General features: G+C 42.8%; 15 protein-coding genes and 2 long non-coding RNA genes across 42 annotated transcripts; 9 read left to right on the forward strand and 8 right to left on the reverse strand.

Annotated features, from left to right (window-relative positions):
* Positions 1–306: 306 nt before the first annotated feature.
* zgc:110158 (LisH and SSDP domain-containing protein) lies at positions 307–17,024 on the reverse strand. The gene is given in 19 exon segments (XM_029116640.2): positions 307–336; positions 467–568; positions 1,319–1,347; positions 1,586–1,664; positions 1,821–1,891; positions 2,001–2,055; positions 2,151–2,186; positions 2,318–2,363; positions 2,463–2,524; positions 2,640–2,707; positions 6,963–7,029; positions 7,460–7,519; positions 8,175–8,199; positions 8,201–8,244; positions 9,390–9,479; positions 13,145–13,229; positions 13,363–13,424; positions 14,292–14,364; positions 16,785–17,024. Coding segments are annotated over 19 exon segments (1,143 nt in total). The 5' UTR covers positions 16,844–17,024.
* Positions 17,025–23,184: 6,160 nt separating this feature from the next.
* LOC105019875 lies at positions 23,185–24,503 on the forward strand. Its single transcript, XR_002195919.3, has 3 exons — positions 23,185–23,509; positions 23,805–23,875; positions 23,977–24,503. It is a non-coding gene; the product is annotated as an uncharacterized LOC105019875 (long non-coding RNA).
* Positions 24,504–31,001: 6,498 nt separating this feature from the next.
* Positions 31,002–53,527, reverse strand: keap1a (kelch-like ECH-associated protein 1a). 4 transcript variants are annotated; one of them, XM_029116638.2, is made up of 13 exons: positions 45,523–45,769; positions 38,053–38,712; positions 37,667–37,877; positions 37,157–37,356; positions 36,176–36,332; positions 35,448–35,540; positions 35,187–35,333; positions 33,973–34,082; positions 33,610–33,739; positions 33,317–33,513; positions 32,525–32,730; positions 32,095–32,271; positions 31,002–31,933 (listed from the first exon to the last, which is right to left on the reverse strand). In XM_029116638.2, the coding sequence occupies exons 3-13, from the start codon at positions 37,874–37,876 to the stop codon at positions 31,758–31,760; spliced, it is 1,803 nt and encodes a 600-aa protein (XP_028972471.1). In that variant the 5' UTR covers position 37,877; positions 38,053–38,712; positions 45,523–45,769; the 3' UTR covers positions 31,002–31,757. The 4 variants fall into 4 exon arrangements, with proteins under 4 accessions (XP_028972471.1, XP_028972470.1, XP_028972469.1 ...); XM_029116637.2 differs by lacking the exon at positions 45,523–45,769 and adding an exon at positions 53,458–53,527 and having other exon boundaries at positions 37,667–38,712; XM_029116636.2 differs by lacking the exon at positions 45,523–45,769 and adding an exon at positions 45,782–45,951 and having other exon boundaries at positions 37,667–38,712.
* On the forward strand, positions 53,321–63,118 carry crlf1a (cytokine receptor-like factor 1a). 2 transcript variants are annotated; one of them, XM_010886385.5, is made up of 8 exons: positions 53,321–53,689; positions 56,289–56,567; positions 57,214–57,343; positions 60,355–60,524; positions 61,169–61,401; positions 61,500–61,593; positions 61,677–61,862; positions 62,479–63,118. In XM_010886385.5, the coding sequence occupies exons 1-8, from the start codon at positions 53,632–53,634 to the stop codon at positions 62,493–62,495; spliced, it is 1,167 nt and encodes a 388-aa protein (XP_010884687.1). In that variant the 5' UTR covers positions 53,321–53,631; the 3' UTR covers positions 62,496–63,118. The 2 variants fall into 2 exon arrangements, with proteins under 2 accessions (XP_010884687.1, XP_010884686.1); XM_010886384.5 differs by having other exon boundaries at positions 61,677–61,858.
* A 260-nt stretch (positions 63,119–63,378) lies between these two features.
* Positions 63,379–67,001, forward strand: odf3l2a (outer dense fiber of sperm tails 3-like 2a). The gene is made up of 7 exons (XM_010886382.3): positions 63,379–63,462; positions 64,219–64,385; positions 64,679–64,789; positions 65,007–65,120; positions 65,232–65,373; positions 66,441–66,627; positions 66,822–67,001. The coding sequence occupies exons 2-7, from the start codon at positions 64,340–64,342 to the stop codon at positions 66,978–66,980; spliced, it is 759 nt and encodes a 252-aa protein (XP_010884684.1). The 5' UTR covers positions 63,379–63,462; positions 64,219–64,339; the 3' UTR covers positions 66,981–67,001.
* Positions 67,002–70,123, reverse strand: ebi3 (Epstein-Barr virus induced 3). Of its 2 annotated transcripts, none has more exons than XM_020042147.2 (5): positions 69,927–70,123; positions 69,653–69,770; positions 69,316–69,542; positions 69,046–69,176; positions 67,002–67,425 (listed from the first exon to the last, which is right to left on the reverse strand). In XM_020042147.2, the coding sequence occupies exons 1-5, from the start codon at positions 70,054–70,056 to the stop codon at positions 67,282–67,284; spliced, it is 750 nt and encodes a 249-aa protein (XP_019897706.2). In that variant the 5' UTR covers positions 70,057–70,123; the 3' UTR covers positions 67,002–67,281. The 2 variants fall into 2 exon arrangements, with proteins under 2 accessions (XP_019897706.2, XP_010884682.2); XM_010886380.3 differs by having other exon boundaries at positions 67,005–67,425; positions 69,046–69,212; positions 69,927–70,121.
* A 515-nt stretch (positions 70,124–70,638) lies between these two features.
* On the forward strand, positions 70,639–74,000 carry yju2 (YJU2 splicing factor homolog). Its single transcript, XM_010886379.3, has 8 exons — positions 70,639–70,808; positions 71,118–71,218; positions 71,328–71,472; positions 71,604–71,738; positions 71,819–72,000; positions 72,105–72,255; positions 72,345–72,510; positions 73,055–74,000. Exons 1-8 carry the CDS (start codon positions 70,785–70,787, stop codon positions 73,186–73,188), a joined length of 1,038 nt encoding a protein of 345 aa, XP_010884681.1. The 5' UTR covers positions 70,639–70,784; the 3' UTR covers positions 73,189–74,000.
* A 780-nt stretch (positions 74,001–74,780) lies between these two features.
* Positions 74,781–81,648, forward strand: LOC105019867 (SH2 domain-containing adapter protein F). The gene is made up of 9 exons (XM_010886374.4): positions 74,781–75,498; positions 76,461–76,707; positions 76,860–76,961; positions 77,091–77,337; positions 78,814–78,980; positions 79,066–79,171; positions 79,331–79,502; positions 79,584–79,703; positions 80,877–81,648. The coding sequence occupies exons 2-9, from the start codon at positions 76,465–76,467 to the stop codon at positions 81,061–81,063; spliced, it is 1,344 nt and encodes a 447-aa protein (XP_010884676.1). The 5' UTR covers positions 74,781–75,498; positions 76,461–76,464; the 3' UTR covers positions 81,064–81,648.
* Positions 81,649–81,818: 170 nt separating this feature from the next.
* On the forward strand, positions 81,819–84,369 carry theg (theg spermatid protein). Of its 7 annotated transcripts, none has more exons than XM_010886375.3 (8): positions 81,819–81,948; positions 82,260–82,330; positions 82,479–82,540; positions 83,268–83,337; positions 83,425–83,551; positions 83,622–83,778; positions 83,913–84,113; positions 84,193–84,369. In XM_010886375.3, the coding sequence occupies exons 2-8, from the start codon at positions 82,269–82,271 to the stop codon at positions 84,222–84,224; spliced, it is 711 nt and encodes a 236-aa protein (XP_010884677.2). In that variant the 5' UTR covers positions 81,819–81,948; positions 82,260–82,268; the 3' UTR covers positions 84,225–84,369. The 7 variants fall into 7 exon arrangements, with proteins under 7 accessions (XP_010884677.2, XP_010884680.2, XP_019898122.2 ...); XM_020042563.2 differs by having other exon boundaries at positions 81,823–81,948; positions 82,260–82,335; XM_010886378.3 differs by lacking the exon at positions 82,260–82,330 and having other exon boundaries at positions 81,822–81,948.
* Positions 84,370–87,058: 2,689 nt separating this feature from the next.
* plpp2a (phospholipid phosphatase 2a) lies at positions 87,059–100,444 on the forward strand. The gene is made up of 7 exons (XM_010886372.3): positions 87,059–87,368; positions 93,386–93,537; positions 97,505–97,591; positions 97,736–97,911; positions 97,986–98,043; positions 98,117–98,293; positions 98,372–100,444. Exons 1-7 carry the CDS (start codon positions 87,302–87,304, stop codon positions 98,519–98,521), a joined length of 867 nt encoding a protein of 288 aa, XP_010884674.2. The 5' UTR covers positions 87,059–87,301; the 3' UTR covers positions 98,522–100,444.
* On the reverse strand, positions 100,238–106,264 carry LOC105019865 (TLE family member 5-like). 2 transcript variants are annotated; one of them, XM_010886373.4, is made up of 8 exons: positions 105,420–106,264; positions 103,811–103,908; positions 103,596–103,659; positions 103,372–103,416; positions 103,196–103,258; positions 102,995–103,069; positions 102,539–102,718; positions 100,238–102,166 (listed from the first exon to the last, which is right to left on the reverse strand). In XM_010886373.4, the coding sequence occupies exons 1-8, from the start codon at positions 105,444–105,446 to the stop codon at positions 102,080–102,082; spliced, it is 639 nt and encodes a 212-aa protein (XP_010884675.1). In that variant the 5' UTR covers positions 105,447–106,264; the 3' UTR covers positions 100,238–102,079. The 2 variants fall into 2 exon arrangements, with proteins under 2 accessions (XP_010884675.1, XP_019897946.1); XM_020042387.2 differs by having other exon boundaries at positions 102,539–102,715; positions 105,420–106,261.
* A 524-nt stretch (positions 106,265–106,788) lies between these two features.
* gna11b (guanine nucleotide binding protein (G protein), alpha 11b (Gq class)) lies at positions 106,789–130,476 on the reverse strand. Of its 2 annotated transcripts, XM_010886371.5 has the most exons (8): positions 129,302–130,476; positions 116,477–116,661; positions 116,202–116,356; positions 115,323–115,451; positions 114,688–114,816; positions 112,306–112,435; positions 111,704–111,857; positions 106,789–111,590 (listed from the first exon to the last, which is right to left on the reverse strand). In XM_010886371.5, the coding sequence occupies exons 1-8, from the start codon at positions 129,435–129,437 to the stop codon at positions 111,400–111,402; spliced, it is 1,209 nt and encodes a 402-aa protein (XP_010884673.1). In that variant the 5' UTR covers positions 129,438–130,476; the 3' UTR covers positions 106,789–111,399. The 2 variants fall into 2 exon arrangements, with proteins under 2 accessions (XP_010884673.1, XP_010884672.1); XM_010886370.5 differs by lacking the exon at positions 115,323–115,451 and having other exon boundaries at positions 129,302–130,473.
* Positions 130,477–134,469: 3,993 nt separating this feature from the next.
* LOC105019862 (protein ANTAGONIST OF LIKE HETEROCHROMATIN PROTEIN 1) lies at positions 134,470–137,751 on the reverse strand. The gene is made up of 5 exons (XM_010886369.5): positions 137,435–137,751; positions 136,746–137,318; positions 136,404–136,564; positions 135,323–135,452; positions 134,470–135,176 (listed from the first exon to the last, which is right to left on the reverse strand). Exons 1-5 carry the CDS (start codon positions 137,597–137,599, stop codon positions 134,844–134,846), a joined length of 1,362 nt encoding a protein of 453 aa, XP_010884671.2. The 5' UTR covers positions 137,600–137,751; the 3' UTR covers positions 134,470–134,843.
* A 304-nt stretch (positions 137,752–138,055) lies between these two features.
* LOC105019860 (inositol-3-phosphate synthase 1-A) lies at positions 138,056–152,343 on the reverse strand. 6 transcript variants are annotated; one of them, XM_010886363.4, is made up of 11 exons: positions 152,241–152,343; positions 142,574–142,696; positions 142,322–142,483; positions 141,412–141,544; positions 140,881–141,074; positions 140,600–140,749; positions 140,288–140,503; positions 139,832–139,996; positions 139,429–139,542; positions 139,123–139,340; positions 138,806–139,001 (listed from the first exon to the last, which is right to left on the reverse strand). In XM_010886363.4, exons 2-11 carry the CDS (start codon positions 142,685–142,687, stop codon positions 138,806–138,808), a joined length of 1,662 nt encoding a protein of 553 aa, XP_010884665.2. In that variant the 5' UTR covers positions 142,688–142,696; positions 152,241–152,343. The 6 variants fall into 6 exon arrangements, with proteins under 6 accessions (XP_034145675.1, XP_010884665.2, XP_028972577.2 ...); XM_029116744.2 differs by lacking the exon at positions 152,241–152,343 and adding an exon at positions 148,809–148,830; XM_010886366.5 differs by lacking the exon at positions 152,241–152,343 and adding an exon at positions 148,256–148,408.
* LOC105019861 (programmed cell death protein 10-like) lies at positions 151,681–155,623 on the forward strand. Of its 2 annotated transcripts, none has more exons than XM_010886367.4 (9): positions 151,681–151,785; positions 152,733–152,925; positions 153,027–153,080; positions 153,229–153,346; positions 153,428–153,554; positions 153,640–153,718; positions 153,801–153,883; positions 154,140–154,221; positions 154,685–155,623. In XM_010886367.4, the coding sequence occupies exons 2-8, from the start codon at positions 152,836–152,838 to the stop codon at positions 154,219–154,221; spliced, it is 633 nt and encodes a 210-aa protein (XP_010884669.1). In that variant the 5' UTR covers positions 151,681–151,785; positions 152,733–152,835; the 3' UTR covers positions 154,685–155,623. The 2 variants fall into 2 exon arrangements, with proteins under 2 accessions (XP_010884669.1, XP_010884670.1); XM_010886368.4 differs by lacking the exon at positions 151,681–151,785 and adding an exon at positions 152,435–152,530.
* Positions 155,624–161,957: 6,334 nt separating this feature from the next.
* LOC105019859 (glycosyltransferase family 92 protein F13G3.3) lies at positions 161,958–203,603 on the reverse strand. 5 transcript variants are annotated; one of them, XM_013139932.4, is made up of 8 exons: positions 203,248–203,603; positions 172,536–172,676; positions 172,187–172,449; positions 170,474–170,717; positions 170,204–170,300; positions 169,897–170,130; positions 163,167–163,342; positions 161,958–163,046 (listed from the first exon to the last, which is right to left on the reverse strand). In XM_013139932.4, the coding sequence occupies exons 2-8, from the start codon at positions 172,640–172,642 to the stop codon at positions 162,824–162,826; spliced, it is 1,344 nt and encodes a 447-aa protein (XP_012995386.3). In that variant the 5' UTR covers positions 172,643–172,676; positions 203,248–203,603; the 3' UTR covers positions 161,958–162,823. The 5 variants fall into 5 exon arrangements, with proteins under 5 accessions (XP_012995386.3, XP_019897658.3, XP_012995388.3 ...); XM_020042099.3 differs by having other exon boundaries at positions 172,187–172,446; positions 203,161–203,603; XM_013139934.4 differs by having other exon boundaries at positions 203,161–203,603.
* LOC117593755 lies at positions 182,773–187,591 on the forward strand. Of its 3 annotated transcripts, XR_004575175.1 has the most exons (10): positions 182,773–183,107; positions 184,293–184,355; positions 184,518–184,640; positions 184,962–185,082; positions 185,228–185,325; positions 185,440–185,505; positions 185,714–185,797; positions 185,932–186,069; positions 186,273–186,493; positions 187,419–187,591. It is a non-coding gene; the product is annotated as an uncharacterized LOC117593755 (long non-coding RNA). The 3 variants fall into 3 exon arrangements; XR_004575174.1 differs by having other exon boundaries at positions 182,775–184,355; XR_004575176.1 differs by lacking the exon at positions 184,293–184,355 and having other exon boundaries at positions 182,775–183,107.
* Positions 203,604–237,513: the final 33,910 nt, after the last annotated feature.

Below are 237,513 nucleotides of genomic sequence, written 5' to 3' on the forward strand. Positions count from 1 at the left end.
TACCACAGAAAACTTCAGGACGCCCCGCCTTCAGAGTCCCAGCATGCTCCAGGGCTTTCCCAGAATGCAATGCAGCGGCGAGAGAGTTCCGAGGAGGTCGGACATGGGGTGGGGGTGAGATGGGATCTCAAAAGCGGGCAAAGGGGAAAAGGGCAGAATGAGTCCGGTCCACAGTGAAGGGTGTAGGGTTGGAAAAATCCAAGCGGAAAGGTACAAAAATAAAATAATCAAATAAAATATTTAAAAAAAAAAAAAAAAAAAAATAGGAGAAAAAAATAATTAAAAAAAAGTGGTAAAAAAATTAAATCACACACTCATGGTCATGTTCGGTGAATACTGTGAAGAAAGAAAGGGAGCGTTGAAGTAGATGCAGGTGACTGAAAACGTAGACATTAGAACATTGAATACTGGTCATCTTTCTCCATGGTCCTGGAGGGCTCACGGGTCAATCACAGGTAGTACTCACACTTTCACTTTGAAACGGGTTGAGGAAGTTCCCACCCATCTCTCCGTCATCCCGCGGCGTCCCGGGAGGGTTGCTCATGCCTCCCATGTTGTTGGGAGAGTTCTGGAAAGAGTTATGGAGGAAGGAGATGAGAAAGAGAGAAAATCCTATCAAACTAGCCTTTTAACGTAGCACCAGTCCACGGCAGAACCACAAGAGGACTTCAACACCGGCATCGCCAGTCTACGTCAATGAATCATCGAAAGCTCTCCACCAATTGATCGGTCGACATTTTAAAATGTTTGTTTTTCCGTTTAATTAAAGATTTAAGAAAATCCACTCACTGAGCATGTCTGACGCCTTAAAAGCACACACAACTATGAAATATTACAAATGACTCAAGGAGCTTTATTATTATTATTATAATATCGGAAGCATGATAACAAGATCTTTCCATTCTCAGATTCTGCACTTGGACTCCTGGAGTTGTTGTTCATGACTCACACAAACACAATCACTGCTCAAATGTAGTCCATGATTAGCAATGGCAAATTGGCAATTGCGTGTAAAAATGTTAAATATTTTTTATTGACCTGCATTTCTTGCTGAAGTCAGTCGTGTTAAGCTGATAATATTTACGATACCAATTCACCTCTCTGCCGTCCATCAACCAACAGGTCAACTAACACAGGCACAAATCAGACCGGTGTCTCGGAAGAAAGTACATCATTTTGACTTACTGACTAGGAAAATCTTGGTTGTCTAAAAACCTAACGACCAAACAAGTCCTAGACATATTACTTGTTGAGCATCACCAAGCCATGTCATGTACCACATTGAAAGAAATAAGCTGTGAAGTAGATGTATATTCACCTTTGGCAACCCATCCATGTCTCCAGAGCCTGAGAGATAATGAGAAAGAGTTGTGGGCCAGTATGAAAAAAATAGGCACAACTGTTAGTCATTGTTATTACAGTGCTTACCAAATGACTTCAATGTAAATGTGGTTTGAATGCTGGTCAATACAACACAGCTAAGGGCTATATCCAGCTATTAGTCATTGCATATTGGTCATACACAAACACCCCTTTGTGCCGTATTGTTTAATTAAAGTGCTCATAAAACTGTCAGAACACCCACCTAGTGATCCGTTCATGTGGTGTGGTTCCATGGCCCCCATAGCTCCCATTGGTCCATCAGGCCCCGGACCCATGGGGAACTGGATAGAAACACAACACAGAATATAAAAACAATATAGAATATAAACAGATGTGGCGAGGTGGGGACGCGGCGTCATACGAGGTGGGGGCGCGGCATCATACGAGGTGTTACATGGTGTAATATCAGATGTAGTGTAACATGAGGTGTGTCTCACGTTGGGTCTGTTTCCACCAGGTCCTATGGGGTTCATCATAGTGTAAATATTTTCACTGGAGTTGTTTGAGTCTGAGTGAGACAAACAAGACAACGTTAGTCCTCATCAGTGTTATATAACACATGCGAACATTAGGGGATGACTGCTTTGTTAGTAAGGGTACATATTTAAGAGACGCACCACCTGGGCTGGGCATGATCGGAGTTCCAGGCGGCCCCCCTCCTCCTGGAGGACCCTGGGAAACAGAGGTCAGAGGTCAATGACAACAGTGCTCACGAACAGCTCCAAAATCAGATATCCTGTTGAAAACACTGGCAGTTGTTTACTCACCACGTAGTTGCCCGGAGATGATGAGGAGTACTGTATCTGTGAGGAGAGAGGAGACGAGCGAAACTAGAGGTCAGGGGGTCACAGTTAGGGCCATCCTGCTAAATAATGAAATTCTGTTCTTAATAAAGGAGATTGGACACACAGCGGCTGAAGAGGAAGTGACTTACTGAATTAGCATTGGGACCAGGCCAGGGTCCTCTGCCACCAGGGCCCCTGGGAGACACAAAACACTTACTGTCATCTTTACTGTACTGTAACCCAATCAAAGATGACGACAATGACAGTATCACTCCTCATGGAGGGAACCCTTACATGTTCATCCCAGGCATGGGACCTCCCATGGAGTTTGGTGGAGGTCTCATACCGCCGTAGTTCTACAGAGAAACAGATCACAGGTACAAAACATCAGACCCATACAAGACAGAAACACAACCCTCGCGTCCGGGCATGGGTGCGTGCCTAGGTGCCTGCGTCGGTTCATGCACGTACCTGCGGACCCATGGGACCCATTCCTCGTGGGGCGTTCATTCTCATTGGCCCGCCCATGTTTGGATGCCCTGCAGACGGTAGACGGCAGTAGTTATCACACTGGTAGTCAACAGAGTTACTGTGGTAACGTGCGGACGAAACGTAGCAAATGAGATGGTCCATCCACACGTAATGCACATATGGCCGGCCTCAACCAGGGAGGCAGGGTTTATGGCAGGCAACACACACCAAAGGCTCATATAATCTAATTAAATGGGACTCCTAGAGGGTTAAGCAGTAGTCCATAATCTCAAGACAAAACACAAAGAGGTTCAGACAATTATCCCCCATGGGATAAGAAATAAACGAACGGCCCTGGAGAATGCCAAGGTGTCCACATCAGTGACTTAATACGGGACTAGTTCACTGCCAGACAACCCCTAGCCCACATCAGTGACTTAATACGGGACTAGTTCACTGCCAGACAACCCCTAGCCCACATCAGTGACTTAATACGGGACTAGTTCACTGCCAGACAACCCCTAGCCCACATCAGTGACTTAATACGGGACTAGTTCACTGCCAGACAACCCCTAGCCCACATCAGTGACTTAATACGGGACTAGTTCACTGCCAGACAACCCCTAGCCCACATCAGTGACTTAATACGGGACTAGTTCACTGCCAGACAACCCCTAGCCCACATCAGTGACTTAATACGGGACTAGTTCACTGCCAGACAACCCCTAGCCCACATCAGTGACTTAATACGGGACTAGTTCACTGCCAGACAACCCCTAGCCCACATCAGTGACTTAATACGGGACTAGTTCACTGCCAGACAACCCCTAGCCCACATCAGTGACTTAATACGGGACTAGTTCACTGCCAGACAACCCCTAGCCCACATCAGTGACTTAATACGGGACTAGTTCACTGCCAGACAACCCCTAGCCCACATCAGTGACTTAATACGGGACTAGTTCACTGCCAGACAACCCCTAGTCCACATCAGTGACTTAATACGGGACTAGTTCACTGCCAGACAACCCCTAGCCCACATCAGTGACTTAATACGGGACTAGTTCACTGCCAGACAACCCCTAGCCCACATCAGTGACTTAATACGGGACTAGTTCACTGCCAGACAACGCTAGTCCACACCAGTGACTTAATACGGGACTAGTTCACTGCCAGACAACGCTAGTCCACACCAGTGACTTAATACGGGACTAGTTCACTGCCAGACAACGCTAGTCCACACCAGTGACTTAATACGGGACTAGTTCACTGCCAGACAACGCTAGTCCACACCAGTGACTTAATACGGGACTAGTTCACTGCCAGACAACGCTAGTCCACATCAGTGACTTAATACGGGACTAGTTCACTGCCAGACAACGCTAGTCCACAGTGACTTAATACAGGACTGGTGGTTAATGCCACATGTAAACCTATTTAGCTCAAAAAGACAAGTATTCATGTGTTCACACAAACACACATCAGGTATCCTATCAAAGAGAGGACTGGTCATTGGGTAGCAAAATGAATAAAAAACTAATCCCTGACCCCAAAGGCTGGCAACAGGACACTTTTGGGGCCCCTCCAAGTACTGAAAAAAAATACAGGTGCATCTGAATTTGAATATCGTGGAAAAGTAATTTATTCCCACAATTCAAATCAAAAAGTCACACCACATATATTCTAGGTTAATTACACATTAAGTGAAACATTTCGAACCTTGTTTGTTTCAGTCTTGACAATTACAGCTTATGGAAATCAAAAATCCAATATCTCAAAATATTAGAATAAAAGAATGTACAGAAATATCAACCTGAGAAGAGCTCTAATCAGCTAATTAACTCCCTGAGCCTTCAGTACACACAACCACAATCATGGGGAAGACTGCGGACTTGACAGTTGTCCAGAAGACACTCAGTGACATCCTCCACGAGGAGGGTAAGCCACAGAAGGTCATTGCTGAAAGGGCTGGCTGTTCCCAGAGTGCTGTATCAAAGCATATTCATGGGAAGTTGACTGGAAGGGAAAGGTGCACAAGCAACAAGGATGACCGCAGCCTTGAGAGGATTGTCGAGCAAAGCCGATTCAAGAACTTGGGGAGCTTCACAAGGAGTGGACTGAGGCTGGAGTCTGTGCATCAAGATCCATCATGCACAGACATGTCCAAGAAATGGGCTACAAGTGTGGCATTCCTAGTCTGAAGCCACTCCTGAACCAGAAACAACATCACAAGTGTCTTACCTGGGAGATGGAGAAAAAGAACTTGACAATTGCTCAGTGGTCCAAAGTCCTCTCTGCAGATGAAAGTAAATGTTGCATTTCATTTGGAAATCAAATGGAGAGGCACAGATTCCAAGTTGCTTGAAGTCCAGTGTGAAGTTTCCACAGTCTGTGATGATTTGGGGTGCCATTTCATCTGCTGGTGTTGGTCCACTATGTTTTAAGTCCAGAGTCAATGCAGCCGCCTACCAGGAGATTGTAGAGCACTTCATGCTTCCATCTGCTTTATGGAGATACAGAGTTCCTTTTCCAGCAAGACTTGGCACCTACCCACAGTGCCAAAACGACTGGCAACTGGTTTGCTGCCCATGGTATTACTGTGCTTGACTGGCTAGCCAACTCGCCTGACCTGAACCCCAGAGATTCTATGTGGTATTGTGAAGAGGAAAATGAGATACACCAGACCCAACAACACAGACGAGGTGAAGGCCGCTATCAAAGCAACCTGGGCTTCCATAACACCTCAGCAGTGCCACAGGCTGATTGCTTCCATTATAATATTGTGGGATCCTGGATTTTTTAATTCCATGAGCTATAAGCATAATCATCAAGATTGAAACAAAAAAGGCTGGAAATGTATCACTTTATGTACAATGAATCTAAAATGTGAAGATGTCACTTCAGATTTTATTTACAGAAGAAGAAAAAAAACTTTTCCATGATATTACATTTTTGATATAAATTGAAAAAATAAATGGGTTGGATGGTTTATAAAAATATATGATACCCCCTAGTTCCATATACACTGAAATGTCCAAAGACGTTTATCCAACAAAACCTCAATTTCATGATCCACCTCTTTTGAGAATTTTTAAAAAGGGACATTATCACTTGCTAGAAAGCTAATGCTTTTAACCAAATTTTACCCACCAACGAACACAGACTTCAGTTTGTTTTGCTAATACATGGTTACAATAAGCCAACCTTTCATAACCTGTCAGTTTTAAAGCAGAGTCCTCCATGCACTTGCACAAACCCAGGATATAGACAATACATGTTATACATTCACTGTTCGCTTTAAAAAGCTCACACGTTGTAATACATGTTTCATTCATGCCCAGAACCAAGTACTAGCTATTAAGCCAGTGTTTCAGCCACAGGCAGTAGACAGTCGCTAAACGAAGTGTACGAGGCTCTGAAGGCAACGTTAGCGGTATCAGAAGCAGGCCCGTAGGCAGGGGGAGACCTGGGTGGTAACCAATCCACCGAACAGAGACAGGCCCACCTAGGTGGAACAGCGGTTCTGACATCCATCCATCATATACATAATTAAAACACAATGTAGACCTTCTACGGGTAGAATAAATGTAAAGTTGGCCATCCGTGTCAATTTGTTACTGACAGAGTGAATGTGAGGTGGAGTGCCAGGAGTGGACTGCTGTGAGGTGATTTGAGCGCAGAGCAGGTTTCCATCATTTCAGAGGGGCAGCTCTCTGTCCATTCTTCATCTTTCTTACGATTTAGACATGGGCTTGTTGAAGTGTTAATGTTGAGTGCTTCTTGGCTAGCCGACACTTTAAATGACTGCCTATTCATGTAGAATGTAACTGATGTGATAAATAAAAATATAGAGAAGATACTCTATTAGCCAAGTCATAAAAGCTTTATTACAAATTGTAAATGGACTGCTAGATTAAAGTTTCTGTATTTTCCTATGATAAGCTGCAGTGTTGGAATAATAAAATGCATGTTTACTCTATCACTGGCTTGGTTAGCAAACTGCAGGCCCATAGTGTCATTTAAAATTTTACCCCAATGAAGGCCAGTGCCAGAATGGAAAAGGAAACTAAGATTAGCAATTGCAATGTTATTTATATTCAGGCTGATGGAATATTAGCTCAGAAAACAAACTGGCCTGAGGCCAAACCTACCTGCTGATCCCTGCCTTGCGCAAACTTTAATAACCTAAACTTCTTGCCCATACTTTTCTGAGCCTTATTTTAACCTTAACACAAATTATAACCCTCAAGGGCAAATGTCCTCACTTAGAATGATTTTCCTTGTTTTACTACAGTAGTGAGGAACAAACACACACTCCCCTACCCTGTGGCCTGGTGGGGTCCATGCTGTTTGGCAGTAGAGGCTGAGAACCAGGGATTCCACCCGGAGGCTGAGGAGACAGTTCAAATACAGAGGGACCAAATGAACGATCAAAGAAGGACCAGCATCATGGACACTGAATGCAGCGTGCAGCGCGTGTAGTGAGGTGTACCTAGGGTGGAGGCACCAGCGCGTGTAGTGAGGTGTACCTAGGCTGGAGGCACCAGCGCGTGTAGTGAGGTGTACCTAGGGTGGAGGCACCAGCGCGTGTAGTGAGGTGTACCTAGGGTGGAGGCACCAGCGCGTGTAGTGAGGTGTACCTAGGGTGCAGGCACCAGCGCCTGTAGTGAGGTGTACCTAGGGTGGAGGCACCAGCGCCTGTAGTGAGGTGTACCTAGGGTGGAGGCACCAGCGCATGAAGTGAGGTGTACCTAGGGTGGAGGCACCAGCGCGTGTAGTGAGGTGTACCTAGGGTGGAGGCACCAGTGGTTGGTCCTTACCTGATTTGGCATTCGAAGTGAGGGACGGGGTCCACCTGGAAACCGTGGCGACATGAAAGGCTGAGAGAGACACAGAGAGAGTTTGGTCAGACAGATGATGATGGACAGTGTATGGATGGAGGACATTGTGTGGAAAGAGGATGAGGGTGTTGATGATGGGAAGGTGTGTGGATGGGGGATGAAGGTGTGGATGATGAACAGGGTTTGGATGAGTTGATAGAGTGGATGATGAATAGGGTTTGGATGGGAGATGAACGTGTGGATGATGAAGTGAATACTGATGAGGGTGTGGATGATGAACAGGGTTTGGATGAGTTGAAGGAATGGATGATGAATAGGGTTTAGATGGGAGATGAAGGTGTGGATGATGAACTGCGTATGGATGGGGGATGAGGGTGTGGACAACACACGGAGAAAAAAGTTAAACAACAAAAATTGCATTTGCTCTCCCTTAGCTTTACAGACCATAATAGATGGTAAATCATATTTTATTTGCATTTCTGTGAGTGCGCGCGGACATGCGTTTTGTCTGTCCTGTGCACATACAAATCTGCATAGTCAGTGTGTAGATCCACACTGGCCCATCCTTTGTTTTATTAATGAGGTGGTAGAGGAGTGTGTGTGTGTTAGTATGTGAGTGTATGTGAGCTCCCAACCCCCAGTAAATTATTTATCCAACACAGAGGGAGTCCTGGCGGGGACGTGGGTGTGTTACCTGTCCATGTGGTCCCATGCCGTGGGGGGGGCGGCTGTGCGTGAGGAGACTGCTGGGAGCCCGGTGGACCCTGGGAGAAAAGGAAGAGTGTCATTAAAAAAAAGGGGGGAGGGAATCACAGAATTACACCTGCAGGACCCAGCCAATCAGTGACGACTAAGAGAAGCTGGCCAGTTGCCAACCAGTACACAATGAGGAAGAGAAACTAGCCAATCAATTACTGACTATCCAGTCAGGGAGATATGGCCAGGCGGAATCTTGAATCCAGAGTAAGAGGAGTACTTCACCACTAGAGGGCGATGTACACAAAGCTAAAACACGTCAGAACAGCGGAAGGGAGGCAATTCCACACTGATCAACATCAGGACATGAAGTGGGACTCAAACTAGACAGTCGATGTGTTTGTATGACTTTGGTGAATTTTCTTTTGTATGTTCTGTGTATGTATGCACACGTGAAAGAGAGAGGCTTCTGTCTTATTAGCACCGTGTGCGCACAAACACAGCACCACAAACACAGCACCACAAACACAGCACCACAAACACAGCACCACAAACACAGCACCACAAACACAGCACCACAAACACAGCACCACAAACACAGCACAGGCATATTCGCAGCAAACAGGCCTAGCTAATGATAAGGCCACAAAAAGGACAACAAGCACACACGCTCCTCCACACGCTCCTCCTCGTGCTCCCCCACTGCTGTTATAAATAGCACTCCTCCTGTCCCCCTGTCCCCCCCCCCCCCCCAGCGCTCTGTCACTAGTCTCTGGCTGTCTCCCACACTCACCTACTTCCTGTCTCCCCTCTCTCCCATTATGTCATGCCAGCCCTGTGATTGGCTTGCTCTGTCTCTACGGCTGCTCCACCCTCTCGCTTTCTCTGGACTAACAATGAAGCGGTAGCCACAGAAACACACAGAGGCCAGGTTCTCCCTCCCTCACACACTACCTACATTCTACCTTATCATCCCTGCTGCCAAATGCCAGGGCTGTCCATCACGCGGCACTGGCTGTTTGCGCGTGTGATCAATGGCGGTGGGGGGGGTGGGGGGTGCGAGAAGGAGATACAGCCGGAGAGACTGGAGAGTCCGAAAGGAGATGGCCGGACAGATGGAGGGATGAAAAAAGCCAGATGGGTGTTTCACCGTGAGTAATACAGAGAAGTGAGGGATGAGGGAGGGATGAGGGAGGGAGGAGCACGGCGTTACCTGGAAGAACCCTGGCGGCATGGGGCCTCCTGGCATCCCGTCGTTAGGGGGCATGTTTCCCATCACCGGGCTGGGGGCTGCAGCCGCACTCTGAAACCAACACACTAACACATCAAGTACACACACACACACTGTAGTAGGAGTCAACACACACACACTCCCTTCCCCCTCTCCTGTTAAAGGGAAGGCCCAGTCTTCATGCTAATTCGGCCCGTGAACAGGTCACACAGTCCCCTGGGATGACACAGGGTTCCGGTCTCTTTCTTTCGCAGTCGTCCGGCTCATTCCCTTTGACCTTCTCCCCATCCAAACAGCTGTGCTGATCTCCCCCAACTCCTCTTCAACACCCCCCCCCCCCCCGTCCCATACTCTCTCAACTGACAGGCTCCTTACCCTCTCTCCCTTACCCCACCCCCCTTCCATCTTTCCCATCATCTCTCCCTCCCTCCCTCCCTCCCTCCCTCTCTCACAGTAGCTGGAAGCTGTTGCTATGGAGACGGGTCCTCGGCTCCCTGTCCCCTGTCAGCCTCCACTCGGAGAGTGAGACCAGATTCAGAACCAGTCTAACCAGGCCCTGCCTTCTCAGTATGAAATAGCAGCCGGGATCTAGACAACATGGTGGGACGTCGGCACCGTTGTGGTGAGGCTAACCTACTGTTAACTAACCAGGCAACTAGTAGGCTTGATAAGAACAGACAAATGACTGGATAAATTCACCCACACAAATAAATCTCAACATGTAAGTGTATGGATCCCACATACACACCATCTGAAACACACACACACACACACACACACACACGCACGCACGCACGCACACCTAATGACATCCAAAAACAAAAGTTCACCCTCAACCACACAACATGCAGCTCCCTTGTAACATCTCCTCTAACACAGGGAGATCCTTCATCTCCTCTAACACAGGGAGATCCTTCATCTCCTCTAACACAGGGAGATCCTTCATCTCCTCTAACACAGGGAGATCCTTCATCTCCTCTAACACAGGGAGATCCTTCATCTCCTCTAACACAGGGAGATCCTTCATCTCCTCTAACACAGGGAGATCCTTCATCTCCTCTAACACAGGGAGATCCTTCATCTCCTCTAACACAGGGAGATCCTTCATCTCCTCTAACACAGGGAGATCCTTCATCTCCTCTAACACAGGGAGATCCTTCTTTGCAGAAAAATATTCCAAATCTTAACTGTCTTGGTGCAGTCAGGGTTATTTGTGGTTAGGGTTAAGAGAGGTCTACAAGAAGTCCTACTGGGATTATTTAGTTGTCAATTTAACTTCAATAATGTTGTCATAGTGTGTTCTACATTTTCTTAAATTTGGTAAATAAATATCTAGTTGTTTTTAATGGACATAGATTGCTTAATTTCATTTCCTATAAAAAGTGAATAAATTCCTACAGATGGTGTGATAATTCAATTATATGTATTCTTCATCCATCTCATAGTGCCTTTATGGTACCTATAATCTAGTTTGAAAGTCACATCCCAAAATAAATGTCAAAACATTGTCCAAATGCTTTCAGTTAACAGAAGACTTCAAGGGAAAATGCTGACAAAGTTTGAATGTCTGACAGCATCAGGTCAAAAGGTGATCACCTTTGAAAATCGCCTTCAATCGTCAGAGGGATGTACGACCAATCGTCAGAGGGATGTACGACCAATCGTCAGAGGGATGTACGACCAATCGTCAGAGGGATGTACGACCAATCGTCAGAGGGATGTACGACCAATCGTCAGAGGGATGTACGACCAATCGTCAGAGGGATGTACGACCAATCGTCAGAGGGATGTACCACCAATCGTCAGAGGGATGTACCACCAATCGTCAGAGGGATGTACCACCAATCGTCAGAGGGATGTACCACCAATCGTCAGAGGGATGTACGACCAATCGTCAGAGGGATGTACGACCAATCGTCAGAGGGATGTACGACCAATCGTCAGAGGGATGTACGACCAATCGTCAGAGGGATGTACGACCAATCGTCAGAGGGATGTACGACCAATCGTCAGAGGGATGTACGACCAATCGTCAGAGGGATGTACGACCAATCGTCAGAGGGATGTACGACCAATCGTCAGAGGGATGTACGACCAATCGTCAGAGGGATGTACCACCAATCGTCAGAGGGATGTACCACCAATCGTCAGAGGGATGTACGACCAATCGTCAGAGGGATGTACCACCAATCGTCAGAGGGATGTACGATCATGCTATCAACCAGGACTTTTTATGTGTATGGAGAGAATGAGAAGATTATCTGATTATTAGCTACCTAATTATGTGCCCTCAAAAACTGAAAACAAAATATTAGTCTCCAAATTTAGGTAAAATAAATAATGATAGTAATGCCACACTATAAAACCATTTAAAAAACAACAATTATTCATACACAAAGAGGGAGATGGTAAGACAGAGGCCCTACCATACATGTAAAGGCACGGGGGGGCGGAAGAGTTCAAGGGTGATAAAGGGTAGAGAGATACAAGATAACCCCAACCCACGTTTTTGCAATCTCAACTTTTTGTTGGGGCGCAAAGTTTTTCAGTCATATATATCTTTCCGAATCCCAAAACCTGACCCCTGAAACCACTTTTAACTTTAACCCCAGAATCAGAAAGAGCCTTTATCCTTCAGACAAGTGAAAGATCGGCTCAAGTTCAAATTTTCCTTGTTTTACTACATTTTACAGGCAAACAGCTTAGTAGAACACGAACTCACACACACACCGAGCCAGAATAATAGACATGGATATAGACATACACCTTGTGTTTGAGTCCCCATCTGGTCCTTGAGACAGGCAAACTGGCACTTTACTCACTAACAGTTGCCAGCCAAGGCAGACAACACAGAGCGTGTACACCCCCACCCACTCTTAGAAACAACCCCCCCCCCCCCGCACACACACACACACACTTACAAACACACCCACACACAAAACATGCACATACACTATCACTCTCTCACACCACTCACACACACGCACGCACATCACTCTCACAACACACACACCACTCACACACAACACACACACACCCCACAACACACACACACAAAAGACACACCAACACACAAAACACACACCCACCCTTAAAACACACACATAGATAGATCCACACGGTTAACCATCTCCCTCTGGCACTGAGGGTGTGAAAGCCCCCCCCCCTCTCTGGGCCAGCTGCCAGGGCTGCAACACACACAGACACACACACACACAAATCCCTGTCTTAGCCCCGGCCCAGTGCTGGGATTAGGGGATTAGGACCTCTATTCCATTATCTCTACACACTGACGATAGCAACACACACACACAGGCACGCACACACAAAACACACACACACACTTAGGCCAGAGGGAAGAGACAGGCTTAAACACACACATGCAAATGTTTGGTTGTGCGTCTTTGTGGGGACTAGAAAACCATAAATCCATGTTCCCGATCCCTAATCTTAACCCGAACAACCTAATCTATTCTCTATGCCTAAACTTAACCTTGCCATAATGCCTAACCCTAACCTGTAATGACTACACATAGAAGCAACATCAGTTATAAAAATAACCCTAATTGTAAATATTACCCTAAACTTAACTCTCAAACCAGAAATAGCTTTTTTCCTAGTGAGGATAGGCTAAACTTGTAGAGACAAACGTGTCATGTTAATACATTTATGGAGACTTCTGTTCAGATGTATTGCTAGCACGCACACATGCACGCACACACAGCCCAGAAACTTACATAGTCATGGAAGGCCTTGGCCTCGCTGGAGTGTTCACAGTTCTCCCGTCTGTCCGGCGCTGCGCAATACAAATCCCAGAATACACTGCAACAGGTGGACAAGGACTCAAATTAAGGAGCGCCAGATGAGCCAATTTATATCAGTCGTTTGCTATACCAGAAACACACATCCTAATGTTAACGGTGCAGCCAGGAGGAACACACACGCCCTAACTCACCACCACCATGAGTGTAGGAATCCTGGAGGCTCCCCTAATGTAATATTCTTTTCCCATCGTATCTGAAACAGAGAGTGAGAGACCTTAAATGAATGGAAGGTTCAGAAGCTTCAACATGAAGTCCAGCTCGAAAGTCAGTAGTAATGACTGTGATCCTGGTTTTACTAGACATGTGCAGACCAGAAATCACACACAAAGATAGTAAAACCAAGCAATACAATCCTAACAATGTGTTTTTTAGGTTGTCCCCACTAGGAAAGGATGCGTCCATCTTAGGTGTTAGGTTTAGGGTATAGTTTGGCATAAAGGTTAGGTTGTTCAGGTCATGGTTAGGATTATGGTTTGGGGAGACAGTCATATTTCTCCACGTCCCACAAGAATAGAAAAAGAAATGTGTATGTGCTCATTTTTATATCTTAAATATGTTTTTGGTCCTAATTGTTCAGGCCTAACAAAGTAAAAAGGTGTGTGTGCGTATGTAATGTGTGTGTGTGGTGAGAAGAGGATTATTTGTCAGTCTACAGGTTAAGAACACAATCTCTGTCAGTCAATGCAGATGCTTGCTCTCTCCATCTACCTCAGTCAGTCTCTCTCCCTCTGCCTCAGTCTGGCTCTCGCTCTTCTTCTACGTCAGTCATTCTCTCTTCTTCTACATCAGCCTGGCTCTTTTCCTGTACCTCAGTCAGTTCCACCTCCTCTACTCAAGTCTGTCTGTTTGTCTCTCTCTCTCTCTGTCTGTCTCCCCTAGTCTCTCCTTTTCTGTCCATCTCTCTACCTTTGTATCTCCCTCTCATCCTTAATCTTTCTCTTCCCTCCATCTGACTCAACACCTTTACCCTCCCTGCCTAGTCTCTTACTTGGTGGGAACAAAGCCGGAGAGAATCAGAAAGAATGACATTCTCTGACAGAAAGGGGCATGCATGTCTTACCTCTGACAAGAAGGTCTGTGCAGACTTCTGTGCTCCTACGTGCAGCAAGTACTCATATACATACAGTGCTAACCTGGAAGAGACAAGGATGCTGTTAAATTCCTATAATTTTTTCTATGGATTTATTATGATGTGGATGAGATTACAGAAAACTACTAGAATAACAGACTGTTCTGTCTCCTAGGGCATGGTAATACATAGCTGTGATCAGTGATCCCATCACACTGACCAAGGAATACAGTGATTTGACCAGGGCGCAGGGCAGTGATTTGACCAGGGCGCAGGGCAGTGATTTGACCGGGGCGCAGGGCAGTGATTTGACCGGGGCGCAGGGCAGTGATTTGACCAGGGCACAGGGCAGTGATTTCCAGGTCAGTAAGTGCTCTGAGTCTGCTGTTATAAAGACACAAATTACTAAGTAGTACACACACTTCTCTCGACCATTTACAGGAGGCTGTGCTTATACTGATCTCCCCCACGAGGGCATTGATGACATTTGTATCTGAGGCGAGGCGTGAGTGTCTGTGATCAGGGGGGCTATGAGCACCTGGTCCACTGCATTATTTAAGCTAAAGAGTAGAGAAGAGTTTCTTGAGCTGCAACACTGGGAGATGTGATGAGCAGATAGTGTCTTCGCCCATGAACACACGCCTTCAGACTGCAAAGGGACATATTTCTAGAGCTCACTTAACCCTCAGTGTTTCAACATAGGCCCGTCTTCATGTTTGTCCATTATCCCACACACACACACCTCCCCATGATGTGTGCCACCAGTACACCTGACATCCTGCCTGCAGACAAAACCCCTCTTTACACGTGAATGAGCCAGTCCACCAACAGCACACACAAAAACGTACACACACATTGCTCCAGATGAGAGTGACCTGAAACACAGCCATACACACACACACACACCCCCAGCTCCAACTCAGAGCAGAGAGCGACCGCTTCACTCTGACACTCAATAATTCAAGACAGAAGAGAGGGATGGGGACTTGGAAGAGAGGGAGGGAGAACAGATAGGAAGGAAGGAGAAGAAAAGAGAGAAGGCAGAAGATGATACAGATAGACAGAATGGAAGAGAGGAATTGAATAAAAGTTTGCAAGCAAACTTGTTTTAATGTTGCTTTCTGAGCCAAGCTATAGTTAAAATAAATGTGTCTATATGGTAGAGATTGATGCTTGCATAATGCACACAAACAAAAGTAACAGACATGCGTTGACAATATATTTGCACATTTCAGACATAGAGTTGCTTTAATTGAAATATGGACGGCAACTGTGGGGAAAACAGCGCATTTAAGGTTCCTGCTTTAATGAGAAAACAGTCATATACAACTTGTCAGTTAATTTCAAACAGTTTGAATAAAGCTAATAGTTGCATTGTTCACCGAAAATAATTATGGGTGGGCCTATCGCAGTGTACATGTCATCACATTACATTTGAAATCCCTTTACAAACCAAAAGAACAAGACATGTTAGGACAAACATGGTTAAGGTAAGAAATACCAGTCCAACATTACGGTAGTGCAGCGTAAAGAAGATAAAGTTACTAAAGCAGTAACACTCAGTTACTAAAACAAGCGGACCAGCATCCTTTTTACAGACAAAACGGCATCCGTAGCTAGCAGACAAAGGGATAGGTAAGCTACCGCTATCCCAGCTAGCTTTAGCCTAGCTTATATATCAACAATTCTTCTAAACCCGCGTGCGGCACGGTGGGCAGTTTTGAATGAGCGCAAACCTTGTTTTATAACGTACATGTATTTTACTCCTTCATATAGGCTACACCAACTGTCCTACCCCAAAGTTGTCATACTTGCCGCTAGTTAGCTCCCATAGCTTACCTAGCAGCAGCTCGCGTGAAGAGACAGACATGGATAAAAATGTGGCGAGTGAGTTCGAAGAGGTACTTCTTGAAACGCTGAACACTTTTACATTGAAACCAACGCTGGTTTCCACTTCGTAATAAGTATCAGTCGGATACATTAACGTAGCATGAACTAGCTATAACCATAGGCTTCCTAAAGGTATAACACGAGCATCTTCCTAAATGCATTGTTCCCAATACCTAGAGAGGTCGAGAGGGAATCTTAATTTAGTGTCCAATATTAAAATGCAACATATTGCACAAATTATTTATACACAAACAATGGCCTTAATATTGTACAGTACAATATCATAAAGTGAACGTTAATTATTGTTCTAGATTAGAATAAAACAAGTACGAATGGCTAGCTTGGTGCTTAGCTAGCTAGCTAGGCTAGCCATCACCCCCCCCCCCCCCCAACAACTGCTTGCTAGCAGGGAGGGCTGCAAGACTCACATCAACACAACCAGAAACCCAAATAGAAAATAACGTAGAGAGAGCTTCGTATCTGCAGGCTTTCAATGACAATCGAATGTATATGAGCATTGGAGAGAAACAGAGTATACCCAGTTAAGCCATAGTGTCTCTATCCTTGTTGTGACAGTGCACTGTTCCCACTTACTTTTCTCTTGCTTGGTTATCGGAGGGAACAACAGCACCTTTCCCCTTGGCGTACATCATTGAAGCTGGTTTCGATACTTTTTATTTAGTCCAGTTCCGACACCTGTCAAAGGAAACGACCACGTACAATCTCCATAGCTACCCAGCAGTAGTGTTCTCTCTGTTTCTCTCTCACACTCTCACTCTCTGTCTCTCTCTCTCTCTGTGTGCCCCGGTGTCTTTTTTTTCTAGCAGGCTACATCCATCCTCAACATTGCCTATCTGAGCAGGGGTTGCTGCCGTTGGGGAGCTTGAAACCGTCTGTTGGTGGATCTTTTTTTTTTTTTTTTTTTTTTTTTTTTCAATCGCTGTTCCAGGATTCTACTCACACTCCCCCTGTTTTGGAAGGGTGGGGGCTTCTTAAAGGGACAGAGACCGTGTTTTTGTTTATCTGACAAAATAAATCAAGATGGTCTGGACTATGTTCTTTATACCTGGTTTTGGAGATGATAGTGTGTATAAGGTTCTATCACTGCACTAACATACATCAATCATCAATGTCCTCAGCTGTGCAGTGGAGTGTACACACTGTTAACACTGCTTTTTTACAGTTTACTCACAAATTGGGATGTTTTATCTACATCATGGTCCCACCAATTGTGTTCTCTGTTCATTGTGTTTCAGCCACGTGTGGTATATAACATATGTATTGCATGTACGATTAGCTCTGTATGTTGTGTATAGGAGTTGCTTTGTGTGTTTAGATGTAGCTATGTGTGTATTGTGTTTAGGAATACTATTGAACCATGTGTTGGGTGAGGGAGTAGCTCTGTATGTTGGGTGAAGGAATAGCTCTGTGTGTTGGGTGAGGGAGTAGCTCTGTGTGTGGGGTGAGGGAGAAGCTCTGTATGTTGGGTGAAGGAATAGCTCTGTATGTTGGGTGAAGGTATAGCTCTGTGTGTTGGGTGAGGGAGTAGCTCTGTATGTTGGGTGAAGGAATAGCTCTGTGTGTTGGGTGAGGGTATAGCTTTGTGTGTTGGGTGAGGGAATAGCTCTGTGTATTTGGTGACAGAATAAGTCTGTGTGTGGGGTGTGGGAATAGCTCTGTGTGTGGGGTGAGGGAGTAGCTCTGTATGTTGGGTGAAGGAATAGCTCTGTGTGTTGGGTGAGGGTATAGCTCTGTGTGTTGGGTGAGGGTATAGCTCTGTGTATTGGGTGACAGAATAAGTCTGTGTGTGGGGTGAGGGAATAGCTCTGTGTGTTGGGTGAGGGTATAGTTCTGTGTGTTGGGTGAGGTTATAGCTTTGTGTGTTGGGTAAGGGAATAGCTCTGTATGAGGGTATAGCTCTGTGTGTTGGGTGAGGGTATAGCTCTGTGTGTTGGGTAAGGGAATAGCTCTGTATGAGGGTATAGCTCTGTGTGTTGAGTGAGGGTATTGCTCTGTGTGATGGTATTGCTCTGTGTGTTGGGTAAGGGAATAGCTCTGTATGAGGGTATAGCTCTGTGTGTTGAGTGAGGGTATTGCTCTGAGTGATGGTATTGCTCTGTGTGAGGGTATAGCTCTGTGTGTTGAGTGAGGGTATAGTTCTGTGTGAGGTTATAGCTCTGTGTATTGGGTGAGGGTATGTTCATGTTCGTGTGGGACATGTGTGTTCTGTCCCTTTAAGAATGTGTGTGTGTGTGTGTGTGTGTGTTCTGTCCCTTTAAGAATGTGTGTGTGTGTGTGTGTGTTCTGTCCCTTTAAGAATGTGTGTGTGTGTGTGTGTTCTGTCCCTTTAAGAATGTGTATGTGTGTGTGCGCGTGAGTGGCAGTGCAGTGCACATTTTGTGTGTGTGTGTGTGTGCTTGCAGGAATGATGTGTTCTGTTTTTATGCTGCTCAACTCTAGAAAGGACACACTGACTGTGTGTGTGTCTGGTGCATGCGTCTTGAATTTGGGGTTTGCCTCCTCCAGTGTTTTCTACAGGACACACAAACATTACAAACAGTACACACACACACACACACACACTACTAGAGAAAGGAGGAGAAAGAAGCAATAGAGAGCACAGAGCTAGGGCACACAAAGCACAGTCTAGGCGGAGATGCTCCATGGGGAGAGAGAGGAAGACGGGGAGACAGAGGAAGAAAGAGAGAGAGAGAGAGAGGAAGACAGGGAGAGGAAGAGAGAGAGCGAGTGGGAGATAGAGATGGGCAGAGAGAGAGAGAGTGTTTCTACTCAGCTCAAGACCGCAAACTCTATCACTGTCTCATCATAGCAGCAGTATCGATCGGTCTGAGCCCAAAGATCTCTCAGAACACACACAGACTGTTGAGGAGGTGCAGATGCATGTGTGTGTAAGTGTGTGTGTGTGTGTGTTGCTGATAGGATAGGCTTGATCACAAGGTTTAAGGTAATTATACCTCAACACCCTGGAATTCCGAAGTATTCAGCCTAATGTATGCACACACATCTCATATACACTCCAAACAGGTTGTGTTCAATCAAGCCAGACCTGTATTTTCAATCACTCCAAATGAGGGGCTCTCAGAGTTTTACATTCACATGTTTCATCACTAATTGAATACGCTTGTTTGACTCACCAATTACGCCGTTTATTGGATTTCTGGATCAGTATTTACTCGATTCCTATAGATTGCTTCATCGTAAAGACTTGAGACCTTTTTCAATCCTGTGCCAAGATTTTTTTTTGGTTGGGACGGGGTTCTGACATTAGCGCATCTGTAGTGTGTCCTAGTTTGTAGCTGAGGGGTGGTTTCAGTAACATCTTAAACCAATGTGGTAAACCATTTTGATTCTCACCACACTTCCGGATACCTGATAGTTACCTCTCACTACAGATCTAGGATCAGATTACCCTACCTCGCATTTTAACTTTCCTTTAATGTCCCATTAACTGGACTGAACACGGGTCAGACCTAGGACCAGTCAGTTAGGTCTACCTGCTCCTGTCTCTCTAATCTTTGTTCTGTATGAATACTTCCTATTTCCACAGGAATGTAATCTCTCTACAGATCATGCTGCCTTGGTTTCTCTATGCCCCTATTTTCGCTCTGTAGGAAGAAACACAGACAACTTCTACCACTGTGTCTTGAGGCCTCTCCTGCCTCTCCTGCCTTCTCTCTCCTCAGTGCTCCTCTCTCTCTGTCCCTTTCTAGGTCTCCTCTCCTTTGCGCTCCTCTCTCTCTGTCCCTTTCTAGGTCTCCTCTCCTTTGCGCTCCTCTCTCTCTGTCCCATTCTAGGTCTCCTCTCCTTTGCATGTCTCTGCTTTTTTTTGTGTCTCTCTTTTATTTATTCTTTCACTCATTTTCTCTCCACCCTCGTATACTATTTGTGCAAACTACAAACAGGTACTGTGCAGAGGAAGTACACCCCCAGATTTATGAAAATAAGTGCATGGATATTATATCTTAATTCAAACACTGGACAGTTGAATGTAACTCATTTAACAAATACCACTGAATGAAATACACTTTGTAATCATTTAACAACAATGGGCAGAAATGCAATTTCCTAGCCTACGATAAATAAGTACACCCCTAGATTTAATAGCTGGTGTTGCCCCCTTTGGCAGAAACAAGCTCATATTGGCATTTCCTATAAATGTTTTTCAGTCTCACAGTTTTTGCACACTCTTCCTTTTAGTGCTGCTTCAACTGTATGATATTTTAGTGGTTTTATTTACATGTATGATTCACTTCAAGCTCCCTTTAACATTTCTTCAGGATTAAGATCTGGGCTTTTGACTCAGCTATTCAAGTGTTTTGGATCATTGTCCAATTGCAAGCTGTTTTTACAGTTCAGCTTCAGCTTTTTGACAGATGGCCTCACATTCTCAGGTATTCTCTGGTACCCTATAGAAATCCTAATTGATTCAATGATAAGCTGGACAGAACCTGGTGCAGCAAAGCAGCCTCAAATCATTATGCCCTGCGCCACCATACTTTACAGTTAGTATGCATTCCTTATGTTCAAAGGGAGGGAGTTGATGCCTTGTATTGTGGCCAAACATCTCCACCTTTGACTAGTCTGTCTAGTGTACTTTGATGACTTGTACCCCAGGTGTTTTCTGACAAACTTCAGTCAGGCATTTGTAATTGTTAATATCAGAGGCCTCTTGTTTTCTGACCTCCGATGTTAAAGTTTTTGCAGTCTCTTTCTGACAGTTGACACATGCACTTTGACATTGATTGAGGCCAGAGATGTTTGTACATGCATGTTGTTACCCTGAAAGTCAACTTTGTGTGTCTGTCAGACAGCTTTTGGCCTGAATTTGGTGGGACAGCTTGTTCTAGATAGACTGCCAGTGATCTGGAATGTTCTCATATTTGTTGATTATCTGTTGGAAAATGTAGTGTTTGACTTAAATTGTTTGAAAATGGTTCTGTAACCCCTCCCAAAGTATTTGAATCAACCATCCTTCGTCTGATGGCGTCAGAGATCTCTTTTTTGTTAAGACTGCTGTATCATTCAGATCTTTATGTAAGGCTTTCCCAACAAGTTCCTCTCTGAAGATTTTCAGATAATTTGCAACTGATTTAAATGTCTGCAAATTGATATGATAACAAAGCAAGGAGTGTACACAAGTATAATTTCTGACTTTATTGCATCTAATAATCCTAAAATGTCATTTCTGTGCTATTACAGTATGTAACTTAATCTGTCAGAAGTGTTAAAATTAAGATAAATAATTAAGATAATATCTGCATGTACATATGTAAATATGTAACATTTTAGGGGGTGTACTCACAGAGCAGTATATCAGTTGCAGGTGCAATAATGCAATTCAATAATGTGTTCCTGCACTATATTTACACCCTGATTGGAGGTCCCTTGCAGATTTCCTGTTTATTACCATGTTATTAGATGTGCTTCAACAGAACATAGTGGTAACCAGGAAAAGAAAGTCACAGGAGATAAACATAATATAACCCATTTTCTAAATGATTATCAGCTAGAAAGGAAGCAAAAGATGAGACGGGGCAAATAAAAGTGGTGGGAAGAGGAGGGAAAGTGTGTATGCATATATGTGTGTGTATGTGTGCATATATTTGTGTTTGAATGTGTGTGTGTGTGTGTGTGTGTGTGTGTAAAGAGGTCAGCCTGGGCTTATGGAACGGTCTATAACCTATCCTGCCCCATTTCTCTGTACAGTCATATCATACATACAGGCACGCAGCCTCACACACAGGCCTACACAAGATTGGGGGGTGCAAATGTCGAGGCTCAAAATCAGCCAAGTGTCGATGGTGTGTGTGAAAGACAGTAAACCTTTAAACAGTTGGAGTGGTGGTGTACGTCTAACCTAAGATCTCTGGAATAAAAGCATGTGGTCCAGGGACGTTAAATAGGATCCAGATTGCATGTCCCCTTAAAGAAGGGTTTAATAGAGGCGCGCACGTGCGCGTGCACGCCAGCACACATAGACACACAGAAGGCAGAGTCTTTTTTTCATTAAAAGAACACAGACAGTGGTGTAAACTGCTGCTACACACAGCGCGCAGATGTTCCCTGCTTTTAAATTATTCTTTTAAAACATTTCAGCTGAATATAATGAAACTCTTACTGCAAATCATTATGGGATAATGTCTTCGTATCGCTTTATTCCTCACATCAATTAATTCTAATCAGATCTGCACAAAGGTTTTGGGTCAAATTACCAAGTAACTTCTTTCACAGGTTTGCTTGTTGACAATGCATTAATAACACTCTCTCTCCCATCCCCCATTCAAATCTCTTTCCTCCCCTCCCCCTCTAACTCCTTCTCCCTCCACTCCTCTCTGTAGAGATGTGTTCAGCTCTGCCTGGCATTAATTCTTGTCTTATTTCAGTTGTAGGTGTTACATACCATGTTATGCACACACACACACACACACAAAGACACACAGACAAAGACCCTGTTTTTGGTCTGTATATATTTTGAGTGTGTTGTCTGGAGGTTTTGATACATGTTGTTGACAGTCTCGCCCTTTGGCCAAAACTACAGGGCCTCTTTACCCCTCTGTGGGCCTCTAAACCTCTCTCTCTCTCTGTCTGTCTGTCTGCCTCTCCTTTCTCTCTCTCTCTGTCTTTCTTTTCTCTCTGTCCTTCTCATTCTCTACCACTGTTCCTCTCTGCAGACTCCTTACCTCCTGCTCTCCCTTCTTTCTTTAATTCTTGCTTTCTCTCAGTCCCTCCTCCCCTCTCCCTCCTCCCCCTCCTCTCTCCCACTTCTACACACCTCACCTTTCCCTCTTCCCCTCATTTCTCCCCTCAATTCTGCCTGCTTTACCATATCACCTCCCCCCGCCCTCTCACCCCACCTCCTTCCTCCGCACACCTACCTTCTCCTCCCCCCTCTCCCTCTCACACCCCCCCCCCCCCCCGCCCCTCCCCTCTCCCTCCTATCTCTAACACACATGGTGGCAGTACTATACTCCACCTCCCAAAGGAATAGTGTTTAACTCGCTGACAAGAAGGGTTTAAGGCCGGGGACGGGGTGTACGTGCGTGTGCACGTGCGTGTGTGTGGTGCGGGTGGGGGCGGGGAGGGTAAATTGTTTAGTGTTTCTGTGCTGACTCCACATATGATCCCCATTAGCTAACAGGGCGTTTGCTAACACAGACACACACACGGTAAGGGGTGATTTTAATCCGGTGTTAACCATAATGGATCCAATCGAGCTGTTGGACAGTAACCGTAGCTACCGCGGACATCCCAGACACCAATACTGGCCTGCTCTCCTCCATTGGGTTCTATTCTGATGAGTTAAACAAACAACTAATATGTCTGTTCTGTTTTAATGATTTCTGTTTGTGAAAATGTGATGGCGATTATAAGGTCGTATAGATTATTAGGGGTCAGGGGGACAACACACCCTGACTACACCCATAACAATTTAGCATAATGAGCCACATAATCAGAGACGTCATCATCATCAACAGAACTCCCATTAGGTTATATTTAGATTAAAACTGCACTAAGAAAATGTTCATGCTACAAAGCGTTAATTACATGAACAAAACTTGCCAGATTTGCGTCACAGATACATTTTCTTTACAGTGAACACGGGTGATAATGGCAGTGGTCCCACGTCACCTTCTGAGATAACATGGGACGCTTTCCTGACAGACGTAAGTAATCTTAAACATCAACAGAATCAGAAATGTAAAACATTTTGGGAAGGGAACATCTCACACTGGCATTTGAACCATTCCATTATAACCACCAACAGGACTTGTTTGACAGAGAGTGGCATGTTAGAAGGTAAACAACGTTGTCATTGAGAATTCGCCTTCCAGGTCAGGGGTCTGGCCGAAGCACAGCCTGGGCATGTGTTCTGCTTCACGGCACAGCACAAGTTTCTCGTTGCTTGTGTGACTCTAAAATTGTATTTACATATTATGTTAATGTTATTTAAATTAAATTGTTGTCATGACAATTGATGTAGTCGAAATAGGTTGGCCCTTCATTGTATTGTTTTAATTCACACACACACACACACACACACACACACACACACACACATACAAATGTAAATCCAACTGCACAAAACTTAAATACAAATTTAAAACTCCTAGCTGGGAAGTGTCACTGTCCTTTTGTACTAAAATTATGCTATATAACTTATTTCTATAATTTCAGACAGTAGTTTTCAAAGTTAACAAGCCAAAACAGGTCCCTGAAAATTGCTTACTGTGTCATCCATTTGGTATGATATGTTATGTCCTGCAGAACTCACACAATATGTTACGAATTTGCAAATGCCTGGGCTGCATATCCTTTCAGGAAGGGAAAATTACTTTTCCATTTATTAACAATAATTGTAAATGTATATGTAAAACAATTATTGTTAATAAGCTAATTATTGTTAAAGCAGTCAAACTTTTTGTTTGTCTTTCCCTTTTAATTCTAGAGAAACAAAACAATCATAGTTAAATCACTAGTTACATAAAAATTGGCATGACATCTATATTAAGTCATTATTTTTGATACATGCTGGCATGCATCTTCACTAACGGTGAATAATATGAAAGGTGGATGTACATTAAAACACAAAAAAGAAAACCTTAAAATCCATCCTCTAAAAATGGCAAAATAAATGTAATTTCTTGTTGGATTGTTCCAAAGCATCAGTAGTAAAATGTCAACATGCTGTACTTTTGTCGTAGTCCGCTAACATGTTCGTATCTTATTTAAAATGTACTAATTCCTTATTCTTGCGGGGGGAGGAAGGGGGTGGGGGTGGGGGAGTGAACCGGTGACTTCAACAGCCGTTCTGTGACCCAAAAAACTGTCAGTCTTTGCCTGGAATAAATTGTGGGATGTACTATATATGAGAACAGGGGATTCATATTTTACTTAAGTCTTCTTTCGTAAACATTGACGGCTCAACTGTATTTTTGAGTATTTGAAAGTGTAAAATGAATGTCAAAGAAAACGAATAAATCATACTTTGACGAGTTTTATTAGTTTAAAGGGGTAAAGAATAAAATGACTTAACATTGCAGGCCCCCGTCGTACGACGTTGCGTTTCGAGCGGCCCCATAGTAGAATCAATTCAGCTAGGGGGAGCTTGAAACTGTCAACTCACGCTTTCCTCCTAGTTCTGGAGAAACACAGTCAAACAGAAAACAGTCAGCTAGTGCGATTTCAGCGGCACAGCAGAAGTTGCACACTGTTGTAAACACTCCGCTACTCACAATTAGTGTTATCTTTGAGCTATTATTAAATATGGAATTAAGCTTATGTGGTATACACGAGGTTTCCTTTTCAGCATAGCAAAAGACCGCGTAGCCGAGTGACAAGTTACTGTCACTGGCAGTCATACACACTGAATGGGTTTTTGAAAAAGTCTCGTGATTAAGTATGTTCACGCTCATTGTGTTTACCATGTACCGTGGCTGAGCCCAGTCTTAGATCTGTCACAACCCAGGGAAGTTAATTGATATTCCAGTTCTATTTCAAAGTGCCTTTTATTTTCAATGACAATTTATCTTACTACAAGTTCTATTGACTTAAGTGATATTCTCCCACGACCCCTGGTCCTAACATACCTGAAGCTCTTGTATTATAGAAACTGGGGTAACAACTAATTAATGTGGAGGCAATATAAAGCAACTGTAGAGTAGATTGGGGTTCCCAAACATTTTCCCACAGGGCCCCTATTTTACATTTTATAACCCTTCGTAAAGTTCAGTTAGTTGGGTTGGTTGGACTGGTATGGCATCTGGGTGAGATTGTATATGGTGAAATGTCATTAAAGGGGCATTATGTCGATTTTTGCGTTGTAATATCTGAACATTACCATATAATATCTCCAGTCATAGTGGGATAACAAAATGTATTTACAATAAATTATTTGGTTGCACACAAACCTCCCTCTCTTCCATCAACGTCGTTGAGACAAGCAATCAACTCTCCTGAAACAAACAATGGTAGGCGGGGGGCAAACAAAATCCCTTGGTCATTTCCTGGTTGCTAACATTCACTAACTGTTCAAGTGTGAAAACCAGCACTGAATAGTGTTGTGAATCATTGTGCCATCTACCTATAAATCAAGTTAAAAGTGAATATAGCGAGTGCACTAGTGCGTTTGAATGTAACCTTCCACATGGTTCCAAAAACAAGGTTAAAGGCCTATTCAGTTAATAACATAAAAACGTATAAATAAATATGTGTAATAATCTCCTTTGAGGAGGATGAAAAATAATAAATAAATACATGCATCAAACAAATTAGTTTTTTGTACACCATTAATAAAGTAAGACCCAGGGCCCCCTCAGAAATCGCTGGGGCCCATTTCCTTGCTAGGGACAGTTGATGCTTTCATGACGCAATTGCTATGCTTATTCTACAATACCCATGTATTCATACCCCGAGTAAACGCTACAAACAAATACATATCATCAGCCCACTTATCCAGAACTATTAATCACACAGAATTGATAACAATGACCTTTGCATGTCCAAATTCTAGGTAGGATTGGCTCTCCCGAAACGTACACTTTACAACTGATCTGAAGATATCTGCGTTTTGGCATGACGACGCCCCCTGTGTTGTTCAGCTGGCTTAGAGTGGAGGGTGAGGATTGCCACCCCTGTTCTACTGGCGCAGTGTTTATGCCCCCTATCCGCCTTGAGAAGTCACTTCATAGTCATAATCTCATTATGCATAGCGCAATCCTTCTTTAGAAGGAGATGGAAGAAGCGGCTGGGCTGGGGATTTTGTCTGGGTATATCGTTGGGGGGGTGGGGGAGCAGGGTTCCCTTTTCTAAATGTTTTGGGGTCTTCTGTTATGGGTACCGTATCCTTTGTTTTTTTACAATAAAAGTTTTAATTGTACATTTGTGTCTATCAACAAAAAACTTTATTGACTTAGCTAGCAGTGCTTATATATCTAACCGTGCAGCAGATTTACTATACCATGTTTTACAGTGTTTTAACTCTATGACGTAAAATTACCTTGGAATGTCTGTAACAGAAAATCATGTCTGTCTTTTTACTTGCCTGAGAGGATAGAATTAACATGACTATCTTTCACAATATTGTTTTATACGAGTAGAGCATTATTTTATTAATACCATACTGTTTTTTTTTTTATCACATCATGCATCATCATGGACTTAAAAGGACAATACTTATGAAAAATACTTATGTATTTGCTATACATATTTTGGAACTACGTAAGCTCTTCAGGCGGACACACTTTCCATGTTACACTAATGTACGTATCTTACTTTACGTCACAGGGAACATGGCTTGGGGAGAAATCAGTCACACTAGGCTCTTGCATGCAAGTGTGTTTATCTCCCATAAGCAGCAATATAATCAGTGTGTGCATATGTGTGTTATTGTGTGTAATGTATATGCATAAGAGCGTGTGTGTGTGTGTGTGTGTGTGCGCGCATGAGTGGATATGTGTGTGTTTACTGTTGGGGTGGCATCACAGTCAATGTCACCTTCCTTCATGGAATACTATACAGTACATATAGCTTCCTTCAGAATAACATATTCATTTTGTGTGTGTGTGTGTGCATGGCTGCCTGCTTGCGTGTGTGTGTGAGAGATGTTGGAGCACCCTTCAGAAGGTAACAGATTATGTTTGCAGGCGGAGATATTGATGAGGTCATTTGTTCCCAAGGTCACATAAACATTTTATTTCAGACCGGGACCGTTTCAGCCTCCAGACTCCAGGATGGCTGGAGCCCTTTTATCGTGTTCATCCCCTCCGTCTAAAAGAGGACCGATTCAGACCTGGGATACCTGGTTGTTGACATTAACGACCAGGTAAAAACGAAACAGGAACTGAGTTGAATGTAGATCAGGGGGTTTCCAATCTCCACTTATACCTACAGTACGTATGTTTGCTGAAGTCTTGAACAATCTTCCCTTTCTTATCCCCTGACAGCTATATTTTCCATTAACATGCAAGGCTTTTGACTGGGTTGTCCCACTCTGGTCATAGTCAGGGCCTTATTACTGATGGGCTTACAGAACACATGCTCTGGGTTCCCAACCTCCAGAGCGCCCACAACCCAATTGTTATTTTTGGCCACAGGTAGGAAGGTCCCCAACCAAAATGTACTGTTGAAGTACAATATGGCAGAACATAGAGTAGCCAGACATTTGGTTTAAAACTGCAACATTATCCGTCAGCCTCATGGAAACATTTGTAGTATAGCAGGGTTAGCACTGGTAGTCATTGAAGAGCTCACAAAATGCAAGCATGTTTTATGAACCCAGGAACAACTCATTAAAATACTCTTTTAGTAGGGGGCGTAACATTTGCGGGTCCTTGACAGTAATCAGTTTGACCCCTGCTCTAGAACCTTCCCTAGAATGTCCACATAGCCATGCCTTTCCATTGCCTTCCCGAGAACACTTCCATCTCCATCTCCATGCCAACATTATACATACACAGTACTCTAAAGGAGCTAACACATTTAGGGGGCAATAGCAGAGTACATTATTTGTCATTCTCATTAGTTATGAAAGCATGTAACAAGGTTCATCTTCCTAAGCATATCCAGACAGTACAAGAACCGACACAGCCCACTTGAAGCCCCACCCCTATTTATCTTTTCATCTGGGCAGGGCCACTCTGGTCTGCCGATATCCCCTGTTCCATGAAGGAGTGAACCCAAAAGTAAAATATTTCCTGTTTGGGGCAATATGAAGACCAGAATCCCCTAAAGAGGGGCAGGGGCAGATCTAAGGTTGAGCAGTCAGGAAGTAAAATGGTTATTCACTGTCCTCATACAGTTTTCAACGACATTGCTGGTTATCGTACTTCCAAACATTGAATGGATACAAACCTATCTGTGGTGAAGCATTAATCCAGTAGATTATACCTTTTATTTATTGTAATGCATGAAGTATAATGGTAAAAAACAGAGGTAACTTCTTAATCTTTATATAGAACTATGTTTTAAGTGATTGGTAATCTTTTGAAGCAACGATTTGACCAGCAATGTTGTTGAAATGTGAATGAAAGAAAACTATTGTGCGTTTTGCCTTATTAGTCGTATACTACATCCCCTCGTGCCATATTGCTCAAATATACCCAGGCATATACTTTTATACCTTAGCTCCATTCGATATGCTGCGTAAATATATTCACTCGCATTAGCTGTGTTTTGTTCACGGAGTAAAAAGCAGTTGGGTACAAGTTCAACCATTTCACAACAGACTGTAATCACTCATTATTAGGCTTACGTCAAAACAAAATACCTTTTCGGGTGGATTCAAAAATAACACTACACCTTTGTTTGATTTTGATTATCTGTAGACACTGGAGTAGGACTTCAGTTGCAAAATTGTATGAAAGACAGGCTCAGAGGCACCTATGCCAAATGTGTTGCATTTTGTTGCTGTAAAACAATGCCGAAAAAATCTCCAATGCCCCATCAACATTGACTCTGTAGCAGCCGGAGACACTGAATACGCGGAAGCAGCCTTGCCTCTATGAGCTATGAATCAGAGACACTCAGTCAGTGTGTGTGTGTGTGTGTTGCATTTGCCATGTGAGTCATTCTTGTCATGTGTTAGAATCCTCTCTTACTCTTTACTCTCCTTCCACCTCCTTTTCCCTGTCCTTCCGTCTCCTCTCTTCCCCTACGTTTTACATTTACATTTTGGTCATTTGGCTGACGCTCTTACCAAGAGCGACGCTCATACATTATTGACTGCACACATTTAGTACCTATAGCACTTTACACAATTCTTGAGGGACTGAATGAGCCAACTGAAAGCTAGCAATGATTAGGAGGCCATGATATTAGGTCCAGATTTGACATTTTGCCAGCAGACAGGGTTTAACAGTCCTACCTCAACGATGTGTGTTGTAGAATCTTTAGTAACCTCACTGAGTCAGGACAACCATTGGGCAATATCCATTCATTGCAATGGGGTAGTGGGGTTTTATCTTTGAACTGGAGGGTGCCCCCTACTGGCACTCCAATACCTCTTCCAGCAGCATGTTGTGTCCCATCCAGGGACAGAGGAATATATCTGCTCTGCAGTTTTTATTCCTTCATTCAGATAGACATCCTTCTAGTTCTAGTCCTCTGATTTTGATCCCAGGTGTTAGACATGGGACACCTGAGCTGTGTTCACTGTACTGCTTGCTATGTACCAGAACTATTTGTACCAGAAAAGCATAGTTGTAGGTATGTTTACTCCCATTTGTTGGGTGTGGTAAGATGTGGCAAGAAGCAACGAGAGATGTATTTAAAGGACAGGGGCCATATTGACAGGGTTCCCCCACCCACAACCCAACCCCTCCCCATTTTTTAACTGATCTGTCAGTTCAGAACCATTTAGTTAAATTGAACGTGCCAGACTCTAAAACAAACCAAACCAGCTCAGGTTAACCCTCCTCTGGCCAATCAACAAGTGAGCACAGAAAATCAACTGTACAGTAGACCTGGAGGTTTGGATTGGAATATGCCTGACACTATGGCCTTCTACAGAACACACACAGAGATAACATCAGCTAGCACAGAGGGGGAGGGGACTCACACACAAACACACACAAAAACTAAAACACACAAGTCTGACGTAAACCAGTGGTGACTAATGCTGTGACGTCTACTGAACAGTCCTATCACCATGGGTAGAAGAAAGAATAACATAACTGAATGTGTCTTGTTGTTATGAGTTGCTTGTTGTTGTTCCCGTTGGTCTGTAGCCGTCTTCCTCCCTCTAGTGGAGGATTACCAACCAACTCGCAGTCAAGAACAAGCCCTACTACGGTGCAGCGAGGCACAAGTTTTAATACATAATACAATGAACAATGAATATGCATGAGTTCCCGGTGGCACACCGTTTCCTTTGTCGGGCACAACTTTTCCCCAGAGACCTGTTGGAACCAGGCTACACGTTTGGTCACGGGCTGTCAACTGACTGGAGGGGCCCTGATGGCACATTCAATTAGATGAGTCTCTGAAAATACCTAAAACTCTGGGACTGGCATGGGCGGCTCTCGTGCACCCATCTTCTCATTGTGTCTGCCTGGTTGAAGGTGAGGTAAGTCAGGGTGCAGGGGGAGTCTGGTGTCTACCGCCACTTGATTTTCATTTAAACAGACTCCATTTGATTTACAGTACGTGGAGGAAAATAAACACACAAATGGGTTTTCAACTCAGGTAAGTTAGGGTAGGGGGCCAGGTTTAGGGATAGGGGTTTGGGTAGGAGGAGTGGGTTAATAACTATTGAATATTAAAAGAAAGAGGATAAATATTGGATAAGTTGGCTAGCACCCTAATTATAGTGAGGTCACTATGGGGTTTTTGTGAGGTTACTTCTTCCCCCTGGTCCACTTCCTCCTTACTCCATATAGATTGAGAATGATCAGAACATATAAGTGATACTTGGTGATACGTGGCTTTGGGTAACTGTGCAATCCGCCACTTGCTTCGAACTCCTTTCTGCTCATTCTTATTCTACGGCAACAAGTCCTGTTTGCTACAAAATCAGTGGATTTTTCCAGCGACATAAGAGTCTTTCATCCTCTATGCCACTTCCTCTTCCTCATCATCCTCGGGCAGGTTGCCCGGGCAGGGCTCCATGGTCACCGCCACGCCCATTCCGCTGCGTCCTAACAACATGTTGGTGACGGCGGTCCACTGGTTGGCATTAGGGCAGTAACTCTCAACGCCGGACAGAAACCCTGTGGAGTTAAAACCACCTGTAGGGGGAGGGAGCGGAGGAGAACAGGAGAGGGTTAGGGTCAGAGTGAGAGGAAGGAAACGGGAGAGAAATGGTGGTGAGCGAGTGGGAGAGGGAGGATGTGAGTTAGTGAACGGGAGGACGAGGTGGGGGGGAGGGGGCATGTTTCTCCGGACGTACCCAGAGCGAAGATGCGTCCCTGGTAGGTGGTGACTCCATGAGCGCTGCGCCGATCTCGCATGGAGGCCACAGGCTCCCACACGTCTCTGGCCACACTGTACCTCTCCACAGAGCTGAGCTGGACAAGGCCATCGTAACCCCCCACTGCGTACAGGTACGAGTCCACGCACACCATACCTGTACACACACACAGATTGAGTGTTTCACGCACCTTACAGTTGTATTCCCACACACACACACACACACACACGCACACAAGCGCACACGTGCACAAACACATACACAGATTGAGTGTTTCACACACCTTACAGTTGTATTCCCACACACACACAAAAGCGCACACGTGCACAAACACATACACAGATTGAGTGTTTCACACACTTTACAGTTGTATTCCCACACACACACACACACACACACACACACTTACCCAGCCCGCTGCGTACGGTGGACATGGGGGCCAGTTGGTGCCAGGTATCGGAGTCGGGCTGGTACCTCTCCATTGTATTCCAGCGGTTTTGGCCGTCGAACCCCCCCGCCACGTACACACATCCCCCACACCCGGCCACGCCCGCTCCCAGACGGGCTACTGACATGGGTCTCACAAACACCCATCGGTTGGCCTCTGGGTCGTACCTGCCAGACACAGAGAGAGCGTTTATGGCTGTTGTCGTCTTTGCACTAGTTAGCACCGTTAAAAACCATTCAATCAGTGATTACGGGAAAGCTAGTTTCACATCGTAAAACACTTGGAGATCATCAAGGAGAGATTTAATTAACACGGAGCTGGACCGACCTAACGTATATGAGCCGAAGTATCTTTCAGTGGATCAACTGAAGCCGTGCAGCATTTAGTAACAAGCTTTGTGGGAAGGAGTGAAGGAGGGTGAGCAGTGAACAGAGAAGATGAGAAGAGAGAATGGCTGGACGGACAAACGGAAGGAAGTAGTTGCACATCTCTGAGGTGCCCTACAAGATTCACGGATCCTTTAAAGAAATTCCAGTGGAGATTATTACTTTCCCGTTAGCTGCCCAGCAGCAAGTCATGAAACATTCCTCACCAGATTGACATTTCTTAGACTCAGGTCTCAGTGCATCAAGACTGAATGCTGTGTCAATCTAGTTAGTCCGTCCTCCTAAGGCTCAGGAATCTCTGTATTGTTTTTTGAAAATCTTTTCGCTAACCCCCCACTCCTCAATATTTCCAATCCCCCCCCCTCACCTCTCTACGGTGTCATGATGAGTCGGTCCCTGCGACCCCCCAACGGCGTAAATGCTCCCGTCGACGACAGCCACCCCCACCCTGTTCCTGGGGCTGTTGAGGGGGGCGTTTTGACTCCACTTGTTGGTCATGGGGTTGTAGCAGCACAAGGAACTAGACTCTGTGTTATCCTGTAGGGACAGATTCCTGCCTCCCACCTGAGGAAAGAAAGGCAGGACGGAGGTGAGTGGGGTAAGGCGGACTGACAGGGATGTAAAGGCAAGGTGTGTGTGTGTGTGTGTGTGTGTGCCTACCGTGTAGAGCAGGCCAAACAGCACACAGGAGCCCAGGCCACTGCACGGAGAGTCCATGCTAGCTAGCTTCAGCCAGACGTTCCTCCTGGGGTCGTAGGCCTCCATAGAAGACAGGGAGTGCTGCCGATACCTGGAACAGAACACAGGAGTATCAGACAGTGTACTTAATATCAGAACCGTGTCACAGCATGAGCATATCTTCAGGTGATACATTGTACAGTTAATGCTGCATTGTCCAAAGCTTAACTATCCTAATAAACAATCAACCATTACAAAATCATATAATACAAATAATAGTGTGTGATATTTTATGCTACACAATCCCACGACACCCTGTGCCAACACGGCTGTAGAGCTGCATACCCTCCAGCTACGTAGATGAGCTGTGTTCCACGATGAGGGACGGGTGGGAGTGGTTTCCTCAAAGCCATTTCCTGGAATATCTTAGACAGGAAGTCCCTGCAGGAGTTGGCCTGAAAGGATGAAAGGTAGAACTTTAGAAGAAAAGTGAAAGTGAAAATAAAGACAAATTATATAACCTGTGAAAAAGTGAGTACACTCCCTGGAAAGTTGTCTTTTTAAACACTTTTAGACATATAATAACACTACATATGAAAGATAATGCGTTGCAATCATGATTCATCCAAAACAACACGAAATGCAATTTAATTGTGCGGAAATTAAATAAGTAAACCCCTACCTTCAATAGCTAGTGATGCCCTTTTAGGGTGAAATAACGTAGTGTAGCTGTATCTTGTAATTGTCTATCAGTCTCTTACATCGACTGGGAGGGTTTTTCTGCCCACTCAACTGTGTCTTGTTCAAGGGTATTGCTATGGCCCTGAGGCAGAAAAGCAGTCCCAAACCATAGTGCCTCCACCTCCATGCTTTACAGTTGGTTTGAGGTTCTTTTGGTAAAAGGCTGTGTTTCTCATGGTCTCTGGCGCTGGAGCCAAACAACTCCACCTTGACCAGACTCATCTGCCCAGAACACAATGTTCCAGTAGGTTTGGTCTTCATGCAAATGTTGTCAGTAGAAACCACTCCCACGTAGGCCAAGTTTGTTTAGTTTCGTTCTGACAGCTGACTCATGTACTCTGGCATGAACCTGAGATTTCAATGGGCAATTATAGGTCAGCTCTTGCTTGTATCTGGTGGGATGACCTGTCCTACGTAGACTGCTGGTGTTCTCAATTTCTAGAGGATTCATCAGTGAAATGCTGTACTTTGAATTGACATGATGTGTTACCACACACCCTAAACTGTATTGAAGGCAGGATCCCCCAAACTACATTTCTAATGATTTCTATTGACACTCACATTATCTGGTGCACCCGATTCTAATTAAAATGTTATTGTGAAGGTAGGGGTGTACTAACTTTACATTACATTTATTTTTATTTGAATTCCATAAATGGTTTTAATCTTCAATAATTGAATTGGGTTACCTTCATCATTGTGTCCAAATATGTAAAGAAAATAGAAATCCACATTTCCAGGGAGGGTACCTACTTTTTCACATAACCTGTGGGTCACTAAACTCCACAGGTTGCACATATAGAGTAACAGCGACTAGCCTTGCTGAGGATGGGGCAGGACTGGAGCTGAATCTTGATGAACTTGGGAGGCAGAGCATAGACGTGTAGGGCATTGAGGAGGGCGTGGAGATACGGAGCTCTGCTCTCCAAATCCCAGCGCACCCAGTCAGTACACGCCTTGTACACCTGACACGGAGAAGCTCACGGTCACGGTTTTGCACCGTCTAAATATACTGCCCAGGTAAGCATGTATGAGAAAAATAGAATACACAACATTTAAAATATAATGAAACAGTATACCTCTGATTCACAGAGCACCTTGAGGCTGTCCTGACTGATAAGCTCTAACAGCTGACAGTGGGTCAGGCTGAAGAACTCCTCCTCCTTGGTCACCTGGGAAACAGACGCACAGCCGCACGTGTAAACAACACACGTCAAATGCTCACATGACACGCTTCTTTCTGGGGGCACGGGGTCAGGGAGAGAGCGGAGGTGGTCAGACCGACTGACATCCCTCAGCAGAGTCGCTGTGCATGGAGAGAGCAGGGTGAGCACAGGTGTGTGAAGACACTGGGGGCGACGTCCGAGCTGAGACCGCTGAGACACAGCGGTGTAAAGCAGTGGAGAAAGACTGCAAGGGGTTTCTGCACACAACTGCTGTATGATTGAGGAAGGGTTGACGTTGTTTCGTGGTGGATAGAAGGTTTACTGGCGACTGTTGTCTGTCAGGTTTTCCTTGTGTGGACAGCAGTCACTTTGGGTTCGGTCTCAATTGTTTTCACAAAATGCAATGTATACTCAATTCTGTTCCGAACTTTGGAACCTTAAAAATGCTAAAGTTTACATTGACAATAGCAGAATTAAACAGTTCTATCAGAATATATATATATATATCTTTCCTCCACTGTCTTCAGGCAACCCAAAAGTCTTAACCAGATAGCCAGATAGAGCGAGGATCCTCAATACTGTCATCACCATGAGTGTATACTGAGTGAATGACCTGAACAAAGGTATTCAACGTTTCCTACCATGTTGAAGTGTGTGTTGATGTACTCGCGGCTCTTCAGGTGCAGCTCGGTGCAGCCGATCTCCTCGGCAAATCGAGCGATGCCGATCACGTTGGCTGGCTCCAAGTTTTTAGTGAGGTAGTCACAACAAGCCCTGGCTACATCCTCCATCTGGTACCTGACACACACATACACACACTTCAGACATGTTCAGTGATAGAGTAACTATAAATTATTGTAATGAACCTATTCTTACAGAGCGTTAGTATTCAATGCAGCAAAACAATATTGAATAGGAACTGAATTGCTGTTGACTTCCCAACAGAAAAGCCCTATTCTTCATCCTTCCCAAACATTTTAGGTATAACATTGCTGATGGAGGCAGGACACAGGCACTGGAAAAACGTAGAGGGTTTTAATAACTGCACTGAAACACAACAGAACTTGACAACAGGACATGAAAACTAAACAACTTAACACAGGAGCAGATTCCAAATAATTAGCGACAAGCCTCATGAGGAAAGAAGAATTTAAATGGGAACAGTGACCAAACATGTTCCAAATGAGGAATGGCGGACGTTGGTTCTCACCTTGCCATGACGTGACACTGGGAAACTATAATAACGACAGTATTTACTCAAATAACTTTTATTTCTGGGGGAGTAAATACTTTTTTCCAGGTGGGAACTTAACATGCACCAGTATACGTAGTACAATATTGCTCACCCATTAAAACATTTTGCTTATTGAATTCTCCTACCAATTCAAATCATGTTGTGCGTCACTTGACATCTATTTTACTCCATAGTTTTCACGCCTGGCATAGAGCTTTTACCAAGGTATCTATTCATCCCTAAAAAACCCCAGGGGTCAGGCAGAAACGGATCACATTTATATAGAACTATGGCCAGCATGTAATTAACATGTTACAGCAACGAGTCCAGTGAGCGGCGACGGAGAACACAGACCAGTGCGACTGTTGGCGTTGCCACAGTCTCTTACCTCATAGAGGATAGCAGAAGGTGCATCACACAGGTCTCTCCCACAGTGATGCGAGAGGTGTAGGCGAAGTCTATGAGCCTCTCCACCACCAGGGGGCAGACGTCACGTAGCGTCACCTCTGAAGCGTGGCACTCCTTAAAGCTGCTGGTGAACATGGCTTTGAAGTACGGGCTACAGGACGCCAGGACCACTTTATGAACCTGACGGGGAGGGAAGTTGTGACAGGTTATCTATGTGGGCGGAGTACAGAAGTTTGTGCTGATAAGGTAGTTTACAGGCTTCGCTACGATTGGCCGATCCTGGAATAAAAACGAATAGGGTATTTCACAGACAGCCATCATTTATATTAGGGATGCATCAATAAGAAAGCTCTTGGCCAACACCGACCGTCGATATTCTGACAACAGTAATCGTCCGATAGCGATTGCTGGCCGATGTGTCGGTGCCTCCCTAAAACACACGCAATCTGTTTCTTTGTATAAGAGGGAATAGAGAGAGCCGGCCCCTCACCTTGAAGTCAGTGGTTGTGTCCTTATATGTGACGTGGAGGGTGATGTCACAGAGCATCTCATGCCGTCTGAACTCTTCCATGGCCTGGAGGGCTCGACACGGGTGGCTCTCTATGGTGTAGTCCAGGTACCCAGACCCGCGCATCGACGGCACCACAAATGCAGAGAAATCTGCATCCTTCGTAAGGCGCTTCTTCCTGGGGCACAACATCCTGGCCAAAGGCGATGGGGGGCGGTGGGTCGAGGTTCAGGAAGTTAATTGGGACTGATTAACCAATCAATGGGCTAAGCATGGATTGGCCATAGAAACTGTGCATCAACACTTGCTCCTTATTCCTAATTAATTCCTACTGAATGATTTTAACACACTGCATAGTGCATACTTACTCTCAGCACATAATACTGATCAATACTACTAAACGTTCAGGGGGAGTGGGGATTTCCATGCTGAATCTGTCTCTCCAAATCAAACTCCTATTCAGGTGAAAGCCATTTATCTCTCCATTTGCCTGATTTGAAGATCATAACATCCGTATCCATCACTAGAGGTTGTATTTCCTCAAGTGTCAATGTTCCAATAATATTGGCATCTCTGTCCCTTGCAAAATGGTTATCGGTTCTCTACCCATCCATGAACACCAGTCATTTATCACAGAATAACCTGCTCAATACGACGTTTTATCAATTATGTATTTAGTCCCGAGATTCCCGTTTCAATACTTAAATGTGGAAATTAGTCCGCTGTACTCCATCTTTTCATCCTGATATTCCCGGTTAAAGAACAATTTAAAATGTATTCCATGGAGGTCTGGGTTTGTCCAGCGTTATAACAGATATAATAGATATTCTGGTTTGTCCAGCGTTATAGCAGATATAATAGACATTCTGGTTTGTCCAGCGTTATAATAGATATTCCTGACTTGACATTCCAGCTTGGTTCTCTCAGATTCCGTGAGCTGTTGTCCATTTGTCGCCTTCTGTCCTCTAAATCCAAGTCCAAGACAACAACATCTGAGATGATCAGTTGGGTTCTAGGAGCAAATGATCCTGTGGGAGAAAGACTACAGAGTCAACAGGGGAGGCAGTGTGTGGATTATATTGACCATTCTGATTCATTTTAGCCAAAGCACCCACCATCTCAGATTGTTCTGAAATAATTTCTGTCAATACCAAGAAATACAGAAACTATTCCTGCAACATTCTTACAGAAGAGATTCCTGAAACATTATTTAGTTGAAAGACATATTTCAACGTAAGATAACAGATTGCATCCAAATTGACCCTTTCAATTTAAAGTATTCATATAACATGTAATAAATATAGTACAACATTTAGTTTGTACCAAACTTTTATTATCCATTAGGTTAGTAGGAATCCATATCCACATAAATATTGTCTACACTTGACAATATGAAGCTGTGGCTTGGTTCATTCTATGTATTCTCTGCATACATCCTGTTTCATTGGAAAATAATATCCTGTAGCATTTTTTTAAATATAAAAAAATGCTACAGGAGAGAGCTCAAGCATTGTTTCACATCCTCAAAAGAATAGCCAAAAAATGTAAAACAAGAATGACATACTACTAGTCTGTGGGTGACACACTCAATCTACCCTGATCACAAGACCTACATGCAGGCACTCAGTCAACAGAAAAACGTGCATAGCAACAAAATCTGCAAATACAATAGCTTAAACTAAAAAAGTTAATTACACCTAGAAAACGGTACACTGTTGACAAAACTGAGAAATACAATGCATTTCTATTCAAATATATTATATTCAAGTTAAAACAAAGGCACTTCTATACACCACACACAGTTTCAGACACTAATAGTAGCGAGAAACAATTAAGAGACAGCCTCAACAAGAACTCACTGTGTAGCTACATCACTAAAGGACACATTATTAGTAAGTAAGTAACTCATGCTCATTCCATTCATCATTTAACAACTATTTTAACACCGAGACGTTCCCAGGCCAGCCGGGAGACATAGTCCCTCCAGCGTGTCTTAGGTCTTCCCTGGGGTCTCCTCCCGGTGGGACGGACCCGGAACACCTACCCAGGAAGGCATTCAGGAGGCATGCGGAACAGATGCCCAAGCCACCTCAGCTGACCCCTCTCGATGTGGAGGAGCAGCGGCTCTACTCTGAGCTCCTCCCAGGTGACTGAGCTTCTCACCCTATCTCTAAGGAATCGCCCAGCCACCCTGCGGAGAAAGCTCATTTCGGCCGCCTGTATCCGGGATCTTGTCCTTTCGTTCATGACCCAAAGCTCATGACCATAGGTGAGAGTAGGAATGTAGATTGACCGGTAAATCGAGAGCTTCGCCTTGCGGCTCAGCTCTTTCTTCACCACGACAGACCGATTCATCGACCGCATTACTGCAGAAGCTGCACCGATCCATCTGTCAATCTCCCGTTCCATCCTTCCCTCACTCGTGAACAAGACCCCTAGATAATTAAACTCCTCCACTTGAGGCAAGAACTCTCCACCAACCTGAAGTGGGCAAGCCACCCTTTTCCGACTGAGGAAATCAGTAACGTCTTATTTTTACATCGACCATTAACTTTCAATTAATTATACAATGAACAGTAAAACTGCACATTTTAGAGTGGCCTTTTATTGTGGCCAGCCTAAGGCACACTTGTGCAATAATCATGCTGTCTAATCAGCATCTTGATATGCCACACCTGTGAGGTGGATGGATTATCTCAGCAAAGTAGAAGTGCTCACTAACACAGATTTAGACAGATTTGTGAAAAATATCTGAGAGAAATAGGCCTTTTGTGTACATAGAAAAAGTCATAGATCTTTGAGTTCAGTTCATGATAAATGCGGGCAAAAACCAAAGTGTTGCGTTTATAATTTTGTTCAGTGTGTGTAGAACTCTCTTAAAAATGAATCAGATGGTCAAATTAAAACTAAATGTTTAAATCCCTGCGGTACTTCCGCTTTGATGCCACTAGGGGTCTGAACGCCACTGGGTTAAACGTTACATGCAACACAACCAAACACGGGGTGAACATTTTGCATTTACTCTAGCTTGATAACATTTGTTTTGTCAGCAAGCAATCTGATATTTTTGTTTCCCTTCACTTCAGTTGGGATTAAAAAATTGACAGTATTTATATGCATAATTGCATATTTTTGCACATGTGCATGTACTTGCCACACAACTTTCTTAGAGAAGGATTTGTCAAGGTTGTAGAGAGCAGGCCAGGGGCAACAGTGCTGAGGCTTGTTCGAACATTATGACAAATGGGCAGGCGGTTCTGACAGACAAGGGAGACATTAGAACACGAATAGAATAGGTGAACGTGTGTATGTGTGAGCTTGTGTGTGTGTCTACTGAATGGTATCTGGCACATGGACACATTTAACTGCAACTCTGTTTCCCAAAAAGTTTTGATGCTACGTAACATGTAAATAAAAACAGAATGCACTGATGTGCAAATCATTTAAAACCTATTTGCAATGGAAAATAGTACAAAGACAACATATCAGATGTTGAAACTGAGACATTTTATTGTTTCTTGAAAAATATATACCCACTTTGCTACACGATTCAGAAAAGTTGGGACAGAGGCAACAAAAGGCTGGAAAAGTTGTGTAATGCTAAAAAACTAAACCTGGTGGAATATCACACCACTAATTAGGTCAACTGGCAACAGGTCAGTAACATGATTGGGTATTAAAAGACCATTCCAGAGAGGATGGGTCTGTCAGAAGTGTGGATGGGGAGGGGTTCACTACTCTGTGAAAGACTGCGCAGGCAAATAGTGCAACAATTTAAGAATAACGTTTCATAATGTAAAATTGCAAAGTGCTTGGGGATCTCATCATCTAAGGTACATAATATCATTAAAAGTTTCAGAGAAATCTCTGTAGGCAAGGGAAAAGGACGAAAAAACAATATTGGATGGCCGTGATCTTTGGGCTCTCAGATGGCACTACATTAAAAACAGACTAGATTCTGTAGTGGACATCACTGCATGGGCTCAGGAACACTTCCCAAACCATTGTCTGTGAACACAGTACGTCGCTGCATCCACAAATGCAAGTTAAAACTCTACCATGCAAAGAAAAAAACAAGATCCAGAAACACTGCTTCCTTCTCTTGGTCCAGGCTCATTTAAGATGGACTGAGGCAAAGTGGAAAACTGTCCTGTAGTCTGACGAATCAAAATGTGAAATTATTTTTGGGAATCATGGACGCCCCGTCCTCCGGACTAAAGTGGAAAGGGACCATCTGGTTTCTCATCAGTGCATAGTTCAAAAGCTATCATCTATGATGTGTGAAGGGACAATGCTGAACAATATATACAGGTTTTGGAGCAACATATGACATCCAGGTGACATATTTTTCAGGGAAGGCCTTGCTAATTTCAGCAAGATAATTCCAAACCACATTCTGCACATATTACAACAGCATGGCTCCAGCAAGAGTTTCGGTGCTAAACTGGCCTGTCTGCAGTCCAGACCTGTCACCCATTGAAAACATACGGAGCACTATAAAATGAAAAATACGACAGTAGACCGCAAACTGTTGAGCAGCTGAAAGAATGGGAAAACCTTTCACTTTCAAAACTACAGCAATTGGTCTCCTAAGTTCCAAAACACTTCCAGAATATTGTTAAAAGATGTGATGCAACAAAGTGTTCAACATGCCCCTGTCCCAACTTTTTTGAAACGTGTTGCTGGCATCAAATTCAAAATGGCGCATGTATTGTTCCAAAAACAATAACATTTCTCAGTTTCAACATTTGATATGTTGTCTTTGTAAAAATAAATTATTTGCACATCATTGGATTCTGTTTATATTTGCATTTTACACAGCATTCCAAACGTCTGTATTCTTTTTCCAACATGGAAGTCATCCATGGTCACACAATATACACCGATCAGTCGTAACATCATGATCACTGACAGGTGAAGTAAATAACATGGATAATCTCGCTATGGCACCTGTCAGTGGGTGGGATATATTAAACAAGCAGCAAGTTAACATTCTGTCCTCAAAGTTGATGCGTTAGAAGCAGGAAAAATGGGCATGTGTAAGGATCAAATTGTAATGGCTAAACGACTGGGTCAGAGCATCTCCAAAACTGCAGCCCTTGTGGGGTGTTCCCAGTCTGCAGTGGTCAATACCTATCAGAAGTGGTCCATGGAAGGAAAAGCGGTGTACAGGCTCACTGATGCACGTGGGGAGTGAAGGCTGGCTCTTGTGGTCCAGTCCAACAGAAGAGCTACTGTAGCTCAAATAGCTGAAAATGTTAATGCTGGTACTGATAGAAAGGTGTCAGAACACACAGTGCATCGCAGTTTCTTGCATATGGGGTTGCGTAGCCATAGACCAGTCAGGGTGCCCATGCTGACCCCTGTCCACTGCTGAAAGTGCCTACAACGGGCACATGAGCATCAGAACTGGACCACGGAGTAATGGAAGAAGGTGCCCTGGTCTGATGAATCACATTTCCTTTTACATCACGTGGATGGCCGGGTGCGTGTGCGTCGCTTACCTGGAAAACACATGGCACCAGGATGCACTATGGGAAGAAGGCAAGCGAGCGGAGGCAGTGTGATGCTTTGGGCAATGTTCTGCTGGAAAACCTTGGGTCCGGACATTCATGTGAATGTCACTTTGACACATAGTACCTACCGAAGCATTGTTGCAGACCATGTGCAACCTTTCAGGGCAACGGAATTCCCTGATGGCATTTGTCTTGGTGCTAGATACCACAGCACACCTTCAGAGGTCTAGTGGAGTCCATGCCTCGATGGGTGAGAACTGTTTTGGCGGCAAAAGTGGGGGCCTACACAATTTTAGGCAGGTGGTCATAATGTTTTGACTGATCAGTGTGTATATATATATATATATATATATATATAGTATCTCACAAAAGTGAGTACACCCATCACATTTTTGTAAATATTTGAGTATATCTTTTCATGTGACAACACTAAAGAAATGACAATTTGCTACAATGTAAAGTAGTGAGTATACAGTTTTTATAACTGTATACTCACTACTTTACTGTCACCTCAAAATAACTCAACACACAGCCATTAATGTCTAAACCGCTGGCAACAAAAGTGAGTACACCCCTAAGTGAAAATGTCCAAATTTTGACCAATTAGCCATTTTCCCTCCCCGGTGTCATATATATAGGGCAGGTGGTTATATTATTATGGCTGATCGGTGTATCAGACCATAAAGATATTAGCCCCTATTACACCAGCTATTACATAATACTTTTCTATGCCAATAACTGGAACCTGAGTAGACCCATACTGATACTGAGAACAACATGCAGAATCAATACCTTTATCTTGTTTATGTTCATTCATTTACATGACTCACTCCATAAAAGTCAGCTATATTCTAGTCCCTGACGAACACAGTTCCTTGGTTGTTCATGCACAGATCTGAATTAACAAATATTCAATCTTGAGTTATCAAACTTTCAATCAAGGGTATATTCACATTCTGTGGATGCAAAACATTTTGTCAAAAAAAGAATATACAGGTCAGTTTAAGCTATTTTTCTGTTTGATTCTGTCTTACAAACCGAGTCATTATTATAATATAAAAAAGTTGGGTTGGATAGATGTACTTGATTTTTTGACAATCTTTGATGGAGATTTAGGCCATTCAACTTGCAGGCAAAATACCTAATTTGATGTCACACAGAACTGACAAACACAATATAAATTAAATGTGTCTACAGTGGACTTGCATGACAATACTGTTTTCTGCAATTACAATCTTCATTATGGTCTTGCCAAAAGGTGGGGTGTTTCTCCTTGCAAAAACCTACTGGTTTCAAACCCAAACATGTAAATTGTCCACAGATTTTATGTAGGAAGGACTGTGACTTAAAATAACTGTTTAGCATTGTTTTTTCTGTAGGTAACACAACATATGACATACACGTGGCATGGAATGGATTGGGTTAAGCACACACAAATGAACACTAGAATATCATTGCATTGTGTATTACAGTACTCTGCAGTATACTATTCAATTGTACAGTGAGCACTAAACCATCAAAATAATCTACAGTGTGTAGTGCACTGTACTGTACTGTAATAGTCATCATAATACCATTCTATGGAATGGGGCTTCCCAGACGGGCTCACAGGCTCTGTCATAGCACCAAACTGACCACCAGTCTAGGCTGGGAAGACCTGGTAAAAATGGAAATTGTCCAGCACTCCCTGGAGAGTGGGGAGACATCGTCAGCGAGGTTTTCTTGATCTCATCAAGCTCTAAGCTCCATCATGCGGCTTAAGCGCCTGCAAAATGCTAATTGAAGTTAGTCTGCCCTCATACACCGCTGACCTACGTTACTTCCTTGGTGTAAAAGCAGTGTGGAATGAAGCAGAATGGCAATCTTCAACTCTCCCAAATTGGCTGGGAATCGCGATGAGATAGGGTCATATTTACAATTCACAACGACATTTGGGAAGGGAAGAAAAGGGTTGATAAAAAATAAAAAATAAGCACAGCGTACAGTGTGTAGTACAGTACTTTACAGTTAATATAACGTTATTTAGGAACGACTACACCATCGAGATAAACAGTAGTATTCTAAAGTGTACTACAACACTCAATAGTAACGACTACACCACAGAGATAGACAGATAGGGTGTATTACAACATTCTAGCCCTACTCGAATGAGGGATATACAACACAGTGTGTCATGGATACAGGGATTTATGTGTGGCGCTCAAATGCTTGTTAATCAGTTTCGACTTCTCTTTACAGACTGGAGCTCATTCAAGCAAAATCTAAATTGTATAAGTAAGAAGTAAAACCCTCAGCACTCAAATCAATAAATGTTAAACTCACCTGCTATATCACCTGTTTTATTAAAACACAGAAGTAGTTCCCAACTATTGTGTTTTTCGCAGTTCGGGACTACGACTCGTTCTGCTCACTGCCTGTCAATCTATAAACCGGGCTGTCAAACTGCTGAAGCAATAGTCCTTTGACGACGCAAACGCGTATGCTATGTCAGCAAAAAACAAAACCTGCCACTTTTCTGAAAACACATCACATCTTTGGTATCAAACAAGATTCAGACACATTCAGATGTACAAAAGCCTACCTAATTTGAAGCGTGTCCTGTCTTGTGCTGTGTGCGCATGCATAAACGCTGCGCGCTTCGCGTTGACGGGGTATTCTGCATTCTGAGCGTGCAGCGCGCGCGACTTCTAGATCACCATGACTTAGCAACTTCAACTTCATAGTAGCATAGTCCAGCATAACTTCATAACTCACATAACTGACGATGCAGACTCGGCATACGCAAAAACAAAGGCATTAACATTCCATGGTAGAAGAGTAATATCGTGCAAGCTGTCCAAACACAAGCGTCATTCAGCCTGGCAGGTCTCTATTGCCATCAGACATTCATAGGCCAATAGTAAGCTTATAATATTAGCTCTTAACTCTAAATAGTTTAATTGATGCATAGCCTGAATAACAGGGTTACATACATATTTAGTAAAATCTGTACCTCACATTGAAAGTGAAAAATATCACTTTCACTTTGAAGTGTGTGTGTGTGTGTGGGTATGTGTGTCTACAAGGTCATTCATTTGCATTGTAAACTAAGCACACAGTCCATGTGGATACATGTATGCTTAGTTTGGTGAAACAGTAACAACTGTGTGTGTGGGTGTGTGTGTGTGCATGCAAATATTTTCTTGTCAGTATATTGTACTGTCGAAGAAAGCTAAGTAAAACTACCCAGGCACTATGACACAGCAGTGTAGCTGCATCTGATCCATTAGAAGATCATTCCTCTTCATACCGTTGTCTCATTTCCTTCCTGTGCACTTACATAAAAACATTGGACTGTTGGAGTAAAATTCCATCTTGATTTACAAGACCCCTCCTCATTTCTGCCCCAAGTAATTTTCTGTCCCATATATTTGACCTGTTGTTTTCTTGCAAAAGTAAATGTACAATAATTCCCCTTCTGGACAATAAGAGACATTACAACTTGTTTACTGGGTTCCAGCTGCAAGGTGTCCAACTGGCACCTCTCCTCACTTCTCTCACCTCTCACATGAGAGATGGTCAAATTGCAACCCAGACAATCATTTATTTTCCATGCACCCTCATCTCTGAGCACACCTAGTGCCTAGCAAGGACAGGGTGGGTTTAAAATGTACATGCTACTTGTTCTCTGTTCCCTCATTTCAATGTGTGCTAGTTCATGTGGGATTATTTCAGTTCCTCCATCTGCATTGCATATGTTACTGCAATGGCCTGTTATTTTTATATTCCGATAAAATTTTCGTCTGATTGGCTGGTAGTATATTACTTTCTTATTATAATCTACTGTCTTCCTTGCATTTGTCCATTACAACGTAATAACATGGTGTTTACTCTAGCAGCGCACCATTAGTCATTGTGGCCTGTTATTAGCATTCTATTCAGGAATGTTCCCCTCCTGTTATTACATCCATTACTATACTGTTTGGTAATCTTGCATTGCTTTGTAATACCATCCACCAATATTACTAGTCATTGTAGCTGTGCAGCAGTGCAGGCTTCCTAACCAGGCAAAGAGACCAACGTGGGCCCAACCAAACCGCTCCCAGGTCGGCACAATCACAGCGGGGAGAAGCCCCCATTCCAAAGAGGAATGAGATCTGTTCCTAGGCTGAGAAACCTAGGAAGATTCACAGCCCGCGCTGACAGTAAGTGGCTAATTCTTCGAACCCAGAGAAAGTGTGCCACTTCCAACAGAAAGAGGGAGCATGTCCATGTCCGTTGACGCGAGCCAGCGCTACCCTGTCAAGTCCTGACCAGAATCACTTGTACAACAGGGAGCCGAAGGTTTGAGGTAAACAAAGCGCTGTGGACATTGCGTAACCCACCCAGCTAAATTCTATAAAGGATGTGTCTGAGGTCACAAAGTTGCAATGCAAGACTCCGCCCACTGGAGCCTCCTGTGGAGGACCTCTCCAAGGGACCAGTGCCCAGAGGCATGAGGCGGACAGTCTTGACCCATGTAGGTGACACGACATGTTCAGGCATTCGTCCAGCAGCAGTGCTGAACCAGCCATAACAGCCCGAGAGTGATGACAGCCATCAGGGGAGCCATCAGGGGAGCCATCATTCCCAGGAGACGAAGGCAGTCGTTGAAAGCGCAACGACACTCCGAGATGGAATCGGCAAAAAAGCTTCCCGCCTGTGAGTAGATGTGAACGCATCACTGAAAACCGAGACCACAAAAAACGAACCAGATGAGAAGGAGTAGGCCAACTCTACACCAGATTTACCCCCAGAGAGTGAATGTGTGAGAGATGCAGAGCAGTGTCCGCTGCCACCTGCTGGTGTGACTCTGTTACTATCAGCCAATCGCCCAAATAAGCCAGAACTTTTTTCCCACTGAGTCCCAATAGAGCCAGAGCTCCTCGACCACCTTGGGAAAAAAGTGGTAAGACAGGGAGAGGCCCAAAGAGAGGGAGTCTTGTACACCACCATGAAAAACCACCAGCGACACTTCCTTCCTTTGCTTCAGAGATGTGAAAAGTACATGTTCTCAACTGGGTTCGGGTGTGCTCACCACTTTAGGGATATCCAATTGATATCTAAGGAACCAGGTAAAGGTAGTTCAAAACTATTCAGTGATCAATTAAATAAAAAGGAAGACTGTACATTTCCGATTAAGGTTACTGGTTAGTTATGAACTCTGTTTACCTGCACGCTCAAAAATGGAGGTACGAAACAAGAACAATTCTGTACTTACAGGTACACTTTCGAAGAATGTTCCCTCAAAGGTAAAATGTTGGTTTTTATGAGGACAGAAGAGCACCTTTTGACTAACAGAAATGGTACAGAGTGAATTAAAACAAAAGAAAGAACAAACGTGTACAATTTCACCTCCTGTGTAGGTCATTTGCTGGGGAACACAGCCAAGTACTCCTACATTGTACTTTTTACACCTCAGGTGAGCAGCCATAACTTGAACATACTCAAATAGCGCTAGTCAACCCTTCTCGGGCGCCAGGAAGTAGCTGCTGTACCAACTGCTCAGAATCCACCTTTGTCTGAGGCAGAATACACACAGCCAGCTTCCACAGTATCAGAGTAATTACTATCTTCAGTACGCGAATGTCAGAACCCAGGACGGAACAGGCAACCAATCCCTGAACAGCAGGTGGTCTCAAGATGAACGGAAGTGTGTACCCATGCAACACAGGGAGGACCGATGATCAGCACCCGCTCTCAGATCCGTGGGCACGCACAGAGCACTCACTCCCTCTCTCTTGCTTACTCACTGGCCTCGCTGTCAGCCAGCAGGCAACTGCGGCGATGGACGAAGTAGGGGGGCAAACCAAGGGAATCTACTATACCCCATAGCCTGTGCCACTCCAAGGAGAGTCAGCCACCCTACCTAAATCAGTGATAAAAGGTGTGACGGATATGAGTCAGCCCTCTGGCTTGAGCTTCGTAGGCAGGGGGGGAAATGACAAACCAAGCCCAGTGGAGGAGCCAATGATGGGCTACAAACAAACATCAGAGGCTGAGCACAAACCAAAATGGCCTGGAACAGCAGAAGTAGCCCCTAAGCTGAAAATACCAAACACTCCCAAAGGTATCGTTCAACACAAGGTACAGTTTGCATAAGCAAGGACAAGGCGAAGAACCCACCTAAACTGAGCAAACAAACAATAAAGCCCTGGTGGAATGTGACCCAAAACTAACAGTTAAGTTGCTGAGAGTAGCAGAAAGCAAGGCACGCAGAGAAAGACTGGCACTGAAGTAACCAGCCAAAGGGGAGCAGAGTTGGAATGATGGCAAAGATAGGGGACAAAGGGCACTAGGCTGGATTCAATCCCATGCCAAACCACCAAGAAAGGTACATTTTAGTGCTACTCTTTTGAATTAGTGGTTTACCACTTAACCTTTTGGAACTACAGAACGTTTGGAGGCACTTTAACCAGCATTCTATAAATTTTCTGATATAAAATTGTATGTTCGGTTTTGAACCATAAACTGGTTATGTACTTTGAACAATGAAATAAAAACTACTTTGGTCAATTCAGACATATTTTAGGGGCAAAGTGAGTTATTTGTAGAAAGTTCCAGGGTGCTAATGCATTTGGCCCCTACTGAACAAGTTCCCATCTGCTGCCCTCTGGTGGATAGAAATGAAGCATTCCTTCCAATCATACTGAGGCCCAGATCATTATGTTGTGGAATCTGTGGGTGAAAACAGCCAATAGCCAAAATCTATCCAACCCACCAAGTTCAAATAAACATGCACTTCACACAGACTTCAATAAACACACACGTCAATTCAATCCATAAAACAGAGCGATTTACAGAAAAACCCATAATCCCCTTATCCTCAATTTTGTGTTTTGATTTTATGATTGTTTATGGAAACACTTTGGGTCTAAATGGGAACAGAAGAGGGGGAGAACGGAGATGGAAGGCGGGAGAAAATGAAAGAGAAATAGAAGATGTGTTGGCTTGCTTCAGAGGTCCTGTCATAGGAGAGACACAGAGAGAGAGAGAGAGGAGAGAAAGAGAGAACACGATTGACGCACATCTGTCATGCATTATTTCAGGAAAAGCTATCGCATGAGAGAAAGAGAGAGCACGGCAGAGGAAGAAAGAGGAGTACAATTGAAAGGCTATGTGAGAGGAGGGATGACAGTTTGGTTTGTTGGCTTGACTCATCCCAGGGGTCTAATAACCAAACATATACAATACAACCACTCTGAATTACTGAAAAAGGAGTAGTCCCGCTTCGTGTCTCAGGGAGAAACTTGTTCATAACCAGGTACTGATGGTCTTGAACCCAACGGCTTCTTCTAATCAGGCTGAATTGGACCACTGGGTCTCTGGGGCTGAGATTAGGTATGTAGAGAGGAAACCGTCTGACTCTACTTATCTCTGATTACCTCTTCCACTCTTTCTCAGTCTTCATGTCTCTCTATCCCCTCTCTTTCTCTGACCGTCCATCTCCCTCCCTCCCTCCAGTTCTACCGCTCTTCCCTCTGGTTCATCATCTTGTGTTCAGGCAGGGTTGGTGAGGCTCCCAGTCCTGATCAGAGGGATTTAAAAGTAATCTCTTCCAAAATCTCCTGTCCTGGGTCCATACATAAACAGAGGGGAGTAATACACTCATAATTACAATTTAATTTTTATTATATTATACGGTCTTATTCCGTACGACTCAGTTCCGCTCAGTTCGATGCTGGTGTGCCCCGAAATGTAGTCATCCGTCCCTTTACTTGATTATTTAAGCCATGTTTTTCAGCCATATGCCACTGGTTTGCAGTGAGCCTACGTTCCAATCCCTGTGGTGTGTTCTGAAGGGAATTGGGCTGTCCACCCATGTCTGTTACACTGTTAGCACTGGATTGAACTACTGCCTACATCCTGTCCTCCTCAATGCATCAACTTAGTTGGAAGGCACACGTCAAACACACCAGCTTACGCACAGCACGCGCGCGTGTGTGCGTGGGTGTGTGCTGTGCACGTGTGGCGGCCCTGTGTGTGTGTGTGTGTGTGTGTGTGTGAATCAGGGAAAGTGAGGTTCTCACTTTGAAAAAGGCTTTTCAGGTCTGGGTTAAGTTTAGGGTAGTATTGCGGTAGTGATAAGTCGGTAAGTTTTAGGTGTAGGAGTCGGGGTTAAGTTTTGGATTTTGGAGGAATTAACGGGTTCACGTTTCGTTTCTTTAGGAAAGTAGGATGTTAAAGGGAATACATTTTGGTACCAAAAGGGTCTTTTACAAGTATAGCACCATGCATATACGGTGTGTGTGCTTGTACCAACAAACTTTTTCTGTTGCAGTGATGTCTGATTAACGTTTTCCTTTTAGTCCCTTTCTAACACTGGGCACCCTCTTTAGCAAATCAGTTTAATTCCAAAGACTTAGAATGGCTAACACATGTCCCAACACAGGGTTCTCTCACATTAGAACATTCTTTTCACAGTTACGGGATTCCCGGATGCAGTCACCATGTCATGAACAGGAATCGCCTCTGTAACAACGGGCGCCTCTCTAGGCAGAAAGAAAGCATAGCATTGTGGGACATTGGCCTCTGAGATGTTGGGGGTCGCTACGGTTAACATTCTCCATCCGTACAGTCACAGCCGTGCAGGAAAGCCGCGTCATTGCGACCAGGAGTTCAAACCCCAGTCATGGTATAATGACAATTCATGGGGTGCTTGCACGTGGCAGCGAAAATGTAACACTGTCCAGGGTTAGTGTCAGAAAAGGGTTGGCATGCCTAATCATGCTCTGAAAACGTGTACTTTAGGTGCCAGCGAACTAAACCTTGGTTGTTGGACAGTAAATCCATTCACCTCCAAGTGCGTAGATGTTGGAGAGCTGGCATACTATGTTGAACGGGCATTGTGACAAGAAGCAGAAGGAAGTGGTGCGATGTGCTATGGAGGACACGTCTCAACCTATGCCAAGCCAGCCGGGAGTTGCTGTGATTAGGCCAGGCCATAAGCCCAAACTTCATTTAGTAGTGGAGAATAAATCAACGTTCTCAGTCTCTTAACACTGACTCAGTGAATAGAGGGAGTGAAAAAAGAGAGAAAACAAGAGTGACAGTGAGAGGATGACAGAGAAAGGAAGAGCGAGACAGAGAGTGAGAGTGAGGATCATAGGACTGGATGCAAGAAACAGAAATAACTGACAGCAGGGAGAACACAAATGGAGAAAGAAAGGGAGAAACTGAGAGACAAAGGGTGAGAGAGAGAGAGAGAGAAAGGGGTGTGTGAAAGAGGGTGAGAGACAGTGAAAGGATGGTAGACAGAGGGTAAGAGACAGAAAGACTAACATAGAAGGACTGTAGGTCTGTGGGTTTTATTAGTCATAGTTCCCATTGAGGTTTCTTTTTATCCTCCACAGACAATGCAATGTGATTGGATGTACAGGATGTTGTGACTAGATGGCCTCACATCATCATCTCTCTCGTGTGAATGGAGACATTCAGGGAATTATCCTAAGTTTCAGATGACACAAACTGCCACCAATCCAACCATGTAAAGTCAGTGATTACTGGAGGAGGGAAGGAGGATGCTGTAGGAGGGCAAGAAGAGTGTAAAGGAAGGAGGGAGAAATTAGGTATTTATAAAAATTGGTTTGAAGGTTAGATGGAAATGTATGTGTGTGTGTGAGTGTGGTTGTGTGTGTGTGTGAATGTGTGTTTCCCTGCAGCCCAAGACATTAGATAAAGGTTACACAAGCAACCACAATACATGCCTTTCACCAGCCATCATCATCACGTCAAAACAAACACAAATTCAACCACCAAACCATCTCAGACATCACACACATAATGTATACACACATGCATGTGATTCACACACACACACACACAATATAGGAGTCAAAGCAATTACGTTTTTGGTAATTTCTGGTAATTCTCTCTGACTCAGCACTCCACATCCCCCAGTGCAATAAAAAAAAGGAGAGAAAGGAAATAGAGAGAAAAGAGTGATTCGGTGAAAGTGAATGGATGTGACTGCTTGACGCATCACAGGCCAAAAGAGGGGGAGGGAGGAAGAATAGAAAGAGTGGAAAAGGGGGGGGGGGGGGGGCAAAAATGACTGGCGTTTGTGTGGGAAGAGGGGCGGAGCTTGAAAAAATATGAACTTGTGTATGAAGACGCAGATAGACAGAAGGCCAAGCAGTAGAACACTAAACGGAGTTAGGAAAACCTCACGGCTACCGACGTTTCTTTAGTACCCGAGTTTCATGCAATCAACGGATCAAATAATAGGTTTGGACTGACCTTAGGTTTGGACTGAACTTGCGCATCAAAGACTTAAATTCGGACTTCGGTGCAACTTGATCCCGTGCGTTTTTTGATCCCTTGTAGTCTGTGTAATTATGTGCTCAATAGAAGCTTAAAAAGTGAAAAGTTCACTAACTGAACGAAAAGAAGACAACATTTGCCATTGTCAAAATGTTGTCACTATTCTTCCTGATTCTGTACATTCCTGCAGTGATGTCCTCATCGTCACGTAAGTGGGGCTGATCTTTCATGTGATAACACTCGCTGTCGGTAAAGCTGGTTTTGTAGGATATAGATTTACTGTTGGTAATGCAGTCCTATACCTTGTTTTTAAAGGGGTATTATATACGAGATTTATTGGGAGTGACAATTTTTTTTAAATGCTATAAAAATGATAGGGCCTATATTTAAAACGTTTATTAATTGTAATGGTGTCTTAAAATGATCTGTATTAGATAATGTGAGGTGTAAACACATTTGATTAAAAAAAATCATTAGAATTATCTATAACTTAAAATGATCTCAAAAGCATTAAATAAGCCCTATTGTACTATTTATACATATGCAACATTTTAGTGCAAAAAGTGTTTCATGAACTATTCTTAGCTTTTAGTTTTGATGAGAAATTGTAAAAATGTATAATCCTACCACCCGGTATTCTTGACCATGCTGTTGATGAACTGTGTCTCAGGAGGTGAATTTCAGATCATGATTCCTTTAACACATGTAACACGGGCTTTACAGATCGCTGCACTGCGATGACTTCATATGGTCGGGTCTAACGGAATGTTAACCGTCAGCTTAATGCAAAGTAAAGTAAAGTAAATAAATCACAGTTACGCGTTGAGGTATGCCGACTTAATGTAGATTTAGTGCTAAGCTTATTTTTTTTTTAGGTGAGGTCACAGAACTATTTTGGCATAGATCATTATTGTACAACAGCTTGTACATTTGATGTATTTTAAGGTGTTTAAATTAGAAAATAATGCAACTTTTTTTAGTATTGTAACTATTTAGCAGGTCTTGGACTTTCTGGCACCTGGTTCAATAACAAGTCCTTCAAGTTTCTCCAGGAATAGAATAATTAACATAACAAAAAAAAAAGTGTTTATGTCTTCTTGGTCTAAGGCACTGCATTATAGTTGCGTAACTGTGTTCGGGGTTTAAGCATTGGCCGTGTCATACCAGCAGTGTCCGGGAAGCCCAAAAAGGATGGCGCAAGTTGATTCAGCAAGGGAGGAGTATGTTGTGCTCTACAGTCTCCTTGTGGCAGGTTCGCCACCTGCAAGTTAATTGTGCTCGTTTGCCTGAGGAGCGCTCTCCTCCAAGAGTGTTGGTCCTGGATGACTTTCTGGTTAAGGGAGTGTGATAAGAAGCAGCATGGCTTGGCAAGCCTGATTGTGCCTGGTTTGGTAAGTGGATTTCAAGTGGATGTTCTCTAGAAGATTTTCTGTTCTTGTCAAAGTTTCCAGTGAACCCTCCATCATATTAATCACCATTCAGAAAACATCACACCGTTCAAAGTGGTCAAATGTTGCACGAGCTGGTTCAATTCCCTCATAGATTGGGCCTCCATCCAATGTTCCACATGTGGTTGCTTTGGTCTTAGAAACAGAAACCGCTTTTGAACAGTTCTGTGTAGGAGCGTAAGGTAAACAGTGTCCTGAAATCGGCCTTTCACGCATCCCTGAGGACTGACATCCATATCCTGGAGGGTCAAAAATCTGGGGTAATTTTTCATCTAAAACCTCGTAGCGTAATCCAGGGTTTACGCTCGACAGCTACTGTGTTTACTTAGATTAAAAGCGGCGCTCTTCCCTGCTGAGATGTATACACAGGGAGCAGGGTTTGGTTCCAGCCCAGCGTTTTACACTGTTGATCCAACTGATCGCCATCTTGGGGAGGAGTTGATTGCGAGAATTTGTTTTTTTGCAGTGCTGCCAAGGAATAAAACCCTGCAAAAATAATGGAAGCTCAGAAGTTAATGCAGTTTGTGCAGAAATGTTCCAATCAAGGCACAATACACTATGAAAAACTATCCCTCTAATATATGCACTGGTTCACACTCTAATCCACCCTGACTAATGGATGCCACCTTTCAACCATCATCTAACCAGCCCTACCTCAGAAGACCTTTCAAAAAACAAATCATATTTTACAGCCCATTACTTTCTCAGAACTCATCAGGAGAGAAAATACACAGGCGTAATGGCTTCTGTCGTTGACTTTGTACACTGAATAACATGCTCTCATTCCTATTCCTAGCCTATATTTAGTTTAGTTTTGTTTTGAATACAGCTGAATTGTGTGCTGACCAACTGACAAATAAACACAAATGTCAATGTTTATTGTCTATCAATAAATTGTGAGGGTTAAGAACTCGATCTTCCGCAATGTGAGTCAAAGATACAGTGTTTTCTGGCCACTGGCTGTAAAAGTTTCACTGTTGATCCCAGAAAACGGTGTGCTGTGATTCTACTTGTGACCCATGTCATTAAACCACAATGAAACATGTACTACATCAGCTCAAATGTTTTGTTTTAAATAGTGTGTGTGTGTGTGTTAGGGGAGTTTCGCTGAAATGCTCCTCTTTAAAATGGCATTCAAAGCACCATATCACCATATCTAAGTCTAATAATGTTATTTAAAAATTCAGTTCAGTTGGGGAATTCCTGGATGGGAGGGAATAACACGCTATAAAATTCAGTTTTTCAACTAGGAATACTGGAAAAACAGAGAATTTATTGAAAGTTCCAGGACTTTCAAAAAACTAAATATGAGTTGAATCAATAAAAACACAGTGAATTCATCCTCCTCCTTCTCTCCAGAGACAGCAGCCATTTACCCCCAGGACCCAGCCCTGACCATCGGCTCCACTCTCACTGCCACATGTTCAGTTAGCCCTGACCTGGGCCTACATGCCAGCTCTCTGTTCTGGAGCCTTAATGGCCGTCGGCTTCCAAGCTCTTCCTACAGTGTTTTGAGCCCTACAGCTCTCAGTGTCACTCTGCCTGGCTTGCCAGCCTCTAGGCAGAGGTCAGGGGACAACCTTGTGTGTCATAACCATGGCGGACATGTTTTGGCCGGGTCCTGTCTCTATGTTGGGAGTAAGTGGAGCCACACACACACACACAGAAACACACACACACACACAGAAATACAAACACACAGAAACACACAGAAACGCACACAGAAATACAAACACACAGAAACGCACACAGAAATACAAACACACAGAAACACACACACAGAAATATACAAACACACATAAACACACACACACATATACACATTAACACACACACTGACACACACGTACACATAAACACACACACTGACACACACACTCACACACACAGAAACACACTGACATGCACAAACACTGACAGACACACAAACACATACACACACACACAGGAACGAACACAGCTAAAGGTCCGGTTGGCCTTCTGTGTGAATGACAACAGCATGCAGGGGGCTCTGTTACACACTCTGTTACTCATAATGCATGGGGTCTGACACACACACACGCACACACACTGACACACACACCCTGGGCCATTATAGTGCACTAATCTCCATGTGACATTCCTGATCAACACCTTGTCTTCAAAATGATATGGAACTTTAATCCCAGACAGACAGAGGAACATTCCAGACAAAGGAAATGTCCTCCCTCCTTCCATCTCACCCCCTCCACTCTCTCCTCTCCCTTTCTCTCCCTTCTCTCCCCCCACCCACTTTTTCCCCCAGTGCCTCCTGTGAAGCCAGTAAACCTAACATGCTGGTCCAGAAACACCAAAGATCTGACTTGTCGCTGGGCACCAGGAGGACAGGGAGAGACCTTCATCAGGACCAAATACACACTCAAATACAAATTCCGGTATATACTTTACACACACTACAAACACACTACTATATAGATAAACACACCCATACACACAAACACACACACACACACACACACACACTGTATGTGCATTATAACTTACATGCAAGTGATAACATTATATAGACCTATATCAAACTATTGACCTGCATCAAATCTCCCTTTTATAGCCAAGATCATTGAGATGTTTGTTTTCATTCAACTCAGTAATTTTGTGAACTCTAGCGGTCTCTTAAACAAATTTTAATTAGGCTTCTGACCTCACCACAGTACTGAAATGGCTCTGATAAAGGTTTTAAATGATATATGGCTGAATACTGATTCAGATAAAATAACTTAAGTTCTGGTTCAATAAGAACTCTGTGCTGCATTTGACACTGTAAATCATAGAACACTTCTAGACAGGCTGGAAAATTGGGTAGGACTCTCCTGGACAGACCTTAATTGGTTTAGGTCTTATTTAGATGGCCTTGTCGCCATTGGCAATCATTAATCTGATAGGGTGGCTATGACAAGCAGAGTTTCCCAGGGATCAGTCCTCAGACAGCTTCTCAATCTCTATATGCTACCTCTGGGCCAAATTCTACAGAACAACAACATTAACTACCACAGCTATGCAGATGATACTCAAATATATATGGCTCTCGAACTGTAAACTCAATAGACTCATTGTGTCACTGTATAGAGCACATAAACACCTGGAGGAACCAAAATTGTCTACAGTTAAACCAAGATAAAACATTTTGTTTGGCAACAAAAATATGAGAACTAGTTTTAGTAAAGAGCTGGATTCTCAGGCCCTAAAAACTAGGGACCAAGTGCGTAATCTTGGTGTTCTGACTCAGAGCTCATGTTCACAAGTCATATCAGAATGGTCACCAAAACAGCATTCTATCATATAAAAAATATAGCCAGAATCAAGGGCTTGGTGTCCCAAAAAGACCAAGAAAACCTCATCCATGCTTTTATTTCCAGTAGGGTTGACAACTGTAATGGGCTGTTAACTGGACTCCCCCAAAAGACTGTAAAAGAGCTGCAGCTCATTCCGAATGCTGCTGCTAGAATATTAACCAGGACCAAGAGAACAGAGCACATCACTCCAGCTCTTAAATGTTTGCAATGGCTTCCAGTCAGTAACAGAATAGATTTTAAAGTGGTGCTTTTAGTCTATAAATCACTGAAGGGTTTAGGCCCCAAATACATTTCTGATATGTTTGAAGATTATAAACCGAGCAGGGCTCTTAGATCCATGAACTCAGGTAAGCAAGTAGAGCCCAGAGTCCAAACTTAATATGGCAAAGCTGCGTTTAGTAGTTATGCTGCATACAGCTGGAATAAACTTCCAAAATATCTTAGACGTGCCCCAAACATATACATTTTTAAATCCAGGTTAAAAAAAACTAATCTTTTCTCGTGCCTATGACTGAGCACTTAAACTTAACCACACTTTTAGCCTTACAGCTTTTATAGCTTCCTCATCTACTACGGAATGTACCAGTTACAGTATCTCACAAAAGTGAGTACACCCCTCACATTTTTGTAAATATTTGAGTATATCTTTTCATGTGACAACACTGAAGAAATGACACTTTGCTACAATGTAAAGTAGTGAGTGTACAGCTTGTATAACAGTGTCAATTTGCTGTCCCCTCAAAATAACTCAACACACAGCCATTAACAACAAAAGAATATACCCCTAAGTGAAAATGTCCAAATTGGGCCCAAAGTGTCAATATTTTGTATGGCCACCATAATTTTCCAGCACGGCTTTAACCCTCTTGGGCATAGAGTTCACCAGAGCTTCATATGTTGCCACTGGAGTCCTCTTCCACTCCTCCATGACACCATTACGGAGCTGGTGGATGTTAGAGACCTTGCGCTCCTCCACCTTCCGTTTGAGGATGCCCCACAGATGCTCAATAGGGTTTAGTTCTGGAGACATGCTTGGCCAGTCCATCACCTTTACCCTCAGCTTTTTTAGCAAGGCAGTTTTGGAGGTGTGTTTGGGGTCATTATCATGTTGGAATACTGCCCTGCGTCCCAGTCTCCGAAGGGAGGGGATCATGCTCTGCTTCAGTATGTCACAGTACATGTTGGCATTCATGGTTCCCTCAATGAATTGTAGTTCCCCAGTGCCGGCAGCACTCATGCAGCCCCAGACCATGACACTCCCACCACCATGCTTGACTGTAGGCAAGACACACTTGTCTTTGTACTCCTCACCTGGTTGCCGCCACACACGCTTGACACCATCTGAACCAAATAAGTTTATCTTGGTCTCATCAGACGACAGGACATGGTTCCAGAATCCATGTCCTTAGTCTGCTTGTCTTCAGCAAACTGTTTGCGGGCTTTCTTTTGCATCATCTTTAGAAGAGGCTTCCTTCTGGGACAACAGCCATGCAGACCAATTTGATGCAGTGTGCTGCGTATGGTCTGAGCACTGACAGGCTGATCCCCCACCCCTTCAACCTCTGCAGCAATGCTGGCAGCACTCATACGTCTATTTCCCAAAGACAACCTCTGGATTTGACGCTGAGCACGTGCACTCAACTTTTTTGGTCGACCATGGCAAGACCTGTTCTGAGTGGAACCTGTCCTGTTAAACCGCTGTATGGTCTTGGGCCACTGTGCAGTTCAGTGGTCTAGTGGTTAATGACAATTCCTTTCACGTGGGTGACCTGGGTTCAATTCTTGAGAGGGCAGTCATGATTAACACATTTTATTGTGGGCCGGCTGAATAAGGCTTGCCTGGTTTCTTGTTTTAATATTTTTATTTTTCTGTTTAGCACATTTAATTGCTTCTATGTATGAATTGGTCTATATAAATAAACTTGCTTGCTATTAATAGTTATATTCCCACAATGCACCATCATCAACAGTATGCAGCAATGAAACTTTAATGGCGCCGACAATTACAGGTTTCCTTTTCAATACAGAAATGCACATTCTAACAGAGCCTGAGCCTAATGCTTGTGTGTGTGTGGCATTCTGTGTGTGTGTAGGTGGTATGGCCGAGAGAGAGAGTGTGAGGAGCACAGTGCCGCCCAGCCATATTCCTGCTACATACCTGGTGACCTCGCCCTGTTCACGCCCTACGAGATCTGGGTAGAGGCCACCAATCAGCTGGGTTCAGCCACCTCTGATGTCATCACCCTGGATATCCTAGATGTAGGTGAGTGTGTGTGCGTAACAGAAAGACAGAGAGTAAGTGCTTGAACTCTGACCCTCTGGCTTCAGAGCTTTGCATCTTGCTCCAGGTGGAATTCGTTCTATCCTGGACCCTTTGGGCTGGGTCTAGGACCAGATCACACAACCCATATCCTAACAGTAACTAGTAGTGATGGTACCAAAAGGGAATGGCTCTTAGGTCAGCATCTTGGAGCAATTTCATCCTGCTATCCTAAACCAGCCTTCAGGCGTTGAGGGGGAACACACACACGGAGACACCTATGCACCTGGTAGAGGTCGGGCAGTGTGACTAGGAGGAAGACGAGACACACCCTGTCTTTTGATGAGCTCATTTTCCTTTTAATCACGCTGGGTGGGCACACACACCCCGAGGACGAGGCAGGGCGAGGAAGGTGGGCGACTGACGCCTGACACCACTCGAGTTGCTACTCGCCGTTCCCTCATTTCACAACCTCCACACTGAAAAAACTAAATAAAACACAAGTGGCAGCAGCTCCACTGAACATGTTCGGATGAGTCTGACTAGGGTCAAATCCAAAGAAAAAACTAACTTTGGACAGGGCTTTTTCTTTCTGAACTAGTTCTCTGAGTGCTGTCGGATATCTGCCTCCGCCCCTCCCTCTGCAGTGACGACAGACCCACCGTCCGGCGTCTGCGTGAGTCGCGTTGGGGACCTGGAGGACCATCTGACGGTTCGATGGGAGTCCCCACCAGCTCTCAAAGACTTCCTGTTCCAGGCAAAGTACCAGATCCGCTACCGGCTGGAGGACAGCTCCGACTGGAAGGTCATGGATGACGTAGGAAACCAGACGTCGTGTCGGCTGGCAGGGCTAAGACCAGGCACTGTGTATTTTGTCCAGGTACAGTGTTGTGTGTGTGTGTGTGTGTGTATATACGTATATTTGTGTTTATGTGTGTGTGTGTATGTGTAAATTGTACCCAAGTGTGTCCTACACAGGTGCGCTGTAACCCCGTAGGGATCTATGGATCTCGTAGAGCGGGTATTTGGAGTGAATGGAGCCATCCAACCGCCGCGTCGACACCTCATAGTGGTAAGGATACAAACGCACACATGTACACACACTCACGCGAGCACGCACGCTAACGGCTCAGTGACACCTCCTCTCTCTTGCAGAGCGAGTGTCATCAGGTTCGTGCGACTCCAAGTCCGGAGATTCCAACTCGACGTTACGCCGAGAGCTGAAGCAATTCTTCGGTTGGGTACGAAAGCATGCTTATGGCTGCAGCGGCATGTCAATCAAACTCTACGACCAATGGAGAGTCTGGATGCAGAAGTCCCACAAAACACGCAACCAGGTAGGTAAGGATCTCCTTAGGGCTCTCCCGCACTCACACACAACAACGCACTTGAGGGGTTTAAAACATTCTAGCTCTGTCCAATTGATACCTTTTAGGTAGCTAAGATGTTTGGAGAATCGTCTAGGTGGACAGTCACCTGTATTGTGTAGCGCAGGATAATTGGTTCATGCCCAGTATAGAGCAGTCAGACAGTGGATGAGGCTAACCTGTTAGCAGCACATTGACTGCCCTTGTGTAACGGACGCTACACTGTTTGTTTAGCAAGTACCAGTTCCTCTTGATCAGCACATACCGAGGCTCAACCCTAAACCCTGCTTTGCAAACCAGCAATGGCCCTCCTGTAGCCTATTACAGCTGGCTATTACTCCTGTAGCCTATTACAGCTTGGTATTCCTCCAGTAGCCTATTACAGGTAGGTATTCCTCCTGTAGCCCATTACAGCTGGCTATTTGATGGCGCAAGTGAGGACACAGGCTGAGGAGTGAGTTGTGGCACATGCATACTACCCAGTTAACGCAGACACTTTCATTAAACAATACTACTGTGTTTGTCATCACGTTTGAATCATTCGTCTTTCGTTGTGCAGAGAAATCCTCACAAGCTTCGTCCTCTCTCAGGTCCTGCAAGGGGATAAGTCCTAGTGAACAGTCAAAGGTTCAGACAACAAACGTGTGTGTGAAGAACGCTGTCCACTGTGGACCGTGATTGTGCCATTCAGCGAGCTGTGACGGGGACAGGAAGACCAATTTGGAGGCAGCCACCCTACACTATACGGGAGATACTAACAATACATGAAGGAATGAAACTTTGAGGAGCAGCAATCTTCTCGTTCCTGTAGAAATGCCGGCAGCTCTGAACAGACTGGGAGGACCAGTGGATAAGGACCGTTGGAATGTTTCCCATCCATGTCCCAATTTTAACCATGATGACCCAGTAGCTGTCTGTGAACCATAATTTGGGAAGCCCGGTCTGCGGGCGCACATTGCTACAGGATTATAGACAGACTTTGTTATCTGTAGCATACTGGAGATCAGTATTTAATGATAAGTACGGCCAGGAGTTATCCTGACCTTGTAACCCTGTACACGACAACCTTGTGAACCTAATGTTAATGTTTACCTTTGGACACAGATAACCCTCTTTATTTTTGTACTGTGTTGTGCTATCATATTTAAAATGTTTTGTTTTGTTACTAAGTTATGTTTAGTTTGTGAAATTGTTATTGACTGAACAATGAATTATAGTGTTAGAAAAGTGCTTGGAAGTTGTTCTATTCACTTGCACACACAGAAAGAGAGGTTGGGGTCAGCCATGCACTTATACCCTGTTATGTTTATGTTACTGTCATGACATTACATTTGGGAACAGCAAAAATGTGAGACATAATCTACACACAACTCCATTAACCCAGTTCATGCATGTCCTACTCCTGTGTGTTCATCACAGAGACCCATGCTTCATTCTATAAGGACATTGTGTTCAAGGCTGAGAAGCAATGAGCACAGTCCCTGGTATTAGTCACATACAGATCCACGGAGTATGAGATGTCCGACCTCCCTTCTAAACAGGCCTGTGCTTAAAACGAGTGGTAAAAGGAAAAGGTTTGTGACAGAAAATGTCGTTTTATTTGCATGCACACTGCATTAGCAAGCAAAAATGGCTCAGCACCATTTGGAGCAACCCGACTCTGTTTACTCAGCTTGTTTATGGTCAACGCCCGAATTGTCTGTGGATGACATGGCAGTCGGGTCCTGTTACTACAGCCAGAGGGCATCCTGGGTCATTGTCTGTTAATAATTAAGCAGGCTTGGGTGGTCAGAGCTTTACTCACCTCCCTCTGCCATTGAACACTGGGAAGTTAAACCTAGACTCTGATACACCGCGCTGCAACATTGTTAACTAGCTTATCAAAAGCCTTGGCATTAGTTTGCTACCACAAGTAAATGTTAAATTGTTAGAGAAGCGTACTAATGCCACAAACATAGATTCTCCTCTAACACACTGGGAAGTGACACGGTGATTTTGGTGAACCCAGGGCCGGATAATGGAGATAAAGTTTCCTCGTCTCACTAAAGACCATCTATAATTTATCCTCGGAGGCTGTGCTTTTCCTAAAGAGACAGGATGTGCAGGGATAGACTCAGTGACAGAACAGCGAAGTCTGGCCAGCAGAGAGAAGGAAAAACTAGGGAAGAGAGAAAGCTCTCTGTGCAAGATTTAGGCTGTATAACTTTTTTGTTAAGGTGTCTAAAGACCCATACCGACAACATGTCTGGACTAACAAAGGATCAAATCACACAGTATCTGTTCTCCTGCTAATCATTGGTGTTACGCTGATTGGCCTTTTTTTGGACCAGAGGCAGCAGGCAAATCGCAGGGCTGCGCATAAGCATTAGCCACTGTACCTGGGAAAGACTGAAGAACAAAACGCAGAGAAAGAAAGGAAGGGGGAAGACAATATAAAGAGATTGTCAAAGAATGGAAGCAGTGAAGAGACGTCCGATCATCGCTGGCAGAGAGAGAGGTTTGTGTAATACCTGTGTGATGCGATCTGTTTGATGAATGTCTTGATTCAATGTTGAATTTAGGTGACGGGGACAGGCGCTAAACAGAAATGGTGTCAATATTTCTGTTTTCAAATCAATATAAACTGATTTAACCAGGCGCTAAATGAAGAATGCGCTGCTGAGAATGAAAACCTAGCAGCTTTATTAACAGGAATGTTCATGAAGGAGTCAAAAGTTAAACTTGCAGTGGTTTTTTTTTTTTTTACATCAACATTGGTCATCTTCATTATATTCATTGCTCCATTGCTAGGCCCAGGCCCTGGTCGCTATGCTCTACCTCCAACGGTGGGCTACATCAACCATGACTTCACCAAGCCCAGTAGCCCCGCCTACTCCTTTCACAGCCGCCTGAGCAGCAGAAGTGAGTGAGTCCCTGGGGTCCATCTCAGTCCTGTCGCGTTGCACGACTTGCGCATTGCACTTGTATCATAGAACTTATTCAAACACTTTGTCACCTGCCATGATAATTCCAACTCCCGGGTAAAGTCTATGAAAATCCCTGCAAAAAATGTTCAAGTTCTACCTTTTAAATTAAACCTGACCTTTATTAATATGAATTATTGTATTCTTCTCCACAGTGGTCTCTGTGGATTCCAGTCCCGGACCACGGTACCATGTCGATGCCAAGATGACTCGTTTTGGCCGCGACGGAACCCCTTCTTTCTCTATGCTGGGCAGGGCAAGACACATCGGTTAGTCTGGCTTCTCCATGATTAACTTCAATGTAACGAAAACTCAGTTCAGCCCAAACGGTCCATTTGTTACCAGACATTCTTCATGTTCTCCATGGCTTTCTCCACCAGCTGAGCTTTTCCAGACTCCAGGTCCAGGTGCCTACAGCCCAGAAAACGCTCCTCCCTTCAACACTCATCGCAGACCTCCCTCCTACACTATTGGCTCTCGGACACGCTACCGTATAGTGGATGCTGTGCCTGCCCCCAACAGGTATGAATGAGAGATAGAGACAGACAGACAAACCGAGAGAGAGAGAGGGGGAGAGATTGGGAGAGTAGTGTACTGCATGAATTAGGTTTAAAAATAAGGCTATATTGGACATCTCAGTGAGGCGGTGAATGAACTGAGAGAAAGCCCTCTGCATCCTACACCGTTAATTACAACAAATAAAATGAATTGAAAAGCCTTTAAACAGATATTGAATGGGTCATTAAGCCAAAACGTGATTTTACTAACTAGGAAAAGAGCCCTATTGAACCCCTGCTCGCAGAATTGTAAGATTATCCGACATGTCCAGAGGAAAACTACGAACGATGCATGCAGGGCTGAATGAGGCCAATACCCAGCAACAATAAAAATCCATCATCATCCGAGATATCCAAATGAACGAAATTACCAAACAAAATGACCTATTGGGAAACAAGTATAAAACAAAAACAAAAATGCGTTGCTATTTGGCCCAAAATTGATAGTAAAAGATCATCACCAGTTTAGAAATGTGTGGACAAAGTAAAAGCTCAGAAAACACAGACTCGTCATTGAGAACGGTATCCACATGAAAACCTGGCTCCCAGTAGACTGTACCAGTTGTTGAGTGAGAGCTGCATATCCTGACAAAATGTACCCCCCAAAAAAATATTACTAAAGCGTGTAATTTCCCCACATTTGAGACCTTATTCATGGTTTTCAAGACCTCTCTGATGAGAAACCGGTACCCCATCCTTTTTGAGGGAGAATGCAGAGAGCTTTGGTTTGGAAGATTAGGCTACACTGCTGCCTGTTACGAAATGAGGGACAATGTCTGACAGAGCAACAAAATTGCACAATGTCTAAAGCCCTTATTGTTGTATGTTTTTCTAATGTCTATTATTGATATACTCATTGCCCTGTTGAACATATTTATATTTATTATTATCATTACATTAATCATGATGAGTAAGATTCTGCAGTACAATTTGTACATAGATACATCAGTAAAGATATTTTAAATGAATTGAGACAGAAAGAGAGAGATAGATTACACTACATTTTTCATTTGAGTCTTATTGTCTTCCCAGATACACGCTCCCTAACCTGCTGGGTACCCAGGTGCCCCACAAGCCATCCAGTGCCAGTTATAGTCTGGCAGCGCGCAGGCAGGTAGGAGCTCCATCAGAAGACCTTTCCATGACCCCTGGACCAGGACGCTACAACAGCACTGACCCCAGTGTCTACCTCACACGACAGCCCTCTTTCTCTATGCAGGTTTACAGCTTCATTTACATTTGCTTTTTAGGTTTTTGTTTATGTTTGGTTTAATAAAATATATATATATATATATATATATATATATATATATATATATATATATATATATATATATATATTATATTACATATTCCTTACTGGACAAATTATGATTTTAAATTCCCTTGGTTGTGATTGGGATTTCAATGTAGAGCCGGACCAGACGGCCCAGTGACCAATCACAGAAGCCCGGGCCAGGGACCCACAGCCCAGAGAAGGTTCTGCTCCACCTTCCCAGACCTCCATCTTACTCCCTGGGCATCAGACACTCTGAGTTTGTAACTCCTCTAGTGGTGGATGTTTTAGACTGATATGTTTTTGTTTCTTTTACATATCCGTGCTTTATTAAGTTGCTGTAGCCAATTTTGTGTTAAATACATTTGTATTGCTTTAGTTAGCATTTATATCACAAAATGTTTCAAATAAAGTGTCAATTTCATTGCTAATCCAGATTATATTGATGTACATTTGTGTGATCTATGTGTAAGATCTATGTGTATACAGTATCAGTCAAATGTTTGGGTACATTTACCCATTAAGGTCACACCCTTCCCTACAAAAACTTTTGACTGGTGCTGTATGTGTATGTACAATATCAGCTGGGCATCAGTCTCATGGCATAGTGACAGTAACGGGTGGGCTCCAGTTACTGCTCTGGCCCATCCCCATGTGCTCCATGGAACACACCTGAACCAGGTATGATCTCCCAGGAGACAGGCCAGGCAAAACCTTCTGGGTGTTCTCAAACGGATCCAACTGTGGAGGGAGATGATGGAGGAGAGAGGAGTAAGGGGTGGGAGAGAAGGAGAGAGACAGGTGAGGAGATAGGAAGCAGCCTATACAGTCGATATGAAAAGTCTTCACACCCCTGTTAAAATGCCAGGTTCTTGTGATATAAAAGAATGAGACAAAGATATATCATGTCAGAAATGTTTCCACCTTTAATGTGACCTATAACGTGAATAATTCAATTGATAAACAAACTGAAATGTTTGAGGGGGGGAAATAAAGAATAAAAAAACTCACAATAACCTGGTTGCATAAGTGTGCACACCCTTAAACTAATTCTTTGTTGAAGCACCTTTTGAATTTAGTACAGCACTCAGTCTTTTTGGGTAGGAGTCTGTTAGCATGGCACATCTTCACATGGCAATATTTGCTCACTCTTCTTTGCAAAAGCACTCCAAATCTATCGGATTCCGAGGACATCTCCTGTGCACAGCCCTCTTCAAATCACGCAACAGATGTTCAATTGGATTCAGGTCAGGGCTTTGGCTGGGCCAATCCAAAACACGAATCTACTTCTGGTGAAGCCATGCTTTTTTGGATTTGGATATGTTGTCATACTGAAAGGTGAACTTCATCTTCCGCTTTCTAATGGATGCCTGAAGTTTTTGTGCCAAAATTGCCTGGTATTTGGAACTGTTCATAATTCCCTCCACCCTGACTAAGGCCCCGGTTCCAGCTGAAGAAAAACAGCCCCAAAGCATGATGCTGCCACCACCATGCTTCACTGTTGGTATGGTGTTCTTTGAGTGATGTGCAGTGTTGTTTTTGTGCCAAACATACCTTTTGGAATTATGGCCAAAAAGTTCAACCTTGGTTTCAACAGATCATAACACATTTTCCCACCTGCTTTTGGGGGACTTGATGTTTGAAATTCCTGCAGTTACTTTAATGTTGCTGTAGGCCTCTTGGAAGCCTCCCTCGTCTTTTCATAAACATTGGAGGGACGTCCAGTTCTTGGTAATGTCTCTGTTGTGCCATATTTTCTCCACTTGATGGTGACTGTCTTCACTGTGTTCCATGGTATAGCTAATGCTTTGGAAATTCTTTTGTACCCTTCTCCTGACTGATATCTTTCAAAAATTAGATCCCTCTGATGCTTTGGAAGCTCTCTGCGGACCATGGCTTTTGCTCTGAGATGCAACTAAGAAAATGTCCAGAAAATCCTACTAGAACAGCTGAACTTGTGATTAATCAGAGTCACTTTAAATTATGGCAGGTGTGTAATGACTTCTATTTAACATGAGCTTGAATGTGATTGGTTAATTCTGAACACAGCAATATCCCCAGTTATAAGAGGGTTTGCACACTTATGCAACCAGGTTATTGTAAGGTTTTTATTTTTCATTTTTCCCCCTCAAAGATTTCAGTTAGTTTTTTCATTGAATTGTTCACATTATAGGTCACATTAAAAGTGGAATAAGTTCTGACATGATTAATTTTTGTCTCATTCTTTTACTTCACAAATACCTGGCATTTTCACAGGGGTGTGTAGACTTTTTATATCCACGGTATGTCACACCACACACACCCTTACGTAACCCACACCTGCACATAGACACGCACATGCGCATAGTCTGTCATACTCACTGTTATCGCATGCGAGACGCCCTTGTTCTCCCACTGGTATCTCACTTTGTACATGAGCGGGAAGAGGGTGTGGTCAGACCAGGAAGGGGGAGGGTCCCACTTTACTAACAGCTTCAGTTTCCCAGGTACAACTTGCACAGTGACATTCACAGGGGGGTCTGGTTTCACTACACACATACAGAAAGATGCATACAGTTTCGAAATGTAATACTACTACTGCTGTTGAAATTGGTGGGAGACAAACAGACAGCCAGGCAGGCATGTTCGTACCAATGTCCTCTAGAGTGAAGAGCTGCAGGTGGGAGGCGCTGCCCGCAGTGTTGACCGCTGTGACGTTTAGTTGGTAAGAGGTGTAGAGCTTCAGGTCTTCTAGGACACAGCGCCACATTGTCCTTGCGGAGGAGTTGTTTTCCCTGGGTAGAGAGGACTCAGGGATGGAGAGAGATGCCATGGAGACCGGGTGGGGATGGCACTGCTGGATCTCCCCGCCCTTGACACTATGACAGAGTGAAAAACATAGAGAGAAGGAATGCTTCGTTAATCTATAAACCTATAGCTCTCTTTCCCAAACACACGAACACACACACACACACACACAAAGTTGTACCTGTAGGTGACGATGTAGTGAGTGACCAGCTGGGTCTGTGGCAACTCCAGCCAAGAGCATAGGACTTTGAAGGGGTAACTTGGAGACCAGCAATGTACCTCCAGACGCGAGGGGGGATCTGCCATGGCAAAAGACACACTCAAAGCCCCCGTCAAATACACAGGAAAGAGAGAAAGAGAGAAGGAGAGAGAGAAGATGAGAGGGCATGGAAAGGTAAAGGAGAGGGTTATCTACAATGTTTCAACTTGGCATCTCTTGAACGATGCAATCTCACCTAAATCTGTTCTGTTCTCCCCTGATGGAGCTGTCAGAATTGTCCCATTGCTGCAAAATAGTCCACTGAGAGCCATTAAAGCGCAGGCATACAGCCAGAACAGAACAAATCCACAATGCTTGTGGTACATTCCTCGTATGTTAAGACTAGACAGAATAAAGTGACTGACTGACTGACTGACTGACAGACTGACTTTATAAGTGACTGACAGTTCTATTAAGCGGCCCACAGTTCAAAGTCTACTCAATTTGTCTGGATGCAAATAAAACCACAAACCCCCCAGCTAAAGCTGTCCCAACCTGTAGGCAGATTTGGAGTTGAGCAATACACACAAATGTTCGATTACTGTTTCAGGACAGTTGGTAACAACAAAGCCAGTAACAAATAATATTTTGACAGGGCAAGGTGTTTTTCAATTCAGAGCTAATATCTGCACTTCACGTTCTCACTGCCATTGTAAATACAACATTTGATTTGCTTTTGAGTGTATTATTTTCAACCCTAGATAAGTAGGTTCTAGACCATATGGCATAATAGGTATTATTCCCACTCCCTCCGTATGCAATCCCATTTGAATAAATATGTTTTATAAGTTGATGTATTGCTGAAATGACCACCCTTTGATGGCCATATAATGATTGTTTAGAGTAGATTTACATGAACATTAAAAATATGTTGAATGTGTACTTTTTTATGTGACCGACTTCTATTGTGAAGGCTGGAGGAACCGGACCAGAAGCGACTTCCGCTGTTTTTTTTAATCATCGCATTTGGGGCAAGCTAACTAGCCATTTACTAGTATTAACGGACAATCCTTCCATTTTCGTTGTTTAACGTAGCTTTTGTTTCTTTTTAAGAATGTCAGAAAGAAAAGTCTTAAACGTGAGTATATATATTGTGCTTATTCATCATGCCTTTTTCCTCGATTCGCTGAAAACTGGGATTGCTATGCTAGCTCAAAGTTGCTAGCCGGGCTTGCATGTGTAAACCAAAACTTTAATTTTCTTGTTGGCTATCTAACTAGTAAGGTATCACATTTTCCGTACTACCTAGGTGGTCAACAAAAAAGAACTTTAGGCGTATGTGACAAGCTAGGCTGACTGTGACTGAATGTTTTAATCTCATTATATGTTTTGTTATTGTGACCCTGATATTTTGTGGTTAACTGACACTGCGTTCTTTCTACTGTAGAAATACTACCCGCCAGACTTCGACCCATCTAAAATCCCCAAGCTCAAGCTCCCTAAAGATAGGCAATATGTGGTCCGGCTGATGGCTCCCTTTAATATGAGGTATGTTAACACCGCAGCCTGCCTAGAAACAGTCCCCAGGCAAATGGGGTAGTATGTGTCAAGGTGTGTGTTTGCTCTGACCCTGCCCCTTCTTCTGTTTACCTCATAGGTGTAAGACCTGTGGGGAATATATTTACAAGGGGAAGAAATTTAACGCCCGTAAAGAGACTGTGCAGAATGAGCTGTACATGGGACTGCCCATCTTCCGCTTCTATATCAAGTGTACACGATGCTTGGCTGAGATCACATTTAAGGTAAGTGTGTGTGTTCTTGCCCAGTATGTAGTGTGTATGTAGAACTATCCAATGAAAACAGACTATGCCTTTGAAAGGTTTTTGTATTTGTGTTTTATGTGTCCTTAATCCAGTCTGTGTTTTGTATGTAGACTGATCCGGAGAACACAGACTATGCCATGGAACATGGTGCCACAAGGAACTTCCAGGCAGAGAAACTGCTGGAGGAGGAGGAGAAAAAGATAATAAAGGACAGAGAGGAGGAGGAGTTGAATAACCCTATGAAGGTACACTTCTAAAACCTATGCCAATTTTGGACAGGGACTGATAAAATGTGATGAGATATACTGATGAGATTGTGTTCTAGGTGTTGGAGAATCGTACGCGGGACTCAAAGATGGAGATGGAGGTTCTGGAGAATCTCCAGGAGCTCAAAGAGTTAAACCAAAGACAGGCTTCAGTGGACTTTGAAGGAATGCTAGGAACATACAAAGTGCTGGAACAAAGGGAGAGAGAGAGGGAGAAGGAGGAGGACGAGAGGGAGACACAGTGAGTTGAGAGGAAGAGAAGAAAAAGACATGGTTGTTGAAAGTCAAGGAAATTGGTTTTATGAAGTATATCAAAATGACAACGTCTGTGTGTCTGTGTTACAGGGAGATGCTAGAAAGAGCTCTAGTGAAGAGGTTGAGGGACTCAGACTCTGACTCAGACCAGGAGAGTGAGAGCTGCAGCAGCAGACCCAAGAAACCCAGCATAGACCGGCCTACTGACATCCTCACCACAGACAAACTCACAGACACACAGGTAGGACGTGTACGTACACACACAAACACACACACACAGTCAGTTTTGACCAACATGCCTGATGTCCATTTTGTTGTGTGTTTCTACAGGGGCCCTCGGTGGGAACATTGAGGAAGCCGAAGGTGGCGAGCTGGGAAAGAAGTGTGGGGGGGCTGGGAGGTGGAGGGGCACTGGGAAGCCTGGTGGTTAGAAAGAAACCATCCATCCCTAAACAAGGCACTCCAGTGCCCCCTGCAGGCCCTAACACACAGACAGGTAAACTTTGTTCACAGACTGAAGGCATTGTGGCTTTTAAAGGCAATGTTTCAGTGCTTAGATCCCATTCACGGTAAATCCCATTCACTCAGAAACCGCAGTTCCTGTACCAGGCGGTTATGCAGCTGGAGACCCTTTGTGAGGGTCCTCTGGGACTGTCTGAGGTTGACGAGGCACTGTTTGTTTTTTCACTGCAGTTGTGTACAGAGGGATCATTTCAGTTCCTTATTTGAACACTGAGGTCCTTGAAGCAATTTTATGGGATCAGAAGATGTAAATAAGTTGCATCTTTCATAGGGAGCGAGTTAGAGGGGCACGTTATAGACAAGCGGTAGTCAACTCTGGACCTCGAAGCCAGCTCCACTCACCATTACTCATTATTGAGGCATACAAAGGCCTCTGAACTTGAGAGTACGGTCGAAACAGTCTTGCCAAATGAGGATTTTGTTAGCACTGCAGGAAGTCACTATGCTATATGGTGACTGTATGGTTGAAGATGCTTCTGCTTTGTCTCATTTTAACCTCTGTACTTCCTGCTTTGCAGTTCTGAAGACGGTAATTTCTGCTGCAACCTTGACGACAGAGACTGCCAAACCAGTCACCACACAGAATGGGTCATCATCTCTCAGCCTCCTTGGGGCGTATTCTGACAGCAATGACAGTAACGACAGTGAATGAAAATCTGGCAATGCTTTGGCTACTCAAAATGCTCAGCCATCGACTGAAATGTACTGACATGGACCACAGTTTCATTGGATATAGAAATCTGTTGATATGATTTTGAACAGTTCATGAAAAGTCAATCCAGAAAAGTAATGGACTGATGTGAGATCAGATTGTTATTTGTAAGCAAAGGGTATAATTTCATGTGTATGTTGTTATAAATAAGAGAAAAAACAGAGGGGCAATTGTGAGGTAAGAAACAACCAAATACTATAATAGCATCTAATCATTAGCTGTGGTATATTGGCCACAAACCCCAGAGGTTTCTAATGGCTATTATATTTCTGTTACCAACACAGAACAATATGAGAAGATATTGAGGGTTTGGAGCCAGAGGGGCATAAGTGTCATTTAACAAATTTTACAGGAGAGCCAAAACTAAATTTGGCCAAAGCCCATTTTTAACAGTTAGGTCTTTAAGATTTATTGTTTTATTCTTTATTGGTCATGATGTCACTTCTTTCATTTTGGCACTGAACAGAACTCGAGAGCTTTCATTTGATATATATATATATAACTCATATTTGCCCAAAGTGTCACTTATGCCCCTCTGGCCCCCCTTGATATGCAGTGCTCATGGTATTGGGCCTGATATGCCCCAGCTGGACTCAAACAGGGTTTAAATTGCCTGGTGTATATCTGCTGTAAGTACAGTGGTTGTTTCAGAGTACAGGAGAGTTTTTGAGTCTTGATTTGTGAACCCTACCCCAGATTTAGTTTTCACCTGGTATTTTATAAAATAACTTTTTTAAAGCCACTACCCTCCACCCCTGTGTAGGTGTGTCAGTTTGTTTTGTGCCTTTCTATTAAATACGTATTTTACTTTAAATCAGTGGTTCTTTAAAAAAAAAAATTGCATTGTGACTTAATCTGAAGTATTACTTACACAACAAAACTGATTCATTTGATGTCTCTTAAGTCGTAAACATTAAACTTGGAGAATTTATGGTAAGTTGCAACAACCAGGCATGATTGTAGGATGACAATACGCTCACCGCATCTTACACCTGACACTAACTTGATCCTTGTTCTGGGTCTTTTTTAACAATAGAAACGCCAACACCTTCTTTTTCCACGTTTCCACAACTCTCTTTTAATATACATCACCACCCTGCCCTAATATTTTCATTATTGTCTGGGAGAAGGGCTTTGTGGGTGGCAGTAAAGTATCATGGAGTCAGTCCAGTGGACATTAAAAGTCGGTAGTCAGCGGTCCAGTCAATGCCTTCCATTCTCGTCCAAACTGACAAAATTAGGAAATCAAAAAGTCAAAGCAGTTCGTCCGCCTCCTGCTCCATGAAGACGTACCCTTTTAAATGATCGTCCCTGTACGATGCATACCAGGCCGGTGTACACCTATAATTTAACAGTCAGCGTGGGAGTGCAGGTCGGTGTGGTGCCAAAAACAGACCCCCTGCCAGCATCGTACCCCCTCTCGTGAACACGCACGCAATATATTGGCCTCCTTAATGATGGGACGTCCTTGCAGAAATGTTTGCCCTTCACGCCGTTGTCAGTTTAGCTTAAGTTTCACTGATGTTAATATTTAAGCAGTAAACACTATGTGTCTTTAATGACAGCAGTCAAATTCATTTTCAGCCTTCAATTATAGAAATATATCGCTGTTTGTATACACGGGAGGCACTCGTAATACGCCAATTTATAGAGCTAAATTATTGTTCACTAAATTGACTAGTTGGCGCTGCACGATCTAGTGTTCGAGCTGCTAGTCCCGCCTGGCGCGCGCATTTATGGAATATATTTTTTAAATAAAGTTAATCGAAAATAATTTCCTAAGCAATTTTAACGGTCTGCGAGCTGAAAATATCATTATTTGAAACACAGTTCTTCGTATTTATTTATCAAGAAGATTATGTCTGCCCAACTTCAGTTTCTGCTCAAACAGTCACACTCCCCTTTAATTTTCAGTTCACTTTCTTGTAGCTAGCTAGGCTAGCAAGAGATTGTAACGTTAACTAGCCATTTAGCTAAAGCTAACTGAAATAATGTCTCGGTAATGCAATTAATTATTTGTTTTAACCTGAAGGACGCAGTGTTTTACTTCGTGATTGGTGGTAGAGAAACTTGTTTTCACTCGCTAGAGCTGAGAAGTTCGTTTTAGCTATAAAAGCGCCAGCTAGTTAGCTACTGTAGCTAAGTAAATAAGTTAGCTAGCTAACGTTAAAATAAAATGTTTGTGATTTTATGGGGGGTGTACACATAACAACGAAGTCTCTGTGTAGCGGCCTAGAGTTCTATTAAAACGTAAGTATTGGCAGTTAAAAACATTTGTGGAAACTACAGAAAATATGTTAGAACTAGCCAGGCCCAGCAAATCATATACAAAGACCATAGATTGCTAGCTAGGTAATACCACTACTTACTCCATTGCTATAGCTGCCGAGCTATCAAACCTATTGTAGTGTATTGTACTGTTTCCATATGCATTAACTAGCTAGCCAACACATTAAAAAAACTTGAAATAGCTAGTTCAGTAAGAGACAAGCAGTTATATACTGTACCCATGGCTGGTAACTTTATCACTGCCAGCAATACATACTTTGCATGTAAACATTTGGTGGCACGAAAAGAAAAATGGATAACATGCAATTTAGTGACACAATTATATTTGACTATACATAACAGTTGTTTAGTTAAGATGGACACTTGTCTAAGACTTGGACCGGAACATAGAGACACGTTTGGGGAAGCAGGCTTGGACTGGGATTCGACTCCAACTCTAGGTTGAGTGCTTAGATGACAACACTAGATGCTGTCTCTAATGTTAGCTATTTTTTATTTTTTTCATTTTACTACATTTTAAACTCTTAGCTTGAATAAAGTAGCTACCCTGCTGACCTCTCATGGAAGTGACCGCCCAGTGTGAGAGCCCAGGGTATATTACAAGAGATTTGAGCAGTGAGAATGGTCCCTACAGTTAACACTATCATCTATAACAAACCTGTTTCCGGGCCAGGTTAAATCGCAGCTAATTCCTCTTGCCCTAAATAAATGCAAAAACTCTTCATAAAGCATGCCATAAAATATATTTCATATTGAAATACCTATCATATTACACATTTAGTAATACACAATATATTGTAATGTAAACACACTTTAACACTTGGGTGTGACCATTGATGTTGCAGATGAGAAAATATGCTGTGTGCATTGTACACCAAAGCTCATCAAAAACTACAGCAATAATATATTTTCCTTCTCTGCAGACCCATGGCAAAGTGGTTAAAGGAGTACTTGAACTTTGGCAGCCGGCGTGACGCCCCCCAACCCCCACGGCCTGACTACAAAGAGAGCGAGATCCTTAGGGCCTACAGAGTCCAGAAAGAACTTGACTTTGAAGACCCCTACCAGATCTCAGATAAACCACAACATGGCTGTTATGGTGGCTGCAGTGGGACAGTAAGCCTGCCTGCATTTCCGGCATTTGCTTCTGTCCTGCCTAATGGTGCAGAGGTATGGGCATTTTGTTTTATGACTGTGTTAATTCAGCAGCGGAGGCTACTGGGTAGAGATATCATTGTTTTAATGGAATGGATAAAACCGTATCAAATGCAGTGTTTATGACCATGTTATTCTGGATGTTTATGGACAATGTTATATTCCAGGTGAAGGTGGTCTCTCCCAAACACAGGTTAATTAAGTTGGACTCTCAAGAATTCAGTCGCAGTAAGATCCCTCTTAGCCCCGTCTCCATCCACCAGGAACCGGTAAATTGACAGTTTGCGCTTTATGTTGCAGAGCCCCTTTCTTTTCTTCTTCCTCTTTCATGTTGCTTGTATCCGCTTGATTCGTCAACGCCTTTAACCTTTTCGTATCTTTCCCCGTCTTCCCTCCAGGTGCTTCCCTCTGCTCCAGCTGCAGTAGGGGACTCAGACACTGACTACTCAGACCCGTTTGATGCCAGACCAGTTCCACAGCTCAGAGCGGATTGGGAGCCCCACTGCAGTATAGGCCTTGCCTTGAGCCCCATCTCAAGTCCCACTCTGGTAGCCTTCAGCCCTAATCCTACCCCAGGTCTCAGCCACAGTCTGGGGGACAGCAGCAGCTACATGGAGCCCTTTGAAGCCCAGAGGGTCATCACAGGCAAGTTCTTATAATGGTTGTAGTTGTAAATCAGTGGTTGGACAGGCATTGTCAACAGTGATGGTATTGTGATGTGAACCGTAAGGTTTAGCTTGTTTCTACAAGAACAGCAAGGCACAATAAAGTGTGCATAGCATAACAACATGCAAAAATCTTTTTATTCCCATTTGCAATACAGCCCCCTTTTTTCAAGTGTGTCATTTGTCAATAATGTGGTAGGTAAATTATATCATATTTACTTGTCCAGTGTCGGATAATCATTGGACTTGCTGTGAACACTCCTTTGACTGGCTTGTGGTTTTTAAGCTTAGCCTGTGGAAATGTGACTCACTGGCCTAGGCATAGTTTGTAGGCTACACTTTCAAGAGCTACCATTAATCTAAACCTTTTGGCTCAGGGGTGACATCAGGTTTTTTAAATTTAAATGTTTTTTGTAATTTGTTAATCATAAATACTTTGCAGGTCAGAAAGGGGCAGTCATTAAAACATTTATACAGTAGGTCCAATATGTCTAAATAATTTGTATTAATATGTATAAGAATGGGCTGGTGAGTTATGTTTTACTTCCCCTCAAAACGATTATTGGATATTTACATTACATACTGGATTTGACCCGCCAGCCATAGTTTGCCCACCCCTGATCCAGGCCATCAATAACTCATCCGTGACAAGGAATGATGAGTTGTTTACGTCCGTGATGCCCTACTGCACACCACTGCAATGGTTTTTGCTCAACTTCTGGCTTGTATGATTCTTTCCATTCTCCTCCAACCTCTTTGATCAACAAGCTATTTTTGCCCAAAGGACTTTTCATGAATCAATTGTCAGAGAACAGAACTTGTTTCCAACTTCTCTTATCATTTACAGATCACTGGAAGCAATCCAGCAGGAAAAAGTTGTATTCCTTTGAAAAGCAGTAGGTGGTTGTGAGTGTGCACGTCCAAATCATTTTGGATCTTCTGAGAGTTTTGTAATGAGACTTGTTGAGAGTTAGACACACCCAAGCCCAAACATATTTTCACGGCAGATTGAAGCACCTGATATGTGCATAAATACCTGATTTACTCAGATTTTATAGACAGCAGAGGCTATATACTAAATCTTATTCCTATTTTCCGGGAAGCCAACTTTATCTGGAAGAATACTACTTCATGATGGCCACCACACAACACACTGCTTCTCTACCAGAAAGGAATATTAATGATTTGTCTGCACTAAGCCTCTTTCCTAGGGTTTTAAAAACAAATGAGCGGAGAAAGCTCATTTCGGCCGCCTGTATCCGGGATCTTGTCCTTTCGGTCATGACCCAAAGCTCATGACCATAGGTGAGAGTAGGAACGTAGATTGACCGGTAAATCGAGAGCTTCACCTTGCGGCTCAGCTCTTTCTTCACCACAACAGACCGATACATCGACCGCATTACTGCAGAAGCTGCACCGATCCGATACATATTTAATTTATTGATTGCGTGTGTAGAGATCCAACAGGGTCCAGAGCGGGGTCGGCCTGGAGTGGGCAGTGGAAGGTCAGGGGTTGGGGTTGGGGGTCAACTCTATGACAACCCCTACGAGGAGAGGACATGCCATCACCACCAGGGGGCGCAGCCGCCACAGCCGGGGAGAGAGTCCCTTAGAGATGAAACAGTAAGACCTTCATTTTATTCAACTTCTGTTTTTTTTTTTTCTTTCCTGATTCTGTCTCATCCATCTTCATCCTCTCATCTTCCAGAAGGAGATCAGAGATAGCAGGCTGCCTCAGGACGATGAGAGACCGGCAGATGAATACGACCAGCCCTGGGAATGGAAGAAGGACAACATCTCGAAAGCCCTAGCAGGTAGATATACAGCTTCACTAATGTGTTGAACCAAAAGGCATTGTATCTAACGCTATAGAAAGTAAACTGGTGCTTTGTATTAGCCTAGTTTAGCAGGCATTCAGTGGCGGTTGCAAAGCTAAGTTTAAGTAGTTGGCTAATTAAACTCATGATATTTAGTGAAGTTTGAGGGGGCAGAATGGGAGAGGTCGTTAGCCCAGTCAGACCAGGCCAGACTGCCCAGGACCAGCCCCACAGCCCCAGGGAGTGCAGCCAGCCTTCTGAGGCTTGGAGACACCCCCCCTATCCTGGGGGAGAGAGTGGACCCCTGCTTGCCTTTGGAGAGACAGGTGTAAGTACTGCCCCTCAACCTTGTCAATGGTTAAGAAGCTCCTCCTGGCTAAGTTTTACACAGGGATATTTTCTTCTGCAGGTGGTACCACGGTGCTGTGAGCCGTGCAGAAGCAGAGACTCTACTGACGTTGTGTAAAGAGAGTTCCTACCTGGTGAGGAAGAGCCAGACCTGTCCAAAAGACTACTCCCTCTCCCTCAGGTACCAATAGACTCACGCGCGCGCACGCACACACACACACACACACACACACACACTCCCTTACTGTCTGCCATATTCTCCTGTTGTACAACGTTATAACCATTTCATGGTTTTTTTCTGGACTGCGAATGCAGAGCCAGCCTAGAAGAGCGAATGTCTCTTACTGACTTACTGACTGACTGACTGAGTGAGTGCCTCACTGACTGAATACCCCTTGTTAATTAGCGTAGTGGTTAGAGAAGCGGACTACGGAACAACAAGTCCTGTGTTCGACTCCCTTCAATGTCAAAATGCATTATGCCGGAGGGTTTTTTCAGGACGGACAAATACTTCGCTGGCTACAACCTTCAGTATCTACCTTATAGGAAGCCTAAAATAAAATGGTTCTGGTGGATTTTCGAATTATACATTAGGATTTGTTCAGGATAGACAGAAACTGCGCTGGCTACATGATTCTCTCGTCTTTTCACTTGATTGACAAAGTCAGTTATCGTCACCTATATTGATAGTTATTGTGTTAATGTCATTCACGAATGGCGAATAAGCTGTTAAAATGGCCAGTGGCAAAAGCCATACAGTTCATAGATGCTATTTGTGAAGGAGGTAAACTAAGAAACGTTAGTCAGTTTAACACAATGCATAATGGTGTCTAGCAAAATATTCAAACTTTGCGTGATGTTAATGGGTGACAGAATGATTTAATGTGGAGACGGCATACTGACAGTGGATAAGTGTGCAGTTCCGTGATGTAGTGGCTAAAGACTGCAACAACATTCACCACTTTCAATTGTGGGCCGGCTAAACTAAGCTTGCCTGGTTCCTTTTCTATTTTTTCCCATCTTCATTTAAGCTTTATTTAGGTGTTAACCTAGAGATTAAAAGAGGTCTCCCTGTGAATCTAAGCTATTATAGTGTATTTTCCAACATGGCCACCTCTATGTTAAAGTTGCCAGTTGTGGTATAATTAGCTGTCTGATCCCTCATAATGACCTGGTTGGAGTTTTGATTAAATTACCAACTGGGTCATTAGGAAGGATCAGCCAATGAGGTTTGAAGTTCTGCCCAGTTGACAACATCCATGCCTAATGTATCCCCTAGGTATGTCCTCTAACCATATGTTAGTGTTAATGATTTCACCAAGCCCCCCCCCCCCCCTTCTTTTCTCTCTCTCAGGAGCTGTCACGGCTTCATGCATATGAAGTTTACTCGGAGTTCAGATGGCCGTTATGTCCTAGGGGAGAACAGTCCTCCATTTTCCTCTATACCAGAGGTCATCCACTACTACACCACGCACAAACTACCTATTAGAGGGGCTGAACACCTGTCCCTGCTGTACCCTGTCATAGTACAGACCCTCTGACCCTCTGATGAATATCCACAGCCTGAATTGCACAAATTTCCTTTGTGTACTACTTTTGGGGCACATCAGTCTTTACTAGTTTACTGTTTAGGTAATAGTGTGCCATTTGGGACAAAACGATTGACTAATACTGAAGATCCTGTCCTCTGGGGAGATTCTAACATGGCTGCTTGTGGAACTGTGATGTTTTTTTAAGTGCTTCATTATAGTTCTGGATTGAAATCACAAAGGCCAAACTGTATTATATGGCCAATGGCAAATACTGCAACAGAGCAGGTTACTGTATGTCAATAGAGTATTATCTGTCGTCCCAATGGCACATTAAAAAACGGAGTTGAATAGGAGTTGCCAACAAGTGTTATACAGTAGAACACTACATTGCCATAGTAGAAAGCTCTTACTGAAATGTATGCCTCAAACCTATTTCAGTACTTCTATGGATTCATGGTTTTATTGTGTGAAAGTGTGAATGATTTTGGACTGATCATGATAGCTGAAGACAAATATATTGGTTTATTACTGTGGTGGTGGTGGTTTGTAAAATGTTCTTGTGTTTTATGAAAATAAAGTGTGATTTTGTTTTTAGTGAATTGTTTAAAACGTGACCACACACACACACACACAACGTGTTGGTTGAAGAAGTGTGAAGTTTCAAATGTAATAGTTTACATAAATTGCCTGGATATACAATGGTAATAGAACAAGTATTTGTAAGTTATTTGAGCGTTCAAAAATGTGTTTATTATAAATGCCAGTTAATAATGTAATCATTAATATTAATTGGGAGTTTTCTAGTTCCTTGGTAACGACTACCACGTGAACACATGAGTCGAGCGTCATTATAGTGACAATTAGGGTTCAGTATCAGCGCGAACCGGCCATCAGGTAAGCTACGTGATTTAATATGCTCATATTTTTTACCTGCACTTGATTGCTTTTGCGTTCAACCGTATCAAATTAATATGCACTTGTGACTACATGCGACTACTGAGGCTGAATCGTTACTCCTGCAGTACATCTCTAGAAATGAAGTCGGTGGCAGCCAGGGCATAATTAGAAAAATGTCGATGTATTAAGTGGTCAAGCCATTGATAATATACTTGGTCGTGACACTTAAGTGTTATGGCATGGTTATGGTAGACTAATGTAATGTGTTCAGAGACATTTTAAGATAATTTAGTGGTACGCTTCTGCAGCTCACAAGAATGGCGACCCGGATAGAGCAACTTGCACTGCCCAAACCCGACCTGCTCAGATTCCCTGACCGGTATTGTAAGCCCACACGTAGTTTATTTTACATAGACATTTTAGCAATTTATTACGCGCAAACTTTCATCCCTACTAACAGTAATGATAGCATACATTTTTCAACTTTTTTGCATGACAAAAACACTAACTGATCATTGTCTTTCCAGTCGTTCAGTCTACTGGCTCGATGAACTTTCACCTGAAAGAAATGTCTCAACCACCACAACTGGTAAGATATTGTTATTTTCCCTTACACTCATATTTCCTCTGTCTCCATTCTCTCCTTTTGTCTTTGGGATGTCTGTTGTAGATGATCAGTTTTCTGGATTTTCTCGTTCCTTTCATGGAATCCAATTGTACAACCCTGACTCGGGAGAGTTGAAAATTGTGACATGTCTTCCTCTACGGCACAGGTGTCAAACCGGTTCCACAAAGGGCCGAGTGTCTGCAGGTTTTTGGTTTTTCCTATAAATTGGTTCCTAGTTCATACCTACACAACCAGGTGAGGGTAGAAACTAACCAATCAGTGACCTAATTAACCAATCAAGTACAAGGAGAGAGCAAAAACCTGCAGACACTCGGCCCTCCGTGGAACCGGTTTGACACCTCTGCTCTACGGCAATCACGCCAAGACATTCAGCTTTTTTCCCACACTGCACATCCAACCAGAAAGTCAGTCAGATCAGTCTGTGTGAAGACATCCTCACTTGATGACGATTTTAGTTAGCCTTTACAGGTGCCTAACGTGCCTTTAGCAGAGTTGCTAGAGTGCAGTGAGACAAAGATATCCTTGCCGCCGAGAACACCCCTTACCCTGACAATGCCTGGCCAATATGCATTTTCAAGTGGTACTCCCAGCAACACATCAGTAAGAACGGCTTAGCAACAACAAATCACCTTAGATCAGTACATCACCTGGGAGCCCTGTATTAACCTCTTTTATATTGTTACTATAGTAAAGTTGATGCCCCGCTGGTCCAATCTGTGTGTCAGGAAGCAGATGAATGCTGGGTTTGAACAGAACAGGTGAGACCTTACTGTGTCAATGACAGTTAAAAATGTATGTCAGTAAGTGCTGTGTATGACGTCAGTGATTACCCACGTCCACCCTAGACCATCTTCCCAATGGAAGGTCAGTGTTGGAGCTCTGAGGGCACATCCGTCCGACAGAGTGTGTTCTCTGGCTTTGCCTCGACTCCCCACCGTAGGCTGGGAACCAGAACGCCTCCTTCTGGCCTCCGTAAGTAACACACACAAGTTGATCTTAGAAGGTCTTCACAATTTCTGACCGTCTCTCTGTGTGTCTGTAGTCGAGCAGAGCAGTACAGACTGCAGTAGCCAGTCCTAGGATCTGCCAGTTGGCCTGCCCCAAGCGGAGACCAAGTCTCCATTCTCCCCATCCGTCCAAAACATCACTGGGGCCCCACTGCCCCAAAACGGCCTCCTCCCGACTACAGCTCCTCGCCAGTAAGGCAGTCATGGCTTGTATTGACCTAACACGGTGACAGCCACACAACTGTAGGCTAGTGTTATTTTATTATCTTATAAGTCTCAGTCACACACACTCTAACTCCTCACCCCACAATGCTCCCCTCTCCTAGTCCCTAAGTCTGACCATCCCCAGTATCACCGGGACCGTCCAGTAAGTTGGCCAGTGCCGAAGTCGGTGAAGGAGGCCGTTGCCAGTGAGAGGATCCAGGTCCTTTCCGAGCCCAAGCAGAGGAAGGCGATGTACCAAGGCTATGATCCCTACGTGGTTACCCTAGCTGCACGCTCTGCTAGTGCCACGCCGCGGGCTACTGGTGGGCTGAGTTTCTTTCATTTACTTAATTACTAATTTTTTTTAATTGGAATTATATTTTTCTGTTTGTTTTTTTACAGGAGCTTTGTCTGCCATTGCCTCGGAAATGTGAAGCCAAGTAGAAAATGCATCTACTCTTATACATCTACCTCTGGCTGCCTGTTTTTCAGATACTATTTCTCCTCTGTCTACAGCATGCCAATGTCCTTGATCCTCCCTACTCCTTAATAAATAAAGACCATCCATAGTATCATTCACACATGTTGCTGGGTCATTATTTTAGTTGAATGGAAGTTGTCTGTTGAAGAGTCACAGTATACTGTTCATTCGATAACCAACACCAAAAGGGAGTTGACACAGAACGTTATGTAATTTCTGTGTAATAGATGTAGGTGACAGAAAACCCACAAAAGGGTTTTTCTAAATGAGTATGCCCTCCTGTTAATGACCCTGCAATTTCCTTTCATTGTTTTCTCTCATTTATTAAACACTGCTTTGTTACTTACCCCCGGTGTCCCATGTCAAAGAGCTTTGAAGTTTCATAGAGCTGCTCAGAGTGGACAAAGGCAATAAAAAGAGAGAGGTGTGGTGAATCCCTTTCCAAGTTTCCACAAAGGAAACTATTTCTGAAGTTGTTTCTTCAGTTATCTGTGCTTACATTCGGACAATGTGCGAACAACACATTTCAGGACGGAGAGCAAGGTACCCCACTGAATTAATAATTCTGAGGCATCATGTTCATTGTTTAAATCCAAAGGGAGAGGAACCACTGCGCCCAGCCTGATCTCAATATAGTTTTGTATTCCAAAAAGTAGAACGTGTAGAGTGGATTTTGTAGACCATGGGTAGACAATGGTGTAATTTAGGATTGCATGGCAAATGTAGTTATTGAGCACATGCACTACACAGAGGATGTGTTTCCTAACAGAAACATGCTAGATTGTGCCAAGACGGACCAATATGATCACCCTTTAAAATATTGCAAAACCTATATTGTTTTCTTGTACTGTAATTGGAGAAATAATTTCAGGTACACCAACTCAATCGTCTGTCTCAATTTGACTACATTTAACCCACACCATTCCTACACAGAATACACAGCTTTGGAAAAAATTAAGAGACCCACTGATAATTTTGCAGTGATCTGGTTTTACTATTCATAGGTATGTGTTTGAGTAAAATTAACAGTTTTGTTTTATTCTAAAAACTACTGACAGCATTACACCCAAATTCCAGTATTTGTATAAAACAACTGGTCAAAATAACAAAAAAGGTATGCATTGTTTTCAGACCTCACATAATGCAAAGAAAACAAATTCATATTCATTTTTCCACAACAAAATACAAATGTTTTAACTTAAATAAATAATTGGTGGAATAACCCAGACTTTTAATCACAGCTTTCATGCATCTTGGCATGCTCTCCACCAGTCTGTCACATTGCTGTTGGATGACTTTATGCCACTCCTGGCACAAAAATTCAAGCTTGTGACCATCCATCTTCCTCTTGATCAAATTCCAGAAGTTTTCAATGGGGTTCAGGTCTGGAGATTGGACTGGCCATGACAGGGTCTTGAACTGGTGGTTCTCCATCCACACCTTAATTGACCTGTCTGTGGCATGGAGAATTGCCCTGCTAGAAAAAACAATTCTCAGAGTTGGGGAACATTATCAGAGCAGAAGGAAGCAGGTGTTCTTCTAGGATAACCTTGTACTTGGCTTGAGTCATGCATCCTTCACAAAGACAAATCTGCCCGATTCCAGCCCTGCTGAAGCATCCCCAGATCATCACCAATCCTCCACCAAATTTCCCAGTGGATGCGAGACACTGTGGCTTGTGGGCCTCTCCAGGTCACCGTCTAACCATTAGACGACTAGGTGTTGGGCAAAGATAAAAATCTTACTCGTTACAGAAGATTAATTTACTCCATTCCTCTATTTGTCCAATCCTTATGGTCTTTGGCAAACTTCAGCATGGCTCTTCTTTGCTTCTCATTGATGAAGGGCTTTTTTCTAGCTTTGCACGACTTCAGCCCTGCCTCTAGGAGCCTGTTTCGAACCGTCCTCACTGTACACTTCACCCCAGCTGCTGTTTGCCATCTTTTTGTAGGTCACTTGATGTCATCCTTTGGTTGTTGAGTGAAATTCGTATTAGTTGACGCTCATCTCGGTCAGTGGACAGTCGTTTTTGCCCTCTGCCAGTCTGTAGCTTTATTGTTCCCAATGTCTGTTGCTTGACTTAGTTCATATAAACCGCCGTCTTTGAAACTTTCAGGATAGAAGCAACTTGAAGCTCACTGTATCCCTCTGCCAGTAGAGCCAGAATGTAACCCTTCTTTTCAACTCCTTTGTCATGCTGAATAGTTATTTTTTAAATTCAAATTACCTTTGAGGTACTACTTGCACAGTTTTTGCTATTCGGCTGGTCCTATTGTAAGAGGATAGGGATGACCACAGCAGTGGTTTTTATACTTTTCCTTGTTAAATTAGATCAGTACCTCATTAACTAAAATGAAGTGTGCCTTACATGCAGAGATGCTGATTTCAGAAAGATTAGGAGTGTTCTCTGTATATATATTCTGTGTAGGAATATGGTGTGAGAGACTAGAAAATAACAAGAGCCAGCTCACAAACTGGTTGGCCAGCTCAATCTCTTTCTTCACATTTTTCATATGTCTAATTGAGACAGTATAGCCTACTTATTAAAAAACGAAGCACTTCAGTTATCAATGGAATCAATTAAAAATAAGTATTTTATATTAAGTTAAAATAGCTTTACACAACAAAAAAAAATATTAACCTCAGGTTGCTTATCATGTTTGGCTGTTTTATAATAGCACACACAAAATGATATCTCTTGCATTGAGAAAATCTCATCCACTGCCTCTTTTGATCCGGTAGGCGGGCCTTCTGACTGTAGCTGTTGCGAATACGCGTTTTATATTCTACATCTGGCAACTGCATAGTTTGCGTCGGCCACCACTCGAGCCGCATTCAGGTTTCTCGAGCTCACCTAGCCAGTAAATACCGTAGTACAGGTAGTAGGCTACATGAACGAAATCCGGAAGAACACCCAAATCAAGTTGCTCAATCTTTCCACAAACACATGCAATTATTCTTCTTCCAGTTATTTGATTTTAGTGAAACAAAACGTTTTGATTATAACGCCTATTCTGAGAGAGAGAAAATATGACGGAACCACCAGTTCACAAGAAAAAGATGCTGATTCTAGTTGATGTTCTCTGTGTAGTTGTCGGTAAGTGTGCTCTTTTATCTCCAATAACCTGGCTCATATTCTGTGTAGGCTAACATAACTTTTTTATTATCCTATTTACTCTACAGAATTGACAGCTGCAAAAATAAGCCAATCATAATTAAGTTAGTCAATTGTTTAGAAACTTTGCATTAATCAGAATTCGATGTGGGTACTTTGTAAACAGTATTTATGCAGGTTAAACACACCCTGACACAGAGTCAGCATTCTTGTTATATCTTGTTTAATGGATTCTTTCACAGTGTCTGTGGACACATAACAGATGTTCTGATCTGTATTGATTCACAGAGACTAATAAAGACCAATGTAGTCACCAGCCAGCATGCTAGTCAATAGTCAGCACCAACAATATTTAAATGTTCACTTTTCTTATGAGGACCATTTCAATATGCCCACTGTGTGATTGTGTGTTCAGAACCAGCACCTGTTTGTTCTGATTTGCCCTGTACTCTAAAAACTACAGGAGTTGTAGTTTACATTAGACATGCTGTTGATTATTGGTCATTGGTGGACAAGTCCCTTTCTGTCTTTCCCCTCCCTCACTCTTTACTCTCGTTATTCAGTGAAGAAAAGAGTGGGCTTTGCAGTTAAGCAGAGGTAAGCCTGTGCTTGTTGACAGATGACGTTACTTTGTGGCATAAGCATTTGTTGCACAGACTCAGGAGGGCTCTGTGTGTGTTTTCTTTTAATCACTCCCATCTCTTTCTGACATTGTTTCTCAACTCCCCCGTTATGGACATTGCATTTGCATGCAAATGATGTCTTATTGAATGGACAAACAAAATATATTTTGATGTCTGTGTCTATATTACCATTTGGGGAAAGTTTACTGGCCAAAAAGTGGATTTGCAGTCACCTGACATCAATTGGAAATATTCTAATTAGCCCCGAATAAAATATCAATCTGTTCCTGTAGGATTTCCTCGAAAGCCTCTTGGGTGCATAACGCAGAGAAAGCCATAGTCCACAAGGAGCTAACACCTGAAAGTCAAAATAAAGCCATTTATTTGGGTAGTAAATGTTTATTTGTAAAACACTTACTACCCAAATAAATGGCTTTAGTTAGAATTTCTCTGCCTAAGAATTGTGCACAGTCCTGTATATGTCATGTAACATTGTGAAGACCACTAGAGAGAGAAGCTAGATGGACAGGGCAAGAAAAAAGCTCAACAGGGAGTTTCTGCTGGGATTTCTGTGAGGAACTGGTCATTTCCGGCAGAGTACAACCATTACACCTATTCCTCATAGGTCTAAGCTGTGGGCTGAGGTGACAAGACTGAAGTCACTACTCACAAAAAAGAAAATCCAAAACTGTATGAATTTCTGAAAACCATATCTTTGGCTTTCATTGCAACGTATGTTTGGCACAAAGCTGTGTGTCGTCAACCTCAATACATCGTACTAACTTGTCAGTAATGGTGTCAGTGGAATAAGACCCCAGTGCTGCTTCTCTTTGACAGGGACAGGGACTCTCTTCAGGATATAGAGGACAATGGCCTTCCAACACAACAACAACCAGATCAACAAAGGAATGTCTTGCAAAAATGAAGATCAATGTCCTGTAATGGCCCAGTTAGAGCTCAGACCTCAAACACATGGAAAATCTGTGGGCTGACCAAAAGAGATCCCTTTGGAATTTTACTATGCTTGCACTCTTCTGCAAAAAAGATTGGGATAAAATGGCAAAATCCAGGTGTGCTCGGTGGAGACCTATTTAAACAGACTTAGTCCTGTAAACCAAGCTCCAGTTACATTTTACCAACAATAAATGCAACCAAGCCATTTACTTTTTTTTCTCAATTATGACTTTTCAGAGAAATTATTCATTTGTTTTTCAATTAAATGGTGTTGTTTGCAAGATTCTTAGTAGAGGTGAAAAAAAGGTCAGCCCTGATTTTTCTTTATACTGGCATTACATTAACAAAAGAAAGAGATTTGCTATTCACTGTGGCTGAGTTGGTAAAGCATGGGGTTGTATAATACCTGGTCTGTGAGGTCGGAATAGAAAATGTATGAGTCCACTTTATGGTGTATTTCCCCTCTCCTTCTCTGGTGTACCACAGACATATGTTGATGTTTTTTCTCTGTCCATTCTAACACAATGAAAGGTTCACTATGTGAATGCAATGACCATTATGATTTAATGAGGTTAATGACAGTGATCAGGTTTGTTCTGTGGGTCATTAGAGCCATTCTAATGAATCTAAATGAATGAACGTTGTACATTTCCTTCTAACTAGGAGTTGGCTGTGCTGGCGGTCAAAGTCCTTTAAAAGACTTAAACTTGGGACATCAAACTCTCTCAATGTTGAATACGAGGCATGAGACAGCTGCTGTTGCTATGCTGAAATTATTACTGTTTATTTGACATATTGTTAAATTATTTTGAAAAGAAAAGGAAAAAAAATAAGATGTAACTGATTCCAGCTGTTGATGTTTTTGTGTTTATTTAGATGCTTTTTTTTTTGCTGGGGTTTGCTGACAAAACTTGTTTTGAAGAAAATTCTTTCCCATTCTTTTATTGATGTCCAAAGCCTCACATGCACACACGCACACGTTGTGTGTCTGTTTGCGTGTGTGTGTGTGTGTGTGTGTGTGTGTGAGTGTGTGTTTGTGGAGCGAGCAAGAGGGAAGCGGGGGGGTTTTGACTCCTGCTCCCTGACATTACTGTGTGAAAATAACCAGGATTCTGACAGGAGAGTGGTACACTTCTGCCATAGAGTACTGATCCCAATCTTGCTGTCCCAATCCTGATCACTTGTCTAGATGTATTCAACAGGCGGCAGGGTGACCTTATGGTTAGAGCACCTCACCAGTAATCTAGATTGAAAAAGGATCTTTCATTATGTCCCTTTAGCAAGGCAGTTAACTAATTCATCCTAGGTTTTTTCTATACAGTTTTGGATATTCCCACTTACCTGGGAAAATAAAAGTAAAAGTAAAAAGGTACTTTACAGTCATGTGTTGTAATCACACTATGTTGGATGTGGCTATAGTAGTACGGAAGGGATGTGTACACTTTCTGGCATTTAATCTGGGGGAAAACAGGAACACTTCTTGGGTTCCTACTTCCTGTTAGGTTAGATGTCAGGAGGAAGTTGGATGCTGTGTGTCTCATCAGACATTCCTCCGTGTTTGTTTTCTCTGGGAGAAATCTGGAAGCTTCTATCTAGACATATGAGATGGTGAAACAATGTTATCCCTCTGCTTTTATCTGTCAGACCACGCTGTCCGTTTTGATACTGGAGACAGGCTCCCTTGGCCAACAACAGTGTGGCTGGGGGAGTGGGGGTTGTGGGGTTGGATTTGTGGGGGGGGGGGGGGTTTGTCCAGTGTGCCTGCATTATATCTCTGAGGAAGGTCTGGATATGTTCTAAAAAACAAACCATCAGTTGATACTGAAGAAAAGACTGAAATCATCAGACATTTTTCTTTTTCTACCATGAAGTCCCGGGGAGAGGTCAAAATGTTACATGTTACAATGACAAGAAGCGTTGACGAATTGTTTGTCATCTGTGCCTAACTCACTGTATCAGTTGTTACCACGACATATCTTGATAGTGTTTGGGTCTTTAGTATTTAATCTTTTTATATTCTCTTCTTTCTCCTTTCTTGTTTTATCAAAGCCAGCTCAGCCCACTCTCTAGAGAGAAACAATTTGGGCTACAGTAGTATAAATGAGCAACAGGGGAATTCCACCATTATTGACATTACATTTGCATGCACAATCAGAACCTTGATGTCTCACAGAACGGACAAATATTCCAAATCTGAAACTTTGATGTCCGTCCATAGACGTCATTGGGGAGTGTATACTCCCCCCAACAAGAACCGTCAAATCTGAACATTTTAGTGCAAGTCGTACTTTAAAGTACGACTTTTTACTTTACTTTACTACTAGCATAATTGACAAAAACTCTGCAGTTAAGGTTTCAATGTAAAACTAACAACAACATTGTTTTATTAGTTCCTGAGATATTCCCCATTTCAAATTTATTTTGCGTTTCATCTGTCAGTTCACTTTGCCTTGTAATCTCATACTCGCTTTAGACACTTGCAGTACTATTCCCTAACACCCTAAACCACCCTGGACTAACTAATACTATCGAATCCACTTTTTTTTCTTCCACTGGGTGAATTCAGTATATTGTTTGGTGCTTTCATTTAAATAAGAAAAATCACTCCATCTCTCACTGCGTCAATGGGCGTTCTACTTGCTACACAAGAAACATTCTATAAGTTGGTTTTCTGAACCTGCGCTGAGCATGTTTATTAGCCTCAAATATTGTACATTTGACCACCCACTCCTTTCCCATGCTACGTCTTTTGATTATACTGAATGGGTTTCTAGTAAATACTAAACCGGGTATTCCTGCTCTTATTGTCATGTAAACATTACTCATGTTTTTATATTGTCAGAACCCCATTTAAAGGGTACCTCAAAGAATTTGAAGAACATAACACGCTAAAAAAACATGCCCAAAATGTGATCTGAGGAACCATAAAACAGGAGCTCTTCTTTAAAGAGCTCTTTAAAAACCCTTTAAAACGGTTCCCCTACTCTTTGAGTTTGAATAACCCCTTTGAAACCCAGAAAACCTTTTCTTTTCAGAGTGTACTGTGACAGATGACCTGCGAGCAAGCTGCCTGCCAAGCTAGCCTTCTAAGTAACTCTCCTGGTAGGGGTATTCATCTGTTTGAATATAGGAAACCCCGCGTACATCAGGAGGCTTAGGCCGTTCAGATCTAACCCTTGAGGGACGCACACAGTGCAACTTACAGAACAGATTAGGAAAAGAAAAAAAATCTGGTTATCCTTCAAGGTAATCACCCCAAAATGTTAATAGGGGAACAACGCAAGATTTAAAGTGTTGTGTGCATCCATTTGGCGCTGTCTCAGACTGTTACACGCAAATGACAAGTGTTAAGTGATAGTTATTCCAAGCTCACGAGAATGCAGGCTTAATATGATGGAAATGTGTTTTTCTGTCAGTTCAAGCGTGACTTCTCCGTTCATATGCTGCTGAACAGTGACAGTGTGAGGCCAGAGCAGTGGTCATGAAGGGAAGGAGACACGGAAATGAATTTGTGTATTTGTGACTATTAAGAGTTTAGTTTGCATTAGGGGAGCTGGCAGCAATACTGTTTTGTTCCAGGGTTCAGAAAACAGGAAAGCTATTTAGAGTTCAGATTTCCCAAAAGCAGGCCTTTTAAAACTGTACCATTGTCCTGTCAGATTAGTGTGTGTCTACACCATTGTTTTGTCAAGAGACAGTTTTATAGTCTATCCTGGTGCCAGTTTTTCTGCCCTGATCTGTGAGTCACTGAACTGAGGCAAGAGAGAGTGAGGGAAAGTGAAAGAAAGTAATAGACATTAAGAACAGCGGGAACAAGGTTGGTTTGAGTGAAGGAATGACAGAAGCACAAGAAAAAGGTTGAAGCCCACTGTAGTGTTCTGTGCGAGATTAGTTTGGGGGAGTTTCTCATGATAGCTTTGTGTATAACTAAATATACAAGGAATGTCCAGTTCTCTCTCTCTGATAGTATGCTCCCATGCCCTTGTCTTTGTCAGCAGCGCTTAGGCTTTAATGTCCAATGCCAGTCTGTCCAACAATGTATCTGTATGGGGAAAGCTAGCAGCTTCCTCTATGGGGGCTGAGGTTCCTCTAAGGTTTAAGTACTGGATAGACTAGATTTCACTGTAATACTGCTGACCAGTAAGTCCTTTGAACTACCTTCACATACCTATCTATTGTTCACAGTGGATTATGGGTCTTGCCTAGCTGATGGATTTAAACATGTCACTCAGAGCCTGTCGAGCCGTTTCCTGAACCTCAACCCAACCTAGTCCTATAAAGAGACAAGCTCAGCACCAGGTTAATGGTCTCCCGTGTCTCACTCTGACCCGCACAACTCTTTCCCTTGTTACATTTTTAACCTTCCCCTCTCTCCCTCCTCCCTCCCTCCCTCCCTCCCTCCCCCCTCTATTTCCCTCCCAGCGGCAATGCCGTCAGCAATCCTGACGTTAATGTTCAGTCCGTACCAGAGGGGTATCTACTGTGATGATGAGAGCATCAGGTATCCTTACAGAAGATCCACCATCTCACACAGGACCATGGCTGCAGTTACCATCACCTCCTCTGTGGTCATAGTAAGTTTGATATCAGGTCGTTGGTTTCTAGGAGGCACCCATTTGGTGGTGGGATTTTAAACTGGGCTCTGCAGACGTAAGTTCTGAAAATCTTTAATTTACTGAAGCCGTGAAACCCGCTTGTTATCTGCTCCCACACACTGTGAGGAGGATGGTTTTAGAGGGGAGTTATTCTCTGTGGATCCAGTGTGGGAATTGCAAAAGTCCGTGTAATCTTGGATTCATCACACGTTCTGTTGATTTAAACTGATTCATTATTTTTCTGATAGTGGAGAAGAGTGCATCAGTCTTCAGAACTACAATTAGTGTCACCAAAGGAAAGCTGTTAGTCTCATCAAGACATAAACGTCAGCTACTGGAGTTTGTTAAACATAATTGAAACCTTGTGACACAAATCCTCCCATGGAGCATTTTCTTCCTAAGGCCTTAAAAATGTAGGATACATCATGAAAAGTATCTGGAGATTTTAGACCAAAATCCTTCAGCCTCTACTAGGAAGCTAAAATTGCTTCAACATTGGATCTTTCAGCGGTAATCTTCCAGATCCACACAAAAATGTCTTACTGACTATAGAATCTAGAATTTTGCAGTGGCCATTCCAGTTCCCAGACCTAAACCCCATTGAAAATATGTTGGGTGAGAGTCTACAAGTGAGGTCCAACTGCTTAAAAGTATCTGGAGAAAATCTGCCCTGATTAGTGTATCCTGTCAAGGGGAGGGTGCACAAAAATGTGTCAGTAAATATGATAGGTTTTTGAGAAATTATTATTCATCAGTTAAGTTCTCCTCTTTTTTTTTTTTTACCCAATTGCTTTTAGTTTCATTCTGATATTACAGTATTCACCCCCCTGGACTTTTCCACATTTTATTGTGTTCCAACATAAAATCGAAAAAAATTTAATCAAGAGTTTAAGCAAATTATTCCAATGTATTCAAATGTACCAATCAGATATAGGATATTGGAACATTCCGACGGCGCTGGATGTCCCCTGGAGCAAAGTTAGGTCCATTATTAAGAAATGGAGAGAAAATGGAGCAACTTCAAATATGTAGAACAGGGCGTCCTCAAAAACAAACTGTATCTGGGCACGAAGGGCACTAAAGTGGGAGGCCACCAAGAGGCCTATGACAACTCTACAGGAGTTACAGTGTTCCACAGCTGAGATGGGAGAGACTGCATACTGCAACAAAAGCCGAGGTGCTACACATAAGAGGCCTTTGGGAGAGTGGTAAAAAGAAAGCTTTTGTGGAAAAAAATAACCCATCAAATCTCAGCTTGGGTTTGCCAGAAGGCATGTGGGAGGCTCTTGAGACCAAGTGGAAGAAGGTTCTATGGTCTAAAGAGACCAGAATATAACTTTTTGTCCATAAAATACAAAGCACTATATTTGGTGCAAGCCCAATGCCATACATCATCCTGAGATGCTTCCATGAGTCAGGGCCTTGTGAAGATAGAGGGGGAAATGGACGTAGCAAAGTACAGAGAAATCCTGGAATAAAAACCTGCTGAGGTCTGTTTAACGCCCTGGGACTTGGGAGAACATTAGTCTTCCACCAGTACAATGACCCAAAACATACAACCAAAGACTCCCTGGAGTGGCTGTAAAACCTAAAGATCAATGTCCTGGAGTGGCCCAGTCAAAGCCTGGATATCAATCCAATACAGAATATGTGGAAAGAGTTGAAAATTGCTGTTCACCCAAGGTCCCAATCCAACTTTACAAAATTGCTCAAGCTCTGTGAAGAAGAATGTCCAGATTTGCAAAGCTGGTAGAGACTTATCCAAAAAGTCTCATGGCTGTAATTGCTGCCAAAGGTGGGAAAATATGAGGTGAGGCGGAAGAGTTTTACCAGTAACTGTGGAGTGTAAGATTAAGGTGATGAACAACAATGACATTTCATAGAGCAATTTTTGCTCATCTTTACCACATGTGCCAATACATCTGGAGGGCACTGTAAGTTACTTAAACTCACCTAAAGGATTATTAGGAACCCCTGTTCAATTTCTCATTAATGCAATTATCTATTCAACCAATCACATGGCAGTTGCTTCAATGCATTTAGGGGTGTGGTCCTGGTCAAGACAATCTCCTGAACTCCAAACTGAATGTCAGAATGGGAAAGAATTTTTGGGAATGATGGGGAAATGATTTAAGCAATGGGAAATTATTTAAGCCATTTTGAGCGTGGCATGGTTGTTGGTGCCAGACAGGCCGGTCTGAGTATTTCACAATCTGCTCAGTTACTGGGATTTTCACGCGCAACCATTTCTAGGATTTACAAAGAATGGTGTGAAAAGGGAAAAACATCCAGTATGCGGCAGTCCTGTGGGCAAAAATGCCTTGTTGATGCTAGATGTCAGAGGAGAATGGGCCGACTGATTCAAGCTGATAGAAGAGCAACTTTGACTGAAATAACCACTCGTTACAACCGAGGTATGCAGCAAAGCATTTGTGAAGCCACAACACGCACAATCTTGAGGCGGATGGGCTACAACAGCAGAAGACCCCACCGGGTACCACTCATCTCCACTACAAATAGGAAAAAGAGGCAACAATTTGCACGAGCTCACCAAAATTGGACAGTTGAAGACTGGAAGAATGTTGCCTGGTCTGATGAGTCTCGATTTCTGTTGAGACATTCAGATGGTAGAGTCAGAATTTGGCGTAAACAGAATGAGAACATGGATCCATCATGCCTTGTTACCACTGTGCAGGCTGGTGGTGGTGGTGTAATGGTGTGGGGGATGTTTTCTTGGCACACTTTAGGCCTCTTAGTGCCAATTGGGCATCGTTTAAATGCCACGGCCTACCTGAGCATTGTTTCGGGACCATGTCCATCCCTTTATGACCACCATGTACCCATCCTCTGATGGCTACTTCCAGCAGGATAATGCACCATGTCACAAAGCTTGAATCATTTCAAATTGGTTTCTTGAACATGACAATGAGTTCACTGTACTGAACTGGCCCCCACAGTCACCAGATCTCAACCCAATAGAGCATCTTTGTGATGTGGTGGAACGGGAGCTTCGTGCCCTGGATGTGCATCCCACAAATCTCCATCAACTGCAAGATGCTATTCTATCAATATGGGCCAACATTTCTAAAGAATGCTTTCAGCACCTTGTTGAATCAATGCCACGTAGAATTAAGGCAGTTCTGAAGGCGAAAGGGGGTCAAAGAAAGTATTAGTATGGTGTTCCTAATAATCCTTTAGGTGAGTGTATAGTTAAAGGCTCTGCCTTTGGAAGTTATCATCATTACTCCTGTCAGAAGTTTGAGATGCCCTGAGCCGAAAATTACTTGGGGTGCTAGAAGGCATGACATAAGCCATTGCAAAGTGTAGAATTGCAGAACGTTTGCTGAAAACCTAATGGCGTATTGCACTGCTTGCTGCATGCAGCTCTCAGAAACTCAAAAGGCAGCTTGTGAAAATCTATATATTTGTAAGTCTCCTTAACCATTTTTGTAAGGGCTCTACATGCTTTTGGAAGTGGTGTTGGGGGGCCTGCAGGGGCCACTCTCCCCTCTGGGCATAAATATCAAATTCCAATTCCCCAGGACAGTAAAGGAGCCATTGCTTTGCACGGGGCACCATCTTTTGGATTGGAACTTTAAACAAGCTTCCACGACTCTCTGTGGTCACTATAATAGCCTTGATCATAAGGCGGGGTTGTTAACTTGAGTGAAATTACAAACTTTCCAATTGACAAATGACAAACTTATACCAAATGATGCCCATTCATCCCCTCTCCACCCCTGTAATTATTCCCCAGAATGTTGCTGTAAAATACAATGTTTTCTCAGTCAACTAACCTGGGGTACGGAAGCCTTGGAATCCCCTGTGGTATGAGTTTAGATAAGTGATTAGTTGATCCTGAGTTCAAAGAAATTGCTTGCTTTATATCTACTGTACCTTAGCAACAAGTTGGGTGTGATTTCTCTCTCCATTTTTTCCCCAATAGATAACGACGGGAGAGGCATACCTGGTATACACCAAACGTCTCCACTCCAACTCCAACTTTAACCAGTACCTGTCAGCTCTCTACAAGGTCAGTTGAAATTAGAGAATCCCTTTTTTGGCCAACAACATGCAGTCGTTGTGGCTTCCTGCTTTTTTTGGGCCATTTACCTCTGAAAATAATCGCTATGAGGGAGTGGCTCATCTTGCATTGTTTAATTTCTGCGTTGGCTAGGTCGTGGGGACCTTCTTATTTGGAGCCGCTGTGAGCCAATCACTGACTGACCTGGCCAAGTTCACCATCGGCAGGCCACGCCCTAACTTCCTGACTGTGTGTAATCCCACGGTGTGTTCTGGGTACATGGTTCAACTTAACTGTACCGGCAACCCTCGAAATGTCACAGAGTCCAGGTGCGTGTCTGTCTATCTTTCTCCTGCTATCTCATGCCACATTTTGTCCTACTTCTCTATCCTCTGTGTTCCAGGTTGTCCTTTTATTCAGGACACTCCTCCTTTGGGATGTACAGCATGCTGTTCCTAGCGGTGAGTGTTTTCCCCTTTGTCTGACTCTGATAAACAAGCCCAGACAAGATAATGAATTTGTGTGTATCTGTAGTTGTATGTGCAGGCCCGTGTGCAGGGGAAATGGACCCGCCTGTTCAGACCCACAGTGCAGTTCTTCCTTGTGGCATTTGCATTGTACGTTGGATACACGCGAGTTAGCGACTACAAACACCACTGGAGTGATGTACTGGTGGGATTACTGCAGGGAATGCTCATCGCTGTGCTAAACGTGAGTGTGTTGTGTGTGTGTGTGTGTGTGTGTTGTGTGTGTGTGTAAAAATATTACTAACTGCCAACTCTCTTTCAGGTTCGCTACGTGTCAGATTTCTTTAAGCGCCGTCCCGCTCCGCGATGCCCGCAACCAGAGACCACAGAGGATGAACATCTAGAGGCCAAACCTGGCATGAACCCAGAAACGCAACACAAGAACCACTACAACTACACGACTACAGCCTGAACGCATAAACATAACCCTTACTATATGTACACGACTACAGCCTGAACGCATAAACACAACCCTTACTATATCTACACGACTACAGCCTGAACGCATAAACACAACCCTTACTTTATCTACACGACTACAGCCTGAACACAGCTGTACAACCACTAAACAAGATTCACAACCGCTATTGTGCTGCTGGTGTGTTTCCGCGCACGCTTGCGTACACGTGCATGTTTGCTTGTGTGACTGTTTTAATGCATTTTAAATGTAGTTGATTTCAATATTATGTACTGAAAGGTGGAACTTTTGGTTCTAGCAAAGAGTTGGTCTGGTTTCCTGGATTTCAATAATGCTAAATTAAGTTAGCATATATTTGTATCCTGCAGTACTTTTTAAACTGCCCTGTAGTTTGTATTGGGAAATGCATTTTTTATTTGTGTTTGCAATGCTTTGTTTCCTTTCATTATTTACACTGGAGCGAACATTCATTTTATATCCAATTAAGAGAGCTGCCTCCAAGCCTTGTCCCAGGGGGTCACATGGGTTGCAGGCTTTTGTTACAGCCCAGCACAGACACTGTGACTAGATGAATCAAGTGTTAATGCTGGGCCGGGTCCAAAGTATGCTCATTCTGAAGTCCTCCAAGAGGGTCAAAGTCCAAAGTGGTGTTAAAATGGTAGGCCTATGGAGTTAGCCCTAGCATGTCTCTAGAAGACAGACTGTGTGACAGTATTGAGTTAAGACTTACCAATTGTTTTATTTCTGCTGTATTTGTGAGAATATAATACCACTGTGATATTTGTTATTGACCAAACTTGTATGTTTTGTATTAGTTATTCCACTTGACTATGCTATCAAGCTGTGCACAAATGTAGTATATGTCCAGAGATCTTGCCATGAGCTCTCCTGGAAATGTAGATGTGGACAATCAGCAGTGTCAAATTTTCCACACTAATCTTCAATAAATGTGTCTGTGACACTATAGCCACAATCAACTGGGTATATGTAGCAGTACGGCCTAGAACTTCAGCAACTGTTGAAGGAACAGGGAATGTTCAGGATTCATAGCAACCCGTTTACAAAAGATCTGACTGGGTGGTTTGAATCCAGAATGCTGATTGGCTGATAGGTGTGGTGTACGAGACTACATACTACAGATATGACATCACATAAATTTGTACTGCTCTACTTATGTTGGAAATGGGTTTATAAGTTCAATAAGGCATCTTGGTGGTTTCTGCTATATTGCCAATATACCACAGCTAAGCGCTGTGTCCAAACATTCTACAATGCCTCTTGTCTAAGAAAATCTCTTAGTTGTCATATAGTAGCCATATACCACATCCTTTGTGCCTTATTGCTTATGCATATGTCCTCTACGGACCTGATTGTGGATTGTGACATATGGAAGGGATATCATAAATGTGTACCTCAACCAGGGTTACTACAAAGCCATGGGCGTGGTTTAAACAATGTCACGGTGGATGGTGTCAACCCTCTTTTTCAAACCCTTTCGCAGTACAATTTTCACCCTTGCAAATTAGCCTAGAAGCTTATGTGGGTGAAACACTGTAATGGCGTTCAACTCCCACGTTGCAGCGGGCCTGTCCAGACATGTCTAACGGACTTCAGGATACCGGGATGCCTGTCAATTGGATGAACTCCAGCGTACCGTACAGGCATTCTTGTATGCAAACAGTCAAGTACATCCAAAGAAAGCTACGTCTCTCCGTTGAGTCATTTATTTGTAAGGCACCGTAGACATTTCCTTACTGCATTCAGTCATGTTGTGTAGTTGATGTTTGGTTGGTTTACATTAGATTTTACTTTTCCCCCTCCGTGTCTTTTCTTTTAAATGAAGTTATAAGTATTGTTTTTTTTTTTTTATAACACATACAACATATCGCCAAGTACACAATTATGAAGTTTCACATAGAACAACAAAATAAAGAGTTTAAAAAATGACATTTACAAAGCTCAACAAGGAGGCAACATTTCCTCAGCATTGTCAAGGGGCAGGAAAGGAGAAGAGGGGGTAGATGGGGAGGGGGGGGGGTTATTGGATAGTACCTCTCTTTCCATAGCACATCACAGAACACGCGCTACACTGAAACAGTCTTATCACACGCATACATACACACTAAAAGCAGCTTTGAAACATACAAAAATGCTTTAAAAAATTATACATGTATATTGATATATTTATATACGTATATAAATGGGCCCGTCACAACAGAAACGAACAGACACACATCATTCATGTGTATGGGTCTTGCTCTGTAAATCCAGTCAAACCTGCCATAGCAATGCTGACACAGTGTTTCAGCTTACAAACCTGAACACATTCTCAGATTTCTGCCTAATGAAAGGGAATCTACCTGGTGGCAGAGGTAATAGGGCTTGTAGAATCCTGTGATTTAAACTGGACCATGGAGGGAACGAGCTTCAGAGTAAACAACAATGGGGGTTTGATTGAATACCGCCGTGTCTGGGTTTGCTTGTGTGGAAATGCTGCCACCTACTGTCCTGGAGGAGACCCACATGCTTTCTTGTTAGAAAACCGGTTGTGTCTGAGGGTCAGGTAAGTTATGGGTTAGTGCTCTATGGTTTGGCACGACGCTCGCTCACAACACAATCTCCAAGTGCTACGCTAACCAACAGAGCGACATACGCAAATCTGTTCATCTACTTTTCCACCGACAGGATCTGATTTGAATGAGCACATGATTGATGTGAAGTTCAGGTCCCGTTAGATTTAAGCCCTGTCCTGGGTGAATCCACATCCCCTACACACTTCCTCTAGGAAAAAGTGCATAGGGAACAGGGGTTGATTTGGGACAGGACCACAGAGGGGGCTACTTAGAGCGGACATAGAGATAGGGCCGGGAAGAGAGGGAGAATACAAAAAGGTGCTTCATAAAAAATAACCAAAATATGTACGTTTGCACACACATACACACACTCTGACTTTTATACTACTAGACTGAGTCTTATTCAAGTGGCCCTTTCAGAATATGGTCTCTGTGAGATCAGTGAGCAGAGCAAGTAGTGACTGTCTGCAGCCAATCAGCAAAGACCTACAGAATGAAGAGGAGAGAGGAAGATAGTTGTCCCTAGACACTGATCTATGGTCATTTAATGTTTTTTTATTGTTTAAATTTGAGCCCAAAGGCAACTTCTACCAGGAGTAAGGGAGAGGGTAAAAGGTCAAACGGTGAGGGTAAGTATCTGTTCGCGAATGGATGTCAGCGACAACAGTGAACAGAGGATCAAAGGTAGAGGCAGGAATCAGAGGGGACCTGTCCGACAGGCTTGGCGACAAACTCATGTGATGATAACGACATATTAAAAAGATAGATAAGCAAGCGATGGAGAGTAGTGTCGGAGAGGGCCAGAGAGCAGCACTCCCAAGAGCTAAATCAGCGCATCAACTACCGTGCTAGCACTCAACTCACCCCCCACCCTCCGCTCATCCCCTCCCACGGCAGACCCTCTCTTGGTTGTCCATCAGTCCAACTTGTCTCACCCTAACCCCTCTTCACCCCCCCCCCCCCAATCAACAGTCCTCCATCAGTCTGACTTATCGCCGTCCTCCTCCCTCGGTTCTCTCTCGGCTGCGTCTCTGGCCTTGTCTTCTTTAGCCAGCTGGGCCTGGGCCTGTGGGGAACAGAAGAGGAGGACCTGGAAATGGGCTGCTTGTTTCAACCTTACATAGAGTGGGCCTTTCCTTACGCATCAGCCCTTCACGTCTGGCCTGAACAGCCTCGGTTATCCACGAAACCAGTGACGACATTCAGGAGTCTGAGCAATGCTGATAGGTTGACAGTACGTGGTCTTCAGTTTGAAAACATAAGAAGCCTACGTAAGTCATGGGCAAGGCAGCTAGCGGGGTAGGCCTACTGCTGGGTCATCTGTTAAGGGCCTCACAGTGTGGACAGTGTTATGTATACCCATTAGGTGTCCTCACGTGTCCTGTTTTAAATGTAAATTTTATTTTGTGGGTTCAATAACTATGCGGACTTGCGTTACCTGCGCGTGTGCTGCCTGCGAGTGGGAATGGGAGTGCGAGGCCAAGATGGAGGACAGGGACATCAGCCCGGCGCTGGAGGTTGGAGGGAGACTAGGAGCAGACAGACCCATAGGAAGAGGGGCCATAGTCGGGAGGCCCAAACCCTGGAGCTGGGACAACTGGTGCACCTGGAGCTGCTGCTAAACACACACAAAAACATGGTTATGTACATAGAGCTTATACCCACCCACCCAGACAGCCACGGTTATGTACGTATAGCTTACAAAACACTGTTCACAAACATTTCTCTTTGTTACAATTTGTGGTTAAGTTTGTATCATTATTTGCCATTATTTTTTTACTCTGTTACTACTGTTTATATTCTTAAATCGGCAATGTCTGCACAAAAGTGCTCAAACACACATTCTTTTGTTCAGGATCCAGATACACTTAACAGACCCAGACCCAGACCCTACCCGTATGATGGAGTTCATCTCTGGAGGGGTGACCTGCTTGGCTCGTTCTATGGCCCCCAGGACCTGCTGCTGATGCTGCAACACATATCAACAAGACCTATTACCCTGCAGTCGATTTCTTTTTTTAACAGAGTTACACTGAGGCTGTCACTGAATGCTATCCTATGCAACGTACAGGATGTGTGAAGAACAATGCAATACCTCTTGAGACAGGTAGGGGAGCACTTGAGCGCAGATCCCATTTAGTCTCTTCACAATCTCGGCCTGGGTAGGAGAAAGAGGCAGTGAAAATACCAAACTGGCTTCACCCGCAACAGAACAGGAGAAACGAAATGAAAGAGGAGTTCAGCCATAACATAAGGAGAGAATAAACATACCTGTTTGTGCATTTCGATGTTCAGCCCATATGACATCTCGTAGTACTGAAAAAAAAAACGATTTGGGGCTTTGTGACATTATACTCTCATGTAATGCTTAATTCCATGACATTATACTCTCATGTAATGCTTAATTCCACAACAAGTATGTCGGAGAGGAAATGGAGACCTATCAAAGGTGTCCCATGTAGGCTGAAAGTCAAAGGAAACGTCATGCCACTCACCATAATGTAATGACGCTGCATCTCGGACTTCTCACTAGCCAGCTTGTCACACTCCATCTTCAAGCTGATTGGATAGGAGACATTTGATTAGATACCCTGTTTGGTTTGTATGGATGTGTGCATCTGACCCGGAGTGCATGCAATTTGCAAGGTTAGAGTTCACTCGTGTACAGGTGCGTATTTGAGTTTGAGTGTTTCCCCCCCCCCCACGTCACCTGTGGTATTGTGCTTGTAGGAACTGAAACTCGTCCTTGATGCGGTCGCAGGAGTCCGAGGTGGTGAATTTGAGAGGCTGAGAGGACTGGGAGGAAGCCTGAGGGACAACAATCACAAACATCATCACTGGGTGATAACAGAAACAACCAGACAGTCAACACTGTTACTGTTACCTATTTCTAAAAGACATCTGACTCCCCAAAGTGGGCATTTCTAAATCCTGAAGATGGGACTGTGTTTATCACCAGGTAGGGAGACTTACAGGTGATGGTGGGTGACACCTAATAGGGGCAGAGTTGTACTGCTTGTTAAACTTCTGATTGTACCGTTTGTTTTAAAGAGAGGGCTTTTACTAGGGGTGCATTCATAGTCTGAGTGGATGTCTGTTTGCATGTGTGTGTTTTAAAGTGCTAAGTGGAGAAGGAAGCAGACTATGTTGGATGGGATAGTAAGAGTGACGCATCCACATTCGGGAAACAATCTGTGTTCCCACCACCTCAGACACAGATCAAGGTTTCCAGAGGTGACCAGTGACCACCAAAACCATAATCCAGTGTTAATCTCCTCATCAAGGCCTTCCAGACTGATGGAAGGAGGCCACCACCCAGATTACACCCACCACTACAACTACAACTTCTCTCCTGGAGACTTAGTTGGTTCTGGCTCATCCTGGTCCAAATAAGCAGATGATTAGTAGAAACAGGCGTGTTATAGCAAAGATTGAGCAAAAACTTGCAATCCCAGTAACTCTCAATGGCGGTTGGTCATCCCTGGCCATGAGAGAGCATGGGGAAATCCAGGAACAACCCCTTATAGTGAGAACTAGCTAGCATCCCTAGGGGGTTTTAGGAACCACAATAGAAATAGAATAGGCACAGAACCAGGCTTAAGTATAACAATGAGGTACAGTCTACATAATTTGCCAGTCACAATCCTCATTACCACACCCGTATTAATGAAAAATAGAAATAAAACATTTAGGCCAACGTTTTATCTACGACAAAGACCAATTATGTTCTAATCTCACATGGCATAGATGCAGTAGGTTATTTTATGTAATCAAGATCAAAATACTCATTTATTTAATTGACAAGTAGAACAAGTCTGGACTGACTTAATTTCACAGGCCCTTAAGTAGTTTTAGGTTGGACTAAGGACAAAAGTTATCAAAATGGTCTCTTCTGTCCAGCTAGCTAGGCTAACTAAAATAGTATAAGCACATGCCACTTTGCTATCCGGGATATCCCTGTTCCAAGGGGGCAATTTACGAATGTTGGTGGTAAACGTTTAGGCCGTTATTAAAGAATTACGTTGAAATAATATAGGTAGATAAAAGTCGCCATATCCATTTTAAATGGTCATAATGAAAACTAGCTAGTTAGCTAGTAATCGTTATTGCCTAGTTAGCTGACTCGCTAACTAGCCTGAAATGTAAACAAATGTATGGGGTGCGTGACAGACAAGCGTTTGAATCCATCAACAAAACATAGCTACATGCAAACAAACATCGGTATGTTCCTCGTAAATGGTTTATCAATGTAAGTATAAAGATAAATCGTTATTTAGCATCTACTATAGCTACCCGTGCTAATGACGTTTGCTACTTACCGAGTGTCTTGATTGTGGAAACATCATGTCAATGGATTTATCGGTGTTCCTCAGCAACCAGGTCCAGGATCAAAATATATAGCTAGTTAACGTTAGACCTGTTTTTGTGCACCTAGTTAGCTGGTTACTGCCTCCTCTCGTGTTACAGAAAGATAAAGTTAGTAAACGTTATCTTATCTTGCTAGGAAACCAATCACAGCCTCTTTTCGTCGTGATTGTTTCGCTAGCTAACGTTCGCTAAGTTGGTCTTGATAAGATACCTTGCGAACTAGGCTAAATCAACAAAAGGCCCTAGAAACGTTTAACCATAAGACGTATAACGACAGAAATATTGCACCGATTGGTTAATCTTAAAATAAATCTTAACGGGTAAACAATTACATGTAATATTTATTTATTCGTAGATACAGTATACCTCCTGCAAGGCAAGATAGCCAATGTAACAGATATATGCCGCTTTAGCTTGTTATGTTAGCAAACTACAGTAAATCTTAGCAGATAAACTAACCAAAGTAAAGCTATTTAGTCAGCAGATTTCTATATTGTCAGGTTCCTCGAAACTTTAGCTATTTTAGCTACTTCAAAGCATTAAGCCAAATATTCATCGTGTGCCGAAAATCCGTTGTTCTTTAACGCGTATTCAATTCCACAGTGTTAGCAGGCTAACTAACGTTAGCTGGCTATCTGGCTAGCTAATGTCCACACACAAGCCTTGACTAGTTGTAACCACCACCCCTTGCGCTACAAAATGTACGAGGCATCGAGGAGCGGGCGGTGCATGTGATGAGGGAATGAGGTTGCGCTCCGAAGGCCCATTTTAGATGTCAAATGTATACAATTACAGTTTGCGGAAGTGTTGCTGCTGCCGTATGCCCCCGGTGGAAGGTGTGCAGAACTGACCCACAGATCCTGACCAAAACCTCATGATGCAAGCACATACACAGTTTTTGTGTGGCGGTTCCCAAACATATTGATAACCTACTAATTTAATTACGACTAAATTCCCACAACAATATAATCATAATCCACAGAATTTAGAAGACATAAGGCCATCACTGATTTATATCATATTCTGCAGCACTCAATTTACATTCTGCAATCAGTAGTCGGTGAATGACAACTGACCATTCTGCGAGATTAGTTTTCAATACACCAAAACAGAAAAGAAAACCTTTAACAGACGCCAGTGTAATTTTATTTCTGTAAGCCGGCTTTGATACAACAATGGCCATGGTCAGAAACAACCCCTAATGCTACTACGCCCTCATTTTCTTGTATGGACACTTATCCAACTCTGCACTAAATGGTTATGGATTGTTTCTAGACAGGGCAAAAGGCCCAACTATTAATGAACCACACACACCCCATCAGCAAGTATAGGAACACATTTATTTCAATTTAAAACAGATACCTTGTCATTATGTTTTCTCTCTCTTAGAAGGCGGCTATGATCGTAATAAATCATGTTCATGTTTGAATGAGGATCAGGCAACAGTGGTTGAAACAAAAACATGAACACATAAAAGAAATAAGAAATATGGCAAGAGTAATGCAAATCAAAATCCCATAATAACCATCTGATGAATCAATAAACGATTCCACCCTTTTACCAAGGGTTATGCATCTGCCAGGTCCTCCCAGCACAAAATAAACAATACATGCAAGTATAATTACAACTTCTTAAAAAAAAAAAAAACAGCAGGTTATTATTTTAATCTTCGTCAATCTTAAATACAGAATAAAGTCCATTTTTCATGTATACTTCTAGCTTTTGTTAGGGGTGGCGTAGTCGAACAAGCCACTTATGTTTAGTCTCTGGTGTGTTCTTAAAAAGGAGACCATCCAAGATTTTTGTCCCCTGATGATGTCAGCGTTGGCACTTAAGAGAGAGAGAGAGCCTGGCTCTGGAGAGAGTGGGGTTGGCACACTCAGTATAATACATCATTTACATTTGGTTTACATACAAAAGAAACAAAACAAAAAAAACAGCATTTTACACACCAACTAAAACATTTAACCCTCAGGTTTTCTTAGATAAAAAAAAAAGAAAAATCTAGTGGTCCTAAATAGAATAGTGTTCCGGTAATGTTTTCTTACAAAAAAGAATGAAAACAATTTAAAGAAAAGAAGTCAAGCTTTAAGTTCTCAATATGCACCACGTCCATGTTCATCTGACCAGGTAAAACTCTGGGCCCCAATGTGCAGACACTTCAGAGTGCCAACCAATTAACCCACAGCAAGTGGAAAACGGATTGTGTTTTCTATAAATACGACTGATTAGATCAACAAATCAGACTTTAGTTAAGGATACTTGCATGGTGGAGGGAGTACGCAGCGCAAGGGCAAGTCTGGTTGGTGTGGGATTTGTCTTCAATACATTGTTTGTGGGCAGGTCAATACTGAATTAAATACTTAATATCATACTTGGCTAACGTCCTCTAATACTGGCTGCAGTGCGTCCAGGCTTTAGTTACAGTCCAACACTAACGCCCTTGGTTCAACTAGTTGTGTATGGAAACCATGATTAATTATCAATCAGTTGACTGGTGTTGGGATGGAACAAAAGCCTGCACGTGTGACATAGTAGTGTTGGCAACTCCGCCTTGAATTGGATTCAACCCAAGGTTTAAAACCCATTCTCTACTGGAGGAGTGGTCTTATGACAGCGTGTCACATTTCACAGAGTACGCCCCTGGATGATGGCACTAGCAGTAGTACATTAGTCGGGCCGTTTCCTTCAACACAGATCAAAGGTGAGGGCTGCTGGTGTCTAAGCTGACCCAGGATTACAGCTCTCACCATAACACAACAAAGAACCGTCAGGGACTGAAAAGATTCCCTCAATCAGAGCTGGAAGCTTATGTGATCCACTGTTGATCAAGTACAAGTAAAAAGGAATCTTCTGGTAGTGTTGGTCATGTCTGTACACCCTAATACAATTGCAGTCACGCAGTCTTAAATTTCTTTTTTTCCCTTTTCTTTCTAAGAACAAATATGATCGCCACAAAACACCCATAAATGAATGGCCTTCGTGATCCTAAATCCAGCGGTGCACAGACTAGGCCCCCCCGAGGTCCACATTCCTGCTGGTTTTCACATCTCTCTGGCATTTACTTGATCGGCGAACGTTACAGATTAGCTGGAGACTGCAAACAGCCGATTACAAAGGTAGAGGTTATTGGTTAGAAGGCAACAGTGGTAACCAGCAGGACTGTAGCACTTGAGGACAGAAGGTAGTCAAGCACCGCCCCCCGCCCCCATTCTACACCGCTCCTCGTTTCTAATCCATTCACTACCATTTCAACTCGCTTTATGAATTGAGCCCTGTTCTACACTAGTCCTCTGAACCATTTGCCTGCCATTCTGATGCGTTGTGATAGCCCTTAATGACCATAATGAAGGGAAAGTCGCGTGTAGAAAGAAGGTTATAGCTTCAAAAAGAGCAAAAGTAGATTTGCAACATCACTGGCACTATCAAAGCAAGCCTCAGAAGTGGAACTAAAACAACTCAAACCAACGACGACTCAAACAGTGTTTAAATTACAAAGAGCAAGCATTGACCATACCGGTCTCCAATCACTGGTTATAAAAATCCATCACGGTTCATATGGTACATTTCCTATTTATGCAGTTACAGCGCTGTGCCTACTAGAAACCCACAGGAGAAATACAGGTTTTCATCCTTGAATGAAACAAAGTGACTTGATGTGAGAGGAAAACCATAGAGTTTAACATGGATATAGATAGAATGGCAAAGTACATCAGGAAATGTCTTAAGAGAAAAATATTTAGTCCATACTAATAGACTTGTTTTGTTACAGCAGTTTAGACTCAAGTCTAGCCTGACCGCATTTCAACATGACAGAAACAGAAGCAATCAAATTATCAACACCTTCAAACCTGGTTCCATAAATTATTAGATAAATAAAAAAAAGAAAAATATTTAGTTACTCTTTTCAAATCATGTATTTTTTTTTTTATTATTGTGAAGAACTAATCTGATCTAGTGTTAGTAGGGAGGAGCTGTAGAGGACTGCTACGGATCTAGGATGTTCAACGGTTCTTGAAATAGATGGCAACTGATGGTTAACAACCTGTGTACGCAGAGTGGTCCTCTCCCCGTGGTGCAGCCCTCTCTGGGTAGTCCTCTAATAATCAATCAACCAAATCCAGAATCACAGTATCAATAATATAGTAAATTCATAGGAAAACAAAAACAGTACACTATCAAAAAAAAAAGTGGATTATTTTCTCTTTTTTTTTTTTTTCTCCGTTGCCAAAGATGGTGTACTGTACCACAGAGTGTTTTTGTACAGGAGCGTTTCTGTGTACATATATTTACAAACAGAAATATACACAAAAGCAGACTTCAGAGTGCGCTTGTCTGTCCATCCGGGCGAAACAGGATCACATACACCTCCTGCTCCCACCTATCAACAACAACCTCTCGTCACCAAAAAAAGTGTCTATACAGTAAAAAAAAAAAAAAAAAAAAGGTAAACACTGTAAAGCTTCCTGTGTATCTGTGTAATGGATGCCATGGTGTCATTCTCCCTGGGGGTGGAATGCCCACAATCTCCAGAACACATCTGATTGGGTGGCTGGCCGATTAAACGCATGACGCCATTCGTTCATGCACACAGACGTACCGTACGCTGACGACATCATCCACACATGGACCCCCCCCCCCCCTCAGTAACCGTCCTATGGGAATATAATCGTGAGTACGGGATGTTCAGTAATCTCAAAGTAGCATGTCTCCATCAGAATGGAGTGCTGTGGTTGTCAAACGGAAGGCTTCAGTCTATCATCAGTAGAAACGGTAAATGAGGGAAGCGATGTGATCAAACATAAACATGAACAACCACAGATGTCTGTTAAGGATATCAATTAAATTCCATTTCACCATATTGTTTTTGTGACATTCCAATTTTTTTCCTCTTTTTTCTTTTTTTTTTTAAATACGTTTTTATGATTTAATTTTCTTAACCGTCTAACTTTTCAACTGACTTATTATTGGATAGAAGTAGACATAGCAACAAGTTACTATTATTAAAAAAAGATTTTTAAAAAAGCTCAGTGATATACACAAATGTCATCGTTTTGCTTGTTTCTCTCTCCATCTCGTGCTTTTAGTCTTAGTGTATTCAGTTTACATACATAATTACTTTATAACATATATTTAGTTCTATATTTTTTGCGTTTGCGACACTCACTCGAAGGTTACATTCATCGATGCGAGGTGGAGACAGGATAATTGGCCCTCCCCCTCACTTCCTGTGCATGACATTACTTCCTGCTTGGGTTTGGTGGATTCCTTTGTCCCTACATCATCTCCAGCCCCCTCCCACTGCCTTTAGCCCCTCCTACTGCCTTTAGCCCCTCCTACTGCCTTTAGCCCCTCCTACTGCCTTTAGCCCCTCAGAGTAGAAACTATCCCCCTCTCAGGTGGTATTTTTTTTGCATTATGGTTGGTTTACTCGTTTCCACAAATCAAGAGGAGACTAGAGCTTCTAAGCCAGCTGACTAGGAAGGTTTAAGGATTAAAAACCCACCGTTCACTGACAGCACCAGTCCTCTGCCTTCCCATGTAACACATACATGCAGACACACACTCCACACACACAAACACACATTTCATTGTCCCCTCCTGTAGTCAATGTATGCTGCACGGCGTGTTTGTTTGCGCGTGTGCGAGAACGTGAAGGAAAAGAGAAGGAGAGGCTAACACGAGCTGCCGAGAACTAGAGGGAGGAGGGGCTAGTGGCAGAAAGATAGGAGGTCTGATAGAAAGGATGGGGGGGTTCTTAACATCGCTGGAGTGAAGAGCAGGAGAAGAGGACAAACTAGATGAACGTGTGAAAGCTTCATATGCATCTATGGGTGTTTTGTCTGTGTGTCTGTGTGTTTCTGTGTGTGTCTGTGTGTGTAGGCTAAACTGTGCAACAAGGAGGAGTGTGTGTGTATGTGTGTAAGTCTCTCAGACCAGGTTGTATTCTTTGAGGTTAAGCTGCAGGATGGTGTCTTTGACGGCGGCGAACACAAAGCGGATGTTCTCCGTGTCCGTAGCGCAGGTGAAGTGGGAGTAGATGATCTTGTCGCTGTCCGGGTTCAGGTCCACAAACATCTTCAGGATGAACTCTCTGGCCGCCTGGGCGTCTCTCTGGGGACCTGGGTCGTACACAAACACATCGAAGCTCATCACTCCGCATCACAGTAGTCACTCTCCCAGTACATGACCGGGGTAACGGTAGATTCACACCCCCCCCCCCACCCCCACACACCATCAAACTCAGGAAAGTAGTCAACCAGGTGTGAGTATGTGATCTTCTCCTCCAGCAGGTCCTTCTTGTTGAGGAACAGGATGACTGAGGAGTTCTGGAACCAGGGGTAGGTGATGATGGTCCTGAACAGGGCCTTACTCTCCTCCATTCGGTTCTGACAGATGGACAGAGGACTTTTAGTACTGTACAGTCTGACTCCACACCTGCAGCAAAGTGTCTCGGCTGATTATTTCCCTTTGATTGTCCTTTCATCTGAATGTGTCCAATCTGCTCCGGCAATTTCTTTGCACAAGTTGTTTGCTCAAATTGGTTCCTATTGTTTTTATTGTTATTTATTTTCTGTTGCAGTTTTGTTGAAAGTCTAATACCTTATTTAATACATTCATATCCGGGCCTTGTATCATTGACAATTACAAAAAGAGAATGTGTTTATTAAAATATGGTGAAAGGTATCTTTCGTATGACAGAATATGCATTTGGCAAAAAAAGAAGCATCATCAAAAGCAAAATGTTCATGTCAGGGTACACTGGTACAGAAATGATTATCAACATTAGCTGAATGTGTTGAATGAATATGAATGTGTGTATATGTGTACACATACCTCGTTGTCAGACTCCACCAGGACTTGGTCATACTCGCTCAGGGCCACCAGGAACATAATGGAAGTGACATTCTCAAAACAGTGGATCCACTTCCTCCTTTCTGACCTCTGACCCCCTACATCCACCATCCTGGAGCACAGTGAAGTGCACAGAGCGGCCAGGACACAGGCGACAAAAATGTTGTGTTACCAACTGTGCTGCTGTGTGTCTGGACCTTATAAGGCAACGTCTTGTCTTCCAGAATGCCAATCAGTCCAAATGTATTTTCTACGGATGGATTTAACAGATACATGAATTCATGTAGCTGTTAAATCCATATGCGTACGTACAGTGTGGTGGCAAACTTAATGAGATGGTTCGCCAAGATAATCCAATAAAACTGAGAAAATACATGAGAAACATTGGCAGCATCATGGAGGTCAGTTTGCTAAAGTCTGTCTCATCTATGGCTCAGAGCCATCAGTTAGAAAGGCTTGTCTAGGGTGGAGAACACATACAGAAAATGGAAAAACACACAGTGTGGAAACATACTAAGGTAACACTTTATGGAAGATCTGCCTCTTAACTGCTTCTTTATAAAAAAAAATGGTCAAAGTTTATATTCTTATTATTGCATAAAGTGTTACCCAGTGATTGGATCATCATTAAAAATTGTGCCCATCACCATTCTCAAGTTGCCCCCGACCACACATTAAGGATCAGAGGAATGCCCTCCAAGATCAGTGGACGGAGGCAAATTCGACATAACCCACTCGTGGTTTACTACGGCAAGACGGGAGGGCCAAAAGGGCAATCTAGCTCTCCCACCTTCACCTAGTGTGTCTGTGTGTCAAAAGCATCTGCCAAGCGCAACCCTGGTGAAGTATCACGTGAGACAAAGAGAGAGGACCGGAAAAGAAGAAAATAAAAGACTAGGAGAAGAGAAAGGGGAGCAGATTAAAACTCATGATGGGATGATCAGGACAAAGACACAGGAAGGGATGAAGACAAAGGAAGGGATGATAATTAAATGAGAAAAAAGATGCAGATGAACAATGAATGGGAATGAAAGGAGCGGATAAACACTGAGGAAAGCATGAGAACTAAAGGAGGAAGAAGATGGATACAGGAAGCACCTCTGATGGCAGAATTCCTTTCTGGGTAAACGGCAGGAGTCCTTCAAGTAGTTCTGACTGAAGAGTGAGTGTGGGAGTGTGTGCTTGCGTGGGTGTGTGTGTGAGAACAATAGAGAAAGTGTGTGCATGACGAACTTTCTTCCTTCATTTTTTGTTCGGAAATGTCGTCCTAGGCCTGTCTTTTAGGTTTTGATAAGTGTTCTTCTGTGTTAAATGGTTGAAGTAAAAGGAGAGTTAAGTTTAGGGTGGCCTCCCCTCCAGGCTTCATCAGACAGTGCTTGCCCCGCTCACAATAACTATACGCAATCAGTCTCAGTGGGAAAGACTGCCTAATGACTGACCTTTTCATATTAGCACATCTAAATATTGTTAGACGAAGCTTCAAATTAACCGATATTTCGGACATTTGATAATGTAAACGGCTTCGGAATGTCCCCTCCCCCTTTGAAATGAACAGAAATCTGACACCTGAAGAAAACAATATATTATTTGACTAAAAGCACCTAAGTAATGCTGCTCGTTATCTCACGCATTATAATTATTTTTATGACAGCGCCACAGTACAATCTATGTATTCTGTAAAACTAAAACCGGTGTGACCCAGGTGGGACTTGTTTTAATCAGTGATATTATAAAATGATTTAACGTCCAGCAGAACTGGTGACTGGGGGTATAGATTTGTATAGCTCAGTATTTGAATCAAAGATGTGAAAGGGGTCTTTATGAAAGGGAATGGATAGGATTACATCCCTCTAGTGGTGGCATAGGGTACTGCAGTCCATGGAGACTCCGAGCCAATCAAGAGCCCTGTAGGACCCCAGGCCTGAAATAACATCCTTTTCTGGGGGGGGGGGGGGTGACCTCCTTTCCTCTGCCAGGATGAGCAGAGGGGAGGAGAGAAAGGGTGACCCATTTTATAAAGGGAGGCGCCAGAATGTAGGACTTTGGGGACTTTGGACTCACATAGACGTGTGAATAAAGTAGACGAGGTTGGGTGTGTGTGTGTGTGTGTGTGTGTGTGTGTGTGTGTGGGGGGTGGGGGGTTCAGATTCTGATCACAGTGACACCATCCCTACGAGGCACTGGGTGACATACACGCACATGAACGACTTCCCTGTCAGAAGTCAGAAACGACAACAAAAAAAACGACGATCTCGGCGAGTTCACGTCCGCCCCCCCCCGCCCCCCTGCACCTGAATACGATGACGTTAGCGGCTACACCCGAGTGTGGATGCATTGGGTCAGGTTAATGCCAGCGTTGTCTACCTGAAAATGATGCTTGACAAGTCGAACGGATACTCTATGATTCCGGTGGTGGGGATTCGCACCCTCAGAACATCTTGTTGGGTGGGCAGATAGTTGCTGTCTGAGATACGGTCCAGATCAGTTAGATAGCTGCACACCGAGGGACAAAGAGGGGGAGAGGAGGAAGGAGACAGGGAGGGGGGACAACAACAGTCATATAAAGCACAGCAAGACAGCATTATCGCCACACACCCCCCGCCCACCCCCCCCCCCAGTCAAACCCGGAGAGGGTGGACTGGCCCGGTGAGACCGTACCAAGTCCACAGGTTAACAGGGTTGGTTCCGGATCACCGCTCCCAGTTCCACACAGACCCCGCCTCCCCCCAAAGCCACTCTCTGAGAACAAGTCTTTGACCTTCACAATGAAACACCCGGGCATTTTTCTTTTTTGGTTTTTGCACCCGGCCAACAAGTCATCCAGCTATTTGCACAATTTCCAGTTTGAGGTTTCCGAAACGGTTTCATAATATAGTCTGTGGGTCCCGAGCAGGTCCGGTCTCAGAGAGCGTCTCTGCGGGTCCTGGGTGTGCGCGAACAGGCCTGCAGCAGGAGAAGCGGAGCGGCAGCAGTCCCTGGCTGCAGTACCGTGACGGTACCTGAAGATGCAGTTCTCCAGGTCAAACGGATACTCTATGATGCCCGTAGTGGGGACCCGGACACGCAGCACATCCTGCTGAGTGGGAACATATCCCTCCGCCGTGACGCGGTCTATGTCAGTAAGGTAACTGTGGACACACACACACACTGACTATATAGCACTTGAGTGACAGGCTGCTAAAAGGCACGCAACAAGCTAACTCTTAACACAAACACGCACGCGCGCACACACACACACACACACACACACACATACATCCTTTAGAGTGGGTGAAGGCAGAGCAGACTGGATAGCGGTGATAAACCAGGGTCTCTGCCAGGGGGCAGTGTTGGGTGAGATTCTTCATCTCTGCTCCGGTAAACGCACTTGGCCTTGCAGGCTTTAGATCCAGTACAGTCCAACTTACACTGTGTTCGGCTCGTCAAGGTCCCAGTGTGATTCTATCAGCAGAGACGGTTTCCTTCCATAACATTAACAGGCCATCAACACAGGAATCAAAGATGAATATTAGGGCCTCACAGACAGACAAAAAGACACTAATAGGTCAGTGATGAATTGTGTAAGTGGTGGGTTTTGGTGCAGCAGTTATTTTATCTATGATGAGTAAGCACTGGAGATTGTAATCCCAGTCCCTCTTGGGAGGGGAAACCAATGGCGTTGTTCAACATTAGCCTTCAATTAGCTGAGAGTGTGAGGGCTGGAGAGAGCAGGGTTTGAGTGTGTGTGTGCGCGCGGGTCAGTCAGTCTCAGCCTGTCGGCTCTCACGAGTGGAGGCAACTGGTCAAGGGACACCCCACCCACATCAACACCACCCCCCCCCTCCCCAACCTGAACATCCACGCCCCACACGGAAACACACACACCCCACAGCACGTACTACTTAGTGGAGTCGGAGAGCTGGTATTCTCTGCGTCTGTCGTAGGCTTCCTGTATCCCGGGATCAGCCCACAGGGTCTTAATGGCATTGATGTAGGGCTGGTCAAAGCCACAGATCTTCTCTATGTCCACTTCCTTCACCAACATTGCATTAGACTGGAGAGACAGGGAGGGCGTGGAGAAACAGGGCAGAAGCACAAGGAGAATTGGTTGTGGACAGTGAGAGAGTGGCTACGCTTGGGTGATGCTTAGACAATGGGTGTCATGATTTCCTACCCGGTTCTGTTCGTATTTGAACGGGATCTTGAGGTTCTCTGTGGCTTTGATCATAGACTGCATGGAGGTGAAGATGTTCTGGTAGACCAGTCGAATGAAGCCGCGCTTGTCTTCCTCTGTGTAGCCAGCCCCATGGATAATTCTCATCTGCTTGATGAACGTACTCTTACCACTCTCTCCTGTACCTGAACACATAGAATATATAGTGTTAGCACACAACAGTGTAAGCACACGACAGCCCTTTACCAAGAACTACGTGCAATAATTAGCAGGACAGGTGTGTAAATTCCTGTTACAGAGTACATAGATATTTTAACTGCACTAGGTCACTGGAGAGAAGTGGACACAGAGATTGTAGAGAGAGGGAATGTGAGGGAGGCAGCGTTGCTCCAGTGCCAATGTGACAAGGAATCCAATGACGTTCCTTAAAACCAGCCGCTATGAATGCAGCGGACAGAAGCTCCTGACTGAGAAACAACCCGATCCTCGGCCAGGCTCCCACCCAGCCCATCTATGCCGGAGCTCAGTTCAAACTCACGGTCGACAACGAATCCAGGGCGGTTTGATCACGAGGTGAAAAATCTACTAATGTACACCCACCACTTAGACAGCCTTGACAGCTGCCAAGTAGTGCTCGGTCAATGCCACCTAATGAATTGAAAAACATTGGACTGCTATTGACATGGGCTACAGGGAATTTCCACTGTAGAGAAGGTCCTGAATTTCTTCGGACCACATGACCTGGTTGCGTAGACATGATCTTTCCAGGAGACACGCACTCTGTCGTGCTTTTCCCTCGTCTGGCTTAAACAAGGCCAGTGTCTGACAGGCTGAGCCACTGCGCATTACAAAACAGTACCAGGAACAGATCAAATTGATTAGGCTAAACAGTTTAGGCTGTCAGAGGCTCTTTGTAATAATGCTACGGCTATCTGAGGGAGCTCATGAGGAACAAGGGCCGGGAGGTTTACGGAAGACAATAAATGCTATATCATTGGGTGAGATTACACAACTTTGTTCTACGTCTGAATGTTAAGATGCTTCTCTTAAAGGCCCAGTAATTCAAAAACTAAATTGTTCCTATTTTAGGAGCAATATTTCCACACTATAAGGTTGAAATAACACTTAATGTCTTAAAATGATCATGTCCTTTTTGGGTAAGAGCCATTTGAAAACAATGCCTGGAATTTCTAAATCTTAGGCTGGGATGATACTTTTGGCTAACTTCATGATGTCACACGGCTGATTTGATTATAATAGACCAATAAATATTCAGCGGGGTAAGGAGGTGGGCTCTAGACCATCAACCAATCAGGACTGTGTATTGAATTATCCTCAGATGTATTTTCTAAAACCCACACAATCAGACTGAGCATTTGAGACAAAAAGGCTCAGGGAACTACAGTATTCAAATAACATTCATGACATAAAAAATGACAGTGATTTATTAGACATGAAGTAATTTCAGAAAGGCTTGTTCAACTCCCTGCCTAGAGGTCAAACATGCCACTACTAGTTGACCCTGTAATTAACAGTCATGGGTCAACTAGTAACTCATGTGCAGTAGGCACAATAGTGGAAACACATGAGAGGTACCATCTAAACCCCAATCAGGGAGGCTTAGTTTATGATGCAATGGTTCGATGAGAATTCACAAAAACGCATTTTGCAAACTGTTTTCTTAATTTTTTCCTCAAGCTTAATTTCCTCAAATCGCTGGTTAAACCTTCACCAGCCAAGATAAGGGGGGGAGGGGTTGGGTTGGGAAACTCATTTTATAGCCTCTGCACCATATGCCAGAGTAATACATAGACACGTCTGCAATATCTGCTAACTGAAACAGAGAAAATAAATCTGATTGTGAGATACACCACCACCTACATTCAAGGTTTTTTAAGAGCAGCCATATTTTCGTTGCCATAGCAACCCCTCCTCTTCGCTCTCACTCTCTTTTCCTGAATTTTTCTCTCTCTTTCCTAGCAGATAGTAAATATACAACTGCACCATGGGCTGTCTCCTTCGCTGCCTCCGTTTCCCGGTGCTGCCACGGAGAAGGGCCCTGTCCCACTTCACACCATTAGACAGCGCTACTCAGTGGGATCAAGTTGTCTCTAGACACTGCCCATCTAAGGTCAGTATTCCCTATAACAATATTGGGATGCAGCCCAAAGAAAAGAGGAGAACGAGGCTGTGTATCATTATTGGAACAGATCCTAAGGTGAGCGGATGATGCTATGTAAACCGTATTGGTACACGGCCCGATGAGAAAGATGGAGCCTTTAGAACTGTCAGGATGCAGCCTGGGCCCTCAGTGAGGGATTAGTAAAAGGTCTGATTTATTTCTTGTGACCCCATCACAAGATCCCACTCTCTCAATCTCTTCTGTGGCTTTCGCTTCTCTACAGACTCCCATCCCTCCCCCTCCTTCTTCCCTCACCTCCCCCAATCTTTGTCCCTCGTCTGCCTCCCTCCAGCTGCCTGAGTCTGGACATCCATCTCCCCCATTCTAATCCACCTCCCCCTTCTTTTCTCTGTCACTGTCTCTGCTTCCCACTCATCTCACCTCACACACACTCCCCCTCTCTTCCCCATCAAACGTTTGGAATATTCAGAACGAGAACCTGTCCATTCTTTTTTGGCGCTGACCTAGAAAAACAAGGTCACCTTTTAATAGATCACACTACAGGGTTGGTTTTGATAACGCTTTTCCTTCCCAGTCAGAATTAGGTGCAGAGACAGACATTTACACTACTCAGGTCTTTCCAGCTAGCAGAGCGAGAAAGCAGTGCTTAGAAAACGCCCACGATGCTACAGTGCAGGGTGAAATACTGGCCCCACACACACACACACACACACACACACACACACACACACACACACACGCACGCACGCACGCACGCGCACACGGTAACAAGTGGGGTGGCTTTGGAATGAGAGCAGATTAAAAGGCCATAAAGCAAGTGGAAACACACCTGAATTCTAGCTGACACTTACCATACATGTCAACATAAAGCTAAATGTCTATCTGACATATCCCCAGTTGGAACTTTATACATCCTGGCATTAAAACGGCAATGCAATGCGTCAACAATCCCATAAATATTTGATCAGAAAACTGACTTGCATTAAAAAAAGAAATGTGTATTTAATGAAAAATGAAACCCGACTATACACGTAAGTATTCACCCCCGAGTTAAAACGTTAGAAATGCTTTAGGAAGTGTTCCCCACAAAATCTGTGTCTTGGCCAAATGGGGCACATTTGGATCATTACATTTTTATTTATTTTTAATACATTATTGCATCCACAATCCGTTAGACTCCGCCAAGGTGACAGCGATTAGGGCTTGAAAGCAATTCATGTACACAACAGCCAGAGTTTAAAGCAGAAAAGAGCCTATTCAGCAAACATCAATTGCCATGAACAGTTTTCAATTTAAATAACATTAAATGTAAGCAAACATTTTTTTTTTTTTACCTGATTCTGTTTAGGGAGCTTATGTTATGGAAGGACTTACAGAACCAGACCTCCTATGTTACCACTAATTCCAATCCAATACAGATTAGGCGAGATGTTGTACTTAGACCTCAGCAGCATGATGCTACAGTCACGCTTGAAAATAAATATGCAGTCACTCTATTAATACGCACCCAAAACTTAAGGCTTTGCATTCAAGCTAAAAAGTATTCCTGTAAGATTTTGGCAGTATTATCTTAGGGATTTGTTGCATAGAATGCAGCACATAATTTGGACAGCGACACATTTTGTTGTCTTGGCTCCATGAATGACTAACAGGTTAAAGTGCAGACTGTCAGCCTTAATTTTAGGGTAGGAATTACAGCCCTTTTTATACATAGACCTTTTTAGAAATGTACATTTCAGGAGGACAATGATCCCGAATAGAAAGGCCAAACCAGTGTCTCAAAAACAAGACGGTGAGTGTCTTACAATGGCCGTGTCAAAGTTCTGCTCTCAACCCCGTTGAGAATCAGGTTGTTAGTTCTTTGTCATCTCTCCGCAGACGCGACCCAGTCGTTAGCACGTCTTGCTTACTTGCTACGTAAAAGGCCTGTTTGTCTGTTCGGCGAAAACTGGTTGCCGTACACTGACCTGTCTCGGTTAGAGGAGGATAAACTGCACACTTCCGACAGCCATTGGAGGTGATTGCCATTTCTTAGTCTGGCAGGATCAACCAAGTCATCTCTCACAGCGTTAATGTATAGCATGGCATGCACCTAGCGTGCTCAGGTAATGGAAGCTGAAACAACAGGTGTCTGGCACCGGTGAGGGAAACCCCCACAAGTCTCACTGCGTGGGGGTGTCACGCTCCACCACGGGACATCGGTTAAGGACCCCCCGAGTCAGACTGATTGGGTCTCGATCGGAGTGAGGCTGGATTGGGCTACATTGGAGACATGGTAACCGTCCCCAACCGAGGAACTACTGAAGCCCCTTCAGGATGGATTGATACCGGGGGTTGACCGTCTAATGCAGGGAATGATAAGTAGAAATGGGAGTGCCATAGCGCCCACAACAGGGCACCTGCATCGTTTGTCATGCCAGTTAAAATATTAAAAACCAGATTCTCCCTACAGGGCAGAGACTGACCCAGAGATCGCCAGAACAATGGTCACCTGCAGAAAAGTGAGAAACCAGGTCTGGGAGAATGAATATGTAACCTGTACACTTAGAGGAACTTAAAGGGTCAGAATTGCAACTGAATACAAAAAGGTCTAATGTTCTTTCTTATAAAATAAAAAAGGTATTTATAAAAGTTTATTAGTAGGTTGCATCCCCTGGTGACACCAACTCCATTTCACACCAAGGGGAATACATGTGGTGTAACTTAAGAGTAGGTGAAGGCAGTTACATTATTTCATTAATTTAATTAAAGGGGCCTTGTGTAGAAATGTTGCATTTTAATATCAGAAACTGATATTATAGAGAGGTGTGTGTCTTTCTAAATCATGTCCTGTCAATTGCATTGGCAATTTAATGGGTAGCTAATGTCATAATTTGCTCAAGACAGACTTTAGTAAAACATGTCAACTGTATTGTAACCTTGTTGGCAATATGAACATACTCGCATATTTTGAGTCTTTAAGTGTTTTCTTCATATGTACCAAATTCCATTACATTAGGAAGATCCTCGACTGATGTAATTGCATTCATGCCACATGCGAGTATTCATTGACCAAGTGGGCATGTTGTTTAGGTACTAGTCCAGCAGTAGGATTTTAGGGGTTTTCACAATTCAAAACAGCAGGGAAATAAAAGTATCATGACCACGAGTTCCCGAGGCTAACGTGTTCCTCGTAAGAAGGGCCTGTCATCGAGGTTTCAAACCCAGATGAGGAGTGAGAACGGGGTTGCAGAGAAAGAGAGGAGATGGAAGATAAGTGGCGATGCGGTTGGGAGTGTGTGGTAAATGGGACAGTCTCTTTTCTCTACCTTCTTAAAACTCCCAGAGCTTCAGAGAAATTCATGACCCCGTTTGGGCTGTGTGTGTGTGTGTGTGTGTGTGTTCCCTGAGAATAGACGACTGTAGGACACATTCAATTAAAATGGTTTTCATTAGCATGGTGATCACCTGGGAAAGTATTTATAGGCTGGCTTTTTTTGTGTTTTTGCGTGTGTGTGTGTGCACGCATGTGTGTGTGTGTGGGTGTCTGAGACTGTGAACCACTCAGTAACAGGAAAGTCAGAACTATCGGTGTGAACCTGAACACTGTTCCTGGGTTATGCCAATATGTCCACCACAGAATATTGTAATAGTTTAATTTAGTTTAAGCATGCAAATTAGAGTTCCGTACACTTAGTGTCCCATACAAGTAACTTGTTCATGTCAACAAAAAAAACTGGTTAAATTCACATCTGTCCCCTTTTCTAACAAAACCAACTTCGAGACATCTACAGCTTCAGTCTCAACACAGTTCAAGTGTTGGAACTCCACTGGCTCACTTTAAACATGACAAAAGGGTGAAGGGAAAGCTCACAGGAAACATGAAATATGGGGGGGGGACTAAACAAACAAAAAATTTATTCACACAATGATGAAATTATCACCTCTAAAAATACAAATAACACACGCTAACAAGTTTATACAATCGTTTAAAAACCTATATGGAGATTCTCTGTGAAATATATGAAACAAGATAAAAGGCAAAGATGGAGAATACTAAGTAGCATCCTCTAAAGATAGTCGACTCAGCCATTACCATTGGTTTCCGCCTACTTAAGCTGGTTCCCTGTACCAGCTGCAAAGTTTAACGACTTCCAATGAAATGAAGGACTTCCTTCAACGTATGCTTACTGTAAAAATTGGTGGTCAGAGCTTTTTAAGAGTTAATGTTACTTCATTACTATTGATTATTGAGGTCATGCAGTAGAATAATTTCTTTTTACCTCCACCTACACACAATCAGGTTGATTTAATTACCATAATTCTGCTGCATTGTTGCGCTATCAATTACAGACCATCGACAAGTGTATCGCTTCACGCATTATTGTTCAAATTAAACCAATCAACTATCCAGAGCAAAGCTTTTTTTCAACATCTGTTCAAAATTAACCTTCTACATTTGTGACTTATTTTCTCTGGATCCAAAGCTTTATTAAAATGCGTGAATAATAATAATAATGACAAGCAAAAATGTACTTAAATCATAAAGCATCAGCATTGGAATTGGCAGAAAAGTACAGTAGATCTATAGGTCTGCAGGATTTGAATAAAATAAATATTGCATTTACAATTATGAATTGCAACTTTCAAACACTTTGGTATAAACAGCATAGTTAACTCTCCTTACATTCAGAAAGGAGAGCCTATGAATCCTAGCCTAATTAATGCACTAGCTGAATAAAAACAAAAAACCCATTTATGATGCCAAGACACAAACACGCCCGGTTTGGATTTCGTTGGCCGCTTGTGGGCATGTGTTTTTTTCCCCAAAGAGTCTTCATAAAACCCACAAGGTACACCAATTGCCTCGAGCAACTTTACCCATACCACTTTCTTTATGTTTGAACATTATACTGCTCTGGAAAACCAGACACCCCAATGATTAACCTTTCCTCCATGTTGGTTGAAGGAAAGATTGTATGGTAACTTTTCACAGATACTGCCGACAGGAAGACACCTTTTCTGATTGGTTCTTGCCCAACGCCGTCTAGTGAAATTCATCTAAAAAGTACGTATTATTTTGAGGAGCTACATTTTCCTGCGCCTCTCAAATAAGCCCCTGACTGCAGTGTGCAAACGTTTGACTCCGCCCACCTTTTTTGTGTCTGTGTTTTGACAGCCATACATGGAACACAAACACACGTTTGTGCAAGACACACGTTGAATGCTAACGTATTTCATTTTTGAAATATTATATGAAGTGGCACCAGCATGTGCTTCATGCTGTATTTGAAACCAATACCGATATTGTTGCAGTGAACAGAGAAGGGAAAGCTTCGGGTTAAATGCATTTGACTCCGCCCACATTGAGGCCAGCCCTGAAATTCACACTGCAAAAAGGGGTACTTACCTCAGCTTCGCGCTGCCAGGTATCCCATATTGCCACAAACAGATCGCGTTCGCTCAATTAATTTCAATGAAGGGAAGAATGGCAAGCAAGTGGCTCATGGAGCGATGCATGCATGACATGGGATGTGATGGCGAACTTTTCCCAACTTAATACCAATCAACCGCGCCAATTACTGTGGATTTTTTTTGCTGGCTAATAGATTTGCTGAAATCTTGACGCACAACTAAAATTGCTGTTATGACGCAAACACGCCACAAGAACGCCCACAAGCGAGACAAATTTTTTTGCAAGTAGTGTGTAGGGGCCGTAACACTGAAAAACCCTAAAGTATTTGAACAAAACAATGGAAATAGCCAAGAAACACTGACAAAGTTTCACATAAAGAGAAACAAATTATCTTGTGCAAAATAAATGTGATGTAGGCCCACTAGGTCGACGGCTTCAATTATCATCATCGCATACAAGGAATGGAGTAGACTATGTAAACTACAAAAATAAAACAGAATGATGACGAGCCCTGACCAGCACTGTCATACTACAATTTCGATGAAGGACCTGCATGAAAACTATGGACGGACAACACGTCCGTCAAGCCTAGCTTATACCCCTGATTTTGATGCTAACACATTAGCTACCTCCCAATTCCCTTTCATTGCAGCCTTGTTAAAAATCAGACTAGCCATTATTAAGTAATGAATGTCCAAGCGCTTTACGTCCATCCAATGCAGTATCTATATATTTTTTTAAACACACTAGATGTCCAGCAACAGTAACTTAGATTTTCCAAAACATTTGGTCTTATTTTGCTGTTTAATTAAATTACATTTAGAAAAATAAACATTTAGAAATAGTGTACAGTCATAAAAAGCATCCCCTGAGAAAGTATTAAGAAAATGACCTAATACTCATGATCAGTTCACACTTTGTATAGTGTTGTAGTTTGTGTGTGTAACTCTCCACAATACATTTTATTTTAGAAAGAAAATTTTTTTGTTCTTTTTTTACTGTAAACCACTAAAGTTCCCATTCGGTTACATTGCATTGAAAGACAGCATTTTCCAGGAAACTTTGATGATTGACTGCAATAATCCATTTAGGATGTTTATTTATAAATGAAATGCTATTGAAAGATTTGTAATACTTGAAATTAAAAAAGTTGGCATGTTTAATGCTGTCTTGAGATTGGCCATTTGGAAAGCCCATGAACTTAAAAGGACAGTTTAAACTTCTCACATAATTAATAAAATATCTTTACCCTAGGGATGTACCACTAAGAAAATAATTAGCCAACACCAATATTCATATACCACAATCGGCAAATTCTGATGTTTCGTAATTTCGGTAACTGTGTACCCTGGCATAACTATTAAAAAAAACGTTTCTGATGATGGTTCTTATTTCAACAAATGTAAATTCAAGCGTAAATAGTAATCATTCTACACTGAAAAAAATTATGAACGCTTTATCACTTTGCCCCCATTTATCATGAGCTGGACTGAAAGATCTAAGACTTTATGTACACAAAAGGCCTATTTCTCTGAAATATTGTTCACAAATCTGTGTTAGTGAGCACTTCTCCTTTGCCTAGATAATCCATCCACCTCACAGGTGTGGCATATCAAGATGCTGATTAGACAGCATGATTATTGCACAGGTGTGCCTTAGGCTGGCCACTATAAAATGTGCAGTTCCATCACACAGCACAAGGCCACAGATTTTGGCCCCAAGTTTTGAAACCAAAGGCGTTTCAGAGAATTTGGCAGTACATCGAACCAGCCTCACAAATTTCACAGATCACAAATATTTCACTTGCACCTGAAAAGGGATTGCCATAACGGAGACAACAGCACTAGCCTGCGTCTGTCAGCCGCCACTCACTAGCGACAACAATCCCAAGCAAAATTTATAAAGCCCTTTTTACATCAGTGCTTTTAGAGACACCCAGCCTGACACGACTGCCTTGTAGTCATTTGACACTATTGCTAGCGGTTGCATTTTAAACTCAAACAAAAATTGAAAACCGCCACGCGTGTGAACAAAACAATAATAGAAAAAGAAAAAAAAATATATATATATATACTGTCTTCAGGTGAAAAGTATCTTGGTTGGAAATTAATCTTTCAAAGATCCACTGCACTTGTGCTCTCTATAACTCTCCTCTACTTCAATTCATGTGTAACAAAAAGTTTATGTCAGGAAAAAAAAGAAATTATATATAAATAAGCTGTGGTGGCTATGGTTTTGCCATGGTAAAATGAACGCAGTGGAAAAGCTGGAAAGCCTTATTGGTCTGATATATTTAAAAGCAATTGTCCGATACCAATTGCTGGCCGATGTATCGTGCATCCCAACTTAACCCCACATGAAGAAATTCTGAAAAACATTCAAATTATATCACAAATACACATTCATCTTTCATTTTCTCTCCAGTATGTTTTCAAAAAAACAATGTGCAGTGTGTATTTGAAATCTGTAAAATTTTGATGTGCTTAATAGGTGGGCTTTCCCTATGGAATTATACAGTTTTATGTAATGTAAGTCTGATTATTATCCCACAACCTGACCCTTGGCATGAAGGGTCTTAATACACACGCAGCTGTCAAAACTAGCTCAAGAACCATGACTACATTACCATATAAGACCAAAATAAGAAACAGGATAAAAAATAACACCTGACTCTAGTTTCCTCCAGGCTATTGCTGCTCTTACCGACACCAGGGTTTAGACCTAAACCCCTCAGCCTGCCCTTGGTAACTAAATGACCACCCAAACCAGACTTAAATCAGAGTAAGCATTGCCTCCAATAGGAGAAACTGACCCCTGCTCACCCTATGTGAACAGAAACCGCTCCCAGATTTAGCTGAGCAGCAGGGCCAGATAGTGAGTGACTGTGAGCTGGAAGCTGTTCATTTAGCCAACAACTCGGGTCACCTAGGCCACAAATCCCAGCCAGTCAGCCAGCCAACACATACCCAAGTCAGGCCACCGCAGCCCACGGCCAGCCAGCCCTCAGGGTAGACCAAGTAGAGGCAAACGCCACCGGGGCTGTGGAGCACGGCCGGCTCCATGGCCAGATATGGCTCTCAGTAGCACGTCTCAGGAGAGACGCAGGAGTGGCAGTGCAGACGAGGTAGAGACGACAGGTAAAAATGTAAGCGGGGCCTCAAACATCAGTCTCTCCACTCAGGCTATACAAGCACCATACTCAAACCAAGCAAGTCCCCAGAAACCAAAGTATTTGCATGCATAGTCAGCTATTGAAAAACACAACTGCTCTGGACCATCGTAACATCATGCACTAAACAGGGGCTTTCAGTTATGGAACAATTAACCAGGCAGTGCTTGCAGGACATGTGGATAATAGGAGTCAATGACATGGCAGACTAATCTGTAGCCATGTTTAACAAAGCCTATTATAGACCTGGACTAATCCTTCCTCACACCTCCTTATCCACGCTCAGGCACACAAAGCCTTGACTCACTCAGAAGAGTCCATATGCAACACGGTCTGGTCAATGGGCGTACGAACACACCTGGCAAACGAACACTCTACAATGCGAAAATGACATCCTCTCCATCTAGCCTGATGTGCACAGGCTTATTGCCATGCAAGAATGGGAACAGGCAGCAAGTAGGAACACAGATACACCGATGCGTTCCAAACCGAGTCGCATCATTCGTCTGGGTGCCAAACACTGAAAGCCTTAGAATAGAGGGACATGGAAGAAGGGCCAAATATCCAACCATGCCAATGGGATACATATTCCTAAAAATAATCTTCACAGGTTCAAGTAAAATACATAACCAAATACATTAGAATGAAATAGGTAAATCTGAAAAGACAAAAGTGGGGAAATTCCTAGATTAGAACAGGACTGAGTAGTGAGAGTTGTTAGCATATGTGTGGTTTGGCCTGATTGTCAGAGCTGAGTGGGGATCTACTGGGAAACAACTGGAGAGGGGCAATCACACGTGTCAGACAAACTGGGATATGTAAGCGTGAAATGGGAGCAGACCTTTCAGAAACAGAGTTAATTGAACGTGTCCAACAAAAAGACTCAATGTCATATTTTACTTGTACCTCATTCAAGCAAGCAGACACTGGTAATCTACAGTCAGTTCTTAATCTCCAATAACTACAGTTAAAATTGAGTAAAGGCAAACCATTTAAGGGCAACCTCTACAGTCAGGAGCGTTTACATTTCTTGTCCTGATTTTGCCCCATTAATGCACTGCTGCTTCAATAGTTGCTGTGAACATGAATACACATATATACAGATAGTATGTTTTCATACACAACACACCTAGTTTCAAATGGAAATGTAATTCAGAGAACACATATCCCTAGATGTAGGATGCAAGGTAGTGAAATATGCGGCCCTCTAGTGTAGTTGGCCTGTCCAAATCATTAATCTGCATTTTCTGCCTAACAGTAGAACTTGTTACAATTTGTTTACATCCTAACTTAAACTAGACAACGAATGTGGTTTAATGCCGTACACTACCATAATATCATAATCAGGAGAACTGGTATCTGTGGTAGGAGAACTGGTATCTGTGGTAGGAGAACTGGTATCTGTGGTAGGAGAACGGGTATCTGGTATCACTACTTTCACTTGTGTAAGGAACATTGGAAGATAGCATAACCACATGATTTGAATAAACCACAATTTGAATACAAACAATTCACAGATTTGCTACATTGACGCATTGCACTCGTAGCTAAACGTGGCTAAGCGGACTAGTTAAACCAGTGGTGGGCGGTTAGCAGGCAGGACGGTTAGCTGGTAGCTAGTAAGGAAGCAATGCCAACACCAACGTGATGTAATTGGTAGGCTAACATTAGTAACGTCAACGAGCACCAACATTGGTTTAAGTGCCCACACAAGTGGTTTGGTAATTTATCAAAGAACCTGTAATAGCTTAGGTTAACTAGCTAATATTAGCTAGTTACTTAGCTGCTGTACAGTACGGCAGCTATCTAATCTAGCGAACGTTATCAATTTAGCTATCAGGCTAACAAATTAACGTTGGCCTTACAAGCACATACATACTGTACAGTTAGATAGATAGCTAAACACCAAACTAACACATCTTAACTGGTTAACTACAATTAACAACGTACCTTAGTCATGTTGGCTAATTTGTTTTTTAAGACAAAACTGCAGGCCTTAAGCTAGCCAGCCAACATAGCTGGTTAGCTAAATGTATATTTTTACAAAACGCAAACTAGCTACCTAGCAATGTCGAAGGTCCAGATAAAGACCAATATATGATTGACTGTATTAGTTACCCAGAAGTAGCAATTTCAGTTCTCTCCTCGAGTCCCGCTTGTCTCGCCGGAGTTGTTTGTCAATCTCCGCATTGATTCGTTTCGACTCCTTCGCCTCTTCGCTCAGGCAGCAAGCCATCATCGACTCCAAAGTCATCCCTCCTGGTTTTTGGCAGCCCGCTGGTTAGACGGGACTACTGTAGCTGGATGACACTAACTTCGCTTTGGTGGGTTAACGTTAGCTAGCCGATCCTCACTTCCAGTGGTCACTGGCAAGGAGGTGGACTGAGGGGTCTTGGGTGGGAATGGGGGGAGGGGAGCTAGGGGCCTCGCTGTCAAGTTGTCCCCCAACCGAGAACTGACCGACTTTGCCCGTGGACGGATCTCAGCAAATCACGGGAAGATCGGGAAAGAGGGGGCAGTGTCGAGGCAAGGGGGTGTGTTGAGGGCCTCTCTCCGGCTCAATGCTCTTCAAGCCTTGTTTTAGTAAGCTAGATTTCTGACGTTTCAATACCTAGGAAATAGCTGCCTGGTTAACGATCCCTTTTGCCTGTCTCGATTGTGATAGCTGCCCCATCGACTGGTTCAGTCTTCGTATGCGTATCCCTGGTCCCTGGCCTGAACAAGAACGGGGCTAACCGCACTGTCGCGACATCCAAGAACAAGCTAGTTGTTTTAGCCAACTGGCTGCCTTCTCTCCGCTGTTTGCCCCTAAAGCCAATCCACAACTGTCAGTAAAATGAACACGAAGGAGACGCATCCATATGGACAGTCTTTCAATGGAACAGTCTCTGCTGTTCCGCAAATCTTCGTATTTTCCTTCCCAACCCAAGAACAGTAGTTCCAGCGTTATTATGGCTCGCTAGTCGAACTGCTTTGTGATGTGTCAGAGCTGTGATGTTGGCAAGCTGAGAAATGACCATTCCCCAGTCAGATTTGGCCGACTAGCTAGCAGAGCAGCATTCGATTGAATCTCGCATCATATTTGGCGCAGTTTGCTAGCAATCTAGCTCACTAATTAAATTGTAATCAACAAAGCCGCTAGTTGATATTAATATAATAAATTATCTCGATGGCCATAGTCCAAAAAAATCGATGAATCACTCATAAGCGACAAGCAGTCCCATTTATTAACAGATCGTTGCTTCTCCTTTCCTGTAGAAAACCTTGGGCATGGCACACTAGTTTGATTCCAAGAGGGTACTTGGCAACCAAAATGAGTGACAGTGGGTGACAAACAGTGGGTTTGCGCGAGACATGAGCGGGAAAAGCCAATTGAAAAAAGGGGGCGGGACTTGTCTTGATTTATTAGGGAGGTGGATTCTGAGAACTATTTTAGGTCAATTGTATGGCATAGCAAGCGTTAGGAAGATAGGGTCCACGTAGACAGCAAAGATTATATATAATAAAATCAGTGGCATTATGTAGACATTTGGTAAATTACACGTAATTACCACCTTTTTACCGTATTGCCTTTTACAGGTCCATAATGTATATATCAGCATGGACAAGGGTTAGCAGGAAAATTTTCTACAACAGTACAGGGCATCTCTGTGCTAATCGGATATATGATGTCAGTAATCTGAATCTGATATTTTCGATATTATAACTACTTTTAGTTACGACACATTTCCGCTTTGGTGGTATATACTAGCAGGTAAATGCTGCGTTATTGATCTTCGATTTTGACGTATTGCATATTATTTACCTGAAATAAAGTTTTGAACATTGATTACCGTTAGCGTTGGAGATAATGTTTGCTTGTTTATTAAATATATAAACAGAATCTGCAAGAAAAACGGTAAGGAGTGAGCAAAATTCAGTATAATTTTTATGACATCGTGTGGCCAAATTGCAGGAGTGCATAAAGAAGGCCCATTCATTGGCACTAGATTTTTAAGTTTTGTAAAATGTTGTTATAATTTTGAGAATTTTTTTATTAGACAGGAAAGTGGTGAAATACAAGATATTGTTTTTGCTGAAAGTAGCAGATTTCTATATTCAAACCCATTTAACCCATTTTGACAAATTACATGGACAAAGTTATAGAAACCCTGGAGCTAGAAAATGGTTGCTCAGCCTTTAGCAAAAATTATTCCAGGCTTCTTGGCCATAGATTAGCATGTTGTTGCACCTCGATTGGCAAATTGTCACACTATTAGAGCAGACTGCTCTAATTTTTCATTGCTTTAGAGGCACCCTCCATCAACTGCTATTTTCAGCTCTTAACGTAGTTCAGATCTGCACTTTTCTTTCACCACTCAATAAAAGTCCAGTCATTTTGTGATGTCTAATTCACAATTATAGCCTTGCTTCCAAACAACTACACAGCAGGTTTAGGAAAGGCGAGCTGCATGTGCTCCGATGCACGTTTGCAAAGCTGTTCTGCTTATCACGCTGCGCACTCAACTAGAATGTATTCCCAGACACAGATACTGGAGAGTGCATTTCTCAGGCAACAAGCATGATTGAGCTTGCAGGTGCCTAGCTTATCACAAGGACCCCCCTGGGTGCAATGAGACAAAAAAGCACTGTCCTATGTCACCCCCAAACAACGCTGAGCCAATCTGCAGCGGGCCCTTGGCACTTTTGGTATTCCATGACTAGAATTTCAACATCTGGTAACAATTTTGGTGATCCCTGAGGCTCTCAGTGGCACCAACTCAAGAGTATTTATATATATACATTTTATGTAAATACACTGCTAAAATAAATTCAGGGAACACGTAATCATCACAGTGTAACACTAAGTCAATTAAACTTCAGGGATATCAATCTGTCCTGTTTGGAAGCATAAGCGATTGTGCATCAATGTCACTTGTTTTGGTGCAAATGAAAGTGACAACAGGTGCACTGGAGAGGCAACAGCAAGACAACCCCTAAAAAGGGAATGGTTTTGCAGGTGGTGGTCACAGACAATTGTTCTCTCCTTGGAGGGACGCACAGACCACGTGCTAGCCAACAGTACCCTGACTGCTGTTAGGAACCGGGAATCCTCAGACCCATTGTCAGACGCAGGGGGAGTGGGCCCTGGGTTCTTCTTGGTACAGGACAATGCCTCATGTGGCCAGAGTATGTAGGCAGTTCCTGGATGACGAAGGCATTGATGCCATTGACAGGCCCTCATGTTCCCCAGAACCGAATCCAGTTGAGAACCTCTGCGACGTTATGTATCGGTGCATCCGATGCCGCCAAGTAGCGCCACAGACTGTCTAGGAGCTCACTGATACCCTGATCCAGGTCTGGGAAATCCCTCAGGACACCATTCGGCGTCTCATCAGGAGCATGCCCAGACGTTGTTGGGAGTGCATATAGGCACGTGGAGGCCAAACACCCTCCTGAGTAACATTATGAGTTGCTGTGTTGAAATTCACGCTTCAAGTTGGAACAGCCTGTGATTTCAATTGTTTACTTAGGTTTTTGGTGTGAGTTTGAATCCAGCCCTCAATCAGTTGGTGATTTTGGCTTTCATTGACCATTGTTAAATAATTTAGTTCTCAACAAATTACACAATGTAGAGTAAAGATTTTGATCTTTAATATATTTAGTTCATCGATACCTGATGTATGATTAAAATTTTCCTTGTGTTTTTTAGAAGTTCAGTCAGATTTCCTTGTCTCTTCCAGCAGTGGGGGTTTCCTGTAATTACCATCAACAACCAAATTAATTGTTCAAAGAACAATTAATTATGTGAATAGTTTGCTTTTGAAAAGTGGGCCAAATTACTCATAGAAATAAGCACCAAGCTTAATAATGGCCACAGGATGCATTTGTTCCCAACGACATTTACTGTGACAAGACCTGCAAGATCCCCTGATGTTACCTTGGGATTCTTATTAGACTTCTGTGAGCAACTTTCAATCAGCTCTTGGTCTGAATTTGGTGGGATGACTAGTCCCATTTATAATGCGAGTGGTCTAGCATTTTGGCTTTGTAACCCCTCCCAGACTCATTGGCATCCACGGTCTTCCTTCTGAGGGCCTCAGGTCTTCTCAGCTTGGCATGATGTTACCACACGACCATATGGTTAAGAACACGAGTCACTAACCCGTCGATCGCGGTCGACAAGTCAATCTTGGAAGCATTTTAAGTCGATCGCGAAGAGTTTTCAAAATCAGAGAAAAAATGTATATATATATATTTGTATTCATTATTATTTATTAATTTAAAATGCACCATGTGTGAGCCTATTGTGTGCAGTAAATGGTGTCTAGGGGAGGGAGAGGCTGTCCAATCAAATAGCCTATAGTTTACATATGAAGAGCTCTCTGTTTTCGGTTCTGATGGAGTGGTGACGCGTTCATGTTAACGGCACCTAAAAGCTGTCTCAAAGAACCAGCTAAAGTAATGATTATGAATATGTAAAATATTTCAATAAAACATTTTAATTGTTTATTAATAAACAAATGTATTTTATGATACTGACCCGCGATCTTCACAGAACGCTCCGGAGAGAAATGCACATTTCATATGGATTAATAACTAATTTTCATACTAAAGATTTATTAGAATTAAGATACAATAAATACAAAAGTATTTTTGTAGTGACTAACAGGCAACAAAGAATGTCAAACTACATTGTGGCCTTGTTTTTTCATAATTTTTTGCAAGTGGTAGATCTTGGTTTACATTTGGACTCGGGATGTGATCTTAGGCTTGAAAAGGTTGGTGACCACTGGTTAAGAACAAACACGACCACGTTTCTAATCTTAATGGAAGACTAGACACTCCCAAGTTGATTTCCTAATCGTTTGCAAGTGTTTTGGTGCAACTTATGTTTTTTTGTTATGGTAAAGGTAGGGGTGTACTAACTTTAACTAACACTTTTGGAAATATTATTTATTTTAATTGTGTATACTGATTAAAATTAGAATTTCCTTTGTGTGACTTAATGAACTGGGTTACGTTTAGCAATGAACGTGGTTGAAATTTAACTAAAATATCCATGTGTCCAAATGTTAAAAGAACTTTCCTGGGGGTGTACGTTTTTACATGACTAGATTCACTTCAATGGGTATGTGTCCATGTGTACCTATGATGTACTAAGGTCTAGAGCAGGGTTACTCAAATACTACACATTTGATGTGTCAAATGTCTGGATATGTCAGAAAAATATATATTAATATAAATGCATGGCACTACACACAGCCAACCAAGGCCCAGAAACATACCTAGTGACAAACAAAAGATTTAGTAAAAAAATTACTTTAAGTACTTATATTATTCATCAATGACTATGTAAACTATACAAAATGCACGAAAACAACCTACGAGGAAAATGTAACCATCAAAACAGTAACAGAACAGACAGAAGTTACAGTCGAGAACAATTCTCTAATAGAGGACTCACAGTTAAAAACACTGAGAATTTACAGTAATAGCCTCTGTCAGAGCATTTACAGTTAGTTTGAGGATGTACAGGATGTCTCTTTCATAACAAAGATAAAATAATGTAGAAAGGTGAAAAGAACAGTAACTGACATTTGGCCTTAGAATACTGCAGTGAATAGCTTGTGAATCCCCTAAACATACATTTCCCTCTTAACCTCCCATTACAACACATTCAGTCCTGTTGTTGTAGTTGAGGCTGCTGGAAATAGTCACAGTACATCTGTCGGACCTCCTCTCCTTGGAGGTAGTCTGGAATTCCAAATGGGGAGTGGGAGCGACCAACAGCATGGCCAGGCTGCGAGTTCTCTCCCTGGGTCACTTCGCCCAGCCATTCCTCCTGGAACACATCACCGTGGGCCTCACACACATTGTGCAGAATGCAACAGGCCAGGATCATGGTGGGCACCACATCCAAACTGCAGTCATTCCTCTTGCTCAGGCACTGCCACCGCGCCCGCAGGCGAAGTAGCGCTCCCTCCACAACATGCCACGCCTGCTCAAATCGCTACAGCAGGGGACAAAGTCATGGAGTTAGAATGAGATTTTTTTTTTAAAACTCTATGCCTGTGAAATATTAATTGAAGTTCGGATGTTAAATCTTTAGTAAAATGCAGGATTTGTTTTTGGGTTATTCAAAGAATTAAAACCTGCCTGGTTGAAGACTCTCTGGGATTCCGTCAGACCTATGTCCTCATCATCCTCAACATGATCCTCTTTCTTGGAATAGGCTTTCATCAGCCAGGGCTGAAGTGGATATGCTGGCTCCCCTAACACCACATATCTGGACAAGACACATTTATATTAGATTAAGAGACAAATGTGCTCTCATTTAACTTTCCGGTGTACTGCATGCCAACCTAGAATTTGATAAATTAATGTAAATTATATATTCACTGTTACATATTCAACATTACATGTTGTGTGTAAAAGTACTTGGCAAACAAAAGTGAATCTGATCTACTGTTTTTTTTTGTGCCATTTATTAATTAGCTAGATGGTAGATATTGCTGGTCTGTTGCAAGATTGTACATGCATGTTGGCTATTGAGTAAATCAGTGCCATATTTTCTTAAGTGCCAAACTAAAAAATAATGGGGAAAAATGAATGCAACTTCAAGAGGGTATGGATTGAAATGGGCAATGGCTTCTTTTAATACCCTCCATTAATGTCATCTTTTATGTTCTATATAAGACTAATCATTGCACAGCATGCTCTTCCCATTTATCAGTAAAGTGTTTTACTGTTTGTTAACTTTGACAATGCATCTTGCCATTACAAAATGTATAATTTGTTAGGTATGTTATTATTACAAAGAAACCTAATTCACTACTTAATCGTCATCCATGAAATTAAGGGAATGACGCAACCTCTGTAAGAGGGAGGTAATCTGCTTTAATTTGTCCTTAACTCACAGCTCAAGGCATTTTATTCAGGATGAGTTGAGTTAGCCAGGATCCTGGATACTTCCAAAGAATACACTGCCATAGAAATTAACCTGGCTTACAAGATGAGGTGCATTTGAGTTGACTGTTCACATTGAACTGGGACAAACGTTTCTTTGCCAACTCCTCAAACTTGATTGCTAGTATACCTTACCGGTATGGCACAGATCACCAGGGATATGACAATTGCAATACTGGACCACGATTACTGCTACTGCTTAAATAAATAGTACTAAAACAAATAACCATGTCTCTACTATCTAAAAGGCAAATAATAACATTGATGATACCTCAGTGGCTTTCCCATGAAGCTTTTGGGTGGGTTTGGTGATAACCCGCCTTCTGAGGCTGTCGCCCAAAGTGCTGAGTTCTGCAAAATGGCCTTCGAATCAGTGCTGCCAGGAAAACCAGCGCAGACGTCCCAGAACTGACCCAACCCGTTCACAGCCACCTGACAGATAGATTCATACTTTTTCACACAACCCCACACAACTTGGTGAAAACCTATTTCCACATATGGCACTACCTCATCACACAAAATGCTGGCTGGCTTAGAAGAGTCAAAGACAGGTGAGCATTTATGTTGTTCATCGCACTGCTTAATCAACCAGGAAACAGAAGTCCCGTCCTACCTGGGAGACAACAGAGAGCCACCCGCCTGGGTTGGTGTAGTTGGCCACATTAGCGGACGGCGTGAGGATGGCTGTGTGGAAAGTTGCCACTGTGCCCATGCAGTGAGGGAAGCCCCAGCGAGAGAGAAAATGATGTGCTGAGTCTTCCACTTCCTGTTCGCTAGGTGAGCGTAGGTAGATGGGCCTGAGCAGGGTGACAATGGCGTGACACACATCCCTTACACACTTACAAACCGTAGAGCTGCCAACGCCAAACAGCCCGCTTATGGTGCGGTACTCAATGTTTGATGCCAGCCGCCACAGGGCAATCGCCACACGCTTCTCCAGAGGAAGTGCAGGGCGTAAATGGGTGTTCTGGCGAGCAACACGGGGCTTGAGCTTCCCACACAAGAAGAAGAAAGTCTCCCGGCTCATGCGAAACTTCTCTAGCCAATCAGAGGGTTTAAACTCGGTCATGACCACCCGCTCCCACCAATCCGTGCGCTCAGTGCTCGTCCAGGGTCGGGTACGAATATCACAGTAAGGTCGCGTGTGGATGTCACAGGTGCAGCGCACGTTTTGTGCTACCAACATCTGAGGGGAGGGAGAGACGTGGTTCTTTGTTTGTTTTAACAATTTTAGCTTCAAGCAAGCTTGTGTAGCTTTATAACAGCAATTCCCTGTTTTTTACAGTACCTTCTTCGACTTACCAAGAGCATTCGCCTCTGCCTCTGGAAGAAGTACTGTCTATGACGGATGCGTCTCTGCACCTCATTTCGCCTCTGAGTATCAGCGTTGTTAATATCTCTTCGGCGCTTCATTAACATGTAGGTCATTAAGAACATTAACGGCCCAAGCGTGTCATCATCCGCCATTTAAATGTATTGTAATTAGCCAGTATATTAAAAAGTCGACATATAATCATACGTTCAAACCATATCAAGTTTCATCTGTCATGCTGTAACTATTCTTCTGCTAGTACGGTCCGGTTCAGTCGTCAATGGTTTGGATCTACTATGACGCTTTGATCACAAACGCAAGACAAAAGGACATCCGGGTCACATAGAAACTTTCACAATAAGAGTCTATTGGCAAATGAGTATACTTCGCAAATTACTGATTAGGGAGACATGGAAAATGCTATTAATATATTCTGTTCTGTATTCTAAATCTACAAAGTACATGAGGGTCTGTTATATTGAACACTGTATGTTTTTTTTTATAACTATCAAGTTCAATTGTAATTACTTTTTACCAGCATTTTAGTGACATGTCTTTTTTGGCTGGTAATACCTTGTACATCATGTACATAAGACAATGACAACATGGACTTAAGTCTTTTAGAAGGTCTTTATTCTTGTTTTTTAATATGTAAAAAGCACCCATTTTGTCTACATACATTTTGTTGATCTTTATTGTGGCTTCTAAAAAAACAGAAACATTTGAAATGGTATGCATTATTTTGGATGTGTGCAAGTGTGATTGAAAACACACTGCATAACATTACCCATGTTCAGCTATTTCAAAATGACTTAAACACAATTAATGTCAGAACATAACCTAGCCCACTATTTGACGAATATATCAAGTCTGAGTGCTGAACTAATTTGCCTGACAGCAATTTAAGAAAATTACACAAAGTTTGTGTAATTCAATTAGTAAAAATGCTTAGTATATGATAAAATAACAGAAATAAACTTTAGAACAGAGAGGTTGAAGCACCATTTTGTTTCAACAAGGGAATACTACTGAATGTATTTGTCCCCATCCATGTTTTTAATAAAATAAATGGAAAATGATGAGTAATGATTATTACTGAGTTGGCATCAGCTCCAAGCAGTGATTCACAACAAGACATGCTCACCGGTAACCTACCTTACAGACAGGACCATTTGGTCTATAAAAGATAAAGTTTTGAACTAGAGCGACTTAATCTAATTTCACAGAAATAGGTAAGAAAAAAACACAAATCTACATTATACACTATATAAAGAGTTGAAAATATTTGAGGGATGTAACTGTCTCTATAAAGCTGCGGACACATCTAAACTCTTCCAAATGACGACAGGGACCTAATCCCATTACCCAATCGTTGCCTCCTTTACTACATGTGCGCCAACCCCACTCTCTTTGAAGGGATGGTAACCGTTGCAAAAAACGGACTTAATCTTGGCAGCTTCGTCTTCTTTGATGCGGTCGGCATAGTGAGGCAGAAAGCCGCTTTGAAGTTTGTGCTCCAGATGCATATGATTCTGAGGGGGAAGGCCGAGGCAAGCCCTGACAGAGACGGAGACAGTGTTATTGTCGGAAGATAGAGAGACAGGAATACAGTAACAACTGTTATGATTGTTGCCCATGAAGACAAATCCCTGCCCGAGAGGGCTGCATCTATTCTGACCTCATGATATTCTCAATGCAGGCTCTCTGTCTGAAGAAGGCATTGACCAGCGGGGCCCCGGGTGGGATCAGGGGAGCTTTACACAGGAAGGAGAGGATAGCCAGCACGCTGTGGAATGACTGGTAGGTCTCTGATCCCTGGGGCCGGACAGACACACGCTGGCACAACTCTGTTAGCAGCACCAGGTCCAGGATGATAGGGCTGGCTAGGAGGGAGTCCTGGAGAGAGGCACCTCTGTTAGAATTGGCAGATTCCATGTGTGTGTTTGTGAGAATGGGAGAGAGAGACTGGGAGAGAGTGCCTCACCTCACAGGTGTTGTGCATTACAATAGTGTTGGTTCCTCCCATCATGATCGCTGAGGTGTACTCATCCATAGCCCTCTTACTGTCCCCCACATTTGGCACATACTTAATCACCACCTGCAAACAAACATACTTAATCACCTCCTACATACTTAATCACCACCTGCAAACAAACATATTTAATCACCACCTACATACTTAATCATCACCTGCAAACAAACATACTTAATCACCACCTACATACTTTATCACGACCTGCAAACAAACATCAAGTAAACAAGTGGATAGTTTGAGACCGATAAAGAAAGAAATGCAATTGACTGCTACAGGGTATAACCCCCACCCCAACTCAGATCAGCACCCCCTGGGTTCGAAACACACATGCCAATCTGTCGCGCACTCTTACACAGTGGTCTGGTTTTTCCCCTTTGCGGTAGAGTACAGGATTGGACTTGACCATGTCATCCACCACGTTGCTCTTGGAGATCTCCTTGGAGCGGAACTGCTGCGGTGCTGAGAGGTTTTTGCCGTCATTGTTGCCAAGGTGATTGTAGCTTACAATTGAGGTGGGCTATCATGGCAATAGATGACAACACGTTATTGTTCAGCCAGGTATTTATTAATATTTACATACACTTTACATCAAATGGTAATTGTATAAATACGAAAAAATATTATCAATCTTTTGTTCGGCCCTAATTAAACCTAACCGCTCCAGTGATACCATCAATCATGGCTTAGCCTGAGTCTTGGAAGTGTCTCTCAGGATATGAAAACAGGATATGAAAACAAATTCAATTCACAAATGAGTGAAACTAAACAAGTATCATTATCTCCAAAAATGGCCTAGATTGAGTCTCACCTTGATCCCAGCACTGATAAGGAAGTCAACCAGGACAGACTTGACCTTGGTCTGACCAGACTTGAAGTCGTCTCCTCCTATGAACACGTTTCGCTCCACAGCCAGCTCTATGGCCCCAGGGACAAACGTGTTCTGAGGGGAACCATTGATGTAGGCACAGCCCTCCAGGATACTGGCTACAGCAAAAAGGGTAGAGGGAGAAACCTCACCACCTGACTGACAGAAAGAATGAAAGAAGACGGAGTAAGAAAAAGAGATAGAGAAAAACAATAGTATAGATCATGATTCAACAGATCTGCAAAAACTCTCCACCTGTATGGTGGCCAAGAGGTTCTCAGCTGTGTCGTTGACCCCGGGGGTGATGTCACAGAAGCGTTCAGTGTTGGCCGTCCAGAGAACAATGACTTTGTCCACGCCGCTCGTCTGCCGGAAGTCCTGGATGTCAGCTCTGATCTGCCCCAGCTGCGAGGAGAGAAGAATGACTCAGACACACAGAAACAGAGAGGGCCTAGGATGTATGATGGAGGAGTTGAGACTTGGCTTAGGAGCAGAGGCCCAGACTACATGCACACGTTACTTGCGATTGGCCATACCTGTTCAGCCATGGTCCCGGTCAGAACATTGTTTGCTCGGCTGGCCTGGTTTTCAGCTATGAAATCTGGGTAAAAGATCGAGGCCCGAGGACGAAGGTGGCTCATGTGTGGGCGAAGCTTTTCCTGGAGTGACCAGTCCAAGACCTCAGCTCGCTCCATCGCGCTGCCCAGGTCCATGGATGAGATGTCCCACCCTGATACACACACAAACTCTATTGAATTTGTTAGCTTAAGTAGGCCTACACAAACTATACAGTCTTTCTAGAAAATAAAAACCGGCAGAAAGGCAAACAGATAAGCAGCTGGACTAGAGAATCGGAGGTATGTTCTGTGCCTCTTCCTCCAGGCCACTGCTACGTGGTGGAGACAGACAGTCTGACATTACACACGTGTCTTGGCAGACAGATATTCAACATGGAGTCTCCTTCACATTCCTTTCCACAGAGTGGCCCCCCCAAGCACTGACAGAGGCTCAATGTTTCCCCCTAATCACACCCAGACACACACACACAGACACACACACTCCTTTACCATCAAACACAATATCATCAGGATGCACCATAGGTAGGAGGTTGCGGAAAGGAACGTGGATTTCCTCGCCATCGGGACCCGCTCCCAAACACACCGTGGACGACTGGAAGAGGGAACCGAAGTAGTTGGCTTCCTGGAAGGTGTGAACAAAAGGGTAGGTGGAGGAAAATAGAAAAAAGTAAATAACTACTGCATAATAACACATTAAATAAAGGATTACAATTATAATTCATGTGGGTTTCAGGAAATTCATCCAGAAATACTGAATGAGCGGACATACTTCACAGAACTTTTGCTACTACAACACAGATGCTTCTGTAAAACAGGGAAGAGCAAGTTGTTGAGTAGAGAACAGGCTACGTTTGACTAAAAGCTTACAAAAGCATATATTTATTTTGGTAATGTTTGATCAATTAGACTAGATTATGTTGGTCATGGTGTGCGTGAAGAGAGAAACGTGAAGGGAGGGGGATGTTTCCGCAGCAGATATGTATGGAAGAGAGAAGACGAAGACGAGGAATATCTAGCTACGTCAAATCTTTATATAGTGTATAACACATCCACAGTCACTAGGGTGAAAAGGTACATTAAAATGATTCCCATATAAGGTAAAGGACTGCCCGTGTGCTAGGAGCTTGTGTGTCAGTTTTTAAGCCCCTTAACACTCCACTAATCTGTCAAATCTGTGCCCGCGCGAGTCGTTGTATTTGGGATATAATGAGGTTCTCCTAGTTAGCTTTGTATCAAGGGTGACACATTCCTTTGGAAAATAGGACATGAAGCAATTGGCCCTGTCAGGGGAATTTCTTGAACTGATGTACACTTAGTCCAATACGTCCATAAAGAGGTCCTATTAATGGAATTACCATAACAGCCCAGAGAGAAACACATACATGAAAAGCCACACAACCTGTTCTCCAGTTTTGGTTCTCCAGCGAAGTCCCAGTCTATTTGCCAGTACCGCAGCAGTGACAGTGGTTCCGTTGTTTCCGCCCCAGCCCACTAGCATAACCCCCAGTCTGGGAACACACCTCTCAGTACGGAGCACCAACTCAGTAACGGTAGGGGTCACCTGGAGGGGTTTGGAACGCAGACATTCTCGGAGTTAGCGAGGGTACACGTAATGTTGGCGGGGCAGTCGTGTTTTACGAAGCCGACTCACTTCAAGCGTGTCACCATCCCTGCATACCGCTGTAGTATGGTAACGGTACTCAGCCTCGATGTGGGTCTCGGTGTACTTCACGTTTGGACTGTTGACACGAATGTTCTCAGTCATGACTGCAGTCTAGAAAGAGGGACAGATAAGCTTTTTAGACATGGAATGGGTAACCTCGTAAAGCCGCCACGATGGAGTGAATGACATTAGCATTTGGCCAGGATGGTGCAATCCAACACGAATTGTGTTAGACTGCTTACAATGCCAAAAATAAAAATGTGCTAGCTTGCTTAACACTGAGACACACGAGTTGTACAGCTTCAGGGCAAACCGTTCTGGGAGTTTGGGTTTCCCAAGAACTTCTGGTATTGAGGTTTTGCCCAGCATGGTGCCGCACGATGCTCCATGCTGAGCCATTGGCGAAACACGGAGTATGTATTCATGGCACGATCTCTGTTGTCTGGTAGCACTACAACCTTCCAAAGTAATTTACGATGATTTGGATCTTATCCAGTTCTGCCTGTGTGGTCACTCCACACTGCCCCCGCCCACATGGACAAAAGAAATAGCTGTGTGAGAATGCTGCCCATTGGCTCACTGCTAAGCTTAAGGGAGTAAATATCTCCCTCTGCAGCTGGGTCCTGGACTTCCTGACAGGCCGGCCCTTGATGGTAAAGGTCAGCAGCAACATCCTTCATGCCCCTCTGGTTTGCACGCTTAATCCCCTAGTGTACTCCCTGCTCCCCCCACAATGGAGTGGCCATACATAACGAGGAAGACTTGAGGCAGGAGGTCAGAGACCTGGCAGTGTAACAGCACTGCCTCCTTTAGTGTCAGCATGACACTGAGGAGCTGATCGTGGATAACAGGTGAGGGGCAAGAATGCATCGACTGAGTTAAAGTGGAGACACTAGTAGACAGCGTTAAGTAAGCATTTCTCTTTTAGTCTACACCCGACGTTAATGAAGCATGTGGCAACTTGAAGAAAAAAAAATTACTTGGTTTATCATACCCATTCAAACCCTGAATCCTGATTGTCTAAAGCTGCAGTATTAGACCTTATTCCAAACCCCCTTGCTTTTTATTTCTATAATAAAGACAATACCAACAGAATTGGATCAGTAAAAAGTTGCATTAAATCATTGCAGTGTTATAACACTCACATACCATGTCTTTCAGACAATCAGCATTCAGGATGCATACTTCTTTATAATAAAGCAAAAAGGCAACAAGGGATGTAGTATATGGCCAATATACCACGACTAAGAAGGAACCACCAATCGAGCACCTGAACACATCCCGTTGTAAATTGGCAATAAACCAGAAACCCTCGAGATGCCTTATAACGATTATAGCCTGATTACCCCAGCCATTAGAGCAGTAAGTAATGTGACATCATAATTATACAGTCTCTTATAAACTGTGTGGTTTGAATCGGTTTGAGTCCTGAGTGCTGATCGGATAATAGCTGGAAATGTTTGACAATAATTATTATACCATATTAATTGTTAAACCATATTAAGTGTAAAACACTGGCACTGCCTGTTCCAGAATCTACCCGATCTACTCAGATTGGTTAAAATGTGAACACGTGCCGCGCTCAGCATGCACGCATTGGTCAGAAAAAAGCTTATGCCGTGCCAATCAGAGCCCTCATGGGTATCTCCGCTTGTAAACGCAGTAAAATGTACCACTGCAGACGGTGATTCGCAAGTACAAGTCGTATTGTCTCAAGTCTAGCGAACTTTCTGTGACAAAGCTTAGTGCGTGCGTATTTTACATAGGCAAGCGTGATTGATAAGTTGCATGATTCCAAATATCAAATGAGTTATAAGTATGCAAAAAAAAAAATTACAACTACAAAATAACACGTTTGCCAAATAATTTACAAGTATGCAAATCTTAATTACAACTACAAAGCGAATTAGAAGTTTGTAAAACGTTGTTATAACTGCAAAACGAATTACAAGTTTGCAAATCATTTTTATTCCTGCAAAAACTGATGTCGCTGTTTTACCTTCACAATTTAGCATCAGTCAAACACAAAATACATATTTCTGAAAATGTGAGAGCGCATTACTGCTTCTTGCATGACAGTGAGAATTTTCCGAACGCAGTTATGTACACCGTCGCTCATATTGCAGAAATTCACAGTAATCCTAAAAATTTACCCTACGCACTACGCAAGTAAGAAGCAATTCAACCTACCGTTAGATATAGATGTAACTTTCTCTTATTAAAAACAACAGTGATATGTTTAAGACGTTTTTCCTTGATTTGATGTCTTGTTTGTTTCAATGTTTCTATTAAAGCCTATTTGATGAATGGTTTGCCTCTTGTTCTTGTGCGCAGTTCGCTCTCTCCAATCCTCTGAGCCGAAGTGAATTACAAATGCGACGTTCCAGTAGTTTCGCTGCGATTGCTCGAGGACTTCCCATTCAAGTAGCTCAGTAGGCTACACACTTTCTGAGTATTTAACAGATTGAGGCGTGTCTACCTATGCAAAATACATTTTGACAAAACCACATTTTCTAAACTACATAAGACTTATTATAATTGCTACTTTCCAAATTAGAAAAGAAAATGAATAAAACTTGATTTTACATATTCCTATACACATCCGTAGCAACAGTTATATTGAAAGTACTGATCATTAATAACTTTGGATATTATTATTGGCTTTTTAAACTTGATCATATTATTGCCATGTTGTAAAGCTGTTTCAAATCAAACAGTTAATCCTCTCTTGAAGTATACCTACCAAATGCGTTCGAAATGGAGATGCAACTTTCTCTTCTTAAAAACAATGATCGATTACAGACGGTTCTTCGTTGATATGTGTATTATGCTCGTTTCGGGTTTTCTATAATGTTTTATTCATTTATATAAAAGTTAACTAAGTCAACTGTTCAAGTGCGAAGCCTGTCGTTTCTTGGCCTAAAGCTGTTCTCTCCAATTCTCGAAGCCGTAGTTAAGTAAAATAAAGATGCGCCGTTCCAGTACTTTCTTTGCGAGTGCACGATGCATTTCCATTCCAAGCAAAATGCAGAACGGTCTGAGGCGTGTGCATGTCTATCAAAAATCACATTTGGGAAGGTTAGTTATTCTAATATATTAGGCCTTACATACACTAAAAGTACTATAACACATTTGATACAGCTTTCAACAAGCCCAAACTTTTATCGACCGTAATTTACTCCGCTCAAAAAAATTAAGGGAACACAATCATGACAGTATAACACGAAGTCAATAAAACTTAAGGGATATCAATCTGTCCAGTTAGGAAGCATAAACGATTGTGAATCAATGTCACCTCTACTAGTGAAAATGAAATTGACATCAGGCACAGTGGAGAGGCAACAACAAGACAACCAGGGAAAGAGGGAATGGTTTTGCAGCTGCTGGCCACAGACAAATGCTCTCTCCTTATCCTTCCTGACTGATTCTTGTCTAGTTTTGCATTTTGTTAGTGTCATTGTCACTACTGGCAGCATGAGGTGCTACCCCTCCAGGTTGGCACTGTCGCAAGAAGGTCTCCCAGTACGGTCTCCAGAGCATGGAGGAGATACAAGGAGACGGGCCTTTACACGAGGAGACCTGGACAGGGCCATAGAAGAGCATCAACCCAGCAGCAGGACCGGTATCTGCTCCTTTGTGCAAGGAGGAATAGGAGGTACACTGCCAGAGCCCTACAAAATGACCTCCAGCATGCTACTGGTAAGCATGTTTCTGACCAAACTGTCAGAAACACACTCCATGAAGGTGGCATGATGGCCAGATGTCCTCCAATGGGACCTGTGCTCACAACCCAGCACCATGGAGCTCGATTGGCATTCTCCAGAGAACACCAGAATAGGTAGGTCCGCCATTGGTGCCCTGTTCTCTTCACAGATGAAAGCAGGTTCACATTGAGCACGTGACAGACGTGAAAGAGCACATATGACAGACCTGCAACATCATCCAGCATGACCGGTTTGGCGGTGGGTCGGTGATGGTCTGGGGAGGCATATCCTTGGAGGGTCACACAGACCTCCACATGCTAGCCAACAGTACCCTGATTGCTTAGGTACCGGGATGAAATCCTCAGAACCATCATCATACCTTACGCTGGGGCAGTGGGCCCTGGGTTCCTCCTGGTGCAGGACAATGCCCGGCCTCATGTGGCCAGAGTGTGTAGACAGTTCCTCTGGGACATGATATATTGGTGCATCCAGCGCTGCCAAATAGCCCCACAGACTGTCCATGGGCTCACTGATGCCCTGATCCAGGTCTGGGAGGAGATCCCCCTCAGGACACCATCCGCCATCTCATCAGGAGCATGCCCAGATGTTGTCGGGAGTGTATAAAGGCACGAGGGGGGGGGGGGGGGGGTACGTTACGTCATTTTGTCCTCAACGAATTACACCATGTACAGAAAATATTCTGATCTTCAATACATTTCCTTTATCGAGACCCGATGTGTGACTGAAGTGTTCACTTCATTTTTTTGAGAAGTGTAATGTGGACTGTTATATATTGAGGTTGACTTGGAGAGGGTTTTAGTTTGAATGCCAACGTTTACTGTTAGTTCTCAAGTACAATCAGTAAGAATAATGATCACAGTGCCACGCAGTGGTCACTAAAGGAAAAGCAACACAATACGTAACATGGACAATAATAATTTAGACATTTTGATTATTATAAAGTTTATATTATTGATAAATGTAAGCAATAAGACAGGAAGGGATGTGGTGTATGGCCAATATACCATGGCTAAGGGCTGTTCCGCACGACGCATTGCAACACTTTACAACTTTGGTATATTGGCTACTGATCTTATGCATGAAGCATTATGGAGTTCCTGGACACAGTGCTTACCCGTTGTAAATTGGCTATATATCACAAACCCCCTCATGCCATTTTACTTACATATGCCACAGCCAGCTATCCATCAGTTGACTGTAGGATTCTAAAGACCTGGTTAATCCTTAAGCAATGGCCCGTGTAGTTTATGTTAAATATACAACTGAGAGCAGTTCTTAGGCACAGTGCATTGCAATTTAACAAAAATTGTTGCAAAACATTCCAAAATGTGCCCACTCTGATCGTAGGCAATTTGTACTTTGAAATGTTTCTGTAAATTTGCAACCTATGGGCTTCTTCATCAGGGGACTGTTTACAATGTCCTCTACACTCAAAACAAAATGTTACCATTGGTACAAAGAGAGATGGTACTTTCTCATTCTGGGGCTATTGCAAACTGATTCGCAAGTAAAAGTCGTATTGTCACAAGTCTAGCGAACTTTCTGTGACAAGCTTAGTGCGTGCGTATTTTACATAGGCATGTGTAATTAATGAGTTGCATTATTTCAAATTTCAAGTCAGTTATAAGTATGCAAATCTAAATTACAACTACAAAACGAATTAGAATTTTGTAAAACGTTGTTATAACTGCAAAACGAATTACACGTTTGCAAATATTTTTTATCCCTGCAAAAACTGATGTCGCTATTTTACCTTCACAATTTTGCATCAGTCAAACACAAAATACATATTTCCGAAAAATTAGAAAGCGTATTACTACTTCTTGCATGACAGTGAGAATTTTCCGAACGCAGTTATGTACACCGTCGCTCATATTGCAGAAATTCACACTAGTCAAAACAATCTACCCTACGCACTACGCAAGTAAGAAGCAATTCTAGCTACCGTTAGATATAGATGCAACTTTCTCTAATTAAAAACAACAGTGATATGTTTAAGACGTTTTTCCTTGATTTGATGGCTTGTTTGTTTCAATGTTTCTATTAAAGTCTATTTGATGAATGGTTTGCCTCTTGTTCTCGTGCGCAGTTCGCTCTCTCCAATCCTCTGAGCCGAAGTGAATTACAAATGCGACGTTCCAGTAGTTTCGCTGCGATTGCTCGAGGACTTCCCATTCAAGTAGCTCAGTAGGCTACACACTATCTGAGTATTTAACAGATTGAGGCGTGTCTACCTATGCAAAATACATTTTGACAAGACTACATTTTCTAAACTACATAAGACTTATTATAATTGCTACTTTGCAAATTAGGAAAGAAAATGAATAAAACATGATTTTACATATTCCTATACACATCCGTAGCAACAGTTATATTGAAAGTACTGATCATTAATAACTTTGAATATTATTATTGACTTTTTAAACTTGATCATATTATTGCCATGTTGTAAAGCTCTTTCAAATCAAACAGTTAATCCTCTCTTGAAGTATACCTACCAAATGCGTTCGAAATGGAGATGCAACTTTCTTTTCTTAAAAACAATGATCGATTACAGACGGTTCTTCGTTGATGTGTATTATGCTCGTTTCGGTTTTTCTATAATGTTTTATTCATTTATATAAAAGTAAACTAAGTCAACTGTTCAAGTGCGAAGCCTGTCGCTTCTTGGCCTAAAGCTTTTCTCTCCAATTCTCGAAGCCGTAGTTAAGTAAAATAAAGATGCCCCGTTCCAGTACTTTCTTAGCGAGTGCGCGGTTTGCTGTGTCTCCCAGTACGGTCTCCAGAGCATGGAGGAGATACAAAGAGACAGGCCTTTACATGAGGGCAGCTGGACAGAGCCATAGAAGAGCATCAACCCAGCATCAGGACTGGTACCTGCTCCTTTGTGCAAGGAGGTCATTTTGTCCTCAACGAATTACACAAAGTACAGAAAATATTCTGATCTTTAATACATTTCCTTTATCGAGACCCGATGTGTGACTGAAGTGTTCACTTTTTTTGAGAGGTGTAATGTGTACTGTTATATATTGAGGTTGACTTGGAGAGGGTTTTAATTTGAATGCCAATGTTTACTGTTAGTTCTCAAGTAAAATCAGTAAGAATAATGATCACAGTGCCACGCACTGGTCACTAAAGGAAAAGCAACACAATACGTAACATGGACAATAATAATTGTAATAATTTACACACTACTGAGTAACATTATTAGTTGAAATTGAAAATTAAATTCACGAAAGTTGGAACCGCCTGTGATTTCAATTGTTTACTTAGATTTTTGGTGTGAGTTTGAATCCAGCCCTCAATCGTTAGGTGATTTCTGTTTACATTGACTGTTGTTACATCATTTTGTTCTCAACGAATTACACAATGGACAGAACAGATTTTGATCTTTTATACATTTCCTTTATCGAGACCCGATGTATGACTGGAGCAGTGTAATGTGGACTGTTATATATCGGGTTTGTGCACACCTAATTTCAGTGGCTAGGAAAAACTCCCTAAGGCCGAAATTTAGGAAGATACCTAGAGAGGACTAATTTTTTTTAGATGTGTTGATGCCATGAAATTTAAAATCAACTTATTTTTACCTTATAATGATACATTTTCTTAGTTTAAACAATTGATATGTCATCTATATTGTATTCTGAATAAAATATTGAAATTTGAAACTTCCACATCATTGCATTCTGTTTTTATTCACAATTGTACAGTGTCCCAACTCTTTTGGAATCGGGTTTGTAGATGTGAGTGATTTTCAGTATTGTTGTGTACTGTCTATCCAGGCTAGTCTGAATACTTCCAACTTGGTGGAGCGCCACTTTTGCTCCAATTTTATGGAGGCTTGCTTGAGTGCTCTAGTATTGTCTGTGTACCAGGGAGCAAGTTTCTTGTTGCGTATTTCTTTTGTTTTTAGTGGTGCAACCGTATCTAAAGTATTTTGCAGTGGTGAGTCCTCGATTTGATCATTTGCGGATTTATTTACTCTGTCGTTGATGAGCGAGCTTGTAAGAATATCAACAAATCTATTTGTTGTACATTTATATAGTACAGCTTTTGAAACTCATTGTTTGCGGAGTAATACTTGTTTTAACTGTAAATGTAATAAGACAGTGATCTGATATTCCAGGATTCTTGGGGGAAATTATTAGATCTACAATATCTATTTCTTGTGACAGGACTAAATCCAAGGTATGATTGTGGCAGTGTGTTAGACCTGAGACATGTTGGATAAAACCCATTGAGTCAGACTTTTCCATATGAATATTGAAATCGCCAAACATTTTAATACTATCTGCCATGACTACAATTCTGGAAACTCATTGAGGAACATTGTGTATGGCCCGGGGGGCCTGTAAATAGTAGCTATGTAAAATGATTTATCAGGCTGGTTAACTTTCATGAGTAAAACTTCAACAGAATGAAAACCAGTGATGTGTTTGAGAGTAAATGTATATTTACTGTCATAAATATTAGCAACACCCCCTCCTTTTCGGGATGCACTGGGGATATGATCACTATTATAGGCAGGAGGAGAGGCCTCATCTAGGGCAGTGAATTCATCAGGCTTTAGCCATGTTTCACACAAGCCAATAAGAACATGATTAATTAATTTACTGCAACTGCTTGTGGAGCAAGGGATCTAACATTTAGGAGTCCCATTTTGAGATGCGAGGTGATACAGTCATTTTTATTTGTGACCGAGGTGGAGGAAGGCTTTATCTTAATAAGGTTGCTATTGTTAGCACTACCTTATTTAACTTTTCTCAGCCTGGAACGAGTCACTATGGCAATATTTCAAGTTAATTATTTGTGTGATCTCCTGGGGCAGTAGAATGGTATGCTGACCGATATTGTGAAGGGTTAATAGGTTGTATGGAGACTATCCAGGTGCCTTCTAGAGACACTGAGGCCTGCTCAGTCATGACAGTCATTCCTTTATTTAGTCTGGAATCAGGTGATGTAGATCAGGACTGCCCAACCTTGTTCCTGAAGAGCTACTACTCTGTATGTTCTTTCAAACCCAAATTTTGCCCCCCCCCTGATTCTGTTAATTAGCTGGATGACAACCGAAATCAGGTTAATCACTAGTAGGGTTGGAGAGAATTCCCAGGGACAGGTTTGGGCAGCCCCGCTCTACTAAGGAAGGACCTTTTTTTTTTTCTTCTTCCCAGTAAGGATTGGACTAGGACTGATTACAGATCTGTGCCTGTGGGCAGACTTGGGTCCTCTGACCCAACAGGATAATGTTACACAAAAAAAATCTAGACCATCCTAGAATGTAAATTGCCCAAATGATGATACATAACCTAAGACGAAAACGCGCCGACACACTCACTCACTTTCATTGGAGGGCAAGTCCTTACGTCGTGAGATCTGATTGGTTTGTTTACGGAAGCTGTCGCCTAGGCAAGTCAGTGCAGAAAAAACTTCCGTCTTGTCTTGAGGAAAGAAAATACAGCTCGGCTGATATAAGTAAGGCAACTAGCTGTGGTTAGATAGATAAGTACTATTTAAACGTTAGACGCATGTCTATTCAATGACAATATACATGTCATTAGCGAGTCACTAAAGTTATTGTGGCTAGCTAACACCGGTAACTACTGTGCAGTTAGGTAGCAAGCGAAATATTAATGTCTAATAGAGTACTAGGTAACGCAGCATATTGATATTTAATAAGGGTATCAACTAGGTTTTACCGTCCAAGGAAAACAAACGTGACAGCCAGCTTATTTAACTAGATACTCTATCTAACGCTTGCTATGAACCGGAAATGTTTGCATGGTAACGTATAACTAATCTCTTTGGTAGCTAAAGTATACTATAGGCAGAGGTTGAAGAGACCCAGTACTACTGCACAAGACCAAACAAGCTATACCCGGAAAGTTCCCATACAGCTCTGTACGTGTAGAAATACGTTGGTTACTTACAGATCGACTGATCCAACACTTACAGCAGTAATTCCTCTCCAAAAGTTAAATAATATTGCTAGGTCTGTAGACTTCCGACCTGTGCGTGGCAGTACCTAGCAGAATGGGTAGTAATGAATTCATTGGAGGTGCGGAAGGGATGCTTCTTTTTGCGCACGCGCAATGGTGTAATATATTTTTAGTTTTCGTTTTGCTTGTGAACTGATATTTTGAACTTTTTTAGTGAGGTACTTACCAATATGAACGACAGTAAAAACAGAGAGTTCAATACGGAACTCAATAATTAGTAGGTAGGCTAACTGATGTTTTCTGCCAATATAATGCAAAACTGGCTAATGGCACCTTGAACCAGAACGTTTCTGGGGAGAAACTCGAAGCCCATTTACTGATTTAGCCAAAACCATAACTAAGATGACCATTTAGCATGATTTTTTGTGACATCAGAAATGTTGAATTTCAGGTATTCAATAACAACTCCCTCTTTTTGTCTAGGCTTGTCGCTCTGGGGTGTCTTCAGTGTGTGTGAGAGTGAAATTGATAGAAAGTGGGTGAGTTTTTTTGTGTTTTGCTTTTTATCTCTGCTCCTCTTTGGAGGATGACCATGGAAGAGATGAGGATTGAAACCGAGACAAACTCCATGGTCTCCATGACGCTATACGCTGTGATGTACCCAGTCTTTAATGAGGTAATGTGTGTGTTCATTTGTTTGCGAGATTAGTTAGTGTGTATGTTTGTTCATGTCTGCCCCTAACATTTGTGTGCACATGCACAATGTTCATTTGACAGCTGGAGAGAATCAACTTGTCAGCAGCCCAGACTCTGAGAGCAGCCTTCGTCAAGGTAAAACACACAACTACTGACCTCCAACCCCTTACCTGATCACCATATGACCCTTGCCCTTATATACCCCTATGCCCTGGTTGACCATAAATCAGGGATGGGTGGCATAAATAATCAAATTGTTATTATTATTATTTTGTATTACTAGGCGGAGAGGGAGAACCCAGGCCTAACTCAGGACATCATAATGAAAATTCTAGAGAAGAAAAATGTTCAAATCAACTATACCGAATCTCTACTGCGCATGGCGGCGGATGATGTTGAAGGTGCGTGTTAATGTGACATTACTAAGCCTCTGCTTGCCCAGTCGTTCATTTCACTTCAATCTCCTGTGTATGTGTGTATAGAGTTCTTAGTAGACAGACCAGAGCAGGAGTTCCAGGATCTCAACGATAAAGCTAGAGCTCTGAAAAACATCCTCAGCAAGATACCCGATGAGATCAATGACAGGGTCCGCTTCCTACAGACAATTAAGTGAGTAAACCCACAAAAACACGCCAATACAATCTTGTTTGCATGTCCCAAAAATCCTGCTTCTTGTCTTGTTGTTTTTCCTTAGGGACATAGCCAGTGCTATAAAGGAACTCCTGGATACAGTCAATAATGTCTTTAAAAAATACCAATATCAGAACCGTAGGGTAAGTCAAACACTTATATATATTCAATTGTAATGTGATCAGTGGCTTTGTTCTTATCTCTCTGTTTAATTTGTGCTTTCAGGCTCTTGAGCACCAGAAGAAGGAGTTTGTCAAATACTCTAAAAGCTTCAGTGACACCCTTAAGACATACTTCAAAGATGGAAAGTGAGTTGTTTGTAGACAATTTATAAGGGTGTTGAAAACGCGCGTAGCGTATTATGTCCACGAAAAAAGCGCTGATTTAAACGAACAGCGCAGCATTAACCATAATATTCGAACTGGGAAAGTTTTATTTCCAAATGAAGGCAAATGTTTTTTAAATGTATTGTGATTGATCTTAATGCGTCTTGCCTATTTAAATGCTTTGGTTTTATTTGTAGTTGTTCAATAGTAATGTAGAGGAACATGGTCTTATTTCCAGGGCAATCAATGTGTTCATCAGTGCGAACCGACTGATCCACCAAACCAACCTCATTCTACAGACCTTCAAGACTGTCATCTAGGTATACTAGATGGGTGTAATCCTGGTTTTACTATACATGTGTGGGGCCCATAAATATAGATACCAAAACCTGACTAATTTGTCTGAGGTTCCCACAACACCAAAGGCTATCTCTGGCTCAGGAGTTACTTCTAGGGTAGAACTTATAATTGGTGTTAGATTCTGGGTTAGGCATACAAGGAGGTTATCAACGTTAAGTATACTTTAATGGATAGTATTCTATTTAAAATGGTTTCATTTTATTTGGTTGAACTGTCTTAATGCGCTAACCCATTCCCTTTGGACTTTTGGTTACATTGTGTGTGGTTAAGCTTAGGGTTAGCTTTAGAGTTAGTGGGAAATTAGGATTCATGTTTATTGTCCCTGCAAGTAAAACAAGTGTGTGAGTTTGATTATGATACTGATGTTTCTGTGTGTGTCCACTGACAGCCTTTCTGTTTGTGTGTGCCTTTGTCTGCGTGTAGGGTTGCCTTGATGACGACATCCCCTCTTCCAACGACTCAACAGAAACAATGGCAGATGATCATAGAGCACTGTTTACCAGATAGAAATGTATCATAGAGGCTTGATTTTATCGGACAGTTTTAATTTATACGTCTGACGTTTGTTCAACAAAGCTGATATTAGCAGTGAACTGTCAGGTTTCTATGTTTTCATACTAGCTAACATCACTGAACTATAAATGCTGAAAAGCTTTTTAGTTTTTAACTGCTGTCTAATTGATTCAGCATATATAGGTAACCTTTTTGCACAGTCTTTATGAACGCACACGTGTTCTTGTTAGAAGTAGAGATGAGTTTTCTGATTGTTTGGCATTTTTTATATCTTATGCTTTTCATTAGCCTCAAGGCTGAAGTTGCCCCTAACCACAAATTCTGGAAGAGATTACCATTCCCAAATCCTAACTTTGAAAAATTATTCCTGGAATGGAGAATATCCCGCCTGCTGTGAATCTCAATAGTCTCCTGTCTGTCTGTTTATTATGAAAAAAGTTTTCCAGTCTTAACAGACAAGTGACTCACAAATGAAAGGGGAGGTGCAAGTAGAGTAAACCCTGTTAGAGTAATGCGCCCCTTGATTTTGACACTCTGTTATGAAAAAGAAAGCCAAAAGACTTCAAGCAGAGTTTCTGAATCCGAGAGAGACTCCTGGACTATGGAATAGGGACTAAGACTCGGTTTTGGGGATTTTAAAACGTTTGCCTTACCACATCATGTAACATTCCCACTGAGTGTTGTGTGTAGCTGCAGTGCCAATTCAACTGGGGAGAAAGAAGTGTGTGTAGAGGGACAGTCTGTCTCTGATTTTGAAAATTGAGAGAAATGGCTCCAGGTAGACGATGTGTCTGTATTTAACTGATACTTTGTCTTGTTGCAAATGTTGAATAAATAGTTTCGCAATGATGCAGTTTCTTTTGGAAACGGTGAGTACAAACTCTAATCTTCACCCCTATGCCAGAGATAGCATTTTTATTAGTAGGGAGTGACTAAAGAAATTATGTTGGGACTGAATTGTCAAGTTTTACTGGCTTTTGTGGTGCTTCTGGTTCCCGCATGTACTGAAAAGACTGCATCTCCCTTACACAACACACACTTGATTTTGTTCTGAAAGTAAGGACCAGAAATTAAGAACTCTTTAAGAAAAAAAAGTCTAATCCTACAATTTACCCTAAATTAAAGGTATACTTAAACTCAATAAACTAAAATGTATGTTTAAAAGTAACTTTACCCTAACTCTTAAATGTAACTCATTGGGCCCTCTTGTGGACACCAATTAAATCAATTATTGGCTTAAAAAAATCAATCTTAATTGAGAACTGCATTGAGATAGATTATTTTTGGGTAGAGGACTAGGCTTAATCTGTGTCTGCAGAACTGACACATTATGCATAAATCTAATCCTAAATCTAACCTTATCCTGAAATTGAACAACAGATCTAAAACATTTTTTAAGTTTTTCTTAACCTAAACTTAACTTCACCCTAAACTCATGAACCCAAGATTTATTTAGTTAATTAACCTTAACTTAACAAGTAATTTCGAACTCTAAATTTCACCCTAATAAAAATGTGTATTCAGAATTAGGGCCAGCCAAATGTCCGCAGATTGCCTGAATCATCTTGTTTCACTGTCGTGATGAGGAACCAGAACAAATACAAACAGACTTCGGCCACTGGATGGCAGTGTGGTGCCGCATTTCTGTTGTGTGTTCCAAAAAACGAGTAAAAATGTGAATCATTGTTGGTTCGTCACATCCTTCGTTATTAACCGGTGTAGCTAGATGTAACTAACAGTAAAATTCTTATGAGTAAAGGAAACTGGTAAAGAAAGAAAAATTTAACATACCACACAGATATACAGGTGCTGGTTATATAATTAGAATATCATCAAAAAGTAGATTTATTTCAGTAATTATATTCAAAAAGTGAAACTAGTATAATGTATACAACTAATGAAATCCCCAAATTCAGTATCTCAGAAAATGTGAATATTGTGAAAAGGTTCAATATTGAAGACACCTGGTGCCACACTCTAATCAGCTAATTAACTCAAAACACCTGCAAAGGCCTTTAAATGGTCTCTCAGTCTAGTTCTGTAGGCAACACAATCATGGGGAAGACTGCTGACTTGACACCTGCCCAAAAGACGACCATTGACACCTTGCACAAGGAGGGCAAGACACAAAAGGTCATAGCTAAAGAGGCTGGCTGTTCACAGAGCTCTGTGTCCAAGCACATTCATAGAGAGGCGAAGGGAAGGAAAATATGTGGTAGAAAAAAGTGTACAAGCAATAGGGATAACCGCACCCTGGAGAGGATTGTGAAACAAAACCCATTCAAACATGTGGGGGAGATTCACAAAGAGTGGACTGCAGCTGGAGTCAGTGCTTCAAGCATAGACGTATGCAAGACATGGGTTTCAGCTGTCGCATTCTTTGTGTCAAGCCACTCTTGAACAAGACACAACGTCAGAAGCGTCTCGCCTGGGCTAAAGACTAAAAGGACTAGACTGCTGATGAGTTATGTTCTCTGATTAAAGTAAATTTAGCATTTCCTTTGGATATTCAAGGTCCCAGAGTCTGGATGAAGAGAGGAGAGGCACAGAATTCACGTTGCTTGAAATCCAGTGTAAAGTTTCCACAGTCAGTGATGGTTTGAGGTGCCATGTCATCTGCTGGTGTTGGTCCACTGTGTTTTCTGAGGTCCAAGGTCAATGCAGCCATCTACCAGGAAGTTTTAGAGCACTTCAGGCTTCCTGCTGCTGACCAACTTTATGGAGATGCAGATTTCATTTTCCAACTGGATGTGCATCCCACAAATCTCCATCAACTGCAAGATGCTATCCTATCAATATGGGCCAACATTTCTAAAGAATGCTTTCAGCACTCAATCAATCAATCAATCAAATGTATTTATAAAGCCCTATTTACAACAGCAGTTGTCACAAAGTCCTTTACAGAGACACCCGGCCTTAACCCCAAGGAGCAGACAACAGTAGTGTTGAATTTCAGTGGCTAGGAAAAACTCCCTAAGGTCGAATTTTAGGAAGAAACCTAGAGAGGACCCAGGCTCAGAGGGGTGACCAGTCCTCTTCTGGCTGTGCCGGGTGAGATATTAAGAGTCCAATTGGAATAATAAATACATTTCTCTGGGCTAAATCCAGAGTCTATTTGATTGACTAGGTCAGAAGTATGACCAGGTGGACAAGGACAGGGACAGCAACGGGCCCCCCAAACTCATCTCCTTCTAAAATTTAAAACTGGAGGAAACAGAAAAGTTAGTAGTACATCCCTCATATCCCCCAGCACAATAATATAGCAGCGTAACACCTTGGAACTGAGACGGGGAGGCCCCGGACAGGGCCCAACAGGCAGGAGTGCGCAACAGAGAGTCAACAACAAGCCAGTGACTCTTCCCCCGAAAGGCATTGGAGGGAGGGCATCCCAGTGGCGACGAAGAGCCCACCTGGCAAGACAGCAAGGGTGGACAGTATCAAGCCTACTGGTCACCTTCACGCCCCCGGGCCAGACTACACCTAATTATAAACCGTGCTGTAGAGATGAGTTTTTAGTAGACACTTGAATGTTTGCACTGAGTTTGCATTTCTAACCTTAATTGGCAGATCATTCCACAGGAGTGGAGTTCTATGAGAAAAGGCCCTGCCGCCAACTGTTTGTTTAGAAATTCTAGGTACAATTAAAAGGCCTGCATCTTGCGATCATAGGTTACGTGTAGGTATGTATGGCTGGATCATTTCAGCAAGGTAAGTAGGAGCAAGTCCATGTATTGATTTATAGGTTAAGAGTAAAACCTTAAAATCAGCCCTAACCCTAACACCTTGTTGAATCAATGCCAAGTAGAATTAAGGCAGTTCTGAAGGCGATAGGGGGTCAAACACAGTATTAATATGGTGTTCCTAAAAATCCTTTAGGTGAGTGTATAGTCAACTTGGTTAACTGTAATGGATTAGACATGTGAGGCAGAGCATGGTTGTTTCATTTTGTGTATCCCTCACAATAGTCTGCGAAGAGGGGATGCAATCCCTGTCACATATTGTATATCACAGAAATCGCTGTTAAAACAATTAGTACCAATATCCACTACAGGATTCTTTCAACTAATAGATGTTATTTAGACCATGTCATTGTAATTTTCGGTTATATGCATTAGTCAGTATTTGGATCTGAAAGAGACAGTAGTTTGAGAAGAGGGTGTGAACTGATGCAGTTCCTGTCACGTGTGTTATTACAGACTCAGTAAAGAAAAGGAACCAAAGGAAGCTGTGGGTGTCGTGGTATTTTTGTGTTGTGTCCTGAGTCCGCTGCATATATGTAATTTTGTAACCGAGGCCCATCGAAACATTCCCAGGCCCACTTATTAATGACGTTCTGTATCCACCACTGCGTTTAACCCGCGGTTGCTTTTACCAGCAGTTTGAATAAGGACAATATCCCGTGGCTGATGGCCACAAGTCGCTTTACTTCAAGTTTCCTGAGCATGCGTATTCATATTTTCACACGTACAATGAACATAGCATTGTGAGAGAGGGGATAGCCACACATTCACACTTAGCCTATGGCCTACTACTGCGAACTCGAATTGGCAGAACGCAGTCTGAAGCAGCAAGGCAGGGACCAATGAACATTAAATAAAATCCTAACACAAATGATATGCAATTTAGGAAGATGCTATGTTCATAGATAATAAATTATAGGAAGTAATCTTCGAGAAATAAAAATATTTTTTTCTGTTGACAACAGGTGGGGCTGTACAGTCCCCCTAATGACCAGTATTGTGTTAATGGAACGGCTTGAGCCTTAAGTGGAAGTTGGCATTTATTCAATCCGGGCTTTTTTAATTAAGCTCAGATTTCATTAGCGGCGTTGATGGAATACCCCCCAGGTCAAGAGAACGATAGTTAATTCCGAAAACCTTTGGATACCATCACAATTTTCATGATTTTGTCTCTGTACGCCACCACAATGGATTTGAAATGAAACAACCTAGATGCAATTGAAGTGCAGACTTTCAGCTTTATTTCAAGGGGTTGAACAAAAGTATTGTATTACACGTTTAGGAATTGCAACCATTTTCATACACAGTCCCCTTATTTCAGGGGCGCAAATGTATGAGGGAGTGAGTGAGATAATTTTTACATACATACTTAGACAATAAAACCCCAGCAGTTGGGTATTGTCTACCTGTTTCTCATTGTTCCACATTCAGTCAGAACACAGCTCACCCTTATCCGTGTGCACGATCTTGGGTAGTTGCGTTCTCCTCCTCACCCACAAGCCTTTGGAGGGGGCGTAACACGTGGAAAGGATCTTATGATCATCCACCACGATTGCCTTCTGTGGATGTCCAGGCCTTTTTGTGTTGCAAAGCTCACCAGTGTGTTATTCTTTTCTCAGAATGTACCAAACTGTTGATTTGACCCCTCCTAATGTTCCTGCTATCTCTCAGAATTTTTTTTGCAGCTTGTTTCACTTGCAATGAGAGCTCCTTTGACCGCATGTTGTGGGTTCACAGCAACAACTTTCAAATGTGAATGCCACACCTAGAATCAACTCGACCTTTTACTTGCTTAATTGATGAAGAAATAACAAAGGAATAGCCCACATGGTTGGTGTTTACCTAAATTACACAGTTGATTCTGAACTGCGATGTTCACTTAATAAGCAAAATGTCATTGAAGGGTAGGAAATTTGAGGGCGGTGCTCAAAAAACAAAGGCTCCACAATAAAAAGAGGTCCATGAGCAGAAACGATTATAAAAAATTCCTAAACTAACGGAGTTCTATAAATCTGTGCCACCAAATAATCCTAAACATGAAAGTTACCAGAGAAACAGCATCTCCTGACTTTTTGCTAGCTAGCTTCAACATTGTTAGCCAGCATGGAGAGCAACTGTCATTCTCGTCATCACCCTCAACGCCCTCCTCTTACTTGTCTGCAAAGGATAATTTGTGGCAGCATACAAAGATGAGCTAGGTGTTGTTGGTGAGTCAACCAGCCGAGGTACAACAATCTCTGTGCTGTTCCAGCTTGGCTCTGGATGATGTTAGAAAAGACAACCCATATAGGACAGATCTTGCTTGCTGGGGCAAGATGGACAACAACGTCAATTAAATACATATTTATTGGAGTAATTTCCTTTTAGCCCATTTTTAAGTCAGTGCCTTCCATAAAACGTTGGTAAGGCAAGTGCTATGTCAAAAGAACTGGGTTTCTTTACTTGAAAGACAAATGTATCACATTTTTAAAGTATTGGCATGCAATGCTATGTAGCTAACATCAGTAACATCACTTTGGGCAATGCTAATTATGCAAACTTTGGCTGGGGAATAAGTAGAAAATAGATCATTATTGATTCCCTCAACATCAGGGGCTTAGCTTTCTTCCCCATGGGTGCGAACCAAGCCACGAAGGCCCCACGCAACCCGACCCCCCCGCTGCTAAAACCTTACTACTGGTACCAAATTTCCCAACTAAAAGATAGAGGAAGATAATAATTATACTTCCCAAAAAATATGTAAGTTTCATGTACCATAATGAACAGACACTTATTAGGCTACAACAAAAAAACATACCTGCAGTTACAAAACATGACTGCTAGCTGCTGTTGGACCTGGATCATAACTGTATTCCCCCTTCGCTTGAAGCTGCGATGCTGCTCCCATCATTGTAACATCAGATCTATCCATCTTATGCTCCTGCTTCTCAACAACTGTACTAAATAAGTTTATCAAGGGCCCATATCATTATATTAATATTTTTTAAATATATTACTATTATTTCCACGTTCCATCTTTATGTTTTGTTACTTAAGCTAGCTATCTTCCACAGTTAAAATCTTTAGCAAATGAGCCCACAAGATCCGACATTACACCCAGGGATGCCATAGATCACTTATTTCATCTATACAACCCTATTCGTGTCATGGTGCGGTGAGCAGCAGCGCCACCGTGCCACATTATCACAAGTTCCCATATCTCACGAACACATCCCGGACTGTCACATGTTTCCAATCTTCCACACCAGGTCCCAATTTGTATCATTTGTATGTGTATATATGTTTCCCCTCTGCTCCCCACATTGTGGATCATTGTTGCTGTTTGTAGGTTAATCGGTGAGTGTTGTTTAATGTACTGTTTGAATGTTTATTGTTAAGACGCATGTTGCGCACTTTTATTTCATTCAGTCATTAGTATTGTTTTCCGTTCGTGTTTGGTTTGTTTGTTGTTTTAATAAAACCAACGAACGTGATATCTGCCTGCGCCTGGTTCCCTCCAACACTACACCATGACGAGTCGTTACAATTCGCCCCATGGTCACATATTGATCATCATACAAATGCATTATGGAATAACAAGACAAATATAGATTATTATCACTTCAATGTCAACTATATAGTATCTATGCAATGTTTTTTCAACCTTAAGATACACTTCTTCTGGGGCCCTCTGATTGGCTGCCATGGGTGGCGCGCAACCATCGCACCCATTTAAACTCCGCCTCTGCTCAACATGGGCCTCCAGACGACTGAATTGAGGCAAGAAAAATTTACCCAAGGATTGATTTCGCATTAACTGTCTTTTAAACATAAAGGCACTTTTGCCTGGTATAACCTATAATAAACACAACACAAATAACACATTTATTACAAGACACCATTGCTTTAAACCATTATTTTCCCCTGTCCTTCACAAACCTAAAAATCTCTACGCTCATGGAAAAAAGTTAGCAATTCTTGTCCATTTACAGGCAAAGAGGTGCTGTTGAGCCAAAAAGGGTCACCACAACTTATGTACAGTGTCACGTATTCGCTGATTTGTGCCTCGAATTAGTTTTCAAATTTAATACAAATTATTTGACAAATATATTAATCACATATAAACAATGTACTACACATCCAGCTAAACCCCTAAACTGTTCATATGTTTTCCTCTGTAGAAAACATTCAGACTGAATATTAGAAACATTCTGTCCTCCCTGCTGGATCAGTGCTTGGAAGTCTCTTTGTTGGAACATCTGGAACAGCAAAGGCATTAAGGGCTAAACGTGTAGCTCTGATATTGTCACCCCAACTTTCTCTGTCTTGCTTACCCTGTGGTTAGAAACCCTGCTCGCTCCAGTGCTTTATCTACATTAGGCACCAATTGTTTCTCATAGTCCCAGATCCTCTTGTCTTCGTGTAGCTCCTCCTTGCTCAGTCCATTTTGTAGGGGAACTCTGACATGGATAATATGGCACAGCTGAGGAGGAACATTTATCGTCTCCCCAAAGTTACGCAGCACAGAGTGGACCGATGTCTGCTCCACTGTCCTGGGGTCAGAGTAACAGGCGGGTTGTTAGTTTCCATTCTAACCTGGGTCATACTATCATTTTGCAAGAATGGTGGATTTTAAACATGGTCGTGCTATTACAGGAGTCGTAAATTCTAACCTGGGTCTTATGATCATCTTGGAGGGGTGGTAGATTCTATAATCTGGCTCCTCTCTGTAGATGTGCTGCATTATGTTGATCCCTGGAATGTCCCTCCAGCTGAGCCGATCAAACCTTCCGCTGGGCTCAAACTGAGACTTTGGGAAGATGTGGTTCTCTATGAGGAACACTCCGGCCTGGGGGGGGGGGGGTGGGGGGACGATGAAAGATTTAATAACAGTTAAAGGCTACATTTACACACTCTTCCCAAGACTACCAAATTCTGATTTTCAGACTGTCCAAATTAATATACAGTGGGGAGAACAAGTATTTGATACACTGCCGATTTTGCAGGTTTTCCTACTTACAAAGCATGTAGAGGTCTGCAATTTTTATCATAGGTACACGCGAGAGACGGAATCAAAAAATCCAGAAAATCACATTTTAGGATTTTTGAATAAGTTTTAATTTTCTTTTTAATTTTTTTATTTATCCTTTATTTTACCAGGGGATGTCCCATTGAGATAATCAAATCTCTTTTACAAGGGAGCCCTGGGGCAACAGTTACACAAATTACACAGAATCACAGAAACAGTCACAACAACAAAATTAATTTACAAAACATATGAAATTATTAAAAATAACATAAAGGGGTTATTTAAAACATGCGCATTGTTCAGATTTGGATTGCCTAAGTAATTGTTTAAAATGTTCAAGTGGGATAAAAACAGAAAGCTTCAAAACTTTTTGGAGCAAATTCCAACACCAAGGAGCAACATAACTAAAAGCAGTCTTACTAAATTCAGTTGTTACTGTAACAAGGACGCGCATGGAGGACGCGCGTCACCCCTCCCGACGTGGTGTTCGGCGCGCGTCATCGCCGGCCTTCTAGCCACGCCGCTCCTCCTCCCACGGCACTGTCCTGTCTTGTTATTGCACACACCTGGTGTCCATTCCCTCATTAGATTGCTTACATACGTTCCTGTGTTTCTGGCTGTCTTTGTGTGGTATTGTTCTATGTTTGGTGTTTGTATTGCGTAGCAGTTGCACGCTTGTTTGTTTTACGCGTGCCTATTCTCTGAATAGAAAGAAGAGTAACTACCTCCCTGCGTTTGGCTCCCTTATTCACGCACCTTGACACACCTTTGACAGTTACACGTGGGATATTCAGAGTCAGAATGTTATTGGAGCGGAGATTGTAAATAGAATGTTTCCTGGTTAACAAGCTAATAAGATAGCTGGGTAAAATACCATTGATAGCTTTATAAATAAAAATGTGCCAATGGAACCATCTACGCAGACCTAAAGAGCTAAAACCAGTCGCCTCATGAAGATGACAATGATGAGTGCGTGTCTTGGCATTAGTAATAAACCGTAATGCACCATGGTAGACTGTGTCAAGTGCATGCAGCATGGTAGAGGCAGCATGCATATAAATAACATCCCCATAGTCCAAGACTGGTAAGAAAGTGGCACTGATCAATTTCTTCCTAGCTTGAAGAGTAAAACAGGATTTATTTCTAAAACAAAAGCCAAGCTTTACTCTCAGCTTTCTCACTAATTTATCAATATGAACTTTGAAGGTTAGCTTTTCATCAATCCACAGACCAAGATATTTATAAGATGAAACATTTTCAACACACTTCCCATCCAGTGTGGAAATGGCTAGGGCGGTTGATACGGGTACTATGCGAGACTTTGTGAATTTGCATTTTATTGCATGACATAAGTATTTGATCACCTACCAACCAGTAAGAATTCCGGCTCTCACAGACCTGTTAGTTTTTCTTTACGAAGCCCTTCTGTTCTCCACTCATTACCTGTATTAACTACACCTGTTTGAACTTGTTACCTGTATAAAAGACACCTGTCCACACACTCAATCAAACAGACTCCAACCTCTCCACAATGGCCAAGACCAGGGAGCTGTGTAAGGATATCAGGGATACGATTGTAGATCTGCACAAGGCTGGGATGGGCTACAGGACAATAGGCAATCAGATTGGTGAGAAGGCAACAACTGTTAGCGCAATTATTAGAAAATGGAAGAAGTTCAAGATGACGGTCAATCTCCCTCGGTCTGGGGCTCCATGCAAGATCTCACCTTGTGGGGCATCAATGATCATGAGCAAGGTGAGGGATCAGCCCATAACTACACAGCAGGACCTGGTCAATGACCTGAGAGCTGGGACCACAGTCTCAAAGAAAACCATTAGTAACACACTACGCTGTCATGGATTAAAATCCTGCAGCGCACGCAAGGTCCCCCTGCTCAAGCCAGCGCATGTCCAGGCCGTGTGAAGTTTGCCAATGACCATCTGGTTGATCCAGAGCAGGAATGGGAGAAGGTCATGTGGTCTGATGAGTCAAAAATTTAGCATTTTGCTCTAAACTCCACTCGCCGTGTTTGGAGGAAGAAGAAGGATGAGTACAACCCCAAGAACACCATCCCAACCGTGAAGCATGGAGGTGGAAACATCATTCTTTAGGGATGCCTGAAGGATCTGGAGAAGGTCTGTATGGAGGATTGGGACAAAATCCCTGCTGCAGTGTGTGCAAACCTGGTCAAGAATTACCAGAAACGTATGATCTCTGTAAATGGAAACAAAGGTTTCTGTATCAAATATTAAGTTCTGCTTTTCTGATGTATCAAATACTTATGTCATGTGATAAAATGCAAATTAATAACTTAAAAATCATACAATGTGATTTTCTGGATGTTTTAGATTCTGTCACTCACAGATGAAGAGTATCTATTATAAAAATTCTACATGCTTTGTAAGTGGAAAAACCTGCAAAACCGGCAGTATATCAAATATTTGTTCTCCCCACTGTATGTATACTACATATATACACACACACACACTTAGAAATGTCTTTGTTTTAGAAAGAAAAGCAATTTGTTTTGTCCAATAAAATTACATAAAATTTACCAGAAATACATTGTAAACATTGTTAATGTTGTGGACGACTATTAAAGCTGGAAATGGTACATGGAATATCTACGTAGGTGTACAGAGGCACATTAAGATCTTTTACAACATTGTGTACTGCTCTCTTTACAGAACAGTGCAAACTGGCTCTAACTAGTATAGAAAGAGGAGTAGGAGGCCCTGGTTAACAATTGCGCAACAGGATTTAATACATCAGTATCTAGTTTGGGAAACAGACGCCTCACAGGTCCTCAACTGGCAGCTTCATTAAATAGTACCTGCAAAACCCCCGTTTCAAGGTCAACAGTGAAGTTTACAACATTAACAATATCTACACTGTATTTCTGATCAATTTGATGTAATTTTAATGAACAGAAACTGTGCTTAGCTTTTGAAAACAAGGACATTTCTAAGTGACCCAAACTTTTGATATACAGTGGGGAGAACAAGTATTTGATACACTGCCGATTTTGCAGGTGTTCCCAAAAAGCATGTAGAAGTCTGTAATTTTTATCATAGGTACTCTTCAACTGTGAAAACAAAAATCCATAAAATCACATTGTATGATTTTTAAGTGAATAATTTACATTTAATTGCATGACATAAGTATTTGATAGATCAGAAAAGCAGAACTTAATATTTGGTACAGAAACCTTTGTTTGCAATTACAGAGATCATACGTTTCCTATAGTCCTTGACCAGGTTTGCACACACTGCAACAGGGATTTTGGCCCACTCCTCCATACAGACCTTCTCCAGATCCTTCAGGTTTCTGGGCTGTCGCTGGGCAATATAGACTTTCAGCTCCCTCCAAAGATTTTCTATTGGGTTCAGGTCTGGAGACTGGCTAGGCCACTCCAGGACCTTGAGATGCTTCTTATGGAGCCACTCCTTAGTTGCCCTGGCTGTGTGTTTCGGATCGTTGTCATGCTGGAAGACACGACCCACGACCCATCTTGAATGCTCTTACTGAGGGAAGGAGATTGTTGGCCAAGATCTCACAATACATGGCCCAATCCATCCTCCCCTCAATACGATGCAGTCGTCCTGTCCCCTTTGCAGAAAAGCATCCCCAAAGAATGATGTTTCCACCTCCATGCTTCACGGTTGGGAAGGTGTTCTTGGGGTGGCACTGTTGTGTCTTATTTTCTCCACTTGATGATGACTGTCTTCACTGTGTTCTATGGTATATTTAATGCTTAGGAAATTCTTTTTTACCCTTCTCCTGACTGATATCTTTCAACAATGAGATCCCCCTGATGCTTTGGAAGCTCCCTGCGGACCATGGCTTTTGCTCTGAGATGCAACTAAGAAAATGTCAGAAATATCCTACAAGAACATCTGAACTTTATTTGTGATTAATCAGTCACTTTAAATGATGGCAGGTGTGTAATGACTTCTATTTAACATGAGTTTGAATTTGATTGGTTAATTCTGAACACAACCAAATCCCCAGTTATAAGAGGGTGTGCACACTTATGCAACCAGGTAAGGTTTTTATTTAAAATTTTTCCTGCTCTGAGATTTCAGTTTGTTTTTAAAATTGAATTGTTCACATTATAGGTCACAATAAAAGTGGAAAACGTTCTGACATGATGCATCTTTGTCTCATTCTTTTACATCACAAAACCTGGCATTTTCACAGGGGTGTGTAGACTTTTTAAATCCACTGTACATATACATAGATATGAACACATACTTATATATACACAAATACATATATATACACTGTCAGTGGGTGGGATATATTAGGCAGCAAGTGAACATTCTGTCCTCAAAGGGGATGTGTTAGAAGCAAGAAGAATGGGCAAGTGTAAGAATCTGCGTGACTTTGACAAGGGCCAAATTATGATAGCTAGACGACTGGGTCAGAGCATCTCCAAAACTGCAGCCCTTGTGGGGTGTTCCCGGTCTGCAGTGGTCTGCACCTATCAGAAGGTCCAAGGAAGGAAAAGCGCTGAAACGGCGACAGGGTCATGGGCGACCAAGGCTCAATGATGCATGTCGGGAGCGAAGGCTAGCCCGTATGGTCCGATCCAACAGATGAGCTACTGAAGCTCAAATTGCTGAAAAAGGTAATAATGGTACTAGTAGAAAGGTATCAGATCACACAGTGCATCGCAGTTTGTTGCGTATGAGGCTGCTTAGCCGCAGACCAGTCAGGGTGCCCATGTTGAACCCGGTCCACTGCCGAAAGCACCTACAATGGGCACCTGAGCATCAGAACTGGACCACGGAGCAATGGAAGAAGGTGGCCTGGTCTGATGAATCACGTTTTCTATTCCATCACGTGGAATGCCATTGCCATGAAGGGGTGTACCTGGTCCGCAATGATTTTTAGGTAGGTTGCTGTGATGGAAATTCCATTTATCAACACTCAGAGTAAGGAACACAGAGACAAAGTTCTCTTTGTACATTCTAACAGTTTTATTAACTATTATGCACATATGAGAGACGCGTCAACCGCTTACACACACATAATCGTCTGAGGAGTCTCTAACTCAAAACATAATTTCAACAGTATTTATTACATAGAAAAAGGGGTGTAAGATGCTGTCCTATGTCAATAAAACACATTCCCTTTGTTCTATCACAGAAGTCAAATGCTATCTTCCCCCACCTTATCCTTACTGCCCCCTGTTGTGTATCTTCTCCTATCCTGTCCTAAAACCCATTGATCTGCATCTACCCCCATCCTGCTGGAGCTTCATGTTTACCTCAACACCTCATACTTCCTTTCCCACAGCACAACCAACATTCCTTTTCTCATCTAAATAGTTGCTCAGTCGTTTAATCAGTTAGAATACATTATTAAAGAAATTTCCACAACAGTTGCACATGTCAAATAGACATTCACCTGAATATCTGGACCCAGGGTTTCCCAGCAAAGCATTGCCCAGAGACTCCCTCCACTGGCTTGTTATCTTCCCACAGTACATCCTGGTGCTAACACTTCCACTGGTAAACGATGTGCTTGTACATTTTAGTCACCTGTGCTTATTTGACTTTAGTCACCTTGCTTAGTGTTTGCTAAAGGTTGGACTATTTTCCCTTGATTATTTCTCCATAAAAAAGTATACCGTCAGGGAGACCGTGAACAGTACTGTACTCACTACATCCTAAAAATAAACTTTCTTTTATTTATAAAGGATTTATAAACCAAAAGTCATACATCTAAAGTCCAAATAAATATTTCCACATCAAGGCGTACCACATCAAACTTCAATTTTCCCAGATTCTGACACAGCATCATGCTGTGGGAATGCTTCTCATTAGGAGGGATGGGGAAAAATGGATACCACAAAATACAGGGTAACACTGCAAAAAAACCTGCTTCATTCTGCTATATATTATTTGTTCTACTAAAGCCAAAGCGACACCTATTTAATGGAAGAATGGAGGGAGTAAAATACAAGGAATCCCTGCAAAAAACATGCTTCGTCCTGGGACAAAAATTTTGCTTGGGAGAAAATTCAACCCAAATCAACATTGGAGTGGCTTAAGAACATTAAAATGACCGTCTTCAATGGCCCAATCAAAACCCTAATCTCAATCCAATTGGGAACAGGTGGAGGCAGTGGTGGTGGGTGGGTAACAGGTGCAGGCAGGGGTGGTGGGTGGATTCGCACCTGCATGCTAGTGAGACCGGCACACAACAGACTGAGTAAGTAACCTGACGATTAAATTGTCTGCATGAAATCTGATATTGTGACAGGAGTGGTCCCAGCGGCAGCTGATATGTTGCTGACCAATGCCCTGTCGAGTTTCCTGTCTGAACTGGCTATGCTAATTTATGTTAACATAGTTTTTTGCCCTACCTCTGGGTGTTGCCTCTGAAGGTCCTCCATCAGCTGAGTCAGGGTTTCATGTTGGTATGGTGTAATAATCTCATCTATGTCGTTCAGCAGAACATAGCGTGACTGGTACATATATCTATAGACACAGTCATTGAGAGTGGTCAGCTGGCCATAGTAGTGGATGTCCCCTCCATGCTCAGTGGGCTGCCATCCACTTGATGGGGTCATGTGTTTGTCGATACGCCAGGGCACCACCTAAAATCAATCAAACCCACCCATCAGTCAAAACGTCCATCCATCCATCCACTCCAATCCATTTAATCCCTACCTCCAAAAAGCCGTCATCTGTGTAACTCCGCAGAAGTCTCTCCAGGTCTGGACCACAGCTGGTTTTATACACCACGACACGTTGCACATTCAACAACCTGTAGTACACCAAATCAACCAACCAATTAGTTTTTTAGAGTTTGTGTTTGCATAATGTTGCAAGAGCTCTTATACAGAATGACTTACAGTGGAGGGAATACATTTTCGGACTATTGTATTGGCAGTTAAGCAACAATCCAATATAACAACCAGTCAGTCATTGAATACCCACTTGTACATCTCCAGAGTCTGGGCGAACTGAAGCACGTTGTTATAGTCACCAAACAGATTAGAAACACAGACAGTGAAGTTAAGTGGGAATGTCTCCTCTTCGTCCCTCTTCAAAAGGTTCTGGATTCGGAGGAAAGTGTGGTTCTGTGCATACTGGGCATCGGCTTGTTTGGAGAGGGTGACATGTGTGGGGTGGCAGCCGGGAGGATGTGGACACAAGACATCAGTCGTCCCAAAGGGAAAACCTTCATCCAATCACAAAACAAAGGCAAATAGACAGTACAGTGAAATCAACTACACTGAACAAAATTATGAAAGCATCACTTTTGTTTTTGCCCCCATTCATCATGAGCTGAACTCAAAGATCTAATACTTTCTCTATGTACATAAAAGGCCTATTTCACTGAAATACTTTTCACAAATCTGTCTAAATCTAGTGAGCACTTCTCCTTTGCCAAGATAATCCATCCACCTCACAGGTGTGGCATATCAAGATGCTGATTAGACAGCATGATTATTGCACAGGTGTGCCTCAGGCTGGCCACAATAAAAGGCCACTCTAAAATGTGGAGTTCCATCACACAGCACAAAATTCACAGATGTCACAGGTTTTTAGGGAGTGTGCAATTGGCATGCTGGCTGCAGGAATGTCCACCAGAGCTGTTGCACGTGAATTGAATGTTCATTTCTCTACCATAAGTCGTCTCCAAAAACGTTTCAGAGAATTTGGCAGTACATCCAACCGGCCTCACAACTGCAGACCAAGTGTAACCACACCAGCCCAGGACCTCCACATCCAGCATCTTCACCTGGTGGCGGTGGGGTTATAGTATGGGCAGGCGTGTGTTATGGACAATGAACACAGGTGCATTTTATTGATGGCATTTTGAATGCACAGAGATACCGTGATGAGATCCTGTGGCCCATTGTTGTGCCATTCATCCACGACCATCACCTCATGTTGCAGCATGATAATGCACGGCCCCATGTTGCAAGGATCTGTACACAATTCCTGGAAGCTTACTGGAAACATCCCAGTTCTTACATGGCCAGCATACTCACCGGACATGTCACCCATTGAGTATGTTGGGATACTCTGGATCGGCGTATACGACAGCGTGTTCCAGGTCCTGCCAATATCCAGCAACTTCACACAGCCATTAAATAGGAGTGGACCAACATTCCACAGGCCACAATCAACAACCTGATCACCTCTATGCAAAGGAGATGTGTTGCACTGCGTGAGGCAAATGGTGGTCACACCAGATACTGACTGGTTTTCGGAACCCCCGGACCCCCCCCGGATCCCCCCAATACAGTGAAACTGAACATTTTAGAGTGGTGTTTTATTGTGGCCAGCCTAAGGCACACCTGTGCAGTAATCATGCTGTCTAATCAGCATCTTGCCACACCGGTGAGGGGGATTGATTAACTAGGCAAAAGGAGAAGTGCTCACTAACACAGATGTCAGTGGTGAATCACCAAGCTCTTTGTACACAGATTCAAGTGTTGATTCAGGCATATTAATGGTTAATCACCTAGCTCATGTTTTGGAACTAATTCAGGTGTCAGAGGGTGTCACCCTGCTCTTTATTTACCGATTTAGGTGTTGAAAACGGTGTAAGTGGGGGATCACCTAGCACTTTATTCAGTAATGTAGGTGTTAATTCAGGTGTGTCAATGCAAGGTTGAGCTTAAACCAAATGCAAAATACCAAAATGGTCGGAGTGCACTTGTACTTCTGCCTCCATTCCAGTCTTGGCCCAGTCAGCCCCACAGTAGAACACGCAGTACAGAGGCTCCACAGAGTCTCGTCGGAAGATACTAATGATGCGTACGGAGCGTCCGGTCACACGATATTCCTTGTAAGCACCGACCATAAAATGTCTGGTGCCATAGACTGGCGTGATGGACTGGCTGGAGGTGTTGAATGGATAAAGTTGACTGTGGGGTTTGTGCTTGCCTGGCTGTGACCTGCTGGATAATGAAAAGACCTATTATTTCCACAGCAGGTTTGTTTCCTGTTACACATTTCTGCCTTGTTGCAAGCTTTACTGACATACCTGGGCAATGTGATGATGAGGTAGACCATGACTGCTAGAGCAGATGATATCAGTAGAGGATACATTCTGCTAAACATACAGCTGGTCTTCATTGTGAGGAAGGACATTCAGGGAGTGTGAACAGACCAAGTGGGAACAGACCTTTCAAGAGAAGGGGAAAGATATTATAGTGGTCCTTGGCCTCTGATGACTTGACAGAAATGGAGACATACAAAACATGAAAGATCTAATGACAATCAACGGGCCTCGACATCCAGTTTCAAGTATTCAACTATTTGTTCCAGAGCGCAATTGGCTTTGCAGATGGGGAGCGCACAAGACTTTGAAATCCTCAAACACACAAAACCTTTAAACACAGTCCGAATTATTGCTCTTTCAGCAAAAACGGTCTGCATAATACAGGAAATAACATGGGTCCCAGAAATGTTTAGCATCACATTTCTGTCAAAATGTTTTGCACATATTTTTAAGGGGGCTACTTTTAAGACCTTGTTGACTGGTCAATGGGCTACATTTCTGCTAGACCGGACAACCTGGCAAGACAGAGATGTGTCTATTATATTACTGTGCATATTAAGGCACAGTCATATTCCCCATATGTTCCATTGTTTCCCTGTAATAATCATATATGGTTTATAAGGGGCTACCACGTCCAATCTGGGGTTGGTGCTAGCAAAGTCAAAAAACGGGCAAGTATAGAGAGTACTGTTTCCTCTATTGAGACTGTGACTCGATCTAGGTTGACCAAAGTTGTAGTCATCATAGCAATCTTAATAGAATAAAGCCCTCCTCCATCCCTGTCAAGAACAGAAAAATACTATAATAATATGAATGTTAGATCCCATGCTTCAAATGCAATTGCAGTCAATGAATGAATCCCTGATCATATCCTGGACGTGCCTGTGTTAAGCCTAATTAATTTAACTTAAGCCTGATCTCTCCTCCTGGTTACACTAGGGGACTTATCCCCTGTGCTTTCCCCAAAGGGGGAGGTTTTGCTAATATTTATGTCACCAGAAATCAATTTCACTCAAGAAATGATTAGTTTTCTCTCTTTTCAGGTTTTAGTCAAAAAAGTATGCAGGCTTATGAAATCAAATTTCAAAGCCCTGTGCCGTACACATAATTGCTCAATGAGTTCCCAGAATTCTTATTGGACCTTCTTTGGAGAACTTGAGCACACAAACTAGCAACTACCATACCATCTTCTTCCGCTTATCCGGGGGCCGGGTCGCGGGGGCAGCAGTCTAAGCAGGGATGCCCAGACTTCCCTCTCCCCAGACACTTCCTCTAGCTCTTCCGGGGGGACACCGAGGCGTTCCCAGGCCAGCCGGGAGACATAGTCCCTCCAGCATGTCCTAGGTCTTCCCCGGGGTCTCCTCCCGGTGGGACGGGACCGGAACACCTTCCCAGGAAGGCGTTCCGGAGGCATCCGAAAAAGATGCCCAAGCCACCTCAGCTGACCCCTCTCGATGTGGAGGAGCAGCGGCTCTACTCTGAGCTCCTCCCGGGTGACCGAGCTTCTCACCCTATCTCTAAGGGATCGCCCGGCCACCCTGCGGAGAAAGCTCATTTCGGCCGCCTGTATCCGGGATCTTGTCCTTTCGGTCATGACCCAAAGCTCATGACCATAGGTGAGAGTAGGAACGTAGATTGACTGGTAAATCGAGAGCTTCGCCTTGCGGCTCAGCTCTTTCTTCACCACGACAGACCGATACATCGACTGCATTACTGCAGAAGCTGCACCGATCCGTCTGTCAATCTCCCGTTCCATCCTTCCCTCACTCGTGAACAAGACCCCTAGATACTTAAACTCCTCCACTTGAGGCAGGCACTCTCCACCAACCTGAAGTGGGCAAGCCACCCTTTTCCGACTGAGGACCATGGCCTCGGATTTGGAGGTACTGATTTTCATCCCCACCGCTTCACACTCGGCTGCAAACCATCCCAGCGCATGCTGAAGGTCCTGGTTAGAAGGGGCCAACACGACAACATCATCTGCAAAGAGCAGAGACGAAATTGTGTGGTCCCCAAACCTGACACCCTCCGGCCCCTGGCTGCGTCTAGAAATTCTGTCCATAAAAATTACGAACAGAACCAGTGACAAAGGGCAGCCCTGCCGGAGTCCAACATGCACTGGGAACAAGTCTGACTTACTGCCGGCAATGCGGACCAAGCTCCTGCTTCGGTTGTACAGGGACCTGACAGCCCTTAGCAAAGGACCCAGGACCCCATATTCCCCAAGCACCCTCCACAAGATGCCGCGAGGGACACAGTCGAATGCCTTCTCCAAATCCACAAAACACATGTGGATTGGTTGGGCAAACTCCCATGAACCCTCCAACACCCCGTAGAGGGTATAGAGCTGGTCCAGTGTTCCACGGCCCGGACGAAAACCACACTGTTCCTCCTGAATCCAAGGTTTTACTATCGGCCGTATTCTCCTCTCCAGAACCCTGGCATAGACTTTCCCGGGGAGGCTGAGAAGTGTGATCCCCCTATAGTTGGAACACACCCTCCGGTCCCCCTTCTTAAAAAGAGGGACCACCACCCCGGTCTGCCATCCCAGAGGCACTGTCCCCGACCGCCACGCGATGTTGCACAGGCGTGTCAACCAAAACAGCCCCACAACATCCAGAGACTTGAGGTACTCAGGGCGGATCTCATCCACCCCCGGTGCCTTGCCACCGAGGAGTTTCTTGACCACCTCAGTGACTTCAGCCCGGGTGATGGACGAGTCCACCTCTGAGCCCTCATCCTCTGCTTCCTCAATGGAAGAAGTGATAGCGGGATTGAGGAGATCCTCGAAGTACTCCTTCCACCGCCCGACAACATCCTCAGTTGAGGTCAACAGCTGCCCACCTCTACTGTAAACAGCGTTGGTAGGGCACTGTTTCCCTCTCCTGAGGCGCCGGATGGTTTGCCAGAATCTCTTCGAGGCCAGCCGATAGTCCTTCTCCATGGCCTCACCGAACTCCTCCCAGGCCCGAGTTTTTGCCTCCACAACCACCCGGGCTGCAGCCCGCTTGGCCTGTCGGTACCCGTCAGCTGCGTCAGGAGTCCCACAAGCCAACCAGGCCTGATAGGACTCCTTCTTCAGCTTGACGGCATCCCTTACTTCCGGTGTCCACCACCGGGTTCTGGGATTGCCGCCTCGACAGGCACCGGAGACCTTACGGCCACAGCTCCGAGCGGCCGCTTTGACAATGGCGGTGGAGAACATGGTCCACTCGGACTCAATATCTCCAGCCTCCCTCGGGATCCAGTCGAAGCTCTGCCGGAGGTGGGAGTTAAAGATCTCTCTGACAGGAGACTCGGCCAGACGTTCCCAGCAGACCCTTACAGTACGCTTGGGCCTGCCGAGTCTGTCCAGCTTCCTCCCCCGCCATCGGATCCAACTCACCACCAGGTGGTGATCAGTTGACAGCTCCGCCCCTCTCTTCACCCGAGTGTCCAAGACATACGACCGCAGGTCAGATGAGACGACAACAAAGTCGATCATCGACCTGCGGCCTAGGGTGTCCTAGTGCCACGTGCACTGATGGACACCCTTATGCTTGAACATGGTGTTCGTTATGGACAAACTGTGACTAGCACAGAAGTCCAATAACTGAACACCACTCGGGTTCAGATCAGGGGGGCCGTTCCTCCCAATCACGCCCCTCCAGGTGTCACTGTCGTTGCCCACGTGGGCGTTGAAGTCCCCCAGTAGAACAATAGAGTCCCCAGTCGGAGCACTTTCCAGCACCCCTCCCAGAGACTCCAAGAAGGTCGGGTACTCTGCACTGCCGTTCGGCCCGTAGGCACAAACAACAGTGAGAGACCTATCCCCGACCCGTAGGCGCAGGGAAACGACCCTCTCGTTCACCGGGGTAAACTCCAACACATGGCGGCAGAGCTGGGGAGCTATAAGCAAACCCACACCAGCCCGCCGCCTCTCACCATGGGCAACTCCAGAGTGGTGAAGAGTCCATCCTCTCTCAAGGAGTGTGGTTCCAGAGCCCAAGCCGTGAGTAGAGGTGATCCCGGGCCTCTAGCAACTACATTCGGAAAATGACAGCGGATGTGGAGGCCTTTGAAAGCACTGCAATCAGACAGCAGTGGCCCAAAGGGCAGTGGGCAGGACTTATAATTCCTTTTATAATTGGTCCAGTACAAAAGGCCTATCTGGATCTCGATAATACAGCTGCAGTGAAATATCCGCCCATCATAAAAATTCCCCAAGGAACACTTCCACAGACGTGAAACACCATGCGATCTCCCCCACATTGAGAGACGACACAGTTTCCACTGCCATGAGGTAGGCCACCAGTCCCCAGGGCTATCCTGCTGAAAGAGGCCCTAGCACTTAGGGAATATCACTGGATCTACTGGCCACCTTTCCTCGTCCACAGGCAAACAAATCTAGGGCTGATCAGCCTCTGTACATCCTTCTGGTCATTGCAATACTCGGCCATTCAAAACAACACTGTAGTGTCTAATCTAAAAAAACACTTGAAAATGTAAATGCGTAATTATATTGATTGGCACATGCAGAGAATCATGAAAATCCAGTAAAACATGTGCTTGTATGTTTGTCATGCCAAGCTACTGGTGTCACACCCTGTAACCTATCGCTTCTCTTTACTTCACTCCCACGTGTTCCCAGTTTTCTTGATAATCCAGAACCTTTTGAAGAGTATTTAACCTATGCCCTCTGTTTGTTCTGTGCCAGTTCGTCTTGTGTTTCCCTGCCAAGCATTCCCGCGTCTGTTTCCTAGTTTGCTCTGCTTACCCACCTGTGTACTGATGTCCTGCCTGCCCTAGATGGGAAACCGAGGCTTTCTGAACCACTGAGGATTGTTTAGAAAAAACGCTTTATTGCTCAAAGCTTTCCAACACAGTGCACAGCAGGGATATCTGCTGGACAAAATGTAATATGAAATGTTTGATTTAGACATTGTATTTAGCCCAGAGCGGTGTATTCGAAATAATGGTAAGGATGAATAAATAATGAAGACAATTGAAAAAGTTTACCTCAATAAAACAGTATGTGGAGGGAGAAAGGGTGACATTTTGCATTTAACAAAATCGTATTACCTGCAACAGGAAGAATCTAACCTGTGGCCATGATAACAGAAGTCTGGAACAGTACAGTTACACCACCGTGTTTCGTCATTTGTAAACTGTGAGGTATTGTGTTCTGGTTTGGAAACAATACCCAATCATGTCATACACACATTCTCCATTGCTCTCTGATACACAATCCTATTACCCTTTCCAAGAACCTAGCCAAGCAACACTATTAATATTTATCTAGTCTACAAATTACCTATTCTTTTGAATGACTCTCAAATAATAGCTAACCAACACTAAATTATTCTCTTATATGTGTTAGGGAAATTTCTGTAACATGATAAAATATATTCTGAGTAAAGGACTGAGTCCCAATGTTTAAATGCATAGAGGAGTGTGGGAGAGGGGATCTGGGTTTTGTCCTAGGGGGCATTCTTGATTGGCCACGAGTAACTTTAGGGTTAGTCATCTACCTATCAGTAGGTTGCTCAGATGCTTTAATTCCCCCTTAAGGGTTAAGAAAGTTAACCACATGAGGGAAGACACCATGTCCTTTGTGTCAAGCCCAGGACATGTGATAGAACACAGGGTGTGTGTTTGGTTGACATGGGACAGAGGGGCAGCATCTTACCACACCCCTTTTTCCCTCCTTATATACCGATGCATTTCCTATACTGATTTAGAGATTATTCATTGTTACTTTGTAACCTGTGTATTCTCTCCTTGCAAGAATAAAACTGTTTATTTGAGTTTTCCTCTGTCTTACCTACCATTTTCGTAAATAGATTGGACTTTAGAAATTGCCATCACATATGACTCTCAAAAGTACAGTTCTGTGACTACAATCAAATAACTAGCTCTAATTTATGACACTCTTGCTCTTTCAAATACTTCTCTCTAATTTCCATTCACATGTGTTCAATCGTTCAATCCCTAGTCTGCCCCAACTACGTTCCAACCTACTGTCTGACTGCCTGATTTGCCAATAACCTGGTACCAAGAGCCTGCAGCCCATGTCCCTATTCACACATTCACAGACTTTGAAGCGCATTCTCACAAAGTCTGTGAGGGCTTATGGCTGTCCCACTGTCAAATTATCAAGTGCGCGAAGGCTCTCGCAGACATTTTGAGCCCTTTATGCAGACTTTGACTGTTTATCAACTCCAAGTACGCTAAGAACATACAAACCCGATTCCAAAAAAGTTGGGACACTGTACAAATTGTGAGTAAAAAAGGAATGGAATAATTTACAAATCTCATAAACTTATATTTAATTCACAATATAATATAGATATCATATCGAATGTTGAAAGTGAGACATTTTGTAAAGTCATGCCAAATATATGCCAAGGTTATTATAGTTTAGCATTTTTTATTAGTTTTTATTTTTATTTCGTTTTGACTTTTTGTTTTCAAATTCAGTTTAGTTTGAATTAGTTTTTAAAGTGGATTTGCTAGTTTAGTTTTTGAAAATGCTTAGTTTTAGTTTAGTTTTTATTAGTTTTAGTGTTAGTTTTAGTCTTTTTCGTAATATGGGCTATTTGTCTAGGGCAAGATTCAAAAATGTCAGAAAAAGTATTGTGTAATAATAACTCAACAAAAACTATGTTGTTTAGGGGCAAAGTGTTATGATATGTATATTTGGAGCAAGGCACATATTCACAGATGTTAGCACTCAAAACCAATAGTTTTTTCGTTCTTTTTCGTTAACGATTATAACCTTGATGCCACACAGTGGTAAACATGGCCTTGCAGATGATGGGGCAATGTGGAAAGGAGAAAGGACTTTCAGCTCCCTCCAAAGATTTTCTATTGGGTTCAGGTCTGGAGACTGGCTAGGCCACTCCAGGACCTTGAGATCCTTCTTACGAAGCCACTCCTTAGTTGCCCTGGCTGTGTGTTTCGGGTCGTGGTCATGCTGGAAGACCCAGCCACGACCCATCTTCTATGCTCTTACTGAGGGAAGGAGGTTGTTGGCCAAGATCTCGCGATACATGGCCCCATCCATTCTCCCCTCAATACGGTGCAGTCGTCCTGTCCCCTTTGCAGAAAAGCATCCCCAAAGAATGATGTTTCCACCTCCATGCTTCACAGTTGGGATGGTGTTTTTGGGATTGTACTCATCCTTCTTCTTCCTCCAAACACGGCGAGTGGAGTTTAGACCAAAAAGCTGGTCTTGGCCATTGTGGAGAGGTTGGAGTCTGTTTGATTGAGTGTGTGGACAGGTGTCTTTTATACAGGTGACAAGTTCAAACAGGTGCAGTTAATACAGGTAATGAGTGGAGAACAGAAGGGTTTCTTAAAGAAAAACTAACAGGTCTGTGAGAGCCGGAATTCTTACTGGTTGGTAAGTGATCAATTACCTGTGTCATGCAAGCAAATGCAAATTAATTATTTAAAAATCATACAATGTGATTTTCTGGATTTTTTCCAGAGTTGAAGTGTACCTATGATAAAAATGACAGACCTCTACATACTTTGTAAACAGAAAAACCTGCAAAATCGGCAGGGTATCAAATACTCCTTCTCCCCACTGTATGTTGACCACGTTGTCCACAGACCAGTAGGCACACTGCAGTGGGTCTAGTAGTGGGTTGGTGATGGTCTTGATGTGGGACTGAAAAAGGTGCTCAAATGACTTCATTCCCACAGAGGTCAGGGTGATGGGTCACCCTGCGCACGCGCAGTCACTCTCTAGTCTAGTGCGTGGTCTTGCCATTGATTGATCTCATTTGCGGGCGTCAAGGAGAGCTATCAATATGCGGAAGATTCCCATAACTTCTGGGACAGTTTGGATGTCTGGATAAAGATATAAAGGCATAAAAAGGAAAATTTCCTCTCGTTTGTCGCGCTCCACCTGTCACGTCTCTATTCCCCACCAGTGGGGCGCGCCTCACGCTTTGAGAACCACCCGTACTGTGTGTATTTGTGTGTGTGTGTGTGTGTGTGTGTGTGATAGGCTATGCTACGTTATTAAACAACCTAAACTACTATAAAACAAGAGAGTAACGTTATAATTGCTAACAAAGCAGAATACATTGGTGACAATATTACATTGGTAGGTAACTGTTAGTTAAGTTACACAAGTTAATTTACACAATAATATTTTTTTGAGATGATTTATCAATGACTCAGCATCATCTATATTAGAGAGAAAATATCCGATGAACTTCATCACTTCATCCGATGTATAATTGTGAATAAAATAGCCTGGACTTACTGAGGTTTCACAACTACTGAAAACTTTGTTTTCTCCCGCCACCGACTGTGTGTGTGTCGGTGGTGACTGAGGTAAAGGGAGCAGCCAGTGGACCAAAACACTTTGAGGCAAAGCAGGGGGGACTCAAAATGTTTAAAACTTTTTTTGTTGTTGCCCCATTTGCATTTATATTGTTTTACTACTTACACAATTATTTTAAGTATATACCATTATATTATTTACAATACACCTATTTTAATTATATTTTAGGGGGGGACAACCCTCAGAAAGGGGGGGTTCCGACCCCCCCGCGATTTCCGCCCTTGCCTGGTGCTTATGTGGGTAGAGAGGGTTTGAAAAGAGCATACTTGGAAAAAACCGGGGAGATCCTCAAAAATGGTGAGGCCGATGACTGGCTGCTCGCCCCGGATACATACGCTACACAGGCCTCTAGCTATACATTTTAAAAGAAATAGAGTTATTGTTCATGAGATAAATTCGCAATTTCAGCTGGATTTGGTTGACATGAGTGTCTACAGTGTGGAAAACGATAACATGAAATTTATGTTAACATGCATAGATGTATTAAGCAAATACCCATGGATTTGCGTGCTGAGAAATAAAAGCGCTATAGAGGTAAAGCGAGCATTTGAAGACATTAAAAGAAGGAAAAACACCGCAAAAAGGACAAGGGGAAGGAGTTTTTTAATTCACATTTTGAAATGTTGATGAAGAAGTACAACATAAAACATTTTGCTACAGGAAATTATGTCAAAGCGAGTATCGTTGAGAGGTTTAATAAAACAATTAAATCACGAATGTGGAGGTATCTGACAGCTGCCAACACCCTATGTTGAGGTTATTCAAGATTTAGTTTGTGGGTACAAGATGAAGCCTGCTGACGTTTGTGAAGAAAATGTTAGATTAGTTCTCAAGAACCTGTATGGCACAATATTAACAAGAAATGGTAATCAAAGCTACAAGTTCCAGGTTGGGGATACTGTGAGACTCTCAAAGCTGAGAGGTGCGTTTACAAAAGGCTATGAAAAAGGGTACACAGATGAATATTTTACAATAACAGAATGCATTCCTCGGGTACCTCCTGTATATAGAATAAAAGATTACGATGGTGATGTGATAGTTGGGACCTTTTATGAACAGGAATTGCTGAAAATAATCGTGGCTAAGGATAAAACTTTTAAAGTGGAAGCAGTTTTGAATGAGAAAGTACAGAAAGGGAGGAAAATGTGTCTTGTGAAGTGGCTTGGTTGGCCTGAGAAATTCAACAGCTGGATACCATCGGAACAAATGGTTGACCTAGAAACTGGATAAAACTCCAGGATTTACAGGATCACGTCATTCACATTGACTGCGATCAGCATGGGTGACGGTGGCTTCTACATAACGCTGCCCAGTAACTCATCGAGACATGTCTATCCAAGCAACACGAGTTCGTGCTATACCACTAAATTTGCCAAAGGTATAGATTTGAAAGGCGATTGGGAAGTATCTTTAATAGAGTTCCAATACCCGCATACGTGGAAAACTTTTACATGGGGTGAAAACACATTTGAACTACATGACTTGAATAACGACAAAACTTGGAAATATGAACTCAACACCGGTTATTACAGCAGCATATTAAAACTAGTGATAGAGCTCAACAGTTATATAAAAACACATGGTATATCGGTGGGGTACGATGAATTTAAAAATAGAGTGTTTCTAAAAGGTGAGCCCCAGTTTAGTTTGAAATTTAGTGCAAAACTGGAACAGATATTGGGGTTAAAACCAGGCGAGCGGTGGTATGCCCCATGGTACGGAGCATACCCCACAGCATAACACCCTATACATCTACACAGATATAATTGATTATCAATGTGTTGGTGACAGTCAAGTACCACTGCTGCGAACTGTACATATTACAGGGAGAAAGAACGAAGTTGTCACAGTGACGTACGACAAGCCACACTACGTCCCACACAGCAGTAGACGCCTACGCGGATCCGCATCCAAGTCGCGAAACCCGCGTGACTGTCACATTCGTTTTGGCACCGCCCAGAGGATCCGCTCCGCCTCCGGGCAGCGTGGTGAATTCTACTGTCCCACACTGGACCCGTGTCGGATCCGCTCCGCCTCCGGGCAGCGCGGTGAATTCTACTGTCCGACACTGGATCTGTGTCGGATCCGCAGAAGTGGACGCGCCTTTACTGTAAAGGTTGAACTACAACCTCTTGGTGTGCTCTTGCTACGCCGAGACAAGAGTCATATCAGTGGAGATTTTCTTTCCTGGGACACGGTTGCGCTGAACTATCTGAGTAAGTGTATTGATTTATTGCGACATTCACAGCAAACATAGGCCTTTGTGTTTTTTTGCTCATCATGTATAATGATTGTAATGACGTTGTTTGATATTAGGACTTTTGTGCAACATGCTATTGCTAGCTGAGAGATTATGATGATATTGTAGCCCATTTGATTTAAAATGGGATAGTCATTTCGGCAGAATATGTTATGGTAGTGTGATAAAGACTGGTTTGGTCTGTTTTAATGTGTCGCTGCTATCCATATGTAGCTTATGCTATGTTAGCAGCATGTAGCTGCTAGCTAGCATGCTGCTAGGCGCGATTGCATCATTTCGCAAGTATTGATAATGCCTATATATAGCTATATGTTTGAGTTCACGTTTGCGATGCAAACCTATAACTGATAAATTGGCACTGGTATTTCAGTCAATGAAGTGGGGTCAATATTACAGTCAGTGAAGCACTTGTCTGCTATGATAGCTAGCAGGTACAATTTTAGCATGTTTAGTTTCTAGCTAGCTGTGCATTAAGTTTGCATTTTGTCAAGTTTGGTCTCATGTGTAGTGTCTATCTGCCATCCTCTTTATAATGAAAATCAAGCTTCGGCATTTTAATCACTGTTTAAGTCGGTTCAGACAACTAATGGGTATTGGCGCCTGTTTGAACGTCAAGAAGTACAGGCTTTTCTGCTAATGGTAGCTACCGAACATTACTTTGAAACCATTCAGCAAATACACAGTACATATGGAGATTTAACATCACCGCTCATTTTACACACCGTTTAAAATGAGCGGCTAGTAATGAGTGAACATTACTAGCTAGCTAGCTACGTTTTTCATGTTGGTTTTGAGCGGTAGGCTCCCCCACTAACCTAGAAAATAGTTTTAAAACAGTAAAATTAGCTAGCTAGCTAGCTAATACGGAGGAATACTCCATGCAGCGGGGGAGTCAGAGGCAGAGGGACAGTCACCGCAGCGTTAGCTAACGTTAGCTTCTTGTTTCATTTGGGGTCTAATAAATAGTACTTTTTCCTTCCTTATACTTCTTCCCACCTTGGGGCACCATTCAGGTTAACTTTCAGCCCATCTAACTTGCTTATTTGTATACATTGTAGGCCTATACTTGTGCATGCTTTAGTCCATGTTATTCCTTTTTTGATGATGAATAAATACCCTTTTTCTTTCTTTCTACATTAAGGATGCCTTTTCATCTAATTGAATTTCAGGCAAGCGAGGACATTGCTTTTGTGCCAGTTGACTGGTATGATGACGTGATATGATCATGGATGTAGCACAAAATTCTGGGCCCTGTACATAGGCGGTCTCTGAGGGCCCCTCCCCACTTTATTCAAGATTCAAACATTTTTTGAGGGCCCCTCTACACATTAGGGCCCTATATACTTAGTACCCCTTTTCCCCCCAGTCCAACGCCCCTGGATATGATGGTGTACTGGCCCAGCTGAACGTGTGAAACTGGCAGCTGCTAACGAGGAGAAGCATGAGCCAAACTGGCCAAGATATGACGTAAAGGTCGTCAGAACTTGTGGTATGCCAATTCATAAAATTATTGTTTCAAAATAATTTCATGGTTGCTTCTCCTTATGCTTGGAATAACAAACCCTTTTATTTTCTGAAAATGCACATGAAATTGTCTTTGCCTTGCAATTTTTAAAATGTTCAATTTATATCTGTTGATGCTATTCTTGGCCAGGTCTCTCTTGTAAGAGATATTGTGTTCTCAACGAGACCAACGTGGTTAAATAAAGAATAATAATGATACTAACAATTATCATCATCAATAATAATATTCTGTGCAGCTCTACAGCTAATTTGAAACTCATGTTCATTTTAACATATTTCATTTTAGACAACTACAAAGACGCCATCAGGCTAATGAATCAATATCAGACCGGCTGCAACGCCTCTGAGCTACAGTCTGAGGCAGAGCAGGAGGGATAGCTGCCAGAGAAATGATTCAGGAAGCCAATGTAAGTCGGTTCGGTCTTGTTTTTGTTATGTTTCTACAGTAATAGGAAGGTTATTTCCTGTAGCATTCAAAAATACTATATGTATTATATGTATATTTGGCAATTTTGGGATTGCAATAACCAAAATGATATGGTTACTTAACAGCCATCGTTTTGGGGACTCTGATGAGTGTGAAGAAGAGCCAGAAAATTTGGCTGGTGTTTCAGTTGGAGCCTCAAGCCCAAACCAATTACACTGGCAGAGTAAGGAATAATCTCTTAACATCAAAATAACAAAATCATAATATTAATAATATAGATATGGTTTACCTTGTTAGTGCTAAATATATTCCCCTCTCCTTGTATCCATTCCTCCAGCTCCACCATCTCACGGAGTGCCATGCAGCAGAGTCACTACTCCTCAACCTGGAGGAAACTGTCTAGGTAAAAGGGCCCCGTCTAGATTAATTGTTTTTCACTGGCAATCCATTCATGGGGTTGAAATAGGTAGTTCATACCAAAATGTTGAAACATACAAATTCATGTTCCCCATGACCAGAGATTTTTTGTTTGCCATTGTTTGGCCCTGTAGCTCGCAGCATACCATTGGTTAACAGATCACAACCATTTAATAGCAATTTCTCTCCCTTAGCACCTGACCATGGGGCCGGACCCCAACACCCTTCACCACCTCAACTCCCTGCACCTGCATTTAACATGAGGAGAGTTACTCAAGGTAGGGACTGATTTCTGAAATATTAGTGAATTGGAAGGCCCCAAAGTGTATTATAAGTCATGGTTAACAGATGACTACCATTTAATTAAAAATAATTCCCACTCTCTCACACCACCCAACTCACTATGGGCCAGGAATGGCAGTCCCTCCTCAACTCCCTCCACCTCCCGCACCGGCCCTCAACATGAGGCGAACAGAGGAGCCCTCTTCAAGCCTGGCCTACAGACCAACATGGCGAGGGGGAGGAATGACCGATACCATTCCCTGCTCTGGTGAGCACTAACTGACAAATCCATAGGGGCATTCTGTGCCACAGATTTTGGAAAAACATCCCACAACCATCACATATTTTCATAACTTTTGTCATTAACTATTGTCAATAACTAAGGTTAGTATTATGAGTAATGAGGATAAACACTGAAACGTGATATATTTTATCCACTACATTTTAGCTATATTTCTTGTGTGTCAACAGTGGCTGAGGTCCACATCCTTAGCCTGCTGGAGACCATTAAACAACAACAAGACCAGCTTGTGGCAAAGGTGAACTACCTCAGCAGCAGGCTGAACAGCAACCCGGGGCCAGATGTTGAGATGCCGGACAATATCCAGTTTCCCCTGGAACAATTGGAGGCAGTGGAGGCATTTGAAATGTTTTTAAAGGAACCGTCAAATGGCCCAGCTCGACAGAGCGTGGTGAGTTTTCTTACTTAATATGAATCTTGCCTTTAGGTTTATTGATTGTCCATGATTATTGCAAATGTTCTATTGAACAGCCCTGAACAGGCCTGTCCTGATCCGCCTTTTCCCAGTGGTTAGATTCTGTCAGTGAGTGACAATCTCCCTCGTGGAGATGCTAATACAGTGGCATACCTGTATTTGTGCGTAAGAGCGCAACTACGGTCGAAGTTTGGGGGTTGGAATCACAGTGGATTGTCATGTTATCAAAGTAAATGCACGCAAATGTATTGGCTGCCTGGTGGTTGTGATAGCTTCGCTCGCGTACATTTGTCTTGGCTCTCCATAATAATAATAAACACTGATGGAATGCAGTTGTGTGGTTTGTAAATGACCATGTGAGTTGTATTTTAATTTAGTGTTGCTTTTGGAATGGTTAATCTAACACTAAGGTCTCTGCTGCAACATATAGCTTGAATGTTAAGTTGCTTTGGATAAAAGCATCTGCTAACTGACGTAATGTTAACCAGGGCTGTAAGTTTACCCACCGCTCAAATGTCAGAAATAGAGTTTATCTATCTGTTAAGAGTTTACCTCCAAATAGAATCTATGTAGGACCCTACCAAACTTAAAATACTGATTTATCCACATACAATTGTGCTCTGATCAAAAACCATTTAATACCACTGATATTGTTTGAACATTTTGGATGTCTTTTTTAAACATCCGATAGCGAAAGGTGTGGCAAACCTTACCCTGATCACAAATTCATAGTTTACCCACCTCTTATTTTAACCACCGCAACCCTGTTTATAACTTTATAATAATTTATAGTCATGTTTCTTTATTTAATCTCCTTAATACCTATCTCATATTGTATTGTGTAAGCATACTTGGCTTTGGATGCCACATACCATAATCATATCTGTCTGTTTGATTACAGGTGCTGTGAGGAAAAACACAGTGACACGGTCAGCCACGGACGCAGAGGTCACCAAGCACGCAATCAGGTGGTTCAACCTGGCAGCGGATCGGGCAACGAGGAGACGTGTCCCGCCTCAAGCCACACAAACGGAGTAATAGGAGAAATAAGCAATAAACAATATTTTTATTGAACTTCTTGTCGTTCACCAGTTATTAATTTTCTGATATTTTAGCTGTGCATTTCATTGAAGTTTTAGCCTAATGGATAAAATATTTTATGTCTGCACCGACCTAGGCCTATAAAGCACTAAATTAGGTTTTGACCACAAAATGAATGTAAAGCAGCTTAGCCAACGTAGGCTACTTAACAAAAACGGAATAGAAAGAACTTGTAACTTTCCATAAATGTAAATGACAATTTTATATTTCCATTAAGTAGTGATTACTTTTGTACAGTGAATTGATGTCTTGACTTGAACCTTTTCTGTTAGGCCTATTGACAATATTGTTAGGTTAAAAATACAAGGCAATGCAGATTTAAGATTAGGTCTATGTTGCTGGAGTAACCTAGACTAGGCCTAGTGATAGAAATACTATGGTTTAGTTTATCCTATTTTTATCCTACAGCAAGAACAGTCCTAGGGATTTTGAAAATGAGAAAAACAGGTCCAAAACGGACCCGGGCCAGATGAGCCAGGAATCCGTCACTGAGCGGATCCGTCACTGAGCTCTAACAGACACCGATACAGTTCCGCTTCGCGAGTCCGTTCCGAAAGCCGCAATACCTCCGCAGCGGTTCCACCGCGGAGTCCTTTTGCTGTGTGGGGTACCTCTTAGTAAGAGTGAATTTGATGAGATCTGTATTGAAGTAAAATCTGATCAAAACCAGCTGGTTTCATTTGTAGTGGGGAAGGTGATTGCAAAATTACACTTCAGACCCGTCAAACAATCTTTTAGAATTTAAGATGCAGCCGCAGAAGCTCTATGATGATCCTCAAAGGTATGTTGAATACTACACAACACAGGCCGGTAACGGTTTACCGGGGTATCATGGTAGCTCAGCAATGTATGGGGCCGGTCTAGGGGGCCTTTTCCGAGGGCTTTTCCGGATGGCAATACATTTGTTGAAGCGCGGGTTCTCCATAGCAAAACCACATCTGAAGAGTGCGGCTAGGAATATAGTTGGCGATGTTGTCAACAGTGTTATGTCACGACAAAAAAACAGCAGGACGGTTCTGGATTGATGGTTATGTCTCGAGGTTTTAGAAAGAGACCACCTGGTAGGCGGAGCCTACCCAAGAGTAAAAAACACAAGAATGAGACAAAAACAAGAGCCATGGTTAAAAGAGGACATACACCCCGGAGGACACTCAAAGGGAACACGGCAAAGCTGATTAAGAATATATTTTAGAAAGATGGCACTCCTACACCGTCTGGCGAATGTATGAAGACAGAGTTGGATTTATTCACAGTCCCCTTCACACAGACATCTATTGAGAGAAATACATACATTGAAATACAGACCCTATCAGCAATATCAGACGCAGCCCCTCTGGAGTTCTTTATTGCAGAGAATGGCGAAGACTACGTTGATCTAAACAATACTTTGCTGTACCTATGTGTAAAAGTCACTAAACGTGTTGGGGTTATCAACTATCCGATAGCCACCCTATTTTCACAAGTGGATGTCTCCTTGGGTGATCGTTTAATTAGCCGTTTAATTCTGCCTTATGGGGGTCGGGGATGTGCATTATCGTTTGCATTTACTATCAGCGTCACTATTTGTCAAGAAAGTGTCTGTTTCGCCAGCCGTGAAACTTGGACACGCTCAAGCGCTACTCTCAACCAATGCCAAGTACCCAATTGAAAGAGTGTGTATGAAGAAATTTAGTTTACCGGCTGGGGGTCGTGTTTTCAACCAGGAAAACCTATTTTTAGGACCTCTGCCAAAATGTATTGTAATCGGATTGGTGGTGTTGAGATAAATGTTTAAATAATGCTGATTTAATAACCATGTATTCTTATGTTTTTGTTTTATTAAATTGTATGCTGCAGCCAGGTTAGGGAAATATGATTGAATACAATAACCATAAAAAGTTTAGAACTCCATACATTACACTCAGCCACACTCACTCAGACTTTACACCTGGCTCAGATAGAGAGACAGGATTGAAACCCCACAATTAACATACATATGAAACTGCCCCCTATACAGCACAAAGAGACCTTCTGTCTCCAACCCCCTGATGTTCTAGTCTAGGTTAGGACAATAGAATGTAAATTACTGTAACCTGGTTAAGATTTCACACCTGTATGCAAAGAACCTGTTGATCTATGACCGAGAGTAACCCCCAAATGGGAAGAGTTTAGAGCATGCCCTTCTTCATTGGACAGCGAAAAACAAAGAGATTCGTCCAACATGTCACCATGCCAACGAAGAGCCAATAAGGATGGGTTTTACTCACGAGAGTGAAAAGTAACCGCCCCTGTGGCGGGAGTATCAAAACCGATGTTCGATCTTTATTCGGGGCGAATATTTTGTGGAAACTCGAGGGTTGAGCAAATATTTGACCGCTGCAGTGTATTTAATGTATTTTGACTTATCAGTTCATATTAATAAATCCTTGTGCTAAATTTTCATTCAGACCGGAGCCTCGTCCTTCTTCAGAAATTCTGGTACACGTAAAATTCTTAACAATTGGTGACCCCGTACACGTGATTTCTGATAGGAGGACGGAGGAACGAGTAGATTCGAAAGGACTGAAAGGTTGATACTGCTGCTAGACTCTTACATGGGCCTATCTCAAAGGTAAGCCATTCCTGTTTAATCGAATTTGGCGTAGGATTATGTAGAAATATTAGATGTAAGAGTCAACAGCCGTCAACTCGTAAGTCTATTAAAATCTGTAAAAGTAATTGATAAAAGTAATATCCAATTGAAAACTATTTTGAAAATGATAAGTCAAAAGCAATGTCTGTGAATTGTGTGTGATTGCTTGTGATTGTCTGGGTAAAGCTTAAAAAGACAGAAAGAGTTAAAAAGCCAGAGGAAGGGATCCTGGTATAAGTGCACATTAGAAGTTCGCTAAAGTCGACCAGGGTACATGTATACATTTTTGGGTGTATGTGATCTATTTAAAAGAGACCTTGTTGAACCTGTATAAAATTGTGAATAGATTATTTTAAACCGGTGTAAATTCTTAAATTTATGTGATCTAATTAAAAGAGACCTGGTTGCATGTGTACATTTAAAGATTTATGTGATCTATAAGGAGACCATGTTACGCCTGTTTAATTTCAGGAAACATTAAAAGTCCGGATTCAGTAATTGTTAAAATTCCGGATTGGGTAAACGTTAGAAGTCCGAATGGGGTCGGAGGAGTTAAACTCACTAAAAAGACAGCGAGGCGGCAACATAGTAATTGACTCTGTTAGGCACAAAGATAAAACATAGACTTTTTTAACGGTGTTGTGTGGCAGCGCTGTTTTTTTTAAAGCCAGCTTTAATAGTTGTAGGTGATCTACTTGTTACAGCTGTGGAGGAAAGGACTTGGTAACGCTGACGTTGGCGTGACGACGGACGTAGATGCGCCATTTGGAAGTGCTTCCAGTTTTTTCCTCGTGTTAATAGCCAGAAATAGGAATCAATTTGAACATAGGTATAGCGAATTGTGTGAAGATACACTTAGAAAATGTACAGAGGCCTACTGTAAATATTTTGAAATAGAATGGTGTTGATAATTTGAGTCCGTGGCAGCGACTCGCGCAGTGTGTGTTTTGTGATAAACTGTAAATAATTAATTGCATAAATAAGATTGGGTTGTTGAATTGGGAGCGAGCGAGCTCAAGCAGTGTGGTTTTAAACAGGAGAAAGCGCCCATTAGCGCCAATTCTGTAGTGAGTGGGAAGGATTTTTAAACTGAAAAAACTTATCAGAAAGGTCTGTTTGAAGTAACACATTCACAAAGTATAAGTGTCCGCCTAATGGTAGAAGCCTGGCTCTATATTAAGTGAATTAAGTGTAAGAAAACAAACAGATCTTTGAGTTTTACTCTGTGGCAAAGGGGGTGGGGAAGTGTGTGTAAACTAATTGTGTATTGGACTGGAGCAGCAGACTGCGTCTAGACCTGTGTGATTAGAAAAGTTGTTCCCTCTTATGGACAAAAAGTAACACTGGAAACAGGGTGTAATTGTCTTAATTTACTCAATCCAAACAAACTAAAATAAATTCTACAATCCAAATAGGAAATACTCTAATGTTAAAACAACTAGTAGTTAAAGGAGCAAACATTTAATAAATCTCCCTTGGGATTTGTAGACAGAATCCCCTGATCCCCATCAGTGTGAACATTAGAACATCAGACCTGGAAAAGTAACAGAGAGAAGTGAAATCAGGCACCAAACTAAGATTTGCATAAAATTAGAATCCTCCTTGAATTAGTACACAGCCTTTTGCTTCCTTTCCTTATTTACATAAATGTTCTAGTTTCATCCATTTCTTTAAGCAAATTATCTAAAATTATCTCAACATAGATTCATGCTCGTTCAAATATCCAAGTTAGATACATTTTACGCTTTGTTTTAATTTCCTTTCTTGATTTCCATAATAGGTTAATTTTACTCTTCTGCTTAAAATCTGTTTGTTTATTTATTTCATTTTATTTAGCAACTTCGAATAAGAAAAGAGAAATCATAATAAAACTCACAATAGATTCATTTTACATTTTTGTTTAAAATTGTATTTGTTATTCTAAGAACTTTCTGGTCTCATTGATTTTTGTTATCTTTAGTTTCAAACACTTACTGATCACAGTCTAGGTTAGCACAATGGTAGACAAACAGCCCCTAGAGTTATTCCCAAACAAAATGACAGAAGACTGGAAGAATAGGATTTTCCCAAAAAATTGAAGAGGAATATAGGGAAAAATAGTAACTTCAGCTATAACCAGTTTCAATACTAGTGTTGGGGTGTACTTGGAGTGTAAATTGTGTAAATATCTTTGAGGCGTTTGATGTTGGGAAAGCGTTGTGTTACGTCTTTGGCGGCAAAGTAAGTGTTTAGTTGTTTGGGTATGTGAACAAATGTTTCTTCGAGTGTTATTCGGTTTTCCGGTGACTGGCGTTTCCTTTCGGTGACGGATGCGCGGCCTGGCAGGCTGTTTGGAGGAAGATGGACGTGGTAACGTATGAAAGTTGCAGAAGGCGTAATATTAAGTTGTTTGGAAGGTGTAGGCTACGGTATGTAGAAAGTGGTGACTGATGGGAGCTTTGGGAAAGTACACTTTTCATATGCTTTAGTAAACTATGTGGTTGGGTTTTGTATGTCAGATTTGAGGGTTTTGTGGAAGTTGATAGACGGATTTGAGAAAGTGTGGAAACTATAGGTTATTTTTGGAGTATTTTAGTTATAGCACCTGTAATTAGAATGATGTCGTTTTGTTCCATGTCCTGACAACCATTCCCCTGCAGCTAGCCTATTGTGTTGCGATTAGTACAGGATTTTAGGCAGTTGGACTGCGAGAAGGAGAAGTTGAGTGCTCCTGTATATAGTTAAACTTTATCTACCTCAACAGGAAGCTGGAACTTATCAAGGAAACCTGATCACCTTCCTCGGTAATAGCCAAGCTTATTTAATTAAATATTACATGTAGTTCAAGAAACATTTTAATGTTATATAGGCGTTGATGATAATGTGTAAAACGGTAAGGCCCCAAGGGGGGTCTCACGGAAAAGTAGGTATGCCTTAATCAAGGCCTACCACGTGGTACCTGACTGTTGCGTGCTGAGCTGTTTGCTAGCACAAGTGGGTACATCTGAAACCTAGTGATGAATTAGAATTTGGTACAATGATTTTCTAATCTGGTAAAATAGTCTCATGGTCAATTATTTTCACTCTCCTCATATATTGAATAAGTGGTAGAATGAAGTTTATCCACATGGTGATAAACTTGAACATTAAGGAGACACGCTGTGTCCCAAGAGGACTGAATTTGAATCCAATATAGTCATAAATCTTAAAAGGGTAATAAACCTAAACCCACAATCAAAAGTAGATGTATTTTAAATGCTGAATTGAGTTTGGTTAATTAATATAGTTTCACTTTGTTTTTATTTACAATTATATCTGGGATAATACTGGTGTTTTCAAACCAATGCCTGATACTCGTTCATGGAGTAAATTCTAAAATGGTACATTGACGAATGAACAAATGGGGTATAGATGTGGAGGTGTTTAAGGCTTACATTGAGTTTCCTTTGGATTACTTATTGTACCTTGATTTTAGTGACGTCATGCATCTGGTTTCTGTCTACATTACCATTCTTACGAGTTTTCTTAATTTCCACCCTAAGGTTTAATTGTCGTGTAGATAATGATTAGCACATTTTTACAATCTGCAAAAATACAAGATGGGTTGGACACTAACTCAAAATCATCAGTTAACAAACATTGTAGGCTAAATTGATAGTATAGACTGAGGACCATAAACAAACAGTTGTCCTTTTTAATGAAAATAATAAATGTGTGGAGCCCAGAGCTTCAGGAAGGGGGGTTAAATCAAAATCGCCTATTAATAAGGGTTACATTCAAGTGTTCAGTCTGGTCTCATCTATGGTAATTTCACCAACACAAGCATATTCAGTTTTGGGATAATCAAACAATAAGTGGAAGCTAAATACATTTTCCTCTCAATAGATTTAATGTTGACATTTATGATTTCGAATCAAATTGTAATAAGGGTGGAGACCTTAAGTCATCCAACATTGTTAATTGATAGTACAAATTTGATGTCTTTGCATGACATATGCATGAAAGTAGCGATTTTGGCTGACTGCCACTATTTTGAATGACATAGTCTTGCATCTACAGTTGAGAAAATTCCCTAGACGTTAGGAGGTAAATTGAGTCATGATGTTTGTTTAATCTCAAATTCGTTTGGCCGTTGCCTGTGGAAATGCAAAATGTGTATATGCTAATTTGGCCTGTAGGTTTTCTGGGTTCCTTCACACGAGCGAATGTATGGCATATTTGTTTTAGTACCTGATTTACTTAAAGTTTTTGTCATTTTCATTTGTTTTTGTTACATTTTCGATTAGAACATTTTTACTGAATGAATGTTGCTTTCACTTGGAGTCGTAAAAGCAATGTATGAAATAATTGTCTATAATGAAAAAGAGTTGAACTTAGTGTTCAAAGGGATTTAAATAGGTATTTAGAGAGTTACATGAAGAATTTTGTTTTTTATTTTATAGTTATAGCAGAAAATTGGTTGCTGTATAAATCTACATCCCTTAATGTCCGTTCACAGTTTGTCTAATTCGGTTTTCTGAAAAGTTTGTTTTATACAAAATCTAACATGGTTATGGTTGAGTAGAATACATCTTACCATTTTGAAATGGTTTAGCAAAAATAACTAATTTGATGGGATTGTTCAGGTATTTGATATTTGATTAGAAGTAATCTCATGCACTAAGGAATAAGTGGGTAAAAAGGTGCAGGGAGCACATTTGGATATTCGTTACATGTTTATACTGAGAAAGTAATTCTGCTTAAAGAGAGGTACAGACCCCATGGCGTGCCCAGCTCACTGACACAAAACCAGTGAAATGGGTGGGGGGCTGTTCGAAATAGGTCTTTGTCTTGTTTGAGCTATTAAGGAGAGAAACAGACTCAATGGGGACATCAAATTGGGAATTCTAATTCCAGGTTTATTTACATATTCAATACCTCTTCATTATTTTTATTTTTATTGTAGTTCTGATACAACACAATCAGATGTAAATGATATAGGTGAACTGAGAATTGTCCATGAACTACTCTTTGAGAGTGATACTTCAATGTAAACAAACTATCTTAGCTGATGAGTAATTGAAACAGTGACGGGAAATGAGAAATTATGTACTGGTGTTATTTGTTGGTTGGTAAACCAACTATAGAAAAGAGTGGAATTGTTGTTTTGCTACACTAGCAGAACAGAAGCACCAGAAATGTTAATGTTTTAACGATACTGTTACTGTTTACAACTGGTCTAATCTATTTAGTCAAAGGAAGAAGAAAGACATTGGGAATACGGTTTTGAGTGTTTGATGGAACTGGGTTACAAGCTAATGTAATGGACCTATTTGTGATGGTGTACTGTGCAGTTACAACTAATCTTCTCAAGGATGATTCACACTTCAGGTACCGGACATTTGAAAACAATTCGACTGGTTGGAGCCCACAGAGACTGAGCTTGGCTTAAAGGACAAGAGGCAGGTGGGCAGAGATAAGATGGACACACAAACAAACACACACACTGGTCTACAGCTACAAGCAGAGTCTACACTGAGGCGCCACACATCTACAGAGAGGTCCCGGGTTCCTGTGAGGTTCCTGTGAGCTGGACTAATCCTAGTCCTGACGATTCTGCCATGAGATGGAGAAGGCAGCCTCCAACCGAGCAGATGGCGGCGAAGGAAAGCGCCGGTTATGGACAACATCTATAGGGGCGCGGAAAAGATATACTGCACAACATCATGCTACGCTGGTTGGGTCCATACCAGGTAACATCTCATCTGCTGTCCAGGTAGCTGAGAGAAGAACCTGCAGGTCAACGACACATGCTATAGGAGGGCTTTGGGATTTAAAGGGAGGACACACAGATTCTCCTGGCCTGGCTGACAAAGCAGCTGGAATGAAGACAACAACAGCAGCATTGGAGCTATGAAGGACACCTTGGAATATACATCAGACTTTTATGTCCTGTTACACCGGTCTACAAAGAAATGGTTCACAACTGACTATCTGACATTTGGAGGAGCAGAACATTTGGGATGACTTTGGAAGTACATCTAATTGGAGTACTTAGTTGACCATGCTGTGAACAAGTAGGTTTTGATTGAGATAATGGTGAATTTGGATTAGACACAGCAGAACCAGAAAACCTTTGTCTCTCTTTCTGGTAGGTTAAAAGATTCAACCTCCTAGGAATCTCCTTGAAATGTTCCCCCTGCATCAGCAGAACAAAATGGAGAACAAAAAAGGAACAGTTGTTGTTAAGACAAGCACCATTAGCACCTTGGATGCAAGATGAGGAGTCAGATAGCGAGGTCGGAAAAGAAAATGAAGCTCTTGTATAAATCATGATGTATTCTCTTTTTTACAACTTGTTTACATTCCTTTCCAGCAATCTACCATGAAGTATTTTTTACAACTGGTCTACAAAAATTGATGTTTACATTTGTCATATTTATGTTTAGGTAATGACTTTATTCTCAGTGACATTTATAGTTATTTATAGTTAGTTTAAATAATGCTGATTTAATAACCATGTATTCTTATGTTTTAGTTTTATTAAATTGTATGCTGCAGCCAGGTTAGGGAAATATGATTGAATACAATAACCATAAAAAGTTTAGAACTCCATACATTACACTCAGCCACACTCACTCAGACTTTACACCTGGCTCAGATAAAGAGACAGGATTGAAACCCCACAATTAACATACATATGAAACTGCCCCCTATACAGCACAAAGAGACCTTCTGTCTCCAGCCCCCTGATGTTCTAGTCTAGGTTAGGACAATAGAATGTAAATTACTGTAACCTGGTTAAGATTTCACACCTGTATGCAAAGAACCTGTTGATTTATGACCGAGAGTAACCCCCAAATGGGAAGAGTTTAGAGCATGTCCTTCTTCATTGGACAGCGAAAAACAAAGAGATTCGTCCAACATGTCACCATGCCAACGAAGAGCCAATAAGGATGGGTTTTACTCACGAGAGTGAAAAGTAACCGCCCCTGTGGCGGGAGTATCAAAACCGATGTTCGATCTTTATTCAGGGCAAATATTTTGTGGAAGCTCGAGGGTTGAGCAAATATTTGACCGCTGCAGTGTATTTCATGTATTTTGACTTATCAGTTCATATTAATAAATCCTTGTGCTAAATTTTCATTCAGACCGGAGCCTCGTCCTTCTTCAGAAATTCTGGTACACGTAAAATTCTTAACACTATTGTCACCATATCGCCATTAATCAGTTCAACATTTAACAAACGCAGGACCAAAACACAGCAATACAAAATCAGATTTCACGAGTTGGTCATTAAGAGAATGCAGCACATCTTCACCCGGAAGTGACAGCATAAGCCCATACTAACACAAATACTACAGTATTTTTTTTTTAACCAACGTTGCCTATTATTAAACATTTCTACCAATGTGTGGAAAACAATCTTGCGTTGATCTCTGTTGTACAATTTCAAAAGACGCCTTTACGAATGTTTTAATTACCTGAAATAACCTATCCTTACCTGTCAACGATTCGCCGTTGTTCATGCTAATTTATATGCTGCCTTGCGGGTAACTTCGTTTTGCCCTATAATGCAACTTAGAAGTTAATGCTGACTTAAACAACCATTTTTATTACAAAACTCACCATTGCTCATACATTCACTTGTTTTTATTTATAAAAATATTTTAAAACCCAAACCGCGACACAATCCACCTTTGCGTAATGTGTGGTTGGCCCGGGCCATGGATGCTCCTTCAAAATAATAGCTTTGCTCATGCGATGTTAGTTTGCTGTAATGCTGTGTTGGACTACAAACCGTGAGACACGGGATGATTTCTAACCTGCATGTACTACAGTTTGTATTAGTGGTTATTTAAGGACCATTACTACCGGGCAGATATAACCTTGAAGCCTATATCTTGTTAAAATGAATGTTGGGCTGAAACTATCCAAAATCGTAAGTCCCTACCCACCCCCTTCTTTATATCTTACAGAAAAAACATGTCTCTCACGTGAAACTCCGTGCTTGTGGAAAAACACCACGTTACAACCACATTGTAAAACATGGAAGTATACATCTGTACCACATGCCATTGGAACCCTGGCACCCTTTTGTTGAACACCAAACAACTTACTGCTGACACAACACTGGGAATTTAACATTCCGGAACCCTAAGCCCCATTTGTTAATCATCAAACATAACCCACCTGTTATAACACTAGTCTGGTTTGCTCATCAGGCGTGGTAAAACATCAAACACTTCAATGTAATCATAAATCACCGGACATGCATACGTCACTCCTGAAGTCCCGCCCTAACACACGTCATACAGGAAGTCCCACCCTAATATATGTCATACAGGAAGTCCCACTCTAACATACGTCATAACGGAAGTCCCACCCTATAAACCGGATGTCCTGCCAACCTGTCACATCAATATGGAAGTCCCACCCACCAGGGCCATAAATCACCATTCTGACACATTATACCCTACACTAACTACTTAAGTGATCGCATGTTGGCGTGGAATATTCCTAGTAGTGGAGTCCGTAGTCCACGGCGCCTTGAGCGTATAAACGCTCCAGTTCATTCACCTTGCCGATGGCGTCTCACTACTTGACAAAGTGCAGATTTAGCCGTGACCAGTAATTCAACGGTTTATTAGGAGAAAATCTGGGGAAAGATCTACAGGAGTTGTTTCCCTGAGAGTTTATGATCTCTACTCTTGAGCAAACAATCCAAGAATTGTCGCAGTACACTGATTCAACATCTGCAGCGCCATCTTAGTAGCTTCAAACTGAAATAAATTTGAAACATCCAACCTTTAATTAAAGCAAATTTATCTGATTATTTTCGGTATAGTCATCCTTTGGTTCAAACCAAACCCACCTTCATTGTTTGTTGCCAAAAAGCAATATATTTGTTTAATCTGACAAAATTACTCATGTCCAGTCAAAGTTCCAGTAGCATTTAGCATACTGCTGGCCTTTACCTTTGTGGTGTAATGATAGGAATGTATTTTTTCTGGTATGCTGTCCAAATAATATGTTGGCATGGAGATGGCATCTAACGCTAGCTTTGGGGATTTTGTAACCCCAAGATGCTACTCTCCTCTGTAAATCTCCAACAGTGATCTTTGGGAATTTTTTGCCTCTCTTACCATCCTCTTCACTGTGCATGGGGGCAAAATAAACTTGGGTCCTTTTCAATGCAAGTTTGTAACAGTTCCAGTTGCTTTTGTGGAATCTGAGCATTAATAATTAACTATTCACTCAAGTGAAGTGAATGTGCTAAGACAATGAGAACAACAGAAACATTTGTGTTTAGATTATCTCTCGGTAGGTTGCGCTCTGACAACCACAGGAATGTTTCCTGGCATGCTTACATTGGCTGCCTGTTAGGGTTAGGGCTGATTTTAAGGTTTTACTCTTAACCTATAAATCAATACATGGACTTGCTCCTACTTACCTTGCTGAAATGATCCAGCCATATATACCTACACGTAACCTTAGATCGCAAGACGCAGGCCTTTTAATTGTACCTAGAATTTCTAAACAAACAATTGGCGGCAGGGCCTTTTCTCATAGAGCTCCACTCCTGTGGAATGATCTGCCAATTAAGGTTAGAAATGCAAACTCAGTGCAAACTTTCAAGTGTCTACTAAAAACTCATCTCTACAGCACGGTTTATAATTAGGTGTAGCCTGGCCCGGGGGCGTGAAGGTGACCAGTAGGCTTGATACTGTCCACCCTTGCTGTCTTGCCAGGTGGGCTCTCGTCGCCACTGGGATGCCCTCCCTCCAATGCCCTTCGGGGGAAGAGTCACTGGCTTGTTGTTGATTCTCTATTGCGCACTTGTGCAGTTGGGCTGTACGCTACTAGCAATACTCGGCCCTCATTCAGGGGGGTTGCGGTTGGTGGGTGTCCCTTTGGTTGATGCCTGGCAATGTGGTTGGATTGATTTCCTGCCTGTTGGGCCCTGTCCGGGGCCTCCCCCGGGTAGGGCCACAGTGTCACCGGCCCCCCCCCCCCCGTCTCAGTTTCCAAGGTGTTACGCTGCTATATTATTGTGCTGGGGGACATGAGGGATGTACTACTAACTTTTCTCAGTTTCCTCCAATTTTAAATTTTAGAAGGAGATGAGGTCCTGGTCCACACCTGCGGATTACCTGGTTTGGGGGGACCGTTGCTGTTCCTGTCCTTGTCCACCTGGTCATACTTCTGACCTAGTCTAAAATCAAATATACTCTGGATTTAGCCAAGAGAAATTTATTTATTATTCCAATTGGACTCTTAATATCTCACCCGGCACAGCCAGAAGAGGACTGGTCACCCCTCTGAGCCTGGGTCCTCTCTAGGTTTCTTCCTAAAATTCGACCTTCTTAGGGAGTTTTTCCTAGCCACTGAAATTCAACACTACTGTTGTTTGCTCCTTGGGGTTTAAGGCCGGGTGTCTCTGTAAAGCACTTTGTGACAACTGCTGTTGTAAAAAGCGCTTTATAAATAAATTTTGATTGATTGATTGATTGAATGTTTACATTGACCATCTGGGCTTGGGGGTTACTGTCTTGTAAACATGATATTTGCCAGGTCAACATGCCCTTCAATGTATATGTCAGCTTGTAAACAGCATTACAGTGAGAAGATGTTGGACATTCATTGAAATAGGATGCATTATTCCAATAAATACAGAATGTATTTTCTCCCTTGATTTTGCAGGTTCTCTATTATTTAACCACTATACGTAACTGCTCAATTCTACCAGTTGGTGCTGTGAGCCATATGGCTTAACTTTCGATTCTACCGTAAAACTACAGTTCTTGCTGGAGAATCTGAGATACTTAAGCTGACTGCGGACACCTGCATGGAAGTTGGTCCGTGAACAGCTGACCAGTTCGGTGTAGGTCAAAAACCTACACCATTTAACGACCAAATTGAGTAATGCTATAGCTTAGGTAGTCCACAAAGACCTAGGAAATCTAAATTGAGTGATACATTGGTACAATTATGATTTTCCAATTTTGGTAAAATAGTCTCATGGTTTACTTACAATAGGTTAAAATATTGTGTTTTCTCTCTCCTATAAAGTAGTAGAATGAAGAATCCACATGTTGATAGTCTTTAACATTAAGAAAACACACTGTGTCCCATGAGAACTGAATTTGAATCCAACATACAGTTGTGCTCATAAGTTTGCATACCCTGGCATTAATTGTGAAATGTTGAAAGTAAGACAGATAATAATTAAATAAATTTTATTTAAGCATAGTGATCATAGGAAGCCATTTATTATCATGTGGTTGTTTGGCTCCTTTTTAAATCATAATGATAACAGAAATCACCCAAATAGCCCTGATCAAAAGTTTACATATCCTTGAATGTTTGGCCTTGTTACAGACACACAAGGTGAAAATGGCAATTAAAGGTGAATTTCCCACACCTGTGGCTTTTTAAATTGCAATGAGTGTCTGTGTATAGAGAAGAAAAATACAGGCTGCTCTGGAAAAAAGACAGCTGCATGGTTGAGTTGCCAGAACGAATTCTTTACTGCACCAATGCCACAAAAAATCATTTTTATAATATGCCCGACAACACATTGACACATGCCTCACAGCTTCTGGCACACTGTAATTTGGTCTGACAAGACCAAAATAGAGCTTTATGGTCACAACCATAAGCGCTGTTTGGAGAAGGGTCAACAAGGCCTATAATGAACAGAATACCATCCCTACTGTGAAGCATGGTGGTGGTTCACTGATGTTTTGGGGGGGTGTGAGCTCTAAAGGCATGGGGAATCTTGATGGCAACACACTTTTGCCTCATTTGATTTGTGCGTTCTCATATCTTTCCCATGTTGATGTATGAATAAGGGAATACTCAGTGTCACCTCATATTTATGCCCCAGTGAAGTAATGGATTACTGCTTGAGAGTTCCCAAACACTGATCAACTTAAAAACTTAAAATTTAAACTGACAAAATGCTTCAGTTTCTATTTGCTCATAAGAATTTCGAGGGGTTTCGTTAGAAATAATAAATGTACTACAATTAAATGTTGGATGTTTCAAAAAATGTCAGTGTTACATTATGCTAATTCAACAAAAGGTTTTTTTTTATTACCCTTTTGTACTCATCTTCACTAGGGGTGCAATTCATTGTGGAGGGCATTGTAAATATCACTGGTTATAATGTTAATGTTGGTGACAAGGTCAGACATGAATATTATTGTGAAATCCTTTAGATTTCCCTTTAATGTGCAAGATTATTGTAGTAAGTTATACATGGATCATTTAAATATTAAATTATACTGTTTTTACATTTTTTGTAAAAACAGATCTTATCTCCTGACATACGAGACCATAATGTCAAGGGAATGATACGAAAGTACAAACAAAGTCACTACTTCGATGTTTCACAATATGGACTAAAAATCTATACACTTATTTTTTGATGAGTGTATCCATAGTAACAAACAACAAAAAGTATTATTAAATAACGGCCAGTTAATAATTATGGAATACGTGGGTTTTACTTTCCGATAAGGGTATATGAACTACCATTAATGAATACGGTAGTTAACGTGAATGAATGATGAACAGAGACATGAACAAACGGTTATGATAACCCTTACTTTATAAATGATTAACAAATGAATTAACTAATAGCGAGTAGTGTAATTTGTTCATTTTGACAGAGGACAAACTCATGTCGGTTTTTGCAGGAACATTGTCCATTTTCCTTGATAAATATATGCTATAATGTAGTTGTCGTTGCTAGCATCTTACGCTCTTGTCTAAATACACCTGCTAATTTTACTGCTCTATATGAGGGGGCTTCTGTCATCTGCAATAATTAGGCTAGTGATTTTACAAAATTACTATCATATAATTTTTTTTACAGCTCTCTTATAACATGTATACATTTTTGGTAAACAAACAATATGTACAGCCAGTGGTAAACAAAGTTGTTAACAAATAGTGTGGGGCTTACCTGTTTTAGAAATCCGGAGGCTCTCACGGTAAGACAAAATATCCCCGTCCCAATGACAGTAACTAAAGATCGTTTTAATTGAATTACCTCGTAACCGTTTGCCAACACTTGCCAGCAGTAGCAGTGCAGCTGTCCGTATCAGGCTCAGCAGGAGAATGGTGCATGCTTCCTTATTGTCAAAGGTGTCAGATCTGTGGGAGCTGGCATCATATCACTCGGTGTTTGGTCCTTTCAGACATGACATGTTGTTTTCCGCCGATTTGCCACCCGCAATGGGAAGTAGATTAGACACAAACATTTTCTATTACTTTTAAAACTGAACATATAAAAAACATGTAATGTTTTTACATTCGAAATGATATAATGATATAAGCCTGCACATGGGTTGCGTTGACGTTCTCGCAGTGGATGTCCACTGTTCAGGCACGGCCGTTTGAGCTGTTCCGGCGCCTTAAGAAGTTGGGCCACGGTCAATATAATGCAAATAAATCCGGCTAACGCCGATGAGGGAATATCTACAGACCGCAAGTCGGGGGCATAATTAATATGGGAGTTCCTTAATATTAAGTTACGCTCATTAACAATTTCCATTGGTGTGGTCTTTTTGATTTAATGCATGCGTTTATGAAGGAAGAATTGCTATAGTCAAGCAGGCAATATCAATTTATTTTTTCGCTTGGAATGTAATGTTTTGAATATTTGATCAGGTGATTAAATGTTTAATTGTCTAACTAGCATATCATTTAATTTTGTATTTTTAGGTTATGCCATTGTGACCAGGTTGGGCTAATCTATTTTTCCTATCGACAACGCCACCTAGAATTAACAAGAGCTCTAGGAACTCAACCAAAAGTTACAATAACTTCTCATCAGACTACAAACTATGCTCAGGTTCGTTTGGAGGGAGGAGCAGTATATAAAGTATTCCAAAGGCGAAGCTATACTTTAATCAATATTTTATTTCACCACAACTTCAATAGGTAAATTACATTACAATACTTAAAACATCGAGCAATAAAATATATATATATGAAAAACCATATCTATGCAATTGTCCCAGTCCCTGAGATGCAGCGTACACCGGCGACCAGCCGAGCAATCCGCTCCTTTCCACCGGAGTTCGGCCTTCGTCTAACTGGCAGGAAAGGGCTAAACCGGAAAACAAAGGAAGACAATGTGCCAGTCTGGTGTTCTTTTAACTAGGCTCAAAACGGTCACTCCAGAGGAGTATACCACGTCTGTCATCCACGACCAGGACCCTACATACAGGACAACCGCTCTCCGTATACCCAAACAACAAAGCGCAACAATCTCTCCACGTTAGCGTACTCACACTCTGTCCGGGTCACAGGCAGTAGTAGCCCATTCCCCGGGGTGCGCACGTCGAGCCTTATGGGTATACGGGATCCTGCGTGGATCCTCTGGCTCGTAGATCTTGTGTCTCGCGTAGTAATTTCTTCCACCGCTTCAAGCTGGCTCCGGTAGTCTTCTCCTCCTCTCCTTCTCGGTGTCCGGTCTTTATTTCCTGTTCTTATTCTACAGTCCAATCAATAGCCTCATTGTACAGGTCGAAGTTCACGGGTTGTTAACCAATTAACGAATAGAAAAATAACACAAAAGCACTACAACCAAAACACCAATCACAACACTAAACCACACACAACATCCAAATCAAAATCACAGTAGATCAAGTCACAAACATAATCAAAATACATGCACAATTAATATCCAACCCGTGACACCATTAACCAATTTCAACTTTCTGGAACAATGCTGTTAAATTGAACAGTGCAAGTCAAAGGAAGGAGAAACAATTACAATGATTTGTATGAATACTGGTCAGATCTACACAGCAGAAACCACAGATCTCGGCAAAGGACTTTCAGAACAGTTTAGCTGACACTGAAGTTGTTGCTCACAGGTCCACCGCACAATGTACCTGACACAGCATGTTCACATTTGTGTAATATGTTGAATCTATGGAAAATGCATAAATGGTAATCCTGCATAAACCTGTGCAAAAGGGAGCCCTTTTTAACTTTGTAACATGTAGAGCTCAGATCAACTATATTGTAACTGAAATAAGCAGCATTTTCAACCATCAACCTCTTAATGGCCCTCTATAACCAATATAACCAAGCAATGGCTACTCAAAGAACAAGAAACCAGGCAAGCCTAGTTCAGCTGGCCCGCAATAGAAAGTGTTGCAATCTCAAGATTCGAACCCAGGTTGCCCAGGTGAAAGGCTGTGTCGTTTACCATTACACCAGAAAATGTACTTTTGCCGGGTGTCAGTATAGCATCTTGTCTCTATTCGGAACAAATCCTCTTTTGCCACTGGCCGTTTTAATAGTTAATTGGCCATTTGTGAATGAAATTGAGAAAGTTAAACTGACTAACGTTTTTTACTAAGTTTACCTCTACCACAAATAGCGGCTATGTATTGCATTTGCCACTGGCCGTTTTAACAGCATATTAGCCAGTAATATGCTTTAACGGTATCTACCAGTAATATTCATAAGAATTGAGGAATTGCTAGCGAGTCTGCAAAGGCTATTTCATTTCATGGCATAGGACCATATTTTATTCTTTCATTGCAAAACAACATACTTTTTTTTAGTCACTCACTCATTCACTCAGTCAGAGACATTCACTCTTCTTAGCTGACTCTGCTTAAACTGAACAGGGCAGGCATAGTGAGTATGACTGTGCATGTGTATGTATGCATGTGTCTGTATTATAACTGCACTCAGCAGCTTTCTAAACCACCAGTGTCTCATTCTTGACTAACCAAAACATTTAAAACTATTTGTAGAGGCACTTCAGCCTTCAAATTAATATATTTCAGTTGTATGTTATCAAACATTTTTAATCCTGAAACAAAATACAATTCAATGGTATTGGAAAATACCATTTATCCATCCATCCATCCATCTTCTTCCGCTTATCCGGGGCTGGGTCGCGGGGGCAGCAGTCTAAGCAGGGATGCCCAGACTTCCCTCTCCCCAGACACTTCCTCTAGCTCTTCCGGGGGGACACCGAGGCGTTCCCAGGCCAGCCGGGAGACATAGTCCCTCCAGCGTGTCCTAGGTCTTCCCATTTAATTTTACATAATTGGTACAAGCATAATCAGACCAGAGTGCTTTTTCAACATGTAGTCAAAGCAAATACACTTTTTGTTTTCTATATCAATGCTTGAACTGCTTGAACCTACTGTTATATCTTGACAAAAGATATTTAATGAAATCACATGGACTCTGAGATAAAGTTGTAACCTTAGTTAACTCCTTTTCCTCCATTAGCACACTCAACAAACTGACGTCATACCCATACATGACACCTAGCGTCAAACCATGTGTCAAACCAGGATGTCCCCAAACTTTCATAAACAAGAGACTGGCCCAATCCCAATATCCCCCCTAAACCCTAAGCCCTGAACCCTCACTAAATGCTATAAATAGTATTGGGACAGCACTTTGCGACTTTATTATGTTGCCTTGATGACGCTGAAACGTGTTGCACACTATTGTGGGTTTGGGACATTTTATTTTACGTTTTTCACTTTCTTCATGGCCAAGGCACTTAATAGACCGACTACCTGATTTATATGTATTGCAGGCTCTTGCCCTACATAGTGGACAAGAGGTCATTTTCAATAACAATCTATATTTGTCAATAATCAATGTACTATTTTGGGTCAAAACAGCATTGTTAAGTAAAAACTAAAATAAATAGTTGAATAAACTAGGTGTTTAATAAGGTGATTACATTCCTCTGATTTCATGTGTTCTTTGTGCTATCTTAAATCTTTGTTAACCCTCTATGGCAGAGTGTTTCCCTCAGGCAACAAACTACCTTTTTGGACCTCACAGTGCTCCTTTTAATTTTTTTATTTAAAAGAAATATTTATTAAATCACCAGATTTTTTTGGTCCAATGAAATGAGGGACTGTTGTTTGTGTGTCCTTTTGTCTTGGGTGGAGCTGTTTCAGGAAGCAAAGCCGCACAGGACATAGTGCCACCAACTGGTAAGATAAATGTCCTTTTTTAACATGTTTAAATGGAAATAATGTTGAATAAAAAATACATGCATGTGCGTAAGTATGTAAAGAAGTATGTTTGATTGTTTAAAGGATAAAGATGTAGCAAAGGTTGATGTTCCACGCCTACCTCAGTGGAGAGCAGCCCAGAATGCACACATTCAGATACGCTGAAACACACATGCACATACACTGATGAGCCAAAACATTATGATCACTCACAGGTGAAGCGAACAACCTTCAAAAGCGCCTACAATGGGCACGCCAGTTTTGGAACTGGACCTTGGAGCAGTGGAAGAAGGTTCTTTCGGCCAATGAGTCACATTGTGGGTGGCCATGTATGTTTGTGCCGTTTACCTGGGAAGTGATGGCACCAGGAGGCACTGTGGGATGATGACCAGCTGTGGGAAGGAGTGTGATGCTCTGGGCAATGTTCTGCTGGGAAACCCTGTGTCCGGGCATTCATGTGGATGTCAATTTGACACGTGCCACCTACCTAAACATTGTTGTAGACCAGGTACACTCCTTCATGACAATGGTATTCCCTGATGGCAATGGCCTCTTTCAGCAGAAAAGGGGGCCTGCCACACTGCACACATATTGATCAGGAATGGTTTGAGGAACATGAAGAGTTTAAGGTGTGTCCCTGGTCATCAAATTCCCCAGATCTCTATCCAATCAACCATCTGTGGGATGTGCTGGACCAACAAGTCCAATCCACAGTGGCTCCAACTTAAAACTTACAGAACTTGAAGGATCTGCTGCTAATGTCTTGATGCCAAATACCACAATACACCTTCAGAGGTCTTGTTGAGTCAATACCTCGGCAGGTCGGCCCTGTTTTAGTGGCGTGGAGGACCAACAGCATTAAGCAGGTGGTCATAATGTTTTAGCTAATTGGTGTATACCTGCACACTCAGGCTAACCCCTCCACTCTCATGTCCACATAGTCTCACACACACACAGGCAGTTATTTGGATATTGGATTGCATGTTTATATGAAATGTGAGAAACATTTATACATGGTGTTAGTTGTGATTAGTAGTAGTTTGTTAATTAGATTTTTAGATGTTTTGACAGTAAGGATTCTAATTGTGATAGGTTGGAACCATTTGTGGTTGATGTTCATAAAAATAGGTTTATAAGTTAGTTCTGTGTTATTAAATGGGCTGTGAGTATTTAGCATTGAGTTGTTTGTTTTATATGGCAGCACCACAGAAATATGTAGCCTGCTAGCGTAGTGCAAATTATAACGTGGGTTTTTCTTTTGCCCATGAGTGAGAAAACAGAATTTTTTGTACGGTTTATGTTAAATTAAAAAAAGTTCACGAAGAGACGTTAACAGAGCCCCCCCGCCAAAAAACAACCACCCATAGTGGATACACCCATAACCCAGATCCTTGATCTAGACTAATATGCATTTCAAATCGCATATTTCCTACGACAAGTACGTACTTTGCTGATGATTGTGAAGTTCGTACTGCTTGGTATATAGCAAGCTAGTATGCTAGTATTGGGACAAAGTACCATAATCATCATCTTCATCCGCTTATCTGGGGCCGGGTTGCGGGGGCAGCAGTCTAAGCAGAGATGCCCAGACTTCCCTCTCCCTAGACACTTCCTCCCTAGTCCCTCCAGCATGTCCTAGGTCTTCCCCGGGGTCTCCTCCCGGTGGGACGGGCCCGGAACACCTTCCCGGGAAGGCGTTCAGGAGGCATCCGGAACAGATGCCCAAGCCACCTCAGCTGACCCCTCTCGATGTGGAGGAGCAGCGGCTCTACTCTGAGCTCCGCCCAGGTGACCGAGCTTCTCACCCTATCTCTAAGGAATCGCCCGGCCACCCTGCGGAGAAAGCTCATTTCGGCCGCCTGTATCCGGGATCTTGTCCTTTCGGTCATGACCCAAAGCTCATGACCATAGGTGAGAGTAGGAACGTAGATTGACCAGTAAATCAAGAGCTTTGCCTTGCGGCTCAGCTCTTTCTTCACCACAACAGACCGATACATCGACCGCATTACTGCAGAAGCTGCACCGATCTGTCTGTCAATCTCCCGTTCCATCCTTCCCTCACTCGTGAACAAGACCCCTAGATACTTAAACTCCTCCACTTGAGGCAGGAACTCTCCACCAACCTGAAGTGGGCAAGCCGCCCTTTTCCGACTGAGGATCATGGCCTCAGAGTTTTTGCCTTCATAACCACCCGGGCTGCAGTCCGCTTGGCCTGCCGGTACCCGTCAGCTGCCTCAGGAGTCCCACAAGCCAACCAGATTTGGAGGTACTGATTTTCATCCCAACCGCTTTACACTCGGCTGCAAACCGTCCCAGTGCATGCTGTGAAGGTCCTGGTTTGAAGGGGCCAACACAACAACATCATCCGCAAAGAGCAGAGACGAAATCATGTGGTCCCCAAACCTGACACCCTTTGGCCCCTGGCTGCGCCTAGAAATTCTGTCCATAAAAATTACGAACAGAACCGGCGACAAAGGGCAGCCCTGCCGGAGTCCAACATGCACTGGGAACATGTCTGACTTACTGCCGGCAATGCAAACCAAGCTCCTACTTCGGTCGTACAGGGACCTGACAGCCCTTAGCAAAGGACCCAGGACCTCATACTCCCGAAGCACTCTCCACAGGATGCCACGAGGGACACAGTCGAATGCTTTCTCCAAATCCACAAAACACATCACCCTGTAGAGGGTATAGAGCTGGTCCAGTGTTCAACGGCCTGGACGAAAACCACACTGTTCCTCCTGAATCCGAGGTTCTACTATCGGCTGTATTCTCCTCTCCAGTACCCTGGCATAGACTTTCCCGGGGAGGCTGAGAAGTGTGATCCCCCTGTAGTTGGAACACACCCTCCGGTCCCCCTTCTTAAAAAGAGGGACCACCACCCCGGTCTGCCATCCCAGAGGCACTGTCCCCGACCGCCACGCGATGCTGCAGAGGCGTGTCAACCAAGAAAGCCCCACAACATCCAGAGACTTGAGGTACTCAGGGCGGATCTCATCCACCCCCGGTGCCTTGCCACCGAGGAGTTTCTTGATTACCTCAGTGACTTCAGCCCGGGTGATGGACGAGTCCACCTCTGAGTCCTCAGCCTCTGCTTCCTCAGTGGAAGACGTGACGGCGGGATTGAGGAGATCCTTGAAGTACTCCTTCCACCGCACGACGACATCCCCAGTTGAGGTCAACAGCTGCCCACCTCCACTGTAAACAGCGTTGGTAGGGCACTGTTTCCCTCTCCTGAGGCGCCGGACGGTTTGCCAGAATCTCTTCGAGGCCAGCCGATAGTCCTTCTCCATGGCCTCAGGAACTCCTCCCAGGCCCGAGTTTTTGCCTCCATAACCACCCGGGCTGCAGTCCGCTTGGCCTGCCGGTACCCGTCAGCTGCCTCAGGAGTCCCACAAGCCAACCACGCCTGATAGGACTCCTTCTTCAGCTTGACGGCATCCCTTACTTCCAGTGTCCACCACCAGGTTCGGGGATTGCCGCCTCGACAGGCATCGGAGACCTTACGGCCACAGCTCCGAGCGGCCGCTTCGACAATGGAGGTGGAGAACATGGTCCACTTGGACTCAATATCTCCAGCCTCCCTCGGGATCTGGTCAAAGCTCTGCCGGAGGTAGGAGTTAAAGATCTCTCTGACAGGAGACTTGGCCAGACGTTCCCAGAAGACCCTTACAGTACGCTTGGGTCTGCCAAGCATGTCCAGCTTCCTCCCCTGCCATTAGATCCCACTCACCACCAGGTGGTGATCAGTTGACAGCTCCGCCCCTCTCTTTACCCGAGTTTCCAAGACATACGGCCGCAGGTCAGATGAAACGACAACAAAGTCGATCATCAACCTACGGCCTAGGGTGTCCTGGTGCCACGTGCACTGATGGACACCCTTATGCTTGAACATGGTGTTCATTATGGACAAACTGTGACTAGCACAGAAGTCCAATAACTGAACACCGCTCAGGTTCAGATCAGGGGGGCCGTTCCTCCCAATCACGGCCCTCCAGGTGTCACTGTCGTTGCCCACGTGGGCGTTGAAGTCCCCCAGTAGAACGATGGAGTCCCCAGTCGGAGCACTTTCCAGCACCCCTCCCAGAGACTCCAAGAAGGTCGGGTACTCTGCACTGCCGTTCGGCCCGTAGGCACAAACAACAGTGAGAGACCTATCCCCAACCCGTAGGCGCAGGGAAACGACCCTCTCGTTCACCGGGGTAAACTCCAACACATGGCGGCAGAGCTGGGGGGCTATAAGCAAACCCACACCAGCCCACCGCCTCTCACCATGGGCAATTCCAGAGTGGTGAAGAGTCCATCCTCTCTCAAGGAGTGTGGTTCCAGAGCCCAAGCCATGCGTAGAGGTGATCCCGACTATCTCTAGTCGGAGCCTCTCATCCTCACCCACAATCTCAGGATCCTTCCCCGCCAGCGAGGTGACGTTCCATGTCCCTAGAACTAGTTTCCGTGTCCAGGGATCGGGTTGTCGAGGCCCCCGCCTTTGACTGCCGCCCGATCCTCTACGCACCAACCCCTTATAGTCCCTCCTGTAGGTGGTGAGCCCACGGGAAGGCGGCCCCACGTCGCCCCTTCGGGCTGAGCCCAGCCGGACCCCATGGGGAAAGGCCCTGCCACTAGGCGCTCGCATACGAGCCCCAACCCCGGGCCTGGCTCCAGGGTGGGGCCCCGGCTGCACCATACCGGGCGACGTCATGGTCCTCAAAATGGTTTCCATCATTAAAGGGTTTTTGAACCGCTCTTAGTCTGACCCGTCGCCCAGGACCTGTTTGCCTTGGTAGTCCCTACCAGGGGCATATAGCCCCAGACAACATAGCTCCTAGGGTCACTCGGGTACTCAAACCCCTCCACCACGTTAAGGTGGCAGTTCACCTCTTCATATAATTGCGACTTAACATTAGATCATTTTGTCACGCATTAACATAACGCCAAGTTTGAATATTCAGCTAGACACCATTAAGCATTGTTTAACTGACAAACGTTTATTAAGTTTAATGGCTTATTAGCCAGTAATAGGTCTACTAGTATCTTACTACTTGGAATAGGCTAGTCATTAGAATTGAGCCTGAAGATTAACTTTACACTGCCAAAGCTATTTCATTTCATGCCATAACAACGTAAATTTTTCCTTCATTCGTCAATGACATTGATACAATAACTGTCAATGTAGGTGACGATAACTGACTTTTGTCAAGTGAAAATATGAGAATCGTGGAAACCCCTCCTCGTTTACTGCCCAATTATTGGAATCAGGTGAGCTAAATTAGAGTTGGCGAGAGAACCTACAGGGCAGTATATCTCCAGGAAAAGGGTGGGCAGCCCTGACCTAGCTGGTCTTTGGTGAAAGGCCTGCTGCATACTTTAGATTGGACTGTAGTATAGTGAAGTGGTCCCGGCGTATTTGCACTAACCACTGCTTCTTCAACTCAACGTCAAGCTATGCATACTAATAACCCCATTGAATTTAGTAGATGCGGTGCACAGAGCAATGTTCTTATAATTCTATGTTCTTAAATATCTTTTTCAAAGTCTAAATCATTTTTATTTATCTAGCTAAACTTGCGTCGTCAGACGAATATATACAACCATAGACATAATAAAGAGTAGACCCCGCATTGGCTGCTGGGCGCGAGAAATACAGACGCAGTCTTGGACCGGTCGTACTCCTAGTTGCGTAGCTGCAGAAGCAACGATGCCAGAGCACTGTGCAGCATATTCCTGCTCAAATCGGCGGACCATCGAAAGCAGGGCTCGGTGGATTACTTTTCACAAGTAAGATTTAACATTACCGTACTATTGGTTGTATTTTGTGACTAGAATATTACCAGAGAGTTGAGAAGGAGCAAGGTTCTTTGATATTACTGTACTGCACCAGCCGGTGTTCACCCAGCTATGAACAGAGACTTGATTAGTCATATTCCATAACACTGGCTTAGATTACAACTGACACAAGAATGCTATTGTAGAAATAAAACAAATATTACTGGTATAACATTGGCCTGCTAATTCTACACAAGTGGCACAGACTGTATCATATATAGTCGTATATATAAATAATAGACTGTATTATCAGTGTTGGGCAATACTAGCTTAGCCTGTAACTTAGTATTTTGGTGGTAGCTTCACTATTTCCAGAATCAAGTAACTTTTCAGTAGTAGTAACTCCTTTATTTACAAAGTAGCTTGGCCACACAAGCTACACTTTTCTTGTCATGTGAAATTAGCAGAACTTAAAGTAGCTTCCTATGTAGTGAACTAGCCTACTGCTGTGTATTTGTTATGCATTGTGTTCCTAAGATGCTCCTAACTGCTTCAGTTTTGTTTGTCTGAATTGTTTTGTATTCAGTGTTTTTCAGGTACTAGATGCTTCTAAATGGTATGTATTACACAACATCAACTTTATGCAGGTGTCAGAAAGATGGTATGTATGTTGATATGATGTTATCTTGTTTACATTTTTTTCAATATGCAGTTTTGTTTCTGTTGTCATTATCTTGTATTCAGTGTGTTTTTCAGGTCCTAGATGTTTCTAAATGGTATGCATTACACAACATCAAGTACATGTAGGTGTCAAAATGGTAGGTATTGCATGTGGTGTTTTCAAGTTATCCCAGTTCTGCAATTACATTGTTCCAAGTTAATGTTCCTTTGTGTACAAGTATACTGTATAAGTTAAACAAGAAACTGATCCCATTCCTAAAAACATGGATGCAAACTAATTATCTATCTGCCCTGGTAGCTGTTTACCATTTTCATTCTCTGTGAGTTTGCACCCCTGTGATAGGCACTTTACTGCTTTGTATTAACAAAATCACATGGGGCTTTCTTGGGGTGTCTTTTCGCCATGATCAGAGTAATAAAACTTAAAAACTCAAACTTTCACACCAAAAGAGCAGTTTCATAACTGCCAATGCATATTTTTAGAAACTTTACAGTAATGGATCTTCTTCGGTCTCTGCAGAGGATTAGGCATTTAGATTTGTGAGTTTCATATGAAGAGTATAAATCTATAGTAAATTCTGCATGTACACTACTGTAACACAACTCAATGCAAAAACAGAATCTATTGCACACAACAGTACTCTTGAAAACATGATCAGGGTGTGAAGTTTTTTTATTTACTTTATTCACACACCACACACACCACAATCACTGTGCGGCATCATGTCGCTGAGCTGCATCGGGCCACATCACCTCATCCACATCGCAGGCTATATTGTCTCTTGCCAGGCACCGCGGGAAAAACGCCCTGGAATGGCAAATCCATCCTTGGAAGGCCTCCACTGGGATGTCAACACAGGCCAGCTCCATTGCCCTTAGGAGGTTCTCTCTAGTGTATGGTTGTCTGTCATAAACCTTCCATCTCCACGATGAGAAGAACTCCTCTATAGGGTTCAGGAAAGGGGAGTAGGGTGGCAGACAGACGTTTAAAAAGTGGTTACTGTTGGTGGTGAACCACTCTCTGATTTGGTTTGTTCTGTGGAAGCGTACATTGTCCCAAATGATCACATAAATGTGATGTGCGGCCCCAGAATGGTGTTGTTGGCGGTCCAGGAGGATGTCTTTTAGCTCCTCTAGGAAGGCGAGGAGATGTTGGGTGTTGTAAACACAAGGACAGCATGCCGGTGGACAAGACCCTCCAAACCCATGGCCGCACAAAGAGTAATATTACCCCCCCGTTGGCCAGGAACCTCAGTGATGGCTCTTTGGCCAATGATGTTATGGCCTCTTTGCCTACGTTTCTGCAGGTTGAAGCCAGCCTCATCCAGGAAGAGGTACTCATGAGGTCTGGCCATCGTGTCCAACTGTAATATCCTCTGTGAAAATGTGAAAGTGCACAGGTGTTCAGAACAACAGTCAATCAGGTAGCACAGTATTGTCCAGAAGTAATGTAGGCCATTGAGCAACACAGTATGTCCACTAACTGTACTGTGAACATGGATGTATTCTTACTTGCACATACTCGTAACGTAGGTCTTTGTGTCGCGCAGAGTTTCGCTCAAAGGGAAGCCCTATAGACCTGTTTCATCCGCATCTTTTGGCGCTGGAGAACTCGGTCTATCTTGGCCAAGCTGACATCATCAATGCTCTCAAAGTTGACATTATCGGCAATGACTGTCTCTGATCTCCCGGAGTCTGATGAGGTTGTTCTCACGAACCATATCCACAATGAGGGTTTCTTGTGCCGCTGTAAATATGGCAACCCTCCCACCTCTATGTGGCATTCTTTCAACTCTAAAGAAAGAAACATGTGTTGTCAATTGACATGTTTTACAATACAGTAACAACTGATTTGAAACCAATAGACTACTTTCACAGGCTTGTAAAATTGTATTGTGACAAAGAAAGCAATAGAGTACAATACCGGTTGTGTTGTCTGAATGCCCTGATAACGGTGGCCACGGTGAACCTACTCAGGTTTGGATGGACTCTTAGTCCTGCTTCAGCCATTGTCATGCCATGGACAATGACATGGTCAATGACTGTTGCTCGCATCTCGTCCGTAATGATGGTGCGAGGTTGTCTTGCTCTCCCTCCTGGACCTTCTCCTCTCCCTTGTTGGCGTCCTCCTCTCCCTTGTTGGCCTGCTCCTCTTCCTCCTATGATTTGAACTCCTCTTCCTCGTTGGCCTGCTCCTCTTCTTCCATGGCCAGCTCTTCTCCCTCCTCTGACTCGAATTCCTCTTCCCCTGACTCTGCCTTCATCCATTGTGTTTGTTTGGAATCTTCAGCAAACTGTGCACTCTGAACTTGCTTTTATACATGTGGTCACAGCATTAGCTACAAGTGTCTTCAATTTTGAGTCGTTGTGTGTAATGAATGACGCCAGGTGTGTTCATTGTGTTCAAACATTGCTAACTGTGGCAAGCATTTTGCATCACATGAGCTTTCATTTGAGAATATAAGCAGAGTTCTTTTGCAACTTGTGTTTTAGCAAGGAAAAATGTGTTAAGATTTATGAGAACGGAGGATTGTGTTTTGTGAATTGTGTCTTCATGTGAAATGTGTTTATGATATTGGAAAATGATGGCTAGATTTAGTAAATGTGTTTAGACAACAGGTCATTTGGTTTAGAGGATTGGCTTTTGTGTTTTAGCATTTGAGAAAAACTGTAATATCGACACGTGATGCTGATGATTCCTGAACTGCTTGGAGCTCCTATTTAATTCAATCAGAGCATCAGGTAGGGTTGGTGTTCTTTTAAATACAATTAATTTGGAAAATATGCCTAATGAATAGCTTTATGTCTTGTGAGTAATGTATGTATTGTGTGCTTGTTTTCCATACGAGGCGGGCTGGAATAACAATCCATTGGCATGCCAGTTCCAGGCCATCTTCCGCCGCCTGATGTTTCGGTGTGGTATCTCACCTGGTGAGACAGGCAATGTGGCAGCCCTGGATAACACTGTGTCCCTGTCTGCTGTGGAGATGTCCTCTCCTGAAACTGCTGAAGAGCACCCATCTCCATTCGCCAACATTTGGCCCTTGTGTGTGACCACAGTTATGTCCCCACTCGGTTTGGTGGTCTGGTGGCAAATGCTCTGGTCTACATAGCAGGGTTTGTAGTCCGGCAGATTCTATGAAAACTGTTCTGTGATGTGTGCCCATGCGAGCTTGGTCAGAGATGCTGTACCATCTTCGTTGGACAAGAGCTACCACCTTCTAACCCTGAAAAACAACGGCATCCTAGTTATTCCATCACAAGGCACATTGAAGGCTTTATTTATTTATTTTTTATATGTATAGTAAGGTTGCTTTGTTCTTATTTTCTCTGTTTTGTAAAGTGTCTTTGAGCACTGTGTAAAGCGCTATATAAATATAATGTTTTTTTTTTTTTGTAATTATTTTAATAAGGTGCTGAGAGCTGCAGAGGGGGTGATCCGCCAAGCTTCACCAATGCAAGCTCTTGAGGTGTCAACAGTCACACACATTGTCCGGGAGGAGATTGGAACGGAGGATGTTTTTCTGCTTGAGGAACACATTGAGGAGACACAGTTTGGCATCGACAACCATCAGTCTGACTTGTTGTCATTGGTTGTGTCTGTGTTTCTCAAAATAAGGCTGCACCACATTGCCAAACTCACCTCTCTTGAACTGCAGAAACGGAGCACCAGGAAGATGCTCTGCAAAACTGTCCTCTTTCAGGGGTTTTAGAGCGTGTGTGTGGTTCCACGACAATTCAAGACTTTAATCCTAAATTCCGGCATCCCAAAACTAATTCTAAGCTTTATAACTGTACTTTAACCTTACTCATCACACATAGTATCTTTATGTCATATCGGTCATCATTCTGACAAGATTAACACTGAAACTGAAAGCAATGGCTTAAAACTGGCTTGAAACAGTGGTCTGTCACATTATATGTGAATACTGCTGTAAGTGTTGGTGGGTCTGTAAATACCTCTGTTTGTTTGTGTTTCATGAACTCTAGCCTCATGGTGTGTGTCTCCAGGAATGAAAATGTTGGTCTCCTTTGCCTTACACTGGGTTTGCGAGGTTGTGTATAGTAAAATGTATCTATACATTATAGCCCCTCCATGAACTGCCACCTTAACGTGGTGGAGGGGTTTGAGTACCCGAGTGACCCTAGGAGCTATGTTGTCTGGGGCTATATGCCCCTAGTAGGGTCTCCCAAGGCAAACAGGTCTTAGGCGACGGGTCAGACTAAGAGCGGTTCAAAACCCCCTTAATGATGCTTAAGATTTTGAGTTCCATGACGTCGCCCGGTATGGCGCAGCCGGGGCCCCACCCTGGAGCCAGGCCCGGGATTGCGGCTCGTATGCGAGCGCCTGGTGGCCGGGCCTTTCCCCATGGGGCCCGGCCGGGCTCAGCCCGAACGGGCGACGTGGGGCCACCTTCCCGTGGGCTCACCACCCACGGGAGGGACCATAAGGGGCCGGTGCGAAGAGGATCGGGCGGCAGTCGAAGGTAGGGGCCTAGACAACCCGATCTCTGGACACGGAAACTGGCTCTAGGGACGTGGAATGTCACCTCGCTGGCGGGGAAGGAGCCTGAGATCGTGCGTGAGGTTGAGAGGTTCCGATTAGAGGTAGTCGGGATCACCTCTACGCACGGCTTGGGCTCTGGAACCACACTCCTTGAGAGAGGATGGACTCCTCACCACTCTGGAGTTGCCCATGGTGAGAGGCGGTGGGCTGGTGTGGGTTTGCTTATAGCTACCCAGCTCTGCCGCCATGTGTTGGAGTTTACCCCGGTGAATGAGAGGGTCGTTTCCCTGCGCCTACGGGTCGGGGATAGGTCTCTCACTGTTGTTTGTGCCTACGGGCCGAACGGCAGTGCAGAGTACCCGACCTTCTTGGAGTCTCTGGGAGGGGTGCTGGAAAGTGCTCCGACTGGGGACTCCATCGTTCTACTGGGGGACTTCAACGCCCACGTGGGCAACGACAGTGACACCTGGAGGGGCGTGATTGGGAGGAACGGCCCCCCTGATCTGAACCCGAGTGGTGTTCAGTTATTGGACTTCTGTGCTAGTCACAGTTTGTCCATAACGAACACCATGTTCATGCATAAGGGTGTCCATCAGTGCACGTGGCACCAGGACACCCTAGGCCGCAGGTCGATGATCGACTTTGTTGTCGTCTCATCTGACCTGCGGCCGTATGTCTTGGACACTCGGGTGAAGAGAGGGGCGGAGCTGTCAACTGATCACCACCTGGTGGTGAGTTGGATCCAATGGCAGGGGAGGAAGCTGGACAGACTCGGCAGGCCCAAGCGTACTGTAAGGGTCTTCTGGGAACGTCTGGCCGAGTCTCCTGTCAGAGAGATCTTTAACTCCCACCGAACCCGGTGGTGGACACCGGAAGTAAGGGATGCCGTCAAGCTGAAGAAGGAGTCCTATCAGGCCTGGTTGGCTTGTGGGACTCCTGAGGCAGCTGACGGGTACCGACAGGCCAAGCGGGCTGCAGCCCGGGTGGTTGTGGAGGCAAAAACTCGGGCCTGGGAGGAGTTCGGTGAGTCCATGGAGAAGGACTATCGGCTGGCCTCAAAGAGATTCTGGCAAACCATCCAGCACCTCAGGAGAGGGAAACAGTGCCCTACCAACGCTGTTTACAGTAGAGGTGGGCAGCTGTTGACCTCAACTGAGGATGTCGTCGGGCGGTGGAAGGAGTACTTCGAGGATCTCCTCAACTCATTTCACCTGCCAAAACAGATTACACTGAGGGGAGTGGCTGACCGGTCCAAGATGGCGGCCCCACGGCTCGTCAGCGCCAGTAGGCAGTAGCGGTCGATGCGGCGTCTACTCTTTATTATGCCTATGTATACAACTAACCCGCGCCGGAAACTGGCGTGCAGTATTATTGTAAAAGGGAAGTACGTCACCACCTTGACTGCAAGTAGCACATATCGCCATAGACATATATAAAGGCTAGACGTGTCATGGCGCAGTCACTTCCGGCATCACCGGTGGCCATCTTGTCACAGGCAGGCTTCCTGGCGGGCTCTGTGGTACCTGATGTAAGTTGAGTGATCAGCCGAACACAAATACTCATATCTCGCTGAAACCTTGACGGATTTACAAACGGTTTGGTTTCTTACAAACGTAATTAACGTGGCTATAATTCTGAATGCTTGAAAATGTTGAATTTGCAACTTTTCTAAAAACGACTGTGCAACATCGCGTGGCGGTCGGGGACAGTGCCTCTGGGATGGCAGACCGGGGTGGTGGTCCCTCTTTTTAAGAAGGGGGACCGGAGGGTGTGTTCCAACTATAGAGGGATCACACTTCTCAGCGTCCCCGGGAAAGTCTATGCCAGGATTCTGGAGAGGAGAATACGGCCGATAGTAGAACCTCGGATCAGCTCCTGGACCAGAACCTGGACCAGCTCTATACCCTCTACGGGGTGTTGGAGGCTTCATGGGAGTTTGCCCAACCAATCCACATGTGTTTTGTGGATTTGGAGAAGGCATTCGACTGTGTCCCTCGCGGCATCTTGTGGAGGGTGCTTCGGGAATATGGGGTCCTGGGTCCTTTGCTAAGGGCTGTCAGGTCCCTGTACAACCGAAGCAGGAGCTTGGTCCGCATTGCCGGCAGTAAGTCAGACTGCCCTTTGTCGTCGGTTCTGTTCGTAATTTTTATGGACAGAATTTCTAGGCGCACCCAGGGGCCGGAGGGTGTCAGGTTTGGGGACCACACAATTTCATCTCTGCTCTTTGCAGATGATGTTGTCGTGTTGGCCCCTTCTAACCAGGACCTTCAGCATGCACTGGGACGGTTTGCAGCTGAGTGTGAAGCGGTGAGGATGAAAATCAGCACCTCCAAATCCGAGGCCATGGTCCTCAGTCGGAAAAGGGTGGCTTGCCCACTTCAGGTTGGTGGAGAGTGCCTGCCTCAAGTGGAGGAGTTTAAGTATCTAGGGGTCTTGTTCACGAGTGAGGGAAGGATGGAACGGGAGATTGACAGACGGATCGGTGCAGCTTCTGCAGTAATGCGGTCGATGTATCGGTCTGTCGTGGTGAAGAAAGAGCTGAGCCGCAAGGCGAAGCTCTCGATTTACCAGTCAATCTACGTTCCTACTCTCACCTATGGTCATGAGCTTTGGGTCATGACCGAAAGGACAAGATCCCGGATACAGGCGGCCGAAATGAGCTTTCTCCGCAGGGTGGCCGGGCGATCCCTTAGAGATAGGGTGAGAAGCTCGGTCACCCGGGAGGAGCTCAGAGTAGAGCCGCTGCTCCTCCACATCGAGAGGGGTCAGCTGAGGTGGCTTGGGCATCTGTTTCGGATGCCTCCGGTCAGGTTGGTTCCTGTGCCGCTTGAAGGACAGCGATATGTCCTGACCTACAGGTTCCGCCAGGACCACTTGGAGCTTTTCTTCAATTCCATCAGAGCATCTGGTAGGGTTCATAATTTATATTTACCAGCCGCAACACTAAGTGACACAATGTCAGCAAATGCATGTATTGTTTTCAGTTTGTTGGTCCATGTTTTTTTTTTTACTTTTGGTAAAATATGTTTTCTGAAGACATACACTACCTGGAAGTGTCACAAACGATAACTACGATAGTATGATATTACTAACTCAATTACTAACTCAAATTTCAGGATTTGTTGTGCGAAATAAAAAAAATTTTGTTCAAGGATATTTTCATATGGATGTCCATGGTTTTAATGGTTCATATGTATGCAGTGTCATAACTTAATCTCTGACGTTTATAACAAACCAAACCGTTTGAAAGTTGGTAGAAAATGTAGCAAATTATGGTTATTTAAAAAGTACATGCACCATAAAACACAATGTTACGAGTGAGCGAGCGACCTGTGGCAAGATGGCCGCCATGTGGGGACATCGACCTCCATTGGCCAACAGCGCATATCGTAGTTATCATAGAGACCCTATAAATCAGAATGGAGCAATGCGACAGCCATCTTACCTGGGACCTGTTCTAAACAATCTAAAATACAAACACAAAGAAGTGGCATTTAAGTTACATTTTCTTAATAATATATAAATAGCCACTGTCATGCATAGCATAATACATAAAATGTGTATTACTATAATACTATAAAATGAATATTAACACACAAATGAATGTATGTGCATATTTACATTTTATTTCATTGTAGAAATCACTTTTAGTAACATTACAAATGTAATTGGATAAATTACAACTTTGTGTCCATGGAGGAGGCTGAATCGGCTCCAGTGTGTGCAACAGATTGCATTGACTTTGAAGCTCTTATCAACCGGATAAGAGCTTGAAACTCTCAATTCTGTAAGTAGGCATGTAGGCCTACTTACAGTCCTGTAGAAAACAAAACCAGTCCTGTTGAAAAGATCCCTTATCAGTCCCTGGGGCACAACCAAAGACACAGGTGTTATCTCAAGGATCACACAAGCTAGGCAATTATTAGAAACCCTTTTGTCTCTGCATTCGCTCCTAACAGAAACAACTGTTAACCATAAACATTCCAATGACAGCCTATTAGAATAGAAATTAAATACAAAGGTATACTTGTCTATAATAAATAAAGAAGAATCATTGAATGTGTAAATAGACATAGACTTGACACTTCTGGTTCCTTCAAGAAAGACTGCGGGAAAAACCGTGAACTCTCAAAACTGTATTAATTCCAAAAAGTAATGACTCCACAGTCCAGGATTAGGCTAGATTATCCAAAAAAGGCCCCAGGTTCAAAAATAGCGAACCTTTAATTTATGGACAGCAGACCTTGCATTACAAATGGGCAGGACATTTGACCTAGCAGGCCTAGTGCTTGACTCCCACTAAAACCTTATTCATTATCATAAGGGACGTTTTCATGGAAGATTACGCATTTTCTTGGACTACACAATCATCAAGTTCAATTGTAAACTCAGCAGAGCTTGTTTTTTTTAGTTAGCAAACTTATTCTGGATCGGATCTGGCCCGAATTTAGCGCTGGATCTGGATCACAAATTCGGCACAGTGACAAATTTATCAAATGGCCAGTACCGGTGTGGTATAGGATTACGGATTTGCGCCAGAACTGGCCCAGAGGCGTATTGAATACATCTCTCATTCTAGCCACATGTGATGCTGGTCTGGTACAGATCTGGAATTCACCTTCTGGTCAGCCCCTCCTTTTCGGCTCTAGATTGACTTCTCTTGATTGTCTAATAAAAATATCATGATCTATAGCATCATGCATAGTATTCAGATTTAGTAAATACCAAATGCACATGGGAAGCACACATTAAATAAGGCATTTTATTTATTTACCCTATGTTACCACAAACCCATTGAACAAAAAATTCTAATGTCTGAACCCATATAATGTGTCAAACAACACAGTCTAGCAAACAATTGATATCGCCATTGTTTAGTTCTGCCAGTTCTGTCCTTTCTGAGCAATATTTTAGAGACAAAAAATGTATAAAAGTTATCTTAAAAGTTTTTTTTGTGCTATACAAATTGAGGATAAACGGTTCCTCTTCGAGCGTTGAGGTTAATAATCCTTTCAGAATTAGTATTTTTCATAATAGTTTCAAACTAAAACATTCAAATGAATGTGCTTTTAGGTAGGCTACTTTACAATATAAACATACGAAAAGGGTGTATAAAGGGCCCTTCGTTTATTTAGTTGCTATTCAAACCTAGCGAAGGAGCTAAAAGCATTTTCAAACAGCAGATACAATTTTTATTTTATGACGGAGACTCATTGCCAGCAAGTTGATGAACAGCAACACAAAACATAGTTCCCCTACACCAGTGGTTCCCAAACCTCTCCTGCCGAAACACAGAAACACATGAAACCTTGAAAATTAAGAATTTCAAGACATGCAATTGTGGAATCTGAGCATTAATAATTACAATGTGAATGTACGTTTCATTAGAAGTGAATGTGCCTAGATAATGAGAACAACAGAAACCTTTCTGTTTAGATTATCTCTCTGTAGGTTGCGCTCTGATAACCACAGGAATGTTTATATTGACATGGCATGGGGGTAACTGTCTTGGAAACCTGATCTTTCCCAGGTAGACACACCCTTCAATGTGTATATCAGCTTGTAACCAACATTACAGTGAGAAGAGATTGAGTGGGATGAGATTGAGGTTGTGTAAGGAAGACCAGGTCCTTAACCTCATAAACAAGGCTATCTAATGCTGCAATAAATAATCGAATTACTCTCTCCCTTGACAACCGTGTATGCAATAATTATTTCAACCACTATACGAAATGGCTGAAATGGCTGACACTTGAGTGACAGACAGACCTGTCATTCAATGGTCTATTTGATATATGATAAGGATTTTGGAGTATTTACACCGATCAGCCATAACATTATGACCACTGACAGGTGAAGTGAATAACACTGATAATCTTGTTATTATGGCACCTGTCAGTGGGTGGGATATATTAGGCAGCAAGTGAACATTCTGTCCTCAAAGATGATGTTAGAATCAGGAAAATGGGCAAGCGTAAGGATCTGAGCGACTTTGACAAGGGCCAAATTGTGATGGGTAGACAACTGGGTCAGAGCATCTCAAAAACTGCAGCCCTTGTGGGGTGTTCCCCGAGCTGCAGTGGTCAGCGCCTATCAAAAGTGGTCCAAGGAATGAAAAGCAGTGAACTGGCGACAGTGTCATGGGGAGCCAAGGTTCACTAATGCACATGGGGAGCGAACGCTGGCTCGTGTGGTCTGATCCAACAGATAAGCTGCTGTAGCTCAAATTGGTGTCAGAACACACAATGCATCGCAGTTTGTTTGCGTATGGGTCTGCGTGGCCGCAGACCAGTCAGGGTGCCCATGCTGAACCCGGTCCACTGCCGAAAGCACCTGCAATGGGCACGTGAGCATCAGAACTGGACCACGGAGCAATGGAAGAAGGTGGCCTGGTCTGATGACGTTATCTTTTACATCACATGGATGGCCGGGTGTGTGTGCGTCACTTACCTGGAGAACACATGGCACCAGGATGCACTATGGGGAGGAGGCAAGCCGGCGGAGGCAGTGTGATGCTTTGGGCAGTGTTCTTCTGGGAAACCTTGGGTCCTGCCATTCATGTGGATGTTACTTTGACATGTACCACCTACCTGAGCATTGTTGTAGACCATGTGCACCTTTTCATGGCAACGGTAATCCCTGATGGCATTGGCCTCATTCAGAAGGATAATGCACCCTGCCACAAAGCAAAACTGGTTCAGGAATAGTTTGAAGATCACAACAATGAGTTCAAGGTGTTGACCTGGCCTCCAAATTCCCCAGATCTCAATCCAATCGAGCATCTGTGGGATATGCTGGACAAACAGGCGCGATCCATGGAGGCCCCAACTCGAACTTACAGGAATTAAAGGATCTGCTGCTAACGTCTTGGTGCCAGATACCACAGCACACCTTCAGAGGTCTAGTGGAGTCACTGCCTTGACTGGTCAAGGCTGTTTGGTGGCCTACACAATATTAGGCAGGTGGTCATAATGTTATGACTGATTATATTACAGGTCAGTTGCCAGTTGTTTTGGTTACATGCACATTCAGTTTGTGCAAGCCAGCTTATTGCTGGGTAGGCAAAGCTGTAGTAGCATGCGTGTCATGATGGTCTAAATGTGGTACATATTTCAATTAGTTAAGATGACAAAATGTTACCATTGGTACCATGAACACGAGAAACAAAACACCGGAAACGGATGAATAGACAATACGATCTGGCAGCGGGCAAACAGAAAACCCAGGCATGAATAGTCAAGGGGTGAAGAGAATAGGTGGAGGGTGGAGACAATAACGAGACAGGTGAAACAAATCAGGGCGTGACAGATGGTTCTTTGTGAAACCTTTAAATATATGTTTCTTCACAGATCCTACTTTCGCTCTTCGAGGAACCAAAGTAAAATGGTTCTAGGTACACCAGAATTGTAATAGTTCTAATGAGATCTTATATTGGTTCCAGGTAGACCTGAATTTGAATATTTCCTGTGAAATCCCAAATTGGTTCTAGGTGGACATCATTATTTATGGTTATCTTCGGATCCTACATTGTTTATTGGGAGGAACCTGATTGACAATAGTTTTTGGTGGATTTCATATCAGTTCTGAATGGAACCTGTATCTGATAGTTGTTGATGTTTCCAATAATGGTTCTCCGGAGACCTCATTAACAGTGGTTATTCATTTAGGCTATCTTACAACAACAACTACTTACCCAAAATAAAAGATGAAGGTTCTTTGAATTACACCTTTCACAAAATGTCTGCAAAGCATGTCAGTTCATTGTGAACTGACAATGGGATGGCAGTGGAAGGAGAAGAAAGTGGGAGGAGGCAAAAGTGTATGTTTCTGATTGGCTGGTAATTGGGCACATGAGAACAATGCTTATGCAGTCTGAAAGCATTAACAATGCTTTCCAAAGATGTGCAATGTTTGTACACTATTTGTATTACTCAGCATCTCACAAAATAACTGACCTATGGTCTCAATTAGCCTAGTCTTGTTTCTTTGATAGTTTAGCTCTGTATTAGCACATCTTGAATTTTCCTACCTGTCTAAATACATGAACTTAGTACTTTACTATCAACACATTAGGTAGCTAGTGATTTTTCACTCTCCTATACAATGGTGTTATTAATCAATACATCAATGGTATAATTAATCATACATCATTTCTATAAATAAGGCCCCACCTTGAACTTACAGGAATTAAAGGATCTGCTGCTAACGTCTTGGTGCTAGATACCACAGCACACCTTCAGAGGTCTAGTGGAGTCACTGCTTTGACGGGTCAGGGCTGTTTTGGTGGCCTGCACAATATTAGGGAGGTGGTCATAATGTTATGGCTGATTATATTACAGGTCAGTTGCCAGTTGTTTTGGTTACATGCACATTCAGTTTGAGCAAGCCAGCTTATCGCTGGGTAAGCAAAGCTGTAGTAGTCTCTGGAGTAGTCCGGGGCCTCCCCCGGGTAGGGCCACAGTGTCGCCGGACCCCCCCGTCTCAGTTCCAAGGAATTACGCTGCTATATTATTGTGCTGGGTGATATAAGGAATTCACTTTCTAACTTTTCTCAGTCTCCTCCAGTTTTAAATTTTAGGAGGAGATGAGGTCCTGGTCAACACCTGCAGAGTACCTGGTTTGGGGGGCCCGTTGCTGTCCCTGTCCTTGTCCACCTGGTCATACTTTTGACCTAGTCTAGAATCAAATAGACTCTGGATTTAGCCCAGAGAAATTTATTTATTATTCTAATTGGACTCTTAATATCTCACCCTGCACAGCCAGAAGAGGACTGGTCACCCCTCTGAGCCTGGGTCCTCTCTAGGTTTCTTCCTAAAATTCGGCCTTCACTACCGTTGTTTGTTCCTTGGGGTTTAAGGCCGGGGGTCTCTGTAAAGCACTTTGTGACAACTGCTGTTGTAAAAGGGCTTTATAAATAAATGTGATTGATTGATTGACTGTAGTAGCATGCGTGTCATGGTCTAAATGTGGTACATATTTCAATTAGTTAAGATGACAAAATGTTACCATTGGTTTATTTAATTTTTGACATGATCTTTAACAGAATAGTGAGCTAGTTATCTGCTTCCTGAATTAGTGTGTTTGAAATGGAGGGGAAATGTCATCGATTTTATGGTTATGACCCGAATGAATTTTAAATTTTTTATTTACCCTGTGCCTCTTACAAACACACTCTCCCGTGTTGTCCCCTATATACACTGAACATTTGACGAAAATGGAAAATAATGTTCAGATTTAAAATCTGTCGATAAAAGAAATGTGTATGTCAGAACAGTGTGACTTTTGCTCCACTTGGCGTTGCGTGCTCTCTACCCCTCCAGCACTCCACCTTGCCAGTGTACTAACTGCCAGCATGAGTCGATGGCAAACACACCCCTCACACACTCACACACCTGTGTCTTGTTAGTCATTATTTTGTCTGTTTGAGTTTCTGGTTTTCACCTGCATCTCACAGGTTATTGTGTCCGTTTTCTACAATATAAAAACAAGCTAAACTGTCGTTTCTCCATGTTGTTGTTTTTTGTCTATCCTTTCACACTCTCACAAATAGACACATGCACACGCACACAAACACACACACTGATCAGTCTAGACAGGAATGCTGCAGCCATCCAGCTTTGGTTAGGAGAGACGAGGCAGCAACTTCATGTAACAACGTCGCCTAATAATGAAATGGGATTAAGGATGAGTATTATGGCTTAAGAGCATTAAGTACAAAGGGTATTATGTACGTTTATAAAACTCCTTAACCCCTGCTGGAGGCTTGATTAGGCTTGTTTTGGGTTTATTACTGTCCCCATTGACCCAATTTCAACAGATTTCAGCACATTATATCCAATTTAACAGACACTTATTTCAGCACATTATATGCAATTTACATTTATTCATGATTGCTAACAAGCATCGGTCAATACTGAAACGCCTTTTGCAAAACTTCTGCATTTGTGGTAATGCATTTCTTTGCATTTCAGTCTGCATTTCCAACATGCATCTTGGCCAAATAGTTAATCTCATTCCAAAACTCAGTAAAACCAACAAAACACATCATACATGTCTCAAAATAAACTACATTGGCAAATATTGTCACTCAGAAACACACACTGACCTAAAAAATACTAACCACAGGGAGCATCACAGAAAAGATGAACTCTTACCTTGTAAGTTTGTCACATTATATTTCACATAAATCAATATTTTGTTATAGAATAAGATGCATGACTAAGTATAATAACACAATACTATTGACTGTATTAAAGTATATGGAACAAGAATGAATCAGAAATGCAGCAATTTGAAGGAATATCCTATACTATTTTTGCATATAGTAAATTACACTTTTGAAAAATAAAAAGTTCAAACACCACAAATTCCTGAAATTTCAGGGCTGCAATAATAACAAACATCAACATGTATAGTACAATCACTAGCCTCTCTGTATTGTAGGGGCCAATGAGCGGTTTGTGTAACAGCAAACCATCATTGGACAGTGCTGCACACATTGTGATGTTATAGCTGCTTTCTGGCCTTGGACATCCACAGTGGCTCTCTGACCAATCACATTTCTTCCCCTGTGGCGTGTTTTTGCCAGGTTAAATCCAGCTTCATCCACAAAGATGAATTTATGTGCAGTTTGCCTGGCTTCCATCTCCATTACTCTATAAAAAAAACAGTAAATCCAGTTTTACAGTACTTTACATTATGCATAGATGTGTATATACCCTGTTTGGTTATTGAACAGACATCTTACCGGGACATATTGATACCGGAGTTCTTTCAAACGTTCCCCGTTTCTCACAATGGGTACAATGTACAACACGTGGGTAGGTTTCAGTATGAATTAGAAAAGAGCAAGCCAGTTCATTGAATGCATGTTGTGTGAAGGCAATGAAAAATTATTCACAGTTTGGTCCACATACACTTCTATTTTCCTGACTGTGTGAAGAGTTCTCTCTCTCTCACACACACACACACACACACACACACACACACACACACACACACACACACACACACGGCAAACCTACCTCTCTTTGACACTTCCTCAATCTAACTGTACTCAAAGGTAATTTCTACACTAGACAATTAGATGTGACTTCTTTTATCACATTTTCGTTGAAAAGACAAGTCTGGACGCAAGCAATGTCACATTATGATCTAATATTAATATTTTGTGTGACTATAGAGTTCTGCTGTTTGCAATCGCTTTGGTTTTGCTAACTGACTTGCTATTATGGCTGCACGATATATCGTTTCAGCATTGACATTGCGATGTACGCATCCGCAATAGTCACATCGCAGAACATGCGATTAAGTAAGGTAAACATATATCAGTCTGCAGTAATGCAGTCGATGTATCGGTCTGTCGTGGTGAAGAAAGAGCTGAGCCGCAAGGCGAAGCTCTCGATTTACCAGTCAATCTACGTTCCTACTCTCACCTATGGTCATGAGCTTTGGGTCATGACCGAAAGGACAAGATCCCGGATACAGGCGGCCGAAATGAGAGGGTGGCCGGGCGATCCCTTAGAGATAGGGTGAAAAGCTCGGTCACCCGGGAGGAGCTCAGAGTAGAGCCGCTGCTCCTTCACATCGAGAGGGGTCAGCTGAGGTGGCTTGGGCATCTTTTTCGGATGCCTCCGGAACGCCTTCCTGGGAAGGTGTTCCGGTCCCGTCCCACCGGGAGGAGACCCCGGGGAAGACCTAGGACACGGTGGAGGGACTATGTCTCCCGGCTGGCCTGGGAACGCCTCGGTGTCCCCCCGGAAGAGCTGGAGGAAGTGTCTGGGGAGAAGGAAGTCTGGGCATCCCTGCTTAGACTGCTGCCCCCGCGACCCGGCCCCGGATAAGCGGAAGAAGATGGTATGGTATGGTATATCAGTCTACAATATATTTTTTTCAAATGGAAAACCAGCATTATATCTGTCTGATATAAGGTAATTGACTCTGATTTGTGGGTTATTAGATACACAGTTTATAATAATAATTATTTTAAACACGGTTGGTTGCTGCACTTAGTTGACACGCAGGCTCTGCTTGCACGTGACGAAATGATGAGCGAGGAACAGGCAAAAAAGACTGAAATGAAGTATTTGGTTGCAAAAATAAGTGCATCGTCAATTACATGGAAATATTTTGGCTACAGACAGGATGATGTTGACCAAAAATAGGTACTTTGCCACAACACGACCAATTTGTTTGATCATTTAAGGTGGCACCACAAATCTCAATGCCGTCTAAATCACCACAAGTGCAAACCATCTCAATGCCGTCTAAAGCAAAAATCTATTTCGGATGCATTTGCCAGTCACCATACGATAAAGGTTCCGAACGGCAGATAGAAATCACAGATTCAATAACATTTCAAGTCGCCAAAGACATGGTACCAATTAACACGGTTACCAAAGAGGGTTTTAAAAACAAGTTGTCATCCCAGAGCTGTACGAGAAATGCAAGGCACAAGTTGAAAAAGAGCTGTCAGAAGTGGAATATTATACAGCAACAATGGACTTGTGGTCCAGCCAGACCATGGAGCCCTACATAAGACCGTACACTTTATTAATGAGGACTTATACCTGAAAAAATGCTGGTACTAATAGAAAGGTGTCAGAACACACAGTGCATCGCAGTTTGTTTCATATGTGGCTGCATAGCCGCAGACAAGTCAGGGTGCCCATATTGACCCCTGTTCACTCCCAAAAGCACCTACAATGGGCACGTGAGCATTAGAACTGGACCTCAGAGCAATGGAAGAAGTTGGCCTGGTCTGATTAATGTAGTTTCCTTTTACATCATGTTCTGCTTTGAAATCTTGGGTCCTTCCATTCATGTGGATGTTACTTTGACACGTACCACCTACCTAAGCATTGTGGCAGACCATGTGTACCCTTTCATGGCAACGGTATTCCCTGATGGCATTGGCCTCATTCAGCAGGATAATGCACCCTGCCACAAAGCAAAATGGTTCAGCAAAACATATTCATATTCATAAAACATTCATGGCCTAATTCCATTCCAAACCCCAAACGTGGCCTAATTCAATTGCAAACGGCCTAAACGTGGCAGTTACGATTAACTTTTTAAAGACTGACGTACGTGACGGCGTAAGTCTGATGTGACAAAGTCCATTTTAAGGCTATGTGCACCGTTAAACCATTGTGCCACGTTATCAGGAAACCGGACCCAGGTCTGTTCGTTAGCAGTGCTGGGTGTAATGTTGTCTTACCTATCCTGGTATTAGCAAGCATATCCCAAAAACAATGGATACAAGGAGTTCCTAATAAAGTGTAGCAGGACCTGATATTCATCCACCCACTCATGGCGTAGCCTATGCCTGTGGCCTATGCCTCCAGAGTCTGGGTTAGTCACAAACTGTTTAAAAAAATAAAATAATGTAAGTCCCATATTGCATCTTTGCAAACACCTGGTTATAGGCTATGTCTGTAATATTTTGTTTAATATATTTAATCATGTTTAAGTGTGAAATGTGCCAGATCTAGGTTTTGTTCATTATTATTATTATTATTATCATCATTGGTTAAGCATTGGATTAAGCCATCTCAATATTTTCATTCATTGGTGAAGGTGTTTTATTAGACGTATTGTGGAATAAGTGTGATGTTAAGGTAAACTGATGAACAATGCTGCCAGACATCTTTCTTTCAAATATTTTTTTGCAAAGCTGCCAGGCATCTTTCAGTCCTATCATATATCTCTATGGTCTAATGACAGACACCCAAACTTTCTAATAGCCATTATGTTTCTCACTTTGATATAAAACTAAATCTAAACCAACCTGTTTGTTGAGATAAGAACCAAGGTGAACAGGAGGGCATTTGCATGCCGCAGAACAAAATGGGGGTTGCTGAATCATTTTTTTTATCCCATGTCCTTTGAAAACACTGTCCATAGTTTTAAGTATGAGCTAATATTCACGAGAATTATGTTTGAACCGAACAATTCGAGTTGCCTAATGCAGCCTCCTTAAATTTAAAATGTCATGACTTTTGACTGAAGCACCAGCTGAAACTCTTGCCAATCAACCGGCAATTGTTGGAGCACCCAGTCATCTTGTTTTCCAATAAATTGCATATCAACCTGCAATTGTTGCAGCACCCAGTCATCTTGTTTTCCAATAAATTCTAGATGCAGACCTCATCTGTCAGGCATCTAGTCTTTGAGGAGCGTCTATGAACTAGGTGCATTCAATAAGTGTGCTGACAGGAAGGCGGGTAACTTATGCTGGGAAGTAAGAGAGTTCTTCATGGTATGTGTTATCAGAGACAGCTTGCCTGTCTTCCCACACTGCCATGCAGCTCACCTGCTGGGGTGGGCAGTTTCTTTTATCCTGGGAATATCCCACTGCAGGACTGAGCTTCTCTTAGCATCAAGTGCTGCTAATATTAATTATTGTTATCATATCACGTGTTATTAATAATATATCAAATACAAGTCAGTGTCACCAATCACTGAGTTGAAGTCCAGTCAAAAGTCATGACATTCTAGATTTAAACTCTAGTGCAATTGTTTTAAACTCTAGATCAGTGGATTTTATACTCTAGACCAATGATTGGAAACTTCCATTCATGAATTTAGACACTGCGAATTACGCTAATTACTAACTGGAACAGAGCTGAATGATGGATTGTTTGAAAAAGTTCTCATGTAACATCGGCTCAATGACCGCTCATGTGACAAAAAAGAGACTGCGTGTATGGAGGAAGCTGTGTGCTAAACTACAGAACTAGAAGACAATAAGAATCAACACACAAAATGTATATTATTGGATGGAAGAGTCTAGAGAAGCTAGTTAGCTAAGCTAGCCAGCTGTATGCTATTTGCTTAACTCACCGTTTTCTGCACTCTCAACCGTCTTTCGATTCCACAGCTGAACTCCATCTTCCCTTTCATCTATAACAGTAGGCTAAGAAGTATATATTGCATCATTCTTACTGGGCCCAACCACATTACTACCTCTTTGATTGAGGAACGTAAATAACAAACAAGTTGTGACAACTGCGCCCTCTGCTGCCTCACCTCCCCCTGCAGCAGACAGGCTCCAGCGTTCGACGTCACCGGCCTTCTGACACCACCGCATCTCATTATGCATTTCACCTGTGTCTTGTTTAGCGCACCTGGTTCTCATCCTCATCATTCCCCCCAGTATATATGTTCCCTCTGCATCCCCTGTCTTTGTGTGTTATTGTCGCTCTTCGTTTATAAGAGCACTGTTACGCTTCGCTACAATTAAACAAACAAACAAACAAACAAACAAACAAACAAACAAACAAACAAACAAACAAACAATACGCATCGCCTTGGGCTCCTACTTCTCCTTCCTCAAAGCCATCACTCAAGTGTAAAGGAGCGCGTTATAAAAACGACTTAAACCAGTATACTTTTTGTAAAATGTCATGGTATATTGTCATATGTAAAAAAAAAAGTCTATTTATTTCAACCAAAAAAAAAAGATTAGTTAAAAAAATGGGGGTTAATTGAATACACACACAAGTATTCGAATACTAAATACATTTCGGGTATTCGATTATCCGTGCCCATCCCTACTAGGCACCATTAAGCATTGTGCTAAACTGAGTAACGTTTCATATTCACTTTGCCTCCACCACAAATACCATCCATTGACCTGTATGACTGGCCGTTTTAACAGCTTATTAGCCATTCGTGAATGACATTGACATACAATAACTATCAATATACACTCACCATACTAATACTGTGTTTGACCCCCTTTCCCCTTCAGAACTGCCTTAATTCTACGTGGCATTGATTCAACAAGGTGCTGAAAGCATTCTTTAGAAATGTTGGCCCATATTGATAGGATAGCATCTTGCTGTTGATGGAGATTTGTGGGATGCACATCCAGGGCACAAAGCTCCCGTTCCACCACATCCCAAAGATGCTCTATTGGGTTGAGATCTGGTGACTGTGGGGGCCAGTTCAGTACAGTGAACTCATTGTCATGTTCAAGAAACCAATTTGAAATGATTTGAGCTTTGTGACATGGTGCATTATCCTGCTGGAAGTAGCCATCAGAGGATGGGTACATGGTGGTCATAAAGGGATGGACATGGTCAGAAACAATGCTCAGGTAGGCCGTGGCATTTAAACAATGCCCAATTGGCACTAAGGGGCCTAAAGTGTGCCAAGAAAACATCCCCCACACCATTACACCACCACCACCAGCCTGCACAGTGGTAACAAGGCATGATGGATCCATGTTCTCATTCTGTTTACGCCAAATTCTGACTCTACCATCTGAATGTCTCAACAGAAATCGAGACTCATCAGACCAGGCATCATTCTTCCTGTCTTCAACTGTCCAATTTTGGTGAGCTCGTGCAAATTGTAGCCTCTTTTTCCTATTTGTAGTTGAGATGAGTGATACCCAGTGGGGTCTTCTGCTGTTGTAGCCCATCCGCCTCAAGGTTGTGCGTGTTGTGGCTTCACAAATGTTTTGCTGCATACCTCGGTTGTAACGAGTGGTTATTTCAGTCAAAGTTGCTCTTCTATCAGCTTGAATCAGTCGGCCCATTCTCCTCTGACCTCTAGCATCAACAAGGCATTTTCGCCCACAGGACTGCCGCATACTGGATGTTTTTCCCTTTTCACACCATTCTTTGTAAACTCTAGAAATGGTTGTGTGTGAAAATCCCAGTAACTGAGAAGATTATGAAATACTCAGACTGGCCCGTCTGGCACCAACAACCATGCCACCCTCAAAATTGCTTAAATCACCTTTCTTTACCATTCTGACATTCAGTTTGGAGTTCAGGAGATTGTCTTGACCAGGACCACACCCCTAAATGCACTGAAGCAACTGCCATGTGATTGGTTGATTAGATAATTGCATTCATGAGAAATTGAACAGGTGTTCCTAATAATCCTTTAGGTGAGTGTAGGTGACGAAGACTGACTTTTCCGTCAAGTGAAAAGACGAGAGAATCGTGTAGCCGGCAAAGTTTTTGTCTATTCTGACCAAATCCTAATACATAATTCGAAAATCCACCAGACATATTCACAATATAACAGTAAACAGTTTTATTTTAGGCTTCCTATAACGTAGCTACTGAAGGTTATAGCCAGCAAAGTTTTTGTCTATCCTGAACAAATAATTTTTTGCCACTGGCCATTTTAACAGCTTATTTGCCATTTGTGAATTACAATGATACAATATCTATCAATATAGGTCATGATAACTGACTTTTTCATCAAGGGAATTGACAAGAGAATATTGTTGCCAGCGAAGTGTTTGTCTATCCGGAACAAATCCAAATATCCACTAGAACTGTTTTATTTTATACTTGCTATAACGTAGATACTGAAGGTTGTAGCCAGAAAAGTTTTTGTCTGTCCTGAACAAAACCTTAAGCATAATGTGTTTTGACTGAGACAGGAGTCGAACACAGACCCTGTTGTTCGCATCTGTAACCACTACACTATTTAACGTCAATTGTGGGGTGGTTGGTGGGTGGGGATTCGGTTGGTCGGTCAAGGCCAGCTCCACTTACGTGGTCTTGAAAAAACAGTAGTTTCCAGCTACAATAGTGATTTACAACATTAACAATGTCTGCATTGTATTTCTGATCTGATTTTATGGACAAAAATGTGCTTTTCTTTTGAAGGACATTTTGAACAGTAGTGTTTTTTTTGGGGTTGATGGTGTCTTACAGTCTGTCATCGTTGATTTGGAATGGAATAATCCTGTGTGAAGATGAATCCCATAAGGTACCTCGTTGTGTTTAAGCTTGTGCAATTTCACACGATAAAAGGGTTAGAGTGCCTAACTAAATTACGTATGAATGTTTTCGTGTCTGCCTTTGAGAATTGCCTTAAAATATTCAAATAGCTTCTAAATTAAATGTTTTACGTTTATGCCTTGTACAACAACAGTATGGATTGGGTCATTTAAGTTTTATGCATGTTTTATTATTTAAAAACATACAATGCATCATTCATTGCATCGTTCAATCAAAGCACACATGGAAGCAGGACCAGAATTCCTCCCATTATCATTTGTTTCACTTTGAACATGGCTCGTTGCGGCCGTGGGCTTGTGAATCCTGTCATATAATAAAACAGAGGGCAATCCGAGCAAATTGGTTGAGGTACGGAGCTGATTTGACACTGACGGCAATTCTACTGCAGATGCATCTATTTGTTTAATGTGTAAAGTGATTACTCCGTAAGGAATTGTGCAAACTATACAAAAGTGTTACCATTTTTGATCTTTGAGGGAGGTTTGTCAAAATTGCAGGCGTCGGGTTTGTTGCTGAACAACTAATTGCGGAACTGAATACACTTCTAGTTTACTTTTAATTTAAATTTTTAATAAGTTTAAGAAGTTAAGGTTTAAGATCTTTGTCTGACTGGTCCTTGACATTGACTGACAGCAGATCAGCACTTTAGCATGCTGGGGAGAGAGAGAAGTCTTGCATCTGCTGACATGCTAACCTAGGCCCGGTTTCCCAAAGCACTAAGATGATAGTGCATTTCCCGAAAACATCGTTACTTAAGTGGCACGTAACATCGCTCGTTAATTAACGAGTGCTCCGGACCGCTCGTTAGTCCATCATAACAGGCACTGTTTTTGTGAAATAGCGCCTCCCTCAAAATAAGAAGAGTGATTGCCAACAGTTAATATTAAGGCAATAGAAAAAATATTAAAACTCTTTTAATTTAGACCAGTGTATTGAAACAAATTATAAGTGCGTGAGTGGATGTGAATGTAATTGAATGCAATTGTCAAATGAGTATAAAGAAAAACTAACGTAAAACAGTAAAAAGAAGACATTTGAACCGAACAATACGAGTTGCCTAATGCAGACTTTTGACTGAAGCACCAGCTGAAACTCTTGCAAATAAACCTGCAATTGTGGCAGCACCCAGTCATCTTGTTTTCCAATAAATTCTAGCTGCAGACCTCATCTGTCAGGCACGTAGTCTTTGAGGAGCATCTATGAACTAGGTGCATTCAAGAAGTGTGTCCAACGTGAGAGTCCCTCTTAAGGCTACGTGCATCATTAAACCGTCATAAGTGCCATGTCATCGGGAAACAGGGCCCTAGTCTAAATGTCCCTGATGTGTATCAAATTATAGATCTGTAATTTAATCATGAATGTATGTATATATGTTTTATGTTGTCTTGAAAAAGTAAATTCAGTACAAAGTTCGGTCAATCGGACTCATGGTTTACATTATTTCTATATACTCCATGTCTTGTACCAGCTGACACGAAAAGGCAAGACATGGAATGTTAGCTAAAGAGACGACTACCTGCCAGGACCCTGATAACACCGTAAATTACCAGTGACATGATGTATGGGTTGTAATGTGTATGGAA

This window comes from Esox lucius, chromosome 22 (assembly GCF_011004845.1).
Source record: "Esox lucius isolate fEsoLuc1 chromosome 22, fEsoLuc1.pri, whole genome shotgun sequence".
NCBI lineage: Eukaryota > Metazoa > Chordata > Actinopteri > Esociformes > Esocidae > Esox > Esox lucius.

Excerpts from the sequence above, each read along its gene's own strand:
- keap1a (XM_029116637.2), bottom strand. The coding sequence starts at position 37,876 with ATGTTGTGCCCCAGGAAGAAGCGCCTTACGAAGGATGCAGATTTCTCT. Across the intron at positions 36,333-37,156 it reads CTTCTGCTATCCTCTATGAG|GTACCAGATGGAGGATGTAG; the intron begins GTAAGAGACTGT and ends TGTGTGTGTCAG. Across the intron at positions 34,083-35,186 it reads CCTGCCCCATCCTCAGCAAG|GCCAACTCCTGCAGGGACTT; the intron begins GCTAGTCGCTGT and ends TCATCCTTTCAG.
- crlf1a (XM_010886384.5), top strand. The coding sequence starts at position 53,632 with ATGTTGTCACTATTCTTCCTGATTCTGTACATTCCTGCAGTGATGTCC. Across the intron at positions 56,568-57,213 it reads GTCCTGTCTCTATGTTGGGA|TGCCTCCTGTGAAGCCAGTA; the intron begins GTAAGTGGAGCC and ends TTTTTCCCCCAG. Across the intron at positions 60,525-61,168 it reads CCTGGATATCCTAGATGTAG|TGACGACAGACCCACCGTCC; the intron begins GTGAGTGTGTGT and ends CTCCCTCTGCAG.
- odf3l2a (XM_010886382.3), top strand. The coding sequence starts at position 64,340 with ATGGAAGCAGTGAAGAGACGTCCGATCATCGCTGGCAGAGAGAGAG. Across the intron at positions 64,790-65,006 it reads CAGCCGCCTGAGCAGCAGAA|TGGTCTCTGTGGATTCCAGT; the intron begins GTGAGTGAGTCC and ends TCTTCTCCACAG. Across the intron at positions 66,628-66,821 it reads AGCCCTCTTTCTCTATGCAG|AGCCGGACCAGACGGCCCAG; the intron begins GTTTACAGCTTC and ends ATTTCAATGTAG.
- ebi3 (XM_010886380.3), bottom strand. The coding sequence starts at position 70,056 with ATGTACCACAAGCATTGTGGATTTGTTCTGTTCTGGCTGTATGCCTGC. Across the intron at positions 69,771-69,926 it reads GGAGAACAGAACAGATTTAG|ATCCCCCCTCGCGTCTGGAG; the intron begins GTGAGATTGCAT and ends TTGCCATGGCAG. Across the intron at positions 69,543-69,652 it reads CACTACATCGTCACCTACAG|TGTCAAGGGCGGGGAGATCC; the intron begins GTACAACTTTGT and ends ACTCTGTCATAG.
- yju2 (XM_010886379.3), top strand. The coding sequence starts at position 70,785 with ATGTCAGAAAGAAAAGTCTTAAAC. Across the intron at positions 70,809-71,117 it reads CAGAAAGAAAAGTCTTAAAC|AAATACTACCCGCCAGACTT; the intron begins GTGAGTATATAT and ends TTTCTACTGTAG. Across the intron at positions 71,219-71,327 it reads ATGGCTCCCTTTAATATGAG|GTGTAAGACCTGTGGGGAAT; the intron begins GTATGTTAACAC and ends TTTACCTCATAG.
- LOC105019867 (XM_010886374.4), top strand. The coding sequence starts at position 76,465 with ATGGCAAAGTGGTTAAAGGAGTACTTGAACTTTGGCAGCCGGCGTGAC. Across the intron at positions 76,962-77,090 it reads TCTCCATCCACCAGGAACCG|GTGCTTCCCTCTGCTCCAGC; the intron begins GTAAATTGACAG and ends TCTTCCCTCCAG. Across the intron at positions 77,338-78,813 it reads AGCCCAGAGGGTCATCACAG|AGATCCAACAGGGTCCAGAG; the intron begins GCAAGTTCTTAT and ends TTGCGTGTGTAG.
- theg (XM_034289843.1), top strand. The coding sequence starts at position 82,414 with ATGATAGCATACATTTTTCAACTTTTTTGCATGACAAAAACACTAACT. Across the intron at positions 83,338-83,424 it reads GCTGGGTTTGAACAGAACAG|ACCATCTTCCCAATGGAAGG; the intron begins GTGAGACCTTAC and ends CGTCCACCCTAG. Across the intron at positions 83,779-83,912 it reads CCGACTACAGCTCCTCGCCA|TCCCTAAGTCTGACCATCCC; the intron begins GTAAGGCAGTCA and ends CCCCTCTCCTAG.
- plpp2a (XM_010886372.3), top strand. The coding sequence starts at position 87,302 with ATGACGGAACCACCAGTTCACAAGAAAAAGATGCTGATTCTAGTTGAT. Across the intron at positions 87,369-93,385 it reads TGTTCTCTGTGTAGTTGTCG|CGGCAATGCCGTCAGCAATC; the intron begins GTAAGTGTGCTC and ends TTTCCCTCCCAG. Across the intron at positions 97,912-97,985 it reads CGAAATGTCACAGAGTCCAG|GTTGTCCTTTTATTCAGGAC; the intron begins GTGCGTGTCTGT and ends TCTGTGTTCCAG.
- LOC105019865 (XM_010886373.4), bottom strand. The coding sequence starts at position 105,446 with ATGATGTTTCCACAATCAAGACACTCG. Across the intron at positions 103,070-103,195 it reads TCCCCTACCTGTCTCAAGAG|CATCAGCAGCAGGTCCTGGG; the intron begins GTATTGCATTGT and ends TATGTGTTGCAG. Across the intron at positions 102,719-102,994 it reads AGATGAACTCCATCATACGG|CAGCAGCTCCAGGTGCACCA; the intron begins GTAGGGTCTGGG and ends GTGTGTGTTTAG.
- gna11b (XM_010886371.5), bottom strand. The coding sequence starts at position 129,437 with ATGACTTTGGAGTCGATGATGGCTTGCTGCCTGAGCGAAGAGGCGAAG. Across the intron at positions 114,817-115,322 it reads CTGGAGAACTGCATCTTCAG|CTATCTAACTGATCTGGACC; the intron begins GTACCGTCACGG and ends CTCGGTGTGCAG. Across the intron at positions 111,858-112,305 it reads TGGTGGAGTCTGACAACGAG|AACCGAATGGAGGAGAGTAA; the intron begins GTATGTGTACAC and ends TCCATCTGTCAG.
- LOC105019862 (XM_010886369.5), bottom strand. The coding sequence starts at position 137,599 with ATGGCGGATGATGACACGCTTGGGCCGTTAATGTTCTTAATGACCTAC. Across the intron at positions 136,565-136,745 it reads GGCTCTCTGTTGTCTCCCAG|GTGGCTGTGAACGGGTTGGG; the intron begins GTAGGACGGGAC and ends TCTATCTGTCAG. Across the intron at positions 135,453-136,403 it reads TTCATGGGAAAGCCACTGAG|ATATGTGGTGTTAGGGGAGC; the intron begins GTATCATCAATG and ends TGTCTTGTCCAG.
- LOC105019860 (XM_034289784.1), bottom strand. The coding sequence starts at position 142,687 with ATGACTGAGAACATTCGTGTCAACAGTCCAAACGTGAAGTACACCGAG. Across the intron at positions 142,484-142,573 it reads GGGATGGTGACACGCTTGAA|GTGACCCCTACCGTTACTGA; the intron begins GTGAGTCGGCTT and ends AAACCCCTCCAG. Across the intron at positions 139,002-139,122 it reads TGCATTGAGAATATCATGAG|GGCTTGCCTCGGCCTTCCCC; the intron begins GTCAGAATAGAT and ends CGTCTCTGTCAG.
- LOC105019861 (XM_010886367.4), top strand. The coding sequence starts at position 152,836 with ATGACCATGGAAGAGATGAGGATTGAAACCGAGACAAACTCCATGGTC. Across the intron at positions 152,926-153,026 it reads TGTACCCAGTCTTTAATGAG|CTGGAGAGAATCAACTTGTC; the intron begins GTAATGTGTGTG and ends TTCATTTGACAG. Across the intron at positions 153,081-153,228 it reads TGAGAGCAGCCTTCGTCAAG|GCGGAGAGGGAGAACCCAGG; the intron begins GTAAAACACACA and ends TTGTATTACTAG.
- LOC105019859 (XM_013139932.4), bottom strand. The coding sequence starts at position 172,642 with ATGTCCTTCCTCACAATGAAGACCAGCTGTATGTTTAGCAGAATGTAT. Across the intron at positions 170,718-172,186 it reads AGTGCACTCCGACCATTTTG|GTTTTCCCTTTGGGACGACT; the intron begins GTATTTTGCATT and ends GATTGGATGAAG. Across the intron at positions 163,047-163,166 it reads AAGATGATCATAAGACCCAG|GACAGTGGAGCAGACATCGG; the intron begins GTTAGAATTTAC and ends CTCTGACCCCAG.